The sequence below is a fragment of the Netta rufina genome (assembly GCF_964035555.1).
Source record: "Netta rufina genome assembly, chromosome: 1".
NCBI classification, from domain to species: Eukaryota; Metazoa; Chordata; class Aves; order Anseriformes; family Anatidae; genus Netta; species Netta rufina.
This window is the reverse complement of record NC_140123.1, coordinates 82,631,351-82,919,708: the sequence shown is the minus strand read 5'-3', so window position 1 is coordinate 82,919,708 and position 288,358 is coordinate 82,631,351. Positions and strand designations below refer to the sequence as shown.

The 288,358-nt window shown below is 39.2% G+C and overlaps 2 protein-coding genes across 3 annotated transcripts; both read right to left on the bottom strand.

Moving 5' to 3' along the window:
- Positions 1-125,351: 125,351 nt before the first annotated feature.
- PHEX (phosphate regulating endopeptidase X-linked) lies at positions 125,352-224,348 on the bottom strand (the record flags this gene model as incomplete). The annotated part of the gene is made up of 22 exons (XM_084306237.1): positions 125,352-125,454; positions 129,010-129,086; positions 130,565-130,669; positions 130,790-130,855; positions 133,898-134,028; positions 134,862-134,929; positions 138,175-138,229; positions 149,786-149,844; positions 158,056-158,159; positions 159,927-160,004; positions 178,430-178,531; positions 181,484-181,612; positions 186,046-186,139; positions 192,538-192,683; positions 192,972-193,055; positions 195,942-196,058; positions 198,757-198,825; positions 201,760-201,986; positions 202,980-203,066; positions 217,577-217,738; positions 219,839-219,907; positions 224,237-224,348. 22 exons carry the CDS (start codon positions 224,346-224,348, stop codon positions 125,352-125,354), a joined length of 2,244 nt encoding a protein of 747 aa, XP_084162363.1.
- Positions 224,349-242,338: 17,990 nt separating this feature from the next.
- On the bottom strand, positions 242,339-287,424 carry SMS (spermine synthase). 2 transcript variants are annotated; one of them, XM_084305899.1, is made up of 12 exons: positions 287,308-287,424; positions 287,226-287,277; positions 272,626-272,746; positions 263,782-263,875; positions 262,972-263,036; positions 260,272-260,447; positions 258,290-258,444; positions 257,282-257,371; positions 256,145-256,259; positions 255,525-255,604; positions 246,128-246,243; positions 242,339-242,737 (listed from the first exon to the last, which is right to left on the bottom strand). In XM_084305899.1, exons 1-12 carry the CDS (start codon positions 287,308-287,310, stop codon positions 242,707-242,709), a joined length of 1,098 nt encoding a protein of 365 aa, XP_084162025.1. In that variant the 5' UTR covers positions 287,311-287,424; the 3' UTR covers positions 242,339-242,706. The 2 variants fall into 2 exon arrangements, with proteins under 2 accessions (XP_084162025.1, XP_084162024.1); XM_084305898.1 differs by having other exon boundaries at positions 287,226-287,416.
- Positions 287,425-288,358: the final 934 nt, after the last annotated feature.

Genomic DNA, 288,358 nt, shown 5'->3' with positions numbered 1-288,358 from the left:
ATATTTGATTGTGCATTTTGAAAAGTGATAGCTGATAGGTTTGTGCAATGGGATTATTGTGAAGCAACCAATGAACTACTTATGAACAATGTGCTTATCTGCATTGAGGAAGGTGGGAGAGCACCAAGAGTTAGTAGCTGTGTCTGGAAAGCTTGTTTTCTTTTTATTCCCCATCTGGGCAGATGATAGGTTTCACCTTGCTGTCTTGCTGGTCTTTTCCAGACTGACAAAATGACATTCAGCTGGTTAAAAAATGCTGTTCATTGTATACTTAATGCAGATAATATCCCAGGGATTTCCATTTGACACAGAACAGATTTAACAAAAAATCAGATTATCCTCAACATAAATGAGTTATAGTATGTTCATGGTGTTACAATTCACAAAAGAAATTACAAGCCAACTAAAAAAGCCAAAACCCATGGGAGATCCATAGGTCCCTATGCTTGAAAAGATTGGATGAAATAACTTATCCTTCAGGTGAGCCTTTCCATTTCTGACAGGGGCTGTCTCATTTGTTGTTCTTCTGCCCAGTATTATGGATCACAAATGTAATCCTCACTGCCTTGTCTGAGAGCTTTTGAACATTATAATAGGATATTTTCCCCTTCTACATCTTGTCCTCTTGAATTACTCAGTCAGGAAAATTTACTAATCAACCATATTTTCAATTTTTTGCTCCATAGATTTGGACATTAATTTTTACAGGAGATGCTGTTTCTTTGAAAAGAAACACAAATAATGCAAGTATGCTCCATTTTAGGTAGGTAGCCCAGCTGATCTTTTTAGATAGCTGTACAGTGTTCCTATCTTGCTTTTCTTTTCAGACCTGAAGCAGAATCATTAACATCGTCTTCTAAAATATGGGCAAAAATAGGAATACAGAGTCTAAACCGACATAAGCTACAGATTGTCCCTTGCTGAGAATTTCCTCACCTTGTACAGAAAGTTTTGCAGCTCCTTTGGTGCAGGAGAAATAAGCTTAAAACTCAGGCCTCCCTCAATTGTCATTTCACCATGCAGAATATCTACTTATTTCAGTCATGAGGATGTTTTCTGTAGAGGTGAGAAAATCCATTGTTCATCTTCATACTTCCATGCTTTGAATAAGTCCCTGGCACTGAGATGGAGATACAGAAGAGTAATGTGTATACTTACTTTTCTCAGCTGAGAGGAACGGTCTAGTATAGCTATCAAGTTTCTTTCTTTATGTTTCTTTGAGACCTCTGTGTTCTCTGTGGGTCTTTACCAACTTGCATAAAATATTTTTTTATCAGCTGAATAACTGATGCACGCTTCTTAGGTTATCCTGACTTAATTTAGCAAAAAATGGTTGTATCCATTGTTAAGGAGAAACTCATCAGTCTCTGAAATACATTTTTACATAGCCCTCTAATTTATTGCAAATCTTATTTTAAAATTACCAGACTAATTCAATCTTACTAGCTCTTATAGTGTCTAGACATTTATTTTAATGTTAAAATTTTTAGAGTTACTTTTCTTTTTTGGGAACTTTTAGTGCTAAAACTCAAAAGTAGAAGGCCATTTAGCCAGGGTATCTGATACAACATTCCTAATAAAATTCCTATTGTTCTACTCAGATGACTGACTGAAATGGTAACGTTGCTTATTAGAACAAGCTATGCAGACTTACTGTCTTTTTTTTTTTTTTTTTTTTTTTTTTTCATTTCCTTCTGATTAAGTAACTGTATGCTGTGGCAAGTACATGTCAAAGGATTTGGTCTTAGCCTGGTTTCCTGAAGGAAAAGGTTTATGCTATAATGTGCACATGTACCTCCATTCCTTGGTAAATTTGCTGCTTCCAGTCACTCAGCAGCATCTGACAGTAGAGTACTCAGAGAGATTAGTTCTGACAAAATGCCTGAAGAGCCACATGGGAGAATCCTGTTTTGCAGGAGAGAGCTTCTGATGTTCACTGAAGCTGGGACCCTCTGCCTCACACAGGATTCTGTCTTCAGGAATTTAATGTTGCCTGATAAGATGCCGGCAGAATTTGTGTAGAGGGTGGTCAGCCACTGTAATGCACATCGCTTTCTTCTTATGTTCTGCTCTGCCTATCCTCTCATCCACTTCTATATTTTCTTGTGTCTAATAAGTGGTAGTTAGTCTAATAAGCTTATACTGCAGCCTCGACAAAATACGACTGAAATCTTTGTCCACCGCAAGACACAAAGTAATTGAAACCCATGCTTCCCTACTCAGAGTACTTATAGGGATCTTGGCATCTGACTGAGGCATGGGGTCTTCCAAAAATTTCAGCACATTCAGCAGTCCACTAGCTAAACCATTTATTTGATATATATAAAAAAATAATAAAAATATATAATAATACATATATTAAAAATATATCATATATATATGTATAATAATAATAATAATAATAATATCAATACTTTTAGGGATATTCAACTGAAAATACAGTAGTTTTTAGATAGTAGTGATGGTTTGCAGATGACAATTTCTCACATTACCTGTAAGGAAATGCTCAATGACATCAGGCAAGCCACGTCTTGTCTTTTTTTCAAGACCATATGATAAGAGATTTACCTTGCATTGACTTAGGTTCTTGTTTGTTTGTTTTTGTCTTTGCCTTTCTGCATTAATGGCATAGTCCTCCTTATTCCTCCTTAAATTTAGAATTAAAACTCAATGCCCACACTAGATGAAGTTTGCTGAATTAATACAGTGTTGCTCAAATCCATGAATGTGGGTTTTATTCTATTACTGAATGCTTAGAAATTACTGAGACTTCAGTGGAGACTCTAAATGAGAAGCTGGGATTCTACTGATTAATTAATATATAGTAGTCTCTTTCACTTGGTATTTAAAGTTTAGTTCTATACTGCTGCCTGGGGGGACATACCTCTTAGGCTGTCTGACAGCAGCCTCATTATTCACAGAAATGGGCAATAACTTTTTCAGATAAAATCTTTTCATTGATCTTAAAAGAGAAATTTTACTTTGAGCTCTGTATTTAGTTTTGTATCTGTCTTTTTGTGTCGCTATTGTAACACTGTGACCCTGAGGTCTACTCTAAATGGTTACACGACTCTGTGTTGTGTGTCATAGACTTGCAGGTCAAATACACCTAGGCCAGGAAGTACATTGCTGGGAAATTCTAAAACAACAGCACGTATTGAAGCTTAAGTGAGTAACATTCCTCTTTAGCAGTCAATTCAGAATAAAAGTGCACAGCACCTTTTTGATTCGTGAGTGGGAAGTATTCACATATATTTCATAAAAGATGAAATTATAACATAACCTATAGTCACTACAGGTGAGATCCATAGACACTTCTAAATGCCTGGTGTACACCCAGAACCTCCCTTTGAACTCAATAAGGTAAAATACGCCAAAACAAGACTCAGTGGTAAGTTTCACAGAGGCAGGCAGCTTCAAATTTGGTGTAGGTGTCTGATCTACAAATATTCATCAGAAATTAATAGCTGAAATTTTCTGGCCCTAGGAATGTCTGTGGTTATGCTATCTCTGAAGACCAGCCCCTAGTCGGAGAGCTGTGTTCCATCTAAGTCCTCTTGTAGCTTCAGGAATGTAAGGACCAACTCTATACTCTGTGAAACTATCCTGATGATTATTTTTTTGAATATAAAATAACAGCTATGATGGAATAAGGATAGAATAGTGGTAGGAAAGGTCAGGACAAGGCAGGACAGGACAGGACAGAACAGAACAGAACAGGTGTTCAAACCTATTTGTGAGTGCCCTAAAAGAACACAGTCTCCATAGGGCTGAAATATATGTTCATATCAGCTGGTAGAATAGTAATAGGTATATTACATGATCACATTTATTAAAAAAAAAACTGCTTGCATTTCTGAAAAGTGTGAAACCTACTGTAGAATATTCAGCAGTCTAAGATTATTTCATCTGCCTTATCTGTTCTTTATTTCCACCTTCCTTCTATCCCCAGTAATTTTCACTCTCTGGTACTTCACTTCAGGAGGTCTCTATCTTCACTGTCACTGACTTCTGGAATCATTTGTTCCCTATAGTGTAAATTTTAGTTAGGGAATATGCCATCGTTTTGCATATGACTCCTTGGATCTGGAGAATTATATCAAAGATACACGTATTTTGTATATTGGATATTCTTGCTAAGACATTTAAGAAATAAAGTGAAAACCAAGTTGAAAGGCCTTCAGTTGCTTGACCCAGAAGCTTCCAGTGTGCCAGTAAGAGTGACACAATTTAGTGTGTGTGCCTCTGCTGCATAAACATGTATTAGCAGTCAGTGGTATCAAAAGCTGGCATCAACATATTCCTCTATAAACGGCTATTTCTCACAAGAGTATTTGAAGATCCCTCATGTTTCAATTTGAATTTTATATTTCTATGACCTAAAAATAGCTCAGGTATCTGCAGAATCAGTGGATATTATAGAGACTGTTCAGGAAAGTAAAATTTTGTCAATGCTTGGAAAAAATCTCCAGTTTTCTGCATAGTTCTACAATTAATTGTTCCCACTGCTCTCTGTGTGAAGAGAATACACATACACATATATCTCCTCCAATAACTTTCAAACTGGTTTGCTGAATTTGACACGGAGCTAGAGGATTTAGATACAACGTTTTCTCACAGGTTTGAAGTTGATATATAACTAGGTAAAATGGGGACACCAGTAAGGGACGGGCTGATGAGCTCATTTCTAATTGCACTAGCCTGGCCACATGTGAAATACGTGTTTTGACTTTTTCAACTAAGGGAAAAGTATTGGTCAGAGCTTAGTTGATTAGTGAATTCAACCATAATTCAACCATAATAAATCAGGCTTTGCTGCTTCTATTGCTTCCAGAACTGTTTGTTATATGTTTATTTTAGGGCTCTGTGTCTGCCATAAATCTGGGGCTGTGTTTCAAACAGTGACAGTGATATATTAGGTATGGCTGTGCTGGCTCCCAGCAGTGGGACTGTAGGCACACTGAACAAACATAAGCTCTTTTTTTTTTTTTTTTTTTTTTTTTTAAATACAAATAAAAATCACCTATCATGAAATTCATCTGTGGTCAGAGACTTTGAAAAAGCTCACTCAAGAACATTTGTTGCAAGGTGGATTTCAATCAGTGGTGTGCTCCAGTTGTTTTATTTATTTATTCATACTTTTTTGAGGATCTAACTTCAGGTACCAGCAATTCTGAGCAACATGGGATGAGTTGGGATCTACAATGTAGGCCATTACTGCAAGCAATGACTCTAAGAGTAACCCTTTCATTTCAATACTTTTTCTCTATTTCATCTGAAGTGAGACAGCTGTTTCCAAGAAAAAAATTAAGAAACAAATAATCTGTTTGCCCTGAAAGTGTAATGTCAAAATGCCAGTTCAGAGGAGTCTATGGGAACAACACAAGATAGGAATACCAGAGTGGAGAGTAGGCAGAGGACCCAGGAGGTGAGCAAGCAGCAGCCTGGTGGGATAGGGTGACAGCAGAAACATGAAGTAGATCAAGCGGGGTATTGGAGCAGAGCAGGCAGGGGTCAGGTGCCAGGGCAGGTGTACAAGGAAGAATAAAATAAGAACAACCTGGAAAGAAGTGAGAGGATGAATGGCGGAGGCAGGACAGAGCTGTGCATCTGCTGCAGAACACCCCTCCACCAGAGGAACTGAGGACACTGGAGTGAGCGTTTCTCTGTTGACAACAAATGCTTACAAAGCCCACTAGCTAATCATGTTTCTTGTCCTTGGCAGTAGCTGATTCATACAGAAACTAATAGCTCATTACAGACAGCAGTTACTTTCTAGCCAGGGAGTTTATATGCCAGGGTGGCTCTGAAAAATGTCTCTTCAGTTCTGTGCCCACCAATACTAATTTCTGAGGACAACCTGAATTTTGTTTTTCTACTTCATTTGAGTAGCCGAGTTTGTAAACCTGAACTTTCATTCTTCTAGTGTGTATGTGTTTATAGAGATATATGATTAAAGAGAAAATGCCAGGAAATCAAGTTTAGGTATAAGCAATACTGCTGTCATAAATCCCAAACTAAAAGAGGTAACAAGTTTGTTGCTATCTTTTGCTCCCCTCCTTCTCTACCAACAGCCAGATAAAATGGGATGTTTTCCTACGCTGGTACAGATTATGTTTGGTAGCAAGGCTGACAGAGAACAGAAACTCAAGCGTAGCTTCTTTTGTTGCACCTGCTGTTTAACCAGACTATCTTCTCAACATTGCAAATACAGCTGTAGCCTTTTAGTCCACTGCAAATGACTTATTAAGTTGTGAAATTTGGATGAAAAAGGAGGAGCAGAAATAATTATGAATATTGTTTATATTTTTACAATGATGTTCTGAACTAAGGAAAGAACACTGAAGCTCTAAATGCTACAGTAGGAAAACTTGGTTTGAAATGGTTTTAGATCTCCTTTACTAGACCCCTTTACATCTTTCCTTGTCCATGATAACACCCTCTCTGATCTCCCTTCAAGCTATATGCACAAAGATTGCTAAAGCCATTTTTTTCGTCTTTTGACCTGATTATGACACTTCCAGCTTTGAAACATTATTTATGCTATCTTTTCCTGTCCATTCCTTTCTTCTCTCTGTTATATCTGTCAAAGACCCACACAATTCTCTTCTTCCTTATTTAATCCTTCTGACATTCTTCCAAATACCATCACTCCTCTGCAGGTGCTTCCCAATCTTTTCTGTCAGCTTAGACAAGAATTGGCTCCTTTAGGTGCAATTATTTGCAAGATCTTGCAGAGTTTGGGGATCAGATCTTGACTAGCAGAGAAAATGTATCACATTGCATAATTGTTTTAAGGAAGATTTTTTTGAAGCTTCCTGTGAACCTTTTCTGTAAAATGGAAACATATGAGTTTTTACACTGACCGTGGAAAGACTAAGTAGTAACCTGTTGGGGAAAGATGCAAATCCTGACATCCACACAAACATTACCTTTGTCTGGAATGTTTTTTTTTTGAGGTTCACTTATTTTTGGCATGAACTACAGTTTAAACAAAACAAATACCAAAATTGTCATCCTGCATTTACCTGGATATCATGATAACCATCCAGAAAGTTGTTCTTACCATATGTAAAAAGAAAGCATGGTTGATAAAGATGATAATTGGAAAGAACTGTTCCCTTCCCTTCCCTTCCCTTCCCTTCCCTTCCCTTCCCTTCCCTTCCCTTCCCTTCCCTTCCCTTCCCTTCCCTTCCCTTCCCTTCCCTTCCCTTCCCTTCCCTTCCCTTCCCTTCCCTTCCCTTCCCTTCCCTTCCCTTCCCTTCCCTTCCCTTCCCTTCCCTTCCCTTCCCTTCCCTTCCCTTCCCTTCCCTTCCCTTCGCACTACATTAGAAGACACAGTATAATGACACTATTACATCCATAGTGTACTTAATGGTTTGAAAGGAACTTTTGAAAGAAATTAAGTTTTGTCTGTGTATCACATCTAAATTGTAGGTATCCCGTGAAGCAGATTCCCATAGAAGCTGCCTATAGGCAATGGAAAGAGTGAGAGGTTACAAGCCTTCACAAGGAGGTCCTGCCTGCTGAACTTCAGCTGTGTAGATACTGCAGACAGTTTTGCATCCTGGAACACTGTCCTCTGCAGGGACACACATGCACACATGGCATGGCTGCCTCAGGCTGTAATGAGTTCTTGGGCTTGGAAACTGGGATCCTAGATAAACTACAGCTATCTAAATCCAGGTGCATCCCGTCTTCAACTGTGAACTTTCCTCTGTCCTTAGGCCAACCATGAGATGAAGGGCTTTGCTTTAGGGGGACAGCTTCATGAGCAGCCTACTGGCAAGGTGGAAGATGAGCACCTGAGTCAGTGAATTGAGTGGGTCACATCATCTGTGTTTTAACTGCAGGTCATATCATACCTGATTGATTCTCTGTGGCTCTATGCTGGGAAGAAAAATGTTTCTGGAATTGCAGCAAGCTGAATTCCCCAGACATACATGCTCTCAAAATGTTCCTGTTTCTACAAAGTGGAAAACCTTTGATTAATAGGAATAGCACTAGACTTTAAGGTGCACTTTATTTCATTGATGAACTTTGAGGTGTCTCCTGCTGTACTGGTTTTGTAAACTGCAATCGTTAACATCGCTTATTCAGGATTTACAAGCTAGACTAACATTGCCTATTTTTTTCAGGCTGCTACAGGGATAAATAACTGATGTTGAAGAAGCAGATCAGGATCTCTGGGGGAAAAAAAAAGAATGGTGTGTGGATTTTACAACTAGCAAAGCATTTTTCTGAGGTGCCTCTAAAAGTAGAGGGAAGGGCGATATGTGGGCTCCATTATATAACATTATTACTATGCCTAATCAGTGAAAGGGCACAAGGGAAAAAGGATATAATGGAAATCAATTCATATCATATAGCACTTAGAAAATTCAAAAATTGAAGTGTTTGCTCAAAACCTCCTGCATAACAGGATTAACTGTCAAGGAAATTAAAAATGATGTAAGACGAAAAGCTGAAGAGATAATCCAGGATGATCCAGAGGATTTTGCAGATATCTCTGTATTGTTAACAATCTTGTCATTAAATCTAGCAATTTAATGGGCTACATTTTCCATTGGTACAATTAGACGTAGTTCCATGTATGAACCACAGAATCACAGAATCACAGAATCACAGAATTTCTAGGTTGGAAGAGACCTCAAGATCATCGAGTCCAACCTCTGACCTAACGCTAGCAGTCCCCACTAAACCATATCCCTAAGGATATGAACTTAAATATTTTTTTATTTTTTTTTTTATTTTGTTGTGGATCCAAGTGTGATATACTTGTTTTAGTACATCATGTTCTACATTAGTACGCGTGTAGTTAGCTGTGTACCCCTGATGAAGGCAGCATATCTGTGTTGAATAAAAACCCATGGATGTGGTTTATAAACCATTACTTTCAGTATGTCTGAAACAAATACTCAAAACCTTTATTGGTACTCACAGCATTGTATACCACTGGCTCGTACCTGCAGTTTCATCTCTCTGCTTGGTATCTGGTGTTGTCATTTTGACACCTTCTGCTTCTTTTGTGGGCTGAAAGACAACGTAATAGTAAATACAAATGAAATGAGCCAGTTGTCTTCACTACAAAAGAATGTTAAAAAAGGGGCTGCAATTGCTCTTGATGGTTATGTTGTCCCTGTTGAATTTGCATGAATAACCTTGTAGAGTGATATGACTGTATGAATGTAGTGAAGACACTTTGGATTTACCTTCATATCATGGGTCACAGTAGGAGCAGCACGTGACAAGAGCTGATTCTTGACTAATTTCTTGTAACATGCTATGCTACAGTTAGTCCAGAGCAGTAGGAATGTGCTACAAAAAGTGAGAGTAACTGTTCCCCTTTCATCTCCTATCTTTTCCTTGTTTTTTTATTCCCTTCCACTACCAGTGCTTTCTTGAAGCAAATTCAGTGTGCTACCCTTACCATCTCTCTTTGAAGTTTCTTGCTCCAATCAATCTCATCTTCCTATGAATAATACCCACTTTCTTTTCTAAAATATTAATTTTTTGCTTCACTTTGGGCTTGTCTTGCTTCAGACAGTTCTCTTTACAAGTCAGAACACGTCTCTTCCTCTGAATATGAAACGTAGAGATCAACTCAATGTTTTATAATGTCCTAATTACTATACTCACAGGTTACTGGGATATGACAGTGTGCCAGAGGGTCAATGAACCTTTTAAGTAAAATGAGGAGATGCATCTTCATGGGACCTAATTAGAAGGTGAAGTTAATAAAGACAGGGAAAAAAAAGCCACTAAAAAAATCAGATATCTTTGAAAGCTGACACAGAAAGTCATCTGCTGGGATCTTTCTGAGTACTTTTAAAGTACTGATCTGAGCTTTTTTAAGAGCAGCTAGCATAGGTCTTTGTGAGAGCCTTTTGATGAGAGCTGGGAGTTCCCTACTGGCACTTTCCTGGGGAAACTTAGGATCTGTGGTCATACATCCTTGTGATAAACCCCAGCAGAAGAGACAGGAGGAGCCAAGGGAACAGTAAGAAGCTTGACTGGCTGATTGCATGGTGTTGGTAGGCTAGGCAAAGGCTGGGTAACAAGCGGAAAATTTGTTGACTCCTCCTCTATAAATGCTATCTGGAAACTGTGTGCTAGAGGACAGCATCCTACATATTGACATGCCTGTGCTGGAGATCTGGAATTCAGGGTACAGTGAAACTGTTTTAGGACTTGTTATCAACACAGCATGGAAGTAAATACAACTTCTAGGGCAAATAAACCCAGAAGATTTCTGTTGGAGAGAGCATGAAAGTTCTTAGACCACAGGTTTTTACTGATGCCATATACAGTGGGACTCCTACATTTTGATGTTGGCTTTCTGTTGGGATTTTGAAACCTTATTTTGAAGTAACAGGAAAACCGATTGCTCCAAGATCAAGTATTTCTGAATTTATGTTATTACAGTAGTGTTTTTAAAAGTTGTACATGGAATAAAAATACAGGTTGTCCTCCCCCATGCAGCCTTCAGCAGAAAAATGCACGATGAATTCAGAGTTTGTTGACACCACTGAATTGTATTTGAAAAAGAAATTGCTCTGTACAAATTTCCTTCAGTATTAGTGATTCAGCACTAAGAATAGAAATCTATTATTCCAGTTATTCTGTGTTCATGTTCCTCGTTGGATTTTATGTAAGCTGGTCCCCATGTGTGTGTGTAGAAACCTACTGAATTCTGTAGGAGTGAACTCAGTAATGGAGCACTTTTTTTTTTTTTTTGTCTGTAAATGTAATTTGTTTAAAATGGCAAGACTGCAGCTTTGACTTTCACCCATAAATCTCATTTCTTACTTTAGATATGTTCATTTTATTCTCAGATTCTTTCATCCTTTCGTCAACAGTGCACAGTTCCTGGATTCTCTCTGGACCCTGAACACAGATAGGATTCTTGTTTAGTATGTAAACATACTACTCCATAGTATTTGGGTGTTTGCTAAGCACAGATACAATCTTGGATATTTATGAAATTATTTGCAAAAGAATTTTCCTGATCTTTTTACTTTGTACTTTTTTTTTTCTTTTTTTTTTTTTTTTGGGGGGGGGGGGGGCGGGGGGAAGTAGAGGAAGGGGTGAGGAGAGAAAGAAAAGAATAGGAATTAATAAATCTTCTGTAATTTAATTTTCACCTCTAGTTGGCCTAGAAAATACACAGATCAAATCGTGTACTTAGAACTCAATTTCTGAGACAAAAATCTCACCTGCTATATCTTTGTAGACTGTGCACCATAAAAGGATTTACTGGGCAAGTTATGGCACTGTCATTCAGGTTAGGCCAACAAAGTTGTTATCGCTTTGCCTGCTTGGTGCTTTGAAAGCATGGGCACCTTGCTGGGGGGCCACTCTTTGAGGGAAGAGAAGCAAACAAAGACGGGAGAATGCCAGATGGACCTACAGCCTTGAGGCTGTAAACATTGCAAAACTGTGTGCTTGTGGCCAAATCCATTTAGAAAAACACTGCAGCTCACAGGCACAGACACTACCTTAAATCTGGGCATTGCTACAGGTGGTTCACCTGTGCTGCCTCCTGGAAGCAGTGTTTTGTTAACTCCTGTTGGCAAGCAAAGGCAGCAGAGTGGAGTGCCAGGATGAATTTGCATGTTTCTTTGGTATGCCTTGGGGTTTTGATGTGAAACAGCAACTCCTACCAGAACCATGGAGCAGTTTTGAACTTAAGGTGTATATAAATTAAAACACAAATGTCAATGCTAAATTAAAGAGTTTTACTTGTAAGGTGAATATGATATTAAGAATCTTCTAGAGAAATGCTTGGGCAGTCAACCTTGTGTAGTGGGTTTATGTGGCAAGGTTTTGGTAACAGGGGGCCATAGGGGTGGCTTCTGTGAGAAGGATCTAGAAGCTGCCCCATGTTTGGTAAAGGCCTCACTGTTGACCAGAGCCAAGCCAATAAGTGATGTTGTTTTGCGCCTCTGTGAGAGCATATTTAAGACAGGGAAAAAAATGCTGTGCCACACAGCAGCTGGGAGAATGAGAGGAGTGAGGAACAGCCTTGCAGGCGCCAAGGTCAGTGAAGGAGGAGGGGGAGAGGTGCTCCAGGCACCGGAGCAGAAGTCTCCTGCGGCCTGTGGTGAGGACCATGGTGAAGCAGGATGTCCCCCTGCAGCCCATGGAGTACCACGGTGGAGCAGGGTTCCACGCTGCAGCCCGTGGAGGAGACCACACTGGAGCAGGTGGACCTGCACCGACGGAGGCTGCCGCCTGTGGAAGACCCCTGCCGGAGCAGATTCCAGGCCGGACCTGTAGCCCGTGGAGAGGAGACCACGCAGGAGCAGGTGACCTGGCAGGAGCTGCTGCCAGTGGGGGACCCAGGTTGGAGCAGTTTGCTCCTGAGGGATGGACCCCGTTGTATGGACCCATATCTGGAGCAGTTCTGGAAGAGCTGCTGCCTGTGGGAAGCCCACGCCGGATCAGTTCATCAAGGACTGTATCCCATGGGTGGGACCCCACAGCATAGGGGACGAGAGTGACCGAGAAGGAGCGGCAGAGAAGAAGCGCTGTAGACTGACCATAACCCCCATTCCCCCATACCCCTGCGCTGCTCGGGGGGAGGAGGTGGATGAAGGTGGATGGGGGGGGGGAAGGTGCTTTTGGTTTCTTTCCTTTGTTTCTCACTTCTCTAGCTTGTTAGTAATAAGCAATAAATCTTACTATCTCCCTATGCCGAGTCTGTTTTGCCCGTTACAATAATTACTGTGTGATCTTCTTGTCCTTATCTCAACCTTTGAGCCCTTTTCATCATATTTTCTTCCCATTCCTCTTTGAGGAGGGGGAGTGAGAGAGCGGCTGTGGTGGAGCTCAGCTGCCCACTCGAGCAGAACCATGACACCTTGCCAAGTGGATCTAGGGCTGAGAGGTTGCTTTAGGTGAATGACACTGACCTATAATAGCTGCTGATGAGGATGTGCAAGCAGATGATAGGCACTTTAGGCACTTTAGGTTTCTTCTTCACAGAATCACAGAATCTTGGTCCTTTTTTTTTTTTTTTTTTTTTTTTTTTTTTTTTTTTTTTTGTGAAGGAGTGGGAGAGACTTGGGCAAGTAATATATCTACAAGTCCTGTGCGTGACTGAGTCTTTCTACTGGAGCTGAAGCATTTTGGGCCTACTGTGAGATGACACAGACCAGCAGAGCAGCAAACAGCCAGTAGGAATGACAGTTTCCAGAAAATTAAGATAAATCTAAATCTATAAAATTAGGTCTTTAGCAAGATACTTGAGATACCCATATTTTTGAGAAAGCATTGGGATGAGAACTGAGGAAATGATGTCAGACTTTCAGGAAACAGACATTTTCTGTGGTTGTCACGTGTGTGTTAATGCCTTGAAAGGAGCCTGTCATCATGGACTGAGAAAAAAAAAAAAAAAAAAAACACAACAACAACAACAAAAAACATTCCTATTGAAAAAATCACTTCAGTAAATCTTAAAGGAGGAAGACAATTTTTTTTTCTTATTGCAATGGGTGGGAAAAAAATTGGATTGTTTGAAAAAAAAAAAAAAAAAAAAAAAGAAAGTTTGAACACTATCCTGATGAAGTGAATGGAAGTGACCTGCAGAAGCAAATATGCAACTGAATAACAGAATTAGAACATGGCATAGGATTCCTTCATAAGTATTCTTGTTGTTTTGTTTTGTGGATTTGGTTAAATATATATTTTATATTGCTGAAAGATAAGTTATACTGCACAGCAGAGATGTCTGTACTGTTTTATGCTTATCTTTCCCATATTTTTGCTAGGGTTTTACCAGTCTTCTGCACAGCAGTGCTTTTATTGGGCTGGCTTACACAGTTCAAAAGGCTTTGTTTATTGGTCTTTTTATGATGAAGCAAAGGGCCCAGTCTCATTTCTTTGTTTTCCAGTTGCTGGTGTGGTTCCACTGAAATTGCTATTTGAATTAGGTTTGTAAAAAGATTCAGAGCTAAACTTCCAGTTATAGGGTTATAACATGGAATAGTTTGTGTATCTTCAAAAAATTTACTGAATTCACTGAAGCACTGAACTTGACCCCTGAGATAAAAAAGACATTCTAGAAGTTATTTGGGCCATGCGTCTGTGCACCTGCAGCCTCAGCACCAATACTGACTTGATTCCAAAAAAGCCTGTCACTTTGAGCCATCAATGCCCAAGTTATCTGCACCAATACTCTCAGGTATAAGCTTTCCCATACATGAATAATTCCATTTTGCTCATAAAGCAGGGCCAGCTCAATCTTGAAGGTTCTGTGGACAGCGGAGATGGAAGACTGTTTAGCAAACAGCAAATGCCAACCCATGTCTGTGCTGAACTCATTGGAAACTCCAGTTACCTGAATATTTAATGCTTAACTTTAATGAAATGGTGGTGTCTGTCACTGCAATGTCTGAGCAGCTCCCAAGGCATAATGGGTGTGGGGAAGGGAAGCTACCATGTCTTTTCTGGTAGGAAAGGATGATAAGAAATGAGCTAGTCCTTTAACAAGCATGATTTCTTTTCTATCAAGGAAATTCATAGGCAGATTACCCTGAGGGCCAAACCAGTGTTTCAACAGAAAGGCCAGGGTTATTGCTATTACACAGTCATAGGAATGAAATGAAATCTAAAAGCTTTCTAAATCATGAAGGTCATACCAAACATAGATAACCTAAACCTTGAAGATTCATTCTAGGCAAAGTGTTTTATTTTGCTCTGAACTTCTGCTTTTCCATATTGCAGACAAGTTATCTGTCCTTAAGTCAAATGGTCCTAACAATGTCTAGGCTGATGGTTTGAAATCAAAATCAATTCCACTGGTTAATTTTCATTCCATCAGTTACAGTTCTTTCATAAGTGCACTAATGAAGTTACTCTGATTAGAAATATATGGATATTGCATCCCCGGGAGTTCCAAAGGACCAGATCTTTCCATCCCCTTAGTCATATGAGTAGCTCCTTTAAATTTCTTTGCTAAGGTTACTCAAGACGGTTTTACTGAAATGAGCCATCTATTTCAAGCTAGAGGCAAATTAGTGCCAAATTATGTGCTTTCTCTGTACTTAGGCTGATGGATAATATTTTAAAATATCATTTTGAAAAGACTTTAATTGTCACAACAAATCTTTTTTTGGTAAACAGAATCTTCACATTTCTTTTAGTGCTTTATTTTCAGGCAATGCATGCTATTGAAATGCATGAGAGGAAATTAAATGCCTGTGATTTAGTAAAATGTTCACTTAAGAAACCAGTGGTTTTGCTATTAGCATTTTGTAACAATTCAAATGTCTCTGCTTTGCAATCAAGGCAGTATATGCTTGTTCCATACACCTGGATTTTTATTAAGTTTAATGCATCCTTTTCTCCCTTTTGATATTGGCTCAATGCTTGGATAATTTCAATGTATTTATTTATTGATTTATTTTGTATAGGTTCTCCAATCTCCAGCCAAGGGGAGAACATTATTATGTTGTAACATGCAGGCTTAGGACATTCTTTTGATGGCCAATAGCTAGCGCAAAGTTTTGCAGGGAGTAGGACAAGGAGAGTGAAAATGTGTGACATGAGAGAAAATCAGGAGAAAAGCTGTTCATTCAGGGAAATAGGATGTTTCCCTGTAGTTTTTTGTTTTGGCTAGAAAATCAAATCAGCATAAAAAAAAAAACCTCCAAAGACACTCAAATTCTGTTGGTTCAGAAAGCTTCATCTTTACACCTGCAATTGGAAATAATTATGTGAATCCTTTCACTGGCCTCAGTTACACATCTGCAGTCCCTGGGAGCCTCTCCCTGTGCTTGGGCCACAGTTGTGAACCACACTGCTCCTCAGATAGACCACAGTGACCCCCACACCGTGTGTCCAGAATTGTCCTCTCTTGGGGAAACAGGACGCACGGGAGTCTTGAGGGATGACAGTTCCCATAAGCTGAACTGAAGATTTACTAGCAGACTGGATAATGTCAGCTTGGTCCGAGTCTGTACCTTGGATTTTTTCCCAGTGGAAAATTCTCCTTTATCTCTATGTTTTTCCAAAGGCAAAACAACAAGCAAAATAATAATTATTGAGCAATCTTCATATTATGCTATGAATAAGCATAGTTACAAAAACCAATTGGCCTTGGTTATCACCACTAGAGTTTATGGAAGCTGAACCACAGAATTATGTGACTTGGCCAAGATCATATAAAAAGCCAACAGGTCAACCACTGAGCTCACACATCTTGAGTCTTACCTGCACAAACTGTGGTATAAAAGCTGGAATCCACTTGATAACTACATCCAGCAAGCTGTACAAACAAAGTCTGGTCTTTTCTTCCTTTCTATCCCATGAATTTAATATTATTTTCAATTGTACAGTCTCTATTTTGAGGTTGAGAAAAGAAAAAGTCCTGAAGAAGACAAGAAAAAAATGTATTTTTTAATTTTTTCTTTGTCTTTGTCTTTTTCTTTTCCTTTTTTTTTTTTTTTTTTTTTTTCTTTCCTTTTACTTTGTTCTTCAGATGCAGACATACTATGGAATATTTACAGTCCATTTATTAGCAAAGGTTAACCCTCATCTCTGCTAATATATTCAGTGAAGACATGTTTATATCTTTTCTGCCAGGAGATTTTATAATGGACAGAGGATAATGTTAAACTTTCTAGATGCCAATGATTATTTCCAATGGTAATTTAATACACTGGCTCGATTTTGTGTTTCACTAAGTCTCACTACAGCTGTGCCAGGCTGTATATGGCAGTTCTGGAAAATCAAAAGGCTCAGCAGGGATTTCAGTGCTCCCAGCCTAATGTTCTTTGTTAACAAAAAGTAAAAGCAAAGAGAGCAATCAGGGATGAGGTTGGAAAGCAGCATGAAGTGCAACAGGGGATACCTTCAGTGGGGATGATTTGGGTTGTTTGCTGCTCACGGCAGAGTAAGACCTCTGGAAGTCCTGCTGCTGCCCGTATTTCCCTTGTGTGCCAGCACAGAGGGCTGTCAGGCAAAGCTGGTGGCACACAGGGGAGGAGGAGGAGAGGAAAGTTCCTTTGGCTAAGTCTACACAGGGGCAGCTGGGATCATCTGTTAAGGCCAGATCTTAAAAGTGATGGATGTGCCTGGAAGTAAAGCTTGCTCCTAAATTATAGATGTCTAGTGAAGAAGATGTCCTAAAATAAATGCCCAAGTTTAAGCAAGGGGATGGCTGGATGGTTTCTGAAGGCCAGCGGAGAACAAACCCGGCTGCCTGTATTTTAAGCACCTGCATCAAGTCCCTGGATCCCCCCTACAAGGACTGATAATACTGTTCTCTTTGAGCTTTAAACCACCTTGAATGGAAAACAGGCAAAGCTGAAGGAGGCAGAAATGATAAATCCTCCCCTTCTTCTGTAATGGCCTTATACAAGTACTAACCCAGGAGGAGAGAGTCCTGGACCAGCTGCCTGTTCCCAGGATAGTTTGCAGCCCACAGTGACTATTTAGCACATGGCCAGTTTAAGGGCCAGGTGCAAGCTTCTGTCTCTCAGGAATGTATCCAGCCATTACATTGTTAACTGTCCTCCCTCCTTAATGTGTAATGTGCATTTGTGTAGCTCTGTGCTAACTGGGGTCCTGAACAGCAGACCCTCCCCTGCTGCTACAGGCAGAAACACATTTCTTGGAATACAGCAAGAAAATACATCATGGAAACCCAGGAGAAACCCTAGAGGTTGAGAAGCCAATACAATACTTGCACTGGCACATCCTGCCAGTCCTGCACATAGTGGTGCATCCTCTGCGCACTGCATCTTGTCCTTGTGTGCCAAGTGCACATTTCACCCTGCAGAGTCCCTGTGAAAAAAAACAACATGAAAGGTGGCTGAGCAGAGAGCATTCATTAACTAGGGCTGACTCCCACAGGTGTTGAGAGTTTTAAGCATTTCAGGCTGAACCACAAAAAATTCAATTTTGTGCATTCTTTACATTTAAAATGTTCTTGTGATAACCATGGCAACAATTACAGCTAAAAACAAAAGAAAACAACAACAACAACAAAAAACCCTACTGTAGTGTAGTGGAGAAAATGCACACTTATTTTAAATTAATGGATGGAAACTGGAATGGAAAAATGTGGTTAAAAGAGCCTAAAGCAAATAAGTATTACTGCTCATGATCATTCTGGTGCTTAATAGAATCTTCTTTCTTCATTGCCTTTATTTATAACTACATGCTTTTGTACTTTCCAGCTAATTTTCTGCTAATATGTCACAAATGCTGGAATCATTTTTTGAATCTGCTTCCTTTAACTCAAAAAATCCAGATACAGTCTAATAAAAAGTCCAATTTCTAGACTGATTTATGCACAAGAGCCCAGGCTCTGAAAGCTCCAGAAAAAGACCTATATAATTGCACATGGATTTCAGGGGGTAAAGGGAGCAGTATGATATCCACATATCCTTCAGGAGGTAGTCCAAGAAAAAAAAAAAAAGAAAAAAAAAAAGTTGAAAAAGAAAAAAAAAAAAGCTAAAGAGGTTGTAAGTAGATTTATGCTTTAATGGAGGAGGTTTTAAAGGTATCTAGACATCTGCCAGTGTAGGCGCACACTGAGGAGTGTGTATCAAAACAGCTAAGTGGGCTTAAGTGCCTAACTTGTATAATTTCTGTGAAAGTTAAGCATGTACCGTATTGAGCCACATTAACAAATCTCCCTAGCCAACTATCTGTGCCACGAGATGTCTAATGTGCCAGTGTACTTAGAGTCTCAACCTTAAATATTGCTTTCATGCATGAAAAACAAAAAAAAACATTTGAATGTGATTGCAAACACCAGCCATACTGCATTTAGAATGGAAATGATAGATAAAATTAGGTGCAAAACTACAGCATTGTCACTGCAATGAAAATATAGCTGTAGGTGTAAACTATCATTTAGGATTATCTGGGCAGCGATGATTCGCAAGAAATCCATGCCAGTGACTATGGAGTGGTGAGGGATAAGTCTAGTTGTTCTGGCAAGGCCCCACAAATACTGTTCTGCAGGAAGGAGTTTTTAACCCGGGCAACTCTTTTGAACACTGTTGGCTGAGGGGAAATCAGAGCCAATGCTTGGCGGGGAGATCGCAATTTGTACATCTCTGAGTCCCCTAAGACACTGGCAAAGGCTGAAGGGAAGGCAAAAATGAGAAGCAGAAGAGATGAACTGCAATGCTTCACCGGCAGGCTATTGTCTTTAAAATATACATGGTTTTGTTTCATTAAAATTTTCCTACTTCTAATTAGAATTGGATGGGCAACTTCTGTGAGAATGATTTTGGTATAAATAGCTGTTTCTCCATCAGCATGCTACCACATGGGAGTTGCATAAGTCTCCATCCTCCCCTGTGGTCTGGGCTCGCCAGAATAGACAATCAGATCATTTGGTTTCTGAATAGAGAAGAGAAATACAGTCCTGGGCTGAAGTGACCTTAAACTAGTGTTTGAAGAATATTCAATAAACCAGAATGATTTATTCTTTATTCTTTATTCTTTATTCTTTATTCTTTATTCTTTATTCTTTATTCTTTATTCTTTATTCTTTATTCTTTATTCTTTATTCTTTATTCTTTTTCTTTTTCTTTTTCTTTTTTTTTTTTTAACTTGGAAAATACTTTTTTTTTTTCTCAGTATTTCTGTTCAACAGTTACCAAAGAAACTCTTTTCGCTACAGTTTTAAAGAAAAACACATATTTAAATATCCCAGATGATGGTGATTTTGATATTAGAAACTCACAGAAAAAAGGATCTCTTCCCTGATGAGGCTGTGTATTGGAAGTGTCTCCTGTTCTACCAGCCCTTCTGGCCTCCTGCAGAGAGGAAGAGTTCTTAGAGAGCTGCTCAGTGTCCCCAGCTGGGAACACGTCACTGTGGGCTCATACACAAGAATATTTCGTTTACTTTTTCTGTAAATACAACCTACAAATTTTGTTCCTGGAGGGCTGCAGGAGGAAACTGTTTTGAACTCTTGTGATTTTCAGTTGACAAATCTCATAAAATTTAAGGGCACATGAAGTGTACCATTAATCCAGACATTGGAGTTAGAATATGGGTTGCTGAAGAATCACGCTTTGATTTTTAGTTAAACTTCAGATTTCCCAAAAATCTTTGAAAGGAACTATTCTAGATAAACTCATCTGACCAAAACTTACCTACAATGTCTATATTCAAATTCAGGATACTTGCATCTAGAAACATGGGATATAGGTAGAATTTTTTAAAAGATTTTTTTGTTTTTTCAGATAATGAATAGACTCAAGAAAATTACAAACTACCTTTGTAAATTATTAGTAGAAAAGAGGATAAAATAATATATTTCCTAGAAGTTGTTTGATTCCATTGACCATTGTATCTTCCTTTCCATTTGTCAGTGATTATGAAAATTGAGTTGAAACTGCAAAACTGTTTCATGAGGAGTGAGATGGAAGCAAAGGCAACAAAGGGAATTTGAAATAGCCCCTCCTTTATATCCATCTCTCTGCAGCACAATTACATTTCAGTAATTTTGTTTAGCATGTTTTTATATATGGCTCATTTGGGGCCTGCTGAATAATTGCATGGGAAATACTGTGCTGTTACTGGAAGAAGTTTCTTGCAATTACAAACAGCAGGAAAACATAGTTATTAAAAACTGAGAAAATATTGGTATTTTTACGGCAAAATAACTACTAGCTATTATTAGCACTGCTTAGAAATCATTTAATTTATTTTACTTTCAATTAGGGTTGTGCATACAAAAAGTTTGCTTTGGGTTTTGCTGCTAGCTGAAAGAAAGAAATACAGCACTTCAACACAGTATTTATGGAAAAAACATCACGTATTACTGTTGGAGCTAGTAAAACTGCCTGTGGCTAATGTTGCTTAATATTTGCCATTAGCGCTGTTTTCAGTGGTTTATCGCTGCACAGAATTGCTCAAGCTGAAATTTGCCACACTCACTTCTGCCTTAGGTAGGATTTTTTGAAATATTTCAGCAATAATTCCTTAGCTGTTTCCAAAAAAACAAATTTAGAAAGAATAAGTAATGTTTAAGCAGTTCCAACTTGTTTTGGGCAGTGTGCTGAAGACAAACAAAGGGCTAACATTTGAGCTGTGATGCCTCTAGGGAAATGTTGCTTATTATCCTCTGCCAGAAGGGTGTAATGTAACACATCTGTCTCACTACAAGACACATCTGGATCTATATGGTCTGGTAAGGATAGAGGTGGATCTTGGCAGGCCCAAGTGAACCTTGGCAGGATCAAATGAACAGAGCATGTGGACCCAGCTGCCACTGGGAATGTAAATTTGGTTGTGTAGAGGGGGTCTGGTAGAAGAAGCAAAGGAAAGTTGGGGCAACCTTCCTTTCCTCCCCCATACACAGCGGCAGAGCAGCAGGGACCTGTTTCTCTTTTGCGCATAACCAAGGGAGCCAACAGAATGGATTCCTGGCCAAGGTGCCAAATGGTGGCTTTGGGTTCTCCTGACTGCTCAGGATCTTGGTTAGTAACAGAAAATTACTTTAACAGGTCAACCAGAGAAAATAAAAATGCTGTGGTTATCCTCAGCACAGTGATTTCAGCTTCTCCATAAATACAAGCACTCAGTCCCAGAGACAGTCACTGGCTTCTCAGGGTTCATGCCACAGCTCTTCATGCCAGGATGCCCATCACTTGGAGTGAGTCACCAGCCCTGGCAATCATTGCTATTCAGACCCATTCGCTGGCATCCTCTTTGAAAACTGCTGCTACACATTCACTTGTCATTCCTGGCAAGCCTCCCCTCTCAGCGAGAAGCTGTTTTTGACCTCTTTCAGCTCCTGGCGCACAGCCTGTGCAGATGACACAGAGGTTTGAGGTCAGAGCCTCCCGGCTTCTGCTCCTACCTGTGGACCATTCCTTGAACTAAATCCCAGGATTCTTATGGTGGAGGCATTGCTCGTTCCTCTTCTCTGACCATTTGATATAGCCAGAGGTAGGCTGTGGTGGGCCAAAATCTGGATAAATTGTCACTCTGAAAAATGAGCATGTTCTTCTGTGTCTTGGCTCTACCCACAGCTTTTGCAGGCTGCACAAAGCCAAAATGTCACAGGGGATTGTGTGCAGCAGTCAGGCAATTAAGGCAATGAGGTGCTGAGGGAGGATCCAGAGAAAGTCCTTCCACTGCTTGGTGAAATTTTCAGCTTTGTATCTGATTCAGAAGTAGCAGAGGGTTCCTACTTTTTTTCACTATGGAAGAAGCTGCAGACAGCTGACAACATGGTTAGAGATACGACCTGATGCCATTGTTACCCAATTAGGCCTGCTAACTTTCAGAATAAATTTGTCAAGGCTGTATTTATGCCAGAATTGTTTATAACCTCTCCATCATGCAGGAAAAAACAAACAAACAAACAAACAAACAAACAAAAAAAACAAACAAAAAAAAAAACAGAGAGAAAATTCAGAGTCTTCTAGTGAATAGCTGTGTAAATCACTGGTAAGGCATGAGCTGTTTCTCTTGTCCAGTAGTTTATCCACCTGTATGTAACAATCATGATCAGTTAGTCTTGTTGGACCAAGAGCCATACTAATTGCTAATTAAAGTTCCTCTTCATGTGACGCCTTGGGACTTTGTGTTATTTCACCTAGTTATTTCCATAAAAAATGTTTTGTTCCTTTGCAGCACAGACAAGTAATGTTCTTACAGAGTCTAATAACTAATTCACGTATCTTTAATCATCTCTCTTTTTGAATTTATCTAATTACTTTGAGCAAAAGACTGATCATATTACCTCTCTTCAGAGTTCACGCTATTTCTACAATTAAAGATGATATTTCTGCAATTAAAACTGACTTTAAAGTGTGGCCCAGTGTGATTGCTGTTTTATTATTCTTATTTCCCTCTCTAAATAATTTTCTTGATGTGAAAAGAAGACCTGTGCACAAAACTAACAGTGATTTTATTATTACCTTACTTGTGCTTCCTTGTAGTAAAAAGCTCAGTTTGTATTGTTACCTGCTTTCTACCCCATCCATTACTCTCAGATAATTTCAAAGCTATTTGTAAAAACATCCATTTGTAAAAAAAAAAAAGGTCGGTTTTGCTTAAAGCAAGAGGTCCACATTCAAAAAGTATCTTAAGCTGATATAAGCTGAAGCCTGGTAGACAAGCTCTGATGAAACTTTCTCCAGCTGTTTAGGGTGTTACTGATCTCCTGGTCTGCTCTGAGGCAGACAGGACCTGTCAGAAGTTATTATTCCTCTTTTGAAGTTCAACAAGGCCAAGTGCCGGGTCCTGCACCTGGGGCGCAATAACCCCAAGCAGAGCTACAGGCTGGGAGAGGAATGGTTGGAGAGCTGCCAGGCAGAGAAGGACCTGGGAGTGATGGTGGATAGTCGGCTGAATATGAGCCAGCAGTGTGCTCAGGTGGCCAAGAAGGCCAACGGCATCCTGGCTTGTATCAGGAACAGTGTGACCAGCAGGGTTAGGGAGGTGATCGTCCCCCTGTACTCAGCTCTGGTGAGGCCGCACCTCGAGTACTGTGTTCAGTTTTGGGCCCCTCGCTACAAGAAGGACATCGAGGTGCTTGAGCGGGTGCAGAGAAGGGCGACGAAGCTGGTGAGGGGCCTGGAGAACAAGTCCTACAAGGAGCGGCTGAGGGAGCTGGGCTTGTTCAGCCTGGAGAAAAGGAGGCTCAGGGGCGACCTTATTGCTCTTTTTAGGTACCTCAAGGGAGGCTGTAGCGAGGTGGGGGTTGGTCTGTTCTCCCACGTGCCTGGTGACAGGACAAGGGGGAATGGGCTTAAGTTGCGCCAGGGGAGTTTTAGGTTAGATGTTAGGAAGAACTTCTTCACTGAAAGGGTTGTGAGGCATTGGAACAGGCTGCCCAGGGAAGTGGTGGAGTCACCATCCCTGGAAGTCTTCAAAAGACGTTTAGATGTAGAGCTTAGGGATATGGTTTAGTGGGGACTGTTAGCATTAGGTCAGAGGTTGGACTCAATGATCTTGAGGTCTCTTCCAACCTAGAAATTCTGTGATTCTGTGATTTTAGGAGCTTCAGAGGGAACATGCTTTCTGCACTTCACCTGCTTTCACCCACAGCCCACCACAAAGGCATGCTGTAGATGCAGATCTCTTGGCTGAGGACCTTTCATCATACTGAGGAAGTATGATGAAAGGTGAGGTGCCAAGCTTCATGTGACACAGGCAGGTCCGTGACCTCCCATAGCATCTTCAGTTTTCTCAGGTAGTCTCTCCAGAGATGTGTATCTCATGAAGTCTGACTGAAGACTAGGCTTCTCTACCTTGCCAAGGCTTTGACCAACAACCACTGTTAGCAACTTCAAGTACAACAGCTAATGTCAAGTGACATCCCCTGGGTCTGCTGTGACCTGACTGAGAGCCTGACTGAAAGTGAGTGCCCCTTTCTCTTGGTCTGGCACTGAGCTGCAGGAAGTGACACTCTGATGGCACCTCTCTGTGTAACCTTGGAGAACATTTGGACTGACATGGCTGAAATCCACTTGAGTTTCTAGCTGATGGGAACACTTAAATGTCCCCACAGGGTGGATGTAGTGGAAAAGAGTTTTCTTAATACCTTTAGTACTGAAGGTCAATCCCCTCTGGCCCCACAGCTGGTTGGAAAACAACAGGAGGATTTAGAAAACCAGCTTATGTGTGGGGATTGCCTTCTAGTGTCCCACATGGAAGATGTATAACTCTTTCTGGAAACAAAGTTTTAGAATGGTTAGTTCATTTCACAGTTACCTTTATCATTCCTCCAGCATTTCACAAATCCCTCAAACAATTTTTTTTTTTTTGCAACTGCTTCTTCCGTTACGTAGATAAAATAGTTTGCTTGCTAATCATATGCCAGTTCAAATTACTTCTATTTGGTACAATTTAATATTAGCATGCTTTGATAATTACTAGAATTTAATTTATTTATTTTAATCTGTATCTGCATGTTCCACAGGTGATAATCAGTGGTCTTTTTCTTTCTCTGTCCCACGGGAGACAGTGACCTTATCATTTCGTTCCTTGCTAAAATCCTGCTCTGTTCCCCAGGTGCCAATTGCATTTCCTTTCAGATTTGTTTAATTGATTGATGGAATTAAACTCAACACAGAGCAATTGTTCTCTACTGTTATATAGCAACTGGGTTGCTGCTTCTATTTCAGACCTGAAGAGGAGCCAGTGTTCCCAAAAGAAGGGCTGTTGTGCCAGAAGCCTGTCTGCTTTTCCCAAGGAACAGTTTTGCTTCTTCTGCAGAAGCCTTGCTTCACATACACCTTCAGGCTTCTGGAACTACAACACTACAACTCTAGAGTCCCTATCATTCTAGGTAGTATCTACCTCATATTCATTCATATTAAAAACAAAACAAAAAACCACACTTTTTTAGGTTTGCAGCTTCTGGATGTTAGCCAAAGCTGCCTGTGTCCCATCAGTATGCTATAGCATTATGTACAAGCTTCAAAATGGATTAATATATAAAGTCAACACACATTATTATATTATGTTAAGTTCATAGCATTGGTCTAATCATTAAAAATATGGTAACAGTTTAATATTTAAACAGCTGTGTCTATCTAATGTTTTAAAACCACTCTGCCTCCAGAAAGTGAGATAGGATTTTACTGAGTGTTTTTGCAGGAGCTTTTTTTCAGATTCACCCGCTAGTGTAGCATGCCCTTTAGAGCTAGGGAATTTTTTCTTGTACCACTGTAGCTGAACTGAAGATAATATTGGGATAACACTCAATAATAAACACGAGTTTTATAAAGTCATGTTATTTCACTTTGTTGCATGAAAATGCAGTTCCCATTATAAGCTCACAGATATTTGCAGTATCTGAATCATAGAGGGAGGTATTGCCTTGGGAATCTCAATAATCCAGATGCAGAAAGAAATTAGAATATTTAAGGAAATAAGGAGAAAAATGTCTGGCATTCCAGTATTGCTTGTTATGCACAGGATTCAAACCTTTATGTCTATTACAAACCCATTAGTGTCTAGAAGGGAGACAACCTCTACTGCACCCCCCTCTAGATAAATGAGTGGTTTCTAACACAATATACATCCTCCAAGGACAGAATCAGACTGTTGTAGTGTCTTAATTTTATGACTGTGGTAGTTTAACACACATGGACAGCCATCACTCCACTCTCTGACTCCCCCTACTCAACAGAACAGGGGGAAAAAATATGATGAAAAAAGCTCATGGGTTGAGATAAGGACAGGGAGGTTACTCACCAGTTGCTGTCACAGGCAAAACAGATTCAGCATAAGGGAGATTCATGTAATTTATTGCCTATTACTAACAGACTAGAGCAGTAAGAACTAAAAGCAAACTAAAACCACCTTTTCCTCATCTGCCCTCTTCTACTTCTTCCCTTGAAGTGGCGCAGGGAAATGGGGATTGTGGTCAGTCCATAACACTTTGTCATCTGCTGTTCCTTCATGGTCACTCTCTTCCCCAGCTCCAGCGTGAGGTCCCTCCTATGGGATGCAGTTACAGTATCATAGAATATCCTCAGTTGGCAGGGACCCACAAGGATCATCAAGTCCAACTCCTGGCACCACAAAGGACTGCCTAGAAATCAGACCCTATGTCTGAGAGTGCTGTCCAAACACTTCTTGAACTCCAGCAGGCTCGATTCCCTGGGAAGCCTGTCCCAGTGCCCGACCACCCTCTGGGTGCAGACCCTTTCCCTAACCCCCAGGCTGACCCTCCCTGTCCCAGCTCCATGCCATTCCCTCGGGTCCTGTCGCTGTCCCCGGCAAGCAGAGCTCAGCGCCTGCCCCTCCGCTCCCCTCCTGAGGGAGCTGCAGGCTGCAATGAGGCCTCCCCTCAGCCTGCTCTGGGCTGAACAACGTGGAGATCTGCTCCATGTGGGACCTATGGGCTGCAGAGGAACAGCCTGCTCCACCAGGAGCCTCTCCACAGGCTGCGGGGGAACTGCTGCTGTGTGCCTGGAGCACCTCCTGCCCTTCTGCACTGACCTTGGGGTCTGCAGGGCTGCTTCTCACTCTTCTGTCCCTGCTGCTGTCACACAGCAGTTTTTACCTCTTTCTTAACTCTGGTCTCTCTGAGGCCCACCCAGTGTCACTCCCTGGCTTGGCTCTGGCCAGCAGTGGGTCCCTTTTGGAGCCATCTGGAGTTGGCCCTTATCTGACATGGGGCAGCTGATGGGCATTGTTCACAGAGGCCACCACTGCAGCCCACCCAACCCACCCAACAAACCTTACCACATAAGCCCAATGCAATAATTTGAGGGGGTTATATTTCGGTTTGAAAAAAAAAAAAAAAAAGGCAAATATTTATGGGCACACTCAAGAATGGAGAGGAAATAATTCCAGAAAGATAGTAAAAGCTCAGACACCTCAGTAAATTAAGGTTGGAAACCTCTTTCAGTTGGCACAGACTTCAGAATTATAGATTAAAGCCAAATATAGCTATTGGTTACACTATTTGACTTTTCACTAATGTATGTCTGTCTTTAAATGCTAAAGTCAAAAGTATAGCTGGCCATACTTGTCTTTCACTTACTTTCCTTGAAGGGTTAAAAAGAATTCAGATTTCCACATTGGTGCTGTTTTAAAAGAAATGGCATCTGTCTTAATTGAAAAAATGTGCCTATGTCCTTTAAGAACCCTTCTAATTATAGATGTTGAGGTGTCCTTGAGCTCTGAAGCAAACACTGTTATCTAGGTAATATATTGTACATTATGGATGATTGTTTTACCTTTCCATCCAAAAGTACATTTTCAGCTTTTGGTCACAGGTTAACTTTAATTACATTATCTCTTCTAGAGATGAAGTCTGTATAAATACATAAAAAGACAGACGTAATTCACTTACAAGTACACATGCGATGGCTTTCCACCTTTTAAAAGTGACTTTTTACAAGCAATGGGTTTTTATTTCCCAATATTGAACACTGACTTCACGAGAACCCTTTGATCACAGTGATGGAGTTGCTGTTTTGTAGTTGTTGAACTGGCTATGTGAAGGTCTTGCCTGAAGAGGTCTTAGCTACATACTTTCTTGACATGATAGTCTAAACAAACTCTTCAGTGTGTGGGTGAAAAAAATACTTTCTCTGCATTTTTGAGTACATAACGCTGTGAGTGCAGTAATCATCAGAAAGAAACATTGGTATAAGAGAAACAAGCCAAATTCACACACATACCAGAAGGGATTATTTTTAAACAGAGAGCTATGAAACAGTTAAAAAAAAAAAAAAAAAAAAAAAGAGTTTGCAGACAGAAGTTATATTGATCAGGCTTTCTAATATGAACAATCTTTTTCCAGGCTGAAGTAGAAATCTTTCAACTAAACAGGAGTGGAGAACATTTGTTCTAAGTTGAACTTAATTATGTTGTTCAATTAATTAGAAACTTCTGGGTTCCTCAAGCATATAGGTGACCTCCCAGTCATTAGGACTAAAAGTCTGTTTTCACTCATTGGCTGCAATATGAAGCCATTAATCACCACTCTTTCTTTCTTCCCATACCAGCACCAGCCTTCTAGATGCTGCAATGGAAACAAGCAAAAACAACCTAACAGTTATTGAGTTCCCTGTGGGCTGACACAATTACCTCCACAAATCAGCCATCATCCACAAGTAAGCAAAAGGTTAACCACCAGGTTATGCCTGGTGGTGCATAACCAGGCCCTCAGGTGCTGCAGTGATTGCTCTTTGCAAAGCACTGACCCCCATCTCACCAGTGAAAATGGGCCTCCACTCATGGAGGACTTTCCTCTAAGGAGACCAGTGACATTGCTTTTTCCAACAGCTATAGTAATACATGTGCCAGTTCTACAAATTTTCTTCACTTACATTCTTGGACCATCACAGCTATAATGACACTGTTACTACCTATTTAACCTGTCAAACTTATTAAACTATCAGCCCAGAATACTATGCTAAATTGTGCTCAGGGAGTTTGTGGTTCATCAAATACATCTTTTCAACCCTAACGTGCTTGTATTTTCTGTGCTTATAAGTGCTATCTCTAAGAAAATACATCAGGATTTGAAATGAAGAAATATAGAATTCCTCAGGATGTTTTACATCTTATCTGTTAGTACTAGTGGGATATCATTAATTCAGAGTGCTCCCTTTAACAATTTTGGGAATTTTATTATTATTATTATTATTATTTACTTGATTTTAGCACTTCTGAAAAATACCACCAAAAAGGTCGCCAAACACACAGGCCTCTGCCTCTTACATAACCATAATAACATACAAATTTCAGATTCATACCAAATGACACATACTGACTACATGCACTGCTTAATAAATAACAGCATCATTGCATCTATATGTGCAGCAGTTATGATTTTGTTATTGATTTATAGGACAGAATGCTACCATATCACTGATGTAATAAGACCAAATTCCACTTTGGTATTTCAGTCACTTTCCCTGACTGCTTTTTTGTATAAGCACTGTATAAGAAACTTATTTTTGAGGGTTTGAGTAGTGATGGCATGCCTCTTGAGCAGATATTGCTTTGTTAGCAATGAAATAAAGTTGAGTTAGAAAGGAACAACTTTAAAAAATGATGCTGCATATACTGCTGCAATGCACAGCTAACATATGGACTATGATAGCGAACTTATTAATTATTCTCAGACTAAGCAGGAAAATGGCATACTAACATATTATCTGACTAATTCTCCACTGAAATCAATGAGAGTGTTGCAAAAGAATTATTGACTACTTTGGTTGGGGTGAGTGGGTTTTGCATTACCTGAAACGTGCTTTCCCATTAAAAGAAAAAAGTTTATTGCAGAGCTAACTAAAGAGAATCCTCAATATATAACATATAAGATATAAGCTTATAACAATATATGCCTACAAACCTTGGGGAAGGGGTAATGAAGGGAGAAGTATGCATACGTCCTCTTCCAGGCTATCAGCATTTCTCTGGCACCAGCATAGCTGTTTCTTCATGAAACTTTTGGGGTGAAAACAAAGGGGAAGTAGGAAGAAGTGAAATATTCCATATTTCAACCCAGGCCTTGCACTTGAGTGCCAATACTGTGCTTGGAGTTGGTAACATGGTGAATCACAAATCTTTCAGGCTTTCTCCCATCTGTTTTGTGGTTTTCCAAAGAGAAGTAGGTACGATGAACCATTTATCTGGAAGTAGTTTGCTTCTTACATAGTTGGTTTTGTTTGTTTGTTTGTTTTTTAAAGAGAAATGTTTTAAATTTCTAGCAAATATCTCAAAGACTGAAACATAGGAAAGGAACAAACTAAAACATAATATATGTGCCCCTTCTATATAGACAGCATATAGTGCCATGTATTTATTCACATTTTTCTTTGTGATGGTGAATATCACACAAGACAAACAAAGAACAGCTAGTCAGGATTAGCTTATTGATATCACTAATAATCACATCTCTGATTTACATCTGAATTACACAAAATATTGATTCTTCACAAAAAGGCATGGAGATCAATTTAATTAGCAAATGCTAAGATATCATTGCATACCTCTTCCCATTAATTTCAGTAAGTAAATGACAGTTTCCATTAATTTCAGTGAGTAAATAGAGTGTTTCTCTCAGAGTTCTTTTGACTGGCAGCTGTAAAAAGGTAGGCTGTGTTCATGTGTACTTTCTTCATCTGATAGTTTTGATTGTGCAGCTCTATTCAAAAGTATTAACATTAAGGTCAGACACCTGAGTCTCAAAGTTTATTTGAAGAGAAAGAAGAAAATCATAATTACATTATCATATTCTCTAGACTATTGTCTTGACACAAACATGAAACATATACATTTATTTGTAAGATGAATCTTAAGCTACCTTCTAAGTTCTGAATCTTATTGCACAATGTTGATAAATTAAACTAAACTCATGTAAGTGTAATGGTCCTTTGTGTCCGAGAGTCAAAAGAACCAGCATTGTGAACATGGAGCCTCTTTAACTTATTTCAGGTCGCTCACGTGAAATAGGTTTTGGTCTTCAGTTAAAATAAAATAAATAAATAAATAAATAAAATAAAATAAAATAAAATAAAATAAAATAATAATAATAATAATAAAGCTATTCAAAATTCAAACTCACTTATTAAACCTTGATTAAATTATATGAATTATGTGATTTGAAATGTGTATTTTAGTTGAGCAGAAAAATAAGTACTCTGTCCTGGTAATTTCCAATTTCATGGAAGTAAGGAGTGTTAACTGCAATAGAATAGAATAGAATAGAATAGCTCAGTTGGAAGGGACATTCAGAGATCACCTAGTCCAACTGCCTGAGCACTGCAGGGCTAACCAAATGTGAAAGCATATCAGTGAGGGCATTGTCCAAATGCCTCTTGAATTCTGGCAGACATCAGGCAGGAAACACCTCTTTAAGAAGCCTGTTCCAGTGTTTGTCAACCCTCATGGTAAAGGAATTTTTCCTAATGGCCATAATGAACCTTCTCCAGTGCAGCTTTGTGCCGTTCCCATGCATCCTGCTTTTGGTTACCATGGAGAAGAGAATGGCACCTCTGCAATACCTAGGCACAGACTTCTTGGCAATTAACCAAATGTGTCAATCACTGAAAATAATCCTGAAACAGTAGACATAACAGGTATGCCATATAGCTTGTTTTTAATACTCAAGTACACAAAATTTGCATCCACTCAATATTGCTTTAAGCTCATCCTCACAGCAGTCAGTTTTCTAGCTTTCTAACAATTTGACAGCTAGTTGAGATTCATAGTGGTGATAACATTAAAACAATTAAAGTTAATTCAATTGAAGAAAAAGAAAGAAGTTCTTGTGTCTATTATACTGCGTCAAATTGAGTCCCTTCAGGTTCTAAAGAACTAACAAAGACTCAATGAAGCTATAAAGAAAGATGTTGATCTGTTAGAGTGGGTCCAGAGTAGGGTCACAAAGATGATCAAGGGGCTGGAGCACCTCTCCTGTGAAGAGAGGCTGGGAGAATGGGGGTTATTCAGCCTACAGAAGAGAAGGCTCCAAGGGGACCTCATTGCAACCTTTCAGTACTAGAAGGGAACTTATAAAAAAGATGAAGAGCAACTCTTTGCTCAATCAGATAATGACAGGATAAGGGGGAATGGCTTTAAACTAAAAGTGTGGAGATTTAGATTACAGGTAAGAAGGCTAAGTTTTTCACTCAGAGGGTGGTGAAGCACTGAAACAGGTTGCCCAGAGAGTTTGTGGATGCCCCATCCCTGTAGGTGTTCAAGACCAGGTTAGATGAGGCCCTGAGCAACCTGGTCTGGTGGGTGGTGTCCTTGCCTATGGCAGGTGGTTGGAACCGGATGATCTTTGAGGTCCCTTCCAACCCATGCCATTCTATGATTCTGTAATAAATAGCCCTTATTCTCTCAGCATTGGTTATTACTTATCACTGTAATTATTATATTGTTATTACTTTTATATTATATTCCTGGCAATGTAGACCTATCAAAGGGTGGACCGTACTTCTCTCTATCAATCATACTGGGCAGCTTATGAGAAGAGCCAAGCTCCTGATCTCTCTGGACTCCCTTGATGGGTTTCTAAGTCAATGCAATGACAGTGAGTGAAGGTTTGTTTTCTGTTGTTAAAGATCCTGTGAGTCCATCCTAGAGACAAAATCTTGGAAGCAAACACTTTCTGCATTTTTAGACTTAGGTCTTATGTAAACCTTGTAAAAATGGTTGTCTGGTGACAGAAAACCAAACACCAGAATGAATCATGAGTCACAGACTCACAGAATGGTTGTGGCTGGAAGGGACTTTTGGAGGTCAGTCATCTGGTCTAGCCCCCTGCTCAAGCAGGGACACCCAGAGCAGGTTGCCCAGGACCATGTCTAGTCAGCCAAGTCTAGAAGATATCCAAGGAGGGAGACTCCCCAGCCTTTCTGGGGGTCCTGTGCCAGTGCTTGATCGCCCTCACAGTGAAAAGATGTTTCCTGATGTTCAGAAGAAACCTCCTGTATTTCAGTTTCTTCCCGTTGCCTCTTGTCCTGGCACTGGGCACCACGAGGAGCCTGGCTTTGTTTTTATATCTTCCTTTCAGGTATTTATATACATCACTAAGATCCCCCTGAGCCTTTTCTTTTCTAGTCTGATGAGTCCCAGCTCTCTCAGCCTTTCCTTATAGAAGAGATGCTTTGATCCTTTAATGATCACAGCGGTGCTTTATTTGCTTTATTGGATTCCTTCCAGTATGTCCATGTCTGTCTTGTACTGAAGAGCTCAGAACTGGACGTAGTACCTCATCTGCTGCCTCACCAATGCTGAGAAGAGGGGAAAGATCATCTCTCTTGACTTTCTGTCAATACTTTGCTTAATGCAAACAAGAATACTGCTAGCCTTCTTAGCAGCAAGGGCACATTACTGACTCATGTTCAACTTGGTGTCTTGATTCCTAGGTTCTTTTCTGGCAGGCTGCTTTCGAGCTGGGTGCTCGCCAGCATGTACTGGTACCTGGGGTTGTCCCCCTCCAGGTGCAGGATTTTACAATTCTCCTTGTTGGACATCATGAGATTAAACTTCATGGTAGTCTGGAAAAGCCCTAGAAGCACAGCTACAAAATGTGTTTCATAAGCGGTTTCAGTCTGACTTGCATATTAACACAGCACTTTTTGGACATGCTTAGCACAGTGTGGTTAGGATTTTGGCTTGCCTTTCACAATGAAGCATGATGTGCAAAGCCCATTCCCAGGGTTTTGAAGCACTCCAGGACAAAAGTCAATGTTGGAAGGTACACAAGATTTTTCCACAAGACCTCAACACAAGACATTTAAGGCACTTCGGAAGTCCAAGAACAGATTAAATTGTCTGTAAAAGCAAGCAAGAAAAGTTGTCATCTAAATTGAAGATATGCTAATGTGTTCTCAAATCTTTGACAAGAATAAATGCACCATCACAGAAATATAAGACATGTCTTGTTGTCTCTAGATTATTGGGATTTCTTTCCATCTAAACAGCCCTGACTTTTAGCTCTCATGTGGAAAAGAAACCCAGTGGGTAGCATAAACCTGGGTTTTTCTGCATTCAGTGACAGACTCTCTGATAATTAAATGGCAGAAATTTGAAATGAAAAGAAAAATTGAAGCTGACAAATACATTGAAAGAAAGATATGTAGTAATCTCAAGGTAATATCACTCTATTTTACATCCTGCTAGTCCTTAATAGATACTGTTATTCTAGAAATCATGACCATTATTTTTCAAAACCTGTTAAAAATTCTTAGGCGATGTTATTAAGCAGCTGTAGAAGCCACAGGAAAGTAGAAGTGTGGCAAACTTGTAAAAACTAAAAGTACTTTCTCCAGGCTTCCCTAGTTCTTTCCAAAACCCTTTACAGTCCCACCAGTTAAGTTTGCTATACATTGTGTTATAAATGATGTCTCAACTCAATCTGAATTTTGTAATATTTATAAAACAAATATTTCTAAAAGGTATAAAAGGCAAGTAAACAGCGCTGGGTGTGCGGGGAGTCTATGCTCCACGCACACACAAACATCAAACATTCTAAATATACAGAACATTGCTTTACATACTAAACGCAAGCATGCCTATATATACATACAATCAGGAAAGGTAACAAACAATCCTTTAAGTTCCATGACTTACTAAAATTGAGTACGCCTACACATATTCACGATCAGAAAAGGTAACAAACAATCCTTTAAGTTCCATGACTTAACAGTCTCCATTTTCCATTCCTTTTGAGCGATGTGTCTCGCTTTAAGTTGTCAAACAACTCGGTCTTCAGGCCTTATGTATCCCGTTCTTCCCAGATCGAAGAAAAGCATATCCATCTCCTTTTCAAGGCCAATAGGCCTGGGTCAAAAGGCACGTTCAGGTCAGCAGGGGGCATAACAGCAAAAGCCTTCGATGGCTGTAACAGCAGAGGGGCCCATGGCGTAGCAGTCGGATCAGTAAAGGAGCCCGCAGCTCCCTCACTATCTGGCAAGCCACACGTTTGTGATTGTGGCTCCACATGGCTCTTTAAGGCCTCAGAGACTGCTCGCCAGGTGCCGATAAATCCCACTGCAACCTTGTCATTTTTAGTTGCAGAGTCCCGCAACTTGACCTCAGTTTGGTCCCATATTTGAGGTTCATAAACTGTCCGATTGTTAATAAGGAGAATAAGCTGTAAGGTTACCAGGACAGTCTTTGTTCCTAAGGACATATGATTCCCCATAATGCACAACTGCTTACCAGCGAGAGGCAGTTGTGTGCACAGGTCCGCTTCTCTCAGCTCGAGCTTCTCTCCAGCTCCAGTGCACCTATTTCCAGCGACTTTCTGTACGAGCTTCTCTGAGCAGTTTGCTGAGTCTGGCCGAACCTATCTTTATGAGGCAATCAAAGTGCCTGTTCCTGTCCTGGTCTCCATTCTGCCAGCCTGTTCCTCTTCGCTTCTTTGTCCTGCTTCTTTATTGATGTAACTTCATCGTGCTGCCTTCTTTTTTATCTTGAGGGCAGGCTCCCCTCTTATACCCTTCTCTCCACAGCAGTTCTTTTCAAAACAAGTTTTCATTGGTCAAACAACTTTGAATGTAACAACAACAGCAAACACCCAGAAACATCCATGCCTTAACGGCTGGAGAACAAGAGAACCATCTGGAGAACAAGAAACCGGAGACTGCATGGAGTCTCCTGAATCACCCTTCTTTGTTCCATCTAAACTCTTTTATATTCCTGATGGCCTCATTGTTAAGAGTCTAATGTTATTTCAACCATGGGGCTTTCCAACCCCCATGGCCACATTCCCAAATCTCCCCCTTCTTTATTAATATCAACCTTTTTCTCAACACAAATTACCGCTCCATATATAACAATTGTCTTATGAGGTTTGAGGGTGTTTTTCAGCAGTGCTTTGATTTTGTGAAATTGAAAAATGTGTCTGGATGAGGAGGAATGAGGGTCTAGTGACATCCTTTGAATGACATTATTAGTAATGTTGAAGACTGAGGCAGTTTGTGAATGATAACTAGGGATTATGCAGAAAGACTTTAAGCAATGAAGCTAGGAAAGACATTGTGAGGAACACTGAAACAAAGGTATTGTGTTCACAACTAGCCTAATAGCTTGGATTTCCTCTGCCATTGTCTAGTCCCTCAAAGACTTCAATACCATAAAGAAACATTCCACTGAATCCTTTTACATAAAAGCTGTACTCATTTCTCTACAGATTCAGACTGGATTTTCATTTTCATTAACTACTTTCACATTGTATTTTGAGATCCCAGGTTAAATACTTTCTTGGAAGTTCTTAATTAAGAATAAAAGTTATGTGCTTTCCAAGTATATTCTGCCAGATTTCTAGAGAGACTGAGGCAGTCTTGGAGGCAAATCAGTACCTTAGACACATATTAACTTTGCAAACAACTAGAACAGTTAAAGACTTTATTGAGTCCAATAACTCTAGATTCCAGATTGATATCTATGCCCCATTGCCAAAATTTGTCATCCCCACTACAAGGGAGGGCCTAGAGTGCTCCCCAATCCTTCCAGCACAAACCCAGTTCCAGTTCCATGTGCCAGTTTGCACAGGGTGGAGGTGGAGGTAAGGTGGCCACTTTTGCAGGGCTGGACTGCAGGTACAGGCATGCTCAAGTCTTCTCCTCCAGCACTGAGCACAGGAGCAGATGAATTATCTAACTTACACAGCCTGGCATTTTGTTTTCAAATGAGTGAAATTATATTCTACCAAACTCTAGGACTCTTCCATCTGGCTGCTTGAATTCCCAGTCTAATTCCCACATGGTCAAAGAAAAGACCACTCAGTTATTTCAGGCTACTGAAGACCATTGCCTGGACACATTTGGGGACCACTATAGAAAAATGTGACTGAAAAACAATTATCACAGATTTATAAGTCTGTAATTGTTTTTTTGTTTGTTTGTTTGTTTGTTTTTTGGTTTGTTTGTTTGTTTGTTTGTTTGTTTTTTGGATGTAGTATATTTAGGAATATAACTTTTCACTTTTCATTTTGGTCCATAATGACAATGATTTGGTGGGATTTTCCAGCCCTCCCTTCCTATCCACACACTGGAGTCCAAGGAGACACTCTCATTGATATCCAGACATCCAGAGAGTGATATGAGGCCAAAGCAGGAAACTTAAAATTCTCACTCTGTGTTTCTGCAAGAGAGGGGTAGAGCTGCAACTGGTATAATACAGTGTTCTCCACTGCTATTAATTAGGATATCCTACTAAGTATCAGCTCCAAAATACAGAAAAGGACTGAGAATGGAAGAGTTAGATAAAGGCACATTTTGGTTTTATTAAAGACCTCATACAGACAGAAAGACTGTGGATCTGTCAAAATGTAGATTGAATGTATTCTGGGACATACTGAAATACCACAGTTTTAAATATTCTGTATGTTTTTCTCTGTCATGCTACAGAGATTCAAGTTCTTAAAAACTCTTTTCCAAGTCTGGCCTCTTACCCTTATCTTCCTCCCATGTGTTTGCTTTGCCAAAACTCTTTTTTTTAACCATTTCTTTGCTACAAAGAGGTTGAACTTGCTGTAAACATGGGATTTGGTGTGGTTCTCCTTTCCTTTATGGCAATGAAAATAAGCTGTAATCAGTGTCAATTGATAAAGTGGGCAGACAGTACACTTCAATATTGAAAAGGAAATTTTCAGGTTGTTAGATGTTCAAGTAAAACTTTGAACTAATCCTGGATTCAGATTAACCTTGAATAGGTACTTAAATTCCATTGAAATCTGGATGATTTAAACATCCACATAAAGTCAAAGACATGCTTATGAGCTTTGCAGAATCAAAGATTTTATTGGTATTTACGCAGATAGGGTAATTCCTAGTGTTGTCTCAGTAATTTACAACACTTAGACATCCCCTGATACTTGCTTTCAGCATGTCTCCTGACAGTTACCTTTTTGTCTTGCCAGACTTCAGTATTTAAGATTAGAGGGGATTCTTTGAGCAAGCAGTCTGACTATCTGCACACAAAGGCTTGACTTTGACCCCATTATCCCTGCCTGGAGACCAGTTACTCGTGGTTAACTGAAGCTCAGCTTCCAGAAAGCCACTCAATTTTTACTTGGGGATATCAAATTTATTCCTCTAATATTTTGCTCCCATGCTCAAGGTCTGTCGTTGTTAGAAATCTGTGCTTTATTTCTCAGCTGACTGTGGCAGACCTCAGTATTCAACCACTGACATAGACTCTCGATGTGCTGTTCTTTCCTTTTGCATCTTTCCCACAGAAAGCACACAGCCCACAGCACTTCTCAGTCATCTCTTTGACAAGCTAAAAAGACTTTCCTAGTTTCTCACTGTGAGAAAATTTAACATTTTTTTATTAGTTGGATTTAATGAAATCATTTTAAATCATTTTATTTATTTTTGTGTTCCCCAATACTGAGACTTTAAATGCAAACACCAGAACTGTTACTTTCTGCTTTTCCTACTCTACAGTAGTATTCAGTTTCTCATTTAGATCTTTAAGTCTTTTTCAAACTCCCTTCTGCTGGGACAAAGGGACTTCATCTTTTTCTGTGGTCTGCATGCTATGTTCCTCCACACATAGCTTTTATTTTGGCTCTCTTAAAATAATTTGGACTCAGCTGACCATGCAGTTACAGCATTCTCTGTTGGTGCCCTGCCCTCATTGCTGAAAGCATTAGATGCATTCCTGTATGTAAGTTTAAACCAGCCAGATTATATTATATTATATTGTATATTTCCTTCTAGAACACAAATGAAGATGATGAAGAATATCACAGTGCTATTTTTTTGAAAGCCACTTGAGACATGACCTCATGGGTTGCCCTTTGAGATCTGCTGTTTCACCAGCTCTTAAATGGTTTACTGTAAGGTTGTTGACACTTTCTAGTGCTAATTTCTCAGTGGGGTGGGGAGGTGTATCATGACAACAAATTAAAAATACATCCGTTACATCTATTATGTATAGTACAGCAATTAACAGGCAAGTAACCTCACTAAAGAATGAAATCGGGTTTGTTTTGACAAATCTTTTTGCAATCAAATTATGTTGAGTGACTTGCATTAGTTTGATTGTTATTAATTCATTTTCCTATTTGTCTGGGGTTGAAATCAGAATAACTGTGGCAGCCCAACACAGGTTGCTGGTCAGTTCTGAACACTGTGAAAATTTTGTTAACAGTAATTACAGTCTGTACATCAATCAAGGGTCACCTTGCCTAGCTCTTTTATGCTGATGGTTACTCAGGCCAGCTAGTTCAAAAATAGATGGCAGATAAATACACCATCTTTATATCAGTCCCTGTTTGACTAACCATCTTCTTTCCTGATTAATTAGTAACACCGCTTCCTTCCAAACCAAAAATAATAACTATTTATTAAAAACCCTACTTTTTTTCCATCACTACTAGCTGTTTCATTCCTCCATCACATGACAGGTATATTTAGTATTACCAAGATTTCTTTTTTCCTTCTTTCCTAATATAGTTGTTTTAATTCCTAATCATCATTAACACTGGCACCCAATGATATTTTTTCCAGTATACTTTTTGACTTCCAATTGCTTTTTGGGGGGCTCCCAAAGCTTACATTCAGTTTAAACTGATGGCTTTCTGTCTGTGCCTTCCTTTGCTTTTCATAACTTTTTTTTTTCTTTTCTTTCCATCTTCATCTTCGTCTTGCCGCTGACTTAAGAAGGGCTTTTAGCAAAACATGGCACCTGTATATTAACAGTACATCCATGGCTTTTTAATAATCTAATATAAGTTTCTGAAAAGTCCTTTGAGACCAGAAAAAAAAAAAAAAGAGACCACTAGGCAGAAAATAATCACTTCTCATAATTTCCCTTTATTCTCTGTTTTTCCACATTGAATTTAATCAGATTGTGATCACTGATCTCCAAGGTTGGCTAGCTTTCCCTCCAGCAACTAAACATATTTTTTTTTAAGCCACAAGAGCAAAGCCTGCAGCACAATTGCTTTGTTTTGGACACAAAAAACATGTCTGTGAGAATGTACCATCTACTGTTTCAGGATTGTGGTATTTTACCACAGACAACCTGGCTGTCTCTCAGGGTAAAACCTCCTACAACACTCCAACATTTTTTTCTTCTCCTTCTGCGTTGAGAAGTGTTTGGAAAGCTGATCAAGCTGCTGTCCCGGTCGAGTCATGCCATGGCTCATAGCAGACACCCCTGCCCATCCCCCACATCTTGTTTTCTCCTCCTGATTATTATTATTTTTTTCTCCCTGACATGCATTCAGACACTGTAATTCTGCATTTTTCTCAGTTATAAGGAAGAAATAGGACATCAAGAGACAGGTTTCCCGGCTTGGCAGACCGGGGTCCCTAGGGCTTTAGGAGAATCCAGCTCAAATCTGAGTTCCCCTCAACACACACCCATGCGAAAGTATTTCAACTGTTGCAAAGCCCACCTTATACCAGCACTTATGGCATCTTCTCGAAGGGATAAAACCAAGACGAAGTCCTCAGCTGAGTCTGGGTTGAACTATCAGCCCCAGACAGCAAGGCATGGGGAAGTGCACAGCTTTCCTCCTTTGGCATGTATGCCTACATGAAACATGCACAAGCACTTAATGAGTTGCTTTGAATATCAAAAAAATATATAAAATAAATAAAAATAAAAAAATCTAGTCATAGGAAATAAAGCCAGAGTGCAAAGGCAGTAGAGAAATGCTGCAAAGATTTGAATAGAAGCCCCATAAGGGCATTTCTTAATACCACTGAGAGAATCTGCTATCAACCTACTTGAAGTAAAAGTCCTGTCTCCACTGTTTTTATATAAAATAATGCACTTTGTTGTTGTTGTTGATTTTTTTTCCCCCTCCAGTGCTCTGTCATTTTTAATTACCTTTTGCTTCCTAATATGTTTAGAGAACTTCCAATGAAAACAGCTATGACTCCACAGCCCCCACTCAATGTCAGATATCTGTATGCAATACCAGCCAGTATTTCAGTTTGCATAACTTATTTGTGACTTGTTATTAAAACTGCTTGCATAATGAAATTAAATGCAGTTTACATTTAGTAATGTGTCTGTTCACTTGCCTGTAATCAAACTGACAGCTTTTCCTTTAAACAGTCAATCAAATCTCCAGTTCTTTCTAACTCTGTTTGTTTGATAGGAGTTGAGATGTCATAAAACAGAATGAAATATTATACAAGTTCTGATTAGAAGCGTTGACTTTTTTAGGACTGCAATTTCTTTCATTCATAAAAAACATTGAATTATTTAAAAAAAATAAAAATCAATTCCACAGTTGATGCTAAAGTTACCAAAAACACAATCTGAATTCTAAATGTTTGTTGTTGTTGTTGTTGTTGTTTTTATTTCTCTGTCAAAGCCAGCTAAAAAGCCTACACATTAAGATCTTTATTGATTAGATTATAACAACGGTTTCACAAATAAGGTGTGATTTTTCCAGGCTACATCCTCTGCATAGATCTGTATTTAAAGATAAGGCAAAATGATTCTGCTATAGAATAGAACTTAGGAACTGAAGAATAAGTCTGCAGCTGAACTAGTAGACGGTTATTTGAAGTTAAAAATATTACTTGAAAAAATTTTATTATTTAGAAATGAAAAACATGTCCTAAGTGTCTTGAAAGGAAAGGAAAATTAGCTATGAATATGAAACACTGTAAAATGTTATATCTAATTCATTAAAAGCTAGACTCTTGCTAATATGTAGGAAAAATTCCCAAACATTATATTTCAGATCAATCCTCAGTTTCAATTTGTAATATTTGGCACACTGCACAAGCATCAAGCACGGCCATATTTTTATTCTTTTCATCTTACTCTTTGATCTTTTCACATATTATACACAGATTCTTAATGGTCTTACTGCTACAGGCCTCATGGGATCCTACACTCAAAATGTCTGTGAAACATATATTTGAAATAACCATTTGAAATACTTATGAAAGCACAATGATTAAAGTAACTTTTTGTCTATAACCTAATACAACCACAAAAGAACTGGAACAAGTTTTTCAGTACTGACATCTTCTTTGGGGTCCCAAGGGACACAACTTGAAGAAGTGACTGGTACTTTTAAGATATGACTATGTCAGAACCAGAAATTGGATTGCAGTGTTATGAACATGACTTCTAATACAGATAAATAAACAAATAATCCAGCCCAACGACATATCATATATTACTAATGCTCATCTTTACAAATACAGTTTCAAATACATCTCTTCAAGTACACTTCTTTAACTGTATGATGCTTTGAAAAAAGTCATAGTACAAGTTAAGAATATTATTTATCTATAAGCAATTTAAATGGGATGTCTTACCAATAGGAACGATACGAGTATATATATTCCTGTCTTCATAGAGATACAAGAGCGGTATCGTGAAGCAGCCTCCCACAGGGAAGACAGACACAGCAGAAGAAAATGTAAGAAGCGTATATCAGAATCATATCCTTTATCCTCCATCATATTTGAAAAATTGTGGCAGTCAGCTGAAGTCCTCAGTGACTGGAAAAAGGGAAACATCACTCCCATTTTTAAAAAGGGTAGAAAGGAAGACCTGGGGAACTAGAGACCTGTGAGCCTCACCTCTGTGCCTGGCAAGATCATGGAATGGATCCTCCTGGAGGCAATGTCAAGGCACATGCAGGACAAGGAGGTGATGCAAGACAGAGAGCAGGGCTTCACCAAGGGCAAATCATGCCTGACCAATCTGGTGGCCTTCTATGATGGCGTAACTGCATCGGTTGACAAAGAAAGACCAACTGATGTCATCTACTTGGACTTCTGTAAGGCCTTTGACACTGTCCCACATGACATTCCTAAATTGGAAAGATATGGATTTGAAGGGTAGACCATCTGGTGGATAAGGGATTGACTCAATGGTCACACCCAGAGAGTGGTGGTCAAGGGTTCTATGTTCAGGTGGAGGCTGGTAATGGGCAGTGTCCCTCAGCAGTCTGTCTTGTGACTGGTGCTTTTCAATACCTTCATCATTGACATAGACAATGCAATCGAGTGCACCAACAGCAAGTTTGCAGATGACCCCAAGCTGAGTGGTGCAGTTAATACAGCATAAGGAAGGGATGCCATCCAAAGGGACCTTGACAGGCTGAAGAAATGGGCCCATGCAAGCCTAATGAGGTTCAACAATGCCAAGTGCAAGGTGCTGCATCTGGGTCAGGGCAATCCAAGACAGGAGTGCAGACTGGGAGAAGAAATTGAGAGCAGCCCTGTGGAAAGAGACTTGAGGATTGTGTTGGATGAAAGGCTTGACATGAGACAGCAGTGTGCACTTGCAGCCTAGAAGGCCCATTGTGTCCTGAGCTGCATCAACAGAGGAGTGGCCAGCAGGTCGAGGGAAGTGATTGTGTCTTTCTGCTCTGCCCTCATGAGGCCCCACCTGGAGTACTGCATCCAGCTTTGGGGACCCCAGCACAAGAAAGATGTGGACCTCTTAGAGCGAGTCCAGAGAAGGGCTACAAGGATGATCAGAGGGCTGGAGCACCTCTCCTATGAAGAAAGGCGGAGAAAGCTGGGGATGTTCAGCCTGGAGAAGAGAAGGCTCCGGGGAGACCTCATTGCGACCTAATGATAGGACAAGGGGGAATGGTCTTAAATTAAAAGAGGATAGATTAGACGGTAGTTAGGCACTAGCACAGGTTACCCAGAGAAGCTGTGGATGCCCCATCCATGGAGGTGTTCAAGGCCAGACTGGATGGGGCTTTGGGCAACCTGATCTAGTGAGTGGCATACCTGCCTATAGAGAGGGGAGAGGGGGTAGGGGAAGGGTGGAGTTAGATGATCTTTAAGAACCCTTCCAACCCAAGCCATTCTATGATTCTATGATTCTTTACTTTGAAGCCCTTATGAATTAAAAGTTGTGGCATGTGAAGTATGCTCTTTTCCAAATGTTTATCTGTGTATAATTCTTAAAAAGCTTAACATGACTAGAAATGACCAAACTAAAGAGAATAAAGCTTCACTTGTAGCCTGTGAAAACGGCTGCATTCATCCCAAGAGATGGGGGTGTAAGTCCTTCTTATCTATCTTCAGCTGCCTAAAAGTGATGCCCCTGGGCTAAACAAGGGAGCTCTGCTTCCTGCCTAGCTAGAACAATGGACTTCCAGAAGACAGCACCTCGCTTCAGGGTCTGTCTGAGGACAGATTAATCACTGTCTTTCCTCTTATTAGCTACAAGGACAGTCCAGGTCACTACACAGAGTTCATACATAGACATTGCAGGAATACCTTTACATAAGAAAAATATGACTCAGATGTACAGACTTTGTGATTATTGGATTACTGATTAACTGCAGTTTTAACTACAGTTTAACTTAAATTTTAGCAGCTCCATAAAAGTGAGAATCTTTTGAACATCTCATTGAGTGTAATAATTAAATTCTAAATTACTGATACATTAGGAGAAAGCCAATCTGAAATATAAAGCCTGAAGGGGATTCTTATCTTCTGTCCAAGCCTGGTGGATTCTTGTAATTCTTCCACATCTTAAGGCACTGATGAAATTAAAAGAAAATTGCTGTATACTTTCTCCCTGAGTTCTCTCTATATGCAACTCATAAATAAGACTGCAGACACTAAAAGAGTTCTATTTAAACTATTAGAATTCAAATCTACATGACCCATAAACATAAAAATTAACCATTTAGAATGTTAAAGTAATCTTTATCCAAAATGAAAACAGCAACAAAAAACATATAGAAGAATAGTAGAATAGACAATTCTAAATATGCCAGCAGTCTTCCAAATCTTTTTCAGAAGAAATCACGATAATTCTACAGTCTTTTAATGGACAGAGAAACAGTCATATGCCAGTTCAGTGACTGAAGCACGTTTCAATAGTTCTCCATCCATTATAAGACTGTTTAGCTTCTAGAAGCAAAATCTACAAGTCTAATGTAGCCAGTTCCAGTTAGTGGATATTAAAAAAAGCAAGATATTGTTTGGCTAGTCTTCTAAATCTACCTTCTGTTTTCTGCTGTAGAACTTGCAACTACTGCAACTAAATATAAGAGGTTAGAATAAACCAGTCATTGAAAGAGGGATAAATTTTTGTACCTTGATGGTGAAAAAGATTATTTGACTCCTTTTAGAGGCTCCCAAGACTCCCTAGTAAATAGTACAATTGTGCAACATATAGGAACCCCAGCAGTATTGATCCTAGAGGCAATATTACAGGTTTTTATGCCTTTCTCAATTTTACATATGTAAATACTTCCCCAAGAGTGTCTGCAAAGTATTACATTCTGTATGACAGCCAAACCCCAAATTTAAGCTTATCCACAGGTTTTCTTCCCTACAGCCTCCACCTGGATCATCAGTATCAAAATGTTTTTGCCTAGGATGGAGACAGGAAAGGACCAGGCTGAAATGGCCAAGATGTGGAGGCACCATACCGAGTATGAGAGAGCATCTTGATGCTGCTCACAGCATCAGGCGTGAGTACCTTTTTGCTCTGAACTTTGACTCTCCAGAGGCAGACAGGTTGACCTGTGAAGACAGGTTGTGGCTTGTGGCAGCAGCTGTGTTTTACTTTGCAAAATTCATACTGTGATTTTCCACTGAACGTAAGTAATGCTTTTGAATCACGGTCATTAGGGCACTGTAAATGTGTTTGGTATTTCCCCCTGTTGTACTTTTGTTTTAGCTGCAAATAACTGACAGCAGCAATTTTGTTTCTTGGTACAGTCCTAACTTGATATAGAGTCCTTTGGATTAGTATCTCATCACTGCTCCCTGGACATTACAAAACGAGAAGTCTTTATTGTATGTTTTATGGTGGCTGGGCTTTTGCTGAGCTTTCTATGTTTGTCCGACGGAGACTGCTGGAAGCAGCAGTCAAAAATCCTTAGCAACTTCCCAGTTACTTCTCAGTGGAGCATCAGCTTCAATGTTTCATATGCAGGGACCTAATATGAGCACAGAACAAAAATGGGAGACTCCCCTCCTCACTAAAAAGAGGAATAACCCTGGATTATTATTATTATTAAGGCTGGGATTCTCTCCCAGCCTTAGGAGAGAATGTACTTCAATACTTCAAAGCTGCAAGTCAGGTTTCCCCAGCCATACAGTTACCATACGACTCTCAGATTTTCAAAGTGATCACTGTAGATCTAATGCAGCCATTTTGTATGTTTTGACATACTTGCCGTAACCCCAGTAGAAGGAATGAAATTATATCCTCTGCCCAGCACCACAGCTCTTCCCTCCTAGGAGCTCCCATTCAGTTGCACTTCCAGCATGCTAAATGATTGGCCTACTGCATTTTAGAAGGAGGATCCCTAATTGCAAAACTCTTCCCAGAAAGTGCTGACATTGTTTCTTTTGTTTTGTTTTGTTTTGTTTGTTTTTTGTTTTTGTGCAGGGATAGTTTTGTTACAGCAGTCTTTTGGATACAATTCCTGCTTATCTCTGCTGACCATCTGCTAGGAAAGGGCTTACCAAACTAAAAGGAATAATTGGTTTCTGTCTGTCTAAGAATTCTTTCTGCTCTACTCTGCTAAATACCTACATTGCAATGGTATTTCTTGAATTCAATTTTGAATTGTTGATCAACCATTCCTGCATCTGTTTCATGCTATTTTAGAACCACAGGGACAAGTGTTTCCGTTGCTTGTGTTGGTGCTGAGCACTGGTATGTTACTGGAGTCAGCAGTAACTTTATAGATACTACAAGAAATATGAAAAAGGTGAGGTTAGAAGAATCTTCAGGCTACATTTCCAACAGCACTGTTCAGAGTGCCTTTTGTTTATGTAACTTGTGAAGAAAAAAAAAATTATCTGCATTCTGTCTGTATGAAGCATAACTCTTTTAGAAACTATGTGGTGAAGATGTCAGGCCAGATGTATTACAAAATATGTCAATCAATTGCAAACCTTTCTTACTGTTATCAAAGCATCCAAGAAATACTTCATTTTAAATACTTTGTAATATGTTCCGGCATGAAGAGCTGCAGGAGGAAAAAATGGGAGGTATTACTAGTCATGGGTCCATTTATCATAGTAAGATTAATCTTTATGTTCTCAGGGTACACAGTCTGAACAGTGTGCAAGGCACCATTTAAATAGACCTCTACTAGCTTTCAAAAAATTGAAACTGCTGTCCCTGAGATGAAAGGTCTTATTCATAACTGCAGCTCCCACATTAAAAATGAAAATGCCAGGCTGACATGTCATCTTAAATTAAGCAGCAGTAATGTTCAGACGTGGCCAATCCATCTAATTCGAAGTCAAAGAAGAATTATTTTAATTTCCAAACTCATTTAGATTGTATCTAAAACAGAATTGTTTATTTTTCAAAGGATATGAAGCATATTACACTAATTCTGCCAGACTCATTACTTGGAAGAAGGACTAAAAGTTTCAGTCATTAGGCAAATCCCCATTTCTTTTTGACATTTTAACAATTTTCCAGGTTTGCATTCAAGGCAGTGATCACATTTGCATTTTTCTGGTCAGCAGACAGTAAGTGAAGTTATCCCACATCTTTTGTTATTGAGTAGTTTTAGTACCTCGTACATGCGGGAGACTGTTTAGTTTAAAAATGGCTCTGTTAAAATCATCTGGTGATCATAGTTGGACCAGGATGGACTTGGTTTGTTGTTATTTCAGTAGCAGCAGTAGTATAGTTGTGTTGTAAGAATTACCTGTTTTTCCCCATATTTAGCTTAGATGATAAACCTGATAAGCCCCTGGACACTCTGTCTACTTCTGCTACTCAGAAGCCATGCTGCTATCACAGCCTCTGTCAGAGTTAGAACCGAAGGAGATTCAGCACAGGAATGGTTTTGTGTAATTTTCCTCCTCCTAAACACAGCTTTTCTGTTTTTTTTCTGGTGTTGAGATATGACGAGTGCTATCACTGACATTTCACCTTCTGTCCCCAGAAAAACTTGTTTCCGGCCCATTGCCCCCAGTCCCCCACCAGCGCTGTGGTGGCCAGCCATGTTAGCTTCCATCACCCTGGGCCTCACTTGCTCCAGGCTGTCCATTCCGGCTCAGTGGCTCCTTCCACACCTTGCCAGGCACAACTCCTCACACCTGTGTATAAGCTGTATTTGCATTCACAACGTTTGCTAGTCTCTTTATTTCTGAGACAGCTGTTCTATGTGGAAGGAAGTGCTTATGGAGAAAGACAGTTATGTATACTTTTACAAAACACTTTCTTCAGCTTTTCAGTTTATTTGTGTGATGATTCCTGCTGTTTGTGTCTCCCATGATTTGTTATTGTTAAACACTCTGATTCATGCCTAAAAATATATTTAAATATGTGGCACTTTCTCACAGGTCTTCCTACTTCCCTAAACACTGGGTCCATCCATACTAAATCAAGACAAAAAAGAAAAGCCTTCTCAGGCATGCTGTGGGGAGAATGAGCAAGTGTAAGCCCAGGCAGAGGAAAGGATTAATTCAAGCCTGAAAGGTCTTTGTGAGCTGGAAAGGTGTGTCAAGAAAGTGTTCAGGGCAGAAATGGAGACCCACAAAGACAAAGCCTGAGGTTAGTTTTTTGGAGAAGTTGGTAAAAAAAAAAAAAAAGTATTCAAGATGAAATAGTAAGAAAGGATTCAGCTGGAACCTGCAATAAAAGACTTTGAAATGGGGCCATGGGGCCCAGTAAAGAGACATTAAAGGGGAGCCCTGGCCCTGGGGAGAGCAGGGAGGCTGTAAAGGAGGTGAGGAAGAATGGGGCAGTGGCAATGCTGGCTGCTATTTGTGAGGAGATACTGAGACCATGGGAAAAGTGGGGCTGTGGTTCCAGTGCCCTGCTCTACCAGCATGCAGTGAAACAAGCAGTAACGGCATCAGAACTTCAAAAGTTTTTCCCCCAAAACTGAAACCATTATTTACACTGGAATCCACTGATGGACAGATTTTGTTCAAAACTGTATGAAAAATGGTTTTGAAAACTTGGGTTCTGTCTCTAAAATACTTCATAGAAAAAGACTTTGAAAAAGTAGAAGAATGAATTGAAATCTTGCTCTTTCTACCCAGAGTGGAGAAAGACTGTCTGGAAGCTTCCTTCTCATGCTATTTCTGCATTTTTCTTGGAAGCCCTTAGGGTCTAAAACTGTAGCTCTATATAAGAGAAAATGAAAAACCTATCTGAATATATCTGCCATAAAAACAACAGGAATGCAGAAAAAAAATTGTGCCTCTGGCTATGAGAATCTGGAAAAAAATGAGGGAGGCTACAGGGAGCTCTTTGAAAGGGTTGGTACTGGTGTTCTGTGGATCCCTGGAGGAGAGAGTGCTATATATCTGTGGAAGGAAACAAAGGAAAACATGCATGTTGTAAATAGACTTACACGTACTGGCCAGAAAACTGTACCTCCATTTTAAGAGTTTTAACAGTCCACAAAAATAGAGAGAGAGAGAGAGAGTCTAAAAACCATGACTACTCAAGGATATTTGAACATAACCTTTCAGTCTTTTCTACTACTGCTCATAAGCTCCACACAAAGGCACATGTCCCTACATATTCTGCATGTAGTTCCATATATTCTGCATGTAGTTTAACTCACGTATGTTCAGTTAACACCTAACTGGTGCAGACAGCCCTCCATTCACTGAGAGGAAAGAGGAGAGAGGAAATAGGAGCAGCAGATGTTTTTATATTAGGCTTGCTGCAAAAGTACTTTTGCATAAAGTAGATGATACAAGTTCTTGTTTAAGTGTGCCCACATTTAGAAATCATTCTCACAGTTTCTGGCACTGCCCTCCTCTTAGTTTTCTTTTTATACTGGTTGGATATTGTGAAGTTGGGTATTGTGAATCCCAGAAGAAATGTATTAACTCTGACCATTAAGTGTGCAGGAAGCACACTTAAGCTGACAAATTTCTGACAAGGAGTATTGTAAGCTTAAGGCTCTGCAGCACTGACTGTCGCAATGCTAAGTGCTTTTTACAAATGGTTTAAATCAGTATTGAGCAGCCATTAAGTCTTCATGGATACATACTGAGCACAAATTTACATGCTTTTATCACCTCAGGTCCTTCAAAAGTGTTATCATGAAGCACAGTGTGACTGAGAGTTGTATTTGCCTCATGGTTTAACAACAATAAGCAAAACATAATCAGGATATCTCAAACTACTATAATTTACTTAGTGGTACATCCCTTTATTGTTTTTTTTTTTTTTCAGCTTCTATATGAGTTTAATTTCAAATTGACATTTGGCCTTTTGTCTCTTTGTGGCAAAGCAACTGGAATTATATTTAATTACAGTTTTTGTGTTTAATCTATCATTTTATAAATAGACCAGAATCGAGATCTGCAGTACTTTTTAAGTAAGAGAATGCTCTCACAAAAATCATGTTAGCTTGAAGAAAACATTCGTATCATCATCTCAGTGTTTCCTCAGTGACATAATTAGGTTCCATAAAACTTTCATGATTCATTCTTTGCAGCAAGAGAGAAGAAATATCTCCTCCCATTGGGGAGTGAAGAAAGATGCCCTCCCCTGACAAATCAATATTGTTTGCACTCCTGCCTCTCTCTGAAGGGGTTGCTCTGTTTTGTTTTATGTTGTTTTGTTTTTCTGGAAGATAATGTTCAAAAACTGGTTGAGGAAATTATTTTATTTTGGCTTTGTGTCCTTAGATTTATCACTTCCTCAAACCAATTTCTTTCAAAGAGACCAAAAGCACTCCTGGATACAGACAGAATTTTTCACATTAACTGTTTCTAGAGTCCCATTTTAATGCTTTTGGAAGCCTATTGCTACATTGGTAATGGATTTTCTCACTCTGCCAAGTTATCTGACAGCTAGTTGATAGGCAGTGATAAGCTAACATACATATGCTAGACAGGTGCCTGTGTGTGATTGAATTAGCATTGTCTGCATTTAACCTCTGTTTTTCGCATACTTCAAGTACACAATGAGGGAGCAATCAGCAATTACAGAACCTGAGATGTGAAATGCTACAATAGGTTCTCAGTTCCAAGATCTTCCTGAGTTGGCAGCATATTTTGGTTATCAAGGCTGATAAATATGGAAATTCTGCTGCCTGATTTCAGGTGATTCAATAGGTGCTGTGTCTTTGAGACTTTGCAGTCTGAACTGAGTTTCTCACTTGATGCTGGCTATTCAGATAATTTGGGGGCATGAGAAAACATATTGTCAATGTCATAATGTGCTGCTGAAAGTCTTAGGGATTTTCAGAAACATTAATTTGGCAATTCCCAATAGTAACCCAACCCCATTAAAGTCACACTTTCCATATTTGTCCTACAGACCTGCTGATCCTCATCCAGAACCTTTCCTTCCCCCTTCCTGCCCTCCACTGTCACAGCTCACCTTTGGAAAATATTGCATTTGACCATAAACAAAGTAAATTTCTAGAAACTTACTAGGTTTTGTTATCACAGAGAGCACTCTGCTGGGTTGCCAAAAGGGCACAAACCCTCAGGCCAACAAACAAAATGCTTTACTGACAAAAAAGAAATTGTGTGGAAGAGGATCATTACAGAAGATTGGAACCTGTGCTGACCCAGACACCCTTCAAGCTTTACCCAAAGTCCTTGTCTCCCTTCAGTTTTATGACTGTACATGTCCAAGATTCACTACTTTAAAGACACTATTTTGAAGTACTTCTGAGGAAGTTTTAAGGATCTGGTCATTTTCTCTCTTAAGACTGTTGGTCAACTACACCAGTTTTTCATGGTGTAAATTCATAGCAGAGTCCTTAAGAACATGTGTTATGCTTCTTTGTTTATATTGTCTTGCATTTTGCGCCTTTTCCCCACCACCTTCTTTTCTGTCACATGCCAGCGTGTAAAGCTGTTTCCATCACTCAGTAGCATATTTATCTGATGCAGCAATAAAAGGATATGCTACCGTCCTTTCAAACTGTCATCAGCTTAAAAGAAATGTCAACAGTGCCAAAGCCTGCAATGCTCATCACAGTGACACTTCAGGGGTACAATTAAATGACTAGATTAAGACCCACGTGGGTCAATTTTTTCATGCATTACAGCTAAACGAAGTTGAGTGTTGCAAATGGAAAATGCCTCTTACTAAGCACTTAACATAATCTCTTTCTGTTACCTCAGACACCTACAGAGATCACATATCTTGCATTAACTCACTGAAGTACACTCCAAAGGTCCAGGAAAATGTCACATGAAAGGGCCAGTATATGGGTTTTTGTATCAGTGTGTAGAGGTAATTCTTAGCACAGCTGTGGTGGGGAGACTTGGGGAGAAGGATGGAGATGGGTTTTGGATGTCAGAAGAGAAACACCATGATGCTATTCAGAACCTAAACTGTACCTCCTCAGCCCAGGTACTCTTCCAGCAAGCAAGTCATAGAAAGCCCCAAAGACAGCTACTGAGAGAAGCAAGATTTTACTCTCCTGTGAAGGCCTATTAGCAGTTTCTGTAAACTTGGGTGAGATAGTGCAGGCACTGTGCTTACTTAAAATAAAAAAAAATAAAAAATAATAAAAAATAATAAATAAAAAAAACCCTCCTCCCTTACATCTCCCAGGTGAAGAAAAGTCTGAAATATAAGCACAGATAGTAATGAAATCCAGGATGGGGAGAGGATTCAGATGACTCTTATAAAGGTTTCGACTGCTGAGAAGATATCCTTGTCTCACACATTGGCTGAAGTAACGATAATGACATAGTCAGGAGGTTTGTTAGCTCTGAAGTTGAGTGCCTTAGATTTGTAAGTCTAGGACATAGATATTGAATTAGATATTCTAATATCTAATATCTCTTTTGTTCCCTTTGACTGAAGAAGATGCTTATTCAAATATCTCACCTAAGGTTTAGTTGCACTCTGACATTTCTAGCATTCTGGTTCATTTACCTTTGAGGTTTGCAATCTACATGCAAATTTCTTTGTATGATAATGCAAGTGGCAGAAGGGAAAGGGGAGCGGGATCTTACTGTATGACAAGCAGTAAACTGTTATGGTAGTTGCAAACAATGGTGACTCAAAGCCAGCTGGAAGAAAGACATGAGAGCTGCCAAACATTAGCTGAAACTATTGTGGAAATTAGTCTGTGTTTTCTGAGGAAGCTTTAAAGCATTGTGTCTAAAATAATAAAAAAAAAAAAAAATCTGCTTTTTGAGGAAAAAAAGGAGAAAAAGGAAAAGAAGGCAAGCATATGGTGTTCCTCTTGGAGAATGTGACTTGGATTTAAATCTTACATGTACAGAGAAAACTGAGATTTTTGAGGAAAAAAAGTAGTTGTTTATTTTATTTATTATTATTATTATTAATCTGTAATTGATTTCTTGGACTAGTTGAAGAAGCTGCATTGACAGCATGAAGAAAAAAAGGTAGCATCACTCCACTTTCAATAACTGAACACATCCAGCACGGACAACGATATTCTTTGTACCAGTCTGTCACTGTGTCTCAGGTCTATTGAGAAATGGTCACTCCTAGGGCAAGAAATTATGAAGATACCTTATGCAATACAGTGCAACTATCATTGCTGATTTTATATTGGCCAGCTGGGTACAGGCTATGACAGTACTACGCCACTTTTTTGGCACCCATAGCAGACGAGGGCTCTGTGAGAGAGAATGGCTGTTGGTTGCACCCAAACTAGATGAACATGCACTAACTTAGGTGCAGCTGCACTGTACCAGCCTTCCTCACGGGCTACACCTTCATGTGAATAGCCAGAAATCAGCCTGGTGGACGGCCCATCAGCACTGGGCTTCCACTGATAAATTAATGTGGCTTCCTAAAAGCAAGAGGGAAAGGAGTGGCAGGCCAGGCCCATAACCCTTGTCTATGAGGACCTCATGTGTCTCAGTCTAACAGATTACTTTTTGCAGCTCACTAAAACCACATCATTCTTACCAGACTATGGAAAAGAAGCACAGGAAAGTGGCTCCTTTATTTTCTAAAGGAATCTAGCATCCAGAGTGAGTCCATGTCCATGAATTTGTGCCTATGGATTTATTTGAATCGATGCCCAAATGAGCCTTCACTATTACATGGTCTTTATGTGACTCTGCAAGAACAAAAGACATGTGGAGGGAGACAGGAGCAACAGAGATGGAAAGTAGTGATTCTAGTAAGAAGAGTATGCCAACAGAAAACATCCTTCAAAATCACTGGTATGACTCCTTTCCAAAATTAGCTAAAAATGCAAATTATTCATCATCACAGAGCTAATGATATAATAACCATTCTGAAAGATGTTTGCTGACTTGGTAATCTTGGTGGGGAAGTGGATCATCTGCACCTTCCTGTAACCCAGCACGCTGCATGATTTTGAAATTTTCACCCCAAGTAAAAGTTCTAGTTATATAAATTTCTAGTTATAGTATCCAGATAAATAGGAGTAAATTAAAATTAAGGTACTTTAAGGTACTTAACCTGCATACAATAAAACTCAAATACTCGGATGTTAATTCCTATTTCAGGAACTAATGCTATTTTTTGGATGTATTCTTAGAGAATACTTTCTCTCACTATTCATTTTCTAAAAGTAAACATAAATTAGGAAATGTAAAAATATTAAATATAATTGAAGTGTAAGAAAAAGTGTTAAGAAAGAGAAAATGACATACTGGAAAATAAAACACTTTCCAGGTTATATCTGAATTGTAGGGCAGAGGTAAACAGTGGCCTTTAGCAATTTCTGCTTGTCCAGCTAAGGCCTGCTCATGCTGCGACATCCCATTGGCTCAGACAACAACGTATGTACCATAGAAACCAGGATACAGGGAATGATACAGGGAATCCTTTCTACAGTTTTGGAATAACCTACTGAGAGTGCAATCAACATTTTTTCAATCCTATACTCTCTGAAGTTCCAATGCAACATTTTATCAATTTTAAGCACATATAGAAAGATTTATTTATATATATATATTATTTTTGAGATAAAAAAAAAAAAAAAAGAAAGAAACATCTGTAAAAACAAGTCTGGTCAATGGGAAACAGGGATCTGTCTGTGTCTGCAAAGTGGATGTACTTGCTGGGATGCAAGTGCACCGCTGACATCAGTGGTTCATTTAGCTAATTCTGCAGAAACACCCTGTGGCCCCATAGCTAGACACTCTCCTGGGAGACATGGGTGAAAGAACCACTCTGCAGCTGGGAAGATAACTTACCTTTACCTTGATCCCAAAGGACAGGACAGTCTGTGCAAAGCTTGGACACATTTTTCCCATCCAGTTTTCTCCCGTTGGGCTGAGCTCACTCAGAGTATGGCCACCAGGCAGGGTCCTGAGCCCACAAGCTGCAGAGGAATCCTTGGGAAATCCTTTTGGGGTTTAAGCTCAAGCTCAGATCCACCCTGCAGTCAAGACTCCTATGGTCTACTCGTCCTACTAGCAGAAATATAGGCGTGTAGAGGTTTTTACTGAGAGAAGATAGCACCAAGGTTTTTAGCTCTTTGAAGAGCAGGCAACAGAGGAGCCTATGGGGACATAGGCACAGAGTGTCAGTGGTACCTACAGCAAGGAAGTCTGATGCCTAAATGCTGTCACGAAAGTAGTGTTCACTTACAAGCAGTTGTAGCACTGGTATACAGGGCATGGTTAGTGCTCATCAGACCCCAGCTCTTGCATGCATCTGGAGTCAAATGGGAGGCTTAGAATAACACTCAGCTGCCTTCTCCTTGTACCTTCACTCTCTGCTTGCCGTGGGTGAAAAGGAATACCTCTCATTGCTCTGCACTGGCTACAGGCAAGCAGAAAACATGACTTCGCCAGGGTTTTATTACATAAGAAGCACATCAGCAGAAATTAAGTTGCTCCTTGACAGAATCCATGGTGCTGTGTGTCACTTCTGATGGAACAACGATCGCCTCTATAAGCTTCATTTAAAAGTGACAGGAACTGATTGTGTGGGGACAGCAGGACATTCAAGCTGCTGCAGATTAGACAGGTCACCTTCAGCACAGTCTGTATGCCAACCTGAACAGACAGAAAAAAAGAAAGTGGATGATGAAGCACGGCAAATTTGCAAAACACTTAACCTGTATGCAATTATCATATATAGTGCCTCTAGCAGATCAGCTCTGCCACTTGCTGCTCTTACAAAACAGCAGAGCCATGCTGGGGATCACCACAGGACTATAGCTTCATGCAACTGGATTAAAATGTAGGATGCTGTGTAATTTTCTACAAACCTGACTATTTAATTGGTGACACCAGAGAATCCAATACTCCTCATTTCCTGAAGAAGTAAGAGAAACACAAACAAAATAAAAGAATATTTCCTTCATAGGCAAAGATGATTTTTGAAAATATTAGGGGTGGATGGGTGGCACTGAATTTTTGCTGTAGTTTGTATCTCAGCAGGCCTCTAAGACCATTAAATACTGATGGAATATACTTCCTATTGCACAGACAAGATTACTAATAAATCAAAGCTGTAAGGGTTCAGAAAGTTGTAATGATTAGACTTTTTTATAAAACTGTTCTCTAAAGTAGCTGCTTTAAGGAAGAACAAGTGGCTTACCTGAACCATAAATCAATTTATTTTTTTTATTTATTTAGTGTATGAATTAGAACAAATTGGATGGAAATTGGATTGTAGTTCTTCTTCTGTTTTTCAAGGGGGGGTTAAAGAGCATACCCTCTGATATTTCAGTTGCATTTCTGTTTTCTCAAATGCCTTGTTTTTCAGCTGGAATGATTTATCTGTAGAGCATTCTTCATCTTGTATACAAAAAATACGTATGTGCATGACATTTGTATTGGCTCTAAGTCTTCTGGAGACTTGTGAATTGCACCAGTCCTGCAAATAAACTTCAGGTCTGAGATATGTGTTTACAAACAACAGACATTTATTAGAATTATTCTTTCCTTGTTCTCCATCTGAGTTGCCTGCAGGCCTTTTTATTTTCCTGACTATCAGTAGCCATTCTGGGACAGCTATGTAAATTACAGGTGCCCTTTTGGTTTATCTGCAATAGAAAACCCTGCCCTCCTAAGCTTTGATAAATGCCAGGAACTGAAGTAATGCCTGTGTGTGGAATCCTTTTCCAGCTAGCACCTCCCACATTGGTAGCCCCAAGGAGCACCATGCAGGTGGTATCCATTCCCATATTTCCCTCCAGGAGGGGGGCACATTTCCAGAAGCCATTATGTTGCATTGATCTTCTGGGGGGAACTGCAGTCCTTTGGACTGTTTTCTAAGGTTTGCTTGATCTGCAGCAAGTCTCATCATTTCTGTCGGAAGAATGCAGAGGAAATCTTCAGGGGGGATGTCACAAAAGAGAGTTCTGGCTCATAACTTGTGCCCACAAAGATCTTGGCCAGGGCCTATACAACAGAGCTGCATGCCTGCCCCACAGCTGAGATCTGCTCATCCCATGTGTGAGCGCAACAGGTTGTGCAGAGCATACTGAGCAATAAGTCCAAGGAGCTGATCACACCTTGGTCTGTAGCCGTCACACATCTAACCAACATCCCATGGCTCTGCTGTTCATCATGCAGGCCCCTATCTGCTCCTCACACCTGGGGGTTGTCCTCTATTTTCCAATTTTAATATCTTGAATTCTGTTGCTCCAAGCATTTCTTAAATGCAGCGCAAATGGCCTCAGACTTGACACAATAAAAATTGTTTTCTGTGTGGTGATAAAGTGATGCCCCTAAGGAAAACAGAGATATTGCACCTCCCTCTGTCACAACAGATTCTGTGTGGATTGTGTATCCTTTGCATGAAAAATAAAAAATCCCACAAGTGGAATTACCACAAATGTCAGTTATACCAAGGAGGATACCCTCCAGCTATTCAGGTTTCCTGCATGAATTTTTCATTTGTTTGTGCTTATTCCTCATTGTGGTGATGAGACACATATTTGGGCTTGCAGGCTAAAGGGCCTGGGCATCATCGTTAAATGGGCTTGCGAAGAAATGGTACATTTGCCAGATAATCACACTCAGGCTTAGCCTGGAAATCCCGCTGCAACTATTTAACATACACAAGGAGCTGGCAGAAGACTAGCTGGGTTTCATCTGAGGACTTTTGCCTCTTGAACCGTATGAAGCAGTGGCTGCCTCTGTGATAATTAATCTTCTATTCTCTTTTGTATGCCTGAATGTTTCATGTATTTATTCTCTTTCATAAGCTTCTTTGGCTGGCACATGAAACTGAGGAAAAGAGGGAGAATTATTCATTCCCACGGCCCAGATATGAAACTGAGTTGATGGGGGGTTCTACCAGAGGGTTCACCAAGGTCAAGGACTCCTATGTGAATGCCTTATCACAGATGGGATTTCACTCTGCTTCAAGGTAGGTAAGTTTAGGGATTTTTTTTTTTTTCAATCTTTTAAGCACTGTTATGTAGTATTTGTTTGGTTTCATTCCTGTCAGATAATTTATGAATTTTGGAGTCTTCAAACAGCAGAAAGTTAGCTCTTCTGCCAGTTTTACTGTTCTGCTTCCTCCACCCAAAATAGATAACATGTATGTCTCACACCCAGAAGCGTGGGTGTCAGTCTAGTGACAGCTCCTGGCCCACATATGAATTATCACTGGCGGCAGCTTTCAGGAATATCCAAACAAGCTAAGCACCACCATATGACTCCTCCATTGCAAAACAAGTCCCTCCCTGTTATGCTGCTCAGCACAACACTGTGGTATTGATAAGAGTGCCGTGTGCCTGGCTGGACCGTGCTTGAGACCAGTGCTCAGCTCCTATGGGCTTGCCTGCAGCTTTCTGTGCTTGAGGATAAGTGCCTATAAGGCACTTTCCTGTAAGGAGCAATGCCTATAAATTTTATCTGGTGCTTTCCAAATCATCTTCTGGAGCACCATGTGCACCAAGTAGCAAGAAACCTTTCACAGAAAGAGAAACTTCTGCTCAAGCTAATGTAGATATCAGTCCTTTACCTAGCAGTGAAGCCTTGCCGATTTTACAGGAAGAGCTACAAGTTCTGGTGATTCCTTTTCTAGTCTAACAAATGAATTTTTTGGGAGAATTAAAAAATAATAATAATAATATTCTATCAGGTCTCTAGCAGAATATCAGCTACTGCTATTGCAACCTCCAAGAAATGTACCAAACTTGCCATGGCTGCTTAGCACCATCTCCAAGCCAGGTTCAGAGCTGCAATTATGTGGTCAGCTTTGGCCCCTGAGTAAGACCCAGAATGGTATTTCTTCTGATGCTGACTTCTGTAGCTGCAAAGTCTCTGTCCAACACCACCACTCTGAGTCATCTATGTGTCAAAGGCAAGAAGGGTATTATATATATATCTCATGGCAAAAGAGGTCCACCTCTTTTGTCATGAGCTTTCCTCTTGACACAGTTCTATCACATTACAGGAAGATGGTGAGCACAAGCATAAGTGAAAAAGAAGTATTTGGCATGAGGAGACACACTGGGCAGACCACAAGGTTAAGGAGCAATAGTCACTAGCAGGAATGAATCAGAAAAAAAAAAAAAAAAAAAAAAGCAAAGTAGAAATCAATAGTCAATAGTGAGTCAACAAGCTGACACCAGTAAAGACCATATGGGACTGAGGGATGATAGCCAGTAAGTATGTCTCCCCAGTAGTTTTTTGCAAAGACTCTTATTCTCCAGTCATGGTGGAGTGGATAATATCCTCCCCATTTTTTCAATCAAAAATGAAAAAGACAGCAGGTCATTTTTTATATTTATATTCATTTCTCTCTTGCTCATGAATCCAATCAACCTCCCATCAGCTTTAAGTTTTGATGGCCCTGGAGCAGAAGAAATACTTCCCTCAGTATTCTGATATGCTCTGAACTCTAGCTCAACTGTGCAATTACCTGCCTAGTGCAGTATCTCCCTGCCTATGTTAACAGTCAGATATTATCACAGTACCACCATATAACAATGCTATAAACATTTACTCTAATTTTGCAGCCAAGAAAGAGCAATGGTAATTTGCCATTGCAATAATGTTTGCAAAGCTTTCCTGAAAAATGATGGGCAGGGAAACAAGAATAATTGGAGCTAATGGAGACAAAAATCCACAGTTATAAAGATACATGGCACTTTAGAAAATTGATTTAGTACCTCTAGCCAAAAGCAGAAGGGAGAGCATAGCACATCCATTCATTCATAATCTACTTATCATGAGTCTTCCTGATCAAATTGGTACCAGTATAACTCAAGGAAGTAATATAATTGATACCAGTGGTGCTCCACTGATACAGAGTCAGAATCAATTTCAAGATCTTTCTTTAAAAATTTGAGTTACCTTGCTGCATGTTCCTTGGTAACACATAAAAATTTGTGAGAATTTTTAAATTTGCAAATGAATTAAATCACAGTAGGACATAAAGCTCTTGTGTCAGGACTGGCTAAACCTGGAAAGCTTCCTTAGAGTTTGTTGTGAAAAAAAGAATCATATATAGGATAACAAATCTCCCTGCTAATTCTGCCACTCTCAAATCAATATGTTTTCTTTTGAAAAGAGTGTTGTATTTTGCATTTACAAAGTATCACTAGTTCATATACATTTTTAAAAAGAAAAAAAAAACACTCAAACACAACACTTTACTTGATCTCACAAGGAAAATATAAGTTTGTTGACACACAATCAAAACTTCGAAAATATTTAATACAGACCTCAGTATTCAGGACTCTAATGAGGGCAAAATAAGGAATATAATTTAAAAGATTACATAATAAATTGCTAGTGGATATACTGTGTTGAATCCACTCTGCAGTCTTCCCTTGAACTAGAATTTCTCACCGGGTCCAGAACACCTTATGCTTTATCTGCAAACATGTATCATTAAATGCTTAAGGTTTCATCCCCAAATACTTGAACATATGCCTTCTTAACATTCTTTCTTAGTCTGGGTGTTGCTATATATTTTCTACATATATGCACAATTTGGCATTTGACCCCATGATTGTTGTCTTAATTTATGCAACATGTGGCTAAATTAGACGGCTATTTTCTAAACAAGGCCCCCCAAATGCTACAAAGGCCAGGAGGTTGGTAGTTCAAGCATTTTTTCATTGCATCAAGGGATTCCCTTCATCAGAACAGTTTTCCATCTTTTTTACTGAAGTTCTCTGAGGAGTAATAAATGGATTTATTGGCTGATAATAATGGATATCATGACTGGTACCCCTTGAGCATTTAAATGCTGACATATACAACAATTTTTCTCCAATCAGGAAAAGAAATCTGTTTTGCCTAAAAACATTCACTTAATAAGTATTTATGAATTTAGGGCATGCCTATGTCATCTCTTTGAGCAGGAGCAGAAAATGCTGCTAAGCTTGGAGTTCAACAAGAAATTTTTGCATGTATATATTGCTTCTTCCATGGAGTTTTCAAAAATGTACTTGCCTTTGGTGATTTACAACAGAATTGTTTGTTTCTTCCTTTTAATGTCTCTCAGAAGATGTTTTTCTCTGTCATCCTTCTTGCAAGAGAAATTCGTCTTAAACTAAACATGCCTCATAGGGGGATTTGTCATCTCTAAAGTCTCGTCTTCTGCTGTCTATGATAGCAAAAGCCAAGGAAAAGAAACTGGGAAGGAAGAGAGCTTTTTGGTCTTTTAGCACCGAAAAAACACTAAGTTTGCTGTACGGGCTTAGGAGAACAAAGATAATTCAAGAAAAATTTGTATGAATCCATTAATTGTGTAATCCACATATTTCAAGGCAAGACTGAGAAACAACTCCTGTAAGAAGTCAGACTTCCAAATAAAACAAACTACGGTGAGTATACAGTTCTTAAAATGCAACTTTTTAAGGCTTCCATCATCTCCAACACAGTATTATGCCGCTGTCTTGAAATTACAGTGTTAATGTGCATAAATGAGCACCATTAGGAAACTATACAGGAAAATGAAATAAAATTGCCTGGAGAAAATGACTTTAGTGACATCAAAATCCCTCTATTTGTTTGTTCTATTTTATTTTTATTTTGCTTCTGAGAGATGTTATTTTTTTCCTCAAAGTACAAGCTGACTAGTTGTGGTGCTTTAATAACTGATGGGCAGCTCAGCTCCACCACGCTCTCTCAATCCTTCTTCTCAGAAGGACAGGTAGAGAAGATACAATGAAAAAAAGGAAAGGTTCGTGGGTGAGACAAAGAGCAATTAAATTAAAGGAAAATTATTAAAAAACAACAACAACAACAACAACAAACAGTGAAGAAGAAGAAAAAAATATATACGTTCTCTGCTTCCCATCAGCAAGCAATGTTCAGCCATGTCTTGGGAAGCAGGGCCTCAATATGCTTGGTGATTGCTTGGGAAGACAATTGCTTTCCTAACAAGAGCCCCCAAGCAGTGTGGGGTGCTCTGGAGAAAGTTAACTCTGTCCCAACCAGACCCAGAATACTAGAAATAGCATGGGAATATTCCATGACCCTGATTCATCTAATTTTAATATGCTTAAATGGTGTACCTGTCTTTGAATCGAATCCCTTTTTCTCTCTATCCATCCACATATGTATTGGACTTCTTATGATCAATGGATAGAAGCCTAAAGTTTAGTAAACAAAAACTGTTTTTCAGTGTCTAAAACAAAGCTTTTTCACAGGAAAAAATATTCATCACAGTGCTGCAACTGTGGTGTCATTAGACATCTATTGTAGTAGTTGTCTATTGGGCTTGGTGGTCTTCTGGTTGTGTATCAGACGCTTGTCTGATGAACTGCCTCAGTCTTAGATCTGCAAACCGTTATTTTCTTTCTTGGACTATGACACAGTTCTGAGAATGGAGTGGTATGTAGCTAGCAGTGCAATGTAGTGATCCTTAACATTTAGTTTCATCTTCACTATCAGTCTCCTGACACGAACTCAGGGCTCATTAAATAGTTGAGGGAATGGACCTGCCAATCCTAAACTCATTCATGGCAGGCCTACTAACATATGTTAAGTTGTACCCTTAGCTGATCTGCAAGCACACCATAAGCTTGTCTGTATGGTTAAAATAGACAATCATGTCTTAGATGAAAGACAGTAACCCAAGAAGTGAGAAATGGGGTTTTTAATGTCAGCTGTAACTCACCACGTGAGCATCACCAGTAGTCTGAGTTTATCAGCGTGTCTTTGCACTTGATTTTGCTCACAGAGCTAGCTGATGTCTAGCACTGGGCATGGTATCACACATCTGTGCAGCACATGGATGTACCTGTAGACTCCGTTAGCTATTATATCTACTCCGCATATTTTCATTGTACTTAATTTTTGCATATATATTTTGTGTAGATACAGAAGTCCTGTGTAACTTGAAGATGGCTGTCTTAAATCTCAACTTCTGTGTCCATAGACTCATTCAAATGGGAAAAGCAACAGTGTTTAAGGAAAACAGGAATTGTATGTAGAGTAGATAGACAGATAATCAGGGAATGGACCTGAGTGTTAATATCTCTATGTTCATCCCTTTTTATTCCTCTCAGTTTTGATAAGAAATTGTAGAGAAAAAAAATAAAAATAAAAATAATCCCAGTAGTTTGTGCATACCCTCTCAGATTTGTTTTTCCTTTGTCACCTCCATAATAAGTAAACCATTTCTCCAGTGTAATCATTAGCTGATTTTCCTCTATAGGCCATCAGTGCTAACAGAGCACATTGGTCTTTGCCTTAGCACTTGTAAACAATACCCAAATGGTATTTTTCTGTTAAGAGTCAACTGCCCCAAATCCAATTCTTTCCCAAAATTTTAGAGACTTTAGAGGATAAACTCTATTGACTTAGGTCAGTAGGTGATTTAAAACCCATTTGTGCAACATTAAACTGTATGGAAACTTTAAAATCAATAAATTAATAGCATTCAAAGGTCAATTTTTAAACAGAAATCAGTATTAAGCTATTCATATGCCTACAGGTTGTGCATGCAAGGAAGAGTAACAGGTACAATAGCATTTGAAGAATGGAAATGTATTTATCTCTTTATGTAAAACAAATACAATAACTTGCACGATATGATTGATTAGAACGATGGAGCTCAGAGTGGGTGTCTAATAGATGATGGATATGCAAAATATGAAACTGAGAACAATTTTCATGTTCATTTAACTTCTTTAAAGTGTTTTAAATGAGCATTAGAAACTAAATCAGGGAGAATTGTCAGGACTTGGTTGAATGATGCTTGCTCAACACTGATTATCTATCACTGGGCTACAGGTTATTTGTTGAACTAATGATCTAAAACATGAGCTAATCGAAAATAATATAAAACCAAAAGTGATCATAAAAGAAACTGATAGCAGTATGACAGACAAATCACTCAGTGGGAACAAAATAAGCATGACCTATGTGTATGAGGCATTAGCGGGGTTTTGCTGGCACAATTTGTCATTGTATTCCTGCTTCTCACAGATATTCATAATTAATGGTAAGCCATTTTCGGCTCCTGAAGTCTCTGGATAGAAAGTAAAACCACAGATAAAATCTTCAAATTAAATAGAATTGGATTTAGCCACCACAAATCAGATTGAAGAGGATATCATTGTTGTTGCTCTCTTCCCATTACAGCTGGTGATGTCACTGAAGCAGCAGAAGTGCCAGTAGGATAGAGCATCAGCCAGCGCAGAGCAGGCAGTTGCTCCTCGAAGCCTCCCGTTGGATGTCCAATAAACCAGCAGGATGCTGCTGCTTCCCTTGCTTTCCAACGATGCTGGCACAGGCACTTTTTGAAACATAGGGAGGGCAGGGTTTTCCTTGCAATAGGCGAGAGAAAGATAAGGGTAAGAGATGAGGCCTCAGGAAGGGCAGACAGACACATCTGTAATAAGGTAAAGACTTTCCACTCCTTCTCCAGGGCAAGGTGAAGCACCACAGCCTTGCAGATCTCAAGCAACCCAGAGCTGAAGTTCAAGCAAGCTTGACCTTGATACAAAATTCCAGACAGAAGTCACTCAAGGCATATTGCATATACTCGACTCAGAGAAACCAAGCAAATGGCATCTCAGAATAGGTTTGGAGACTGAAAATCCCTTCTTCCTTTCTCTGAGCCAGTTCTTGATAAACTAGATTGGCTGTTGCGCCCCAGCAACCAGCAATACCCATAGGACACTTGCAAAGGATTTTATTGAACAGGTTGAACAGGTCTGTTGACATGTAATTGACTAGATTAATGATCTTTTCTTGTTTGAGCTTCTGTGACAAAATTTCCTGTTTTGTCTTGGTTACGTCTGTGTTTTTGTTTGTTTGTTTGTTTGTTTTGTTTGTTTTGTTTGTTTTGTTTTGTTTTGTTTTCCTACAAGATTTTTCAAACTTGGTCATAAAACCTTCTTTTCTAACCGGTTTCAGGATGAACAGAAAATATCTGCTTTTCAGGGGAAACAGTTCTAGAAAATAACTTGGGGAGAGGGATGGTGGAAAGACATAAAATTAAATACTTCTTTAGCTTTTGAACTTCATTGTCATGCCTTTTAAAGTTTAAAGTTTTCTTCTGAGTGTTTTTCAGACATGCTTATCATTTTTACAAGAATCTCAATAAAAATTATAGCTTGTAATTTGGTTTTCAAAGGCAATGCTTTTCCAAAAGCCCTCTTTCAGATGTATTCTTAAATTGGTAGGAAGGATAGATATCAGCAGGTTTCTAAAAGCATTTGACCTAATATTATTTGCTTAAAATAATAGCATTATCCGAAATAAAATGCAACTCTTGATAAATGGATTGCAAATGGACTGAATGATGCATCTCAAATTACGGGATTAACTGAAAAAAATCATCACCCAAAAGGATTACTATCCATCAGATCATCCATAGGTCTGTTTTTAGCTGAGTGTTGTTTCATATTCTCTTCTATGACATGAAAGAAATCATGAATCATTGCTGGTAATGTTTTCAGATGGCACAAATATTAACAAATTGGGAAATAACTGTAGGCAGAAGTGAATTCTGCAAGCTAATTTGTATCAAGGTAATCTGGGTCCATATAGATGGAAGTCTTCCATGAAGAAGAGCTGAGGGCCAGTGGAAAAATCTATGGGGCTGCAAAACAAGGTGCCAAAAAGAAAAGTCGTGAGAACACAAATAAACCTGTCTTGAAGGTAAGATTGTATTGCCTGCAGTAAATAATGTGTGGAATATATACTAAACAATAAAGGGAAAATAAAGTGACAAAAACTATCCATAAGTGAGCACAGTCTATTTTAATACACTGAATGAGACACAGGTCTTGCGAAAAACTGTTCTGTTCCTTTAACATGACTTTACAGTTTAAACCCATCAGTTATGGTAAATTATGAAAGAATCAATGTGTAGATATTTTCATGAATAAGACCCCATCTCTCTCTGACTGAAAAGGCTTAAAATATTGATTAATCACAAGTATTTGTATTGCTGTCATGCGCTACTAAGTTTGTTTCAATTGACTAATTTCCCAAATTGTAGGTATTGATCCAAAACCAATACCTGAAGCTCATTATTCTTTACTGTTCTGTTTAAAATATTTTGATCTTTTACTCACAAAAAAGGAAAACACCACATTTAACACATATAACCAGCTTCACTGTGCAAAGCAAATCACTCATGAGCAATGCATCCACCGAAAATTACTGGCTGAATTAGTAGGTGGCTATTTACAACCATTGTATTGATTCAAGAGAAGTGTGTCTGGTTTTCAAATGATTCATTAACCAACAACTGGGATGAAAATGTAAGCTCTATAAATGAAAAAATTATCTAATAGAAGTGCATGCCTGCATGTGAGCAGATTTCTTTCTGCACCCAGGTTCCTGCTTCTTCAATAAGAAGAACTGATTTTAAATGAAGCAGCAAAACAGTTCATAACCTATTTCTGAATTATATGAATCATAAGGAAGTAATATTGAAAGCTGTTCTGAGTTTTCAAGGAGAGACAAAGAATTTAAATTACCTAAGCCCTTTTAAAAGGAGAAAAATAAAGGTGTTAGCACTGAAAGGTTTGATTCATCTTTCTTTTCAGATGAGTCTTGCATTTAGAGATCTCTTCACAGAAGACTACTGGCAGAAGGGAGAAGAGGAACAACATGATCTGGGAGAAATGTCCCTTAATGAATTATAATGAGTGTCAGGGACAGAGGATTGTAATCAAATAAATAGAAATATGCCAACAAGTTAAGGGGAGAGACCTAGATGATTTCTCTGTGTTCTCTTGTGTCTCCAAACTATACAAGACAGATGATCAATCTGATCAAGACATTTGAAATGTAAGGGTCATTCATATCACAGCTCACTGGGCTACTATATATATATATATTCCTTTGCAAAACAACCAAGAGGAAAATATACTTGGATTTTGCAACACCAAATATGCTCTCATGCTGAGCTGCATAGAGAAAAGTAAATAGATGAAAATTCAGAGAAGTTGTGGCACGGATTTGCAGAAAACTACACAAAGTTCATCAATTTGATTTTAAACCTTACAGTGTTAAAAAAAAAAAAAAAAAAAAAAAAAAAAAAGTCTTTGGTAATAATCCATTCTTAAGAACTACTATGGTATTCCAAAATAATTCCGTGTGACACTCAGTTTGCTACCTCTGATGGGTGTCAAGCAAAAAGGAATAAGCTTGACTTCCTTCAATTCCCCAAAGGAAAGGGATAAAGGCATTGAAGCCGTTATTTCCTCTTATGGGTGTCGAATGAAAACAAACAAAAACAAAGAAGAAGAAAAAAAAAAAAGGCAGAAAACTAATGTAGATGAGCCTGGTTTGTGCAGCAGCAGGTGCAAATGGCTCTGATTGCCCAACAGGAACAAGGAGAGACACGTGGAGGAGATGTGCAAGAGTGTCCCTGAAGAGCTCTTAGCTTACTGTTGATAAACTCTTTCAGAAAGATTGTGCTCATAACTGATTTGAAAACTGACATTACATAAATGTTTATTGCTCATTGTCAGCTTTGTATGACAAGCATGGGTGAAAAATGAGGGCCAAGAAAAGTGACCCTGGCAGGTGAAGGTTATATAGATCAAAGGTGTGTACCGCAGCCAGAAGTGATGGGAGCTGAAATGGTGAATGCAGATCACTGTCAAATATTTTAACTAAAAGCCATCACAGAGCTCCATAAATGCCATTAAAAATCTAGCTCCAAGTGTATAAGCCATTTTTAAATGTTCCACAGACACTCAAGATCTCTAGAAAATATTACTCTGTATTTGAAGGATTTTTGTGTTTGTGGAGCATTGTTGCAATTATACCCTAGCAGCAAGTTTAAGCCAGCCATCCTAGTAAGCAAGGGTTTAGAAAATCTCCGCATGGAATGAAATCACTCCCTAAGGAAAAGCACAACACACATTATGGCAAGGAAGTACTTCAGTGTCATTAACATGCAGGTCTGTTCAACTCCTTAGACAAGCATTGCTGTATGTGTGTTTTCTTCCTCTCCACTGACTGCATCAAAATTCAGTTAAAGCATTGTGTTTTGCCAGCCAAGCTCAGCAGAAAAGAAAACGATTGCCTTTTGTACAGCACAAAATTATAGAGATCAGATGTTGTAAATATTGTAATGCAACAATAAAGCTACAAGCACCAAGTACAGAGGATACTTTTAATGCTTATAAAATTATATAGAGAGAGCACAGTGCTTTAATGGTAAGGAGAGGTGTGTTATAAAATCAATATATATATATCAACAGTATAATGAAAATTCCACTTTTTTTTTTTTTTTTTCTTTCCCCTTCCTCTCCCCCCTTTTTGGTGTGTTAATCCATGGCATTAGTCAGTAAATTAAAATTACATTCATTATGCCTGTCAAAGTTATAAAAGTATAACTTGACCTGTGAAACTCTATTTATCCATTTATATTGACTAGTATTTTTTCTCTGATTAATGAACAAAATGTTATTAATCTGTTCATTTTCATCATCAAAATAAATGAAAAGCAAAAATAATTTGCATTTGTATATTTGCAATGTTGTTTTGAAATGGGCTATCAGAAGATATCTGATATTAAAAATATATGTATATAGCTTTTCTTACAATGAACCATTACTTAACAAACACTAAATTCTTCACAGTGATGAAAAATCTTAAAATATGCATTAATGTTACATTTTTCTCATCGGATTTAGCTGTGATGTGAAACATGGTATGTGAAATACCTTTTTGCTTCCTCCTACCACTAGCCATGAATTAGTAGGGGTAAAATGCTATTGCTGACACTCTTTGTGTTTGAAACACAAAGACCTTGGAGAATGCAGGGAGCTGTTGCCCTGAGGTCTGGAAATGCTTATATATCTGATGATGATACATTAATATCATTATAGACTGCAAATTTATGGGTAAATTGTGATTTAGTATTTCACTTCAATGGCAAAAAGGAAACACCAGTCCAGGATCAGGCAAACCTACAGGGGCACATTCAACCAGAAGCATTTTTCTTAAAATGGAACAGACAATTTGACTGCAAATTCACAGAAAGGCACTAAAGTATTCATGATCAGATATAGAACAGCATTTCCCATAGAGAGTCATTTAGACTTGAAGAATATGCACAGTGCAAATACATTTTCCATTTTATCTGGGCCTTCCCAGTTACTATGGTTAGAGGATAAGGCTTATACCCTTTTATACAATAGAAAATTTTCTGTTTATTTCGAGTCATCTGAGTCCCTTGGATTTCTCTGCTTGATGCTGAGTTTTATCAAGTGGATTGTAGAATGGCATAGTGGGGACAGATCTAGGCTGCAGAATATCTGTAAACTGGGTTCAAATGTGAAAGCTAGGAATAGTTAAGCCTAAAATTTCTAGTAGTGTGTCAAAAGTATTTCTGCACAGAAACTGAGAAGGAAACACAGAACAAACTTCATGTTCTAAGGAGCATCCAAACTAAGAATTTAAAATGACCATCCACCAATATCTATTAAAACAAGCTATTTATAAGTTATTTATAAGACAAGAAACAAAATATCCAATGTAGGCATTTTAAACTTCTATTCACGTGAACTCAGGTACTTAATTGCGATTCTTTGAATGTAATGTCACAGAGACTAAGCTCAGAATTAGCATTGCCATGCCTGTATAAGAAAAAAAAAAGTCTGTATTTTCTTTTCAAGGCTTGAAACTGGTTGTTGAAAAAAGGACAGCAGTTTAATGACAGCAATTAAGACTAAATCTTGCTCAGAGCTTTTGCAGCTCTATATAGAAGAATATAGAGCCCTCTGATTTCAAATAACTTACTGGGCCTGGCTAAAATTGAAAAGCTGAGGATCAGCTGGTATAACTGGGTTCCAGCAGCTTTTTGGCGGTGTGTGAAAAATGCATAATGGTACCAGTCCATTTTCTAATAGATAGTGGCTCTTAAACCATGACTGTGGTTTTATGCATAGAACACACTTATCATAAAAACAACAGATTAAACTGTGTTCTCACCTTCTGTCAGCATGGAGATCCAGGGCCCAGACAGCCTCAGGACCGTGTAATGCAAGCATCAGCGCATTGCCTGCTTGCAGCATGCTAGATTCATTCTCTAGCATCTAGGAATGATCTGATGGCTGTCAGGATAAAGTACAATGGAAAAGAAGCATTTTGTCAAATGCATGAAATGGAAAATAAGTGTGGAAAAACTTGAACAGTACGTGTTCTTCACTTGTCAATGCTTTTTCTGAGTAAAGAGTTATAGTAATGGGGGCGCTTCCTTGAGCCGACACTGATGTTCATCCAGGTGGGTGGTGAGAGATGTCCAAGGAGCTGATCCAGCCCCAGACTGAGCACTGCTTCATTTTGAGAATTAGGGTTCAGCTGGATGCTCTCCCAGTGTCTGCCTGGTGCGGGGCTGTGCTCCAGCCAGAAGCACTGAGCACGGAGTGCAAACAGAAGAGGGAAGTGAAAACACAGCAGCCCCAGTTGGCAATTAGGCTGATTTACCCTGCTGTAGCTGTCACTTGTGGCCTCACCTGGAAGAGAGGAGACCTTTTCCCAGTTCATCTTTCCAGGCAGTTCTAGTGAGTTTATGCTAAATAAAATAATCCAGGAAACTGGAGCTGAAAACCAATGTTCCCCACCATTTTATTAGCCTCTTTGTTCTCTCAAAAATGATGTAGCTTTACACTAGCAGCTCAGAAAAGATGCCCGAAAATGATCCAAATCAACACACATAGCTCTCCAGGACTTTAAATTACTAACTTGGTTGCTGTCAAAGAACAGGTTTTTCTCATCAGTAGGAAGAAGTCAACATAGTCTCATCTCATTTTGGGAGTAAGTAAAGTGAAATTCATGCCCTGCTGTAGTCCTTGGTTCCTTTTTCATGCTCTACACAGGACTTCAGGATTTTTGCCAGCAACAACAGGAACAAAATAACTGGGATTAAGCACCATTAACTTTATACTTAATGGCTGTTGTGTTTATTACTCAGTCTTCTCACACCAAAAATAATAAACATTATAGTGGTAATTTTTCCAAGAATTAAACTAATAAAAAGAAAATAAGCATTTGAACTTTTGAAGGATCGTAAATACTGTTGGCTTTTAAAGCATTTTAAAGAAATATGTGTAGTTACTGTGTTTAAATCAACATAAATAAATCAGTAATGCAGAAAAATAGGTTACTTATGACATTCGTTTTTCCAATGTATATTTAAGCCCTCAGGAAGATCCATTTTTTGTGTTCAGACCTCGCTGGTTCTTTGCAACTCTTTCTCTAATTTCCTTAAGACTGTGTTTCCACAGACATGGAGCTATTCTGTAAAAATGATAAATCGGCCTGTTAGAGATATTCTGAAACTCTATTCTTCATGTCTATCTATAGCGCTGCAGTGCATGCTTCTTGGAAGCATTAATAGCTGCATTTCATTTTACTATATAAATATTTAAGGTTTGTAATTTCTCTGTTGCTGACAGTGCCAGTGCCAATGCAATGCAATGTTTCATTATCAGTTCCTAGTATACACATAATCTTGTCAGACTTTGTTTCCAATAAATATAGTATGATATATTTTGAATATTTGAATAGCTGAGTGCGTTCATATTGCTTTTAGTCATGACCTGCTTACAAATTCCCAGCTAAGTACAGCTACATGGAACAATAACCTGCAAGTATTGTGCCAATATATTTTCATTAGTCAATGACACTTAGCTAGGGAAGAAAAATAAATAAATAAATAAATAAAACCAACATTCTTCAGAAACAAATCATCTCAGCTCATAGATCCCTACATGAGGATAAACTACATCCAGGACACCTATTGTTAGTTTCAAATTTGTAAATGGGTAGTTCAAATTTAATCTGTCCACTTGTTCAGTGTTCAGTGATTTGCCAATCTCTCTCTTTTTTTTTTTTTCTTTTAGCATGGATAAAAGCATGCTAAAAGCATGGTTTAGCATGGTTTCCTTTTGCATGGATATCCAGAAGAAATGGGGAAATCAGTCTGAGAACAGGTTTCAATTCATACATTCATGGTCTCAATTTGAACTGGCTATGAATTTTGCATTATTCTGCACCTTTATGAAACCTGCAAGGTGTTTTATCAAATATGAAGATAATTTGGGGGAAGGTCTCTCCTTTCATGCTAGATTACAGAAAGTGTAATTTTAGGTAATATGGGAGCACTTTGGGAGACTTCACCGGCTGCATAAGTGCATTCAGATCTACTGAATTATATGCAATATATAGTATTGTGTGAATAAAACAATATTATGTGGCATATAATGCAGGGGAAAGGAAGCAAAAATGCAAGTAAAAAATTAGATTGTTATTCTCTAGGTAAAGCATCCTAAACTGTGATAAACAAGAGCTCTATCTAACCTCACAATACAGGGGTCCAAATCCAACTGCATCCTGCCTCCCACCCAGACAGCTCAGAAACTGTCCCCTTCCTTTTACCCTTGCCCAATGGACACCTTGTATAGCTCCTGTGCACCAGGAGCTAGGGGGACACACCCAGGTCAGTTGGCCCCAAAGACCAAAGAGATATCCTATACCATATGAGGTCATGCTCAGCAAAAACAGCTGGGGTAAAAGAAGAAGGAAGGGGGGGATGTTCAGAGTGACTGTGTTTGTCTTCTGAAGAAGCTATTACTATGATGAGCCCTGCTTTCCTGGAGGCGGCTGAACACTTGCCTGACAATGGGAAGTAGTGAATTAGTTACTTGTTTTGCCTTGCTTGTACATGTGTTTTTACCTGGTAAACTTTACCTAATAAACTGTCTTTATCTCACTCCATGAGTTCTCACTTTTTTACTTTGCAGATTCTCTCCCCCATCCCACCTGGAGAGAGTGAGCAAGCGGCAGTGTGGCGCTTAGCTGCCTGACAAGGCTAAAGCACAACAGGGGTTATGAGGAAACACTGTCAATGAGCAACATTTCTGTCTTGCACCATGTTGAGGTTGTGAGGGACAACAGTTAAGAAATATGTCCTACATGCTTCCTATAAGATGAAACTCCCAGAAGAAAAATAAATAAATCTGAATGCTATTTTAAAATTTCAGGATTTTGAACCCAAACACAAAATTGTTAAAGAGTGATTTGCAACTTTTTAAACGCTGGGGATTTTGACCATACTTTTCTTATGACAATGTCCTTTTTGAGAGTTTGTAGGAGTTTTTGAGAGTTTGTCTTCATTATTGCCTCATCGTTTTTTCAGTCATTCACATTTTTTTCATTTCATTTCGTTTTGTTTCATTTCATTTCATTTCATTTCATTTCATTTCACTTCATTTCATTTCATTTCATTTCATTTCATTTCATATTTATTTTTTCATCTGCTATTTTTCTTCACATGTATACTTTTCTCATTTTATAGAGTTTGTGACCAGTCTGACGGTTTCAAGAAACTGGATTTACTGCTTGAGCAAGAGCCAGTGGTGACTACCTATTGCCCTGTAGCAGCTCTGGCAAGCACGTGCATTTCAGTTAAGTCATTCATAGGGGGCCCAACAATTCAAGGAGGAATCTATCCCATTCTGTGTTGAGATACATTGTCCAGTCAAGCACAGTCAGAAAATCTGACTCACTGGCAATATTAGCAGCCTATGAAAATAAATGCTTGTAGATCTGGGCTTTAAGCACAGAGTAAGACTCTGTGTACCTGAACTGTCCCTCCTGTACAGTCCTCCCACATTTCTGTTTACCCACTAACTGGGTACTTTGGCCTCCAGCATTACTGATTGGCTTTTGTTCATTCTGTTTGGACCTCTTAAATATGTCTGGGCTATGGAGAATTTGACAGTTAGTTTCACAAGAAAAAAGTACAGAGATACTTGTTTGCAAAAGTGAAAAATTTAGAGAACTCCAAATTTAGACTACTAGTAGATCCCACTTAGATATCCTATGGGCTCAGGTAGGGGCATTTCCCAGCAATATATGTCTTCCACTTTCAGTGCATTTTACAAGTCATGTCCCAGGGGATGGGTTATAAAGGCGGCTTTCTTTAATGATAGGTGTATTTGAGCAATTGGAGAAGCAGGCCCTACTGGAAGTACAAGCTAGTATAGGTTTTGGTCTCTGTCTAGTGTGTCATTTATGACTCATGGAAAGAGACCCATTAGCACTGAGATGTGGGATACTCAGGCCCAAATCCCTCTCCATTCTCTGGAGTTAATATTGAATTCTATACATTTAACAGATGTTTAACAGATGTGTTTCCTTTTTCCTAGGTGAAGTCTCTGACCATCTCTTTGCTGCTGGGTTTTATGCAAGAAAGGAACTATCTAGAGTTAGCACTGGATTGCTGGAGACAATCATTGCCATGCATACCTGGAAGGAAATAAAAAGCCTTTCCCAAGACTGTAAAAGTCCTTTTAATGGCAGAGATTTCTAACCCTAATATTTATATACTTTAGTACTTCACTCTCTTTTAGTACTGAAGTAGAGATCAGCCTAAAATACTAGGTTTGCAGTCAAATTTATAATGTTTAGCAATATTATATGAAACTACCCCCAAAGCTCTGAATTATGCGAGCAATCTTTTATTATTATTGTTATATTTTTACTAAATTTTGTATTGCACGAGCACCTGAAGTTCTGCAAGAACAACTTGCTTATCTTACTGAGAACAACTTACAAAGGGGAAATATCTGTTTTGCACTACATAACTCCCCAGGCAACATATAAAAGAAGGGTGGGCAGAGCAAATGGGTAAAAAGTCCTCTGTGATGCCTATTCATTTACCACCTAGCCACCTGTAAACACACAACCACACAAAGAACATCATTTGCCCTTCAGAGCTCTCCTTCATCATCTGGAGGACCAATCTATGTTTCTTTCAGCCTGCTATGCAGCTTAGCTCCTCTCTGCTCTGAAATCAACTGGTCTCTTACAATGGTATTTAAATGGGTGTTGTGGGCTTTAGTGGTCAGGCTGCTGAATACAGATGCTGTCACATAGTAAGTGACAACCTGTCCTTTAAAGGGTCATACATGAGTTCCATTTAGATCTACTACAGTGAAAAGAGAAGCCCGTCATAATCATATTAATGTATTTTGCAATTATACTTCAGGTTTATCATATGTTATAATGACACCCAAAATTAGTCAGAAGTTATCCTCCAAATGCAATACACTTTTAAAGGTGCTGTTGTCGCTTTTTGGAGAAAAAATAAATAAATAAATAAATAAATAAATAAATAATAATAATAATAATAATAATAAATGTGCATGTCCAAAGAAAGATAAGCTTTCTGTCCCAAGGAGCTTGACCTCTTGCCAGATGAATGTGGAAGCAGCCAATGTTGAATTAGGAAAGATGCACAGATGAAGGGAAATAGAGTAGAGATGGTGGTGAAGAATAAAAGATATGGAACTCTCAGAAAGAAAATTCAACAAGGACTAGTGTGTAATACGATGGGGAAAGGATCACAGGGCTTATTTTCAGCCTAGGACAGATGCTTTATTTTCACTTGCAGGATATTTCAGTTGGTTTAAATATTTATTGGCCGTAGTATTTAATCCAAGCCTTTTTTGCTAGCCAATGAAATTACACAAATAAGAGCTGAGTAACCTAACCTCTATGCATTTAAAAAAAACAACCGTGAACTACTTTCTAGCTAAGGGAGGAGGTAACTTTCCCTTCAGAAATCCTGATTGTGTTTTTATAAATCGTGAGTGAGTGTGTGGTGAAGCAGTGCCTCACATGGAAGATGCCCACAGGTCAGAGGTGTCATCTCAATTCACCCCAAATCAAATAAAAAACTTATTGAAAAAAATACCATAATAAGAAAATATGATGTGGGGGTGGCCTCAGCCATTTGATTGGCTTCAAATGCTGAATTAGGAAAATCATCTTAGTGCTTCATAGCCTTCAGGTTTAGTCACAGAGACATCATCACAGTGTTGAAGGTCTTTGTTAAATTCACACAACACTGCATAAATAGTGTCATGACATGCTGTTGTGGTTGACAACCAAGCTCAGGGAATGGTCTCATCACTTGCTTTACTGTGCCCTTGCTTTACTGTGCCCCATCTGGAAATGTTCTCTGCAACCTCAGGGGATGGGATCTCCAGTCTTCCTATGTCTTCATCTAGGATTATAATGTTGCATTTCAAATCATCAAATGCTCCCTTGCCTGAAGGTGTATATTCCGAATCTGCAGTTTCTTGGGATGTCCCGGTTCAGCAGAAAGCAAACATAATTTTGAGTGTAAGCCTGATTCAAGTTTAAACCCATCCCTCGTTCCTTCATACATGTAGCTTATTTCTAGGAGTGGTCTCGGGTGCAGATGCAGCACACATACTTTTCTGTAGAGTAGGTAAAGTTCTTGGTACAAGGACAACAGAGCTCTGTTTTGACAAGTGGCATTTCAATGGTGTGAAACACCTTTTTGTGAACAGCACTGTCTATAAAGCGCTGGTATAAGAAGTGCAGCACCAAGCAGCAACATTCACTCAAGTGTAGCAGTGCAGAAGCTGCCTAGGATAGATCTGATCATTAGTCGGAAATGTTGTATCAAGCACTAATCAATGTAATTAACATAGTTATTTGAACTTTTTGCTTACAAAGTAATTGTCAGGGTGACAAAGGAAAGCTTGTGAGAAAATTATGTAGAGAGCTATATCCTATAATTTATTTAATAATTATAATTTAATTTAATAATTTAATTTAATATTATTTTTTTCCCCAAATGCAGTATTTGTTCCTTTCAAGAGCCATTCTACATCACTGAAGTGGAAAACTTAGTGGAAAACTGCCCATCACTGCCTCACTGGTCCCTGTGCAAGGTTGTATGCACAACAGGCTGATCTGGTCCTATCTCGGCATTGTGAAAATGGGAATTAGGGAATTTGCGGAATTTGAAAAGATTATCAGAGATGAGATATGAAAAGAAGAAAAGATGTTTTCAAGCCAAAACCTACTCATTAACTGTTAGGAAGCTGGAGATAAAAAAGGCAGGCTGTGAGTTTTCTTGGCATTAAACTCTATAGATTATACCTGCTGTGTAAATGCTTTTCAGATTAATGGCAGGCCAGAAAGAACACACTTTTTAAAGGCTTTTTAAAGGACCCATGGATTCCAAACATGATTTCTACTTGTACACGCCATTCACTTGACAGTGCAGCTCTTTCACAGTTTTGTGTTAATAATTTTTGTAGACACAAACTCTTACATGTCTTTAAAAAATGGAGCACAGCTGGATTTGTGTATTTACATCTATCCTCTATGCACAGCTCAGGGTGAAGAAGCTTTGTGTGCTGAAGCAGAAATCATGGGGATTCCTCTTTGTAAATTTAGCTCTTATTGTGAAGAATCTGAATGAACAATGTAGTGAGACCTGGGTAGCATTCATATTCCTTTTCTGGTTGTTTGCTTTAAATTCCTTTGGAGATCTTAAACAGCTCTACATCATCGTGTATCTTTTAAACATCCACAGTAGTACTATTTATTGGTCTCCGTGAATGTATGTGAATGTATGTGGTTCATTTAATGGAAACAAAATAATCTCTATAGCTGTGCCAGCTTTCCATGTGCAGCCTGGAAGGAATAGAGGACTGACTCCTTCTGCCACTTAGCAGACCATTGGATGTTGTTATCATACCCCAGAGTCAACACTGGGAATCACGGCTGGGAATCACATATCTAATGAAGTGCAGATGAGAAAATTTACATGATAGTCTTAACCAAAGCAAAGAAAGCAAATTAAAAATTTCCAGTATTGATTTGTTGGTCATGCTGATGCAAAATTCCTGTTGAGTTTGGGCATAAGCTTTATACCTACTGGGGCTGATCCAAAGCTCTTTGCAGTGAACAATTCCTTCGCTGACTTAGAAGGGGTTTGGATCAGGTCCATAATGAGTTATTGCTTAGTATATTCTATAGGTAGGATCAAAATGGTAGGAAAAAAAAAAAAAAAAAAAAAAAGAGGAAGGAAGAAAAAAAGTATATTGCAAAATTCTGTCACTTGGTTTCCCGATATAAAATTCCCTATTTAATAAATAGCATTGATTCAGATTGCAAACAATTGCAGTCTAATCAAATCACTCATTCATAAAGAGTCCTTTTCATGACATTCTGCAATGCCTGGGTTTCATTTTTATGGGGTAGTGATAGTGGTGTGGTGCACTTTAGACTGTCTTCTGGAACTGACTGGGTTATGGGGACACGCCAAGGTCTTTATCATCACAGTGATCACCTGCATTTAATATACTGAACTGAATAGCTATAGCTCTGAATAAAACAGAAGATATGTCCAAACTCCAAAGGATCTCATTAGGCAATGTGCTGTATCTGGCCTAATTAATAGCATCTTACTTGTGAGGATAAAAGTTTCCCCTTTTTATATTTCTTTCAAGTTAATAGGATTAATGTAGCCATCCATACAACATCTAAACCCTTCTGAAAACATATGAATATGGGACTCATTGCCTACTAACTATTGCTCTAGACAAATTAGAATCACATAGAAGACAGACCATAGTCAATGCACTTAACAATAATAGAGTGTGTCAGGCCACTGAAATATGCTTTTCAGGAGTGTTTAAGTTCCTGTATTTAACATTTCAACACTACAGAAATCCTCACCTAATCCTAGATTGATTCAGCATGAATGCAAACACATAGCCAGATAAGTCCTGAAAATACTGCACTTCTCTCTTACATACCCTGACATCCCAACCATTGTCACAAAATAGATATGCCTGCCAAAGTCTTACTATGAGAGAAAAAGCCCTCACTGTTCAGAATAGTTATTGCAAGTAGGTATTAAATTAACAGATAAAATAGAGTCCTTTTGTCTCCCTTTCCTGCCTCTGCTTTTCTCACTCAGGAGGGGATGTGCACTTAGGGTGCAGATATTTGGCCTCACAGGTGGCACCAAACACTTTTTGCCTGACTTGAGGTAGCTTTAAACATAGCCCTGAAGGATGAAACAAAAAACTTTGCTCCTCATTTGTTTCTGTTAACCAGGAAAGGTAGCTTTCCCTACAGTGTGCCAGCTGCTCTGAAAGGTGCACTTTGGTAACTAGCCCTCTCACTTGGGGCATTCAAGACTAGCTACCTAGCACAGCACCTGGGAATTCAGTGAGACTTAAACATTAAGTGTTGCTGCTCTGAATATCATGTTACTTTATTTCTCCTCTGGGAACACCTATCTAAAAGTGTTGAATTTTTACTCTGTGATCTAGAAGGAAAGACATGGGTCGTCTTCACCTCTCTTAGCAGTGACCAAATGGGAGGAGAAATCTCAAATATTGCCTCTTTATGCTGAGCCAGTGATGTCCTCTTAGTTTGTGATAAGGTTCTGCAGTGAGCTATGCATCGCTTAAAAAGAAATTTTGCTTAAATTCTGCTAGTATTTCAAAAGCAGCTTTAAAACATCGTTCTTTCTCTGTAAGAGCTCTGCATATTGTTTGGGTTAGTTTGAAAATGGAAGTATCTAACTCTGTCCCTACTGCCATTGTGGTTACTTTAGCCGCAGATCTGAATATCAAGCAGTTATTCTGTTCCTTGTGCAGCATCGGCAGTAATACTGGTTCTCCATCTGTAACCTTGTTAACAAAGCTATTGATGGACATGACTCAACATGGTAGTTGGTTCTTTTCCAACTAGCTGAATTATTCCACTGGTTTTACAGGAAAAAAAAAAGGGGGGGGGGGGGGGGGGGAGTGAGGAGGGAGGGGAGTGGAGCAAAAGGTTAATTGTCAACTGAAAAAATAGGATACAGGCACAGAGCAGCAGAGAAAAGGAATTTCTCTCCCAAGAGAGAAGGAATTTTACAACCCTGAATCCCTAAGAAAATTCCAAAAAGTACCCCAATCTCAGAAAGATGTCATCAAGGGTTATACATTAGGGAAGCACTCCACTGTTCCCAAGGGAGCAACAGTGATCAGTTTAACAGCTAGTGGCTTCAGAAGTGACACAGCTGTAACCCTCAGCTGCAACAAATGCACTCACATGTACTGAAGTTACCTGAAGAGAAGCTCTGTAATTTACCCTGCTTTCTGAGACAACAGAGTTTCATGTGTGCATTTAATTTCATTAAATATCTATTAAATACCTATTAAATATCTATTTACTTGGTTCTAAAAAAAAAAAAAAAAGAAGTGTGGAACAGTATCAAAAATTTAACATAAGGAGAACCATATAAAAAAGTTGTTTCTACCAATTTCATGAAAATCAGTGGCAGGCACATTTAGAGACACTGCAAACATCCCCATGGATGGAGAGGTGGCAATATACACAGCCTGCAGATCAGGTAGCAGAAGAGCTGCACTGAACAGATATGCCTGGGGTGCTCCAGCTACCTCCAATCACTCAAAGCTTAATTCTGCTCTCTCACTGTACTAAATGTTAGAGCATTTTACTGCAGGTGCCATTGGAGGAACCCAGACGACATTTTTGCTGCTTCTTGTGGTAATAGGTACTACCTTTTGTGGTTATGAAAGAAATCTTGAAAAGCCTGGCAAAAATATCTGAGAGGTGTGATTTTTCCCATTCATCTCCATAGACTATTAATCCTGAAATCTAAAAGTGACAATTTAATTACCAGTGTTAATGATTTCAGTGCAAACAATTTTCATCAAAACATCCAGTCATTTGCTTGTCTGACAGTCTCCAACTGCTTTATCCTTCTGTACATTTTATTTTTGCCAAAAAGTCTTCAAATTTCCAAAACTTCTAGTTCTCCCATCTTCCATAACCCACAGCCTACTTGAGTCAGAAGGTACAGATTAAAATATTTTCAATTTGCAACCAGTATTAATAGCCTACGGTGACTGTGATGACTGTTGCATTCATTGATTTTTAGTCTGCCACACCAGAGCATAGCAGAAGCATGGTCTCCAATGATGGGATGCAGAGAGCTCTGGATATGCAGCTCTTCTCAGAGCAGTGTGCTAAGTGCTTATTGCTATCTTATAGGCAAAGCATTTAGAAATTCATTTTAACTAGTATAGGATTTATAGTCTGCTAGGAATTTGCCTTTTTTTCCATCCAAATTTGCTATCTTTCTTGCACACATATAAACACACATGCACTCCCACACATGCCTGATTAATTTTGATATATTGTTCTCATAATGAAGAATTGTTCACTGGGAACGATTTTCAGAAAAAAAAAACGAATGCAATAGTATTCCCAGAATCCTCTATTGTCAGCTATGGCTAGAACAGGAATCCATCAAATAGACAGAAGCATCATCATTTTCCCCAAACACTGTCAAGTATGATCATCACATCAGCCTTTCATTTATCATCACCCAGAAACAAAGATTTACTCCAAATCCGGCCTTTTCCCATAAAAAATGAGTTATTTGCCCCTGTCAAACAACTGTGGGAACATTAAAGCTGTTAGCATTTTCCTCCCTTAAATTCAGTGCATGTGACTTTACTTGAGGATATGACCTGGTGTTTCATACAGAGATGTGTTTCATCTTCATTGAAAAGAAATTAGTTAAGTTCAAAGTTAAAATAGTGGTTTCTTCAGCATAATTCTGTGATGAAAGTTTTGGCCTGAATAAAATGTCATTTATCACCATTAAAACAGAAAATGGAAAATACACAAGCTAATTAGATATTTTCTATAAAAATACTGCTATTAAGCAAGTAAAGTTAAAATGTTTTACTGTCATAGTGTGCCCATTTAAAATTAAGGTGAAATCAATGCTTATGATAACTCGAAGAACATTATGATTGTATTTTGAGCTTTCGGGAAATCATCCAAAAAATCTTTTTTTTTTTTTTGGAATATTTCTTCAATATTTCTTGTTAATGTAGAAATGGTTGAGTGTCCTGGAGTTATGAGATGTCAAGGCATAACTGAGTGATATGCTCAAAAAAGTGACTTCAATACACATTCCTTTGAAAGAATGAATTTCACCCTGAATTGAGACTCTTCTTTAGGTTTAGAAAGAGTCAGATAATACATACCCATTCACTTTCAGTTGTTATATGGCTCAACATCCTTGGGTTACAAAATACTGTGAATTTCAGAAGTGAGCCACTCTGTCAGGATTCCTGCATGGGAAAAAAAAAAAAAAAAAAAAAAAAAAAAAGCAGCTTGAATCATTCGTGCTAATCTGAACAAAATCTCCAGCCTCAATTTATAACTGCTTCTGTTTGTTTACAATTTAAGTCTTACAGAGATAGCATGTTGATGATATATTGTTTCAGGCCAGCCACAAACCTTGCTTTTACTCCCTTTCTCTTTCTCCCTCTTTCCCTCACAAGTGTGTCCACAGGATGACAGAAATGTGTGCTGCTCATAACATCTGCTCTTATGCACTAAATCCTGCAAAGCTCAACCCCTCCTCAAGAAACGCTGGTACAAGTCATGCACGGTTCCAGCCCCTCTGTCATGTCTGTAGTAGTCAGCGAGAGGAGGCAGTAACAGTCAAGGGGGTTTTCCTTTTATCTGTTAACATTTTCCTCATATTTCCTCCTTTTTTATTCAAATCTTATTTTATTGCCTATTACAAGTATGAAAACCTGTCTTCCCACAGGCTGGATGCAGCCCATGTCTCCATTACAAATGATCTACACAGTTCTGTTTTGTTGTTGTTCCCATTCCCCATTCCCAACCCTCTACCCCCATTACTGTCTTCTGAACATTTCCTATTTATTACTCTTTTCCCTAAATCAAGGGTTGCTGAAAGCTTGGAAAAAACATTGTGTAAAATCCTTAAGGTATGTTTCTCATTTTCTGCAACATCTTCTTGGGCATATTCAGAGACAGATGAATGGTCTTTTGGTCTTACCCACCACGTCTATTCCCAAGTCATGGAATTATGTGTTAGTTCATTGCTCACAAAAGGTCTTTTTGGTCTGCAACAAAGGAAAAGTTCTTCACTCCCTGCCCTAGAGGTGTTACTAGACATGTATCTATATGCGATGCAATATATAACTCGTCCTTGGACTAAAATGCCAAGCTGGTGTCAGAAGAGCCTATTTATATATTCTGTGTGTATTGGGAAAATGAATACATGAATGGCTTTTTTAATTAATTTGTTTCATGGGAAAAGTGGGCAGAAGAAGTAACTATGAAAATGGCACTTGGGCAGCAATAACAGGTTAAAATGTAGGTGCCAGTGTGTATGACAAGAAATGCAAGGCAAGACATTTAGTAACAGAAGAAACTTTTGGAATTGGGAAACCCAGGTGACAAACATCCTTCCAAAGACAGTATGGCAAAATGCTGCAGAGAGCCTTAGGCTGTCAGAGAATTTATGGGAAAGGAGAAATGATAAGAGCTTATAAGCAATCATATTTCCTGTGTTTTGCTGGCAAGCACTGCTCCCATACTGTTCAGCTGTGCTGTGACACCTTGTATGAAGTTACAGAATGAAAGAGAAGAGAAACGTCATTGCCACTTTAAGCAGCACAGTCTCTGCAAGGGGCTCTTTGAGGCATCCTTTTGAAGCTCTTTTTTTTTTTTTTTTTTTTTTTTTCTCAAAGGGGATTCCCACTGACACTGCATTTTGATAGTAACTGGTGGAGGTTAAATGACTTTCACAAGCCAAAAGGACTCTCCACTGATGCCAATGCTACTCAGAGCCTAAACTCTTTGTCCCTATATACAGAAAGTCCACGTGTTCCTGCGATAGACTCAAGATCTTCCAGGTGATCTAGAAATGTGCACATTTAACCATGTTTTTATTGTAAAGACTGAATCTGAAGGTGAAAGTGGGTTCCCTTGAACGGCCCACATCTGCCAACATGGGTAACATGGACCATTCATGTTGCAGTTTCCATCTTTACTTTAGCTCTAATGTATGCTGGCGGACCTCTGCTGCATGGTGGTTTCAGAGGTGAGTCGTGCAAGTAGGAAGACAGAATCACTTGAAGAAATCTCCTCTAAAGATTCCATCTCCTCAAAGCATCTACGCCTCTCCAGGGAGTCATTCCATGGCCTAAAGATCACCTCTGACTGCCTGTCACACACAAGACCAAAATGTCAAATTATAATGATGACAAAAATATTTTTTAAAAAAGTCCAAGCATCCATCTTAAGTCCAGGAGGTCAGAACTCTTGGACTAATAGAAGCAATTATAGGACAAGTTTGTAACATCATACCGTCACTGGCATTTGTATTCAAGGTAGAAAATATGGTCCCTAGTTCTAGTGTGGAGAAAACTCCGGCTGGATTTTGGCTCTGATACCAGCACAGCAGCCCCAGGGGACATAACCTCATCACAGAGCACCTTGGACTGGAACACTCCCAGTGATTACCCACTGCGGTCAAAGAGCTTCTCCCTCCTGCAGGGGAGAGACAGCATTAGACTCAGGGGATGATAGGTAAATAAACCCACATAGTTGGAAGAATAATCTCCCTATTCTGCTCAGCACTGGGAAAATCTTGGCTGGAGTTTGTGTGACCAATACTCAGCATACGTCAGTAAGACTGTGGGCTCTCTTGGGAGTCTTTACTGAGCACTAGAAATGGTTGCCCTACATAAGAAGCTCACATTTATTTGTTTCAAAACAGAGAAGGCTGAAAGGAGAGTTGTTTACTATTTTTGGCTATGCGATCAAGATACACGATCAAAGTAAAAAGGATTTATTTTTTTCCCCATCCCTAAGAGTGATAGGAAAAGCAGCAGTAAGCTAAAACAGCAGCAAGGGAAATTTAGGCTAGACTTTAGGTAATCCTTCCTGATGAAAAGGGCAGCTAACCACTCCACCACTGAAAGACTGTAAAGAGTAAGTTAGACAAACTGATTATGAAAGGCTAAAGATTCTACCTGGGAAAAAGACAGAGAATAGGGAATGTCTTATGGCCCCTTTTTTTAAACTTCTATCAGTTTTTGTGAATATCTCTGTTGGACTGCCCTTAGCTGCTTTAAAATGTTTTCTTTGGCAAGCCACAAAGCAAAATCCCAATGACAGTGTCAATCAGCAGAGACCATAGCTGCAGAAATTAGACATAGTGCTAGAAAATGCCCAAGTCTGGGGCTTTACAGCAAAGGAATGACAACAACAACAACAAAAAAATGGTCCTGGGATTTAAAAATTTAATTTCTGAGCCTCGATTATTCTAAAAGAGTAGTTCATTTTTTTTGTTTTCCATTACACATATGTACAACTATTACAACTAAAAAAAAAAAAGGAACAACCAAACAAGAGTACTTTTGTGCTTTATACTATTATTGTACTTACACTCATGGGGAATACAGAGATGCTACAGTGATTGCAGTGCTGGACAGAAAAGGGCATTTATTCTGAAATTATCTGAGTCACCTGTCCTTGAACCTCTCTTTCCAGGAAATCAATATCTTGTCTGGCATTACGCATACCAGATCTTTAGCTGGCTATCTTTGATGTCTAGTTATTTTCAACTCATATTGAAGTCTTATATTCACTAATTCCAGGTTTCCCCAGGTTTTCCTTTGTACAAAGCCCCTCAACCTCCCTCCCTACCCCCAAATTTTTTTTTTTTTTTAATATTGCTCATCTTATAAATTGTTTTCTGATTCACCAGATAGCTTTCAGACAGGTCTAGTGAAAGAACAAGAGATGGCTTATCACCATATTGACATTATCAACTCAAGTTCAACTCAACATGTTTCCAAACTACCATGATTTGTTTTCTGAATGCTTTTATTTGCAGCTTTTGCTCCTTTGGAAGAGTGGGCTTTGCCTCTCTCCCTCCCTCCAAGGGGCAGCCCTGTTTCCCCTAACACTTTGAATCTCTTCTCCTCTTCCCTGGCTATCTCAGTACCAACAGGATCTTTGTAAACATCCAAAACAGTCACCTCTCATTTCTTGATGATGTTATCTCTCTGTCTCTATCTCTCTATCCTCAGTGATTCGAGGACTAGGTCTATATCTATGAAGGTGTTCTGGAGCAGACAGCACCATCCTCAGAGCCCCAGTCCCTGAGTGCACACCGTGGACCAGGTAGTTCCATTGTAGCTTTACTCCATGGATGTTGGATGCATCTAGAGCTGGACCAAAGACAAAAAGAAGTTTAGATCACCTTAATTTAGGATCTGGGGCAGCAGTGAGGATCAGGAACATCCCTAGATCCTTTAACAACTCTAGCCATTAGCAAGTGATATGCCCTAACAGCCAGGAGAGCAAGGATGGGCTGGAGGGAGGGGCTTTGTCTCCTCCAATCCCCTTCCCCTTAGGAGCATTTTGTTGCCATGTTCCCTCAGAGACAAAGTTGATTCAGCCTTACCAAACGTACAGCTATGTTTCCTAGGCAACATACCAATGGAAAAGAAACCTGCAGTCCAGTCTCACCTTGCTCCTGCAAAGTCAAGCATTAGTTTTTCCTATTATTCTTCAAAAAAGTGGTGGCCCCTTTGCAGGCAAAACAGAAGACAAAGTAGCCACGGGCATTTAAGATGAAGCCACAAGCTATTCTTTACACAGCACTCTTCAAGCAGTATGGCTGGCAAAGTGCTCTGTAGGCTCTTAGTCTTTCCTATGAAAATTAGCATCAGCTGTTAGACCTAAGCATTCAGCAACTGAATAAACCATAAGTAGTCTTCTCACTAGATATTATTCAAACTAGATGTACAATTCACATCAGCTCCTACATGGAGGTGACAATAGTCACAGGAGGTTCATGCTGACCACTGAGGTCAAAGCAATGCACTTCAAATGTACACAGCACTGCACAGATGTTAAGCACTGTTACTAATGTGCTCCCCTTCTCCCCTTGTCTATCTCTGGAGCGCCATGAAATGTATATTTTTGTAAGCTAATTAAACATGCTTCCCTGATAAGCATGATTTTTAACGTATTTTTTCTTTTCCTCTTTGACGGGTAGGAAGGAACAAAGGAGCTAAGAAAGCATCACACACAGTGATGTAATCAAGCATGGGAGAGAAAAATAAAACTCCTCCAGCAACGGGTGTCACCTAAGCAAAAGGTGAACAAGGCAGGTAGTCGATTAGCTGCTCCGGTGCTTCCTGGGCCATCTTCTTCTCCTTAGATTCATAACTTGACAGACTGTTGATTGCCCGCTTCCTCAAGAGGCAGTGCTAAAACCTGTCAAAGGAACTTGCTGCTTCTATTCTTAGTTTCCAGATCTATTGCAGGAGGAGAGGGGTGGGCTTCTGCTGTTAGCCAAGACAAAAAAGATCCAGCTGCCTGCAGGCTGATAAAAGCAAAGCTGCAATTTCCATTTATTTTTGAGTTTCATATATGCTGTGTTGGGCTGCTTCAGCTCCCAGTCACTGCAAGATTTGGCTTATATTAGCAAAGCTCACTCTGGGGGGAGTAGCTGTAGGCAACAGGAGAGCTACCACCACTTTCTTTTTAGATCACTTCCAGGCAAGAAATAACCCTCTCCGGGCAATCACAGCAGCTGTACGCCAGAAGCATACAACAGAACAAGAGAAGGTATATTTTAGAGGGTTCAGACATGGGCATGCCACTAAACTGAGGTGGTTGTTTTAGAGAGAGAAGGTGGGGATTTCTTCTTTCCTGCTTATCCAAATCAAGCTGTAGGAGAATATGAGCTACAGGGGAAGTCCATCAGTGCTCCCAGGGGTTTTCTGTTCTGGTACCCCCAGTCTAGCAGCATAGCTCTATGGAGGCAGCTGTTTACCTCCACTGCAAAATTGTGCAACTGGCTCTAGAGCAGAGCAGATCCATGCAGCCCAGGGAAACTGACAGTGCAATGCTGAGTTCTTGCAGGAAGTCAGGGCCTCACACTATCAGAATACATGATGATAAAGTTGTCTAACGATCTTCATGGGGCTTGCCCATGACCCTATGCATTTGACAACCAGGAGGAAAAACTCCTGCTGCTCCAGCCTCCCGACGGGTGGATGCAGGTCACACATGAATGAAGGCAGCTATTTCACACTTGGCTTGCAGAGGGCACAGTGTGCGTGTCTGCAGAGAGGGGATCAGGGAGAGGAGGAAGTGAAGGAAGGAAAACTGTGTGATGGGACCTGAATCTGTCCTTTAATCATTTACAACAGTGGCTAGAACTAAATACAATTTGCTGTTTTTCTAACCTTTATAATGTCACAGAAAGATTGGAGCTTTTATCAGTGGGTGATTTGTTACTGTTGTTGTTGTTTTGTTTTGTTTTGTTTGTAGTTCTTAAGTCTTTTGTCCTCTCTCTTTGACTCCATGCAGTTTGACACTGCCTAGTTTATCTCTGAGTCCCAGGAAATCCCGCAGACTGTTTTGAGGTCACTTCGTAGATACACTGGGAATGAACAAACTAGATTCATGTGGCAATGACAACCCAAGGCATATTTGGCAGACAAAACCAGAGATATACCTACTTCAGCTAACACATGCTGTCCCTGATTCTGCTGTACGGACCTTTAGGCTATAGTAAAAGACTAAAATTTTTCCCAAGATCATTTCGGATAGAGAAGTGATGAGAATTATTCTTCATGTCTCTTGCTAAGCATGATTACAAGATATGACGCTTGCATGAAACCAGTCATGCAAAGCAACCTGGGTGTGAAAACTGCCTGTTGGAGGTATTATATTTAGATGTATTCACAGTTCAGGTTTCCAAACTTTCAAAAAAAAAAAAAAAAACCACAAAAAACAACAGAATTGATGTTCTAGTTTTGCTGAGGAAACAAGTTTTGAATCAAATAATCTAAAAAGATTTCCCACTTATTGGAGAAAAAAAATATATATTCAGAAGGGTGGAAGAACATTCTTAAAAAGTGATCGAAGGCAATGAATGGATGCAGATGCATGGTTTTATTCCTTTTCTGCTTTGGGCTCAAACACACAACCTAATATGAGTATACTCAATCATACAGAAAGGTTCCCTGAGGATACGGAGCTTGTGAATGCATCTTTTTAAGTAGGTTATGGTCACTGCCCTGAGACCTGGTCACAGAATGGTTTCTTGCACACTTTGGCACAGCAAAAATAGCTCCAGGGTGCTAAAGTTACTGGCACATATTCTATCTAGATGATGTTAGGAAGGCTGATGGACTTCTTCTCCCCAGGACCTCTTATACACCTTGCAGAGGCTGGTATCCCTGCTTCTATCAGAAACCCCCTGACAGGGGCACGTATCCATCCCTGCAATGCTGTACCTACAGCTCAGTGTATCAAAACCAACCCACATTAATTTTAATTCCTGTTACTATGCCAAACTGTAAATTGAGGTAGTTCATGAATGATTCAGCCGGGAAGGCAGCTTCCAGGAGAGAGGCAAGGCAGACAGCTGTGACAACCAAACGTCTCTGACTGTCCCAGGTTTAACTTACCCCTCCAGGGCAATATTCTTATTTACTCTGCCTACTGCAGTCCTGCAAAGAGAAAACATTACTGCTTCCCCACAGCTTGCTCAGCTTTTCTCCTCCCAGGAGCTACACAGAGCTGTCAGCTCACCCATTTTTTTCCTTAACCAGCTCCAGATGAAAGGAGAAAGGAAAGCTGAACAGCTTCAGCTATAGCTTGCTGGTAAGAGAGCCCAAGGGATGAGAGCTCATCTCAGCACCCCTGGCAATAATTAGTAGGGACAGGGACAAGTGAGGGCAGAGAAAAGCAGCTGAATTATCCCTGGGAAACGTGGCCAGGGTGGTATCACCAAGAGATCATCCTGAAAGCTGAGGAGTAAGACATTGTCTTTCACTTTCTTAGTCAAGGAGCAGTGAACAGAAGAAGTCATGCTCTTTTCTCTCTATAGGGAGCATGAATAGAGGCAGGAGAAAATGTGGGACAAAGACAGGATGTTGCCTCATTGTTATATTATGTGGTTTGCAAGCTAGCTGCTCACTTCTGCAAAGAATCGATCCTGAACTGCTTTGTAAAGATTTTATCCTTAAGAAATCTCCCTCAAGAAATCACAATGCCTCATTTCCCCGTTTCCCAAATGCAAAAATCTCTGTTTCTCTCTGTATCTGAAAAAGGGAGGGCAGCTTCATCCCAGGCGGTGATGCACAATGCTTGACAATTCATGCAGGGCTCTTGGGGAGCCCTGCTACTCCCCTGATAACTCAGTGCTTGCCTGGCTCCTAATCCCTGAGACATAAAGCAGACATCCTCAAAACTACAGTGCTGGGAAAAGCTTTTGCTGTAGGGGATCCAAGAGTTCATCAGTACCAGGGGTCAGTTCTTCAGTAGTTGTATGGAGTCCAGCAGCCTGGGGTTGTTCATGGACTCTCCTTGGTTTCCTAAGCCTTAAGCAAAATGTGAGGCAAAGGTAGGTACCCAAGGAGTGCCCCAAACTAAGTACCTGACAAGGTCATGCTACTTCTGAGTCAGTTCTGCAGTATAGCAGGAATCTTTAAAACCAGTGAAAAACTGAGGGAAGCCTCAGAGTTTACTTAATTTGCATTGTATCAGTTTATAACTACCTCAGAGGGGAGGATATAGCCAGAATTGTTGTTTCTACCATTAAGATAATACTGGCTTTGCATAGCAATAAGCAAAGAGTGAAAGAAAAAGAAAACAAAGTTATACAGTTGTGCTATGTCTCTTGCAGTTTAACAAAACAATCCTCTGTTTGAGCTCATGAACATTTACTCTGCATATATTTTACGGGCTTTCGGTAACTCTTCTCAGTCAAAGTCTTTTTCAGCACATATGGGTTTCCAAAAATAGTGAAACCAGTTTGCTTTGAAAAGCAATAAATCCGCTAAAGGGCAGTTTTATTTTCCTTTAGGTAATGCACATCTTTTATGCACAGCAGGATCCCAAAACACAAAGCCCACCAATTGGAGATAGGGAGACACAGCACACTAAAACTAGTTAAAAACTCTGTGACATATTTTGAAATCTCAGAGGAGCCCAGCCTCGAACATCTTACAGCAGCTATTCCCAACTATTCAAGCTCCTGCCAGCACTTAAGCAAGAATGAGCAATCACCATTTTTCTGTCTGTATCTCTATTAAACAACAACGAAAAATGTTTATACATCTGACAAGTTGTTTGTAGATGTTTCATGGACAGCATATTTGACGATGAATAAAGAAAATCAGGTCTGCCAAGAGTTCTGATGAGCAAGACAATCAGAAACCTTCCACTGCACCTTATGTGCTGCCCCCTTCACCCCTGCCTGCCCTCACATCAAGTTCAGCTTTCATGAAGAACTCATGAAAGTTTGTGTTTGTGTTTTCTCTTGCTGCCATCTCCAGGAGCTAAAGCCCAAATCTGTAATTTGGGGACATCTGTGGTCTAGGTGTCACATCCAGTTGGCTGAGGATGTCAAGAGCCAAAAAAAAAAACCTGCAGTCTGAGAGGGAAGTCACCAAGAGCTTGCCAGTGGGAAACACAAGTGATGAGATCCTACTGGCAGGGTAAGGTACCTAAATGTAAGCATGGTCTGTTAGTGTCAAGATCTGAGCTACATGACTAAATTCTAATTGTAACAGGTGAAGAGACAGATTCATGTCAGGCTCCACAACATCAGCTCCTGGGTCCATCGGAAACACCAAAGGGTAGCCACAATGTCTGCACAGGGCTGGCCAATGGGATGTGGGACTTAGGGGAGACCTCAGCACCGTGGAGGGAGGCAGGACATTACACCACAATAACGCTGCATCTGAGCAGCTGAACCTTGCCCCTACTCAATCCAGTCAAAAAAGTCAAGGTAGTTCACCTACAGGAGACACCAACATGTGGCTTGAAGAATAGTTCTCCTGATCCCATTAGCTGTATTGACAGTATGGTCCATTGACTGTAACGGGACCTTGGCTGCAAGGTTCTTATGTAGAGAACTACATTTTGATGTGCTAAATTGGAGCTGGATCCTACCCTGAAAATAGCCATGCATGTGAATTCCTACTCAGTTCTGGAGCATAGGTGCCTCCATCCTCTTGGGAGCAGAGTGTATGTCCTCTGCAGAAGGTACATATATATAACTAAATAAGGTCCAGTTTCCTTAAACCGATGATGAGGATGGTGTAGGTGTTCTTCTTTTCCAAAGTAGTTCCCATGCAGAGCCAGGCATGGAAAGGCCAAGAAAGGCCAAGAAGGTCTTTCCTGTTGACAACTGCGCTGAGAACTCCTGTGGCAAAAAGGATCTGATTCCTGATCTGGAATTGTGGGGTTGGGGCTTTCTTGATTTTGTTTGTTTTTCAAAGGAGGGGTTGAGTTGGTTGTGGATTGAGGGGGGGGGGGGAAATAAAAAAGGAAAAAGAAAAAAAGGCATCATCAGTCCCTGAAACTGGAACCAATGTCTGACACGAATTTTCTCCCCAAGTGACTGGAGGGGCTAGAAAGCTTGGCTCTTACCCTCTGTCAGCAGTAACCCTACCTTCAATGTGCTGCAGTGGAAAAAGAAGTTTTGCAGGCTACTCCTTTCCTGGCCTTACTGCATCCTGGTCCCATGCATCCCACATTCACAGTTACACAGTGAGGAGGAAAACCTGAGGGAGCTCGTTGCTGCTTAAGGATCCCTATCTGAAGAGACTACCAGGATATGGAAAATGTGTGTTTGCTTCCAAGGGGATTTCTGAAGCAAGCAATGTCCTAGTGCATATAAGGACACAATATCCCCCATTATAAACAGAGCATAGCATGTAAATAGGGTCCATGGAGTGGGGGATATTGTGTCCTAGTCCATATAAGGACACGATATCCCCCATTATAAACAGAGCATAGCATGTAAATACATGGAGTAACATTGCACTAAAGTAGTATCCCGTAAGGATATTCAAATATTTGAATTACTATATTCTGAGAACCACTTTATAGGATCTGGAAAAGCTTCTCCAACCACTGCATCATTTCAGGCTACAAAGATGGCTTTTATATCAGTATCAAAGGCTGACAGAAATGGCACCTGCCATGGGAGGTCTCCATGGATGAGGTCTGCACCACTTTCAGCCAGGACAGGTCTGCCTGGCTTCCTTCCAGGACATTAAAAATCTTCTAAATTTCAGCAACAGCTCTTGTCATCCACAGCATTTTGACCTGCCCTCATTGTGGGTAGATATTTTATTACTATTTGATAGCTGTCACAAGAAATCAAACTCTGTATATTAACAAGAGACTTACAGTAAGTTAAATATCAATAGATTAATAAAATATGATGGATAATGATTTCTAGTTAATATAAGCACTTGTAATTTTATTCCCTGTTTTAATAAAGTCCTCAAATAAATTTGTGATGTGGGTGTGTATACTAAATGCATGTTTTCTGCTTTCCCTCCCCTGCCCCACTTCTAAAAACACTGTCTGGTGACTGCTGCATGGTGGCAAGCTCCTCTGCATATGGAAGCGAGTGCTTACTGGTTATCACAGCCTGACATTCAGCAGCTTCGCTGATGTGTAGATAATGTCAGCCTGGAAAGGTGGCAGGCAGCATCTTGTCCAGCCTTCCCTGTAGTGAAGCAAAGATAAGCATCTCCAGCTGTCAAAAACCTTCTCCTTCCTCCTGTATGCAAAACTTACATCCCATTTGTGGCAGCTGTGAATGAGAGATATGCCCTTGGTTTAACATGCTTTGCAGTTAATCCTCTCCAAAGTGTATTCTAAAGCCAACTGCAGTAACTCAGTATATTAAGGGATTTGGTCAGTGACCATATTTTAATGGCCATCAGATTGATGATGCACCTCTTTATATTGTAATTCTCCTGTGATACTTATGCATGCACTGCATGTACAAGCAAAAAAGGAGGGGGGGATTTAATAAATCCAGGGATCTGAGAGAAATACAGAGCTGGCCAGGAACAAAACATCCAGCATTTCATTAATTTTTATATCATTAACTATCTCAATTTGCAGAATTAAGCAGCTTATACTTGTATTGAAGGAACTGATGTATGATGGTTAATATTTTAAGTGCTCTATTTTAAATAGCACATGATGATAGAAGCTGCAACTGTAGTACCCAGTCTGGACACTGGCCTGACACAATGTGAGGTAGTGGGGTGTTGCAAACCCAGAAACAAAAAGAAAACAAAACAACAAAATATCACCACCATCAAAAAAAAAAAAAAAAAAAAAAAAAAAAAAAAAAAAAAAAGGAGAAAAGTCCTTGCCTTATTAGACATCAGAGAAACTAAAGCATCATGTCTGCTGCTGCTGAACAGACCTTGGCATATTTGCTGCTTGCATTGCCCCAGCACCTGGACCAGACACATTTGCAGTATATAAGCCCAGACCACCTGTATGCAGCAGCTGGAAAGCAGCAGCTGGATTTTAAACTCTGCCAAGCACAGTTATGGTCAACAGCACAAAGGCACATGGAGTTGCCATGCTGGTACTTGGGCCTACGTGGGCTGGGGGAGAAACAAATCCATGGAAAATCAGTGAGATGAAAGAAACTACATCTGACTTCCGGATCTAAGAGCTGCTTGCTTTTTTTGGTCACTACAGTAGCTGGACACAGATCACTCATGAGTATTTCAGTGCAATCTGGCTACAAACACAATGACTCTGAGCTGCTCCCCATGCTCACCCCACATCCTGGCATGAAGTGAGAAGACCGTAAATCCCTTGGAGCAGGGGGATACATCTTTCATTTGAAGACTACCAAGTCTGACTCCTAGCATTTCAGATGTGTCTCACCAGGTTTGAATCACCTCCACTGACCTGCTAGTGATTATCTGTCAAATGCAGCCCAGGGTGCTCTGATCCTTTTTGCCATAAGGGCACATTGATGGTTCATGTCCAATTCGGTGTTCACTAGGACCTTTCTCCTGCAAAGCTGCTTCTTGGCCACTTGGCCCCAAGCATGTGCTGGTGCCTGGGGTTGTTCCTACCCAGGCACAGGACTGCATTTCCTCTTGCTGGACTTCATGAGGTTCCTGTCAGCCCATTTCTCCAGCCTGTCCAGGTTCCTCTTGGTGGCAGCATGACCTTCTGGTGTATCAGCCACCTTGAAAGTAAATTTACAGTTCTGGGAAATTTACAGATGAACACCCATGGTCTGAATTGCCTCAGGTGTGCAAGCATGGAGACCATGCCCTGAGTTTCTTCTGTGTAGCTTGCCTTAAACTGTTAATATCTGCTTTGCAACTACATGTCTGAAACTGTATTTCAGCTGAACTACCTGCTGTGTGGAATCTAATCACTGTTTTGTTGTAAGACCTGATGGATAAAGCAGAAGTCACACTCCTACCTCCAACACAAATGCTTGCCTCCCCCATCCTTATGTCTGCTCAGGCCCAACAAACATCAACTGTCTTACACTGCTATTTCTACTGGTAGCCACCAAAAATCAGTATGAAAAAGAAATTAGTGGAAAAAATTCAGAATCTGATAATTTTAGGAATGTGCTACTAATATGGGTGTATTTTTAAAGCAGCTACATTTGACTGAGTTCATGCAGACAGAAAGGAAGGTAAATAAAAACAGTTATTTTGTTGGCATTCTGACTGTCTGTTTTACCTTTCTGCAGGCAATAATGGGTTGGTTCTACAGCAGGTTTTCCCTAAACACAGAGGATTTCAAATGAACTTTTACTGCAGAGGGAATAAGTAGGAATAATGGCAGGAAAACAAAACTGCAAATGTGTCTGGGGAAAAGCTCAGGAGAATGAGGAATCTCTAATCGCATCCCTGTCAGCTTGGTTGCTCACAGCTCAGGCTGCAGGACGGTGCTCTCTAGGTATAATGGAGGTCTAAAAATAGCTGCATCATTATATAACTCAGCAGCAGTCTCATTCCCTTTCTAAATATAGGCTGCAGCAAAGGACAGTCTGGTGATATGTTGCTACTGATACCAATTAATAGCATGACTCACATTGCCCAGCTAATAAAAATGAAATGTGTGCCTTGGAGGGACCGTACTGGATAGAGCATATTTATAGGAGAAAAAGACCCCATATTAAATTTGATTCTGTAACCAGTGGAGGAGAAACTAAAATCTAAGTGATTTCATAATGCAGGGGAATGTTACATTATGATTCTCTATCATAATAACTTCAAAGAAATGGGGAACTGTCATTAGTGAAATGTTTAATGTCTTGTGTTCTGTTCATAAAAATGTGTTTATTGCCTTTGAGTAATTAAAGCAGACTCATTTTGCGGTTCATAATAATCTTTCATTTCACAGGTTAACTTGGCTGGCATTCAAGGAACAGGAGCTCAGAGGTGGTCACATTCACTTGAGACACAGCTGCAGAGTTCCTGTTGTCAACCAGGGTTGCACATGAGGGACAGTATTCTGTAACATATAAACATTCTTTATGTAAGAGCTTTGAGATCAATGCAGCAAATTGCATCCAACACACCCTTTGCCCTTCAAACTTTAATTGTCACAAATAGCAAGGCATACAGACACTTTTTCAGTCACGCTGACTGTGTGCCCCTCTCATCCAGTCTGTGCAATCAATACTGCCATTTCTCACCCAAGGATTATACATCCACCTTTTGCATTTCCCATTTGGCTGCTGTTTCTGGTGGCGCTCTTGCTGTTGTCTTCAGTTTGTTACCTGGGGAAGGCAAATGTCTCGCTCCAAGCTGTGAATTTAACTTTGATGGCAAGCTCTGCAGAGAAGTCCTCTTATAGTTCAGGACATTGGTCTTTGCTCTGGAATGAAAGACAGCCTTCTGCAGCGAAGTTCAGCATCATTTTGTTCCATTGCCATGATTGATCTATCCATGCTTTCACGTTTTCCTTTACAAACAGCTCAGTTGTCTTCCAGGGGTCTCCTTGTGAGGAGTAAAGGTCCTGAATTGATGTAACACCTGTTACTGGAAATAAATTGCTTGGGGAATTGAAATAACCCTTCTCCACCCTTTGCGTTGGCTGGGGACAAAGGGAGGGCAGCTGGTCTCAATGCTCAGTGGCAGTGGGGCTGCTCGTTTGCTGCAGCATGGGCCTAGCGCTGCACAGCTGCAGTCCCAGCAGCCACAGGAGCCCTGCTGCTGCACCTGCATCTGCATCTGCACATCTCTGAGGTGTTCCCTTGTCTCCCCTCTGTTGGCAGTGGGGCCAGAAAGGCATTTCTGAAAGCATCCAGCTGGTGTTACTTCCCAGCAGCACTGGTATAACCCAGAGACAAAACCACACCGACCCCTGTAACTCCCAAGTGCTTTGGCCACTGCATCATCTTGAACTTCCCCTGAGGTATTTTATGCACTGCTGTAAGGACAAAATGCTGCTCATACCCGTTCTAGGAAGAGCCTCTTCAGACTCCAAGCTCTATGGTTCAATAGTAAATTGACCATTTCCTCACAGCATCACATAGCATTTTGATGACAAGAATCTCATTAGGTTAGCAAGCACCAGAGAAGGAGTGTTGTTAAGATCCCTTTTGCGCAACTTTTCTGACTTTTCCCAGTCTCTTTTTTTTTTTTTTTTTTTTTCAATCAGGTAGGTGTTCAATTTTCACCTCCAGCACCAGAATTGTCAGTAAATCCTAATTTAAACAATTTAGCTGAGTTTCCCAGCAAAACAATATTTTTTTCCCCTTTTCCCTGAGGGTGTAGAGCTCTGCTCCAGCTGCTTCCCTCTGACAGATCTACAGTAATAAAAATACATAAATAAATAAATAAAACCACAAACCTTTGGCTTTCAAACACAAATCTTTTGTGACAGATTAGACATGGAGGAATAACCTTCCCGGCCAGAGGAGTCAGGTATTTATCTGCAGGAGTGCACAGCACTATTCAGCAGAGACACGGTACCAGCAGCTTGATCTGGGTCATGTGAGTAACCTTAAAACCCTTAAAACCCAGGGAAATGTTAAAGCAAAGCTTGAAGAGAATACACTTAGACAAGCTTTATCTGTCAGGAAGGTTTCTGCACCAAGAGCCTGGTCTCTGCCACACTGTCTCAGTGTCCCCACTGCCCCAAGCACCCACTCACAACAAAGGCAGCACCATGGGCACTGGCAGCCTGAGGCTGCCAAACGCCACACAGAATGTCTGAAAACACCAAAATATGGCTTGGGGGTTTTCTAGGTTCAAGAGCTATCATGAACCTGAAAGCCACCGCATAGTAAGGCAGGGCAAAAAAAAGCACCTGCCTGGCAAAAAGTTGCACACATCAAGATTTTCTGTGAAGTGACATCTTAAACTGGTGACAATTCTGCATGGGACAGTAGGAGGGGACTGTCCCTAGATGCCTCTATCAGGTTTGGATGGGCCAGAAGAGTTTCTAACCCTCATGGATACCCAGGCAGAAGATGCCTGTGGGCTCTCTCACTCCCCTCTCCCTGTCTGTAAAACTCCCAGCCATTGGCACCCACACCACCTTGGTGAAGCTGCTGGGGCTAATTTATAGACCCTTCTCCAGTTAATTACTTTGGAATGAGTAAGCAATCATTAAAACCCAGGCCTTTTATTGATAATTTGCAAATGGAGGCAAAGGTTCAATCCTTGGAATTGATCATTTTTTACAGCCACTTTCCCCGCTGCCATACAAAACACGGCATTTGGTGCTTGGATCATCTAGGTTAGAACTGCATCTAGGAAGAAAATATGCCTCCCTGTGGTATGCTGTGAAGAAATCTTGTCTTTCCACAAAGCAACTGCAAGAGGAAAGGAAAAGAAGAAATATACTGCCTAAAAATAATTGAGCTCCCGTGGAGAAAATAATATTCTTGCATTACTAGCTGCAAGGAAAAAGGCTAAGGTACAGGAAAGCATGGTGATCCAAGCTTTATAAGCATGGTCTGGAATATGCTGAATCTTCCAAGTTAATATACAAAGAGCTAGGCCAGAATAAACAGATCCATGAAGCTTAAATAAAAAAATAAATAGAAAATCTGGCTTAGTAAAAGCTAATCTACTGAAGCTGGGAACTGTATATCCTTGCCCATCCCTCTGTCTCACCTGCATCCACCTCTGTCTCCAGGTCCCCTCCAGGTGTGAAAGCCTCTCTCAGCTCCTGCCCTGCTTTTAGCATCATGAGCCAGGACCTTGTCTGACCCTGAGGAACCCAGAGCTTAGGGGGGTTAACACAGCTGACAGACAACATGACCGTGCTACCTTTTCATGTGACACAAATCCCTTGCATCCCCTTTTATCTGATTGAGCACTGGCATAGGAGAGTGTGGAAGAAAAGCAGACAGGAAATAAACAGTGGAGCTCATTGTGAGGATGCCTGAAAGGCTCTTGAAGGCTGCAGGCAGTGTACCACTGTGTTAGCTGTGTTACATGGGCAGGTCAAAGTGTTTTCATGTGCTCTCACCTATCCTGCATGACTCTTCACATTGCAGTCATGGCAGCATCCCACCTGGAGTCATCGCACCTCCTGGCATTCTTCTGCTGATGCTTCTCACCACTTACCCACCCTCTGCCTTGCTCACTCTCTGGATGGTTTCACACTGCCCTCCACCCAGAACATCCCCCTGCAGCTCTCCAGCCAAGGAACCCCCACTCCCAAACCCAGTCCCAGCAGGGTAGCAAATGGTGCCATATATGAGTGAAGATAAGGGATGCCATGCAATCTAAAGTGAAAGTTCTGAACATCACATTTTCCTTCTGTGCTTAGAAATGGAATTTCTCTTTTTTTTTTTTTTTTTTTTTTTTTTTGGCAAAGAACAGTCTCGATGCTTCATGTACAAAAATTAATACAGTAGAGACCATGTGCTAAAAGGCTCTAACCAGACAAGCAACCTTAGGAAGGTAAAGCTGACCATTTTTTCTTCATGAGCAAACCACTATCACAGGTTTTGGAATGTGCATTTGAATGACGGATTTAAAACATTTGATGTAATGGAATGAACTGTAAATGGGTGGCTCATTAAATGGATATATGCTATGCCAAATCCACTGCTAGATCTAAATCAAGGTTTAGTTTATTGTAATAATAACAACAAAACCAGAAGCTCTAGCATACATTTGGGGTTTGGATATACTAATGCTATAAAGATGCCGCTAATGCTTGCACTGTAAGATGGTCCTACACTGTACAGATTATGCATTGAAGAGATAAGAAAAAAGGAATAGTTAGGCAAAGAATTTTCACTTTTATGATATGGCTGAGGAAAAGAGGCACATATTATATTTATTTTATGGCTGAGGAAAAGAGTGATTAGCAGGCTTGCCCATAGTACCACAGGGAGATTGCTGCAAAGCCTAGACATAACAGGGTCTGTTTGTCCCTGACCACACGCTCTAACTGCACTGCCATCTTTCTTCAGTGATGTAAATAGCTTATTTTAAAAGTATATTTTCATTGGCATCCACTTAGTTAACAGACACCCCAGTTCTCATGGCTCAATCACATATAAAAGTTGAATGACCTTTGTTCTTCTGGCAGAGATGAATATTATGGACACTACTGTATAAGTACATTGATATTAGTAACAAAAAAATCACTTACATGTAGTCTTCAGGACCTGAAAAGAACATTAGGAAAATATCACCATTAACTCTATGTGTTCTTATACTGGCAGGTAATGGGCCTGTGCATCTGTACAATACTTCTGTAAAAAGCATGAGATTAAAAACATCAGTAATCTCCCTGACATACAACAGAAATGTAATAATGCAGGGCACACTGTTCATCTGACTCCAAGTGACTACAGTCAGAGGTGCACCCTGTGTAAAGACACTGCTGCATTTTGCATTTGTTCCCTGGTGTTTTCCCTTTGCTGAGGAATTCTCCTTCATTGATGTGGACAGAGCACTCACTGCCTGCTCAATTTAATTGAGAAAAATCCCTTTAATAACAGACTGTAGCAGGATAAATCTTCCTTTGTGCCAGTTGCTTTGTTTACATAACCCTGTGCTAACATTTCTGGTGCTTATGTATTTTATCAGAATATTCAACGTAGAATGAATGTAACATCAGGTGCAAGAATTGCAAATAAAGTAATAATGCATTAATTATTAACTTTTGCCTAAACTGCATCCATGCTCCTTAATGATCATCTGGTTAAATTAGGAGGATAACAAAAAAACGTGATTCACTGGGGTTTTATGAGCATCTGTTAAGGGAAGGAGTGATGGCTGGGCATAGTGAATGAAGCAGCAGGAGAGGGACATGATGCTCTGTGTGATCTGTGCTCCTATTATAAACCAACAGAGGGTAAAACAACTGCTTCTCTGCAGCAACCCAGGAACTGCCCCAGGAATAAACACACCCAGACCCCATTTTATGTTGCACAGATCCTGTATTATGTTGCAGACAGAATCTTTTCATGAGCCTGGAAAACAGCTCTCCCAGGGATTTCCTACTTTCTAAAGCCTAGCCATGCGGGCACTACTAACAATTGTTGCTCTCCATAGATGAGGCCAAATCGTGGCTGACACCAAATTTAGTGTCGAGACTGTGTTGCTTTTTTGTGGTGCCAGGTTTTCCTCCTGAGCTTCTGTTTTTGCCCCCCGCATGCTCCTAAGTTGCAGGAGCAGTATCTGATATTGATGCCCCATAGTAGACTGACAGAAGATGGGCCCGGAAATGGTCTCTTCTCCCACGGGGATTTTACCCCACCTCTACTTTCTCATGTTAGCTGGCTACAGTATTTGTAAAATAAAATTAATGGCCCATGTACAAGTGATCCCAAGTCTCATCCAGACAGGTGGTTTTGGCAGCACTCAATTTGAACATCAGGGGTCCTGCTAACCAGTTTTCAGCTTCTAGTCCTCTCCAGGAGGAGCTAAGCCACTGTCATCTTGTTATATGTCCCATATACAGAGACTCTAGTCAGGTAAAAATACAGTCTTTCATCTCAGAAGAGATGCCATCTCTCTGTGGCTTCAGCAAAAAGGCACAAGTGACAGATGAAACAAATCTGGACAGAATAGAGACAAGACAAGGTGACAACAGAACTCACAGTTTCTTCCATTTCGCAAACTGCTCTGAGAGCTGGTTGTGACCTCTTTGCAGCACCTACCACACCGCAATCAGAGACTTCAGGGGCACCACTTGTGTTCAAAATATTAGTCAGATGAGAATAATGCTTATCATATTCTTGTCCTAAGTTTCCTAGCCAATCTTCCTTTTGCAGCAGATGTCTCTTCTTTCATGAAATTGTTATTATATTTTCTCTCTTACTAGTCATAATTGTACATAAATCTTTATCACAGAAATTTCCTACTCTAGTGAGACCACTTTCTGCAATGTAAAGAGCTGAGAAACACATTACATTGTTAGTCAAAAGGGCAGGAGGAAAAAAAGATTTGAGATTTCTAACTTAATTCGAGCTATTCTGTGCTTGTGTTCTGTGACAACGTTAAAAGTAAAGTGTGGGTGGATACTGGTTTTATAGTGCATGAACATCTCCAGGCCCTCTTCCCAACAACACTGCAATAATTCACTTGCTGCACAAGCTGCCATGCAGAGAATGACATTATGTTCCAAACCTGTGGGGGAATAAAAAATAAAAAAAATAATAAAAAAAAAAAGTTAATAAGGAAATATGTTTTCTTCTGTTTGTGTCAAGGCTTGAACACCAATTGATTTTTCAGAGAAGTCAAAAGTAATACATATCTCTTCAGTGTTTTGAAATCCAGGTCCACCAATGCTTTTTCTTTGTAACTGTGGCAAACACCGCTTCCAGGGTTTCCAGGACATTTTTCTTCTGTTGCAAGTCAGGTTGCTTCATTATTTCTAATGGGAAAAAATAATTGCTGGGGGTGTTGGGCAGCTGGAGAAAAATCAGATGGTAGCATTTCTCTACCATCTTCAGAAAGCAATCTAATCATTCATATTTGCAGAAGACTGGAGTTTTAGATTAGCATGCACATCCAGAGAGGAACAGAGAGATCTTGCAGTCGGAGGGCAGTGCAGCTTTGTATGAGGTAATGCCAGTGAACTGGAGACAAAAACTTTGTAACAGAACTTCTCCCTCTTTAGATGTCATTTGGATTCCCCATGGTACCTGAGTCTTTTCTTTGGGTAATATGTGCTGCAATGTGGGCCAGAACCAGAGTGGCTGGGTGTCCACTACAATAAAGCTCATGCTGATTTTAAAGCTAGGATTCCCTGTGTGGACGGTTTGCCACTTGCCCATGCAAACTGCTGCCATTTTAGATCAGACTGTCAGGAAGGAACATGTATGGTTGTAGCTAAACCATAAAATCAACTACTTGCTCTTTCAGTTGTTCTATGCATAGTGCACCCTCCAGATTTTAGTGCCTTTAAAATGGTGCTAATTCAAGGTTATACTTTGAAATATGCATTTCTTCTTTAAAGGTTTTTCTCTTTTCCAGCTAGGTGGCATGACACGGCCAACAAATCTCTTAATATTCTAGCCTTTACCACACAGCTTTTCCAAGCAAGGTCATACAGAACAGATGAAATACATATAATTAATAATTATCAAGACCTGCTGCTTTGTGGGCTTCAAGTCCCTGCTCAGAAATTAGAACCAAATGATTTCAGGCTTTAAAAAATGTAGTTAAAATATTCAGTGTACTTAAGTTAATTCCTCTGAGGCAGTGCACCAGCTCCATTAGCTCCTGGCATGTCCTTTGTTTGATGCTAACACCTATTGCACACCTCAAATCACAGCAGTCAGACATTGCACTTACCTCACCCTCCACACAGGATGAAGTGTCTTTCCAGATCCCCATGCCTTGTTTCCTTCACCCTCTATACATTAATGCCAGTTGATCTAGAACACGTAGATTAGGCAAAGCAATACAAAAGGGAAAGAGATTTGGGGCAACTGTAAAAATAATTAGAGCAATCCTAGTCACATTAGGAATTCTAAAAATTGGTTTCAATTCAGATTGGAAAAAGGGGAAGCTAATAGGTAAAGTAAAGCTTTATCACAGGCATTTCTAAATAACATGATTGAAATGGTATAGGATGATGTTTAGTATCAGAGTCCAAAAGTTAACCAGTGAATTGTTAAGTATGCACAGATTTTGAGACAAGGATGTATCTCAGCTAACTTTGTGCTTAATTCTGGCTATTTATTTGTCCCACATTCCCCTGCAAAACCCAGTAGTTTATAATTCTATAAGGAACTATTTTATAGGTAAAAGTGTTTGTATAACAATTTAAGACTTCATAATTTATCACTGACTTCCAGAAAGAAATTTACTTTGCATTTGGAAACTTAAAAACTTGGAGTATATCCCATAAGAACGAGATGGACCAACACAGTTATGGAGACGCACTCTCTGGGAAAATCTGTCCTCTGCATGGAAAGGAGGACTCATGCCTCTGATTTTATATGTTTCCTAATCAAATATCATGTTTGTTCTCTGCCCAGAGACAAGGTCTGTGTTTTGTTCAACAGTACTTCAAAGCCATCTACTTTCTCTTAGTAAAACAATAAATTAATGACTCTTAAATTGTGACATAAACACTTTCAACCACAAAAATAATTATTTATGTTCTTCTGAGGAATTATAAAAGGGAATCAGATTAAGAGCATTTATTACATAAATAAAAAGTAAGAGTGTACCCAAACATCTGTCACCAAACTGAATGTTTCTGCAACCCAGATCCATTTGTTAATTGTTCCTCTTTGAATGCTGCCTAGAATGCAGCTGTTTAAGTAATTTCTGAAGTAGCATCTCTGTCATTGACAGACATCTGTGCAGGATCAGTGATGTGCAGAAACTATTCTATTTATAGAGAGGCAATCATCCCTTTCTCTTCTTCCCTCCTCCCACCCACAGTTCTTTGCAGTGATATCAAGAGAGTCTCAAACCTGGTATTATTTTCTTTTGAGCTGAAATACACCCATAAACTTTAGTCAAGAACTAGCAAGTCAAATAAAGTAAGGATTTTTTTTATTTTTTTTTTTACGCTGAGAAATATTTTTAGATGCCAACTGTGGAGATTTCCTAATGCTAGAAAAGAGGCAGGATTTGTTGGAGAAAAAAAAAAAAAAAAAAAAAAGAACAACAAAATAGCATCTAACAAAGAGTACAACATCTATTATTTATCATAATAATCTGTCAGTAAAGGTCCAAAGTAAAATATGACTTTGGAGATGAAACAAAAAGAAGTAGCTTTTCTAAAAAATATATATATATATTTATTTAATTATTTTATTTGTGAATTAATTTTATTGAAATATAGCCTTTACATAAAATAATTTTTTGGGGTGGTGGGAGAAAGCTTTAGTTCTTTCCAACTGCTCAGGCTTCTAAAAGAAAAAAATAATAATCAGTATGTTTCACAGATGAAAAGCAAATATAATGTTTTGTGAAGAGTCCAGTTCTCCTTAATTATCCATGGCTTTCCATGGAGCTAGTATGCTCCAGTTCTACTGCAAGCATATTGTTTCATAATCTTATCACATAGCAGTTCTTGTGTTCCAGCCCCAGAATAGCTGGATTTGATTGAATGCTGCATAGGAAAAGGAATAGGAAAGCTCTTGAAAAACTTTGTAATGAAACATATCCTAATTATAGTATTATTTAAGAGCAAAATGTTTCAAAGTGTACTTTATTTTACACTTTGAGGGACTATTCAAATATTAAAGATCATATATTATTCATTTATGAAGAAAATGAGGTATTAGTCTGAAATGGAACATACACAGCAGGGTAGACAACTATGTCATGACATACTTCTTTATTCCCCTCTTTTGCCACTGAAGAAGGAGCTATGAATTTTAAGGCCTTCTAGCTAGTAACTGTCCTGTTTCCAACAAACCAGTGCTCAACAGGAGGTTTCACATAGGAAATGTCTTTAACACTTGACTTTACAGGTCCAATGTGAAGGGAAATTAGTTGTGGTTCTGCTTACCATTGTCTTCAGAGTAGTATTTTTACCCAACTTTCTACATTGCCTGAAATTGTCTCTTTGGTCCAGAATAGTAAAGAATCTTCTTATGACTTTGTGGAAACGTACTGTGTAGCGTGGATCTCATGGCTTTCCTGAGCCTCAGCAAAGGACATTGCACAAAACTAGTTATTTTTTCCCGAATATATGCAAAAGTTTAATTTACACCTGTGTTATACATGTGCTGACTTTTAATGTGGCTATCCTAACAGCCACAACTTTCAGTAGGAACATTTCAAAATAATATAAGAAAATTGCAGTAATTGAGGGATTTAATTTTTTTTATAAACTGCTATTCTACAAAATATCTTGGTTCAGTTATGTCAATGTTACTATTGGAAGTATGTAAACTATAGCCTGCTTATTAAAATGACCATCCACTACACAGCTGAAAACCTTTCTGCTGCACACATGGAGCAACCTGTTGTGTTTTCCTTTCCTAACAATGATATCACAACATTTAAAAAGTCCCCTATGGGACCAGTTCAAAACTAAACCTACAGTAAAAGACAGTACACCACCTGACTTTTCTGTAGACTCCCTCCTTGTTATTTGTGTCAAACATTTTTGAGTCTCATGCAAAAAGGCTCCATTCTACAGCCACCTCTGATCACTAAAACATTGGAACTGGACTTGCTAATCCCACCAAGATATTACATCAACCCACAGTAAAGAATGATTCTTCTTTGCAACACTGACAATGTATCCAGCAAACTGACCATTACTCCCCCCAAAAAAAAGTTTGCAAAGCCCAATGTGACAACCTTTCTTGGGGGTAAGGTTGACTAAAAGTACTAAAAAGGTTTGGGCACTGCTTTGCAAAGTCTAAAGAGATACCCTGACAAATGCACTGCTCACAATTACTACTGCTCACAAGAGAGACAAATGTAGAGCCCCACCAGACACCTACTATCTTAAAAGCATTTATTACAACAAAATATTAAGGGCAGCTAGACTAAAATGCTGATATACCCCTAAGAAACTATACAATTTCTTTTCTTCTTTGAGACAAGACTTGTCATTTTGCCTGGTCTGTTGGAGGGCTCTAAATTCATACAGCCAAAAGACCACTTCTACAGGCTTAGCGATAGGTCAGTGTATTGAAGAGACATGGAAAGGAAACAAGGCCTTTAGCCACAATCAGTATTTTAAAACTCTGCCTTTGATACAGGATTACTGAGATACATTGGAAAAAAAAAAAGTTACGTGAAAGCTATGTCTATTTCACTACCTGTGCCCATGCTGTTGTTGCTGAATTTAATTTAATGGATCAGGGCACAGTATTAGGGTTTATGTAGTCCCCAGCTGGTATGCCCACATGGCATAGCACATCACAGACAGAGTGCTGAGACCCAAAGTAGCATTGCCCCAGCAGAAAGAGCATCAAAAACCATCTTGCAGGGAGGAGCTTGAGGCTGAACTCTGTGATAATGTGCTCACCTACATCAAACTTTTCCTTTTACTGAAGCATTTCACAGCTATAGTGCTTGTCAGTGCCAGACACAAATGAAATGCAAGATAATCAGGATGGAGATTAGTAGACAACTGGCCAAGGGTTGCTTCTTAAATTCAGTCAAGCCTTTGCATCTTTGAGCAGACAGCTTCAGGTTTTAAAAGCAAATATGTAAAACTAAGACCACATTAATGTCCCCTGCAGCAGCTGGAAACTCTGCCCTTTGCCCCACCCAGGGAGGCTTGTCCTTCTGGCAGGGAGCAGAGAGAACCTCATTTAAACAAACTGCTTGGCTTCCCATGAACATCTGCTCCACAGCAGGCCAGGAAAGTGCCACACCACTTCCAAAGGCAACTGCACTTGCTCATGATGAAGGACAAAAATCTGGTTCAATGCACTGTTCTTTGTACAGCTCACTGTTTCTGTGTACAGCTCTCTCTGGGCTTCATGTCTTTTCCTCCTAAATGATGAGGCCACAGGTGTATTTGGAAGCCAGAGGGTAGATAAATGAATTTGCTGTCTCCTTTTTTTTTTTTTTTTTTTTAAGTTTGTATCAAATTTACTTTATTTTTCCAACAATCCCAAGGAGGAGTTTACTAGCTGACCTTTCTTAGATGTGTTGTTACATGTCTGGAAATAAATATTAGAGCTATTAGATCTTTCTTTATTTTTTTTCTTTTTTTTTCTTTTTTTTTTCTTTTTTTTTTGGTAGCACTTTGATGTGTGGGAGCTGAGAGAGATAAGTGATGTAGGTTTGCTGGACTGGCACAAACATAACTGGGTCACAATTTATGACTCAGACCATTCGTGGCAGATTGAACACTTGAAATGCCTGATGATTTATTGCTGATGTAAATTGTGATACTCAGTGTGCCATTAGCAAAGCCATTATCTGTGTCGTGAGAACTTAGGATCAATATATGTCAAGAGAGACAGAAACAATGTTGTGAGCTTGCTGATACAAATGGTTTTGGGAAGAAGTACTCTAGGGTGCCGTTTGACATAGCCCTTTGAGAATTTTGAGGACAGCATTTTTATGAGTGAAATTCCTCAAATCATGTGACTATGTCCTGTGAAATTATTAGCTTCTAATAATGTCCTGGCTACATCGGCTCCCTCCCTCAAAAAAAAAAAAAAAAAAAAATTTTGTACGTAGCAATTAATCTGATTACTTAAAAAATTAGCCTCTGTAACATGACATGGACAGCCATATTCTACCTAGGACTATGCTGAGACATTATTTGTGAGCATGAACATATGTTCTCAGAATTAATTACTTTCATTCTGCAATTAAAGTAAATGTGTTTTGTGGAGAAATGCAGTACTAATTAGAGCTTCCTGCCAGAGAAGAGTATCAGCACCGTACATTCAGGTCACTAAGTACAGAGTGAGTGCTGTGCTGGATAGTCAAACCTTCAGACTGCCACAATGAGCAACCCACGGACTACAGTCAGTTTGCCATAAATAGCTACACATGATAATTATTCAGTTTAGAGTCAGTTTAAAAATTACTATACTTTTGTAATAAAAATCATTGTACTTCAGCTGAAACCAGTAAAGATTAACTTCACCAAATAAACTGTCCTTTATGATTGTTCACCTTGCTGTGTTTTTTGTTCTTGTTGTTTTGTTTTGTTTTGTTTTTCAGGAAGACCTATTTTGTAAGAAAGCACAGATGAAAGAACCACTTGCCCTTTCTTGAAGGTATTTGTTAGATCTGGAGCTGAACTTTACTCAGTGCTCTGGAGCATTTGATATGGCATTTAGCACCGATCTCTTCTCTCTGGTGACCAGAGATAGATAGGACATGAGAAAACAGCATGAAGCTGCAACAGGGGACATTCAGGCTGGGTGTTAGGAAAGGAGGGTGGTCAGGCACTGGGACAGGATCCCCAGGGCAGTGGTCACAACGCTGAGCCTGCTGGAGTTCAAGAAGCCTTTGAAAAATGCTCTCAGACACATGGTCTGATTTTTGGGTGGTCTTGTATGAGCCAGGAGTTGGATTCGATGATCCTTTTGGATCATGCCAACTCAACTTTCTATGGCTCTATAATTCTATGGTTCTATTATTTGGTCAAGCTCACTCTGGAAACTGTTATAAGCCATGAAGTGAGTGTCATCACACGGCACTTGCAGGGCAACCAGGTGATCAGGCCCAGTCAGCATGGGTTTATGAAAGGCAGGTCCTGCTTGACGAACCTGATCTCCTTCTGTGACAAAGTGACGCGCTGGGTGGATGAGGGAAAGGCTGTGGATGTGGTCTACCTTGACTTCAGCAAGGCTTTTGACACCATCTCCCACAGCATTCTCCTCAAGAAACTGGCTGCTCTTGGCTTGGACTGGCGCACGCTTCATTGGGTTAGAAACTGGCTGGATAGCCGGGCCCAAAGAGTCATGGTGAATGGAGCCAAGTCCAGTTGGAGGCCAGTCACTAGTGGCGTCCCCCAGGGCTCGGTGCTGGGGCCGGTCCTCTTTAATATCTTCATCGATGATCTGGACGAGGGCATCGAGTGCACCCTCAGTAAGTTCGCAGATGACACCAAGTTAGGTGCGTGTGTCGATCTGCTCGAGGGTAGGAAGGCTCTGCAGGAGGATCTGGATAGGCTGCACCGATGGGCTGAGGTCAACTGCATGAAGTTCAACAAGGCCAAGTGCCGGGTCCTGCACCTGGGGCGCAATAACCCCAAGCAGAGCTACAGGCTGGGAGAGGAATGGTTGGAGAGCTGCCAGGCAGAGAAGGACCTGGGAGTGATGGTGGATAGTCGGCTGAATATGAGCCAGCAGTGTGCTCAGGTGGCCAAGAAGGCCAACAGCATCCTGGCTTGTATCAGGAACAGCGTGACCAGCAGGGCTAGGGAGGTGATCGTCCCCCTGTACTCAGCTCTGGTGAGGCCGCACCTCGAGTACTGTGTTCAGTTTTGGGCCCCTCGCTACAAGAAGGACATCGAGGTGCTTGAGCGGGTGCAGAGAAGGGCGACGAAGCTGGTGAGGGGCCTGGAGAACAAGTCCTACGAGGAGCGGCTGAGGGAGCTGGGCTTGTTCAGCCTGGAGAAGAGGAGGCTCAGGGGTGACCTTATCGCTCTTTTTAGGTACCTCAAGGGAGGCTGTAGCGAGGTGGGGGTTGGCCTGTTCTCCCACGTGCCTGGTGACAGGACGAGGGGGAATGGGCTTAAGTTGAGCCAGGGGAGTTTTAGGTTAGATGTTAGGAAGAACTTCTTCACTGAAAGGGTTGTGAGGCACTGGAACAGGCTGCCCAGGGAAGTGGTGGAGTCACCATCCCTGGAAGTCTTCAAAAGACGTTTAGATGTAGAGCTTAGGGATATGGTTTAGTGGAGGGCTGTTAGCGTTAGGTTGGAGGTTGGACTCGATGACCTTGAGGTCTCTTCCAACCTAGAAAATTCTGTGATTCTGTGATTCTGTGATTCTGTGAACATTCTCCTGAAGAAACTGGCTGCTCATGGCTTGGACTGGCGCATGCTTCATTGGGTTAAAAACTGGCTGGATAGCTGGGCCCAAAGAGTCATGGTGAATGGAGTCAAATCCAGTTGGAGGCCGGTCACTAGTGGCATTCCCCAGGGCTCAGTACAGGGGCCAGTCCTCTTTAATATCTTTATCAATGATCTGGACGAGGGCATCGAGTGCACCCTCAGTAAGTTTGTAGATGACACCAAGTTAGGTGTGTGTGTCGATCTGCTCGAGGGTAGGAAGGCTCTGCAGGAGGATCTGGATAGGCTGCACCGATGGGCTGAGGTCAACTGCATGAAGTTCAACAAGGCCAAGTGCCGGGTCCTGCACCTGGGGCGCAATAACCCCAAGCAGAGCTACAGTCTGGGAGATGAGTGGTTGGAGAGCTGCCTGGCAGAGAAGGACCTGGGAGTATTGGTTGATAGTCGGCTGAATATGAGCCAGCAGTGTGCTCAGGTGGCCAAGAAGGCCAACAGCATCCTGGCTTGTATAAGAAGCAGCATGGCCAGCAGGGCTAGGGAAGTGATTGTCCCCCTGTACTCGGCTCTGGTGAGGCTGCACCTCGAGTACTGTGTTCAGTTTTGGGCCCCTCACTACAAGAAGGACATCAAAGTGCTCGAGCGAGTCCAGAGAGGGGCGACGAAGCTGGTGAGGGGTCTGGAGAACAAGTCTTATGAAGAGCAGCTGAGGGAGCTGGGTTTGTTCAGCCTGGAGAAGAGGAGGCTCAGGGGCAACCTTATTGCTCTCTATAAGTACATTAAAGGAGGCTGTAGTGAGGTGGGAGTTGGTCTGTTCTCCCATGTGCCTGGTGACAGGACGAGGGGGAATGGGCTAAAGTTGCACCAGGGATGTTTTAGGTTGGATATTAGGAAGAACTTCTTTACCGAGAGGTTTGTTAGGCATTGGAATGGGCTGCCCAGGGAAGTGGTGGAGTCACCATCCCTGGAGGTCTTTAAAAGATGTTTAGATGTTGAACTTAGTGATATGGTTTAGTGGAGGACTTGTTAGTGTTAGGTCAGAGGTTGGACTTGATGATCTTGAGGTCTCTTCCAATCTAGACAATTCTGTGATTCTGTGAAATGCTGTTTCCTTTCGTGAAGGGTGCTCAGATTGCTCACTGGTGATTATATCCACACGGCATTCACAAGAATGTAATTATTCAGGATTCTCTGCAAGGATATTAACAGCAGTACAGTCACTATGCTTGGCCCCTGTATCAGTTCTTTCTGCTACCAGTTGCAAGGCTGCCTTACCTCATCAAATGAATCCCAAAGTGCTCTTGCATCTACACCTGCAACTAAAAAGTAGTCAGTATTCCCATACTAAAGTGACTTAAAAAAAAGTGGCTCTGGTGGGGTCTCTAATTTACCCACTTCTAGTTTCACACAGTGCACCTACTGCAGAACTAACACTGTCAGAGAGTCACACGGTAATCCAAGTTGGAAGGGACCTCTGGAAGTCTCCAGTCCACCTCCCACACAAAGCAGGACCAGTTACAGCAGGTTGCATAGGGTCTCCAGTTGAGGCACAAATATCTCCCAAGATTGAGACTCCAAAACCTCTCTGGGCATTTAGGCCAATGTTTGACCTCCCTCACAGCAGTCCCAAGTATCAACCCCTTAAGACCATCATTATTGACTGGTGACTAGATGAACATAGCACCATTGATTACAATCCTTTAAGTCCAGCTGTCAAAAAAAATGTCCGTCTACCTTGTTGCTTATTGTCCACCTAGTCAAAACATATTTCACCAATTTGGTTGTCAGGATACTACGTGAGATCACATCAAAGGCTTTGCTAAAATCAACATTGACAACATCCACATCTCTCTCTTCACTGAGAGTCAGCTAACTCATCATAGAAGGCAATCAGTTTTATCAGGCACAATATGGTGTTGATAACTCCATGTTAGTGGTTTCCAATCACCTTTCTCACATTCATGCACCTGTACAGGGATTCCAAGAGGATGTGCTCCATAAACTTTTCTATAACTTTCCAAAGCTGGTATAAAACATCTGCCCAGTAACATTGGCCAGCAATTTTGGTGTTTCTGGAGACATCTCAGCTAGTCCCATAGGCTTGTAGATATTGAGTTTTGCTGAGTGCTCTTTAAGTCTGTCCTCCTCTACTCTTGGTATTGCTGCACTCTCCCAGGCTTTGCAACTGGGTTCAGTAGGGTAGGAGGTCTGAAGGCACCCTTCAGTAGCAAAAAGGCAAAAAAAACATTGACTACATTGGCCTCTGCCATGTCCTTTGTCCCTCAATCTCTAGCGTTACACAGTTTCACAGTTTCACAGCAGGCTCACAGTTTCTTTAGTTTTCCATTTGCAATTCTGTAAGAGAAGTCCTTCCTCTTGTCCTTCAAATCCCTTGCTAATTTAAGCTCCAGCTGCTCTTCTAGTATCTCTATGTTTTCTTATATTACAGACAATTAGTTATATTCATCCCATTGGTAGGAAGAAAAACTCTAAGGAAAAACTCTCTGGAGTCATTTACATCAGGGAACTAGTCAAATGCAGCTAAATCTTTCAGGATTTGGAAGCAGCACCCAGATGGAAGGGGATAATTTCCAGATGTCAACCCTACATTGAAAATTTCAAATCCTCAAAGAAAACAATTCGTGGAGAATTCATCTTGTGAGACATCAAAGAGGAAGAAAAATCACTGTTCTGTTTTGTTACTGTACATCTGAAAGCCTTTCCCAAGCTCTGGCTACTAATATATATATTTTATCTCGCAAAGCACATTAACTACCAATTATATTATAAAAATCTGGCAGCACATTATAACTATTTTCACCTGGAAAACTTTCTTTTTTTTTTCCCCTGTGGGACACTTTGTCAAGTGTGAGACATCACTGTTTGGAAAGATGAAAGACAGCTCTGAAAAAAAAATAAAAAAATCCATGATTGAGCACACACTCAAGGAATAAGGCACAAAGCTCTGTGTCCTTCAAATCCTTGCTCCCTAAGACCTTCTTAGGAGAATCTTGGTGCAAACACAGTTTTGGAGTTACATTCCCATTTTTCTTTGCAATGAAAACTGATGATGTTTCCAACACACAAATATAAAAACCCTAGGGGAAGATAAAATGTATTCTTTCCTGGTCTTTTCTTTAAAGATTCCTGTTTGCTGCCAGGCATGAACCTTCATATTGCATGTGAACTATGCTGTAGCTCACAGAGGTTTCAACAAGTTCATGTATTTGCTACCAGAAATTTGTTACCTTTTTCATAAAATACATCTGGTGTGAAAATGGCATGGTGGGAGAAAAGTGATTATCAAAAAAGGTGCTGCCTGAACATCTGCCTGTTTTTTTCAAGCGACTTTCTGGCCTGAGGCTGTCACTATAAAGCTAAGAGAAGAATTGGTATGAGTTGTCTTGCCAAAATGATCTTCTGTTGCCTTTGAACTTTTTGCAGTGATGCATAAGGGAAAACTTAAGTTTTCACTTCATCTTCCACTGAAACAAAGCACACACATAGTCACACATTTACATCTGCTACTTGCTGTATTAATGCCCAGAGTTACCCTGGCTTGTCCTTTAGCCCCTGCCTTCAGACAAACTGCGTTTTCCATGGTAGGGACCTGGGGCAACAGGTTTCCTCCAGCTTTGTTCCAACTTAAAATGGCAAAATGTGCATTGCTTTGAAATTGTCCATTTATCCATTATTGATTGCCATATGAAAGCTTTTTTCTGAGGTGCTATGGATGTTATCTTTATTTCCTACACTGTGGACATTTTTTTTTTTTTAGCTGTTGCAGTTTCTTCTCACATCAGCCGGAGAATCACCTTTCTGTTTCTCATTTTATGTGGTATTTTGCCTGATGTCCTCCTGGTTAATGATTATCTAAACATGTTAGTCAAGGTCTGAGAGCACTGCCTAGCAAATGAAAAAGTTTTCATTGGGGCTAATTTTAAAACTTCCTGTATTCTTGCTTCATATTTTGTCTAAAATCCCACCTGAGACCTGCTTTCATGACCCCTCCTCTCTTCCAGCTTTCAAGAGCAGTCTTTAAACCTTTACTTTTAAACACTCATGAGCTCTATCATGGATTAGCCTCTGTTGTATCTCACTTAAAGTCATTCTGCTTGTGTGTCACCTTGAAATGGAGAGCAGGGTCTTCCAGTTCCTGTACTACGTAGTCATAGTTGATTCCTGCTAAGATTAATTGAAAATTGTTAAAAATATCACATATTTCAAAACCAACTATTTTCATGACTAAATGTTCCTTCCAAATAGTTGTATTTGTTGGTTGTATCCACCCTCTGCAGAAGAACTAAGTAAGTCTTAGATACTCCTTAGGTGCCCTCTGAACTTGACATCCCTCACACACTCCTTCTGTCTTGCCAGCTAGTTAGGACTGAGGTGCTCTGGAGATACTGTATCCACCAGTGACCTGGTTGTCGTACTGAGGTTGAGAAGCTCATTCCTTCAGTGGATAATCTTTGGAGTGAAGTCCACTATACCTGTGTAAAATGCCTTCTGTAAATGTTTATATTATGAAAGAAACATTGCTATTTCTTTGCTTCCTACCATTCAGGTCTTTTAAATGTAGTTATCCTCACCATCTTGTTGGGTCTGGCAATAGTTTTGAATTTTGTTCACTGGTTAGTTCTTGAAAATAGGCTCTACCACCATTGGCAGCACTGAGATTCCTACCAGGGAAATAAGAAATTACACGATATGTCTTCTGTATATACCCTTGCAGCTGGGAGTTCTGCTTGATTTCTACTGTTCTGACTTCTTAATTTCAGCTCTTTCATTGGGTTTGATAGCTGACTTCTTTTTTTGTTTGCCTCTCAGAAACACAGGCTGCATGTTTGTGGAGCTGAATTCATTAATTCAATGCATCTGATATCTTTGCTCACTTCATTATTGAATGACTTATCTTCACTGTGTCCCCTCCCAAGGTTAGTTCAGTTAAATATCTCTTGTCAGGAAATGACTTGATCAAAAAGATGAAGTGAAACAGGTTGGCTCAGGGAGTATTTTTTGGGGAGAGGAACTTCCAGCTTAATGGGTGCGAAGCAGTGTATTTCTGCTGGAATGAGCTGGGGTTCCCTACAGCAAGGAGCTACACAGAACTGAGTTGTCCTCTCCTAGAGCTTTCTCGGTGCTTTTTTGATTAAAAGATGGCCATTTGAAAAAATGAGATGAACAGTATGTGTGCAGGCATAATCTCATCCCTACCTAAACTAAGTAACTAAATATTCCTCTTTGGTGCTTCCAGTGCTTTTGTGAAATGAGAACACTTAAATAACATTGTGAACACTAATCCATGAAAAGCTGGGTCTGAAAAGCTTAGACACTGGAAGAGGGCTTAAAGAAAAAAAAATAAAATAAAATAAAATAAAAAAGCACCTAATTTTCTAAAAACTCCCATCTACACCTGTCTCCAAGTCTTTTGTGTGGAAATGTTATTCTCTGTAGAAAAAAAAAAGGAAATGTGATTTTTCAAACACAAAGAATTTCAAAAATAAAATGATTCCCCAAAGAATAAAGGAAGGCACAACAGGACTTACTCTTTGGTTCATTGATTTTAGGGCCTTGAGGGACCGTTATGATTATCAAGTCTGAGAATCTGAATAAGACAGACCAAAAAAATTTCAACATTAATTCCTCCATTAAGTTCCTCTTGTAGCTGAGTGATAGAAAAGGCTTTAGACTGGCATCCAATTTCATCCATTAGCAAATGCTACTTGTCTGTCCAATTTCCACAAATAATTCTCTCTCTCTCTCTCTCTCTTTTGTTTGTTTGTTTGTTTTGTGTTTTTTTTTCTTTTCCCAAAGTATACATAAAGTAATTTGAAATCTTTTAAAATGAGTGTTCAGTTTCCCATCTTGGCTGGGCCATTTTTATACCTCCTAGAAGAGATCGTTTGCTGTGAAGAGTACAAGTACTCAAACTTGGGAAATCCATAAGGGACGGAACCCTGTTATGGAGACCAAACCTACTCACTGCCAGTTGAACACAGTTTACCTATGAGAGCAGGAAAAAAAATTAAGGAAACATTGTTATTGATAGGAAAGATGGTGTTAAACTTTGAACTGGAGTTCACTATCACAGTGCAGAGCAAAAATGGCATGTTATAGGGATAACTCCAGATTCCAGACATAAGGCACCACTTTCTCTCTGTTTATGGTCAATACTCACCCCTAGACCTACAAAAGAACGCAGAGAGCAAGGCTGGACCTGAGCAACCCAAGGCAGCACATGAAGTCCCACATCTCTGAAGGTTTCTGTGGGACCTTGCTCACAGGGAAGTGTCTAAAGCCTGGATACTCCTCAGGTACTGCATCAGGAAGTAGCCCTGCATTTGCACCATGGAGAAAGGTCCTGTGTGAGCTTGGCTGTGGTAGGGACCGCATGAGCTGGTGGTGCTTGTGGGGTAATGCACTATGCAGGGCAGGAGGGCTTGAGAGGATCCAGGCCTCAGCCCCGAGGTGGAATGAGCAGAAGGTGTTGCTGGTGCTTTGCCTGCAGGCCCTGAGGTATGCGCCACTGGGAAGAAGTAGAAACCTTCCCCTCAGACTCCTCTCTTGCTTTAAGGAACAGTGTCAGGTCTTCCCCAAGTTCAGCTCTGCTTTGGAGCTCATGACCACCAACTGCAGGCTTACAATGGTGCAGACAGGTGTCCACCAGCAGCAGTGGGGCTCCATTATCCTTCCTTTGCTGCGTGTGCACAGCGTGGCTCAAAATGGTGGCACTGGAGGGTGGCTTTGCAGCAGGGACAGTGAGCAAGGAGGGAGAAAGACAAAAACATCAGACCCTGAAATTTAGGGTAAGATTGCAGCAGAGCTGCTAATCCCACTTGAAAGAATGGGCTTGAATCCAATTACATTTTTTTTCCAATCCAATGGGAAAACCATTACACTGATGACGATCGGATTGGTGCAGCCATGGCAATCTTGAAAGCATTTAGGATATTGTGATTAAATGATATAGTGGGCAAAGACCAAAATTGCTTCTCTAGAGAAAGCACAGCACAGATAAATTTTTAATTAAAATGAATTAATATGACATTTTTATTTGGAAAAACACATGAAAGAGAAAAAATAAAATTGAGGGGTATGAAAAAGGGAAAACACCCCTTTGTTTTCTCTTCTGGCTGATTGTCACCACACTGTTTTAAAAATCCCATTGCTTCCCTGTGTAATCAAGTTGATTAAAATCCTCTAAAGAAATAAAACAGCTGCACAGACCTTCAGAATCACACTCTCCTCTACTGCGTGTGTATTGTCTTCTTTTCAACAGCTTTGTTTTCAAATTATTCTTTTCCCTTCATTGCCTCTGAAAGCCTATTACTGGATTTATTAAAACAAAGCTGAATAAGCATGCTGAATACAGACACAGTGATTGCCTCAACACATGTTGTTCTTGCAAAGAGTACTGTGCTAGCAGGTCTAAACTGCCGGCTGTCGCTGAACTGAAAGCAGAACAAAGAAAAATCCAGCTGAACTAATGAAAGCATTCACTAAACGAAGACTCCATATTTTGCCCTTCCATCACATGCTGCAGAGATAAAATAATAATTATCAGGCTGAAGTCAGGCCATGACATTTTCCTTCAACCCAGGCTAGGCTGAAAAATGTTCCTGGACTGGCTCTAGGATGACCTGACACCTTCCCACCACCTCAGGATGGGACCAGGCAGCTGCTACCTGCTGCTGCTGCAGCTGTATCCTCCAGAGCATCAGCCTGCCTTGGGGTGTCTCAGAAAGGGGACACACTGCTGCCCTCCCACTCCCTCTTGGGTTTCTTGTGCTTTGCTGCAGGAGGTGGAGGTGATGAGGGGAAGGTAGTGGTCAGGATGGAGGATGTGCAGGGAGCACTGCAGACTCACACTGCACATATGCACACTGCATGCTGCACACACACTGCACATATGCACACCCCAAATGTGCACTGGACATGTGCACACTGCACATTGTGGCAGTCCACCTGGGCAAGGCAGTGTGGGAGGAGGTGGGTGGCTCACCAAGGAACACTGCTGAGCACGGTGTTAGGGCGAGCTTGGTCCCTGCACCATGCACGACATCTGTGGCATTTCAAAGGTAGCACCTAGCAAAGCAGAGACATCTCTCATCCCAGCCAAGACATTAAGCTTCCTGTGTTTATTTTGAAGATGCAGTCTGGAAGGAAGTGTTGGCCTAATATTGGTGGGACAAGTTTTATTCTTGTCCTGCCTACTGACTTTGAGGTATTTACTTCAGCTCTCTGCAGCTGTGTTTCCTCATCTGGCAAATGAGATTAGTGCAAGCTAATGCCTTTGGAAACTACTCAGTGGACTATGAAGGAAAATTCCTGTGTAAGACACTAGATATTATATTCTCAGTCTGACTTTCTGTCTCATCATGGAGACCAGAAAATCTAAATGCCCTATATAAACTTACACTTAGATCAACAGGACATATCATGTTTACTTTCATAGATAAAGGTCTATTAACCATTAAATTCAACTTGTTATCTTTCATCAAAAAAAAAAAAAAAAAAACTGAAAAAATCTGAAACAGCAACAAAGTAACTTTTAAAGTGTTTACAAAGATGAAAATGTAATACCTGCAAGATAAGAGTAAACAGAGTCAGTCCTATGCAAACGATGGTGGACTGGACTTCATTGTCTTAGAAGAATCACAAAGACTAGGTTGGGGTTTTTTATTTTTATTTTTTCCTGTCAATAATGTGTCCTCCAAACAGTTTTAAATCAGTAAATTCTATGTGCTGTTATACAGATGGAGTGAAATGCTGGCCCCACTGATGCTAATGACAAATCACCCAATGAAGTCAGTGGGGTCAGAGTTTTACCCTGAGACTCTCTTTATTTAAAAATAACTCATATTTCTGACATTTTTATATACACTTACATAACATAGACTTGCAGACTTCCTGTGCTGTGCCTATATATATTATCTTTTATAGCAGTGCCCTTGTACTAATGCTTTGTAAAATCTTTTCATGATTTACAGCACTAAAGAAAAGATTTTCTAATTTCTCTTCATCATACTATTCCGAGGTCACACTGTATGGTGCTCTTCCCTCTCCAGTGCAAACAACTGAAACCCCACTCTAGCAGAATGACATGCAAGCATACGCTTTGATTTTAAATGTCTAATCAAGAGCAGCCACAAAGTATACCAGTGTCTTTAAAATACAGTGGCACTGCATTGTTTTGCAGCATTGACCTACAAAGGCAGCATATTTTCCTTTAGAATATCACGATATGATATAAATTGGTTAATTTATAGGCCTGTTACATGTGCTTGGGAGACAAAAAGGGTGCAGAAAAGTAGGAGGTAGTGACAGAATTACAGATCCCTTAGAACCATCAGACAGCCCATCCAGTCTCCTGGATAATGCAGCAAGCTCCAGTCAATGCGGTGCTTAGCCCCCATCCAGGTACTGAGCTGCAATACCCATGTACACATGCCTCAGTGCCCAGTCACGAAGGCCAATGGGCCTCCTGCACTCCCATTTTTCTCCCTGCAGGAATGATCTGGCAAGTTTGTGTACCATTTCCCAGCTCTGGTGGGTCAGCTACTTCTTCTGCAAGAGTGATAGTTTGATATTTTTAATCGCATGCTATGACATATATTTATTTTTCATATTTGTTGTATATGAGATTTTTGTTGCTGGTGGTTTTACACAAATACTTTCCTAGTGTTGAAGCAAGAGAATGTGACATCATATTTTTTTTCAGGTTCCTGTACCAAAATCTCTGCTACTCAAATTTCAGAAGGGCACTATACATTGACCATGCAAAACAACCAACACTATCATTATTCAAAGAAGTGTTGATATCCTGAGTAAATTTTGTGATGGAATTTAAAAACAAACAAACAATCAAACAAACAAATAAACAAAACTTTAAATTCCCTTTTGAAATCCCCAGGCTTTTTAAAACAGGTCACTTTTCACCAGTTCAAAGCCTATATAGGGATGTGATAATTTTTTTAGGTACATTTTTGAAAATATGCATTTAGGTTCACACCCACAGTTAATATATGCATCTGTGTATTTGTCTAACCTTGTACATAAGGCTCTTTCAGCTGTGATGTTTATGGATGATTAAAATTATATCATTATATCTGTTTCTTTGATGACAAATTAGTGTAACACATTATCTTGATTCTCAGTAACTTCCAGCTTTGATGTTATATTTAATAAAACATGGTGCTGTGTTGGAGAGTCCCTAGGGAATCTTTAATTTCTTTTCTTTTTTTAAAATATATATTACATTTTAAATGGGATTAAATTGTCTGATCAGTGAGGCAAGCTCTTGCTGTAGTAGATAAACCCTGAATTCCTCAGGGCGATTTTTAAAGCCTCTTTCCAAGACACAGGCAAGCTCAGCAAACCCCACGAGAGTTGAGCAAAATATTTCCCTCATTCCGAGGCTGGTTTCACGCTCCCACCCCAACATTTGCTCGTCTCATTCATCTCTTTCCATGCAAACCTGAATTTTATGTTTGCAGGTAGCTCTTCTCTCACTCCTTGTTATGATTCAGAGGCTTCACATTGGGGCAGTTCTGCTGCCTTCCCCTCTGCACCATCCAGCCCTCATCCACAGTAGCTTGTTCTATGTCTATTTTAATTGCCTCCAGCGGATTAGCAGGGGCAAGTGGAACTTAATAAACTCTGGCTGGAGATGGCCCTGCTTTCGCTGTCAAAAAATAACAGTAGCTTTGAGAACCTGGGGCCATGTCATTATACTCTTTATTAGATTTTATAAAGACTATATATTACAGAAGTAACATTTTAGATTTGGGCACTTACAGGACAAGCAGATTCTGTCATAGTGCATGCATACGAAAATTCTTCATCGCTTTGGCTTTTATTGGCTAAACAATTGTCTTTGAAATAGTCTGTTAATTTATTATGCAAGAAGGAAAATTAGGAAGTACAATAGACTCACCAGAGAAATAAAAATCCAGATTAAAAAGACACAAACACAAAAGACCTTTTAACTCACTATGGTTTTGTCTCGAGTCGTCAGGATTTTAATATTTATATGGAGACAGACATATATATTACATTGCTGTAAGACAGACTTCTATGCTGTAGTTTGTGAATAATACTCAGGAAAAAGTTACACATAAAACCATCTGATTATTTCATAAATGTTTCAAACATTTAGTGTCATGATAGAATTCTTATCTGAAGAATGCTGAAGTCCCTGTGCACAAGGCTTAAGGCAGAACTTTATAATGCAGCTGGTTTTTTTTTTTTTTTTCATCCTTCAGCATCAGGCCAAAGCCTGGACATCATTGACATACCAAAGTGGTTTACGCAGGTGAGTAGCACAGCTGCCTTTTCAGAGAGCTACTCGTGTAAAGCTACCCTTTCACAACAGGATCAGCAGAAATACTCACAGTGTACAAGGTGGTATTACAGCTTTCTCAATCTCAGAGAAATAAAATAAAATTTAAAATAATAATAATAAAAAAAAAGGCTTGCATAGTTTCAGAATCAGAAGAAGGGGGCATGGGACAAGAGTAGAGGTTGTTTCTCTATGACTACACAGTAGAGAAAATCTCTTCAAATTCACACAGGCAATTTTTATTTTATTTTTTTTTCATAGCAGATCTTTCCCCTCCAGACCACTGGAAGATAAGATTACTGACCCAACAGAAAGAAACATTTTACAATGTGCTTAAGGCAAAAATAGTGTTGCAATAATTACTGGCAATTAAAAAAAATCAATATAAAAGTTCTAGGAGAAAAACATATATGATGAAGGATCTGTTTGCATAGAGGCAGTAAGTGAACCTGGTAGTAATACAGCAAGACATTGGTAGCAGAGACCTGGGAGGCACAATGTGAAAACAAAGCAGGGCCAGGGAACCTGTTAAAATAGAGGCAATGTGAGGAGACCTCACACGTCATCACCTTTTTTCTAGCTATCTTAGGTGACCTGATTTTATGAATGTGCTTATTAGTTACCTTCTGCTTTGTTTTCCAGCTGGCACCTAAATAGCTGATTCCAAAGTGAACTGTAAATTGCGCAGTCTGCTCTTTGGTTGGTTGGATGTAAGAAGCATCCAACTTCAGGTGAGGTGGCTCCTTGAGGAGGCTCCTTGTGCTAACACAAAGCTCTGCATGCTGCTGTATGCAAGACCTAAACCCAAGGCAGAAAATGCCTGAGTCAACAGCAAGATAGCCCAGACCTGGACACTACTGATGAACATGCATGTCAGCAGCAAGGAATTCTGGCTTTCTTGGCAGTACACAGGCCTCCTCTCAACTTATAAAAGCAGAGTCCAAAATCTGGCCATGCCCTCTCTTTCTTCCTTTTAGTGCATTGTTGTCAAGCACCTCCCTGCAATGCCCCTGGCCCAGGACCCATCCCTCTGTAGGAGATGGGTGCCTGCCCTAGCAAGGATGAGATTGTTTTGTACTGGTAGCTGTGCTATTGGGAATATCCAGTTCAAAAGTCTTTGGTATTAAACATGAAAGCCCTGAGCCTAGCAAGAGTGACATAAGGCATTTTAGAAGAAACCACTATGCAGTACAGAGTTAGAACCCCCCAAAAATACAAAATGACAGGATCTGTCCCACTGGAAAATAGCCATGAGAGAGAAATTCTTTCAAATGCATCTCTGACCCAAGAGATAAAAATAGAAAACTCCAAGCAGACTGTTGTGAAAACATTCTTGCCTAAGCCAGTAATTTAGAAAGTTTAGATAAGTGTTTGAGTCGCTGTTCTGACTTCTTTGAGGACAATGACCGTATTGGTACTACCTTTAATGAGGCCAGGATTTCACCCCTGAACTTTGTGCTGTTGATCGAATGCAGCCAACATCAAGTTGTCTCAGTACTTTTATGAGAACAGGAATCAGGACAGCACTCAATTTGCTAAGGAACTTTCCCATTAGTAGGCAAACCCTGTGGCTTTGCTCAAGAGCCATTCCTACTTGTCTAAGGAAAGTTCTTATGAAAATACTGTTATCTAAATAGTTTGTGTGAAAAATATCAACTGGCAAATAAATGGTAGTATCAACTCAAAAAATAAACTATGTTCCATAGAACTAAGAGCTGGCTCAAAGGAAGAAAAGTGCATTTGCTCTTAAGAAAAAAAATAATAATGATTTTCTTCAGGGGAAAATTAAAAGTAGAAAATCCTAGCCCCTAATATATATATATATGTATATATTTCTTTTTTTATTGTGGCACTGATGACTTAAGTTTGGGAACTCAGCTTCCTTCACTCTGAAAGGTAGTTTGAGGATTTATTTTCTTTTATGAAGTATGTTTCCATAATGTATCCCTTCTTTATAAAGACATAGGAAACTAACCCCATTTGCAAAAACTTAGTTTCAGTTGAACCTTCATCCACCTTGACTATTAGAAAATATTTGATCAATCCTTGTAAAAAATTTATCATACTAATATTTATATACTGATAAAATAAAAATTAAACAAATTAATAGAAGAATCTATATTTTTTTTTGTATATATATATATAAGTATATACACAGACATATAGATTTGCAGTAATTAAATCAATGTAAAGAAACTCTCTCTCAATTTAAAATGATTCCACAATCCAAAAATGAATTAATGCACAGGGTATAAATAAATACCAGTTAAATATGTATCTTTCTGCTAGGGAAGAAAGGGCTATCTTAGTTTTCTTCCCCCTTATTAATAATTTTCTGTTAAATATTTTCTGCTACTAAATTTTATTTTATTTTTATTTAATATTGTTAGAAATCAGATAAAAAACTCAACTGGCCTGTGCATATGCTGTATTTAATAGTCCTCTACTTCTAAATTTGTCTTTTGACCCAGACAAGTCAAATGCTGCTGGCACTCTGTTTTTCAATCGCAGATTCTTCTTTCCTTAAAACTACAGGTAATCTTGCCCTGTTTGGAGCATGAGGACAAACGTACACTACTTATATTCTTCTGTAAATCACAGACACTAACACATAGTAAAATTAAAACTGGTGTAGTATTTCAGGCTTAAAAATAAATGGAGGTGAAACCATCTTCAGCACAACGTAAAATTCAGCCCATGAAAAAAAATGCCCCCCAAAAAACTGCCCACACTTTAAACAGGAATAAGTGATGTAATAAATCTGGGTATCATGGTGCTGGGAAATCCCTCTGCAAGCCTCTGTTTTTTCACCATACATTGATTTTTGTCATAAGCTGTTCTAAAATTAGAAAAGGACAGGATATGACAAGTATCCTTTCTATTTAGTCCTAGCAGATGGAAACCATGAGGTGCTTTCTCAGCTTGAAGCTGTTCCAAAACCTAAGGCAGTAATCTGACATATTAAACCTAATTTATATAAAGTCTTGTGCCTTTACATCATGCAACATCATTTATGGCGTGCTGGGCAGTGACAGTTTAAGTTATGAAAATGCTGTATCACACAGCAGATCAGAGCTGGTTTTATAGCAGGTCTCATGAATTTCTTCATCCAAAAAGAACAAATTTTGTATGGGAACATTCTGCATAGCACCCCTGCAGAGCAATAGATTAAAACTGGATTTTAGCATTTACCTCTTGCTCATATATAAATCAGGAATTAGAATTGATAATGGCAATTATCCATCAATGGCAATGCAACTGCAGATGAACAGGAGGAGTTTTATAGATAAAAGGAGTGTCCATATAGTTCATCCATATGGATGCGTTTGAAGTAACACCTCTCCAGATTGCAGAACATTATTCTGAAACTCTAGTGGTGGGCATGAGCTCAGATGCAGCAGTTCACATTGCAGACCCCTGTTGACAAGACCTGGATAGGATGTCTACCACAGCCGGCAGGATTCTGCCCCTCGGTTCATATTCGTATTTACTGGGCAGCTGAAAGCTTTACGGAACTCTTCAAAGTTGCTCATGGCACCAATAACTCTGCAAAGAGAAAAGAAAAATTCTCAGCAGGCAGGTTATCTTCTATTAAACATCGTGGACCTGTGAGTGTTTCAACATATTCACTTCAGGTTGAATTTTCAGGCTTCCCTTTTCATTTCTCCAGAAATAAAAAGAAAAGGTTCAGGAGAAGCACTCCCATTTAAAGCTAATGTAAAGACAATCTTGTTTCATTCAGTGCTTTGAGAAATATCTTACTTTGCTAGAAACTCTACCAAAAACAATTGCTTTTTTGGCAGGTCCCATGTCATTTAGAATGATTTTCCAATCTGAGCCTTGGCAGGAAAGGTGGGGGGAGATCAGCAGTAGACTTGTGTGGTGGAACCCTTCTTCCAGCAGCTGCCAAACTGCTGCAGCCCAGCACACAGCAGTGTGTAAGCACACATGGGGGTTGTGCTGGAAGTGGTTCAATTTGGCTCATGCCAGCCAGCTTGTAACAACACTCCCTAACCCCCCTCCCCCCCCCCCCCCCCACACACACACACACACAAGCCATCTCCCCAAGACTTTGCAGCCTGAAGCTAGGGTGGTAGACAGAGCCTCTCTTATCAGCTAGCTCAACCCTGGGCCTCCTAGGCCTTCTGATATTTTGGAAATCCATTTTCTGGAGCTTCTGATCTGACCAGCAACCAGGCTCTCTTGTTTCCACCCCATATGGCATGACAGTGAAAGAGCACTTCTCCTCACACAAGCTAGACAATGTGCCTGAATCCTAGACCAGCACCTTCAGGCATACAGGAAGAGCTCTTTGTGTTTCTTCTTCCATATCTGTATTATTTCATGCTGTCAGAAATGATTATTTTACCATTGCTAGATTGGAATTGTGTTGTTTGCAGATTTTTCCTGTGCTTTTAAGCTCATTGGAGTTTACTAACCTGAAATTTGAAATGGTATTAAGGTAAACAGCAGCCTGAGTTAGAAGCAGAAAAGTATCTACTGAGATATTAATTGTGTGCCTTTCTGCTCTCCTTCTTATGCAGTGGGAAGACATTTTTCTCCATTGTAGGCAATCAGCTTCTCAGCATAGCTCAGCGTGGTAGAAAACATTCTTATTACATTGATTAGACTTTCTGTGGGTAAGAGAATTTGCAGTCAGCTGGTGCAAAAATATCTAAAGGTCAGTTTTGTAAGGAGAATTACGAAATGTTGTTGGGTTTCAAATAAGATATACAGCTTTACTGTAAAAACATTAAAAATACCCACTCAGGTGCTGGAACAGAAATAGCTGGTCATGCTGGATTGCTACTGACGTTGGCAGTCATTCTGCCTGCCTCATTGGGGAGTTCACTTTGAAACTGTCATTCAAAATATGTGAACTCCCATGCTAATATGGAAGATCTGCCATTTAAAAAATAAATATAACCAGAATCTAGTCAGCAAAAGATCTTTATGCATCCATTAACGTGACTTTTCTATGCACGGTTTGACATTGCCATGTTAACTGTGGAATCAGAATCAGCTTTCTGGGTTTCAAACCACTGACCTACAGCAGAGACACCTTCCCCTGAATGGGTCACCCTGGGCTCTGACTGTCAATAGAAAGGCGTACTTGCAGAGTTGAAGTAATCTAGCTTCTAGCTTATTTATTTACAGAATGATAAGATATGCATTCAAAATGCCTATTCTTTTTCAACTGAGAAGAGAACTGGGGGTGACTAGCTCAGATGCACACACCTATGCGCAAGATGTGTGGTTTTCATTTTTATTGTTTTTATTTTATTCTATTATTACTATTACTTTTTGTAATTACTTAGGAAAGGCTGTTTGGGATATCTGGATAGCAAGTACTGTCATTTTGGAAAGTAGCTATATTGCTGCTATAATCATAATGGGTTTTGGACATAAATGAAGCAAAGCTGGGGGAAACAGATCATATTGTTCCAGTTGATACAACATGGAAGAAGAGACAAACCAAAATTTCTCTTAAGTTCTGAAACAGAAGATTGTTCTGGCTATCTCACATAAAAACTAAGAAAAAGATTTGTCTATATTTTCTATACTCAAAATTAATCTAATATTCTCTGTAATTATCTTCCATGACCTGACTCCTTCAGCTAAATAAGAGTTTTTCCTTGTGAATGCATTATTCTTATGTTTCTCTGCACATTTTGTGTTTTGCACCATCTAATAGAAATGTAGCAATGTGATGTTTTCATATATAGAGAAAGGTAAATAAATCTGAGGATTTTAAAGCCAAGAAATGGTTGTTTTTATCAAAATCTTACATGTAGGAGTTATAAAAAATATCACTCTGTAGGCTGAGGCTCAGCTGGATACTACAGTCTTCATTGTCATGAAGTATTTTTCAATTGTTAAAAGGCATGTAAATTTGTATATCATAGTTGTTTTATTCAAGCTGGTGTGGCAAGTATTGCTAAGGTATGCTACTGCAAGTTTAAGTGCAGAGTGCAGAAATCTGCCAAGACCAGGCATACTCATCTGCATTGTTAGCTTACATTAAATTTGTGCTATAATCTTTCCAGCTCCATTATTTCTTAACTCATTCTGGTTATAAGTACCTGAAGGTGTGCTATGCATACTGTGTTTATATGTCCAGTTTTGGTATGGCTATGTCCAGGGAATATGTCAGAGTACCCGTACCCTTTGGTCCATGAAACAACCTCACAGCTCCCCTGTGAAGGCAGTGTTGCTATTTTTCCTTTATCAAGAGAGATAGATATGAGGCAAAGGGAGCTCATAAATCCTAAATTTACCCAAGGAAAATCCCAGATTCCTCTTTAGTCAATAGAAAGTGGTAGGAAACTCCATAAGATAACCTGACTGAGGGCGAATACACAATTCTTGGTGAAGTAAATGCAAATGACATGAATCCCAGAAGAAACAAATTGCCCTTGGTCATGCAGACTCTGTGGAGATACAGAGAAATAAACACTGGCTTCCTAATTCTTACATAGTCTTTAAACATTCTTCATTTTCCAGTCTCTCTTTCTTGATGTTCAGTGGTTATGAGAGCCTGGCACAGGCCTCTTTGGCAAAGAGGTTGACATGCTGTTATGGTTGGACTACCACAGCTCCTTTAAGAATTGTGTCTTGGAGGTCAACTGAAGAGTTCAGTCTTGAACGGAACCTGTGTGGCATGTTTTGCTTTGCTTTTCTACCTGTTCACTATTAGTATAATTCAAGGCACTCTCTTTAAAGCTTAAATGAATTCAGGGATTTTGAATCAAGGACCCTCCTAATACTCATTGTTTTCTAAACTAGATTGTCATAGGAAAAAAATAAATAAAGATAGATGAAACATTTCATATACTCAGGTCTTGATTATAGAACATCACAAGAATCACAGCATGTTCTTGTTCAACTACTTTTGAGGGTAGATGCAAGTCCCTCATTTTTACAGAAGAGCATTTGTAACAGCAGAATATAAGCTAGTAAAAACACTTGACTTTGAATATAGGCCAAAACCATAGGCCAATTTTGTGTTTCTTAATTTCTCTTAACATGCTAAATTTCTGCTCTTGTCTGCTGCAGTGATGATTCTGCATGTATACTAAGTAAATATATTATTTATACTACCTGAACATAGGAGGGCTGTGAGCTCCAGCATATATTTGTTCTCTTGCGGATTCTGATCTAAAGGAGTTGCATCTTACCTAATAAAAGATAAAAAAAAATAGGCACATCATTTGGAATGACTTTGCAAGTTAAAGCAGAATGTAACATCACAGTTCTTAAAATGCTTGTTACTTATAGAATGTATAAAATGGAAAGACACCACTAATTCCTATTTGATTTCACCTTTGCTAGCTTGCAGCGTTCTCCTGATATATTATTCTGTTTTTTGAAATCCTGTAATGGATCCAGTCCCCACCTGCTGTTTTTCTCCACCCACTCATTCCCTTCATCTAATCATAGTCACTTTACCAGTTTTTTTTTTTTTTTTTTTTTTTTTTTTTTTTTTTAATATACTCTATAATTGTAGTTTGCTTTTCAGCTTATCAGCTTATTCTGGAGCATCTCACACCTTAATAATTACCAAGGATATTTCTTGGTCTCAAAGCTATGTAATGTTTAAAAGGTACATATAATGATGTTTCCCATCTCTAGAATTGCAGCTGCATTACCTTACATTTGTTCCACATTGGAAAGGCAGTTTCTTTTGAAATGAAACATTTTTCAAGTTTCCGTTAGTGTTCCCCAATTCACTATTCCTAATACAATGCTTGGCCCAATTGTAACTGACCACAAAACAGAGTAGAGAGAATATTTGCATAACTGAGTAATCCATCTTATGCTGTATCCATTGCATGAAAAAACTCAATCTGTCAGTCCTTACCTTACCTAAGCCCCTGCATCGAATATTTTCTATCAAAATCCTTTAAGCCAGACCACATATAGGATATATGTGCTTCAGTATAAACTACCAAAATTCAATCTTTTCATCAGTTAATATTGTCAAACTTAAGTGGTCATAGGTCTGTACACTACTACCTGTGGCAGAGAAGTGCCAGGGTAGGTTTAAAACCAACATTGGTTGCACTGGGTCCTGTTTCTTCAATTTTCAATAATTCATGCCTTCAGGTGGCTGATGCAATTTACAGCTCAACTTTTACTCCTCGTATAGGGAGTTTGCCCAGTTCTTTTATACAAATAAATCATTTCTGATATTCTCCCTTGTTTTTACAAAAACTCGCATCTTCTATCAAAGTTTTACTACAATGTGTCCAATGTACAGCAAACAAAGGTAAGAAAAAAATAAGCAAAGATTTTGTTCACCACTGCTTAGTTTCACTGAACAATGTGCTCAGTAACAAATGGTGGTGGTATATCTGCAACAAGAGTTTGTGGTGGATAAACTGCTGGTGGAAAATAGTCATAAAATTCTGCACACTTTAAGCACCAGAAAACTGGGATGCTAACATAGAAAGAGGTTATAGAATTAAAAAAAAAAAAAAAAAAAAGAGAAAGAAAGAGAAAAGAAATAATAGTCTTGTGAAAATAAGTCTCTGTTTATATCATTAAAAGTATGGATTTGGTTGCTATAGATTATTGAAACAAAGCAGCCTCATCTCTGCACTGTACCTTGTGCAGGTCAATAGATGGAGACTCAAAACATATTTGTATTACTCACGTGGGCATAACTCAGAAAGAAAAGCTGGTTGTGTGTGAAGTCAAGGCCTGGCAATAAAGGTTCTTCGTCTCCTCCTCTCTTTTCTCTAATCCATCTCCGGTATGCCTAATAAGAAACAGATACAAAGTGTCTTTCAGTGACATGGAACCTAAACACGACTATCTTTCTCTTTCTCACTCTCTTTTTTTAGTAATACCACATTCCAGATATTTTTCATATACTTACTCTGAAAGCCTCTCGCAAACCTCCATTATCTGCAATGTTTTCTGCCAAAGTCCGCTTGCCATTCACCTGGCAGAATGAAAGAACTTCAGTCATTTGACCTGTTTCTGAGCTTCCTTCTTGATCAATTTCAAGGGACAGGGAAAAAAATAAAGGAAGGCAAGGACAACTTCATCCAATTTCAGCCATCGTATCTCTGGTTAAGAAAACTGGTTTTCAATGTGAAAACTGTCAGTAAACAATCCTCTGTTATGAGTTATCCTGGCTCTTTGCCTAGATCTCTGTAGCACAAAATGTAGTAGATAAAATGCACTCAAAAATCCTGTCCCTGATCTTTGATCTGAGAATCAATAATTTTCCCCTGAAGATTGTTTTTCTCTGGTTACATGTGAGATCCAGTAGCCCCCTTCATAAACTTTTATCCGATAGGTTATATTTGTTTCTCTACATAACTCTTTATGTACTCCTGGGATGCTAAAGTGACTTTCAAGTCAAAACATAAAAGAGCATAATTAAAACTAGCCGTCAGAGACAGAATTGAAATTTATAGTATATCCAGTGCTCTAAAAATATCTGTGAAGGAGATTCATGTTGCTTTTCCCCAATATTGATTACAAGAGTAAGAGTGATGGAAACAAGAATATGCTGTGAGAAGCAGTGCTATCAGAACTTTCTGAAAAAGCCAGTCTTCTGGTATTACAAAGTGCAATATCATCATGGAAAAATCCTCATTTCTGCAAGTGCAGCATTATCTCCGATCACCCAGCTAATACGGTCTTAGTGCTACCAGACAGTATTTGTAATTAAGCAGTTTTACTCTCTATTGTGCCTAAAATGAACAATGTAAATAGCACAGTTTTGAGCTGAGCTCTGAAGATCAATGCTGACTCACAATTCTTCCAATGCCATGCTCTCCCGTGCCATGGGGGATGAGCATAGAAGGGGCTGGGTTCAGGACCCACTTTATTTTCAGGTTGGTATAAAAGGAAAAAATGGGGTAGAAAAGGTAAAAGGGCTCAGAAGATACACAGGCACATGCACTCAGTCCCACCACTCAGTGTAGATTAGCACCCAGGTCAGACCCAAGGCATCTTGCTTGACACTTGGCAAGGGCGTAACAAGGAGAAACGGGAGCAGTAGAGGAAAGAGCAGACCCTTTCCTACCTGTCCTTCCTCCCCTCAGAAGGCCAGAGATGGAGATAGGAGGGAGGTTGTCAGGAGAAAAGTTGCTGGGACACCAGGGAACATCCATATGTATTAACTTTTTTTTTTTTCCAGCCTACATCCTCACACATTTTACTTGTGGTTACCTTGTGAAGTAGACTGATTTAGAGAATGAAATGAGAGTAAGCTTGCAGTGGTGTGTGAGCCACAGGTCATTTTAATAAGTGGAAGAAGTCCTTCTGCTGATCTCAGGAAGCTCTGGGTCAGGTATCTGAGACTAGTGGGTGCAGACAGGTCATGACAGGGCTCAGAGACCACGATAAGCCCTTTATTTGATCAGTTGAATTTATGCAATTACTGCACTCTGAAGCTATTTCTATATCCACTTTTTCTTTCATTACCTTGCTTTTCTGTAGATATTTTTATTGTAAACTAAATGAGAAAGAGGAAGAGTAAATAGGTTTCTTGATCCGTGTAAAATATTCGTACAGGAGTAAAAAAAAAAAAAAAAAAAAAAAAAAACCTGCAGAATGTATGAATATTGATGTAAATGACAGCAGAAGGAAAAGCTCTTTGCATGCATAGCTCTTCATACAGAAGCGATAAAATACATCAGAAAATACTACGATTATTCTTCTATCCTCTAAATAGTGCTTTAGGTTATGCCACAGAAATAGAAGGAAAAAGCCTCACATTACAAGGCTGCGGATAACAGGATCTCTTCATAAGCCCACCCACCAGCTTCAAAGGTGATAACTACACTGGAGGGGATAACTCAGATCTACCCCATTTCAAGAGACACCATAGAAAGTAAAGTGGATAGTGGAACCATTGGCAGGAACATTAGAATGACTCTGTGTTTCTTAGGGAAGGTTTTAATGACCTTCTGTACGTGACGTTTTTGTATTGACAGTTCTTGTCCTATAGATGTTCAGGAACAAGCCTGAGAATTGGTATATGCAAATTACTTTGTATGAATTATTTTATATCTGAGTTGTTGAACTTCAGATTGGACTACAATATGGTCTTGTTATCTCTGAGACAAATATAAACAGCCTGAAGAAAGTATTACAATTATTGCTAAGCATTCAATGCAACTTCTAGAAAGGCAAAGAATTTATTGTAATTCTGCTTCTAAAAGGTAAGTAGAGGTGGTGAAATTGACTAGGGGGTTGGGTACGTGTTTTATCCTGAACATTAAGATTAAAATCATGTCCTGGCCAGCATTAGTGGAATTTTAGCTATTGACTTCTGAAGACCTGGGATTTATCCTATTTATTCTCTGTTTGGGACACTTACATAAAGTGCACATTTTCAGAGAAGTCTATAGCTCTGATAGACAATAAAACAGAAAAAATTTCCTTGCACTTTCTTTCTCAGTTGTTTTCTATGAGCTACTGCTATCATAGTCCCTTCATTTGGGATACAAATTGGGTCTGTGTGCACATATGGAAAAAATAGCAAGAGTTGAATGTGAAATAAAGTAGGGTTTATGCATCTGTTTTTATAGCTGTAATAAATAACAAGTATAATTGCTAAAGGAATGTATAAAACATGCTATTATGTTCTTCTTTTTAAAAACATTGGCTGCTCAGATTTCATTACTGACCTCATCTTCAGAAGACGTTTAACATGCTCAGTAATTAGACCAGCCCTGCTGAGTGGCTTCATCCTCTTCCTCTGTTTCCAATATGATGTGATGGGGAGAAGCAGTTTAACCCTGTCACCAGGGTATGAGTTCTGGTATTTGACTGGACTAATCAAATCTGGCAGACAATTTTAATCACAATTATTCACTTCAGAAAATGATTTGTTGTGAGAAATGAAGGTGGTAGCCTAATATCCCAATATATTGGGATTTATGAAAAGATAAATAAAAACAAACAAACAAACAAAAAAAACCACTCCTAATATACCAGTGCTTTCAATCACTTCTGTTTTACATACATGTAAGCCAGCTCTCTTCCAGTAGTAATTGCTGTATTGATTAACCATACATTTTGTCTTCTCTTTAAATTTTTCTTCAGAGCCAGTTGTCCACCATGGGTCTAAATTTCCATTTTTGTCGTATTTCCGACCTTAAGAAAGAAAGAAAAAGAATGAAAAAATGAAAGAATGAAAGAATGAAAGAAAGGAAGGAAGGAAGAAAGGAAGAAAGGAAGAAAGGAAGAAAGGAAGAAAGGAAGAAAGGAAGAAAGGAAGAAAGGAAGAATGAGAGACCAGAAGAAAAGCAAAACAAAACAATAACAGAACAATAGCAAAATGAAACAAACAACCCATAATTTTCCAGTTTGGGAATCTAGCACTTCCACAGAAGTTAGAGGTAAATGTACTCATGGAAGTGTGTGAACAAAATGCTTAATATCAACAGACAAAATCTTTACCTCAGTCAACTCAGTAGTAAAAAGCTCACATTCAACTATGTAATGTAAGAGGGATATAAGCTTTCTTGTGAATATAATTGTATTTTTCATCCTCAGCCTATATCTCTTTGATTCTTTAAACCTGGTGACAACTAATTTATTACTTGACAAGAAAAAAAAATCTGTGTCATAGAAACTTCTGAAGTTTACTTTTTTTTCTTTTTTCTGTCTTGGAGCAAAACTTGAACATTAGAACTACATTCATATAAACAAGGAAAATATATATGTCCCATTTCCCAGGCTGGTAGTTTAAGCAATGGAGACCAGACCACAACTCCTTGGCCAGGTTCTTACCTTCCCATTATAGAACTGAAAACAGCTTCAGGGAATTTGACACCTTGAACAAGACAGCACACTTCAATTTTCTTCATGCAATTCAGCATTATTAAGAAAAAAACAATAAAAGAGCTAAAGTACACACACGTCATCTTTCTAATCTGTCAACTGTAAGGAAAATAAAAGTTATCAACATACAGACAAACACTCACCATTATTATCAAATCCATGAGTAAACTCATGGCCAACAATTACTCCTATAGCACCGTAGCTTAGTGACCTGTAACACAAAGAAGCAGTTTTCTCAGAAAGTGTCTACACAAAAAAATCAAAAGAACAGAAGACAGAAGATCAAACAGATTTGTACCTCAAGAGAGATCGTTATTAAAATTGGGAGGGGCTGGGGGGGGATGGGACAAAAAATCGTAAGGTACAATTTTGACTTAAGGTTGTTGAAAGTCTGAAGGTTAAATCCTTACTTGTTTAAAAACAGTCTTCAATATAAAATTTCAAAAAGCATTGCTGTGGCTCACTCATTTAACCAAATCATTTATTAGCATCATCTGAGCTCCAGAATGTCTCCTGCAGCTGATTGTATTATGTATATTTTAACCAAGAACAGAAAAAAGTTATAGATTGTATTATTCTCTTATAGTCATGAAAAAAGCATAGATCAAAGGCTGCAGTGGGCTTCTGTAATGCAAGGTCCAATCATTCTTCACTGGCATGCAACAAACAGACTTTCAAATGACTCTATAATGCAAAGCATTTAATAGATCTCCTTTCAGTTTTCAAAGTAAAGGTCAGACAATTTTCTTGCACCTGCACAGGGATAGGGCATGAACTGCAGTCACATAAATGCACCGGAGAACCAGAATAGACAGAAATATTTTGTATTCTTGGTTGACAATAAATGACATTTTCCTTGTTATACCCGAATAAACACGCATCTGGGAGAAATAGGGATGAAAGGTTCAGTATGAAATGTAATGGATATAGTGGTATAGTGCGTGTGTGTGGGGGAAGTTATCTGCTAAATTCATCTTTCATTTTTTAAGTAGTTCCTTGTGATTTTAATTATTTCCGTTATTGAGATGCCATATTTCAAAGTAGCTGAGAGTATTTTCAACTGATTGTATTGAAACAGGAGAAAGGCTGAGTGTTTTGAAGTAACATGTTATTACTGGACCTAATGATCCATAGCACACTAATTGCTCATCTCAGTCATGCCCAAAAATTATGATATGATTTAATTCCCCCTTCTCCCATGGCAATTCTTCACTTTGGATTTCTTTTTTTTTTTTTTTTTTTTTCCTGAAAAGTAATTTACATGTGATAAAATCTTCCCTATTGCTTTTTATTTTCCTTCTTTTTTTCCCCACTACTATTGCAAACCTTCATTAGAAGATGTTGGTTAAAATTATACATTTCTGCAATGAAAATATCACCCTTTTGTGTGACAAATTTCAAATCTTGTGTAACACATATTGATAATTATCCATACTTAATGTACTATATTAGACTTGTTTTCCACATCTGACGAAAAGTGGTTACACAAGATCTTTTAAAGAATAGCATGCAACCTATAAAGAGTTCAAGAAGAACCAATGAGACCTATTACTAAATGCATCTTATTAATGATAGGTAGCAGAGAAAACAGGCTGGTTCCCAGGCATACCCAGGTCTTTCCCCAGCTCCAAAATATGGGGGAAAGTTTGGGATTAAATTTGTCCTTTCCTTCTATGAACCCCATTCAGTATTTTGTCCTGCTCAACAACAGCTTTGCCAGAAATGCTCCCAGGTCTGCTCATGCTCTTCACTTTTGGGACACAGCTAGACACAGGTGGAGAGGATTAGATCAAGCCCAACAAGTACCATATTGGAGAGAAATGTTCTGGGACTGGGGAGGCTCTGAGGACAGCAAGGAAGCTACTGACTCAGCCTGATGTCTCTATTTCAATAAATCTGGCACTGAAGACTCATAACTATGAATAATGGCATTTGGATGGTATTTTATTTCATGTACTGAGATGTAAAGTGACAACTTAACTTCCCTTTATGCAAATAGATGCAGCTGTTTTATAGTGGTTATGCTGGAACTGGACACTAGATATGCACTAAATGTTAAATATTTGCTAAATCAGTTTTTCATCAAGTGCTGATGAGTTTTTGATGATTTTTCTGTTCCAGTGCCATGTACTGTTTCTTTTAAGCAAACAGAAAACAGATCCAGAATATTTCAAGGACAAAAGCAATCTGTTGTCTGATATAAAACAGCTACATTTGTTTACTAAATTTCATTTTGATACGTACTCAAGCAAAACCAATTTAAGCTAAGGTAACCTTTAAAGAAGAGAAATGAGCAAAGTACAAATCTTTGAAAGAACCATAATTTTATCACTATGGCAGAAGGTCAGGGCACGGAGAAACCTCTTCAGCAAGTAAAGCTGGAAAATGATCTGTAATAACCACAGCAGAAAATAAGTTCTCCTTAACCAGAAAGGACTTTTCTCTATCCCCAGTTACCACTCAGAAAGTCACGTGGCTAGGGAGAATTCTTTTTGAATGCAAATTCATTCGTTCCTAAATTGAATGCATCTCTCTACACATACTGCCAAATTTTTTGTTTACAGGGACACATCCAGACTGGAAGATGGCAAACCAAAAACGTTTTAAAAGTTTGATTTTATTTTTTCACAAATATTTATTAAGGACACGTTTCACTTGTAATTGACTTTCTCTAAGTACAAAATAACTTTCAGAAACTGGTGTCAGAGACTTTTTCTGGTCTGAATCTGTCTTAAAATAGAAAGATATTGGACTGCATAGAAGCAGTCATCTTTCAAAATTAAATATCTGTGACCCGCAATTACTCTTCCTTGTCTATAGTAGCACGTAAGCCTTCTCAGACAATCACTCTTGCACATAGAGGTATTCTCATGCACCTCAACAAACAGACCCACTGTTAATCTTAGATTTTAGCAGAAAACGAGAAGAAAAAAAAAAAAAAAAAGATAATAGATGGCTTCTCAGTCTTTCCTGTTGAAGGAGTGTTGGTCAGCTGATTTACAATTGCTTTTAATACCTGCCATATGCACACTGCTGCATCTGCATACTATAGCATTGAACCACTTCTACTAAAGTGCACTTAATTAGCAATTCATGTGAAAAATCAGTCATCAGTTTAAGACAACAGCAACACACATACTGCTCCCCAGGGTAAGAAAAGTTATCACACAAAGCAGCAGTTTTCAGATTTTTTTTATTATTATTATTATTTTTATTTTTTTTTACTATTGCAAAATCAGGACACAGCAAGGAAAAACAAGGCAACCCAAAGGTTGAGCTTTCCCTACACAGTGACAAGACAGTATTACTATGAAATACTTATTGGCTATCTTTAGCAGTATAGCCTGTTTTCTCTATGCCCTCTTCTTTGCCTGTATGTATTTTTCATGTAACTAACACCGTTACTTTCTATTCCTTGCTTTCACGTGTAAGAGGTTCCCCTGATGCAGTACCTACCTAGGATACTCTGTTCCCCAAAAGAAAGGCTTTTGCAGCTCTCCTGCTGGGAATCCTGTAATAGCAAAAGAATGACAATTGGCATCAATACATCAATATAGCTGAATTGCAAAGTAAGTCAAAAGGCCCAACAGTCACCTTTTTTGTTTAGTTTTAGAAGATTTTGCTAGGCAAGCTTTACCTCAGGTGGTACTTTCAGAATACGATGGAGAGGATCTTTGAGAAGTGGAGATCTCTCTCTTTCAGGAGCCCAATGAAAACAAGATGCTGCATTGCAAGAACATCTCCATGGCTATATGTGCATATATGTGTGTTTGTGCATTTGTTCCCATGAATAAACAGCTAGCATTTCTCATGATAAAGAAGAAAACTATTTGATTGCTTTCAGATGCGTTGACAGATCAACAGAGAATTTACAGTCAAAGACCAACAAGAATTATGAAATTGTTGGTTTAGTGAAGCTTCAGTACAGCAAAAGACATATGAAAGTGATATAACGTAAACCCAATTATAGTCTGTGAAATCAAAGGTAAAGGAACATACTTAGGCACTTCAGTAGAGGAGAGCTGTAGACAGTCCAGGCTGTAGAGCCAGTCTAGCTACAGGAATTACCTGGCTGCTTCTGGTAAACTAACAAGTAGCCAAAACACACTATCATTGTAGACACTGCAGTGAGTGGTGATCTACTACGTTACACAAAGGAGCCAAAATAGTTCCTTCATCAAAGTCACAGGTCTATTTCTAAATCATGGATGAAATTTCACTGCTATGATTCTGAAGACGATGGAGCAAACCATGTTAACAGTTTAACAACCCAAATAGTTGTCAAATAAAACAGACACTTATACCCAAAGTTTTCAAATGCTGGTGAAAACTGTAGTTCATCTGGGTCCAAATGCAGAATTTGATGCCTCACATGAAGAATTCTTATTTACAAAGCATGGGCTTACATCCACTTTGAATGTTACCCCAGAGGAAATGGTCCACTGATGATTCACTTGCTTTCCCAGGAATCTCTGCTTCACCTTACAAGGATCACTGCAAGAAATCACCCGGCTACTCAGATCAAAACAAACAAACAAAAAATGTATTCACTCGATTTTGATCACCTTCAGTTTTTCACTGACATAGATTTTCCAGTAATGTTTCAGGCAAAATTTCTGCTTTCCTTCCAAAGTCATTAAATACAATATCCTGAGGGTAATTCACACCAAATGATATAGCAAGTGTTATGTTCTCCTGACTGCTTTTTTTTCACCATTCTACCCTGGCTGCCTTGACTACCTATTTGCAATTAGCTTAACAAAAAGTATGGTTTTCAAACTTATTTTCTGAGTACTTTTTTCTCTTACTTGTGCAGATGCTGTTTTGTCCTTTCAAGCATGTTATCAACTGCTTTCCTGTTGCTACAAAACACAATTGTACCAATGTCAAGGACAAAGCTTTCCTGATCTAATTCTCTTTACCTCCCAGCACACACAGAAAAGTGTTGAGTGTTTATGGTGCGTGTTTTTAAACATCTCACAGTAATGGTTCACTGGCACATCCTGTTGAAAATTGTTTGCTAGTACACTAAGTTCTTCCTAAAAAAAGTCTTATAAGTTTAGAGAGGAACAACTCCATCCATTAGCGCCTGGTCCAAAATATACAGAGGCTAACAGAATTATCCCAGGACTGGGCTGTGGCACATTTATGTAAGTAAACGGCACTCCCCCATTCCACATTACAGCATGCAATGTTCCAGCAGGTTGGTTCATGTGACACCTGAACCTTCAGTGTCCTGCTCACATGCATTTTGTGACTGCTATATGTTGTCATCAACTTTGTGTGCTAAGCACCATAAGGTACTAAGAGTTGGAAATCTACCCTGAACTACATTGCATGCTTCCTTCCAAGTTCAAAAGTTCAGGCACACAGCCGTGTACCTGCTAGCACATCGAGAGGCTATCAAGATCTTGTAAGGAGCAGAAATTGCTTTGCTTAAGTGTACACTTCAATAGTGAATTTGCACTTGTCTGTGCTCCGATAGAGGTATACATGCATTTTTTTGAGTAAACTAGGTGCAAAGTTTCACTCAGGTTCACCCACCTAAATAATATAATCTAAAGGTACCTTCATGTGACAGTGCTGAAACAGTCACATGTGAGTTAAGCCATGAGATAAAGTTACCACTCATGTTATGTGAAAGAATGGGAAGAAGCTCCAACCATGAGTCCATTCAACAGGTTGAAAATTATCTTACTCTAAGTCAGGATCCATTTTAGATAAGACATGCCAAATAATGGAGTTTGTTTAAGGAGTGGTTTCTGATTGTGCTGTGTGAAACACCTTTGTAGTTCAAATGCACCAAAGCAAGCTTAGGAAGTATCTTCAGGCCAAAGTGAGTCACTGAATATAAGACCTGTTTAAGGAAAACTCAGGGAACCCAATAGGGTGTTTTTGTTCAATAAAATTACTATCTAGTTTTAAAAGTGATTCCTGAGCAGCTAATAAAGTGGGGGTGTCCTTTCCTTCAGAGATTCATGGTGCTAAGTGATAGAGGGTGCTTGTCCAGTATTGCAACAGTACAGGGATACAAGGAACAGTTTTGAAGCTGGCAACACAGGGCATCCCTCTAGAAACAATGTCTCCCTAAGGCAAGTGTCAAAAAGATTGTCCTTGGAGGAGACAAGGAAAACAATATCCTAGACCTAGAATCTCCTTGAAGTTATGACATGAGATAGATCACCTGACAGTTTCTTATTCTGTGCTGTTTTGAATCCCCTGAGTTAGGCAATTCCCTTCTGAAGCCTGTTTCTTGCTTGCTTGCTTGGCATATTGCACCTAAAAGAATTAATGACAAAACTCAGCGAGCTCATAGTAGGACGCAGAAGCAATAAATACTAATAAGATTATTTATATGCCACTGGAGTTCAAGTGAGAAAAGCACTGATCTGGAGAAGTAAGTCAGGCAGACTTCAGTTTCACATCTTAAAGAATGGATATAGGCAATGAGTAAGTACTTATAGCTAGCACTTCAACACAAATTTAGCCTTTAGTGCATCTTTACATGCTTGCTCTCTCTACATGGTCCAAGAAGAGGAATATAGGCTTAAAACCCCTCTGTCAGTTATGTGTACAGTTTACTACTAGTGCTGACTTGGAACACAGAAAGATAACTGTGCTCTCTTATTACAGACCCCCAGAAAAATCCCTCTGCCATAGGTATGATCTGGACTTGCTGAATCTGCCTTGCCTACTTTCTTACATCCGACCCACTTTTGTAGCAACATTGCAAGACTGCAACATCATTCTGAGATGGGCACATGCCATAAGAGCACTGGAGATTTGTGGACATCTGAGCTCAAACTATCAGAAAACAGCACTAATACTGTACATCCAAGCATTTTAGAGAAGGCAAGATGGATGAGCTGGATTGTCCTCCAGATGGACTTTGTGCCATTGATCACAACCATTTAAAGCCCAGCAGCCATGATCATAGATAGCCCTTTGAGTCCAGCAGTTCCACCAGTTTTCAGACCACGTGAATGTCTACTTATCTAGTCCTTACTTCATCAATTTGTGTTTGAGAATATTGTAGGAGAGTGTGGAAAGTCTTGCTCAAATCAAGATAAATGACATGCACAGTTCTCCCCTCATCCCCAAGTAGATGATAGAAGGTTATTGGGTTGGTCAAGAAATGGTTTCCTGGATCTCTACTTTGAACCCTGTCATATACACAGGGACAGAGGTGAGGCTGACCAGCCTGTAGCTCCCTGGATCCTTCTTGTCCTTCTTGAAGATAGGAGTGACGTTTGTTTTCTTCCAGTCCTCAGCAACCTCCCCACAACCTTTCAAAAATAAATAGGAGTGGCCCTGAAATGGCATCAGCCATCTTCTTCAACTAATAGGTTTGTCTTACCAGATCATGGACTTGTGTCTGTCCAGTTCTGTTTATATATTCCCTGATCTGCTCTTTCTCCAATGAGGTAGGACTCTTTGCTCCTTTGTCTGTTTTACCAGTAAAGACTGAGGCAAGAAAGGCATTGAGTACCTCAGTCTTTATAGGATCATTTGTCACCAGGTTCCCTGAGCCATTCAGCAGTGTGTCCACATTTTCCCTAAACTTTCTGTTGATGCTGATATACCTGCAGAAACCTTTCTGAAAGCCCTTCACATCCTGCACCAGATTCATCTCCAGGTAATTTTCCTAACCCCTATGCCCACACCCTTGGACAGTGACTTTTTGCTGAACTTTCCTCTTGTTTATTTTACTGCTCTGGAACACAGGAGTATTTCAAACAGTGAAGCACATCTGGCTTACTTTAAATATTTCACTCTGAATATATGCTGATCTTGAAGCTCTGACAGCACTCTTCACCTGCACAGAACTACTTTTAACTTAACTGAAGGCATCTAGCTTCATTGTATCTATTGCATCAATTTTTAGCCTCTCTCCCCAGCAAGATGCTATGAAGTTTGTTGGAGTATATTTCAAGCTTGAAACACTTTTTTTCTTCTTTTCATTTATTTTCCCTCTCTCTCTTTTTTTTTTTTTTTTTTTTCCATTTTATTTTTAAAGTGGCTTTTACTGCAATTAATGAATCAATTTACCAGCCAATACCATATGTTATTATACACATTTTGCAGATGAACACCTTGAAACTCAGGGGAATAATACTACTTCTCCAGAGAGACACAAACAATGACATTTCATCTTATAGTTCACTGTAACTATGGAAAGTAATAATGGATGAAGTAAACCAAAACAGGTGAGATGCCTTAACATATCATAAGGAAACTTGGAGTTCAAATCTCAGTATGAATTCCAATTCTATAGTTCATTTACATTGCATAGTATTTTTAACTAAGACAAGATCTAGTAAAGCCTCATTCAAAGTCAGTGCATTTACCGTTTCCAATAATTAGCTGGTTTGTTTAAAGCAACTTCTGACAGGCTAGTGAATCCAGCACATAAATAGCAGATGTGGGAGACATCTGTGCTAAGCTATGTGACTTACAGGGTACTCTGCTGATTGTTGTACTGGCTGTCCTCAGATGTTTTTTTAAAAAACTGCAACCTGTTTTCAAGTGTCATTGAACCAATTCGTATTTAGAATTTTAAATGGATAAGATATAAACAGAAGACTAATTTCTGGTCAGTAAGCAAAGGATTTTGAGTTCATGTAAGTAATTAAACGTGAAAAATATGAGGATGCTGTTTAGTTATCTAAAAACAGCATGAAGGGTGGGATACAATTCTTTAAAATGGCTCTATAGATTTCAGATTTTTTGGATAACTGAATCTCTTCCCAGTGCCATTTGAGATGCCTTTGCATATCCTGCTTGGGACATGCAGTGTCAATCTCAATGGAATAAGGTCTCCTGTCTCCAGGGTCTCAGATCTGCAAGATATGATGACATACTGGATGCTGTAAAGCATCCCAAACAGCTTTGATCTACGTATATGAAGGCAATTAGGATCACTCTGTCATAACATTGACTTGAATCCTACATCTTATTACAAGTTCTATCCTGCAGACAATAAGGATGGAAAACATCCATTTTTTAATTATAATTGTGTGAGGCACAGTAACTGTTTCAGACTGTGCACAAGTACAAAGCATAACTTTCTAAGTCGTAGTGAATACATTCATTAACAGATAAAGAGAAGTGATGTCTTTAAAGCAGAGGACTCAGAAACTTTTGGTTCAGTTCTTGGCTCAGTTTCCATTTCATCTTACAAAAGAGGGTCTTTGCTGCTCATGAAACAGAGAGAACCTCAGTGGGGCACTGTGAGGAGAAATGCACGAAGGTTTGTGACAAGCAAACGAGTAAGTGTGCTGAGGGACTAAGAAACATGTTTTTACAATAAATGTTAATCTTTATTTTCTAAAGGCAATAACTCTCTAGATTCCCCAGATGAAAAGAAAAGCACAGGGAAAAAAATAAATCCTATTTTAAACATTTCTACATAAGAATGTTAGGAAGAAGAACTAGAAAAATGTGTGTAAGGATCATGTATCATGTCACCTATAACTGTAAGTAAATAAAAGAGAATACTGGCCATTCATAAATAGGAAAAAATGAAAATGAGTGCTCACTTAAGAACACTTAAAGCTTACTTAATAACAGAGCTCAGAAAGTATTCAGTCCAAATTTGTTATGTTCATTAACCTCCTGGAAACTAATGGAGCACTTGAAACTACTTCATCAATAACCTTCCAATTAGTCCAGTTCTTAAGGGAAGAGAAAGTGCCGCTATGTGGAGTCCCCTGGTCCTTCCCCAGCCATGGCACCATGTGCTGTTTGCCAGTGCTTGCCTGGCTCCTGGCGAGATAAGAGTTCTCCTTTGCAACTCACAGCATCAGCCAGCTGCCAGCATCAATATCTGCATGCCACTTTCTATAAAGATGATACTTACTGCCTAATATGAGCTCTCATCTGTAGTTTTCTCTATGGGTGCTAATTCAAACATAATTTTAAAATTCTATTTTAGATTATATCTTCTTCCTGTAGCATGTAATGAAGCTGTTCTCAAAAGAGGCCTCTTGACTTTCTAGAGAACTGCAGTACAAGCAAAAATGACGTAGAAGAAGCATAGGTATAAACTTACAGAGATAACATCAACAGTAGTTAATTATCCAATACATCTATTCAAGCTCATACCTCATTGAATGTATTGCTTATATTTGCCTCAGTTCACTGTAAATCCACTTTTCATTACTGTTCACAACCCACAGATGTTACTCTTTTGACATATTCTAGAGGCAAATATATCGACACTTGGAGAGAAAATTAAACACACCAAATGTCTAATGAGCAGTTCCCTTCTACCCTGCACACATTCAAGGGCCAATATTTTAGTGTTGTAATGAAATAAAACCCTTTCTTGAACAGAACTATGCTAGCATACTTTGTTCATCACTTGTACCTATTTTCATCATGTACTTGTTGGCTGCTCTAGAGCTCATTAAAATAAAGTCTCTTTTGGAAAGTGTTTCTATATTCCAGTGATCATAATTTTAAAATATGGTGTTCAAGCTGCTTAGGTTATATGAAGTGTGCTTAGATACATCTGTAGCATCTAAAGACAATGATACGTACCTGTTGTCCTTGTTAAGTAGATGCAATTGAACAGAAATTGACTAGCAAATACTAAGAAAAATACAATTAGAAATTAAAAGTGATTAACAACCATTATAAAGATAAATGGTTGTTAATCTAAAATGCTTTGAAACATGGAAAAAATAAAAAAATAGGAAATAAATAATACTCAAATATAGAGATCATCAGGAGCAAACTTTAATCATAAGATAAATTTTATATACCATAATTAATAAATTTGCTTTTTGCAGCATATCTTGCCTTGATACTTACTTCTCTTCTGGAAAAATTAACAGAATTGTTGTTCATTTGAGCTATTGATAATTTACTAATGAAAATTAAATGAAGTAATAGCAGCCATAAAGGATGTTTGCACTGAAGCACAGCAGAATTCATTACAATCTCTGCACATTGAGTTTTGCTTTATTCTCCCAAATCCAGCCATTTTTTAAATAATCTAGTTTCTACTGTTTATTAATTTTCACTTTTAGTGACGAAAGATCTTTTCTTTCAAGCAATTCCATAGTCAAGATGCCACTAAAAATATTAGCAAATTTCCCTTCTATGAAGATTTTATGGACTTGCATGGAGATTGCAGCAATTTCTTGTTTAACACTTAAGTGAGCAATACAGACTACACTGACAGGAGAATTTATAGACCTTTCACCGGGAGCATGCCAGAGACCTCCCTGTGCTATGGGTGCAGAAAGCAAAGGCATCTTCCTAAAGTTAAGAAGTGATCAAGGACCCCCATGTTCCCCTCCACTTCTGCAGGTACCTGGTGACAACTCCTTTTCAAAGTCCACAGATCAAGACACAGACAATGCCTTTTCTCTAAATTGTTTCATGAAACCTTCAGTGACTAATCAAGTTTGGAGTTGCTGTGGTTAAGTTGATAATATCACACAGTACATTTCTGTTTCTAAATTGAGCGCTCTTAATTTTTAGAATCAACTTTAGAACCAAGTCTTTTCCCGTTAATGTAGCAGCTGCTTTCCAGAAACAATTTACATTATGCATTTTAGAATTCAGTTTTCTCAAATAGTCCTTAGTAAATGCACTTACCAAGAGAAGAAATAGATGGGCCTTGAACACACTAAATTCCAGTTTGTGTACTGAAGAGCAACACTCAAGAAGATAAAGAGCTGAGCTAGTTCGTTCTCTTTTCTCTAGCAGTGACCAGTAGATATCACTGGAAAGAGCATTGGGCATCTATCTGTGAGGTAGTTCTTCCATTAGCACAACTTTCAACCTTCCAGCAATCAGTAGCTGAGGGACCTGTCCTCCTGAAACAGAGTTTATCCTCCTGGATCAAAAACTATCCCTTTGTTCAAGACAGAACACCCTCTTTTTCCGATCTTCTGCTAATAGAGTGCAGAAGATCCTTTGGTAACACACCCCTCCAACTATTTTGAAAACAATGAATTTGTTCTTACCTCCTTTTCTCATCTCTTTTCTCATCTCTGATTAGTCTTTGAATACTGAATGGACATTCTTTCCTGTCTCATGATAAATTCCAATTAATAGTATTGGGAAAGAACTTCATGAAAAGTGTTCCATGGAAATGAACATAATATATCAAGTTCATTTACATGCTGAATTTGAAAAAAAACTCTAATAGACTAGGGAAGCATGACTTTTTTTTTTTTTTCTTCCCCCAAAAAGAAAGAAAACAAGTCACTTTGACTCTTCCCCATTATTTCATACATTTACTCATTCTTATTTGTTATGATCAGTTTCCTTCATATAGGTGCTAGAATACTGCATATAATTATATCCCTCTGGATGATCTTTGAGAAAATAGGACCTGACATTTGCCACACGCATTCTTCCCATGCCATGGCTGGTGTAAGTGACAACATACCAAGGCTGGTTCTTTGGCAATTTCTAAGTTCCTTTGGAATACCTGAGTGAATATCATCTAGTGCTTATTTGTCCCAGTACACTTTATGAATTTCTTCTAAAGCATCTTCTATTAACAATATAGTTAAGACACTTGTTGGGAATTAATTTCCATAAGAAAAAGCTTGAGGATATGAACCTCCCAAACTCTTCCAACACAAGGAATTGTATTATTTTTATGTATTAAGGAATGTCTTTTCTCAGTGTATTTGAAAAAAAAAAAAGTTTTATTATTAGTTCTTATATTCTTAGAAAGTTGTTCCTCCAATCTTTGTGGGGTTCTTATATCACAACTTTACATTTAACTTGCAAGAGCTCAAGCTCATTTTTATTCTCAAATTACATTGTTATTTGTAGAATTTTGACATTCTGTTTTATAGAACTTTTTTTTTCTGTCGTTTAACTACACCTTTAAAAAGGACACAGGTTTTGTAGCATATCCCCAGCCCCTGCAGAACTTGCTGTGATTACAACTGAAAACATAGCTATACAGCAGTAAGGCAATAATTCCTGTGTGTGAGATTTGCCCAGAGATATAGCCCACAGCAGGAATATGCTTGGGATTGCAAAATTTGGTCTAACGCGGTACAGTTCTTTCCCAGCATCATTACTAAGAACTCAGTAACAATGTGAAAAATATTTATCAGCAGCTTCAGACCTGAGCACATTCCATGCACATCTCACAGAGGCCACATTCCCTGCAAAGCACGTTGATGGAAGTCAGCAGTGGAAGATCATTTTGTACTGTGCCTTTCTTCAAGCCTCTCCTCATTTTGCACATCATTTTGAGGGCAAGGTTACATTTGTAACTCTCTCCCTCTCAGGTAGAACAGAGGTTTTTTTTCAGAAAGAACCACCTAAACCCTTTTATAGGAACAGCCTTAACAGGACAGCAAGCAGCACTATCCAAATTTCAAGGTCAAATGCCAGCAATACAAGACGGTCAGCAGTTGTGATACAAAACACAATCACCCCTACACCCATGACGGATAGGTTACATTTGACAGCCCTCTGCTTCGTGACACTTAGACACAGTGAGTGCACAATTCAGCTGCAGTAGCTCCAGCCTCTTCATTGAAGATTTCTCTAATGTGCCCTGGCAGAGAGGCTAGGAAAGCTGAATGCTGCTGAAACTTGAAAAGACCCAATATTAAAGAAGATGTAACAGCAACAGCTCTCATTTTGCACTGACTGAACTTCCTCTCTGTCCACACAATACATCTGAAAGAGCAGTGGAGGCATGTGCTCAGTTTAGTGGGAAAACCAAATGTCCTTTTTCAGATGTACTTTAGAGCTCTGATCAACTTGATGAAACCTGCCTCAAGCATACACTCCAACGATCAATAAAAATGCGGCTGCTTAATGATGGCAGACTTCTAATTAAAGTGGAGCAGTCTAGGTCTAGAACTAATTTTAATCAAAAGACCAGCCTAATTATCATACTTGCTTTACAAATGAGCTCACGTAGATACAAAAGAATTTAAATTTGGAGGCTAGAAATTATTTACAGAAATAGGCAAGGACAGATACCAGTAGACCCGGATCGCCTGTCCTCTGCAGTACCCTCTTCAGTAAGAAACATTCATTCATGGCCTTTCAAAAATTGTTTTTCTATTTGATCAAGAAGGATTCAGGAGAAAGCAGGGGAGTCACTCAGTGATTTTTGACAAGCCTGTCCCTGAGGACCCAGATCACAGAGGTTACAGCACTCAGCCTTCCAGACCCTGGCAGCATAAAACTGGAATGGCTGATTTAACTTGCAAAGCTAATAGCAATAAAGAGAAGTGTCAGGGCAAAGATAACACTATTATCCACAGAAATACTAGTATAGGCTTTTAAAACCAGTTAGAAATTTTGCATGCAAATTCCTATTAAAGCAATTGGAGCAAACATCCAAACCCATACACATCTTTGGAAAATCTCAACAATTTTACCAACCCAGGATTTATATTCAGTAGAAACAACAAGGAACTAAAATTAGTGCAAGACAGGTGGCACTGAACATACAAGAAAATTTCATCATACTATACAGGCAAGAATTTTAAGTTATCTACAAATACCGCTTCTTGTCCTTGTAAGGTATTGAACAAATCTGCTGGACACCACTTTTTTTTTTCTTTTTTTTTTCTTTTTTATGTCACAATCTTCTATAACCATGTTTTTTGCTACGTATCTAGTAATACTAGCAAACTGAATTGCTGTCACTTAGTGTTACTGCATATTTGCATATTTATAGAGATATGTGTGCACATGTTTTTGCTACAGCAAACAGAAAATAGAAACAGTAGTATAAACTTTAATAAAAGTGATTTAAGCTAACATTTTTGTTCATATTTGCAATGAACAGACTACACACACAAGCAGTTACCACAACTCAGTTTACTCAGGGTAATTCACTAAGCAACAGCAATTCAGATTTGTTGGAGCCCTTGCTTTTCCAGAACTATCCTCTAACCCTCTAAATAAAGATGCCTCACAGATAAATTATGATGTTTGCAGTTCTGATTTTCATCCCCCCGATACACAGTCACACACACGCAAAGTGTACATATATTTTCTGAAGCTTAATGTAACATTTGCCAAAAAGACATTTTAAAAACAGTCTCAAAAGTCAGTTACTCACTGATCTGATTGGTAGAGGCACTATAAAAAGCATTGACAGTAGTTGGGCTGGTAAACCACCTGTAGTAAGAGCAAAAGAAATCTGTCAGTACGCTTAAACAATTTTTATGAATAGAATAAGCAGAGATAAAAAGTTTACTCAGTGGAAAGAGAAAATGTAAAAGATTGAGGATACATTAAAGTTAAATTATTTCTCCAGTTCAGCTACAGTTTCTGGAACATTGAAATCTATTGTTTAATGGCTTTACTTTAAGTGCACTTACTCGATGAATGTTCAACAAGACTGATTGTTAAGCTTCCTATTACCTAATCCACTGTATTTCTAAGTGATGTTTGTACTTGTGAGGTCTTCCATGATGACAAACTGAAGTCCTGACTTCACCCAACAGAGGTGCAACATTGATAGCAGCTGTAAAAACTCTCTAAGTTTTATTATACCTGTCTTTCAACCATGTGCAGAGAAACTCCCTCTTGAAACTAGAGAGCATTTTGAAATGACTGAAGTGGCTTCAGACTCTTTGCTGAATAGGCACTTGTATGATTAGGATGATGTTAGCAACATGGGTAGGTCCTTTCTGGAAGCCTAAATTTGAAATAAACAGCTTCACGCTCTGTATCCTACCCAGTGAGCATCAGTGTGCCCATAAACAAATGGACATGCTCAAAGCAAAACTAATTTTACATGAAATGTTACCATTTCTTCTCATGTTTAGATTTCTCATATTTACTGGAAGGAAACCTAGATTTGAAATGCAAATAGGATTTATGAATCTCCTTAGCCTAAGCTCATCTATATTGGCAGTGGTTTCACCCATATGAGTGGAAAAATCTCAATAGGTTTCAGCAAGATCCAAATCCCCTCTGAGGAAATTCTGACTTGACTGAGTCCAAGATTTCACCTTATGCTCTTATAATGAAGAACTGAGAAAAAATTAAAGTAATAAAGATGATGAGAATTTGTAGTTAACTCATAATAAATTAGAAACAACTGTAATAAGCTTCCAAAAAAAGGAAAATCATGATTTCTTTAGCAACATATTACTCAGAAGTTTTGTAAAGCCTGCAAGCAATGAAAATAATGCAATTGCTTTGGAAAATTCCTTTCAGAACGAAAAGATGGCAGCTGCAAAACAAGGAGTAAGACAAAGGAAGATCTATCAAAACATGGAAAATGTGTGATGGTGGTGAAATTCAAGTGCATGATTTGTGCTTTAAAATAGCACCGTCAAATGAAAGAGCTATCTTCAGGGCCTGACTGTTGTTCTGGCAGTTGATGTCCTCACATAGACCATGTAACAAAGGGGAGTGTTTTAGGATGGCAGCAGCCTGTCTTTTATCAATAAGTTTATCTGCTTCTCTCATGTTCAAAGCTGAGCAGCTTCTTTTATAATGCAGTAACTTGAAAAAGTAACCAAGGAAAGCCAAGGGTGATGTCTTGTAAATGTCTAAACCATCCATCACACTATACTCTCTAATTGCCACAGATAATTCTCCCACTTTTTTTTTATTAGGAGATGCTGAAGGGGAGGAGCAGGGGGAGGTTGTTTATTTTGGTGTGTTTTCTGTTTCCTCTATAATAAGGGAATGAAATGTGAGAGGTAATGTAGTGAGATAATGGAAAACTGAAGAAAGAATGCTTATGGTGAGGGGATAAAGAAAAAAAATAGGGGCTCTAATTGACCACATTTTAGTTTCACATTTGTTGACATCAGTGATGAGCTGAAATGTTTTGAAGGATTCAAGCCAGGCACTTGTGCAGTGGTACTGCTCTCTCAGCTTAGCAGTAGCTCTGAAGGACTCTATCTCTCTTTGACAAGGAGACAACCCTGGAGGGACCCACCTGAAATGCTCAACACTATAATTTGGATTTTACTCAAAGTTTGAACAGACACAGCATTGCAACTTCTACCTCACCCTGTGGGTTTGCTCCACTTAAAACATCCTTTCTATTCTCTTGAACAGCAACTTCTAAGCATGAAAAAGGCTTCCAAACAACAAACAACTCCCTTTTTACAAATCCTTCTTACAGTGTGTGTCTTACAGGGCTCCCTCATTTCCAGGCACAGGATCAAGGGCCTGAGGCAGATAACTTACACTTCAAAAGAGACTAATGTGCTTTGCTCTCTTCCCCATCCTCTTTGCTGTTGCACTCCCGGGGCCACACTGAGCTCACTGCAACCAGCTCATGATGGGAAACACCACAAGGAGTGATTAAAGAGTTCTTCAGGTACAAGCAATGTCTCTCTAACATCACAAGTTTTCACCTCTTTTTCTGGGTGAGGAGCTAACCATAGCAATGCATGTATTTGTCATAACAGAAACACCTCACTTGGCCTGAGTGCAGCCAACACTGCACCACTGCTGGCCACACTTTCATACCTATAAAGCTACCTCATCACTTGCAGACAAGCTGCTGAGTCTCATCACAATCTCTGTATCCTGTGGCTACTCCTTTCTTCATGATCTATTACCGCAACAGCAGAGCCCATCTTGTCTTCTGAGCTTAGTATAAGCCAGACACCAAGAGCAGTTTCAATTTTCTCACTGTAAAACTGAACTATGTTCTTTTTCACAACAAGGCCTCAAGGACAACCCAGTATGAAATTCGTTATGCTCTCAAGCAGATAGAAAGAGAAAACTTAGTAGCTGTACCAAGGCACAAAAAGTCACAAAGAGATTTCTGGTGACAAGCAGTGTATACTGCTGAATTTTATATTTGATGTTTAGAGACTCTGGCAAGGAGCATATTTGCAATCCAGCATTTTGTTGTACCTTGCAAGCCACTCTCAAGAAGATTTAGAAAGCATTTACCACAAGAGAACAGAAATAAGTGAGACTGCTTCTATTTAGACTAGATGAACAACTTTACCTCACATTTGTCAGCCTCTTTCAGTGAGTGCCTTGAAATGACTGAGTCTTCAGTGACAGACCTTAACTAATAATATATCAAATTACTATATGAAGACCTGTAATAAATAACTGTCAATGTTAAATTTTAAGGTGAAGCAAATTTAGAAATAGTTCTCACATTCCTGTTTGAAGTCTGGTTGGTCATTTGCTCTAAATCTGGTTACAATGTCAGTGTATTTGACCCACTACCAGGACAGGAAAAAGAAAAAAAGAAAAAAAAAGAAAAAAAAAAAAAAGAAAAAAGAAAAAAAAGACAAGCATAACAAAATCTAAGCTCCCATTAATTACAGACTAAATAATAAATCTAGAATTGTTTCCTCTGTTTCTATTTCTTATTAGCATGTGAAAGAGGAATAGCTGAGTGTAATGTCCTGTAACATTACCTATCAACTACTGCAGCAGTCAAAACATAAGGCTATGGACTTGATACTCGTAAGTTTGATATCTCTTGCAAAGAAAATCTTGTACTGAGATAACAAGTGAGGCAGATACTCTAATAGGTTTGTGTTACAGCTATCTCCACCATATCTTACTTCCTGAGTTAAGAGCATAGTGTGCTACAATGGCAGTCATGAAAAGCGTTGACTGGGAATGATTACAATACAGGGAAAAGCTTATTTCTTTAATTCTCCACAAAGCATGAACTGAAGTTGCTATTTGTTCTCTCAACTTTTTGAGTTATAGGAAACACTCCAATTGAGCAGAATTTGGTATGCAGTGTCCAAAATATATATTTTTTTAATTTTTGTTGTTGTCTTTTATAGACATATACAAAGACGAACTTATGAATATATAATGCATGTAAGCTGGTCAGAAGCAAAAGACAGTACAAAGTTACTAACGAAGCTGGAATCCGGAAAATTTCTTCCCAAAATAACAACTATAAAGAAAAACTTCTTCAAGGTGACTTTGAAGGATGTGTTTCCTCTTCTCACTGTTAGCCCGCTTTATACATTTTCCTGCATAGAAATAAAAGATTAGCCTCCCAGTTCAGTCTGCCATCTGTCTCCCTTGGGGCTGGGCTAGAAACAGGGATGGTGAGGCTGGGCTCACCCTCCAGTGCCACATCACTGTTTAAAATGAGGTTCAAAGGCCAGGAAAAGGATTCAGGAGGGTCCTTTCCAGTCTCTCCTCTCCAGAGCAAGCCCACCCACAGGATTTCCGAGCTCAGAGCCCTGAGTTTCTACAGAAGTCAACAGCCTTCCTGGAGTCTTTTGTGGCTTCTTTTCCTTTTTTGCAGCTGGATCTTTTGTGGTGTCCTTGACCATGTCCAGCCCAGCACCTCCCCTGCAGTGAGCCAAGGGCCAGGGCTGACAAACAACAGTGTGTGGTCAAGAAATTCAAATAGGTCGTAGAGGAAACACAGGAACACTTCTGGCATGCCCTGCTATAGGGCTGGCTACCAGATGCCTACATCTCCAGCATGTAAGGCTGAGTGAAATAATCTTAGAGGTCATTTCCCAACTTCAAAGGAAAAAGACAATAATAAGGAGTTGTGATGCCCAGAAAAGTTCTCTGACTCCCTGTTACATGCAACTGTGCTATAGGTGTTAAGAAGCATAGATTCAATGACTGTTAAAAAGGTGTGTATATACATATGCATATTTACACAAATGAACATATATGGCTCCATGGATGGATAAACAAATACCACTGAAACACTAATTCTTCTCTATCTTTCCCTTCCACACTGTCATCACCTCCCCATACACTGCTTATTCACCTCCCTCTGTTCTAACTGTGTCTTATCTGAATTAATGTAGTTACATTCACACTTGTTCTCCTCCCTCCCACAGTCCACCTTTCCAGCCTTGCCACCTCTGGTCTGCCCTCTCCATCCAACCCGCACCTCTTCATTCATTGTATTCCTTGGGTGCTGCCACAAATCCCTCTTGTATATACTCTCCTGATACCAGCAATTTTTCACCAGTTTGACAGAGCCATCTGCTGAGATACAGACAGGTACTGAAGGCTGCAAGGTGCATCTCCTGTGGCTGTGGAGACTGCAGGGGAACCAGGCCCCTGGGGACCCCAGTATCATGTCATAGCTCCTCAACACCAGATGGGTGTGACAGGTTTCCAGGTGCATTCCTCCCATCCACAGCCTGATCAGCATTGCACATGATGCCCTTCCTACTCCTTTTCACAGAATCATAGAATCATACAATCACTAAAGAATTTAGGGTCCTTAAAGATCACACAGTTCCAATACCTTGGCAGGGTCACCTCCCACTGGACCAGGTTGCCCAAAGCCCCAGCCAACCTGGCCTTGAACACCTTCAGGGATGGGGCATCCACAGCTTCTCTGGGTAACCTGTTCCAGTGCCTCACTACCCTTACAGTGAAGAATTTCATCCCAATATCCAATCTAAATCTACTCTCTTTTAGTTTAAAGCCATTACCCCTTTTCATATCACAACGCTTCCTTTTTGCTGTAGACCCAACAATGTGTAGGTCAGGAAGGAGCAAAACACAGGACAATGAATTTTGATAAATACTCCTGGCTTGGAGGATTTTTTCTGTTTCTTAGATTACAAAACTGTTGAATTCCCAGAATAACTATTTCCACTTTCTTATCCACATTCCTCTTGCTTTATCAAACTCCTTTGTCTTGTACCTCTCGGCTCCTCTGTCCCCTGATAGTGTTTCCCTAGTGTTTCAAGTGAACTAGCACTTTGTTTTTCCATATAGTTGACTATGCTGATGAAACTGAGTCCAGACTGAAATAATATTGCTGAGAAATCTGTGCTGTCTGCTAAATGAATATAGTGTTTCACATTTGGGAGTAATATCACAGTACTATGCGATAACTTATTTACTTATATACTTGTTTTCTTATTTATCTTTATCAGTCCAGAGTGTGGACCATCTTTTAATATATATCTCCAAATATATAAATATTTTGCTAAAACCTACTGAACTAAGGCAAAGGAGAAACAAAGAAAATGGAAACAAACCCCCAAGGGTAATTCTCTATTAACACAGTGCCAGGCTTCAGTATAGGCCAATGATCTGTGGAGTTCAATGAGAGATAAAAGTTTAAAAAATGAAGACAGAAAAAGAGAAGAAAAAGAAGGAAGGAAGGAAGGAAGGAAGGAAGGAAGGAAGGAAGGAAGGAAGGAAGGAAGGAAGGAAGGAAGGAAGGAAGGAAGGAAGGAAGGAAGGAAGGAAGGAAGGAAGGAAGGAAGGAAAAGAAAGAAAGGAAGAAAAAGAAAGAAAGAAAAAGAAAGAAAGAAAGAAAGAAAGAAAGAAAGAAAGAAAGAAAGAAAGAAAGAAAGAAAGAAAGAAAGAAAGAAAGAAAGAAAGAAAGAAAGAAAGAAAGAAAGAAAGAAAGAAAGAAAGAAAGAAAGAAAGAAAAAGAAAAAAAAAAGAAAAAAAAAAAGAAAAGAAAAAGTAAAAGCCTCAGAATGCAGTGGTCTGATAGCCAAAATGTGGCAAGCACTGATGTGTTTAAGGCCATCCTTGACATGCCTTAAACTAGTGGGAATTATTTGTTTATTATAATAAATTAAAACACAGGATGACATTTTTACTAGAGGTGGCAATGGCTCTCTGTGCCTTGGTAGTCCTCAGCTGACACAGCAACAGTGGCCAGTGTAAGGGACACCACCTGCAGATCTCTTTTCTATCCCTGAGCAAGTGCAGAAGCAGAATAATCCCCCAAGAGGAAAAAACACGGCTGAGGGCTCAGACAGGCTTACCCCCAGCCCTGCAGGGAACAGAGCATATAGCTGTGCTGACAGAGAAAAGGTATCGAAAATCAGGTTGGGATGCCCCAAGCCACACTGTTCCCCAGTGAGATGCCCAGAATGGAGCTGGAAGGGTCTGCCCCCGCCCTATATGTATGCACACGTAGGGACAGCAATCCCACCAGAGGTTCCTATCTATCCTCTTATGCAGCAGCCAGTACAGAAGGGGTTATTTTTTCCCTTTTACTCCGCTTCCTGTGGATGAGCTACTTTGTGACCACATATAGACACTGGACCTGTTTATCTTCCTGTTTTGTATTGCTTTTTTAACCAAATTTAAAAAAAAAAAAAAAAAAAAAAAAAAGCAGACTGGAATAGATCTACCTAAGGGCAAGACAAAGGTGATGAGGAGACTGCTGTTAAGTAATCCTCAAAATAAAAGAGCAAAGACAAGGAAGAGAAAGTAGTCAATCTTGAAGTGGTTGGTAGGGTAAAACCTTCAACTTTTTGAAGCATAACCACATGAAAAGACAGTTCTCAGAGGTGACAGCCCTTGAGGTGTACATTCAGGGACTACCTGGCCATTAATTTCCCTACAGGGGGCATTTGCATTCTTGCCAGCAGTCTACTTGGTCTGTGTTAGTGCTGCCTCAACTCTGCTCACAGGATGAGGGCTGCTGATTACAATTTCTGTGGAGAGGCAAGCATTATGTTTCACTGGGTTTAACCATTGCAGTGTCAGAGAAAGGCATAATGAGCTCACGATAACCCACCATTAAAATCAAGCAATAAAAAAAAAACTGAAAATATGCAGCCAAACTATGAAATTCTAACCAAGCACAGGCTGCGTCTGCCCTACTGGCACTCTCTTCATGCCTCATGGACAATGCAGAGACATCCTTGAAATATAGAAATATTGAAATAGTTCAGTATGAGAAGGAATTTCTGGAACCATAAGGAAATAGCACCACAGGAGCTAAGCAGCAGCACTGATTTCAAAGGCTCTGTGCAGAAAGAGTTATTTTTAAGTAGTGTGATTAGAGTAATTAAATTCTGTTTATGTTATAATTTGCATTTTAAGGATTTGATTACCCACCAGTAAGAAGAGAGACTGATTCTTTTATGTATTTGATGACTATATGTGACACAATATGTACTCTCAGGTTTACAAATAAAATATAACATATGTAAATTAAATCATGTCTTAGGCTGTATGACTGCAATCAACAGCAGGTAACTAACAATGCTTATTGCTATCATTAATAATATTATCTCTTGATAATGGCTCCATTCATAGAAAAATTATTTCATAAATCTCTGCTCTATCATTCCAAATTCTAACTGTGACCAAGAGACATAATCTAATTTTAATTGAGATTCAATTAGTTCTTTTTTTTTTTTTTCCTCATTAAATTAAAAGTTTAAACTGACAGAATATGTCTATTGTGCATCGGAACAGGGGTACCTAGAACTTAATGAAAAGAGTACGTTTATGATAAAAATATCCCCAGGAGTTTCTGAATAATTGTGGTGGGTTTTTTTGCCCATAGGCTTTTTCATTATAAAATGTTGCTGTGTGTATAGTTCTATTACAACATAAATTATATAAATTAAATAATGTAATTTAAAACATTGTTAAAAGATTATGAAAATTTGTCTTTTGTCTACTCACTCTGTTTTTGGAACTTCTTTTCTAAGCCAGTAGAAATCAGACTGGGCTGCATATTTGCGAGTTTGTAATACATTGCCAAAATAGTCACTTTCTGTAAATTTAAGCTGTATGGATAAAGCATAGATATTTTTAGAACATGTCCAAGAAATAAAAATAATAAATAAAATAAAATAAAATAAAATAAAATAAAATAAAATAAAATAAAATAAAATAAAATAAAATAAAATAAAATAAAATAAAATAAAATAAAATAAAATAAAAAAGCAGAACTTTTAATTTAAACAAGATAATCACATAATTTTTTAGTCATTATCAAACTAAGTAAAATTTCCACATTTGGCAGGAGGAATAAATATTTTTTAATAAATACTGATGTAAGTTAAGAAATGAAGGGTGAAAGGATCTTTGCAAGGGACTAGTGGAAAGCTCTTGCCTGTGCAGAGAGAAACTAAGGAAATCAAAAGTACCCAAAGATAAATTGTAGACTGCATGTTTCTGTGTCTATTATTAGGGCAGACTCTTTTCCATATGGAAATGGGTCTATACTTATTTCTAAAAGTCCATTTAAAAGCTGCTTTCAAAACTGTAACAAAGCCTCTTGTTTTTTTTCAGTTTGTTTTGCATTTAATTACAAATACTTTGTACTATGTGGCCTTGGAGGATTCTGCTGCCATACTTACCATTCCTCACATTAAACACTTACAAACATAGGGCTCCATGTTCCCATAAGCCTCCAGATCTATTAGCAAGCACCCCCACAACAAACCACGAAATAAAAAGGGATGTTAATGTTTTATAAATCCAGATGATATCCCTGCCAACAGTTTCAAATAGTCCCAGGACTTGTGAGTTACATTTCAGATTATGTTTCAGATCATAAAATTATAAAAAGAATATAAGAAAAGTTACGTTTCAGATTTAACTGGGTTTTGCCACTGTGATTAAGAGGTTTTTGCTAGACATTACCATTACCTGGGCAAGTAACTCCATACCCTGATTGGTAAAGTTGGCCACATTCTCCATCTCATTACACTGGATTCACAGCACTGTCTTGACCCACTTTTCCATGAACAAGGAAGGATGTAGAACTTCTTCAAAGGTTTCTCAATAAATCATGCCTCCTTTTAGCGTACTTTCCTGTTTTCTGACATAGTAACTCTATCACTGCTTGGATTTTAGTGGCTCATGATTGAATTTGTGGTTCTACTTTGCCTGCAACTTGCAGTAATACAATCTTTCACATACACACCACAGTTACCCCTTTGGAAAATGACAAAATATCTTATTCTTTATCATCTTCCTTCCTGCTGTGGCTAGGATACCAAGTCAGGAAGGAATGTTGGATCCTTGTCCAGCATCTGTAACAACAGGGCTGTAGAGTGGTTAAGACCTCCCAGTATGATGAGAAACAAGCATAAATAAAATTCATAGCCTGGAGAAAGGAGGCAGAGCCTATACAGGCATCATCAATTGTGATAAATCAGAAGAAAAATGCATTAGTTTATTCTGAAGGCCATTACTCTGAGGAAGAATGCTTTTGTTTTTGTTTTTGTTTTCTGTTTTTATATGTAAATTAAAAAAAATATATGTTCGAATACTTTAAACCTTAAAAACGTTTAATACTGGGGAGGTTCTTTGTACCCAGGCACATTTTACTCCCAGCAGGCCTGGAGGCCATCTCAATTAGACATGCCAACATTTACACTTTGGACACTAGAGCTAACATACTCAATTCAACATTTAGAAATAACCAGGCAAGCAGAATTCCAGATGTGGGTAAAACTAAGGAGCTGTGATTTTAGACAAGGGTGAAACAAAGCAAAGAATGGTCACAATACGTAAAAGAAGAAAGCCGCAAGTCTGACACTTACTGTTTTGATGTCTTCATTAATATATGTGTCATTCATTATAAACTGGGGATAACCCACTTTTGCCATAACTGCTTTAGCCTTTGAAAAAGAAAAAAGAAAAAAAAAAAAAAAAAACACCACAAAACATTGGCAGACATAACCATTGCTCAGTGTATGACACTTTATTCCCCATTCTTTTCCCATTGCATATTATTATGCCTTCCTGAAGGCATCCTAATTTAACTTCAAACCAACTTGCCTACAAGGTAAATTTGGTGCCACAAATGAGTTTCACACCACATTGTGGAGGGTCTAGATTGTGTTGCCAGATTATCACAGTGGGTCTGTTGATACCTGCAGAGTTTTTGAAGAATTACAGCAATGTGAGCACAAAAATATTTCCTAGCAATTTTTGAGTTAATCAAATGGTCAAATGGTTCTTTCTATAATGAATGGCCAAATGGTTCTTTCTATAATGTTTTCAAAAAGACACCAGGAAACGACCCGTTTTGCTATGGCACAGGCTGGTACACATCCATCTGTTAAAATAGATTTAATTCAGAGATATGGCTGACCCTGGATCCCCGCAAGGGCAAACTGCCACTTACACTTGAGGCCATGTGCACACTTTTCTGAAGGACACCGTACTTTCCTAGAACCCTATGGCTGACCTTTTTATTGTTCTCCACTTTTATCCCTTTACTTTACAGTCTTTCCCCTTTCCCTAACATCAGGAAAGGTGTTAAATAAGACACTTCACATTCCATTGACTTTGTTTTTTTGCTTTTCACTCATGAACTGGTCCCACTGTTTATGTGAAATCCTTGTAAACATGCTGGTGTGGATTGATAGTACCTGTAGATGAGTATTGCCACTTCATAAATCATAGTATGAGTATATAAACAACTTTAGCAATGTCCTCACAAAAAACACCAGCAAGCCACCCAGACACCCAGCATCTCTGTGGATACAACACGTTTCAAAAGAAAAGCAAGAGGATACAAAAGGAAAGGGTGACATAGAAAGAAGTAAAATATGACAAAGCCTTAGAATAACTTAAAGCCATGATGGACCAGAGTAGCAAAAAGATCTCACTTTGTATGTTTTTGGGAAGCTGAACATAACTTCTCCTTAAGCCTTTGGAATTACCCTCATCCCTCAAAAATAACTCTTCTGGAAATACTGTCCTTCAAACAGAAATACTTAAATCCAATTGTATATTGCAAGATATGAAATGCAACAAACTGATTGGCCTTTTAACCAACTACAGCCATACCAGTCCTGCATTCTGTCTGCAAACAGACCCCAGACCTCTCTGGAGGCCCCCTGACTTCTACTTCTCTCTTGCTCCATGAGGGGTTTGTTCAAGGGAGCAAACTATTTTTACTTCTTCCACAGTAAAATTCTTGCTCCCTTCCCCCTCCACAGCATCTCAACCTACAGGGCTTCCTACGAAGATCACAGACAGCAAGAACTGAAATTGTTATTCCACAACTGTAAGAAGGAAGCTGATAGGGAATTGCCTCAGTTTAACCAAAATTATTTTGTCTCCTCTTTTATTTTTCAAGAAGAAAGACCTCTTTGCTTCTTGAAACATCTTCAATTTTTCAATCTCATTTCCAACCCAAAGTCATAATCCTCCATTTGTGACATCACAACTAATTGCAGTTGAGATAATTATGATGTCTCAAATAGAAAATTACAACTTCAGGTGGGAAATTAGCAGCAGGAGCAGATGAACTCTTAAGCAAGAAAGATCCCATTGTCATGCAAATATCCCTAGTGGGGGGAAAAAAAAATCAAAAAGGAAGACAAATGCTGAAGAGGAAATATGAAGTGAGCCAAATTAACTCTCAACAGAATGTTCTCTCAGTTTTCCAGAAGGTACAGCAGCCTTTCAAGATATCAAGATATTTCAAATGCCTGGGGAGAAAAAAAGGAAAAAGAACGGAGCACAGTTCATCTGCAAGTTTGTATATAATCAAGAGCATCTATTTCTTGTTGCCGATGGTGCTGTCAGGTCCAGCTGACTGAACTTTTGTAAGGGATTGGAAAAATTTCTTTTCTATTTCCACTGCTTCAGTTCTAGTTGTTATACTGCTCTAGATAAAGTGAAGAGTAAAACTCATCAGATTTAGTTTCTACTCAGTCAGCTGCTTAAGCAAGTTCAGTGAATCTCAAATAATCTGCATGTGTTCCAGCCATCATTTGAATTGCTTAAAGTAGCCTCTCTGTGTTGAATTTACTTAATTGAGTCCCTTAACACTTTAGATTTTATATCTATTTAATCAACTTATATGATAGAGTAATTCCTTTAAAAGCAATTTAAACTGCAACTTGCAAAAATACAACAATGATTTTTAAAGAAAAAGTAAGGATTTACTGTGTTAGTACAATGTCATTTCACTCATGATTTAGCTAGTACAGTGTCAATCAAATACTGTTGATCATATTTTAGCACATAACTATTTTTTTAAGCTACATTATACCCTTTAAAAACATTCTTACCTTCTAGATTGCCTTCCAAATGAAAGCAAAAAAGATTCACACCTCACTGGCTGTAAGTGCAGAGGACTACAAAGCCAGCCTATGTCTGGAAGTGAGAAGCGCTACTTTACTGAAAGGTGTGGAACATGAGCCCTGTCCTCAGACCCACAGTGTTAGCTATGTGGTCAGGAACACAACATGCCCATCTCCTCTTCACGACATGGACATTTTGGGTAATTGTGGAATATCTGCCACATATATCTCAGTCTTTTCCAAGCAGCCCAGTGAGAGCAGCAACATGGAAATAAGAGTTTTCAGCCCTTTTAAGTCCCACTCTTTCAGCAAACATCTCCAAGGGTGAGGATGATTCCTTTTCTAGGCTGCTTCCTAGCAGATCTGATATAGGCTGACTGAAATATCATGTATTATTTAATATTAATTTTATATTTGAGTCATATTTAAATTTGTTAGTCTTGTCATGGCTCTGCTGCATTAGAAATAGAAGATTGGAAGAGTTCTCCTAACCGGACTTGCTCAGAATTGCTGGGCTCACTTACCAGGATATACAAACTCTTGCTCTGTGCCTTTGACAACTGATGTTAGGAGCTTATGATTTCCATGCATGCGGAAAAAGGGTCAGATGCTTCTGAGATATCTTGTTATACATGCTATATAGAATGCTAGTAAATAACCAAATTTGTCTGAGGATATTTTGAAAGTAAACTCAAAATGTAATGTTGCTCTTAGTACTTTGATGTTTTAACAATGGCTAAAGCTGTCTGTAGTTTATAAGATATACATAAGGGGAAAGTATTATTTTATTGCAATGGTTACTTAGAAATTTTAAACAAAACATGTGTGTTGTAAATGTCTGAGCAAATAGGAAAGAAAACCATATACTCCTTAATAACTAAACACACCGGTAGACCTTATGAGCATTACTAGCAATTCTGGTGACTTCTTAAATGTTCCACTAATCAAGTAGGATAACAAAGATTCAGAAAAACATGCTTTGTTACTACAACATAAAGTTACTTTGCAGCAAGCCAAAAGGCTGTGGCACACCAGTAAATCTCCTGATTCTGACAGTGAAGGAAACGAGATCCTGGTGGAGGGGACAGCTACCTACAAGAGGACGTAGGAAGCTCTGTGAAGACCCTGGGAATTCCTTCACCAGATTTTCTCCCAACAGCTTTACAACAGGTCCAAGCCCTTTCAGCTGAGCCCAGGGCACAGCCCAACTTACAGAATGATAGAATCATTAAGGTTGGAAAAGACCTCCAAGATCATCTGGTCCAGCCATCCCAAACTTATCTATCACTGTCCAAATCATCCCAACTTATCTACAAAGCAGACAAGTTTGAAAGCATCTTGTTAGGAGTGGGTTTCTAAATTTGCACATTGGAAGTTTCTTGCTTCATTTTATACCTTTTATTTTCACTTGAGTAATGTTTAATGGCAGTTTGAAGACTCCTTATTCATAAAGCACAAGAAAGTAGAAAGCTCTCCTAAGACTGGCATGCTCTCTGATAATCAAGTCAGTATTTTCCCCTTGATAAGGTAAAAAGTATGTTTAAAGGATCAGCCTTCCGGGAGGCATGCTCACACATATGGGCAAAGCAAATGAAATGTGACAAATGTACAGGAACCAACAATGTGATAATTGCACATGAATCCATTGTAAACACACCATGCACAACTTTTTATAGTTTAAAGGCTCATTTAATTTATCTAATTTGCATATTAAGTAACTATTTGTACAGGAGGAAAAGGAATGATGTGGTATTTCCCCTAGCCACTGTCAAGACTTCAGACTAGCTTAGGCTATCAAGCAAATGAAGAAAAATCATCTCCATGAGCTTCCTCTCCTGCCACTGAAAGTGAGAGGCTCTGGCAGGGGGTGACACAGAGCAGCAGCAAAATTTAGAGGAAACTGTGATAACTGTTTTCTATCCAAGCAGCCAGAGAGAGCAGGCTTCAGGGCAGAGGACCTGGTATGCAACTGCTCCCTCTGACACTGATTAGGACAGGAAGCTTCACCACTGACTTCCTCAGGGCTGGGATTTTATCATAAGTTACGTCCTTCTCTTTCTGTCATGAGAGCTTTGTATGTCATTTTACTACAAAGTAATAAAAGGCCTTTCACTCTTGATTTAACTTGCCAAGGTGGAAACAAACACATGTGTTTCAATGTTACAAGGCATCATCGGACAAGTGAAATTCTCATTTGGCACCCAAATGTAGTACATGAGGTTTCCAAGAGCCTTTTTTGCCCATTATAGCCAGATCTGGACACTTTGTAGGTCTGCTAGTGAAACCAAGTACTGGCATATTGTATTCACTGTTAAATAAATAAATAAAAATCTCTATATATCTCACACCCAACAAAGTTTTATGAGTCTGACATAGATCTTCTGCATATCAACTTGACTCACAATAACTTTGTGAAGATCATTTTCAAGCTTCTAAAAATAATAAAAAAATAATAATACAATTACAGTTCACTGAAAAATTAGCATGAAATACATTTTGAAAGCTAAAATCATTCACAGCAAAGTAATGTTCCATTTAATTACAAAGATTAATTCAGCCTTTATGTACGTGTCTGGTCTTTTCATTTTTCATTGAAAACAGATGATTCAAGAGCCATCTGGTAAAACTGCTGCATAAATATCACTGCATCTATTTAGGTTTTATGTATAGAAAAAAATGGGAAAATAGTAATGGATCTTGGAAAAACAGTGAAAAGTTCCATCACAGGGCTAAAGCCAACTCCTACAGATATCAGTAGGAAGTGACACACTGTCTTGAGTAGGACCTGGACTGGGCCCACCTTAATAATGTATTTTATTTCCGCCACAGAGGCTACATCAAATGTCAGGGATTTGCACATCATAAACTGCAATCCAAGGTGAAGTAGCAAATCAAGCATTAACTCTTGGCCTGAAACAATAATTTTAAGAGTACTTGATCTGCACTCAACAGACAGTAATACATACTTCAGAATATAGCTAATCATCAGATTATTTATTTTTAAACTTTGCTTTAACTTTCCTCCTATATTTGTGTATCACAATGCAACCTGTGTAGACTGTGCCTATCAAACATTCTTTCCAAGATTTTTAGAGCTAGTGATACATTTAATAAACAATACTGATACCACTCCACACTCCATCACTCTGTGATATTCCCCACCCATATTTCAATAATCATTTTGAAAGTTTTAAATTAACCTGTTATGACAATGAAAAAAACAAACAAACAAACAAACAAACAAACAAAAACCACCTGTGGTTTCATTCTACACTTATAGCACCGTGTTTTGAAAAGTAGCTAAGTCCATTTAACAACTATGTACTGCCAAATGAAAAAAAAAAGTCCTAGTCCTTGCCTTGCTCCTCCCATCATAGTCCATGGTTCTGCTCATGCTGCTGGCAACCACAACCAAGGCTCTGTGAGCTGTCTCAGGTTCTTGCTACATCTTTCTGCAAGATTATTTAGATCATTATTCCAGAAGAAATGTACTTTTTTTTTTTTTTTCCCCACAAATATTTCTTTGCCAGATCAATGAGCTGAATCACTACAGAGAGAGATCCAGCAAGTGCTGGAACTAGTGCAAGACAAGTGCTGGGAACACATGATGTGGGAAAGAAGAAAAGGAACACCACTGGGATTATGTGTTACATTACTTTACCCCTTCCTCTGAATCATCTTTTGAAACCAAAGCCTCATTCAAAGAAAATTTCCTGAGAAGAAATTATTACCAATACACATGGGTACCATAATGTATTTTACCATCCAAGGGAAAGGAGGGGAAACGGGACACAAAATTTTCTAAGCAAACAGTTGGAATTATATAATTACTCTTAATATCCAATAACTGTTACTAACCATAAAGTTACACTTATAAGTTTATTAGGACAGCCAAACATAGAAAAGAGCCAGAAAAAAAAAAAAATAATAATTTACATCACAGTGTGACTCTTTCCTGTCCTAAATCCCTTTTAGTTCTGGCTCTCTGAAAGGTAAAGAACTTGAATGTTCAAGCATTCTAAAACTAATTTCATTGGAATTAAATTTTCAGTTTAAACTAATCCTGCATTGATTTTTTAGCAACAGAACCAAGCTAAATAACAGAAAATCTGAAAGAGTATGACTTCTATAAACATACAAATTCACTGTGATATTTTCACAAACATAACTCCTTAGTTCAATGCAGCAGTATACCTACTCATTATACCTACTCATAATTTTACCTACCAGCTTTGTTCCAAACTCACTCTGCTGCCATGGATGTTTGAATTTTACCAAGAAAAAAAATCTTTTGTCCATTTTGTCTTAATTCAATTTTTCATTTGTAACCTCTGCATAACAATTATCATGATTTCATTATTTTATGCATAGAACATTATATATGACAGGCATGAATTCTGTCTTCCATGAACAGAACCTTAGCTCTGTAAATAAAATACATTTCTTTTTGGCACACAACAAATATCTTCCTTTGTGCTTATACAATACATAAATGATTAGATATATCTCTTCCATAATTTTGAATGAGAGCTTAGTTTGACTCCAGTGAATCAACGGGATATCCAATTACACAATCAAAACTGTTTTTTTTTACATCCCTAAGTGACAAAAAAACCAAACAAACAAAAAAAAAAAATGGTGAATGTGAAAACACCTGAGTAACAGCTTAACAGCTTGGAAAAACACCAAAATCTCAAGCAGTCACAACTCCAATCGAAGACTTCAAGACTTCTGTTTACAGGCAGAAAGTTGTGGAGGACTGGGGAGGAGGCCGAGGTGGGGGGAATCCCCACCTCAATTAAAGAGATCTCAATTAGCAGTTAATGATGGTCATTATATAGCTTACACCCACATGAAGCAATGAATACATATGGACAACATTTTAACCAGAACATGCTTCAAACAAAAATAAAATAATTATTGACTTCAAGAGAGAAGAGCAATGCCAAAGCTAAGTGTGCTTTAAAATTTTACTCTGATCCTGTATACCAGGCAGAGCACATTGCATACCAGAGTAATTTCTGGCTTTAAATCTGAAATATTTTCTACAGTTTAAGAGTAGGTGTCACCAGAAATAGTTTGTGGTTGCAGCCTGATTGGCTGCTGACCTTCATTTACCTGTCCCTTTGACTTGGCTTCCCAATACAGAAAACTGAAATAATACTTCATGTATCAAGCACAGTACGTGCATTTTGGCTTTCATTTTATCCAGGAAAAAAAATAAATAAAAAATAAAAATAAAAATAAAAATAATAAAGGATAAAGTATACTCCAAAATGAACATAGAAACAACCAAAAAGTAGATTTCTCTCATTATCTCTTCAGATTTTCAGTTCTGGTTTTCTACATCACTTTCTTTTTCTTTCTCTTTTTCTTTTAAATGAGTACAGACAAACTCCATGATTCAACCTGAGCAAGACAGAAAGGGCTCCTCCCAAGAACTTTGGTGACATGGCTACAGTGGGCACCCTCGGGTGCATCTTCCCTAGCACCATGACAATCACACATAGCACTGTGATGTTTTTTCGGGGTGGCTGATGTCTGCGCCTGGCCTCCCTGTCATGGGTTGACTTGCTGCAGTGTTACACATCTGGGAAGTGCTGCTAGGTGGAATAGGGACAAAGAGCTAAAGGCATGGTTTCAGACTGTATGAGCTCCTAGACAGCTTTTAGGCATGATTCAGGGGACAACATGCTTCAGGAACCACTCCTGACAGTATCACTGAGGTTGCACCAGGTTCAATGACCTTCACAGTCATCCAACACTATCCCAGACAGTTATGCCTCCTTGCTTATCACCTTATATCACATTCTGGGAAAGACAACACATACTTTAGATACATAAAAACATTACCCCAGTAATCTTCATCTTGGCCTTCATTTTATTTCAGACTTGCTGAACTTGGAAAAAAACAGGGGGTTTATGTCTTGGGGACACCACACGGGCCCAAACGTGACCTAGACAGGTGCTGTAATATGAGTGCAACCACTTTCTGTCACACAAATTTATAGCCACATGATTTCAGTATAAGGAGATTTAAGTATAAGGACTTCCAATCACTCACAATGAAACCAGGGCAGACTAGTTCCCACAAAAGAATCAGGGAAAATACCTCATGTCAGTACCTCTCCATATTAGCACAACTGAGCAATGTAGCAAAAGAACTATTTAAGGGCAAATCATCACTGTACAAAGCTCCTAAGTCAGTTTTAAGAGTCTCTGGGTTTTCAGTGGAGTAGGGATCATGCTTGTAGACCACAAGAAAGGATGGTGCACAGATATGCACACTGACTCAGCCTGTGCTATGTCCAGGTGCAGCATCATGTCACCATGCCAGCAGTGACAGGTCCACTCTGGCACAGGGATTTTGTCTGTGTGTCCCTCTAACACACCTGAAGATCACCTAGGGCATGAATTCAATAATGCATGTGCAGCCAGCTGGGAGCTCCTCCATCTGCACTTCAAACAAGCCAGAAGCAAAAGCGTTCTGGTCTGGAGGCACAGAGGATTTGCAACGCCACAAAGAAAAAGACACCTTTGACCAGGATTTGGCACATTATCAAGCTGCAGAAATTACGTTGCATTTTTTGTAGAAACTCCCTGGACTTGCTTCATTGTTCACCCCCTGAGCTCCTCATCAGCCAACCGGAACTCTTGCTGTCATGCCACCTTGTGCTAGAAACACACCCACCCTATTGAAAAAGTGTTTCTGCTGCTTTTGTTTTAGCTCTGAGGAAACAGCAGGTTTACCAAAAAAACACTGTGCTGCCTGGCAAAAAAAAACACTGTGCTGCCTGGCAAAATAAAAGTCTCAAAGGCCCCAGTGTGCTGAAGAGATCTCAGGCACTGAGTGTTGTAACACCCTCTGTGAGAGAGGCAGCCAAGGGGCAGGGAAGCTCTTTCTACATCCTGTAGAGGAAATGAGTTACCACATTGCTTCTTCTGGCAGTTTTACTCAGAAAAACGCTTTATAACCTGTTCCAGAGGGGGATGACTTCTGACCTTAGCCTCTGCGTGCATGAGTTTATATGCATTTAATATTTTCAAGGTTATCTTTGCCTAGCAAAGGGTGCAGAGATACTTTTTTATTAATGAATAATATGCAAAAAAGTCTCTTTCCATTTCTAGCCACAAATGAGCATCAGACCAAGTCTCCACACATCTGAGACCAGACACGACAGAGACTCATTCCTGCACTACTCTAGGTCCCCAGCCCCCATTTCAGTTTCAAACACAAACATTGTTTGCTTTATATCTAAATCAATTCCAATTATGTGTTTACTTTCAAATTGATGCAGCTCACCCCTTTTCCAGAAGAATGAGCACAAGACACCGCACAGTATCCTTCATGAAGGAGGGCGGCTAAGGAAGCTTTTATTTTCAGTGAAGCATTCTGGCTTCTGAAAAGCCAGTGAGGGAGCAAATTCCTGGGTCCAATGACCTCCTTGTTATAAAACTCCTCTAGAAATAATCTCCAGCAACACCACTACCTGAAGCGTTTTGAAGATCCATTTAACATTTCACAACTTCGCTTCCATGATCAGTGCAACACTTGAGCCAGCTAAAGTGCTGCTAAGACTAAACAAGAAGGCAGCTTTCCTCTCTGGGGCTCAGACAGGCATATATAGATTGTGTTGACATGGAGGTCAACGCAGCCAGGAAAGATAGGAAAGCCAGGTAGATACCTAAGCTTGCATTTGGACTCATCTTCCAAGCAAGACAAGGATATCCCATGCCTCAAGAATCTATTACTGGTCAGCTGGAGGACTATAATTTCTTTGTAACTGTTCCTCTACAGAAGGCAATAAAGCAACAAAGCCAACTAAAGTTAGAGTTGTCCAAGACTTCCAGGGGTGATGGAAGATTTCCTGACCTTTGGAAGAATTAAGCTGCCTTTGAACATACATATGCTTTCACATTGCATTTCTGCCACAAAATCTTCAGATTCATCCCAGTCCCTGAACATCAGAAGATGGGTCCATCCACCTCTGTCCCCCTCCCTCCGTTTCAAGCATGAGATTTGTCACAGATGTTTTGATGTCATGCACTCATTTGGGTCTTATGCAGTTGTGGCGGAGTCTGAAAAATGACAGCTGAGAGATCAGGGTTAAATACAATTTCCTCTCTCTTCACCTGTTTTCCACTATCTGTTTGCACGGTGCTCAGTTTATTAATGGAACTGACATCCCTGCACAACTGAGTGAGCAGTAGCAACAGCCACATAACAAGGGAGAAGCTGACAGCAGTGATCTAACCCCAGAGGTAAGAGATAAGCAAACATGCCATGGCTATTAGTTTCAACTCTGGCCAAGAGAGAATAACATCTCCTGTGGTTACTGAATAGAAAAGCCCAGTCCTCCTGAAAAGGTTAAATTAAATTTTGGATGTGAGAGAGATTATTCTTTGCATGTGAAAATCAAAGTTTGTAATGAGAAATAAACATTTGACTTCTAAAATAGAAAGTGTTGTTTGATGATCTGATGGAAAGTGAAGGTTTATTTTTTGTTCAGGGAAAAGCGTGGAACACTCTTACACTGAAATGAAAGTGTCATTCATTCTCTTTATCTTCCAGGTGAAAAACACTATGCTGAATATTAGCATTTTCCAAACAGCTATCTCAGGGATGCTGAGATATTCTACTGTCCATATTCCACACTAGGTAAGTACAGCAAGCTTTCCAAAGCCCCCGCATCATTTCTGAGCTACACAGGATTTATTTCACTTCCTGCTCTCTATCAAATTCTCCCTTTCTCTTCACATGCCCATGCTTAAGGTAGGATAAAGATGAGTTACACCATGCAGGTAATATATCACCTGGTGATATATTTAATGCCCAAGAAAGCTGCAGAATGTGGCTCTGCCTATTCTGAACTCCAAACCATGTTTCAGCTGAATCAGGAGTCTTGCTCACTACTCCCTGCAATGAAACTGCTAAAGTACAGGCAGAACCCCAACTTTTCACATTAAAGGACTACCCCGGACAGAGACTATCCTCATTGCAGGAAGCTGATTTCCTCAAAGGAACAGTATGGTTAGGGATGAACTGGCATTAAGTAGAAGTATGCTTTCCCATTTAAAAATGACAAAGTTATTGCAAAACTCTGAAAAAAAAATCTAGTAAAAACAGCAAAGTTGGAAGTAAGAACCTGCCCCCTTGGCTTCTGAACAGAAATAAAGTGTCTAAATGCAATTAGAGCTTTTGGAAAGTTCTCCCTTTTGCTAGTTCTTCAGAAGCAAGTCTGGCAGCTTGTGAGTGTTCTGAAGCAGTCTTACTCTTTGTGAAGTTCTCTGAAATCCTTGAAACAAAAATATAAAGTCATCTTAAAAGAACCAGTGAAAGGTGTCTTGGGATCTTCTGTTTTGGAACTTCCCCCTCCTTACAATTGTCATTATGTCAGTCGTGTGCTGGTCTTCCTTCCAGAAAAAGCTCACTTAAGATGTGGGAGGCACTGAAACACAGGACTGGTTGCTTTGTGATATTCTTACATTATTTTATATAAGTTGGATTCACAGACCCCACAAGGTACAAAAACACATATTTCTTTCTGCACAGCACCTACTGACCATTCTGAAGATTGGATGCTTTGTCATCTTTGTGCAAAATTAACATGGCATTAGGCAAGATTAATTTCAGCTCCTGGAGCTGTGGTGTCTGGCCTCTTTGCCTGGATATGCCTAAGATGTTAATGAAAAAGTACTTTTCAGAACTTTATCTAGTGAATGTCTTGAGCAGTCTGTTTGAATACTCCCATACTCCCTGCATGTAATTCACAGATTCGCAGAATGGCCGAGCCTGGAAGGGACCTCTGATGATCATCTAGTCCAACCACTGCCAAGCAGGATCACCTAGAGCACATTACACAGGATGGCATCCAGGTGGGTTTTAAACATCTCCAGAGAAGAAGATTCCACAACCTCTCTGGGCAACCTGTACCAGTGCTCTGTCACCCTCACAGTAAAGAAATAATTTCTCATATTCAGCCAGAACTTCCTGTGTTTATGTACCTTCATGTTCCAGGGTTATATGCAAAGACACAAGGGCATGAGGGAAAAAAAAATAAATAAAAATCAGGCAATGATGAGATGATTCTCTGGTTTCCCCACTACAAGACTGTAGGAGGAGCAGAAGACATTTTCCAGACCAAAAAAAAAAAAAAAAAAAAAAAAAAAAGGAGGTGCTTCCCCACACAGAGCACAGTGAGGCAGTGGAAATCATTGCCATAGAAAGCTGTGTATGAGAAAAATTGTCATGGGTTCAAAAAGACAAACTCACAAGAGAAAAAAATGAATAAATACAAAGACACCAATTCTGGCTCGGGAAGCAACTGAACTGCAGATTGTCAGAGGCTGGGAGAGGATGGCAGGAAAGTATCCCTTTATGCTTGCCCTGTCCTTACATTCATCTCTAAACATCTGCTACTCTTTGGCCACTGTCTGAACTAGAAATTGGACCTCTGGTCTGAGCGGTATGGCCATCATGTTCTTAGTGAAATCATCCAAATGTGAAGAGAAAATGACCACAGAGAACAGGGAAAGATGGCAGGGACTCAGCTAATTGATCAGAGGCCAGGATACAACCAGCAAGTTCCAGCTGAGAAGCGAATGGCTTCGGTGGGATAACCGATGGATACGTACCTCATCTAAAGTAGCTATACTTTGTTGAATCAGGGCTTGTGCAGATGACTCTTGAATTCCTTGGGGCTATTGGTTTTAATTGCATTGCATTATTTAGGGAGGTTTGCTGTAGCTCTCTGAAGCAGAACAAGCCCTGTAGGCTAAGCTAAGGTGCCTAACACTACCTGAGAGAGACATGTATGGCTAAGTACTGTCCTTATATTTTCCTGTGTTTCTCTTGCCTCGATCTTCAGACAGAGAGAGATGCAAAGAGAACAAATGTTGCGTATATGACTTCCTTAGAGAGAAATAAAGCCAAGCAGCAGGCAAGTTCAGTAGGCAAAAAATGATTGCACAGTGACCTTGGGATTTGTGCTCCATGACCTAAAGAGGTTAATAATGTTACAGAAAAATCTTATTACAGAAAAACAAGCTCTTTTTTTTTTTTTTTTTGGCTTGTCATCTATGCTTTAAAAATAGTATTGCAAAGCAAAAAAGATAACTTCCTACAATACAGCCTACTTTACAAGAGATTTGCAAACTTTCAGAAAACAAGTTTTTGTGTAAAAGTCTCTTTTTTCAAGCCTCCAGTTAAACTCAAGCACAAAGGGCATTTCAGGAAGGAAAAAAGTGATTAATAAAATAATGGCTCCTGCACAAGATAGGAAATAATTTTACATCTCAGTGACGAACTTCCAATGAATTATCCTCTGAAGAGCAGCAGAGATAAATTACCATTTTAAAGATGAGAGCACTGATCACATGAGCCATGTCAATGGAATTTCAGTAGCGGGTTCCCCTTGTCCCTGTGGACCACCATTACTAAACACAGTTGTCAATACCGTTTGGCTGACAAAGTGGACTGCAATCTGCACCTTCTTCGTCAGGGAGACAAAAGACTCCCCTCTCTCCCTCCCATCCTCTTTTGCCATCCTTCTTAGAGGCTGCAAGGTGGCTGGGCAGCTGTTGAGGCATCTTTCTGCAGAGCTGCTGCAACTTGCAGACCATGTACCTAAAGACTGTAGCAAGACATACCTTGCACTCATTTGAATATTTTATCTGCTTTTCAAATGTGGGCAAAATTTAAGGCTTACACAATAGGGAGAGGAAAAAAGGACAAGAATAGGAACATGTTTTCTTCTTTTTCTTTTCCTTTTTCTTTTTCTTTTTCCCTGTTTCCTTTTTTCCTTTTCCTTTTCTTTTTTATTTTTTCTTTCTTTCCCCTTTCTCTCTCTCTCTCTTTCTTTTTTTCTCTCCCTCTCCTTCTCTCTTCCTCTCCTCTCCTTCTCACCTTCTTTCTCTCTTTCTTTCTTTCTTTCTTAAATCAGAGATCTCCACTGAAAATTTGGGAGGTTAACAGGCATAATTTAAGCAAATTTCTGATGATAGTCAACTGCAGATCAATAAAGTAATGCTTGCACAGGGTGAAGGAGGCAGGACAGGGCAGAAAGCAGAGCATCATAGCAGAGTGCCAAATGGTCCTCTGTGATGTGGAGCTCCTTTAGAAGCAGCATGAGCTCCATCCAGAGAATTAGGTGAGAACTGCACATGAAGAGAGACCACAGCACCTAAGCCTGTCAAAATCTGACTTTGTAAGACTGTTTTTCAGATGGTCTGGTTTAAATCCATGTTTCAATCATCTAAAGACAGGAATGGAGGGGGATAGGAGAGAGGGAAATTGCTAGCTACTTTCTCATATTGTTCTAATACAGACAGAAAGCCAAACATTAACTCCAGAGTTTGCAGGGACTGAAAAGATGATTCTCAGAAATCAAGCATTACAAGAAAAATGATCTTTATGTCACATGGATGTGTTGGTTTGATCCTTTTAATACATGTTATATTCATCAAATTAGAGTGAGCAAGTAGTGCTAGGTGTCTTTTCTGAACAACTTAAAACAACAGAACATACACACAGAGTTATAGGTAAGAAACATTACAGTGATTAGATGGAGCTGACAGGCTGCCTAAAGCAAAATCTAAGCATCAATTCCTGAAGAAGGCCTTAAGGCTTTCAGAGGTTGATGGTCCCTGTGATTGCAAAGCATCAGGGTGACAGCAATGTGTACAGGTGACCTCAAGGTGTACTTGAGGCAAGTACACAAGCAAGGTGGGGATCAGTCAGACAACAGGTAGCAGACACCATGTAAGACTGTGACTATTGTGAGAGAATTTGTGGTTAATTCTCTTTAAAGCCTGCCAAGTCATTTGCATTAGAGTGTTGTCATCTGAAGATACAATCACCATAAGGAACAAGATACATCTGAGTGTTCATTCAGGAAGGTTCACTGTGCAGACATCCAGATCTTGCATTTGATCTTGTTTCTCTTTCAGGAAATTGCCAAAAAGTTTGCTAATGACCCTATTATTTCTGAAGTTAAATAAAGGGCTAACTACAAAATAAACTGCTCATGTGAAGTAGGCACAGTAAACAAGCAAACAAACAAAAACAAACAAATAAACAAAACAAACAAACAAAAAACTACGCTTCTACAGTTCTCTTTTCAAAGCATTTAAGAATAAAATGAGATTAAAAATATGGAGGAAATGCTAAGTATATGGACTTTCCATATAACCTACAGTTCTGCTGTAGAACTTCAGGCATCAACTCTGCTCTGCCTCACTACAAGGGACAATGTGCCCAGGTGGCTACAGAAGTCTGAGAGTGAGAAAAATAGGATGGCATTTTTGTCCTCAGCTCTGTCACTGGGCCAAGCTACTCCTGTGCTTTGGTATCTCATCCATAAACTGGGAATGAGGCCCAACCTCCTTTGACAGCTACTGATGAAGACATGATAAAAGGCCACGACATTCTTTATCTCACTAATAACTCCGTTTCTTTACTTAACAGATAATAACAGTAATGATCAGGTGCCATCTTCTGTTCTGGAAACAGAAACAAGGAGAAGATGCTTGCACAGGACTTGAAATTCATTTCAAAGTAGAATATCCTACTCTAATAAAAAAATTCCATGGAGGTTTTATTAACCACAGAAAACTAGAACAGACGTTTTATGTGTTACTGGGCTCAGTCCAGCAATAATTGGCCAAAATGCTAACGTTTTGCCATATTAAAGCAGATCAAAGCAGAGGGTCCTTTCTGAAAGAAAGTGCCTTTTGTCTGAAAGAAAGTACCTCCAGCACCCCACTGTGCTCTGTTATAATACTGGCTTCTGCTTTGCTCCAAAACAAAGAGTAAACCTAAGAAGCTCCCCAGGATCATACAGTTTGCTCTTCTTCAATTCAAGAACAAAGCTTCTTACTAATTTTTGAAATCCATGGCATTTGCATTGTCTTCAAGATGTGGATGAAAACTGTCAAACTGACAAAGAAATGTGTCTTTTATAGTTCTATATAATAAAGTAATACTGATGTTTTTTTTAACAACTCAGCAACCCCTAGTCCAACATTCCTGTTGACTTGTTTTTCCTGTTTTGTTAAGGGATAAGTATTAAAGAAGTGACTACATAACGTGCTGGGCTAATGAGATTTTAAAAAGTAACAGATTTTGAAAGTTTTGTTGCATGATATATCTTAGATTTCCACAGTGAATTATCTGTCTATATATGTAATTAATACATTTCTTAAATTAAAAAAATGTCCATCCAAATGTTCCAGCACAAATCCAATACCAATCATTAGCTATAAAAGAGTATTTAATAAACATGCATAAAGTTCATATTTGGAAATCTACCAAAATGCCTTTCCAGGTTACTGCAATTTCTAAATCATTATGTAGCACTTATAACCCTGACCTCATTCCTACCTCAGTAAACTATAAAATTGTTGCTCAAGTCAGTGATAATGGGTTTAAACCATTTGCTATGCAAATGGTTTAAATGTAGTAGTATGGCATATAGTAGTATTTTTGTTGTACAGCTTGCATTTAGTTTGTCATGCACTGCTCAGCCCAGACTCACCTCATTAGCTTCAGAAATTTAACTGAGATGCCTAAACAGGGAGCGAGTACTGTAAGCTTCCTAAATATGTCAATGGAGGGGACATGGGCATCTCCACCCACAGAAGATCTAACCTAACTTCTGAACACAGCCCTCCCTGAATTGGGAAAGATGGATCTTTTTAGGGACTTTATTAGTTTGTGGCAAAGCATGTACTGTTTCTCTGCTGGAAGAAAGATAGCAAATTTTTTAACAACAATTTTAAGCCAATTATTTGCTGGAAAATCAACATATGACTTGTATATAACTGTAAAAGTATACAGAAACATCTCTATTAAGGAAATAAATAGAAAGTCTTCCTTCTCATAATCTACATCAAATTTGTCAAATATCTAAATTAAAGATCATTATGCTTCTATGGGTATTTCTTGTAAACAAACAAGCATCACTTCCTGTAAGAAATAATAATTGTAGCCTATATATCATCAGATTAACAAGAAATAAACTGTCTCTTATTATCCTTTGCTTTCTATAGTTTATTGGTCCATTCATGCAGCTCTATTTCATTTGTGCATCTGTGAAGGGCACTGCCGTAAAAAAAAAATGTAAATAGGCTGTGTATAGAATTTAAAACTTTCCACCAATAAAATATCTGAATTGCTTTTTCCACAAAATTTGAAAAAAATCTTTCAATTCCGTGTTTGTTTTTAAACCAAAACAATGCTATTTTCATTCCATCACACTGAGAAGGGACAGTGAAGCTGCATTTGCATGTTACTTTATTCAGAGAGGAAATTTACTAATTCACTGATATCCCATTGCCTTCACAAATAAGGATGAAGTCCTACACATTTCCCTTCTCTGCCTCGTTTATGCTTCTTCCAGCTGCTGCTCTGGGGCAGAGCTCTGGGCTTAGACAAGCTCCCTTTCTGTGTTTCACATGCTATAAGTACATGAAGAGTCCAAAAACGAGCTTTCAGTACCTCCTGTCTTCACCTCTACCTCCTGCATTTTATGGTCACACAACCTGAAAGTAATCATGACAGATAATGCTCACCTTGACCATAACACTTCATAACTAGCATTACCCTGTCAGGAGATGGCTAGATGGCTGTTCAGCTGGTATGGTTATCATATTCCTGGAAGGTGGCTTCCAATGTAAGGCTTCCACCGTGACTTTGGAGAAGGTGAGAAATGTGGACACTTCCATACCGAACACCCTCAGCTGTCCCACAAGTTTTGGACACTGTTTTCTGTTTGTAGGTTGGTGAACCCCTGACACCCCAGTCAAAGCCGAAGACCTTATCAAGAAAAACACTGCACAAGTGAATGAGCTCATGGGCTACACCAGCCAAAGACAGAATGAGAAAGATGGAGGCAAGGGGAGGAAGAACAAGGCAGCTGCAGGTAAGGTCCATGACATTCTGTTATCACTCAAGGAAAATCTTCACTCTGACAGGATTTTACCCACCCACCATTTACATTTATTACCTTCTCATAAGCTTTTCTTTTTGTTTCAGAGTCCATCCAATCATTTTCCTTTTCCAACATGTCGATAAAAGCCCAGCGTATTCCTTCAGTCAGCTCCTCCATCTGGAAAACAGTTAGCAAACCCCTCCCCAGTAAGTTGTGGCATAGCAGGATCATTATAAGAGAAGTTTCAATGCATGATGGATTTGGTAAGACCATGAATAATTCCAAATCCAACAGTAACTGCTCGTGCTTATTGGAGAGTGTTTTTTTTTTCTTTTTCTTTTCCTTCTCATTTCCTTCCCCTCAGTTGTAACACACAACTTTTTCGTTGCTGATCCTTTCATGTCACAACTGTGAGAATGCCTGCCTTAAAACTGTAAAAAAAAAAAAAAAACAAAACAAAAAACAAAAAAAAAAAAAACTGAGAGAATTGGAGTGATTTGTGGAGATTTTTGTCTCCTTGATCCTAGATCACTAATCCATACAGAAGAAAGAACCAGATGCAAAGCATTTGCACAGATAAAGCCTTTTCTGCAGAGAGAGCATCTGTAGCCTTGCTTGGTTTATGTCACTGAGATGCTCCTTATTAATACTGCCAAAGAACTGCATTTGGACTGACAGTATCATGATCCAAATACAAAGCAGCATCCATATATTCAGCCAGCAAGCTGTGCTTTTGAAGTGCTCTTACCCTTTGCGTACTGCAGGGATAGAGGCCATGGCTCACAAGACTGAGCAGCCCTTACTGCTTCTCTGGTCCTCAACTTCCAGTGGCAGCCTGCATCTGTGCAAAGCTATGAAAATCCACAACCATTTTAGCTTGGCTGTTTCTGTGCAAATGGTGGTTTGGCACATATATGAAGCCACAAGCATATCACAAGAAAGTGAAATAATAATAATTGGAGTGTTCAATGAGTATAAACATTAAGAAAACCCTGAAATAAAGAAAACAATGAGTCTCACAGCTAAGAGATGCATTACATCAGTCTAAAGAGCAGAAATGTACTCACACCTGTGCATTTGTCTGGCAGTGCAGACCAGAAAGGTAAAGGCAATGAGCTGCTTCTATTTGTATCAATAGATGAACCTTGTGACAGATGACCACCGAGAATACTGTGAGCATGAGGCATTTTGGAAGATCCAGCAGTTGCCAGAGGACTTTAACACAGACCAAACCAGAGATGAGACAGTACAAGACAGGACAGATAATCATTGTATGAAGACTTATTGGATCTTTTTGTTATCAGTTATGCTACATTTAAAAATAATGAAAATGTCAAGTACCAGAGTTTTATATAAATTTATTCCAGTAGTTAATAAATAAATGTTATTTATTATTAATCATTTTATATCTGGTAGTTTTGAAAAGTCATTAAAGATGGGGACTAAATTCCAGAAAGTAATGCTACCTTCAGCTGAATTGTAATTTATGTATCAGATGCATATTTTAATCTGGAACAGATCTTTATTTGTGGTGGAACCAGATAAAATGCAGCAATGCTCCTTTGATTATTCATTCTATCTCAAAAAAAATAAAAAATAAAAAATAATAGTTTTTAGAACCAGTATGGGATAAACAGAACAGCTCTAGTGTTAAATATGACTAAACAGTCAACATTCACAGAAAACTGCATCCCAGCGAATAGAGTAACTTAAAGGTATTGATGACAGAGCACCAACTCAATTAACTTAGTGCACTAATGAGGTGAACTCCCCGTATTTGGAGGTTACAAGTTCAAACTCAAGCTCTACAGCTGGGCCCTGGTGTATAGTTAGGCTTTATGCACCAGCTGTATCTGCAGGGGGCAGGAGGAGAAACCTATTCCTGCTATCAAAGTTATTACTGAAACTGCTCAGGCATAGCTGTGAGAAACACTGCAGGCACTCTGGGTTAGAAACAGAGCTATATTTAGACACAAATAATGTCTTTCTTGATAAAAGGAAGAAAGAAGGATCTAAGGTATGAAATAACAGTCACAAAACATGGAAGAAAAATCCATATTATATATAACTCAGAATTACTTTCTCATAAACATATTCTATGATTCAGGAAAAAGGAAAAAGGAAAAAGGAAAAAGGAAAAAGGAAAAAGGAAGGAAGAAAGGAAGGAAGGAAGCAAGGAAGGAAGGAAGGAAGGAAGGAAGGAAGGAACTTTTATAAATAAGAGTGCTTCTCTCAAAGGCTTTCTAAATACCTAAGAAAGAAAAACAGAACTGAAAACCAGTGAAATTAAAATTTTAACAAAAATGATCAACTAGAAAAGTATGCTTCTAAATGGATTGCAACAAATTTCACCTGCATCGAATTTTATCTCCTATAAGTCTGAATCTTGTGATTTATACTATAAACTATATATGAATGTCTTGCTATGCATTTACTGTGAATTTAGACGATAGTTTTTCAAAGACTTGGTCTGAAAGGAATTTGCATACTAAGAAAGGTTTTAATAAGGTCATATTTCAATAGATAACCATTCTCCAACAGCTCATCCCCCAATAAAGTGTATATTCTTACAGTCCTTCACACAGAAGCCATACTACCTTATATCCCAGAAATATGTTTGCCACTAAATTGCCAAATAGCACATTACAAACTCAATAAAGAATAAGGGAACTGAAAAGCTGGATCTCAGAGAGAAAACTCCAGATGAAAACAAGCAACAGAAGAAATGCAGAACGTGAGAGGGAAACACACATAAAATATTTGTAGAAGCCCAGTCAGAATACTGGTCTGTCTAAAATGGAGTCCTTCCCTGAGAAAAAAGTAGAACTAAACAAGGTCAAGCAGACAAACCAAGCTGATCCAGAGCTGTGGAAGGCCATTGCAGAGCTATTGTTCCCACACAGGATGCTGTTTCATGTGTTTCTTCAATGGTTGTACCCCTCTTGTACTAGGAGCTAAGTCTAATAATTAAATTAGTTAATTTTAAACTAACTACTGTTACAAAATCAATGGCTGGAAAAGCAGATACTGGAAAACTCTATGAAAAAAAAAAAAAAAAGAATTGAAAATAAATCATAAAAACTTGTGCAGGGAAATTAATCATTTGAATATGTTATTAAGAAGACTCACCATCTCTTTCTTGTCTTCTTGAAAATGGGCATTCACAAACATCTTGCCAACAACATAAGGGAGTGCACTTTCAACAAAGTCCACACATTTATCCCACTGAGGCAGCAAAGATGTTGTTCCGTGGATCACCTGTTGGCAAGTGCATGCAGGAAGTCATAAAATTATATTGTTTATAGAACAAGTCTACATCGAGATACAGTATATCTTAAAGTATATTTGTTAAATAGCTAAAAAGGAAGGAAGGAAGGAAGGAAGGAAGGAAGGAAGGAAGGAAGGAAGGAAGGAAGGAAGGAAGGAAGGAAGGAAGGAAGGAAGGAAGGAAGGAAGGAAGGAAGGAAGGAAGGAAGGAAGGAAGGAAGGAAGGAAGGAAGGAAGGAAGGAAGAAGCAGTAATATTTTGCAGTTATTTCCATTTTCGTCTAGTGCTGTGAAAAATCTTTTCAACCCCACAAAGTATCTGTGAATGGTAATGACTTAGACTAAACTGAGAGGATTAGTTATGAAAAGGTTCTCCCAAGTGCTCATTTGAGATTAATCTTGGTAGTTTTCTTGTGTTCGGTAGAGACACCTCCCTCTAGAAAATATCTGCTCTGAGATATCTCCTGAAAAAGTTTTTCTATCTTCACCAGTTAGCTGGGAAGCCTAAGGAGATCATCCTCTTGGAAATTAGGTCAGTCCTTCTGAAACACCTCCTACCTCAGGGTAGTGGAGGGCTCTCCACTTAACTGTGCTAACTAATAATGTCTAACACTATCCACATCTTTTTGACATTTATATGTCTGCTTACTCCTGCCACAGCCCTACTCCTACATATCACAGTGTGAAATGAAACATTGCTTTCCCAGAGTATTTTCAGCAGAAAACCTGTTTGAATCATCAAGAACACTGAGTACATGCTTGCCCCCCCAAAATCCCCTTACATGTTATGGCAGAAAGGTATTGCTAGAGTGTGTATTTTACTAAAGGAATGGTGGTTAAATGGAGACTTCAAGGCTCTGGTGAAGTTTCTACACCACTGTATATGAGCTTCGAAAGAGAAATAGTCAAAAACAGTCAATGAACAAATAATCAAGGCAATGTGAAGCATAAGCACATTATAACTTTGGTTTGCGTTGCTGAATGTTGTTACTGTGGACACTTAGCAGATAACATTACTTTTTCTTGTCAAGGTAGGAGTTTATTAAAAAAAAATACACATTCAACACAAAATAAAAGATGTGTCCATGTAAGCAAACAGCAAATGAAGTGTTGATTATTTTATTATTTTATTTTATTAGATTCAAAGTGTTCTCTTTCTGCTTCAGGAACTCATTAGCTTTGCTCTACAGAGAATAAGCAAAATCCCAATCCAGTAGTTAACACCTGTCATTTGTGTAATAGTGGAATACAGTCAACACCAGGCCAGGTCAGGCAGGATAGGATTTTGTCCTCTCAAAGATTATACAAGCCTCTAAGCGCCGACCTTGCGTATACTCAGCATCTCCTTCTCCCCTATTCTCTCTTCCTTTGAACCCAAGATCAAATTCATAGCAAAACTAAAGATGTTAGATTTGTTGTTTTCTCAACAGGAAAAGATTTCATTGGAAAGTTCCAGATTGGCTTAAACCTCAGCTATTGACAGTCAGCTATTTTGGAAGTTGAAAGATTGATTTTCTCCATCATATCGTCTGTAATTAAGCTTAATCAATGACTCATACTTTAATACACCAGTGAGTTGCATTTTTGAATGCTTTTTATTAATACTGTATGTGCACTAATAGATTTTCAATGACAGAAAGAACACTGCATCTGTATGAAAGCCACATTAGGCAAACCGATACATAATAAGGTAACAGTTTCCTATACGGAGCTAAATTTGAAAATAAACTGCTTTTCCAAACCCTTCAACCCTCAGACATGATAAAACATTTTAATAAATAAATAAATAAATAAGTAAGTAAAAGGGAAACAAACAAACAAACAACAACAACAAAAAAAAAAACAATCTCCATGCAAAACCATAACGGAGCTTTTTCATGATGCAGAGGAAAAAGGGAGTCACAGTATTAGTCATAAGAGCTTGAAATTCCTTCCAAAAGCTCTGACTACACGTCAACCACAGAAAGAGCCAGGAGACAGAGCTGGCTTTTAGTGTGTGACACATTATTACAACATAATAATCATTATTATTTTGAGAGAGGCTTGACTGTAAAGAGGAGAGAAAGGCAGCACAGGCTCCAAGACCAATAAAACCAGAGCTGAGAGGAATAGATTATATCTCACTGCTGTTTTATTGATATTTATGCTACAACAGCCAACTAGAGCCCCTCAAAATTGTTCTCCTAATATTAATGTCTCACTCTAAAATGCAGTACTCCAGGTAGTAACAATGACTTTAAATAGCAGGTTTCAAGCCCTCCCAGGCAGCTCAGCGCTCCACAACAGAAGTAATCAAGCTCTTCCCCAGGAGCCACTGCATATTTGCTAGAACTCAAATAGCCAGAGCAGAGGAACTGCTGATGTTCGCTGATTTTGTAATCAAAGCACTTTCTCTAGAGTCAGCAGGTTTGTCCTATTTTTCAACCTGAAGTTTTTTGAAGTTTCATCACTTTTCTCCTTTCTTTGCAAAGTGCCTTCCAGTTTAAGAGTCTCAGTGTCAAGATTTGTACAAATAAGATGTAAAAAAACACCAGTAGAAAATGAGAACCTGGTGGAATAACATTGCACTTACAGTGGGTGAGGCTGACAAGAAATGAATGAAAAATAAATTAAAATCCTCACTTTAGGGGTCAGTGATTCATCTCATGGTCATGTCTTTGTATGAAGTATTAAACATTTTCTTCACTGATCAGGCAAGAGGTTAGTGGGTACTCTTTATGATCCCAAAGGACCTGTGTGGCTTTAGTCCTGCATCCTCTGACTGGACCAGTCTGCTAAACAATAGTTTTGCCGTGGACTTCATTTCTCCCGTCATCTCTGTTGACCTGTGAAATCTGTTTCCCTGAGCTGTTCAGTGCACTTCACCACAACTGTTAACTATTAGCTCTTGCTGTTTACTGCACTTAACTAACTCTCCATCTCCAGATCCCCAGGGCAGATAATGTGAACGAGCTGCTGGCTTACTGCCCTTACTGTGCTGCTCTTAAGTTTTCACAAGCACTTACTTGAAACCTTTAAGACATTATTTTAACAACCTTTGAATCAACTTGAATTAGACTTCTCCCTAAGTTTTTGGATAAAGCACCCAGACAAGTTACAGCAGCTAGCTAGCATATCCAAAAGCACAGTATCTAAAGCTTAATGTTTCCTTCCAGGAATTTTCCTGACCATAATATAATTCAATGTTATGCTGCAGACTGGTGAATGAACAGCAATCTGTTCTACCTGGCTAGCAAGAAATGCCCCACAAAAGCGGACACACTCACAAACTTGTCACTGTGGTTCTAACAGGCAGTTTCTCACATTTTTGCTTAAAGAAAATGGCATCTCTAACAATACTGATTGTGGAGCATAAGAGAGTGCCTTTTCTGCATAGCTTCATCAAGCTATTGGAGTTTATTTTTATATGTGTGATCAACTCGTAGCTATTCCAGGAATATGCTCAGTAAGGCATTTTGGATGCTTTGGTTAGGCACCTGCATGCCTTGACACGGAGGACAGAGCACCCACACCTCCTGCGCCAGATCACAGGCATCAAAGTGACAGCCTCCTGTTGTCACGATGTCACCAAGCAGCTAATTTTCATAACAACAAATAAAAATTTCACCTTCTAAACTAACATGAGCAAAGATACAAAAAGGAGAAGATACAGCAACTTTTCGTCACAGTTTCATCCTTGGTTTGCATAAAAAACCCTCACACTGCACAGATGATCATCAGGATGGATTTCCATTCAGGATCCACTTAATCAATCATATGTTTTTCTTAAATGTTCATATTAATTAATAGATAATTAGCCCCACTTTCATAGCTTATGACAGCAATTAATGCATGTATTTGAGACTTTGACAGCCCTGAGTTGGAACTCACCTGATCATCTTCTCTGTGAAAATGACTAATGTATATACATGTTAGAGCTCACAGAAAGCAGACATTACAGCAAGAGAATGTTTTGAGCAAGCTCAGAAAAACAAAACAAACAAACAAGCAAACAAAAAACCTAAATCTTCAAGTTTTGTTTAGCAGAACTATTTTCATGTATGTATAAAAAGTATGTTTTTTTCAAAGACCTAGATTTTGGCCAAATAAGTTTGACACTTTGCAGGTCACAACCATGGCACAAAATTTAATAACTTTCCAGCTTTCCACTTCCTGTGTAAGGAAAATAAGCTTTTAAAGAGGAGGTCTAGAAACTCCTTAACATACTCTAAAAGATACTTTTCCTTAGTGTCATACACAAGAATATGCATGGCTTAATTATTTTAGATGGAATCTCCTACAAGAAGTTTAATCAATACATTTACCCAGCATGGAAAATATGTCATGTTATGCAAAGGTATAACCAACAAAAAATAGCATCTATAATGGAAACAGTTAGTGCCAGCATTAGTACCATTGTAAATTCTATTAAAAACTTTAACTTACCCGAGAAAATTCCAGCCAACGATACTGAAAACGTCTACTGAGGTTAAATAATCTTGAATAAACCATCCTCCACACCAGATAGTTGGCAAGAGTCCTGTTAAATCAGACATGTTTTTATCAGATCTCTAAATGCATATGATGTAATGCAAAGCACTCACAGAAATATCTCCACAAATATTCAGACTGAATGGTGGAAATTTCACCTTGAAAATTAATGAGTGATGACCAAATTGATAAATCCTTACTACACTTATAGTAATCTGTTGGATAGCAGCCAGTTAATATGTAATTGTGTAGTGGTAACCATATTCTACAGGATAGTTATATTGAGCCCATCACCTAGTATGCCATGTTTAGGCAATGTTTTTTTTCAAAGGGCAGTTTTCATTTTCCATAAAAGTAGCAAGAACCGTGTCATAATAATAGTTGCATGAAAATTATGTACATAGGTTAAAAAAAATACCAGATTTTTCTGTTGTAAAACAGAGTGTTATCTCTCCCTATTAGTTAGGAAGATAAATTAGTAGGGAAGATAAACCATAGAATAGAAAAGATAATGATCCATCCCTCTCTACTAAAGATTATCTCTATTTCATATTTGTGCCTTTCATTAGAAAAGATGATATTCATATATCAAGATGATATAAGAAAAATTCTTACTACTCACAGTTATTAAAGTATTACCACCCATGTTTTGCAGGTGGATAACTGAAATACCAAAACAGGAAGTCTTAGTAACAAGATTCTCTTAAGAACTAAGGATGAGAGAGCCTGGAAGAAATTGTTCAAACTTTGCAGACCTGACATCTATGACCCTCTCTGTAAAACGTCAGGCACTTGACTAGGGTATTTATCTAGTCTAGGCTGAGCCTTCTCCATGCTCAGCAGTGGTTGTATGAGATGAAAGTGCACTGCAAATGGTCAAATCAAGTTCAAATAATCTCAAAACAAGTCCACTAATGGCCTAAGTGTATTATCTTTGTGTTATAGATGATATTTTTCAAGAATAGTCATTGTCCTAAAGCTACACCCAAAAGTTGTTTGTTGTACACTGGGTTATACATAATATCATGGGCACACCACAGACTTCTCCATAAGGAGGAAATTTGTTCCTTTGTAGCAGAAGATGCTTTGGTGTCTGAACAACTCCCTCTTCTATAAAAAGCCAATTTCTTCAATTTTTACTTTCTGTAGAGATAGAGCCACTAGCTGTTCCTGCAGTGTCACTCTGTTAGCTTTATCAATATATGCTACCCATACAATCCCCTCTTCCAAATCCCACGCTTTATGGAAGCTTTGTCTCCACACAAGCATCACCTGAGCCATAACTTGAGTTTTGCCTCTAACCAAGTTCCTGTCTTGAGCTTCCAGCACAAGATATGTGGTTGCTGCAAGCTCAAGCTCTTGGTCCCTCCGCTGCAGAGCTGATAGTTATGTGAGGATGGAGATGTTTAAGGCAAGTTAAAGTGACATATTGTTAATTTGTGACAGAGCAAGTTACAACCCAGTCACTCTGGTACTCTGGTTATGCACACACATCTAAGTGGGACACCACACCAAGAGCAGATGTGTGGGTGTGTGCTCTCAGCCCGCTGGCAGAGGCCTGCAGTGGGGACAAGTCTGGCCAGGCACAATGGTCGGCAGCTGAGGAAGGCAGGGACTCTGCAGTGCCACCAGTTTCAGTTGTCCCTCAGAGCTGCTCCCTCTGAACTGAAGCCAGCATGAGCCTGGGTGTAGTTGTACATCTGTGACAGTCTGGGAAAAGTCTCTTATTTCAAGTCTGCACATCCTTAGGGGTTAGAAATATAGTCAACATATTTCACACAGAAAAACATAAGGGTTTAATCTCAAGTTAGCTGTCACCACAAAGGCAGATGTCTTATACTCGCTAGATTTTGTGGCCAGTGGCAAATTCTGTAGGGGACTAGAGAATTGCTACAATTTTTATACATCCTGCCTTTTATACTCCAACATCATCTTTCACACTGTGGAGAGAGGCTTTTACAAAACATTAAAGGAAAGTCTTCCTTCCACTTAATTTCTAAGGCACCCAGGTATGAATTATCCCATGCAATTTAGGGTGTAATTTTAGACATGCCACATAACCCCAGGTATAAACCCTCCTTCAGGATACAGATGTATCATACAATATATATAAATCCCCACAATATTCATAACATATATCTGAAAAAAAGCTTTTTAGCATGAATAATATAAATTTATAGCACAGTACACATTACAGCAGATAAAAGATCTAGCTCTGAATGGATGAGTTTTGACAGAATGTTTAGGGTCATTAAAAACTTATTTCAATCTACAAAACAATAACAGAAAGTATAGATTTTCCCATTAACACATTTTGACAATGTAGAATTTCCCCACTTAATGGCAACTAAAGTGCCCTGAAAGAATACAGTTCTCATTTATTTTGTAAATGACCAGAACCCCGCCAGCTTCACAAGCACCTGCCTCCTGTATTTAAGCAGCACTGAACAACATCCTTGCTCCTCCAGTAACTACTGCAAATTCCCTCAATTTATTACAAATGTAATTCTGTGGATCTAAACCAGTATTTCTGCTAGTCCTACATATTAAAAGGTGTAAAGACATAATTTCCATCAAAGTTCATCAGTAAAAAAACTCAGCTAAGTAGACAGCAATCAGAAACCAAGTATATGTTACAATTCAGTATTTAATTGCTGAAAAAAAAATAAAAAAATAATAATAATAATTTTTCCTTCTGTGAACTTCTCATTTGGAGGAGTTTGTCCTTACATTCAAGATGGGGAACCTCTGTCAAATCAATAATGAAGGAAAGAGTGAAATTTGTAAAGGATGAATCTTGAAAAGATGGCATTCAAAGACACCAATATCAATGTGAATTCAAAAACTTTAGTCATAAATGATGAAGGCAGGTGTCAGTTTCAGGAAATAGACCACAATTAATTGAGCTCTGTTTTAATTTGAGAAAGAAAAAAGGCTGACACCTCCTAAAACCAAGCTCTCTGATGAGATTATAACAATTCCTGATTGCAATCACAGTAGCATCCACTGATGCATAAAATACAATAAAATAGGAAGGTTTCACTTCAAAGCCCAGGGGAATGTATATTTATGGGGGATGGAGGCAGACCTTTTTTTTTTTTTCCTGCTTTTGCTGTTGTTGTTGATGATGTTTGTTTGTTTGGGGAGAAGGAAGGAGGGGAAGGGGGTTGATAATTTCATTTTACTTTAATCTGTTTACTTTTTTGGGAGATGATTGTTTTATCTTTTTAGCTAACTGTACGAATTTAAAATCAATTGATCACCTTCATTCAGGTTAATAATGATACTTTTTGATTATGAAATGCCTGCAGTGCATATTTTGGGGTGGTTTTCATCCAAATTTCACAAATAATGTCACTGAGGTTCAGGGAAATTAACCTCCTCACATGGAGTAAAATCCAACAAGAAAATAAACCACAGAAATCCTCTCTGCACTTCCAATGAGACCTAAGCATTTGTTGTTTTAACCTTTGGGAAGACTGCAATACATAATCACGTATTTTAACTTCAAAACAACTGTTACAGAAAGAAGTCTAGACTGTTTCTTAACCAATATTACCATTGCTGTGATACACACTAAAAAAGGAAGTGGTAGAGAGCTTGCTTGCTGGGACAGTTAAAATTATACCAGTATTTATGAATATCTGCTGAAGAAGGCTCCACCCTATCTGGGAATAAAGTAGGTTGCTCATGTAAAATTCTGTAAGTTTGTAGTATTTTAATCAATAGACATGGTGGCAATTAAAGAGAATAGATTTAATATGAGATAATGGCAAATTAATTGACATTTTAAGAAAAATAGATCTTTCACAAATTTTGAGAACTGTTTGGAAATTGTATTCATAATTGGGTTGTGAATCAAATTAAAGAACTGAAAAACATCCATCTATAGCTGGAAGCACAAGTTCTCATTAAATTATTGTAGCTTAGCTCTCTAACTAATTTTTCAGGGACAGCTGAAGACCAGAAAGGAGATCTAGTGTCCCCACCAGTGTCTAAAGAAAAATCCTCTTTATGCTGCAGGAATTATCATGTACTTCTCTATTAATTGTCCCACACTGCAAAAAAATGCAGTAAAATGAGAAAACAGAAAGCTATTTATTCTGACAACAATAAGAATGGTAAAGCTGCTTCCTACAGCAGTTGCAGACATCCCTGTAATGAGGACACGTTTTACTATATTCTATTCATTGCTCTCCTCTAAGGCACCAGCACAGATAACAGGGAGGGAAAATAAGCCTGCTACAGAGACCCGTGCCCTAGGCTGGACTCACAGCAGTGCCCTGGCTTGGGAATTTCAAACATTCCTTATTATGTTCCAGCCACACCACAGCACATATTTCAAGCTACACAGAGTTACTTGATTACATTCAGCAGGGTTGTCACTAAATAAATAAATAAATAAATGCCTTATTCTATTAAATTCACACTACACTCTGCCAATATGCTATTTTCTAGTAACATTGCCATGTGAATGATTTCGCAATTCAAGTCTGTTGAGCAAGTTCTCCAAGGGAGCAGTTTATGATAGGATTTTGAGTCCATACAACTTGTCACCTCCATCACTAAGAATTGTTTTGTAGCCAGGCTTAATTTTCACTCCATTTTTCCCTTCACCTGAAAGAAATTTCACCAAGTAGTTTGCCAGATCACTGGGGCATGAACCTTAATTTTGTGCCATGTTTGAATAACACCCATGCCTGCAGGTTGGTAACTGAAGAGAATATGAACTCAGAGAAAGTGCTTGTCTTTCCCAATGACACTGACTCTCCTGAAATAATCAGAAGTTAATTCACATTTTAATCACTGATGCAAGTCTAAATGTTTTGAATGTTTTAGTAGGAAACTGATCCATGGAAATATTTACTATTTAAAAAAAAAATTTAAAAAATCATGTTTTTTAAATTAATTTAACCTTTTAAACATCATATGGAGAAGGACAAATGAGATTACCCATAAGAAAATATCCTTGTTAAGCTTTTGGATTTTACTGCACAGGAAAATGTTAACATCTTGTTTTTAGCAGTTTGCATTAAGGTGATTTCTGATTTTCTCAGACCAGATAACAAAGTTGCTTCTGGAGCAAACTATGACATTTTAGATAATGAATATTATTATAAACATAAACTTTGTTATCACACGGTGACTCTTTGGATGGATTTTATGAATAAAAATTTGTTGAAATCTTCTTGGGTTGAGTTTAACACTGTATTTGACATTTCTAACTTTTTATGATGCAATTTTTCTTAGGGAAAACTTAGAGAAACTGAGCAGAAAACACTGATAGTGTTGGCTCACATAAACCATTATCAGCTGTAAGATTAACAGCCTGAATATATTAGAAATCAAAGACTGTTTTTGCCTGTCCCCTCAACCTTTGGCAATCAGGAAGCTGGTTTTGAACTTTGCTGAAGATGGATATTGAAGTTCTTTCTGGTCACTAGTCCAGCCTCTCTCCCCCATAATACACACACTGGTTTAACTTCTGTAACACTCATAGATGTTTTTTTCTTGAAATTAAATTAAAATCCTAATGAAAAAAGCATCCAGGTATTTACTGTGTAGTAGTTACATTTGCATGTAAGTGTAATGGACAACCCAAACCGTTTAGAAGACTTTCTTCAGCGTATTAAAATTCATGGTTCATTAATGATATTTGTCTGAATTATATAAAGTAAGAACGTTTGACAATCTGTAGGCAGAAAAAAATGATCATCTTCATGTTTCTTATTGTTTGATCTTCTTATTACTTTTACAGGTATTGGTACTATGAATTAACATAAACATTCTGTCATTGGAGGCACAGAGCAGCAATATAAGAACAATGCTTCCAAATTACTCTTTTTTTTTTTTTTTCTGAAATGCACATTTGGGTGTGGCCATACTGTACAATCAACTAGGAATTATTTTTAGAGATGAGAGCCTGGCAATGGTTTTGTGGTGGTTTTTAAAAGTTCAGCAACACATCTGAGTGGAGAGTGAGAGCAAATTATCACAGAAACAACTTAGATGTTATCAACAAAAATGCTTCAAAACAGAACATCATCTTCACATACCCTTTATTCCTCACATTGCCTGAACCCGTCTTGCCTGTTCTTGAACCTGTTCTCTGTCCCTGCGCAGAGAACATCCATTGTGAGCTGCCTGCATTTTTCTAGAGGTATAAATGATTTCACAAGATACAAGACCCTATACAGGTTAGAGAGGCTGAACGGATCTGCAAAGGATCTGCTGAACTTTACTGCAACATGTGTTTTGAGTAAAAAGGTGCTTGAAACTATTTTTTTTTCTGCTGCACTCAAAGTAATGCTATATCTTCCTTCGGACAAAACCACGGAGATCTTTTGCCCAGAGACATGATTCCAAGAACCTCTGAAGCACCTGAAAATCCCAGGAAAAGCCTGGCATTCAATGCCCCATCATAAATATGAGTGAAACCATCCTTACTTTTTCCTTTCATTTTCAAGTATCCTGAATAAATCTTTGAAGTACTGGGGAACACGGACAATCACATTTTCTGAAGGACCTATGTCTTTGAGCTCAGGGTAGAGTCTGGTGTCAATCACTTTCTTGATGTATCCCAGCCAGTCAAACTGAAATGAAAAAAAGAAGGCTGTTTAAAGCAGTTTATCAAGGAAGATGATTCATTAACTAACTTGCACCTTTGAGATTAATGGTTTCAAAGCTTTACTTATTAAAAATTTAGAAACTATTGCAGTTTGTCTTTACATGTTTTCAAACCTTGCATAATTGTGTTTAAAAGAACATACAAACATTCTTAATAATATTCCTTTAACATGCTGTCTTTCCGCACTAGAAGATTTTGTTAATCATATAGGTCAGAAATTAAAACAATAGTTTTGTATTTTTCCACAACCAACCTGTGGAATCATGGCACTAAGCTCCGATATGTTCATTTTATTGTACATCACCTCGCTTGTTCGATTTTCATATGGAATCATGATCTGGGGGGAAAAAAAAAAAAAAAAAAGAAATGAAAAAAAAAAAGGTGAAAACCAGGTTCATCTTCAAAGGATGTATTCTTGTATCACCACTGTCCAGCATAATCTCAGTGCAGAAGTATCTCACCACCCCTTTTGCAAATGTTCATGACATTAACTTCCCTTTCTGAGGATGGCATTACCTAGGAGAGTTGGAATATGGTTCATTGTCAGCTTAACTCATTATGGGGAAATTTTATGAGCTGCATGTCTTCTTTGAACAAAGCAAACCAATTTGTGTCCTTTTTATAAGAAATGTGTGTGGATTCATAAGAGGCAAAAGCATACCTAGACATTTCATACTTATTTATCTTATCATCTTAGAAAGAAGCCAGTCCAAACTGTTTAAAAGGTCAAATCTGAGATGGGTATGCTGGATGGATATCTCATCTCTTGGATTTGAACATGTGCCCTGCTATGGCTTGATTCCATCTGAGGGAAAAGCCAGACACGCACCAGTTTCTCCCCATTTTACAAAGTGTCCTGATTTCCATAGCAGAAAACCTTAGCATATAGGCCAGACATGAGCTAAATCATTCACCAAAACAATCTCTCATCTAATTGACCACAGGAGCCAGACCTCAGGATCCTCTGCAGTATCAAATCCAAGGATGTAGCAGAAGAAATACTAAATACAAAGCAAGTCCTTTTATAATTGAGAAGAGATGATCAGATTCCAAGATGGTAGCCTGGTATCTTAACAGAGAAACAAGACAAGTACAAGATAAAGTTTAATATTTTGTCACTGTTCAGGAGAAACAAGAATTCCTTATGTCAATTTCAGCCCCACTCTAAGGTAAATCCTGTACAACAGGCTTTTTTTCTGCAGAATTTAAACAGGACAGAGATTGACGCCAGACTAACCAGACAGCTGGAAGTTCTCCAACCAAAATTCTACAGCAAATGTCTGTGGTTTTACTGTTGCTCAAGCCATACAGGAAAAAAAATGACTTTCTTCTCCCTTTCTGCACATTTCTTTTATCTGACAAATCTAAACTCTCCTTGAACCCATTTGCTCCCTTCTTCTCAAAATTTTTCCTCTTCCTCCAGTAATTCAGATCTACTCAAAAACTTCCTTTTACACAATAAGATCTCTTGAAGAATACCATTCCTCCCTAAATCCAATATATTTTCCCTTTATTCTAGTTGTCTCTCTTCCTGAACACACAAATTCTTTGTTATGTATGTTCACTAAAAAAAAAAAAAATATATAGAGGAACATGGGATATCGTAAAAACCAAAGCGACAAACAGGACTAGCTCCTTCAAAATCATGGTAAAATGTAATGTTTATGTGATTAATTGTGCTCATTAGGGATCATGTAACAATCCACGTCCCTGGACTTGTTCCTAATATCTGAATATATTTTAGGGAATTATTCGTACTAAAGGAATATTAGGTGACTGTGAGCAAACAAGGCTTGTTGCATAAAAGCATGCATTACTAATCCTGAAGGCTATTACATGATCCATGTCATCTTATACAGCAACTTCACATATCCTGTTTGTGGATTAAAGCTCTCTAAGACACTTGCCAAATAAAACATTAGAACTACCAGAAGTAACAATGCATCTTATCACATCACCAATAAACAGAACAAACAGTTCCTGTTTCTCAAGTCCACTGGATCGCAATGAAGTATCTGCTCATTATTACAACCAGGCTAGGTAATTGAAACAGAATATTGGCTTTTATTTAGAGATTTAACAAAATTTCATCTCTGCTTTCAGCTGAGACATGGAAACACTGATTTACTGCAGTTTGGATGGCTCTCAGTTCTGCACACAGACACACACACACCAATAAGACATATCATTGCCTTTCCTCCTGGTGTAGACACCAGTAGCAGTACCCAGGGAAAAGTCATTTTCTACTGCCACCTCTTCTGAGAAAGAGGCTTCTCTATTAACAGCAGAAGCTGCATTTCACAGAGGACAGTGGGAGAGTTTCTTTTCTACAGTGATATGAAGAAATCCTCAGTTCTGCTGGATGTTCTGTAAATCAGCTTCAAGTCTATACCTCTAACTTTTGCTGGTTTCCCAACACTGAAGAAAACTCTTCTCTCTAGCTTTAGAAAAAGCAGAAATGTTAGTGGACTTGAAGCTCCCAGGAGAAGGATTCCTGCAGCAGCCACAGTAAAGGAGATATAGGGAAGCAGAAATGCTTCTTCAGCCTGCGAGAGTCCTAAAGTCTAAACCAAACTCCACAGGGGGTGGGGAGGTGAGGGGGGTGGGGGGCAAAAATGTCACCAACTAAATCAATCAGATCCGAGTGCTAGATTTAAATCTGCTTAGTTTTGCTAAGTCCAATTGGTCTCATAAAAGAAAACTCATGGAGTTTCTTGTCCCTTCTCCCAGGACACCCCAAGAAAGTATCTCAGGAACTTACTGTGGCACTGCTATGGCCACCCACCCATTCATTAACCACAAAGTGCCACTATCCTAACTCACTCTTGTGCTGCTCTTAGACTTCCTCAGAGAATGACCCAGTCTGCTCCTTGAATACATGGCAATGTATTCACAACACAGCTGTACAACAGGGACTTAAATTCTGCCCAAGTTCAAACAAGAAATATTATTAATTTAAAGGATCAAGGGCATATGGCTAAAGGTTTTATTTGATTGTTTGATTTTCTTTTTTATTTAACCTGCCCCTGAGAATAAAATATTCTATTTAACAATTTACTAAGGCAGGAAGACTGTTCACTCTTTTTTTCTTCAAGTTCTGCTCCTTTCCTTCTCCTTCCAATAAACATTATTGCTAAGGTTGTTTATATAATGACTTTCCATTTTGAAACAGGACTGTACTTTTTTTTTAAAGCTATATTAAATGCCACATAAAATTACCCACCTCAGCTATTTTAACTTCCAGCTTTAGAACTGACTTCATATCAGACTCAGCTCGTGAAGCATTTGCACCCAGAAGCACTGCTGTGTCAACCATGAACTGCAAAAAGGCATCTCGGTACTGAAAAAAAAAAAGGGGGGGAGGGTTGGAATGAAGTTATCAGTGGATTTGCACTTCAATACAGCTGCAGCAGTAGGTCACAAAATGTCCAGCTATAGCAGGGAAGGGAGCGGAACACTTCGTACTTTCATGCCCTTGCAACCAAAGTTATAATTTCCTTACCTTGAGTGACCACTTTCATTGAAGAGAAGAGGGGAAATAACACACTAAACATACTGTGCATGAAAGACTAAGATACCTGCTGTGGTACACAACTCTGAATCTCTGTGTAAATCTCAGGAAATGCAAAAGACACTTCTGGATTAGATCAAAAATACTTACAAATCTTATGATGGGATTAGACAGTGTGTATGTGTGTACACAAATGTTTTTTTGCAATCTCATACAGTAATAAGAACAGGACTGAAGAAGTGCTTATAGGCAAGTGCAAGCTTAGGGGCTGAGAATACTGGGAGATAAATAGACACTCCACTGACCTCTATCCTCTATTTCTGCCACAACACTGCAACACATATTCCCACTACAGTGCTCTGCTCTCCCTAAAAAAGCACATTTTAGTCTAGTGTGTATACACAAATGTTAGCACAAAACACTGTATATAATGATACTGTAGTGACTTTTGTGCTACCTCTCTCCAAGCATCATCTTTAAGAGTTTTGAGAGGGATCAGATTCCTCTTCATCAACTCCTGCTGGCCCATAGTCCTCCAAAAGAAAAAAACATTTCCCAATACATCACCATCTTTAATCTTTGAATAAATAGAGTTATTTGGTTCCTGGCATCATCTAGACGGATGGATGTGGCTAAAAAAACTCACTACCTTCTCACTGAACTTAAAAGGGAAGCAAAACTCTAAGACCTTAATTATAAGTGATTTGCCTATGACAATCCAAGTTCTTGTTTTCTGTGAGCTTTCAGCTGCACGTGTCAGATGCTGCCCACAGGCTTTCATCAAAGGAGTGTAAAAGAGATGTTGCCATTGTCAAATATCGATACATATGACAAACCTTACCAGTTTATGACTGCTGTCCACAGAAAAGCAGCAAGAAAACTTGTTGATATGCTGCAGCAGAGTACTGAGAAATCATGAAGAGAGGGAGAAGAAGAGTTAATGAACCACTGAGACGCACTGAGGAACTCTTGCTCCCTGTATTTAATAAATTCAGGTTAATTTTATGATAGTCATCTGTAAAGGAGCTTGAAATGAGCTCAGCCTTCAGGCCTAATTCAACCCAAGAGGCTGGCCTGGAGGGCAGCTCACCAATGCAATAGTATTGAAGTTCCACTTTGTTGAGACAGTCTTCAGCTTCTAGTCACTTTGTCCATGGTCTGGGAAATCCTGGAGCCTCCTCTGCCATGGATTGGGGGACTCCTGTTGCCACCAGGTCAGGTGAAGGCTAAGGCAAGGGTAGCGGTATCAGCTGCTAATGAATACTGCCAGCTGTCCTTGAATGCAGTGTGCCTGCAGACTTTCTTCTAGCTGACACCTGATTAGGGAGGGTCAAGCACCTTTTTAGTCCACACCACAGAGAGGCCTATACAAGAGCCAAGCTCCTTAAAGCACAACTCCCAGAAGCAACCAAGAGATGCACCGGTTCACAAGGAAGAGGTGAGTGAACTTTGTCTGACATACCCATCCTTAAATATGGTGGTCATGTGCCTTAGGACATGGTACCCAGACACTGCTGGTGTAACTGATTTTTTGTTGTACTCCTGGACCCAGATGGTGCGTCATAAGGAGGACACAGATCTGCAAGTCTCAAACTGCAGGCAATGCATGCAGCCCCTTGCTGAGACACATGATCTTCTAGCAAGTGCACTTTCAGCATGTTTGCAGACGGTAAGAGACTGGGGGAGGAGGTTGAGAAGGTTTTTCTGATGCATCATATGGTTGTGTTGCCACACAGAGGGACCTTGTTAGGCTGGAGAAATGGGCCAACAGGAATCTAATGAAGTTCTACAAGGGGAAATGCCAAGTCCTGCATAGGGTGACAAATAACTCTAAGCACAAACACAGGCTGGTGGCCAGCTGACGAGGAAGCAATTTTTATGAAAAGCTCAGGAAGTCCTGGTGGACACCAAGATGAACATGAGCCAGCAATGTGTCCTTGCAGCAAAGAAGGCTAACAGTATCCTGTGCTGTATTAGGCAGATTTCTGTCAACGGGTTAAAGGAGGTGAACCTGACCCTCTACTCAGCGCTGGTGAGGCCACATTTAAGTGCTGGGCCCAGTCCTGAGTTAGCCAGTACAAGACAGACATGGCTGTACTGGATTGGGTCCAGCACATGGCAACAAAGCTGATAGAGGGCCCACAGCATCTGCCATACAAGAGGCTGAGAGAGCTGGGACTGCTCAGCCTGGACAAGAGAAAGCTAAGGGAGATCATATATATGTGTATAGGTATCTGATGTGAGGAGTAAAGATGACAGTCAGACACTACTCAGTTGAAATGTCTCCAGAGATCCCTTCCAAGGTGGAAGAAAAGCAAGGGGGACCCCAAATCTCATTAAAGTCTTCACTGGAGAAACTTTGCGAGTATCTGTGGTGGTGGTGTTTTCTGATAAGAAATATCTTGACAAATCTAAATTCAAACAAACCACAATTTTTTCTCAGTTTGGAGCTCAACAGAGCAAAATCCACAATGACAAAAACTGAGGGAAAAAATTGACATTTTGAGTTTCAGTTAATGCTACTTACAGATTTAGCTTCTGTGGTGTTTTCTAGGTAATCCTCTCGAGATGAAAGAGAGAGGCTCGCTTGATCTAGCTGTTAAAAATAACAAGAAAAAGCATTAAATAATTAAATTCATCAGAATTCAAAGATAGCCATATTAGCAACCTTGAAAGAGTTCATGTTTTTCTGGCAATTACAGTAGGTGTATGTAAATACCTAATACATAATACATTGCTGAAGACCAGCCTGAGTTCCACATAATTAAAAAATAACAGAAAAATGCTGACAGATGTTACTAAATTCACATTAGTGTGATCTGGAAAGCCTCAGATGTCCCCTGCAATATTTGAGCTATCTACTACAGCAAAGTATCATCTACCACGACTTAAGTGTTTATGGCTCCTTTAGCAAGTAGGGTAATGCAAAAAGAGTGGGTCTACAGGATCAAACACTCATGCTGACAGTGATTCATGCTGTACATATTTCAGGGGCAACAGAGTCAACTTTGGACATACTAGTCTAGTGTGTGGAACAAATGTCCATTAGCTACTGGAACATGTCCACTGCTGTGAGCCTGGAAAGCATCATTAGCCTACTTTGACAAAAAACATGGTTGTGCATTTGAGCTTCACTCTAGACCATTATTGAGTGCTGTAATGAGTATTTGGCTTTTTGAATAGAGGTACAGCTGGATTCCAGCCACAGAAATCGTTGCGTGCACGCATGCATGCACAAGAAATTTTTAAACCAGTCTTGAAAGTTCAATGAGATCTGCACTTTGTCTTTTGAATGAAATGGCTACATGGGAGTGTTTACATAATGTTTCAAGTCCTTAATTAGGCAAAATTCACAGTCAAATAGTATTCTTAAAATCACTACTGGAAGCTGAGATTTCACAAAACATTTCAATATGATCAAAACAAATTAGGATATAGAAGCCAAATCTGAAAACATAATTCATCCAGTTTCTGAACTCTTCATAAGATACTCATGGGAATGGAAAGAGTGGAAAAACAAAACCAACAAAAAACAGTTTTGTCATTCTAAGATTATTATTTTGATGTCATATTTGTTTTGAGAAGATAAGAAATGAAGAGAGATTGTACCTAGTCATACTACTTTACACAAGCCCTTTTTACTTTAAATTCTACAGCATTTATATTTCACATTTTCTACATGTATAAAACTGACCTACGTAAATGCAAATAGAATCTCAAATGGATGAATAAACGTCATCTTGTCCTCTAATGGGTGATTTTCTCAAGATCTAAAATATATCAAAATCATAATAAAACAAATCCTCCACTGAAAGCAGGGTACCTGTGATGTTCAGTGAAATTCTGATTCTTTGAAAACCAGTATCACCTTTTTTCTGCATATTGAAGAAAAAAAATAAATCACTATATACAATAGATATCAGTCTATTTCAGTTATGTGACTGTTGCTTTAAGTGCTCAGACAAATTTTCCTGGCTTAAGAGTCAGATTTGATAATCTATTGAAACTAAGAAAGCACAAATATGAGGTAGAAACAGAAAAGTTAACTAACATTTTTTTGTCAAAAAAAAAAATAATTATATTGAATGCTAAACAAAGTTTAATTTGGAGCTTCTCCATTTTTTCCCAATCTATTTATGATTTTGCAATGCTGAACAAAGAATTTTGCAATAGAGCTATTTTCACGAGCAGATTGAAATACTCTTTGGTACAGCCACACTCCTGGGAATTTGTTAAAACATTGACAAAGTAGAATACTGGCTGATGCATTCTGCAGATCAAGTTCTTAATCAAATTAACAACAACAGAATCCCCCAAGGAGTAATATGTTATTCATAAGATGTAGTGCTTCAGTTATTTAGATACCTAATTTATATGTGCCACTAAGCATACTGAGTAAAGATACTACCAGGTACAATTCATTTCCAAGGGATCAGCAATATAGATGTATCCAAACCCCCCACTGACAGGTGACTTGGCCTAAGAGATTATGGTAGGAGTATGACAGGAGATAGCTAAATGTTTCCTCTTTTTATTCTACCATTTCAGTTCTTTTAAAAGAAAGTCAAGCCAAAGCAATCTTGACAGGATCCAAACAGAATCTTAGCAGAATGACATCCTTAATACTTGAACTCCTGATCTGCTACTGCCTTGACCATTCAGGAAAACTCCCTAGAGACAGGGAAAGTTACTGCTGAATTTTGTACCAGTCAAACACCTCAGTCAAATGACATTCCAAAGAGCTGATTCAGAATCAATATTCACTTCAGAACCACTGAAGTTTGTTCTGTCCAACTCTCATCCAAGACCCAAATACAATGTATTCTTGAAAGCATCCCTACAGCTAGCCAGGATGCCAGCAATGTAAGGACCATAAATATTATTTTGCTGTGATGAATGGTGTCATAGCTTTCTTTCTTGTTCCTTCTCTCTTGCCTTCATAAATTACATTCTCATAGCAATGGAGAGCTGGCCTACTCTGGTTACTCATCTCTACTTCCTAAACAACAATAATGCATTTGGCCCAGGCACTCGATCTTGCCATGATGACATCTCACAGTAACCATTACAATTCTCTCTTGAGTTTTGTCAGACTACAGCTAGGAAATTTTACTTATTTATTTGTTTGTTTGTTTGTTTTTTCCTTCTCACTAATCTAAACCGTTGTGTAATGTCATGCATTGTTACTGAACTTTATGCTTTGGTTCAAAACAAAAGAATTTCAGTAAATGCTTATTCTTCATTTCAGGTTTAGAAGTGTTTGGGATACATTTTTTGTTGTAAGGTGCTGCTTAAGAAGCTTGTAAGAAGCACAAGATAGTATGTTTCCACCTCAAGAAAAATATCTCAAGTTCAAAATATCTGTGACCAATTCATCATTCCTCATCTTCACAGACAAAAACCATTCTTCATACAACTGATAGTGTTATAAGCAGCACCCAGAGCACCCCCTGGACAAGATATCCACCACTTTTGTTTAAAAAATGAGATCACAAAATGCCATGCAGAGTAGCCTAATAGATATCTGTACCTTCAGGATGTACCGGTTGGAGATTTTATCATCAGCAGCCACGTATAAACGGATGAAGACAGAGTTACTGTATTGACCACGAAGAGTTGCCAGAGTCTGGACTAAGCTAAACCTCCTCTCTGACCACAGCCCCTCAGGTCCAATGTTGGATTCCAGCACAGGCCAGCGGAAAGGGGAGTGCCTCAGTATGCTTAGCAGTGGTTTCACATCGGCTTTTTCGATTTTATCTGAAATGTCAAAGTGTGACAACTGTTACATTCCAGATGATTCAAATCCAGCAGTAGCCATGGGAGATGCAAGGATTTATCAGTGCTGATCAATTCCTAGGCAGGACAAAGGCACTGCTGAACCCCAGCACCTTTGTTCTGCCTGTGAACACAGAGGCCCAGCAGTCCTACACCAGTTTATATGAATCAAGTTAAAAAAGAGGCATATCAGTGTCTTTTCTAAAAGGCAAAGGGCTGAATTAAGTATATTTTCATAGACTGCCTGCAATCAAAGCCAGAGGGGTCAGCAGCTGGGCACTGCGGCTGCAGGGCAGCTGCCCAAACTGCTGAGCCTGCCCCAGGAAACCATGTCTGAAGGAGAGTGGGAAGGACAAAGAACACATTGATGGACAAACTCCACTCCCTCCCAACCCATCTTTCACCCATTCAGTTGCATAAAGTTTGTGCTGTGTCCTAGCTAGTGCACATCAACCCTACAGAAAGCGACAAGCTCAAGGAAAGCACTGCCGAAAAGTGGTTGCAGGCCTTCCTCTCTAAGCCCACTTGGCACCCAGCTAACTCACAGTTGCAGAGCTCAGGGCTGCCTGAATCCTGCCCTGTGGAAGTGTTTTGATCACAGGGATTTAGAGAAAGCTGGAGGGTGCTGAGCAGACTCTCAAAAGTGTCTTAGGAGAATTTCATCAGTGTCCTCTGATACACCAGGCATTACTCCTGTGCCCCTTGGCAAGGTTCTCGCATCCTTTTGCACACATAAGGATCCTTTGTCAGAGCCCTGATGAACAAAGGTCTCTGTAAAAATGTCTCCTTGTGCCTCGATGTACCACTGCCTTGACTTCAGGAACAAACAGAGGACCCTCTGCATTCAGGCTGAATGCAAATCAGCAAAACCTGTGAGTCTGCACAAAGCTTCATGGAGTCCAGTGGAGAGCAGAAAAAAAGCCTGGCTTTATAAACATGGCTAACACATCAGTGTCCAAAAATCAGACCACTTACTCTCATTCATACAGGATGCATAAAGGATCTTGGCCTTCTGTACAGCTTCACTGTCCTGTCTTTTGCTGATTGGTTTCTCAAGTAATGCTGAAAAAAGAAATGACATTTTTTCAGTACCTTGGAAATTGTGGGTATGATCTGTTTGCCTGTCTCAACATTTGCTTCAGTCATAGCACTTAGTTAATTGAGGATGAGGTTTCACATGTATTTTCTTAGGCAACAACACAGGCATGAGAGGTATTTTCATTTTTTCCCACCTCCACACAGGATATGCATACTTTTTAAAGGACTACTATAAAGACAACTTACTGACACGGTTCATTGCTCACAAAGAGCCACCTCAGCAAACAGAGGTGACAGGAAATCAGGGGAAGCGGGTGGGAGCTAGCACACAGGGCAGAGACTGAGGAGTGTTTTTTTCAGGTGGCTGAGCTCCTGGTGTTGGCATGCTGTGAGACTGGGGTCTAAAGGAGAAGGTGGTGGGATCCCAGAAGCAAGACTGTTGGGGTTTATTTCCACCAGCTCTGCCACTACTGAAAGCTAGTGGCAGAGAGCTGCTCTTTTGCAGCTCTCACAGCCTCACACACAGCCTCAGCCTTGTGAATTACACAGAAGGCCAAGTATGGAACAAATATTTGAAAAGTTGTGTTATATAGCTCCCTCACACCACAGTTGCTCACCGACCTTGTTCTGGAAAACCAAACTTGTTTTCCTAAGCTGTCATCTCTCTGCACAAACGTTGCACTCATCACATTATGTAAGGAAGTGAAATATCATGCAGAATGAATCTGAACCTCATCAGTCCACACTCAGCTGCCTCAAGCCATTTAGCCAAACTTTAAACCAGCCACAATGTTGTTGTAAACATATGTACTGTGGCTAGATGCAGAGCCAGCTTAGCTTCAGCAATATCCATCAGATCGGGTGCAGCACGGCAAGAGCACTTCTATGACTAAGAGAAGCAGTGTAGTTCTTGAGCACAGCACAGAAAATGGGCTAGCAAACTCTGTTGGACCTGATGTAGTTTTGTGAGACCCTAACAGGTCATGTCCAACATTACCTTACTGTTTCTGGAACCATTGGAAAGATTGGTTTTGCTGGAGCCATCCCAAATTCCTCCTGATGGGCACTCAACCAGAGCTAAGAAGCCTTAAAAAATTCAAGAGTAACTTTCCTACAGCATACTCCCCAGTGAGTATCCCTCTGGGCTTCAGGAGGATTTATGAACAAAGGCACAGTGCAGATTGGCCATACGAGCTGCTGTGCCTGCCTGAGTTACCACACATAAAGTAGGACGAATTGCAGTGCAGCAGTCCCAGGTCTGCCAAAGTCTGCAGTTGGCCAGTAGGACCTCATAACACCTGCCACAGTAAAACCAAACCTCTTCTATGTGGAGCTTATTCAAGAACCTGCCATGCTTCACCTTTCAGATACTTCACACCCATGTCCAGAGCACCTACACTCAGGAGACCATACTGCTTAATTCAGAAAGGTATTAGTCAAAGAGTATCCTAGTGATGAGTAAATGCCACTTCGTCTATTCCTCCAAAATCCCTTTTCTCCATGGGAAAAAATAAATAAATAAATAAATAAATAAATTAATTAATTAAATAAATAAATAAATAAATAAATCTGTTTGGATCTTTGAGAAATTGAGAAATGTGTTGAGGTCATTCCCTTTTAGCAATGGATAAGGTAAGAATTTCATTTAAAAATAAATAAATAATAAACTGCTGGATGGGATTCCCAATAGTTTTGGTTTCACATCCTCAAGTTCTTAATATTTCTCAATTTCTTAAACACAATATCATACCAATCATTGACACATATCTCCAGTGTGCACAGTTCTTAGCAGAATAATCAGACCTGTTCGTGTTTTAAGAATGACATTTTAAGAGAAACTATAAATGAAACCTACATAAAACTAAGAATGAAAAAACACACTCCTATTAAAGTTATTGTAATAACTTCTGTTCCTTGCCAGTGAGCTGCACAGCCATGAAATTTTGAAGCTAATAAAATTCAATAGCTAAAGCTGAGCTAAAACTCAAGAGAGATACAGAGGATGACATCCAATAAAATAAAATCAACTCCAGGAATGCACCTGCATAAAATCCTGTTAATATGAGACCTGGTGTTTTCCCATCAAATCACCTTGTTATGTGACAGAATGAAGCTGTAACTCTTCCTGCACTTTTGCAAAGGGTGATAGTGAAGATGCTGCCATTTTGTGTAGAATTAATGTATAAAGAAAATTATTGGTTCCAATGATGCCAAACCCAGTTATCAAAGATGAAAACCTTAATAAGAAGGTTGAACCTTCTGTTTGGACACTGAAATAAGGGATGTGGTCCGTGTGTGCTCTTCAGACTACAGAAGTTCTTCAGCGTTAGCCTCAAGCTTCCAGAAAGATTTAGAAGCTCAGATCTGGAGCACTGGTCAGCTCAACTTGCTTTCTGCGTTAGCTGATATACTATCCAAATACAAGGTTCAGAAATTCTCTGTCTGTTTGACACGCAAATATTTATAGCTATTTTACGTGTCCTTGAATATTCAAGTTCTTCCAAGTACCTGCTTTTTCCCTTGCTAGGGGAACATTTGGGCTTGCATAAATCCACTGAGGAATTCAGTCTAATAGTTTTCTCTTAAGCCTACTGGCTGGAAGTAGAAACTCTGGCCCACTTAGGGAAAGTCAGTGTTTCAAATAAAGCAGTTCACTCAGTGCTGAGAAGAATGTTGAGTTTGTTCTTGGGGTGTTTTTGTTGTCACAGTTGTTTTTGTTGATTTTGTTTTGTTTTGTTTTTGTTTGTTTGTTTGTTTTCATGAACTCAGATTATGTTCTGAATAAAAAAACGTGTTTTAAAATGAAAAGCACCAACTTCCTAAAGTAATCTTCCATTTTAGGACTCCAAATATTATCTGCATTTGACTTAAGTCTATAGACAGTTTCAATACACTAAAAAAATATATGTATCCTTCACCAGGTTTTCTGATTATGAAAGAAATTTTATCCACCTTCCATCAGCACCTTTTAGTTTCATCTTTAGATGGGAACTTTTAGGAATGGATCCCTTGCATGAGACACACAGCATTCCAACAATACTAAAAAAAAATGAAACAATAGTTCATTTTCCAGCTCCCAGTTAACTGTTACATTGATAAAGATGGAACAGAAATCTAGCCAAAAAGACTAGAAAAGCAAAATATATAAGGTCATTTACAATACCCTGAAAGAGCACAGGACCATAATTACCAGCAACGACAATTTAACAACTCCTTGTTATTACTGACTTACATCACCAGCCTGCCATAAATGCAAAGCACAATGTCATAGCTGAAAGCCACCATGAAAAAAAATAAATAAAAATATGAACCAATATAGCTTAGACCACCGTGAAGACAAATTCTGTGATCACCTGTCCCTAGCCAAATATGAAGTACAAGTTTGGATGGCTGTTCTAACAAAGCAGCTCTTGTTCTTCCATCATGTCTTTTGTTTCCTTCACTTTCAAATTAATTCCAAGTTATTCTGTTAGGAATAAAAGGGGTCTCAGCCTGTGCTATTGATCTCAGCACCTCATTGTCAGTGTTTCTGTATGCACAGAATGTTCAGAGGCAAGATATAAATCTGTCTTCACATAAAACTTAGTTATGGCAAATGTTAAAACCTATTGGTAATTCTGCTCCGCAGTGCTGAAACAATATAATTCATCTCATTGAGCATCTATCTCTTGCACAGTCAGAAACTGGTTAAAGCTGTTCATGTTATCCCAAGCTTTCTGAGGTCATGAATTGCTCCATCATTCATTTTCTTTTACCGAGGGGCTGAGGGCAGGGAGGTTCCTGTTGCAAACCAAAGTTTTTCTGCTCATGACAGTCTAGGTCAGGTGGGCTTACATCATTGCCCTCCCTGGCCCCAGTACAAAACACAAAGACAGCATCACCAACAGAAAACACGCCATGGCTGGGGATGATCCTCAGCTGTCTGAACTGAAGACGCTTAGGCAGGCAGTCAAGGAAAAAAGCCACAACTGGGGTGGGGTGTTGGGTTTGGGAGGGCAGGAAGGAAGGTCTTTATTGAGTTTCCTTCAGACAGTGCTTTTCCAGGACAAGAGGGCTAAAAAAGGCCAACTTCCTGTGGTTCTCTACCCTACAGTAAATAGCAATCATCTGCTGTTGAAAGTGAGAGCAAGGCACTTTACAAAGTAAGCTTGGCTATTTTGTGTGTGTGCATGTGTATTTAACTATATGCTATTCTAAAGTGGCTAAGAATAATTTTGTGGCTAAATGTTACCTTTAATCTCACTTTCCATTTCTAGCCCTTGTTGATTTTCCTGCCTACTGTTTTACAGAGCTTTGCTCTGGTTTTTGACCACCATATTTTATTTACAGTACTGAGAAATCCTTTTTCACCTTCTGACTTGGAGTACAGGAAAAAGAAGTTGTACAGATTTGTAGGGAAAAGTAGCATGCATACCACTTATTCAGATTAGAAATAAAGGTTCAAGTTATGAGGGTCCTGGTCTGCAGACTGTATATGTAATGTGCTATCAGACAGTTTTCTACATACACAGTGTCTCACAGGAATGCTATTCAAGTTTATTTCTTGTTCTACAGAGACAACATAAGGTTTTACTGCACTCTCCAGCCATAGATATGGAGAATACATAGTGCTAGTGAAGAGAGTAGCATTTTTTTTCCATTCATTTTTGTCCTTATCTTTTTACAAACATCTGCTGTATGTGGAAAATGCAAACCGAAGTGTTTGTACAGTGATATCTGATGATGATATGAAATATATTATGCTTTGTACCTTGAAGAAAAAGAACTGCATGTGTGAGTATTCCAGTGGGAATACTTAAAAAAAAATAAATAATAATATATACAAAAACTCCAAAGGGACATACCATTTCCTGGAAAGTTTTAACCCTGGAGGAGTGAAAAGCTAGAAGGAGACAAGTAATTCAGCATGAACTCCCAGGACAATGCTAGAGCAAACAGCCCAGTCTTGGGCTGTAAAAACTGAGAAGTATCAAAGTGGGGAAATAATCCTATTCTCCTACATGGGCTAGTAAGACAGACTGGAACGCTGTGTGCCCTTCTGCTGTCCAGATTTTAAAAACAATTTTGAACATCTGGACTGGGAGCAGAAAAACATCACAGCCATTTGGGTTTTTCTTTGTGTGAAGAGGCTTGAGAACTGGGGAGAAAAAAAAATAAATAGAAAAAAATAAAAGTCATGCAGTGAGAGACTTGAAGAGCTTGATTTGTTTAGTTTCATGAAAGATTATGGAAGGATGATGGGATTACAGTATGAAACTACCTCACCATTAGAAAATGCTTGGTGCTGGAGAGATCTTCAGTCTATTGAAAAGAGGCAAAAGGAAAAACAGTCATTGGAAGACAAAGTCAGCAGTGACAGTGATAAACCACTGCAGCCAAGCAACTGGCAGAGATAGTGGCTTCTCTGCCCTTTAACATCTTCAAGACTTGATGTTTTGGGGGAAGATAAGCTTTAGCTCAATGTGAATTATGCTTTATCCCAGTGCAAGCTATTGAGCTTCATATATGGGTAATGTAATTGTCTGTGATACTAAAAGGTCACAGGAGATAATCTAATGGTTGCTCCTAGCATTGCATTCGGTACATTTAGGATAAGGATCTCCAAGCACTCTCAGACATGTGACAGCAAGGAGGTACAGCCATTATCCACTGTTGCAGATAAAGTGAGCCACAGAGAATTAATTCCTCCGTATCTAATTCATGTCAGAATCCTACTGATTTGAACTGAGTGCTGCTTTATGAGCATGAAGTTTGCTGAACTTGATTCAACAGCTCAAAGAGTCTGATTTGAATATGCTGAAAGCTCCTCAGCCCCTTTGATGTCAGTGACAGTGGGAGTCACTCAGCATTGGCCAGAAGATGCTCAATAGTACAACTGAAAACAATTTGCAGTGCATTGTTTTCAGTGCAGATCCAGAAAGCAGCCCAAGATTATAACCATTCACTGGGCCAAAGGAAGAAAAAGCTTGTCCTTTAAGTATGCCACAGTAAGTCTCTGTGAAAATTTCATGCAACTTTCATGCTTCCTTTGGTTTTGGTAGCAGTAACTAGAAAACATATGTGCTGCAGAATGCATGTTTATCATTCCCTAAAACACAATGATCTTCAGTTTCTTAGACCAAAATGCAGGAACTCTGCTTGTGGAAAAGGAGTTTGCTTGCCTGTAAGCAAAGAAAGCGGACTTTCAAGTGGACTCTCTTTCAGTTCCTGAGCAACAAAGACTGTTCTTCAACTTCTCCTTAATATCCCTCTACAGCTAAAAGGGTCAGGTTTCTCAACTGATGAAAAGAGTAGTTGAATAAACTGTTCACCCTCTTCAGTTATCAGTCACAAGCTTTGCTTCCTTCCCAGGTTCTGTGCTACTTCTGTGAAGAAGCAAAATCCAAGTTATCTTTTAGACATATGCAGGATATCCTCCGATGCTAGCCACAGAACGTTTTAATGATGTTCTCTGAGGAATTTCAGCTTAAAAGTAGAGAAAAGGGGGTATTTCATCACTGTTACCTTTTGAAAGCAACGTTTACCCCCATAATCCACAAGGGAAGTGCAAATGTTCATTTTGTTTCAGTGGGAGATGAGTGTGCCTATGGGTACACATGGTAAATGATTGGCAGTTTCACACTGGGCACACTCAAACCAATCACATAGCACTTGTGTGCAAAATGTTGTTCCTTAAACTCTGACATACTTATGGTTAATCTAATGTTCATTAAGTATGTCTAACTCTTAATCCCATACTTAATTCGCATTCAAAATCTCTGTCAAAAGAGTCCTTGAAAAGCAACTGCAATCCAAGCAGCACCTGTGCTGCCAGGGGCATTTATTGAGAACTCCACCTGTGTCATCAAGGCACTGCCCTTCTTCAAACTCCTAGTGCACTGGGTTTAAGAAATCAGGCTTGTTGCAGTTCACAGAGTGATCTTGGACAGAAATGATTTGTCCAGGATGTGAGGGGGCACACAGAAACCTTCAAAGCCACACTGTTGTTATGGAAATCACAGCTAGAACAATGTAATGTCTTAATTACAGTAATGTGAGCTTGCGTGTTCCAAGAGTGGTTATCTGAGAATGGTTTGGGGTCAGCTGACGTTCATTCAGAGTATCTAGTTTCCAGTTCCCTTTTTTCACAGCCTGGAGTTAAGTGAAGGAGGGTTAGCCTTACGGATGGAGGCCTACAAGGGGCACAATGTTCTACCTCAAAATAAAATCGGTGGCCACAGCATCCAAAATTATGCACAATACTGTTATGATCATTTGTCCAGTGGCAATTTCCTTGGCTTGCTACATGAAACTATGAGAATAGCCTGCAACACAAACAATCCAGGTTATGAGCTCTTCAAAAAGGAAAATCTGGTACATGTATGTATATATATTATTCTAATCAGTTTGGAAACGTGACCCCTACAGCTGGAGAGGTGAAGAACCTATATATCAAGTTATAAAAAAATAACTTATAACCTGTAAAATACAGTTATACAAAAATGTCATTAACTGGCATATTTCAAAGCTGTACATATTTCCCGGAAAAAAAAAAATACAGTCGAGCCCAGATTATATTATTCTTAGAGTTAAATCTGTTCTCTCAGCACACTCTCCTGCAAAGACAGACATCTCCTGCTCCAGAAAGCAGTGTTTAATGTTTTGGTAAAACTTTGTCTTTGATAAAGGATCCTTGACTCTCTTAGCAGGTTTAATAGCACAGGCCACACTCCTGTGCTAATGCACTTGCCTTGCTTACATTTTAGATCCGCTTTGCATATCAAAGCCTTGGGAGAAGAGCTGAGCAACCTCTTGCCTGCCTGGAAAACACCACAGATGCAAGCCTTAAGGAAGGATAAAGAAGCCCAAGCATTGCGACCTTCTGGCACCATCGCAATCCAACAGAAAATTCATAATCTCAGGGCCTGATTAAATTCCTTTTTGCCTTTAAAATACAAGTTCTTCTGAGAACATCCCCTACTATACATCTTCAGCATATGCTACAACACCTTTCCTCTTCTAACAATTGATAGAGAGCAATATTTTTTTTTTGAAGCTCCCCCAGCTTTTTTTTTTTTTTTAACTACCAGTTCTGCTAGTTTTTCTCCAGTACTTCTTACTATTTCAGGTGTTTGGTGGACTGTCTGTTGTGCAGTTTGCAATCCCCATCCCCAACAAACTCTTTTTAAAAAGCGAGCTGCAAATGATTGTTTTTTAAATGAAAGTTTGCTTTCAGGATTCCAAAAGAAGAAAATAGACTGTTTAAGTATGTAATTTTCACTCCAACACAACTAAAAAAAAATTATCACCACTGTACTTAAATACTTTTTAAAGAATATACCATCACTCTACTAACACTAAGGCTCTTGTTGGTGGCTTTCAGAGGTCTGGAAGGGAAGCTGTCAGAGCCTAATGCAGTACCAAAAAAAATATTTTAATACATTTTATAAACACCCATTTCAATTTCTAATGTATTATGGTTCAGATTCCTTCAATGTTTCTCTACTGTCCTCAAATATATATGGAAAAAGCAAACTAGCATCAAAGGTTTTCAGAAATCTTGAAATGCTTAAATCAATGACTGCCTTAATAAAGACTTTTCCTTTGAGTCTAAAAGAAAGTAAGAAAAAAGAAAGGTGGTGGTTTTGCCCATTTGCTGGGGAGGGATTAACAGAAATAACACAACAGGCTTTCCATGACCTTCCTTCACAAAAAGTCTGATTTTTTTTTTTCTTGTCAATGAGTAAGTGTGGCCATACAAGAATAACTTCATTTTTGAATTTGAATGATTCAGAAGGATAGTTTTATCTTACATGTAGTTAAAATACAGATGTATGAAAGTAAGTCACTTTACTTGGAAATACATAGGTAAAAATATATACACTCCATCAAATCTGGAGAGCATTGTTTGTCAAAACAGAAAGAAAAATGTTAATTATGAAGTAATTAAAACCCATTGTTCAACCTGAACCAACTAAAGATCCAAGCTGAAATGCATGGGGTCTCCCATATCTTGAAATTTTCCTAACTACTCTGTTGTATGAATTTCTGGGGTGACTTTCACCTCTACAGTGAGAATTCTTTTACTTTATATGAAATTGCATGCTCTTTGGGGAGGAACTGGAGTCCTATATGTCACCCAGAAATTGAATACTTTAACTACCTGGCTATTAAAGTTGTTTAAAAGAACACTTAATGGCTTGGAAGATTAAATATTTTATATCAAATGTTAGTTTCAACAGGAGAGACAGAAAAAGAGCCACCACACAGTCTAGCGTTTCACAATTAAGTTGTTATCCTGAGTTGAAAGATCTGGATCCATATCCCTCCAGACCCACTGCTAAGATAAGCTCCCCAGTTTCTTGCTCCACAAGGAGGTAGGAGGGAAATATGGTAAAGTTATTTCTCAGATTAATCTTAGATGTGTAAATTGTTTCAAATCAGTTTATATCATTTTTGAGAGAAGACTAATCAACCTTTCTTCACCCTCTTTTCTCCCCCTAAGAAAACCACACTCTGTACTGATGCTAATAAAATAGCAAATCTTTTTTCTCTTCTGATGTCTATAGTGAATCTTTTACATTTCATGAAAGCACACATTATTTTTAATTTCATGTATTTGGTGTTCTCTCCTCAACAGCCTTCCATCAATTTTCTTACTTTCTTTTCATCACTTTCCCCATTATAAATAATCAGGTTACCAATCATGTTACTGTAAGGACTCCCAATAATCACTCCAAGCATATTTCATCAAAGAAAATTCCTTGTTCATGGAAAACTAGGAAATAATGCAGAGTTCTAGACACAACCCACTTTGTGCTACCATCTGCTGCATTGTATATTCTCTCTTCACTGGAAGGCAGAAGCATCCAAGATGCCAATGAATGTGGCTATTGATCCCTATTGATCCCTTTTGGAAGACCTTTTGCTGGCTTGCACAGTCTCAGATATGTGCCAAATATAATAATTTCCATGTTTTAAAAACCTTAACATTTTTTTTTAATAAAAACTTTTCTTTTTTTTTTTTTTTTTCTTTCCTGTAGCTCCAGGAGTTCATTCCTTGGAATTGTCTTTGTGGAGCTGATGCCTTAATCAGGACTGTCTTGTTTTGAAAAACTGTGTTTTCCCACCCACCCAACTCCTCTTTCTCTCCCCTCCCTCCCCCCCCATTTTTTTTGGAATGGCATTTAATGATGATCTATACATCATTAATCGGTTCAGGCAAACATCTTTCATATTTGATACAATTAGAGTCCATCAGTCTATTTCTTGATGGCAACGTCCATCTCACTATGGTTAGACTAGTGACTCTTGAAAATAACTAGTTCATATTATTAATTCCTCTGACACTGATAGAACATTTAATCATTGTGAATTAGTTTTGCATTGATGAGAATATAATTAATATGGATGTCCACAAGAATTTATGAAGATATAGTAATTAATCAATTCATAAATTTTCTGGTTCCTAAGGAACACAAATCAAACAAATGTTCCCAAACACCAAATTCATGAAAGGATGTTGTATTTTTACAAATAAATTCAATCAATATATTGACAATTTAGATTTTACTCAAGCCCCAGCCCAAGAAGAAATTCCTTCCATTCATTTTTCTGAATATTGATTTGGCAATATGTAAATTCTTATGGAAATGACATCTGAACAGCTGTGCTTACATAAATGCTTCCTAATGCTGCCCAGTGCCCTAATAGACAGCACTTTTCCTAAATGAAAATGCTGTTTGTTTCCATAATTTCAACATTCTGTAAATTCTTTGAGTTTGTATATAAAAACAATAAGCACACCATGTGAGTTCCTCCAAAAGTCAGCTAATCTAGATGTACACAAACTGTAACAAAAACAGAAGTAATCTTACAGAGATGTGAGAGTTCATAAAACTAATTTCAATAATAAACCTCAAAAAATCTTTTAAGCAATACTCCCTCCAACTACCCACCCCAAAATACACACACATCCACTAGCATTTTGGCACAATAATTTAAACTACATTTAAACCAGAAGATTGTAAGAGCCCCAACTGTTACAGTGCAGAAGGAGCTCTGTGCTAAATGCCAGCATTAAGCTTTATTTCATTATATTAATACTTTCAACATGTACTTGCACATTTTTTTTTGTCATGAAATGGAAAATCAGATGTCACAGTTTGATACATTTTTTTGATGGTACAAACACTTCTGTCTGCAAGATTACCAAAGTACAGCCCTACAATTATTTTGGAATTTGGTATCTGCAGATATGAACATATCATCCAACTTCAAGTCCCATCCAAAAGGCAGATTCCCTGCAAGCCCAGGGGAATATTGTACCATGCACGGAGCAGCAGTGAGGTGTAAACCCCACTCCTGCTCCAGTGCAGGACTTGCAAAGAGATGCCGTTCTGGTCTCCCAAGGAGGGAGACACTGTGGGAATTCTGTGGCTCAGCTGCTGTGCTGCCTTAAAACCTCACTTAGGAACCAAAATGATCTCCTTTCTGTACTCATGGTTTCCCAAAATCACCCAGTACAGATACAGCTTTCTTTTTGAGCAGCCACAAAGCCTGTAGAAAGTCTTGGCTACTCCACCTCTTCCACCTCTGAACCAGGTACTTCATTTTACCAAAAAATAGTTGCCCAGAGAGATTTACTTGACTTAGACCTTTTCTGCTTTTTCTTATGCTTGGATGAACAAGCAATATAGGAAAGATCTGGACCATTACAAAAATGTTTGGACCACTGAAAAGAGATTTGCAGATGAAGAGACTAAGAAAAAAGAGTAAGCACTGTTACTGTCTACTGCTCACTTGTTATCCAGGAGCAGGTATCAAACAAGAGGCTATTGGAAGGAATAACATAAATATCCTCTCTATTTTTTTTAACAGTTGGTATTCTTCCTCTTATTCAGAACAGCTCTCAACTAGCTACCTCAAGAAAAAAATCATAAGAGACGGGTCCACTGAGACAGAACACCAGCAGTGAGCATCAGTGGTAACACTACAGATCTCATGGCCTACATACAAGTACTGACCAAGATTCTTTCAATGTGTGTAAGAGAGGCCAACTCTATAGTCCTGTGGCATGGGCACTCAGCACAAACTTCTGGAATTTGTCTGAAAGGAGAAACCTCTGGTCAAATAGTACAAGTTTCCATGCTGAGACATATTTGCCTTCCTGGATTTATATGAAAGAGAAGTTATTTTCTAAAGAAAATCATTGCAGATTACCTAAGAAGAAGTTTCCTACACTGCCAGATATTTTGTTTGCTGTCTCATACTCTTTAAAAAGCTATACACCATATTCTCTTAAAAGGCCTCCATTTCTTGTTTGCCACATTAAGAACTCCTCACTGTGTTTAAATTGATGGGGATTCAGAAAATAGCCACAATGAAAAACCTCAGCGCAGTAATTTAGTCTGAAGTAGGTGTCTCACTTGGCCAAGATCAGTATGATGACTTTATCTGTACCTGGTTTCCACAGACTTAAATTAAATTTGAAAGATCTGAAAGCCATGTTCACAAATGATTCACATAATTTAAATCACCCCCTTTGCAGTGCTGAGAGTTTGGAATGTTCGCAGAGTTTTTTGTTTTTTAATATATTGCTTCCTGCGTGGTCACTTGAAAAAAAATCAGTTGTATATCATCATTCTGCAGATTTCAGAAAGGAAAAGGAAAATAAACTTTTTGGTTCACAATCAACATTCACCACAGGTAGTAGGTACCGATTTACTTGCCACTGACTTCCAGTTTTGAATTATTCACAAAAAGCTCCCTACATTTCAGTAGTAAGATAATAGCACTCCCAAACTCTTAATTAAGGTCATTATTGGTTAATTTGGCTACCAATAATGACTTCCACAATTTCTTTATTATTATTTTTTTTAATTACCAATAATATATTTTGGAGAAATTATTAAATAAAATGATAATGAGGAGATAACAAATATATTAAATCAACTACTCTACACCACCCAATGTTTCACATCTTTTCCCTTTTCTATGCTAAAGAGTAGTTCTTGCTGCCTGTTAAAGTAATTATCAGGCACTTCATTACACCCTTTTTTTTGATACGGAGTTTCCATTAAGCAAATACTTCTCACTTAGATGTTTCTTTCTTTGTCTTGTGTTTTCCTAGCTAAGGATTAGCCACATCTAAAGGGAATGCATTAAGAAAACTATATAAATGTGTGGCTTAGCGTGATGTCCTTGATTAGGCACAGTAAAAGGAGGAAATAATTAAGAATGAAAGTCACAGCTTGCTAGTCTATATTCAATTAGATCTGGCTTATATGTGGCTAACGTTCATGAAGGATATGCAGTTTTCTAACACAGCCTTATTCTGGCAACAGAACAATTAGAATGAAAAGTGTAACTTAAAACAGGCTGTAGCAATATTTCTTCTTTTGGCTGTGACATCTTCAGCAGACTTAAAACAGCAGTCATCAGATTATAGCCTATGCTGAAATTCCAAAATCATACTCTGAAACTGAATGCAGCTTTCAAAATACTTAATGATGTGGAAATTGAATACAGTGTAACTGAAGAAAAAAAGTGGAAAAGGGTTTTGATGCCTACAAACACGCATATACAAAAACTAATAGATAAATAAATGCTACATTTAAGCACAACATCCTAAAGGTGATCTCTGTTCTCTGGTGAACAGGAGGCTAATAGCTGAACTAATAGGTCAATAGCATGCCTAAGGTGTGTTATGCTCAGGCACACCGACAGTATGTGACATGGTTTTAGTGAAGATGAAAAAATTCTGTCAATGTTTTCCTCCCTAGCAATAATTGTCACCTTTTTTCCCAGTTAGTCTGCAGAGCTTCCTGGTGAGGAGGCCTTGTTGCTGAGTATAGTGCTAAGTCAAATAACATACAGATTAAAATACCTGTCTTCCTACACACTTCCACCCCAGGCTATTTTTTCTCCAGACACAAATCCTTAAATGGCCTCTTTCACTGATGACAGTTCAGGTACTGCAACAGAAACCTGAATGGCAACTTGAAGGAAACAGAGAACCCAAACAGCCATCTCCATAAGGCTACAAATTGCCTCCTGCCAAGAGCTAGCTAACTATACTAGAAAATATCACTACTTTTGCCTTCTTATATACCTTTCCTGCAATTGTCCACTGTCAGAGACAGAGTGCTGTCCTAGGCTGATGGTTGTCTGTGTCTGGGACAGATATTTTTCAACATGCATGCTGTACTCCTGCGCCCTGGTCTATCAGTCTACTGCAAGAAGAAGGTAGTTCAACCCCACCACCTTTTCCTTTGGTATGAGAAGTATCCTTTTGTTTCATCCTTCTTAAATTGTAGAGTTAAAAGCAATTGTTTGCTTCCTCCCAAATTCTGTTTCTGTTATACTTCATTTTCTCTCAATCTTATTGTCAATGAAAACAACAGAAAAATATATTAAACAGAACAGGAATTTGTTCTGTTGGATATCCTGCAATAATCAGAAAAGAGTGTGGAGTGTTTACTCATTTCAGCATTAGCCACTCAACAAGCAACACTGAAAAGTCAACTAAATACTTTCAAAAATGTCATATTTACCCTTTAGTTTGAGGTCCACATTGTGCCGCAGCCAAGGATAAACGCCGTAGTTTGACATGTCTTCAGGAATAGGGTTATTATATATCCAACCATCACATGCAAATCGATAAAAGTTCTCGCAAGGATCTACAGACTGATTTATCTTGCTTAAGATGGCAGCAGCTATAAGTAAGAAAATAAATAAATAAACAAAAAGATACCACATAAATTTCTGGAACACTTTTACCTAAATAGAGAATGCCTACATGAGAAGCAGAAAAAAAAAAAAAAAGAAATATCTGTGCAATGAATGCTCTTGAGTGCCATAAGAGCAATGACCACTGAACCTACTGGAACATGACCTTCTGGAGCCAAATGCCTGAACACCGACTGTCCTTTGTTGCCATGACAGAATTAATTGCCTGAGGAATATAATATCAATACATACCAAACACACTGTTAGCTTACCAAAAATTATGCACTGTTTACTTTCAGCTGAATAGCTGAAAAACACATCAAGTTCTGATCTGCCGTTCAGTCGAAAAGATAACTAGTATATTCAGCTCAGTCTTGCGACTGCCTCCCCCAGCAGTACAGCAGGTGAGACCAGGTAGAGACAGATCAGTCTGACAAGTCTGATAAAATAACTTTTGCATGCATAATCAAATGATCAAGTCCTGGCATAGGACTATATGAGTAAAGTAACAGAGAATATGGAGATAATGGACATCTTTTGGCTAAATGACCATGCGTTTTGAGGCTTATCCAAATAGTTGACTATATTTCTTAGCAGGAAAACTGATAACTTTTTCAGAATTTATGGTGCTATTTCTAGTATCCAGTATTTTTACTTAGAATAGTTCTTGCTAAGATATTTCTATGCTGAAGTTCTGTCTCTCATGTTAGAAATTCTCAAATTGACTACATTGAAGACCTTTTGGTCCTTTTCTATGACTCCTGAAAAGCTGTTCTGCAAGGCAGAGCTCAATCCTTACATAGTGCACCCTTAGCTAAAACACTCAGGTTCTGTAGGTGTCCAAGTCTGCCTTGGTGCAAAATACCAGATTCTGCAGAGTCCACAAAAACAAACAAACAAACAAACAAAAAAAAAAAAGTCTTACCTCATGTGCACAAGAAAGCCAATTCCAACTCAAACTTGTAAAATGACTTTTTTTTTTTTGCCATCCTGAAGCTCAAGATGAAGTCCACACACTTCACACATATATATATATATATTTTTTTTCTTTTTCTTTCTTTTTTGGAGGAGGTGGGAGGAGCACGGGGGGCGGAGTGTTATTTGTTTGTTTGTTTTGATTAGTAATCCTACTTGGATATCTGCAACCTTCCAAGAATCAGCTAAGGACAGCATTGCCCAGGGTGGCTGAGAGCACTGTCAGTGCAGCACAGATGGAAGCCAAGTGACATGAAGTGTCAGGGCAATCTTGACATCTACAAATTGTTCAGACTAAATATGTAGTCCACAGAATTTTGTCAAGATTTCAAACACAAGAAAAACATCTCACTATATTATCTTAACATAATTCAGAATGAAAACAAATATTCACAGAAGTTCAAATGATGTCCACTTTGTTACTATTGAAATGGCTCTAGAGCCAGATTTCGAGACGTGCTAACAATAGTTTGATCTTTGCTCTTGTTACATTGAATGCAAGACTCCCATTGATTTAGCAGGAGAAAAACTGTCAAAATGACAAGGCCAAAATGGGTCACTTAGGTGCTACCAAACTGGATCGCTTTAGCTCTCATTTCATACTAATAGATGTACAAGCTTTGTAAGGATTATCACACAAGTGGGGAAAAGAGCCTGCCAATATGAAAATATGGTTGCAGATTTTGAGTAATAGTCTCCACATTACAACTGTGCACACCTGTGTATGATCTGGCCCTAAAGTACATCTGTGCAGAATTCATTTGCCAATTTTCTGATTACTGGGAGGAACAAACCAAATACAAATTCCCCTATATATATATAAAAAAAAAAAAAAAAAAAAGTAAACCCTACAGGAAACTTTGGGTTCACCTGGATAGAACAGAGAAAAAGTGATTAAAAATATGAAGTTGAATTGCAGAAAATAAACAGATCCACAGTAATTTAGACATTGACTCTTTTTTTAATTTTGTTTTGTTTTGTTTGCATAACTGTCATTATTAATGAAACTTTATAAGTGAAAAGAACTGTGGAAAAAAAATAAAATAGTATAAACACCTCATTAACATACTGTGATAATGATATATAATACATGGGAAAAAATTGTTGCTTACCAGCTTCAATGCATTCTGAAGTCAAACAGTATTGTTGCTTCGGGTGAAACTTTATAAGACCTTGGCTAACTGCAAAATGGAAAACCATAATGAGGCCATTTGTCATGAATTTTAACAATTTGAGCCAAATATTTTGTACTTGATCATTCAAATGTCAGTGCAAACTCTGGCCCTAATGCATCTCTGGCTGCAGTGATTTAGAACACTTATAATGTGCATTAAGTAATTACTGCAAATCCTAAAAAAAATATTTTCCCCTCCTGTACGTGCTTCCACCTCTCCTTCCTCTGTCTTTGCTTGCAGGCAGCATGGAACAAGAGCTGTCTGTCTCTCGTGGTACATTTGCACATCACCTGGAGCAACAGCACTCCACTTAGGAATGGTGAGCACCACCACAACACAAAAAAATCCACCCCTCTTTCTGTCCTCCTCCAGAGATGTACCTTTCACAGCTGGCAGCTTACCATGGAGCTACCTAACCATCTTCTGCAGAGCTTTCCCTGCTGCACCTCCTCCTGCAGCAGCACTGCACTGCCTGGCCCCACCAGCACCCATGGGATACCTTCATCATCCCCTTACTAGTCTGGAATGAATTAGATGGCAACAAATGCAGTAGTAACCCTGGTTTATAATCCAAAGAGCAGCTTCTTTGTGAACTGGCCCCCAAAGGTACTGGAATTTTATTTGCTTCCAAAAATCACACTGACAAGATCTATGAAATTCTCAGCTAATTTTGGTTATATTTCAAAAATGTGTATTACCACTGCCACTGAAACTTAAGTATAGGAATCACTGATTTCAGACTTTGCTGTCAGGCAGCAAATATGCAGACATTTAATGCTTAGGATGAGGATGGGAAGGAGTCCCAAGGGGCAGGTAAAATAACATTCAGTAGATGTGCTTAGTAGACATAAAGAAACATCTCACAACTTCTGTTATCTTATTAACTCAGTCCATGGCAAAAATAAATAAATAAAATAAAATAAAATAAAATAAAATAAAATAAAATAAAATAAAATAAAATAAAATAAAATAAAATAAAATAAAATAAAATAAAATAAAATAAAATAAAATAAAAAACAAACCAAAGAGTACCCCCTTTTGGTATCATAGGTATTTCAAGGTATCATAGCTGTGCTGCTGATGATAAAACGATTTCTCCTGTGGTGTTAAACTGTACAAAAGGACATGAAGATGTGAAATAGGATTTCAGCACTGGAAAATTTTACAATTAAAAACAAATAATAATTAAAATATATATATATAAATGAATATTAAGCTTTTTCATATTATCCAAATTCACAGCTTTAGTGACAGCTAAGGACAGAACTGTCTGGATTTCACTCAGACTTTCTTAGAAACTAAGACTGTAAAACTATTTCTAGTCTACTTTACCAAAACTTGCATTGACTCAGTGAAACACATCTTAAAAACTACTACTGGTTAATTTGACAATTAGCCGAGAAAGGCGCTAGAGTTTGACACATAAAAAAGCTGTAAATGGAACTCTGAAGTATGGTAGGAAATAGGGAAGCACAGGTCTACAGAATACAGTTTTGAGCCATACAAATAATGGATAATGTGCTTATTACTGAATTGTTTTTCAAAAGCATTGTACTTCTCCCATTCATGGAGATTTGCTTTCTTCCTCTTTAAAGTTAGCTTTTAAGAACTCATCCAGGTCTAGAAGGCTTGCTAGATTTTTCTTTTAACAAAGCAGAAAAAGGAGGGAAATTCCCAGACAACCTTTAATTATTTTGCACTTGATGAAAACTGAGGGAGAATGAAAACAAGACAATAAAGCTAAAAAATCCAAAGCAGACATAGTGGTTCATATACTTCTAAACAAAAGTAAAATATAATTTCAAATGCTTTTGTTCCATTTGCAAATTTCTCATCAGAGCAAATTTTTAAAATTTTTTAAATTAAATTTACCTGCTTTTGTTCTCTTGCCTTTTTTTTTTTCTTTTTCCTGTATTATAAGAATCATTACATTACTACCTACAGTTGTGATGTTAACCTACACATTTTACCTAGACTTGTGCTGGCCCTGGTGGGCCCAAAACCCCACTACAGATGTAGATGTTGGTCTGTCTTCCTTACTGTTGCCAGGCCATGAGGCAGGCTGTGCTACCTGTCTCCATCAGTAGCCTACCTTCTTCCACCACGGCCTACCTTCACTGTTATTCAGGGCAGGGTGCATTTGTCCTTTTAATTTTGCCTGAGAAATGGGGAATTTGGAGGAAAGGTCCTTTTTTTGTGTGAAGCACAAAGCACAAAGCAATGTGAAGCACATTTCAGAAGCACAGTTCTTCACGAGGTGCTACCATGACCAAGTGGGACGGTGATGGCAGAGCTTGCCCAGAGGACCCAGTCCTCCCCAGCCCTCACCTCCACAGTAGTTCTGCAGCATTCAAGGAGAGCCATGCTCAGTGGAAAAACATGAAACACCCTCCTGCCTGCACAAATGCACTACAGACATCCAGAAAACAGCAGGGAAGTGTCAGAGAGCCCTGACCTGTGCTTTGGTGCCAACAGTACAAGCAAATAATGTTCAATAAAAATGCATCATTCTCCTAGATCCTTCTGAGAGTCAAGAGAACTCTAAGAAGAACATAAAAGAGAAGTAGGAGAAGGTTATGTTACACTTCTCAAACTGAAAAAAAATGAAAGGGAATTGTTTCATGTCCACCAGAAACAAGTTTTTGCAGACTAAGTAAAAATTCGAGAAAAAAAAATCATCTTCAGATGTCTGAAATGTTTCACATGACCATTAATAGTGGCTTCCTTTTCTACAGTTTTACGAACCTGAAAAAGAGTTAAACTTAAACTTACAAAAACAAAAGAGTATCAAAATGAAACACTAGAAGATTTCATTGACAAAATGTTAAAACATTACAGTCTAATTCTTTTCCATCATTCCCTTGGTTAAAGTCTTCAGACAATTTCAAAACAAAACCTTAAAAATATTTTCGTTGACCCAAGGCCAGTATTTTTATTTTCTTAGCCTTTATGCCAATGAAAATTCTTATGCTGAATCCCCGGTTACAGAAAAGGTCTCGGCACACTTACAAAACTGTCTATAAAAATTATTATCTTTGCTTGAATTTTTATGTCTGGTCTATGGGCAAAGGACAAGCCATGTTGTTAAAATTTCTATTGCTTTCTACAATAAATAAATATACAAACAACCTACTGCTAAAAAAGAAATAAGGTCTCTCCATTACTGTCTGGTGTTTGGTATCATATTAATTAAGAGAAAAACATTACTTTTTATGTAGAATCAATATTTTAAGCTACAAAGATGAGGATCCAATCTCCCTTACATTTATAAAGGGTTTTATTGAACTAAGTAAGATTCTTCCTATACACAATAGTCACTTGAGTGTGTATGTAGATTTATTCTACACCAGAAAAATACTGAGTGAGAGCCTGCTGCTTCAAATATTCTATAGAAAACCTAACATCTTTTTCTCAGTTGATATTACTAATGAAGCGTATCTTGCACACAACATCATAAAAGATTGGAGGGAAGCAAGAGATACTCTTAGAGGTTAAGTTCCCTCAAGTCCATGTAAAAAAAGAAATGAAAAGTTTGTCTGAATTATTCTAAAAAGGCTATGTCTCTGCAACCTTTTACAAAATATTGCTTTCTATTCACTGTCTGGTGTTTTCTGGGTGCATTTTTAGGTGTAGGTATATGCTTCCATGAGATATTCCAAGAAAAGCCACCTATAAATGATTCCAAATCCCAGAGAGAAATTTCCTTCTCTATTTCCTTCTCTATTTTTTCCAGTTACAGCTAATAAATCTGATCAAAATATTTTAGTTTAATTCTGGATGCACCTCTTATGATTTTTGTAAAGACAATTTTACAGTTCATAATAGAAAAACAGAAACATCTAAAAAATGTGCAAGCATATGCATTATTGAAGCTTTCTATGGGAATTTTAGTCGAGCCCTAATGAAAACCAAATGAAGGATAACCTAAAAGACTCCATAAAATATGTGCACTACAGATTGACTTTCAGGAAAAAGAGAATTTTAGTCTACGTTGGTCACAAACTTCCAGTTTGCAATCAGTCTTACCAATATGCATAATTTTACCCTTTTCTCCGCATTCTGTAAAAGAATACAACTCTGGCTAGAACACATTCAACCAAGTATTCAAATTTAAATTCAGCTTTCAGAAGTTACTTGGGCTCACATTGCAGCTTCTAGCTCTAGTGTTCCCCATAACAAATCTCTTTGCTGACACATTGCCATTTTAAGGAAAAAATAAAACAAAGAAAAAGGAGACTGGGATTGTCACCAAAACAGCGCATGGCACAAACACCCACACCAGGCGGGCAGGCTCAGGAGGTCTACATTCACCCTCGCCAGGACATTCTCACTTACCCAAGAAAAGTGCAGTGCCAAGTGCAACGGTGCCAGCCACGAACACACCAAGGGCAATCCGAGTGGCTTTGTTGGCTGCTTTCCTGGTCTCTGGTACCGTCTCCCCTTCCATCACGATGGGATGGGATGTGCTCACTCTCAAAGTCTGGTTTTGTTCCGCTGCTGTTTTATCAGGAGCTCAGCTACTCAGAAGCTGCATCCACCAGCTCTCCTCCTCCTCCCTTCTATTTAGAACTTCAGGTTTCTGTTGTGAACCATTTCGTAGGCACTTCTTGCTCTCTCCCTCTCCAAGGAATATCACGCACTCATATAAAAACTGTCTTCTGCACTTCCCTCTGACCAGACCTAGGGAAGGCAAGCAGTGACCACTCTACAACTCCTGCTGCCTGTAAAGTCTCTACGAGCCAATCACTCAGCAGTCCACTTTATCAAGAGTTCAGAGCATGAGGATTTCACAATGTTGCTGAACAAATGTTTTAGTTATTCTAACATATAGCTGTAAAGCTGTTACAATCAAAGCAGGATTTCTGACAACTTTTACAAACACAAGACTGATGGAAGGTTTTCGTTTTGCCTTGCAGTTGTTTTAAAAAACTAATTATTTGCTGACTGAAGTTTCCTCTTCTTAAACCATTCCTACTGCATCATTTGACTTTACCAGAAGCAATATTCACCCAGTGGACAAATCCCTTTTTAAAGCTTCCTAAGAGCTCTTAGAATATCATGTAGCATTTTATTTTGGGAATTTGGTATGTGACACTTAGTGCCAAAAATCACAGTCATGCAGCACAAAGCAATAATCAGCACAACCTACAGAATAGTGCTGTTTTAAGAGATGGATTTTTATTTTTTTTCCAGGCAAGATGTTTCAGTATTGCTGATATGCAGCAAATTATAGGAGAGTATCCTACATTTCCAACTCAAGTACCACTATGATCTTAGTGTAAAGTATCTATTTGGCACTTCCAAGTTGGAGATGGGGAAAAGGAAACAAACAAACAACAACAACAAAAATCTATTTGTATGGATTTTTCAATTTCAGACTGAGACTCGACAATCCTCTCTCTAGGTGGCAAGGTTTCCCTGTTCAATCCATAAGAAAGTTCGTCATTTCAGAGTGAATTCTCCAACATGAATGTGACATTCAGCCCCTTGAAGTGCTCTTAGTTCCTCCAGAGCTAGATTCTCATGTAAAACATTAGGATGCATGGAGAGACAGCTGCCATGTCCAAGCTCCCAACAGTTTATGTGCCTAAGTCACTTCTATGCTGAGTTCTTATGTCATCCTTCTCCTACCCTGATTTAAAATAAAATAAGAAGAAGAAGAAGAAGAAGAAGAAGAAGAAGAAGAAGAAGAAGAAGAAGAAGAAGAAGAAGAAGAAGAAGAAGAAGAAGAAGAAGAAGAAGAAGAAGAAGAAGAAGAAGAAGAAGAAGAAGAAGAAGAAGAAGAAGAAGAAGAAGAAGAAGAAGAAGAAGAAGAAGAAGAAGAAGAAGTAAAAGGAGAAAAGACAGACAAGGTATATGTGATGATGATTACCAGTCTGGAGACCAAATTGTTTCTCCTTATGAATGATTTACCCAAGTTGTCCTGGATCCCAGATGGGCATAAAGGAAAAACCCACTCCATCCATATGAAGAAGTGCATTTTAAATGTCCTGCAACCCTCTCAATAGCTGGGATAGGGTCATACAAGGAAAACACTCCCATTGCTGACCCTGTCCCCCTTTGTCAATAAGACCTAGAAGGGTATTTTCATCTCTTCTCGGTGAAGACGTGGAAAAAGCATTTGTTTCTTTTCGCCTGCTTATTTGTCTCTTATTTATCCCACAATTCATGATGTTCAACAGCTGAGGAAAAAGAGGGAAATGGTGATGACATGGAACCAGGAGAACCACATGCCACTACCCCAGGGGTGTTTAAGGAAAGGCTGAACGTGGTACTTAGGGACACAGTTTAGTGGGTGGTAGTGGGGGCAGGGGAATGATTGGACCAGATGAACTTGGAGGTCTTTTCCCACCTTAATGATTCTACGATACCTTCCTTACAAGAATTCCCTTTCATGCATGAATGACTCCAAGGGCATGAGCAGAGCCCTGGTTTCAAATGGTCACTGGAACAACTCTGTCACCAGCACAGACTTGAGAATGTATGCATAGCAACATCGATACTATTGAATCCTCATGTAGAAATCACCAGGAGTCTCAAAGGGCAGGGAGCTGACACAGAAAATGCATGGACATGCTGTGATATCACCATTTGATCTGTGATCTTATCCACCTTGCCCGTGACACAAACACTAAGTAAACCTCAAAAGGAAGCCCTTGGCAAGGATTTGTGTTTGTATGAGTTTTCCTTCCACATCAGTACTGAATAAATGATAGTGCAAATACTGAACATTTATTAGACCTATGAATACCTTCTGTCAGCTTTATATCCTCTCAATTGACCAACACTAAATGAGCACATCCCAAACTCACTCATATTCCTCCACACTTTATAACTTAAAAGTTTGGCTCCCTATAGAATTAATTATTTACAGCCTAACATGTGTGAATACCATGTTCTATTAGTGTTTCACTGACGGCATTTCACTTTCAGGGTAAGATCTCGGCACTGAGCCTGTCAGAGTTTAAGAAGTGTTTGGATTGTGCTCTTAGTTTGAACTTTCGGGAAGACCTGTGTGGAGCCGGTAGTTGGATTCAATGATCCTCCTGGGTCCTTTCTACTCAGGGTATTCTATGATTCTCTTTCCAGGACAACACGGGGCAAGAAACAAGAAATAGCTTTCAGCAGTGCAAAGCAGCAGTGATTTATTTCACAGCTCTCCTTGGGAAGATTGCAAAGGGAAGACGGGAAAGGGAGACTGGAAAGCAGATTAGAGGTAGAGTCTGAACAATTCAGTCCCCTTTTCCAAATAAGAACCTTAGCCAAAGCAATGCTGAGGGCTTTGGGAGCATGGAGGTGTCCCAACAAGAAACAGCCAGCTACAAGTACTGGATGCCTCTGGAGAGTCAGTCCCAGGCAGCATGCGATCCTTCTGGCAAGGGACTCACAAATCAGCTGCCAGCACATGAATGACTTCTCTAAGCTGGGGTTTGTAGGCTTATTTACATTGTGCCATCATGTAAGTGTCCTTCCCTGCGTTTAGGAGAGCCTGGTCATAGTCAGTAACTTATTTTGGTTTCTCCAGCATGTAAGGAAATACAAAATTAGAGCTAAAACTCAAACAGCTGCAGGCAACAGCTACAAAGGTCCATTTCTGGCAGTAGTTGAAAAGGCGTATGGAGCACATGTGAATCAGCTTCTGATACTGCTGATCAGTAACAGAAGTTCAATGTTGCACTCGAGACACTTTCCTGATGTGTGCTAGGATTTCGTTGCCCTACTCATCATAACTCCAGCAACAATTTGGCAGGTACCCAGTACCAGCCATGCTTGCAACTGCTAGAGATGCTAACAGCACTCCTGGCTACCACAGTCCAATAAGGTGTTTAATGAGGCTGTGCACAGACTCTGTTAAGTGTTCATAAAACATTGAATGGACATAGGAAAAAGATCTGGTACTTAAATGCAACACGCTCTGAATTAGAATCATAGGATCATTACTATTCTTTCACCCAGAATTGCCTCTGGCTGAGACCCCACTCAAACAATGGGATCACTCTGGCACTTGCAACAGCGCTAGGACAATGTACAAACATTTCCACCCAAACCCATACGTAAAAGAGCTGGCAAGCCATCCGGAATGTGCTCCAGGCTAAACCACAGCAAAAATGTCCCAGCTTCTAGAAAAATTCTGGCTACATGTGTAAGCATGCATGCAAACATGCATACAGATACACGCTCACAAATACAAGTACTCATGCATTACCTTTCTGTTTTACAAGCAGACACAATCATCACTTCCATGGACTACACCAGTCAGGCAAGAGTTCTGATCAGAGACAAAACTGATAGTACTACGTGAACTTCTCTCCATGTAGTTTGGTTTAAGGTAAGTTCCCATTCTTGATGTTTGATTATCAGATACCTTCAATAAACACGGCAAACCCCACATTTTGCCTAGTTTCCACTGGAAACAGTCAAAAACAGAATTGTGTGTGCTGTTACTGAACACCCAGAACAACAAAACAGCCTGAGGTTGACATATATTCAGCTCAAGCTCACTGCAAGTCTTGCTCAGGCTCATTGGAAAACATTTTGTCTTTCTAGCACTTATGTAAAATTTAAAGTGTATTAAATCAACTGCTGATACTTTTCATGGAGACAGAAAAATCTGTTCTGTTTTCAAGGCAACAAAGGACAAAGTAACACACGTAGAACACGTAGGATCACACCAATATGTTAGCTACAGAAGGCATTTCCTCACACGCTGTCCTTGTGGTGCACAACTGAGGCTTGCCAGGGAGAGGCAACAGACAGGTTACCACAGAGGAATAAGTTACGCTTGAGAGAGGCAGTTCACAATCAGAGCATTGCAGCTTTGATAATGCCCTGTAAGGCATTTTTAGCTCACAGTGACATGAGGCATACCACTGCTACCACGCTGTTGAAGGCAGAACCACCAGGCAGATACAGCTCAAGTGGCTTCAGCAGAAAAGCACTTAAGAAGAGTCTGTGAAGTTACAGGTGTACTTGGGGGTATATGCTGACTTTGTTGAATTAGATTAATCTGCACGGGTCAGAGCAAAGGCTGTATTTAATTTAATTTCATTTCATTTCATTTAAAGTGTTCCACCACGGAGGCTTGAACTGTGTTTCTTTTTAAGCTATGCAGCTGTTGTAGCCAGGATTAGCTGATTGGGCTCTAAGTACACACAATGTGCTTGAGAAAAACGCAACATATTGCATTTGAAGACAGCTTGACCATTTGTCTTTAGATCTCTGAGTCTTATAAATGGTACTCTCTTGGCTATGAAACTCCTAAAATTTCTGTGCTGCAGCCAACAGCAGCCATGCTCTGGTGCAAACTGGTCCTTTATTCAAGTCAGACAGACAGCTGGAAATAAATAACTCCATTGTTTTCCACTGGTACAGCCACATCATAGAAAGCCTCAATTAATGACCCCTATCCTCACAGCTGCACTCGGAGCCAATGCAGTGCCACCAGGCTTTGCAGGGATCTGAACATTGCTGGTGGCAAACTTTTCCATAAACATCCTCCATACAATTGCAAATGTGGAGAGAACATGCTGCAAAGCAGAAAACATTTTTCTCCTACACTTCTAATTTCCCAAATATTTTTTATCATTATTATTTTTATTCCAAGTAGGCTAAGCTTTTCTCCTTACTCCAAGAACTTGTCCCTGCTGCAGAAAATACTTCTGTCTTTGACCACAAGTTGTTTGTATCCAGCCCAAACAGCAATTCACCGTGAAAGCCAACATCTGGGATGACTAGAGTTAAACTACTCAAGTTTGCAAGCCTTCTGAGAGCTGCTTTTGAAAAAGCACTTTAATGAAAAAGTGCATATGCTCTCAAACAGAAAGGAGAACTGCTTTAGGTCTTCTGGCAATTTTTCTTCAGGAAGTGGATTGAAGTATAGCTGTTTAGCTATACTTCACCACTTCTCCTAGAGGCCATGTTCACACCATTATAAGTGTGTTTACAGATGGCCATTATTTCTGTATACTCTCCTCCTCATCTGTCATTCTTTGGTACAGATTATACATGGGGCCATATCCACTGCTCATGCTGACGTGGATTTTAGAAAGGCATGGTAGTTGGGAATTAAAGACATCTAAAATAATTCTGGAGCACCTTATAGCAAATTTTTGACTTTGTTCATCTGAACTATCTGTGAATATAGGCTGTATAGCACCTAAAAAAACGTTGCTGGGAAATGTGATACTTTTAATGGCCATGGCAGTAGATAGGACATGACTTTCTATTGTTTCTTTAAAATATTGCATCAGAACTGCCAGAGCTTTAACCATTTCCTTTGCTCAATCCAGATGTTTGGTCACAGCCTTCAATAGAGAGACTATTTATATGAGCAGTGAAAGTAAGGAAGCTTGGCTTCCAACAAGTTTGTGCCTCATGGGTGAATCCTCAGATGTGTAATAGGACATACATGTACATTGACCAACATTTGCAACAAAGAGAGGAGAGCCAGCAGACCCACATGTGGCTGCTTTCAGCATGTACCCAGAAGATTCCCCAGCTGTGCCTTCCTGTCTCTCAGAGAAGACTGCTTCTGTAAAAGCACTCCTTCCTGCTCTCACACTTAGGTCTTCAAAGGTATTACCACAGCAGCACAAATTAGAAGAAACAGATCAACAACAGCTGAAACCAGCAGCTGGGCAAATGCTCCTCAAAAGTACCACTGAACCTGGGGGCAGTCTGTTGCAGTGGGAGAATATTTGCTCAATTGCTTGTGCCAACCTTTGTAGAAAACATGAAAAAACAGACCAAAAACTCCTCTCAGTGTTTTACTATCCGAGGCAGTAGGGCTCGGCAATCTTGTAAGGCACCAGCTCTGGTGGAAACACTTCTCGCATGAAGATGTCTGTCACATCCCTCCACAGGACAGACTCCCCTGTGCTGACCAAGGGCCATACTCACTCTGAGGTCGTAGTAGCAGAAACAATAGGCCTTTCTATCTGGGCAAAAAGTTGTCAGAACTGAACTTCTTTGAGACTAAATCCCCTCTGTCAAATTTGTTTGGAACTGGTTGGCAAGGTCAAAGGTTACTGAGCAAGGCTGGGGAATGAAGGGTAAAGAGAGTCACGGAAAGCACAACTGCATAGGCTCTGCTCTCAGAGGAAAAGCAGCTGGCTAAAAAAAAAAAAAAATGTTCTTCCAGGCATTGCTATGACCAGGCTCAGAAGCTTCCTGAAATTAATTTTACTGTATTTTACTTAAGTGGATACTTTTTCCTCTCTCTCATCTCAAAATGAGATTACAATTAACTTTGTCCAGAGTTAAGTGCCAGGAAAATCCCACATTAAATATGAGGTTCTAAATCCAACATCCCATGATGATGAGACTTCAAGCCTCTTGCCCAGCGGAAGTATTCTAGCAATTTGTCTGATCTTGTAGCAGTCTTGATGTTACTTCATTGATTCCATCCATGTCCAGTACTGACATTCAGCAGCACCTCAGCAGGGCATTTGATCAAGCTCTCGTGAAAGGGGAGGCCAAAATTGTCCCAGGTTGAAACCACTGCACAAGACCCCATGGGACAAAACCATTAAGGCCAAATGTTTGTTTTCCTCAAGTCACAGAAATCCTCAAGAACCAAACAGTTAAGAGCCAAATATGATTATTTTTGCAAACCAAATTGCTATGTTCCTGACAAGCCTTTCCTGAAGTTTCCAACATCTCTATTTAAAATAAAGCTTTGTGCTATTTCTTTGGTGTTGTTTTGTTTTGTGTTTTTCCTATTGACACAAGGCCATAAAACACAGATTTCTCACTGTCTTATACTATTATGGATTTATATATGAAACTGATTTAAAAAAAAAAAAAAAAAAAAAAAAACAGCAAAATTTGTGGACACTCACATGGACCTTTTGTTGTACTCGTGTATACTTCTCAAAGTTAGTGCTTGATATTTCCACTGTATTTGAAATGAAGAGTACTAACTTCAAGCTTATTGCAAGGCTTGGGTAGAGGATTTATCTAGGGCCAAAGAAAAGCACATGGTGGATTTCTTCTTTTGTGACTTGTCTGCATACACTGGAGTGTTCTGGATTACTGCTTTTCAAATTCTAGTATCATAACAAATTTCCATGAGGAGAGCAAAGTTCTGGAAAGGGCATAAGCAAAAATGTCATGTGTTATTTCTGCTCTGAGCAGAATAACTTAAGAAAAACACTCATACCTCCATATGTAAAAGGCAAAAATGGAATAGAAATTTAGCAGTAAATTTAAAATAACATTAGAATAGGAGTTTTAAGCTCATAAGGGAATCCAAAGACTTGGGAATGTTGCAGTGCTGAAGACACCCACAATTTTGCCCTCTTAGCTTTTAGCAGTCAAAAGAAGTACAAATGCAATATAATGAAAATTTGAAGGGAAGCTGTGACAAAGAAATGTGTGGATCTGCAGCTGCTGAGAGCCTGCTCTGTTACAGGTTGAAAAAGTCATTGGCAATACAATGTTGCTGCCCTTATCTACACTGGAGATAAGAATGAAAGGCAAAATTGTAATTAGAATGAGGATTTTGGTACAGAGCTTTGTATCAAACGTAACCAAACTACTTAGATATCACAACTGGATCACTATGTGATAATGCTCCAACAAACCTTCACTACAACCTGAGATCATGGAGTGGGATTAAGGACACCCTCATGAGCGTGCCTCCGCATGGCTCTAAGCTACTCTTAGATACTGAAGTAACTGTGCAATAAAATTAGCAATACTGCTAGTGAAGCTAGTAACAATGACAAAAATAGTCTTGATAAAACGTGCTTACAGGGAAGGAGAACCACATTGACCAAAACGAAATCCTTTTCTAAGCTTACAAGAAGGATCACACTCTTCTTCTAAGGGGTAGCTTCTAAAGGGGTAACTTCTAAACTAAATAACAGGTGGTTTCTTTCCACTAAAAAGGAAGAGCAAGACACTGATAAATTCTCTGATATTTAACATATTTAACATACTTATGCTATATTATACACATTTGATGCTCACAGGTCTTTGAAATTACTGCAAACGTGATCAGCATCTTCCTGGGTTCAACTAGTAGACTGAAATATGAGATTCAGTACCTAATTTTACAGCAATGAATGAGTCAACCTTTCACCACGATTATGCTTTTTATATAAATTGACAGTCAGATTAAGTATCTTCCAATACACACTACATACGGCAGTAAGATTGGCCAGAATGTATTAATAGCATCTGCTTTCCCTAGGCAAAACTCTACAGCCAGGCAATGCATTCCCAAAAACTAACTAGTGGTATAACAGCCTTCATAAACAATGGGGTTTGAAGCAGTTCATGAGAGGAAGCATGAGCCTCCAGAATGTCATGAGGCTGTGACAGGATGGTCAGGCTGGGTGTTAAGGTTCTGCACCCAGAGGGTGCTCAGGCATTGGGACAGGCTGCCCAGGGAAGTGGTCATGGCACTGAGCCTGCTGGAGTTCAAGAAGCAGTTTGGAAAACCCCTTCAGACATAGGGCCTGATTTTTGGGTGGTCCTGTGTAGAGCCAGGAGTTGTACTCAATGATCCTTGTGGGTCCCTGCCTACTCAGGATATCCTGTGATTCCATCTTTCCTACCCAGTGAAGTCCTCATGTCCATACTATGTCTGGGCAAGAACACATGATGTGAATTTTGTACCAACCTCTATCTCTCAGGCATGACTTGACTCTGTACCTAGGCTCAACCTGCACCACACTCAGGTGTTCTGGGCCAGAAGAACACTGATGCAAGACCTCAGTGAGAACTGCAATGTGTCTGAGACAAGAGACCAGGATCCCAGGCTGTGCTGTAGCCAGCATGCAGGGACGTGGTCACATAGCTCAGGCTATCAATTAAATAATTTAAGCGGAAGACCTATATTTCCTTGCAGCACATTTTAAGCCTCTTAGAGTCTATTTAAGAATTGCTCCCCTTTCACATGCATCTCCTTACTTTCACTGGTACCAAATCTTACCATAGAAAAGCAGTCTGCAAAAAAGCAGTGCAGTATTCCAGCTTCCCACTGAGCTGCTGGCCTTCACTGGAGTTAATTCATTTCCTTTGCAGTCACTAATCACTCCTTTCAGAGAACCAGAACAGGTTATCAAGAACGATCTAAACAGAGCTCTTTTCATCCTTGGTCAGTCAGAAAAACTCACGATCCCTTCCCAAGCTTTCATACTATGATACTGTGATTGCTTTTTCTTATGACACTGGAGCCTTTGCCTTCAGAAAATACGCTCTTAAGAGGAATCACATGTTTTAAGATCAATTTCATGGAACCTTCAATGGCTTGCTGTTTTTGTTTTAGCCATCTATTTTCTTCACTATTATCTGGAGATAAAAGTAACTATATAACCATATTTTTAATTACATAAAATATTGAATGGAAAACATCCTCTGTTGCATGAATCTACAGGTACAGTAAACAATTTTAAGCTATTAAAATGTATTTTGTTTAGTATGACATAAAATATACTTATTATACTTAAATTATACTTAGTGTGTCTGAAGTTCAGATGTACTTGATTACCATTTGTTCACAACTGGATGCTTGAGGAAGGCCAGATTTCTGTCACTCGCTGGAAAAATGATTCACCTGTTATCACTAGACAGCCAAGCAGGCGCCGAGAAGCCAGATCACAAGCATCATCCAGAACTAGCCTACATTCCTCCACTCTCACAAATAACACATTAGGTACAGAGAAGCACATCTGATAGACAAAGGAAATCACCTTGGCGTGCTTCACTGCAGCTCACCACCTTCCTTGCAGCCAGAGTTCACTGTGCAGTACAAAGGTGCTTGTCTTTGTAATAATCATTTCACATTGTACTCCTGGGTATGGATCTAAAACCACATTGCTATTTAATTTTTGCTACCAGAAAAAAATAATAGTAATAATAGAGTTTGTATTTATTTAACAACATAGCAATGTAGATCAATAGCTGACACTGCAAGAAGTGGGTGTTGGCTACACTCTAAAAGCAGCTGCTGGCAAGGAAGTGCTCCTAGACTTCGAGCGGGGCTATCATTACCATTTTCAACCCAACCTCAGAAAACAGGGCAAAAATCAGTCCAATTACCTGAAATGAAGTGGGAGAGTTAAACGACTAACAGACAGAAATTTATTTGAAAGTTTTGAAGGTATGAATGTTAAAAAGCAATTAAAAACAATCCACACAACCGCAAAAAAAAAAAAAAAAAAAACACAAAAGCTACATACAGAGTATTGACACAAGTTACAGATAAAGCTCTATAATTTCAATTACGCCAGAACAGCACGTGGTTTGTGCTGGATTACCTTTCAACTGCCCCCTAAAATCTAAATTATTTGAATATTCTGGAATGACAAATGATTTGGTAGATGTGATTACAGAGGAAAACAATAATAAGAAAAATGAGGATCAGCTCCCTTAGCGATTCCTCCCCCATGTTTCTAAAGCAGGTACACAGTACGGTGCTACAGCCTTCATTTTGAACATTTTTCCCTTGTCCCCCGCCTTCCTCTGACCTGTTTCCATCCACCCCCATCACCAGTTCCCACGCCTGCACAGCACACAGGTCTGTCAGCACAAGTGTTTGTCTGGCAACATGATGAACCAGAGAGGTTTACTTCTAACACAGATTGATTTTTCATCCTTTCATTTCAGCAGAGCAGCTGAAGTGAGATCCCAATCTCCCTATAATGTCTCTTCTGGCTCATTTTCTAATCTAAAGAAGTGCTGCAAGTCTCACAGAAGAGGAGCTAATGCAGGGTGAGAATGAAGAGTGGAGAGAAAACGGCTGGGACCATTCACAGAGCACAGCTAGCAAAGAAATGCCTTCACAGCAACCCCTTCACATGAGCTGTAGCCTCGAGGAAAGCGGGTCGAGTACATTTTAGAAAAAAAAAATAATAATAATAGAAAATTCAGTCAAGAAAGTCTGAAATACTTTTGAGAAGTTCTGGCCAAGTAAATTTTCAAACATCTCTGCACATTCCCATGCATTTGCAGCACAACTAGGAAGAGCTCAGAGACTCATGGGAACAAGCAGGACTGTACTTCTCAGCCTCAGCAAACCCAGTTGAGTCCATCTCATGGCCAAGCTCTTAAAATAGTTACAGCACGACCCATGGAATAAAGATACACAATCTATAAAAGGAATTGGCAGCAGTTCAACTCTTCGATTGTCCTCTTGAGCTGCATCTAATTCCATGATGACAAATTAAGTTTCCAGAAGTCACTATTTTCACGTGTCCAGCACCTTAAAAATGGTTGGCTCTTCAATTTTAATGACGTTCTCTCTTCCTCGACCTACCTTGAAGACCATCCCCTGTACCCATGCAATCCACCCAGCACCTAGAAGGGAGGCTTCTGGGTGAGCACAGCACCTGAAAGTTGTGGTAGTCCAATTTACCAAGTGCTCCTGGCCTACTCTGGTCTTGCTGCCCAAACAGAATGCAAACAGCACCCACAGCAAGCAAAGCACGTGGTCTGCATGCACACAGGCTGGGGACGGACAAGCACAGTGACAACCCCTTCTACATGCTGGTGGCTTTGGGTCACACTCAGAGGCAAGCTCCCCACACCTCACGTACAATCAGGGCTCTACACCAGCAGCACGGCACCTCTAGTAAGACTACTTTCTGTCAGAAGTGGTATGGATCCTGAAAGCGGGGTGCTGGGATGTGGTGCTGCCACCCGGTGGTTGGCACTATCAGAAGTGCAAGTGACAGCCTGGAGTGTTGATAGTCAGCGTAGGTGTGAGGATGAGCAAGTTGCCTGGTATCCGAGTGCACTGCAGTCCTCCACCTGCTAGCCCCCACCTCCTGTGCACGCTACGATTAGGGCCTAGCGTGGGTCAGCCTTCTGCTTCTGAGGCACCTTCAGCAGTTCCTGGCCTACACTCCATACGGTGTCTGAACAACAAAAAAGCACATGCAACAGCAGCACAGGATCGTGCTGCATGTGCATTACCATCATCAGCTCTCCAGGAAACGTGGATATCTTCCCTGAGCTCATGTAGCTGCTGAGGCAAAGCCCCAGATGAGACAGATGGTTAGCATGGCAAGTGTCCCCGAAGCTCACGGCCAGCAGATCAGCAGCCATTGCTGGTGCTGGATGCAGCAGCACCTGCTAGCTGTAGTCACACATTAGCTGCATGGCCACAAGCTACCCATTCTGTGTTTGTCATTTCATTTATTCTGCTTATGAGGCAGCATGTTGGAGCCAAATTGGCTCTGCTTTCTTTAGCACTGCCTAATCTTGACTGCAGTCTTAAGCGCGCTCAGCCCTTTCTTCTTTTCGCATAGCCAGAGATGTTACCATGTAAAGGCACAAAGGACTTCACTACGTAGGACAAGATCAGAAAAAAAGTAGACTTGAGGTGTATTTTAAGGATAACTTTTTAAGGCACAGGACTGTCTCAAATCCAACTACAGAATGAGCAGATATCTTCCCTTTCCCTAGTATTTAACTGTTATGTATATAATAAGAACATTTTAAAGGTAGCAGATTATTATTTTTTTAAAACACAGGTAAAAACTTCAAAAAGGATATTATCCTTTTAAAAATAGAAGTTAACACATTTCTTTAATTACTCTGTCTTCACTTTTTTTTTTCTTAAATGAACCATCAAAAACTTGTTGCCTGAAAAATTCATCTGCAGTCCTCCTTTCAACCCAAATAACTAACCAGTGGCTGTCAAAAATACATCATCAAAAATACATAGGCATTACAAGAGAAGACAATCATTTGGAAGTAATTTCCCAGGATGTAAAGCTGAGAACAAAATTTGGACGAGGCACGGAATATATATACATATATACATATAAAACAACTATTAACAGCAGTTTTGATAATTAACTGAAGAATAAAGTTAAACAGGGAAATGTTAGATAACATTAGCAGCTACCAGAAGCGAAACTGAGCTGTATATACTCAGCTTTGTCAGTCTCATCTCCTATGGCTATTGTTTTAAAATCCCACTGATGCTTCTCTTTGTACACACAAAGATTACTCAGACACTAAAATGCTTCTACTATATATCAATAAAATACTTTTGTCTTTGGGTCTTTCAAAGTAAACCATACTAATAGTGCTCCACAGGCAATATGGCACAATCTGTCGTTGATTTGTTACTGAGGTCATTAAACCTATTATCATTTCAAATAACATACAATGAAGTTGTCATGGCACTTTGAAGTTGGAAGAAAAACCCTCTAATTGTGGTAGCAGTGTTTTTTTATTGTTTGTTTTCTTTTCATAACCTTACTGGTTCAGATTGGTTTTCCCAACTCCAAAGCTAAGTCAGCGGAGATGCCACTGCTAAGCTTCTACCTCCCACACTCATGACGACAACCCATGACACAGTTAAATCCCACAGTTCCCTTTCCTCCAAGCTTCATTAATTTTGTATTTGTTTTGCTCAGTCTACGTTGAATGCTCCCTTTTCTGAGTTGTTTCCTTTTGACCACCATTCCATCTCCAGCAGTATTATTCTCTTTCTCCCACAGTACTTAGGAGCTATCTTGGAATCGTTCCTTAGTAGAAATATACATTAAAAATAATAATTAAAAAAAAATAACCCACATTCCACATTTCAGATCTCTCTTCCTTTTTTCTCTGATATCTACAGAGGATACTCTAGGCAGTGCAACTTGCACATGTGCTCCGCAGCCCCCGGACATATCTCATCCTGTCCCGTTTCTGGTTCTTCCTTCTCACTCATTGCCCCAACCTTACCTGCTCTTGCTCCTGCATCCTTTCTTCCCTTGACATAACCGCTTCTGCAACACTGCACAAGCATACTTCTTATGCTTCCAATTACGAAGCACGTTTCACTCTCTTTTTCCTCCCTTTCTACTTTCTCCATTTCTTTCTTTGAAGCTCAAGTTCACTGAAATCCTAAAGCAAAGATTAACTGTTCCACATTTCAAAAAGACACCCCCATATCGCTGTGCTATTAATCACTCCTGCACTCGGTTACTTTGCTGCTACTTCTCTCCCTTGCTCCTTCAGCATTTCTTTAACAATTCAACCACCCTTTTTTTCCTCTGTAGGTAAGGTTTGTCAACCTCTTCCTATTACCCTCAGGCAACATCATATGGCATCTCCTATTCTTAAATTAAAATTAGAAACTGAGTGCTCTTCTCCCTCTCACTTGTCCCAACGCCTTATTCCTTCTAGCGAGCTGTCAACACCTCAAACCCTAAACGGTAAAAATAAAAAAGCAAGAGACACCTAACCATCTTCCCTGTTGTACATGTAGGCACCCTAAAATGACTCTTTATCCTATTCTCAAAGTCTGTACGTGAGGCTTTTTCTTAAAAAGTTACTTCTTCCCCTTTTTCGTAACTACCAAGCTATTTGGTACTGCTGTACTTAAGACAGATGTAAACATTTCTCCTTCCTAGTTAGCTGGAAATTATGCGTATTTCTCTACAATCTTTATTTGAAGTCACTTTGTCTGGCATTATTAATCTTTTTGAATCACATCCCAGAGTAACTTCACTTTGCCCATCGTGTTCATGCTGTTCTCTCCCTTCCTAATCTTCCATTCCAGAGCTTGCACCATTCCTCACATCTCCTTTCTTACCAACCTGTCTTTGCTTTGTGCCACACAATACACCAAGCTGCTACCCAAAGCCAACTTGCCACTTCAGTAGAAAAACTAGGGAGCATATTACAGACCCCCAAAGAATTCACATCTACAGTATTCCACAATAAAATTAAGTTCTTCTAGGCAAAGATTACTGAAGTCTCAAGTGATCTTCCCCACTGCAAACAACACTGTGCATACTACAGAGAATCTTATCTGAACATGTATTATGTGGGAAATTAATTAATTTATTAATCTGTGAGAGACAGAAAAGATACTCAATAAAAGGACCAGTAAGAACCTTTATGTTTGTTAGGTGACAAATGGAGAAGAAAAGGAGGTACAGTGGGAAGCATCATACCCATTAACTCTGCCATTTTAACATGGAATCCACGATGTATTTAAGAATTCACACACAAGGAATAACAGTGTACCTTTATTTTAACACGTGCGCTGCACTGATGCAGTAGATACAACGCCAGAAGGTCTTCTCTTTGCACAAACTACTATCAATCAATTTTAAAATATTTAAATCACATTTCTAGGTGGAAGCAGCATTTAGTGCAAAGAATAATCAAGAAAACCCTAATGTTAACTATATCTTGGGAAATGTTTGCATACATAGGTGCAGCGATCGTAGCTGTTTTCTAACTGGCCTTAAACATGGAAAACTGATCAGCTATTGCAGTTTGCATTTGAAAACTTGAACACAAAGCAATTTGTTTTCCTTAAAAAAACAAACAAAAAAAAAACACTACAGCAACAAATAAATAGACCGACAGTGTGTACATACTTGTCCAGAATTAATTCAGCATCTTAAAAAAATAAAAAATATATATAATGTTCAGGGTTTGCTGAATTGCTTTATACTACTTCTATTACTTTTAAAATCCTACATTAAAAAGTTTACACAAACAAACAAAAGAATACTCCAAGCCTCTTTTTATACTGTATCGGTTGAAAAGGAAAGGTTTGCAAGCACTGCTGCCTCTGCCAACACTTAATTCAGGTCCCCTGGTCATTCCAGATTACAGAATGTCCTTGTACACTCAGCACCTCTGTATTCAGGTAGCATTTATGCTGAAGTGCCAGCCTTGGTACAGCAAGCCAGCACAGTATTAAGTCATCTTCCAGTTCACAAGTTTCTTTGCTAAAAACAACCACCCCCACGTGTTGTGACTGACTTCTAGATCTATCAAGCTCACTCAGGAAAACATATGCTGTAAGCCCCATCTTATGAATGCCTGTGTGCTTAATACCACCTACACCATTATCACACTAAGGATCAACAGCAATATTCATGCTTGCAAAGTTAAGGGTATAAGTAACTGCTCATAAGACATCTGCGTTTGTTTGCACCTGTAAAATATACCAATTGTGGTCCTGTATCATACATGATGGGTTACTATTTGATCATAGGCAGTAATATCAAGGTATTTTCTGGGATGGATACAATAGAGTTAAAACATTTAGGGAAATGCAAGACACTTTTCTCTGCCCTGTTCAGAAGGAGGCTCTGCTCTTTGGGACTACACAGGCATACACGGGCCTTAGGCCATGGAAGAACTGTGTCCCATGTGTATCAAGGAATCAGCACTAACAGGAATCACTTCAAGCCATTAAGAGGGAAGAACGCTTCTCTTTGACTCTCCAAACTAAAAGCAGTTTAACAGCACAACTGTACATACAAAAATAATTATACAATTATGCTCTAAATAAAGGGCAAATTTTTACAAGTTTTCCAGTATCACTCAAATTCTGTATGGGTTACTGAAAATTCATCAACAGTTTATGTATGTGGGACACGTAAAACTCTTCTTTATGTATGATTTAGGAATACAGATCTTAGGAGTGAATTTTGTTTTTTCATTAACACTAGTATTTTAGTTTTGTGGGAGGAAAAATAAATCAACTCTCTACAACAAAACAAAGAAAATGTGAAGACTAAGTGTTGAAGGGAAAAAAAAAAAAACAAACATCATTGTAGTTCAGGATTAGAGTGCTTTGGGATAGTGCACTTTTTATTCTACCTTGGTAATGTACAGAAGTGTACAGAATGGTTATATCCTTCCTACCTCCTCTGATGTGAAATCTTTTAAATGTTAAAACAATGTTTTAGTCAGTACTCAAGCACATTCTTACAAAAATATAGCTTTTCAAACAACATGATAAACAGTTTAAGAAAAATGTTTTCTCTTTCAAAACAAAACTACAGTGTAACCTAGCTTCCACTGATAATTAAATTGCAAGTGGTAATTCAGCAAGAGCCTCTCATAACATGGTCGGTCTAGACCAATACAATCAGGCCATACACTACTGAAGTGTATCTATTTGCCCCAAAATATTCAAGAAATACTGGTGCACGTGAATCTGTAACACATCCACATTTCTCTTCCCTGTTAAGCAACCCTTCCTTCTTCAAGAACCTAGTGCTTATGAGAACCCAGCTTTAATTACCGTGCTGTAAGAGTTCAAAGTACCTCTATAAACTACTGTTAAATCCACATCAAAATCTCAAAATCTAAGTAATTGATAGGGTAGCAGCTAAAGATGTCCATGAGGTGAATGGTCAAAGACTCTTTTCTCCTATGGAAGAGATTACAGAAATATCATGAATGAATGAAACTACAGTAAATAAAATTTAAAATTAGTTTTCTTCCCTTTGCAGTGAAGGATTTGGGGTATCCTTTCAGAAGTTGTTTTTGTTTTTCCTCCACCCTTTTTTTTTTTTTTTTTTAATGTTATGCCCATCTTCTGTATATGGAAGCACTGCAGTGTTCAATTTTAAGTATGAAAGAAAAAACTCCATCCTTGAAAAACACCATCAGTTAAAGAAGTATCTGGTGAAAAACAATCAAACAAACAAAAACTCCATGGACCACCCTCAGGGATGAAATGCTCAAGATGTCTTTTTTAATCAGTTTGTGAAGAACTACAAAAACTAAAAAGGATCACATTCTAAAGGTTCAGTGCATTCAGCAGCCATATAGTTTTGCTGCTTACTCATCTGTAAGTTGACTTTCAAAAATAACACCCTAGCTCATCAAAATATACATTTTCCATTTGCTTTTAAATTAAAATAATAATAAAAAACATTTAAAGAATTCACAATCAATAGCATGACTAAGTTTCAGGATCATCTACAGCATATAATTTAAAGGTTCAAGATGCCAATATGCAGCACGTGGCAGGCCTATATGCTCCATGCAGCATGTACATTTAGGATAATCTTGAATAATCTTGATGTTCAGACTTCAGTTTATTTCTTCCAAATAGTGTAGAATACCCACCTGGAGAAAATGAGCAGTCAAGGAAAAAAAAAGTAGGTAGTACATAGTTAAATTGGAAGTAATTCTTTTCACTTATATTTTAATTTTGAAAACTTCTTATAGGTCATAAAGATGGGTTAGGCAAAAATCTCGAAAGTGAAATCTCTCTGGATCCTCTTTTTTGCTCACCAGTTTAAAAGAGGACCCCATTTCCACTGAAATAGAAACCCTTTGCACACCCGTGTTTCCTCATCCCTGCTGCAGATTTTCAGGCTGTACATTTTGCATTGCAACCGCTGAACAAACTACAGAATTACTTCAGGAAGAACAATTAAAACTGCAGCTCTTCAATCAGGAGTTCACCAAACTGGGATAACTCTTGCTTATTTACTTGATAGCAATCTTGAATAGGAAAGTGACATCCAGCTGACAAATTTGTGAGGCCCTACACCAACAAAATCAGACACATGAGTAATACTGAGATGTTCAGTAGCTGAAACAAGTATCTTACTAGGCAATCATTTAACTGTCTACTGGATCCCAACTGCCTCAACAGGGGTTCTGCTGAATGCTCACTTGAACAGATGAATCTAAATTTTGGCTTGGTTTTTCCTCTGTAAGCTTCTATGGTGTTGGCTTCAGGTGCCCAAATACTTTTCAAAAAGCAGAACTTTGTCACCCAGACTGAGCTAGAAGCAAACACCACGGAGCACCTAGCAGCTGTGTGACTACTCTCTTTGCTACTCCTCCAGTGGCATATGGACCTTCAGCAGGTGCATAATTCCAGCAGCTTCAAAGGAGCAGACAGGAAGATGAGACATGGACATCACCTTTTTTAGAGCTATGGCAACTGCTGCAGTTAGTCACAGATTTCTGGAATTTAAAATTTAGCATAACCAATATAGACTCGCATAAAGATATATGCTCCTCTGTTTACACAATGAGGTCACACATGCTTCAGATGGGAACCTGCATGTTCATCATAGTGTCCTGATGGAGACCTCAGGGACAAATACACTTTCCTTAAAACAGAGTTGACTTTTATGTCAATAGCTACTTGAATTTCAGATGAACCCCAAGGCAACACTAGTAAATACCAGAATTTCAAGCAGCTGTTACACACAGCTACTATTCTGGAAGTAGGGAAAACAAGCAACTATAAAATATGATAAGATTGCTTTAGCATTTTTGGCTGCATTCAGGTAACCATAAAGCTAATTTTTGGTCAGATTATGAAAATGAGCATTTGCATAAGTCAAAAGACTCATACAATTGCTCAAGAGATTTCAGGCACTAAATGAACATCACGTAAGTGACTTTCTGAAGAAAGAAATAAAACCCTTATTTTTTAATTAGTTCTAGTAATTCTACCGTAAGCAACCACATCTCTGTCATCCGTGAAATATCACGTAGGTACAATCTTCTATTGGGATTCATACTTTCTGTTTCAAAATCTACGTTTCAAAAAAGATGATAACATGTACTCAAAATGCAGATAAATGGATATCAGAAGTCCAAAACCAAATTTATAGTCAGAGTTAAGAAGGTGTATTATATACATATATATGTATTTTTTTTTAAATATGTATCTTCCTTTGGGTTAATCTGAAGTCATTAAATTACTTTAAATATTCTTGTATCTACACTACTATATCATAACGTTCTTAATTTAGTCAGAAAAAGCAAACTAAAAGAGCTTGCCTCACTTCTCTAAGAACTGCTCACTTTCAAGCTCTGTTATACCTATTTAATGGTTTTCTTTTTTTCTGATAAAAATATTTCTTGTCTGCCAGCCTACATACTAGAAATAAGTGCATTTTTCAAAGGAAAGAAGTACAATTTTCTACTTAATTCATTTACAGGCACTTTGCATATTTAAGGCCTGCAGTTGTGAAGGCAAAAGGATCTTAAACAATTTATCTGGTTGTAAATTACAAGGGTAAGTATCTTCATATATATTTTATTTCACTGTTTCCTTTTTGTCTTGAAAATGTTAAGATCAAATCTGAGTTTCGATGCAGACATGAAAATAATGAGAAACAGGAGCTTGTTATAGTCAGTATGGTGTCCAGAACAGCAAGCTATGGTATTAAACAGTATTGAGATTTTAGACAGAGAAGGAAGGCAAAATGAACACATGAAATAGACGAAAGGCTGTGTCAGAGTTTCACTGACTTAATATATTATGGATAACCAGATCCTGGAAAGACTTCTTGTATTACAAAATGGACAGCCACAGCAGGCATTACTACACAGAAGTATTTCCTGGGAGATCACAAACAAGTGGCATGTAATGTTGAGGGATGTTTTGAAACAGCGAAAATCCCATGGCTTGCTATAGCTGAGCAAACCAAGCTACCAGGGCAACTATGAGAAGTTCCCATGACAGTGTTCCCACATCGCCCAATTGAGGAATTCAGAAAAATATTGTTGCCAGCAGCTGGCTTCAAGGACAAGGTCTATGTGACTGCTAATCACAAGGGGGTTGTTTTCTTGCAGGTGGGGTTGTTTTCTTCTAGTTGTTTGTCTGAGTGTTTTTGACCAATAATCTTGAGTGAGACACTATCCGCTCCTGTTAAGTTCACTATAAAAGTTAGGCTATTTGGGCAATAAAATGGAGCATGATCTGACTCTACTGGTGTCTGTCGTGCTTTCGGCCATGCTTCCTGCAACAATGTAAGACCCAAAGCAAATTGAAACACAAGAGGGAAGATCAAAATGCCCCTTTGGAGCTCATGGCTTGAAGCTGTAACTTCCAGCTCCTTGTATAGGTTGCCCATCACCCACAAAATGAAGAAGTTCTGAAGAGTTATTTTTAGGAATGAGAATGTTGCAGAGAAATGTGTGTACCTCCCTCCCACCACGTGGAATATTTTTTCAATATCATTAATTAATAATGTTTGTTATGAATCCATTTTTTTTTCTATTAAGATCTACTTTGAGACTTATGTATGATGTCAGTTTATTAAGGGTTTTGCAGGGAACTGGGGAAGAGAGAGGAAGAGATAGGTGGTTTTTTGTTGTTGTCATTTTGTTTTGGTTTTGCGGGGGAAACGAAAACAAAACAACACAGTCTCATCAGAACTCCTGTGCAGCATTACCCTCATCATACAGTTTACTCTACACTGCATAAGCAACTACTCAGCAACACTCCAAAACATGAAGAAAAACACAGCTTGCTCTTGAAAGGTGCTGATCATTTCACTACCTATGAATTTATGACATCTTTAAAATATAATTTCTGCAACAATCTTCAAAAATAAAACTGCAGCTTTTTCATAGCAAATAAACTATATTAATAGTGTTTAAGTTAGAAGTGTTTTCTTGCATTCAAATTCATTACCTCCAAGCAGTCTAGGCTTGCTCAATTTATTAAAACACTCTCTACCCTTTTTCAGTCTTTAAGGATACAATTCCATGTAGGAGGGAACACACACAATCTCTTTTGAAAACTCCACAGGACAATAAAGCCTGCTAAGCTGTTCTTCATACAGAGTCAAGGCATCGGTCAGATTGATACAGTTTCCCTAAAGAAAAAAGAAAAGTCCTGGTTATAATAAAAGCAGCAAAATTGCAGATGAATATGTATGCTGACATCAATACAAGGCTCCCATATACTTCAAAACCAGACACACGCAGTTCTTAACATTTAATATTTAAAGTGAATATTGAACATTTCGTCTTCATCCTGCATGCAGCAAACAACAATTTGTAACTTTGCAAGAAAGAATAAATATAGAGGGAATTATCTATATTCTCATTAGCAGAAGCAACCATTACATTAGCACTTCTAGTTAAAGTAGACCACCACGTGTTGTTTACCTTTAACATCTACCCAATAACTACTTTCTTTGTGATCGCTTACATGTATCCGTAAACAGTATTACAACATCCAGATTTTCTCAATTATTTAACATTGTGCAGGTTTTAAAACATTAAAAGGCAGTATAGAATCCCATAATCTATTCATTTTAAACCAATTATTCCAAAGAGCAGTATGACAAAACAAATCAAATTGGGCAGAAGTTCTGTGGCTGTAGGTCACGCTGTCTTGAGCTGCTGGATATGACTTCTGAAATACAAGCACTTGCTATCTTTTTTTTTTTTTTTTCTTGGAACTATGTAATATCTCATGTAAGAAAATATTAGTAATATCTTTTTCTGACCAAAACAAAAATTAGTGCTTACATGATTTTCTCTAATGGTGCAACTATGAAATATCAGACACACCGAACTCACAGCATTCCTTCCCAGACAGCCAAATAAACATTACATAAACAAATCAAATAGTTCCTGGAATACATACACATCTCAATGACTACAAATGGCAAGGAACAGAAAAAAAGATCTCCTGGTTATAAGCACAAACTTGACTGAGGCTAAGTGTTAACAAGCAAGTCATGACAACATATACCTGTGATGCTGATACAGAAAAAGCTCTCATTTAATCAGAGGTGTGATTATCCATATCCATAATGTTGCTGAAGATTTAGAGCTAAGAGTGAGCCCACAGAACACCAACAGACTGAACAAACACACATTAGGCAAAGAAATACGACAGTCATGCACGTTTTATTAAAAATCTTCATCAAGTTTCTTGCCTCCCCTCCAAAACCCAAGTACTAGAATCTGTACTTGAGCCTACTAATTCAAGACCACGTAGCAGAGAAAATTATTATTTAAGCATTATGATTCACTGAAAGTTGGCTGAACATATGAACAGAATATTTAAACACACACATATATATGACAACTTTGTTTCTCTTACAGACACAGCTTATTCAATATTTCTAGACCTGTAACTCGAAACAAAGGTCTAGTTCTATGAGGATCCCAGGAACAAAGGATTAATTCAACACTTCCAAAATGCTTGCACCTCACATGCCTAAGTCACTCTGCTAACACACAGCAAAACTTAGCTCCAAGAGACCAGTCTTTATTTAAGAAATCTGCATTTTTCTGTTTAACTTCTGTTTCTCAGTGCTCGCAGATGTTTAGAAATGGTCTTAAAATAATTAAGTGCACACAAACACAACTGAAATTAATTTTCGTGAAGTGAGGAATTAATGTAAGTTTGTCGAACAAACACACGTGCTCTTACAAATGAGGCAGAGGCTGAAACAAGCCAAGATCTTATTAAAACCAATATGCCTAAACAGCTCCTATCAACACTGTTTTTTACATATAACAACATTAGATAATAACCAGAAATAAAGCATGTAATGCACATTCTGACTTTGGGATTTGAACTGTTTTTTCTACTTCTTTGCTTGCAGTATTATTTTTCACTATGATGTATTTAAACTTTCATACTTTCAGAATAAATGAAAAGACACTTTATCTCACTGTTCTTCCTCTGGATTTTTTTTCAGCATGCTCCAATTTTCACAAGTGAAAAAAGAAAATGTAAAATTAAAAATATATACTATGCATAGCGACTTTTAAAAAATTATGTTCTTGCAAGTTCTCTTTGAAAAAAAAAAAAACTTGCATAAAACATGCATTTAATTCCAATTTTGCCGTAAGTATGGGCTTGATGTGCCACGTGGTTATTTGTTAAAGGAAGACAGCATGCTTTAAAACACTTGGTTTTGGACAGGTTTAATGATTTCCATAACGTTTCAGAGAACAGAGGAGATTTGTAAAAAGGTTAGATTTGAGCACTAACTCAGCACAACTGCTCAAAGCACAACAGACTACTGAAACGCTTATTTAGTAACCTATTATTATCCAGGGGACTGCAGCAGTTATTTTGTTCAGCCTCCCTTTACAAACATATAATTTTGTTTCAACACCAGACTGAATGGAAAAGAAAGGAAAAAAAAAACAACCTGTGTGTGCAATTTGAGTCATAAATAGAAACCACTGCTAGGTAATTTATGGAGCATACCACCATTATGGAGGAAGTTTAATAGGATACACAATGAGATATAAGTATCTATACTCAGTTTCTCAGCCTGCTGTTCCAGTATTTCATCCTTTCTCCCTTCTTCAGCATCAGACAAATCACTACAAACAGCATGACAAACAAATTACAGGAACAATGAAACTTGCCAATAAGCAGTTTTTACTTTTTCAAACCCAGTTCCCAGATTCGCAATCTCCTCATCAAGATCTTACATAAAGTTAAAGATACCTTAACCTGTCCTTCAGAACACACACCACAGGACAATGTAACTCTGAAGAGTCACTTTTTTTTTTTGTAATTATTCAAATTTAACTCAACAAAAAGCTATAGAAATTAAAAAAAAAAATAAAGCCTATAATACTTCGATTAATTTATTTCAGTAATGAGAAAAAGTATCAAAAGAATCACCATTATTAACACTTTCTATTAACATCTTTCAACTAAGACTACAGTTTTAAGATCAGTAGATCACATTTAGATGGTCTTGCATCACTAAAATATGACACAGGGAACCATGCCCAGAATGCACCGTAGTGATCAGTCAGGTAAATCAGATAATCCACAAAGTTCCCCGCCTAACAAAAATAGTTAAATGGTAGACCAATGCATTTTATGTTCTAAACAGCCCCTATACACTCAAGTAATAGCTAATACTGACCAGCGTTTAATAAAATTCAAAACTGATGAGTCCCCAATTATTCTTTTTTTTAAAGGGAGATCAGCAAAATTCAGCCTTTTTCCTCCCACACTGTTCAGTCCATTTTCAACAGACAGAAAAAGAAAAAAACCTACCAAATTCCACTCCCTGCCCCCCTGGTTAATCTTTTTTTTTTTTTTTTTCCCCCGTATCACACAATTTGACAGAGGAAAAATGTGAGAATGCAAGTGGTGTTGCCTTTTTATTTTTTTAATCCTTAACAAGTATTCCTTTGACACTGATGTATTTGAGGTAGTTTTCAACATAGAGATTAACGGATCTCATTAACTTGCTCATGACTGATGATTCCTAAACTGTTTCAGTCTTTGCATTCAGAGTCTGCTCGATGCTTGTACACATTTTGACAGCTCGTGTCTGTCTCCCAACACCAATTATTCTTCGCTTTCACAAGGTATAAATTCTGGAGCACAATGGTTTTAGTTTGAGTTTCTACAACACAACACAAAACAATTTAAATAACAAATACAGTGCTGGGCAGACAATTAAAAACTATTCCTTAAAATAAAGTAATTAGCCCTATTAATTCCAGTTAACTTTAAAACGTTACCTGTAAAGGGGATGTGTTCATCAACTAGTTCAGCTCAATCTAGGCCACTATGCTTCCTCTGACCTTGGACAGTAAACCAGTGATTTGAAAACAGATGGAAGGGTCCCTCTCTCCATACCTGTCCATTTCTTTGACATCATTTTTATGTACCTTACCCTACATGCCATTGTGACTGGAAATTTTCTCTGCCACAGTGCACTAGAGAAGGTTAATTTTTACTTTTAATTTAACATGGTTTTCTATTTTTATTTTGTAATGTCAAAGGATGGATTTGGACATGGCCAAGGTTTCTTTCCTTCCTCACTTCAGAGTGACTAAGAAGCAAGAAGATACATGGAGCACTGAAGTCCTAGCATCAAACCTAGGCTCAAGTTTTGGATGACAGGGACAGCTTTTAAAGAGATAACAGAGGCAAACCTGACTGCAGGTATCTCCACTGACCAAGTGATCAATTAGTTTAAAACTAAACTCTCAGTAACCCAAGGAAAAGCCTCCCCTTAAAAACTTCCAAACTGCCAAGAAATCACACAGGCGCACACAGAGACATGCACACATTCCTCCAGTCTCCTTTCATGTTTCAGACCAGAGAACCCTGCTCCCTCTTTGGAAGTGATAATTAGAAAACCCACACAGGAGCCAAAAAAGGATTTTAACTATGGAGCAACATAACCATGGTCTGGACACTCAGAGGGCAGGGCCACACTGTATTAGAGAGTGTCCCAAGGTGCGACAGCTTGGCGAGGGACTGGGCGTGTGGGGGAAATCTGATCTCTCGCACCGGTGGTAAGTGCTGTTTGCTCGAATGAAACCTGTGAGTGGTCTGAGAACATTTCCACCTCATCTGGCAGAGACAACCCAGAAGAGGAAGGAGTAAATTCCCATACAGAGGTATTTTTAAAGGTTCCACTTCTTAAACAGGCAGAAAATGATAGCTTGCTCAACCTCAAAGGATTAGATCAGCAGAGCAAAAATTGAGCACAGAAAAAGGCATTTCCATAGCCACGTGTACTCCACTGGCACATATTGACAACTCACAGTCAGTCTCAGCACCTTGCAGAGCATAGCGTCACAGTGGCTGGACAATCCTGGAGTGCTATGTGGAGGGCATAGGATTAGTGATGGTTCAGCAAAAAAACATACACACTAGTATTTACAAGCAGGTATTTCATGGAAGTTAGAAAATCACTTGGGCAACCTAGAAGTTATACTAGCTTTTAGAAGGTGTAACAGCATCAAAATGTATGCGTTCAAAAACAAGACACTGGAAAGGTCCAGCAGGGATGAAACTGGACCTTGGGATACACCGAGTTCTGATACGCTCACTGACTCAGACTTCTCTCCCTTCTGCAGTTTGAGAACTTGCTTCCCTTGGAGAAGACAATGCTGAGGGCTTCACAGACCCGTACTAGATCACTGAATACTTCGAAGCATGAGCTTCAGAAGGAGAAGGAAAAACAGAAATATAGCAAGCCATGAGATTTTTAGGCATCAGTGTAGTGGGATTAAGTCTATATGCAGACACAGGGCTACAAGATCTGTAGGTTAAGGTCTCTGACTCTTTGTACACTGGAAAACCCGGGTCCTACAAAGACTGCAAGACTCCCAAGGTGGATGACATGGTTAAAAAGCAAGGCCACTATCTGCACAAGTGCTCTCATTGTTATTACTATTGGTGGATGCGTACAACAATTACATAGGCATTTTTCACCAACATATTTAAGCACAGACTTATAGCAACAGAGAATGCAATCCATAAATTGTACTTTCTACCTCCCCAGAGCTGAAACAAGCTAAAAAGACCCTCCTACATCCTAAAATTGGACACATCTGTTCTTGCATCCCCTAGGAATACAAATAAATAATCTGAAAAGCCTTTCCACAGCTACGGTCTCTCTGTAAGTCTTAATAAAGTGTTAGACAATGTTAGTTACCAGTCTCCACCTAGTGGTGAAAGGATCTTCTGCATTACCACTGGGAGACTGCTTTGAGGATCAGCATGGCATCCCAGGTTATGTGTTAGAATAGTATGTGGATTAAAAAAAAAAAAAGAAGAAGAAAAAAAAGCTGCAATTAACTTTATTTCAATAATCTCAAAAAAACAGTGTGCATGAACACTGCTGTATTGCACTGCTGATTGCCAAGCACATGGAAACACCAACTGTGTCCTGCTCAGAAATAAGTAGCTGAAAATAAAAACAGCTCCACACCTTAACTTTTAAATCCCACTTTCCCTTTATACAGTTGTTGAGATCAACCTCTGCCAAAGTTTAAAAAAAAGTACTTAAAATTAAGTCTTCTCAATTTTCTCCACACTGTGTAACATCATGTTTCGGTAACTGTTGTTTTCAGAACTCCAATCTGACACACTCCTGGAATTACCAGAGCATCCCTCAAAATTTTTGCAGGCTTTTGTAAAAATGCAAAAAAATTGTAAAAAATGTAAAAAAAAAAAAAAAAATGTAAAAATTAAAAAAATTTTTGCCTCTGCATACAAACACTGAACAGGTAACTGCAAATTCTGGGTCCGGGAACACTTCTCAGCTCTGAGGTCAGGGTCCATGCCCCATTCTTAATGCACTTTGGTCTCAATTAGAGGAAAGGATATGGATTAGAGGAAGCTGTCAACATCAGCAGATTTACTCAAAATTTTTTGTTTGTTGGTAATGTACATACCATCCAAAAAATACAGTGTCTGCATTAAAACCTGCAACATCTAACCAAAATCAAATTAGCCTGCAAATATTCTTTATTGAATAAACTCTGCAGAAGAAGACTCACAGCCAGTGAGCACAGCAATGGCACCATCCATTTTGTCATCCGCAGATGAAAAGAGAAGCCATCACACCATCTGCACAATGCAATTAAGTAAAAACCAGGTATTTTTGTGCACTTATACGTTGATGAATTTGGGATTTTAAGTCAATCAAAAATACCATTAAGTAATTATTTGTGTATGAGTATTTCTTCTAGTTAATGCATATGAAATCATCAAATTTTAACAATTAAAAAACAGGAAAAAAATCTGGAAGTTCAGAGCTACATCACAGGGCCTAAACAAAAGACTCAATTCTCACTTACACTGCAAACAGTTCACAGAACTCTAGAGGAAAGTATTACTGAATGGGAACAGAAAGCTACAGCTGAAGTGCACAACTATTTTCTTCTAGCAGTTATAGCCTGCAATATTACTTGTATTGCTTCCATGTTACCAACCTACTACCAATTGTTTTCATTTCCCAAACATCCCCAGCTATTCTGAAGACTGTTTTTCAGCCTGCGCTTGTGGACTGGAGAGCACTGCAGTTAGACATGTCTAGACTCTGCCTGTTGATAGCTTTCTTGAGTGATACCTGCAGTGGTTTGCTCCTTCTGATAGCATAAATACACCTTCTTGTCGTCTGCTGTAAAACACCCCAAAATCAGTTTATGTGCTTGAAAGGTAACATTTTCCAAAACTTGTTCACAGCTCAATGAACAGGTGATGAGCATTTCCATTTATTTTTGCTAGCAGTGGTATTTAAGAGAGTCAGGCAGCAACACAATACTCGAGTCTGCCAATTTGTGAACAGCGTTTTCCTTTTGGATATAGGATTTCTTGAGCACTGAAATAAATAACATTCTAATGAGATACACAAGGTAACCTCTGTAAGCACAACTGTCAGAAGACAGGCTACAGAGGACAAGATCCAAACGGTAGTACAACATAATGCCAAGACAGAAAAAGGAACCATAGCTACTTGCCAGTAACCAGTAAGACAATGACTTTTCCAGCATCTTTCCTATCAGGCATCTCCTCACAGTGAAGGCCAGGCCGTAACAATTAGGTGGACATTCCCTCAGTCACTTTTCTTGATGATATTAAACATATTTTTTGTTTTACAGAACCAACAAGCACTTCAAGAAAGCAGGTGGAGGAATGACACACAAGGTCTTGGGTTTTAAAAACACAGCTTCCTCAACAGGCTTCTGATTTCTTCAGCAGTAAAATGCAGCCTGCTACCCAGGACAGGCATCCTGGAAGTTAACAGTTGGAACAAAAGTAACTTAAATAGACAACATACAAAGAGCTAAAAATGCCTGTAATTTAACAACTAACACATCAGTGTGTCACTGTGGTTGGCTACTAAAGTCAGTATCAGTCATGTCTGAACTTCTGCCCACAGTCTAACCCAGTCTAGCCCAGCCACGGCTGCACCAGTCCCAACCTCTACTGGTTTCAGCTTGATGCAGAAAAAACACCTCCATGGTCCCTGGCTGCAGCATGGCCATCACTCCAGCATAAGCTTCCTCCAGGAGTCCTTCTGCAAAATCTGACAGATAGCAGTCCACAGACACCCATTTTCATATCCACTACTAAAGACATATGTATAAAGAAATACACAGTTTCACTGTATATGTCACAGGTAGCAACACTGCACCAGAAGTGCTTGGTCTGTCTAAAAGATGTAGTCTCTTTTCAATGCCAACACCTGTCCAGAGTATTTCCACTATTAACAGAATAAAAAAGCCATTAAGATTTACGGCATGATAGGACTGTTTTAGCTGTATCTCAATACAACCACAAGATAATTTACCTTGCCCACAAAACCACTGCATTTCAAAATTAAGCACCACGGTAAAGTTGCCAAAAGAACACCCCTCTTTCTGTAACTCAAATTTCTCAAGAACCCATCCAATTTAAGAGCAAACCAATTCCTTTGCACACCTCCGAAAGCTAGCTCTGACTGGAATATTAAATGAGTGTTCGAATGCATAATTTTAGCAGAGTTATTTCAGAGCTTAACGAGATATTTCAAAATGCTGCACTTAGATGCTACACGCATCAGAAGACTAGTTAAAGTATGGGCATGACACAAAAGAAATACGGCTTCAGAGGCATTTCAGTCATCCGTCTGCTGGGTCTTGTCATGTTTCTGTACAATTGCTCACAGCTTTGTGGCACTCTATATTCAGAATTACATATAGAAAATATCTTCAGAGGAAAGCTTTACCACAATTACATTATACCTGAGGTGGCTATACTATAGCAAGTATAAGTTTTAAATTATATTTAAATGGAATTGGACTAGAAACTTGATACACAAAAAAAACTTTGAACTGTATAAAACATTTCATAAAACACCAACCATTGTAACAAGTGGATTAAAACAAAATCTGCTTCCCAGAAGTCAAATCAGTGATTTGCATTAGAAGTGGATAGAAAGCAAGAAGAGAGTATTTACTCCCAACTGACTCATCTTCTCATCCCATTGTACCTATGGGAAATCCTTACACCTTTATGAATGACACAGATTTTCATGTCTTACACTATACTACTGAAGATACTAGCTTAAAAACCATATCTATCTTTATGAAGTACACGTGTTCTGCTTTTCTGAGAACTGCTTACAACTAAAGTATCAGCCTTGCTGATTCTTGAAATTATGTTTTTAAGTTCAAAGACTTTACAATTTCAGTTGAAAATGAAAAAAGAAAGGTTAGTTTGGAAAGCCCCCATGCAAAAATCCCAAACGAATTATTAAAAAGAAAAAAAACAGCTTCCTATTAGATTTTAAGTTAGCTTTTTTCTTTTTCTTTTTTTAAAGTACCTGATTGCAATACATATACAGCAATACTTTACATTCAGATATCATACCTGTGTGAAATATTTTCCATCTTGCTTCAGGACCTTCATTGAGAGGTCAAGAATCAACCGCAAGAATTCCCACGTGGAATCTGCGTATAGAGTATGATTAAAAAACATCACTGGCTTGTTTACTGTTATGCAGTCAAGATTTGCAACATGTCCACCATTTCAATAGAGTAGCTACCCTACAGTTTTAAAAAACATAGAAAAAAACACCACAAAAAGGAAAACAATCAAACCCCACCCCATACACAATGGTAGTGATGGTGGAATCAAGTATTCTCTAGTTTTCTTGAGAATAATTTCCCTAAATTTTGTTTTGTTTTAATTAAAATTTTAATTAACTTGGAGGGTTGGGGAGGATGGGCTACTGGAATGTAAACTCCCCAAGAGTTACACAAGTTCATGTAAGTGCACAGTTTAAAAGCATTCTATGCTATTGTTAATTTTTTCTAATACTTAAGAAAAAATTCAAAAGGAACAAATGTGTTATTGTCGTTCACTGCTCCTCAGATTACTATTAAGAAAGACAAGAATCAAGGTACTTTTTATGCAAATTGCCAATTATTATGCAGTAGGAAAATGGAGAAAATATTCAGAAGTTTAGGAAGATAAATTAGAAAATTAACCTTCTTCTGGAGATGTGGAGATTGGAACAGCTGTCAGATCATTGATTACATAATCAAACATCCTTCCTTCTTTGGCATACCTCTTCAGTACAGGAATACAGTCTTCAATTAGAACCTAAAAGAATGAAGTATTGTATTTAGTCCTCAAAATACCCTAGAACTGACCAGGTAAAAGGAACAAACACGGATTCACATGGACCAAGCAGGGAAAAAAAAAGAAGTACAATATGAAACATGGATTTAACTTCAGGCTCCATTTTCAACTTTTCACATCATATAAAGAAAACAAACAGCTGCAGGAATTGTGAGAAGTGCAATGCACCACAGGACTGAATTTCCTAGCTCTGACTATTGGGTGACCACTGTTCTGACAGTGACATTTCAGTCTCCCAACACACCAGTAAAATGAGGTATTTGTATGAAGGGCCACTGACTCATGCAAAGTAGCATGTGAGTTCTCTGTTAACTTTCTACAAGCATTTTTAAACTCACACCTGTAAACTAGTATTTACAAAAACTTCAAGGCACAGTGATGAAAATGGAAAAGGGCTACCAATAAACATGTCAGATCACACCTGGGCCAGTTTGAAAGCTCTGTGAGATCTTACACGTAAAATCCTTAACCACAGGGCTGCATGCATTTATCTATTTATTAGTACACTAGGAATGTAATGGTAATAAATTTTGTCTGCAAATTAAAAACAGTGTTTAAAAAATGTATTACCAATTCAGATATTCTCAGTAGCGGCAGGAAACCTAACAATACACATTTCTTCTCCTTTTTATCAATTTAAAGAATTTATGTTTAACACTGCATCCTTACCGTTATTTCCTCTTCATTTGTTAAGTTATGGCAACAAATATTCTCATATTTCATATTCCTTAAGGGATATAAATAATTATTTTACAAGTGGAAACTTAAAAGTATTTTGAAGCTAATGTATACTTCCAAAACAAACCCCACTGACAGCAACTAAAGTTTAGAAATATCATTACAAATGGAAACAAATCCTTCCCAAAATTAAGAAAAAAAATCAAAAGGCTTCTCCTCAAAAAAAACTTTCCCACACCAAACTTCCAACCTAGAGGCAATTACATTTGAAGTATTATTTTTGATGAAAGCAAAGTAAAAATTACCTGATAGCATTCTCCTTTCAGATTGTCTAAGACATCTCCGCATGTTTTACGCATGTATTTTTTACACCCGTCAATCACCATTTGGTCAATGTTTGAAGACAGTTAAGGCATTCTACATTCCAGAAATAACACAGGTAACTGTTCCCTTTTCTTCAGAAAGAAATTCTCAAAAAGGTGAAATTTACAAAGGGATAATAATATGTAAATTTTAGCTACACATCACAGTAGCCAAACTTAGTTATTTGTCCCCAGTTCAGTTAGAGGTTCAAGATGTGTGTGTTTGTTTTTTTTTTTAAACAATTTCTGGCATTGTGGGTTACTATTACTGTTCATGTTTGAAATTTGAACAATAGGATAGCATATTAAAAAACAAAAACAAAACAACAAAAAAACATAAAGCTAAAGTAGATAAGGACTACATTTTCAAAACCACCATTTTTGTTTCTAGCAAGGGGCGCCCAAAAACTAGGATGATCAACATTTCAAATGGCTAACAGTGGTTTATGTTACAAACTATTTCAACTACAGAATGTTAAATACCTGATTTATATCAGTATTTGTAAGATAGGGAAAGAGTTGGTCATACTGCCAACAGTACAATTCACCAAGCAATGACATTCCTATTGTTAATTTACTTTGCTTCTAAGAATTTTTTTAATAAAAAAAAAAATAAGAGAAAAAAAATACACAAAGGAAAAGCCAGTGACTTGATGGACTCATCTTCTGTGGTAACAAAACATCACAGACAGATGAGAAAAGTGTTCCCTCGCAGTCCTGTGTAAAGTGCTACACAATAATTATTGTATTGGTTGGGAAGTTGAAAGCACACGACAGATGCAAAAAGATGTAGTCATTGGCTTATCCAAGCACACAAAATATAAATTTCAATGTAAACCCTATCTCCTCATGCAAATTAGAGCCTGATAGTTGTGCTTAACACTACGACGTCAGAGGAAATGCAGAATGCACAATGTTGAAATGAACAATCAGTCATTTGTCAAAGGATATCTCTACCATAGTAACCATCTTTGGCTTCAGTTTGACTATCTCATATAGTATACCCCCATCACCACCTCCTAGGATTAGCACTTCTTTGCCAGCATAGTTTTCCTTTCCACTGCCCATTATGGCTTGGGTATATGCCAGGTCACTCTCTGCCAGATCTGAATGGAAGAAAGAGAAAGAGAAAAAGAGTTGGACAAAAACATCTTTAATTATTCTCATTAATCCACAGGTGATATCATACAGACCAAGAGCATCTACACAAACAACCCAGCTCTCTGAGACACAGGTCAGGTACTAAGGAGGCCTGTGATTTACCAGAGCTAATGAAAGCATCCCATACAGGATTTCTGCAGTTCTCAGTGAAAACCCAACAACGGCTACATCCGCATTAGCACATACTATGTGCCAAGAGAAGCACATTTGCAGAGTAGAACAGTTGGTACTTAAGACTTGATGTCCACGCTTGGCACACTTCCATGAATTTTTACGTCAGAGTAGTGTAGCAAAGGACAATCAGGAGACTTTTGGAAGCACACTCTGGACCCCAACTAGCACCAACCTAGATGCACCCCTGTGGCTCCCTGCACAGAAGCATAAGCATGACCATTAATACCTAACTGCTGAAGGGCCCCGAAGCATGACTTCTGATGACTTGTTTGCCATTAGCTTCAAACCAGGCAATAACTTTCTTCAGCTGTAATAACAGATCTGAGCTACAAAGCAATGATGTGCTGCTGCGCAAAACATACCCTAATATTATGCCTGCCAATCAGCACTTAATTGCACGGTAAAAGAATAACATAGAGCAATATTTTCAAATCCTGTGGAAGGTAAATAAGTAATGGCGTACATCCCTTTTTATGAGGCATGCTGTGACAGTGTTCAAACAAAACCTCATTTCCATATGAAGCTCAGATGAAAATTTCTGGCCAGAAGTATTGGATACCTAATTTGGCAATTCAGATACAATACTAACTGAATTAGAGAATACTTTGCTGATGACTTAAGTATTAACACTCACAGCTGCCATCTGCACAGAATTCCGTAAGTCCCCTTGACAGCTGCAGAAAGCTAAATTGAATGCTTAGAGGTATTTCTGGTGATTTCAAAAAGCTACAGGCAAAATTCTTAATTACTCTGCTATTAGCCTCAAATTAGCTATCCTAACCTCAGACAGGAACAACCCCATCTACTTCAGTCAGTACTTTTCAACATAAATATTAAGGGGCTTTACAAAACATACTCCTTTATATCTAGGTTTTCTAGTAAATAGCATCCTTACACAGTTTACAAGAACAGTAACATATGTTCTCCAAGGTTCACCTTCAATCATACATAGGTCAGCAGAGTACTACACATAAAGAACCACCCATAAAGGTTGGGTCACCTTTTATTATTAACTGAGAGTTCAACTGAGTATTTTGGAGAAGAAAGAGGCAGAAGAAGTTCAACAACATAGCAGCTAAATGAGTTAAGATACAGCTGTTATGGCTGATTTCACTGAGGAGGTAATTCCATCATCACAGATAGAGAAGAGAGCAGCAGGATTATCCCCACCACCACCACCAGTTTCCACTTCTGGATGCTGCTTGAGAATTCCACTGTGTTTTGAAGACTGATAATGTAGTTTGGTTTATTGTCAAAGAGAGGTTGCTCAAGAGGCTGCTCTTGCAACAGACAGGTAAAAGATCAAATGAATGAAGGGGTTAGCAAGCTGTGGTAGAGAACACACTAACTTTAATTCTCCTGTACTACTTTCCAGAGCAAGAAAGAAACTTTGGAAAAAGAAAAAAAAATCTTGTTTGTACTCTGGATTTTACGTCTGGTCAGCATTTCTGATTTAAATGCAGAGATGTACATGCATATATGGAGCTTCATATATCATTACCATGACCCTTAGTAATCTGTTAAAACTGTGACAAAGCAACAGAGAAAACATTTCTGATTAGTTCACGCCAAAGATCCTCCAGTGAGACAGTACTTACTAACATCCCCACTGAGGATAAGAATATTCCCAAACTGTTTTGAATGTAGAATCTTAATATTCTGAAAAGGTGAATCTTCATCATAAACAACTTCATCTATGTCATACTCCACCAAGCGTCCATCAGCTGTGGGCCAATACCTATCAATGGCGCCTCCTCTCAAAATGGCTGGCAATCTGGAAAAAAATAAGAAGAGGAATTACCAAACATTTGATAAAGTTTATTTTTTCTATTTCTTGTTAACAACCTGTCGACTATGCTTAATAAATAGAAAGTATTTACAAGAGTAAATGAGGATTTATAAGATCAAATGCTCAAGGAATTTAAGAAACCTATGAGACGTTGAATATACATAACTTGCTAATGCACCGATGAAATATCAGTGGTCATTCTTTATGTACAACAAAGTTCACAATGTGCATATGAGCGTACCTCTACCCTAAGAGAAGGGATTTACTTAACACAGTAGTTTCTGCAGAATAATTAGTTCACGACTAGTAATTGACACAATACAAAAATTGTTTTTATGACAAAAAACAATGACAAAACATCTTCCCACCTTCTGTTCAGCTAAGAATGCTATTTCTTTGAAATTAGTGTCTCACCCTTCTAAAGTTGTACTGAGAGATATTTTAAACACATATGCATACACAGAAGTGAACTACTACAGTGCTTCAAACTGAGCCAAGTTTGCAGTGTTTAAGCACAATCCTTGATATCCACATATTGTAAAATCTCAACTGATAGCTTGCAATACTTTTTTAATGTGGTTTAAGCACCTGGGCAAGCAGGCTGTTTTGTTTTTTCTTTTTAATTCCAATACAAGTATGATTCAAATCAGTATTACACCTGAAAAGACAAAATATACTTGAAATGCAAGCGACTGACCAAACTGATTGAATTCCATTTTATGCAAAACATGCAGGCATGCAGTTCATCAAATTTCCCGTACATACACTCCAGAAATTTAGTTTTTTTTTCAGGTGAGGGTGCAGGAGAAAACCAGACAGACAAGCTTCCTGCAAATTCACTAGTGACTATCTATGAACTTATCAGAAATATTTTGTACCCTCACTGAACCACACGATGGCAGCACATGCTGACAACAAGAGCTTCTATTCACAAGGTCAAGGAAAAAGGCAGAAATGATTTGCAGCAGCAGTAATTCCGATAGAGCTGATGTGTGAAGCAAACACCAGAAGGATGCAAAGCAAATTTAAAAAAAGTTGAGGCATGTGTTACAAGATCCATACCATATCCATTGTTCTAAGAGGTTCATCTTCCTATACTAAGGTAACCACATGAATCTAGATCACCTCAGACTTTTTCCTGACCCATGCTTAACAAGTTCCTATCACAGGGATTCCACAAACTCTCAACATAATATTGCAGCATTAAAATGCCCTCCAAGAAAGCGTTTCCTTCATACACACATACACAAAATGATCTGTATTTGCACACTGTACTCCAGGTAAGGCTTTACCAGGACAAAGTAAAGCAAAACAACTAACTACCTCTCTGTTTTACACACAATGCAAAATACAATATGCAATGTATAGCAACACTTTCAAATCACTATCACTTTAAATGTAGTCTCCTATAACCTTCAGAGTCTTCTGCTGCAGCACTGCTTAGTTGTTTTCCCATTTTGTAGTTTGCTTCTTGTCTTTAAGGTATATCTTGTTGATTTTACACTGCTGCATCACCTAGTGAAGTTCATGTCCACAGCAAATGCTCCCTCTGCTCCAAGGTGCTAGTCACTGTGAAGACACTTAAGTGAGCTGTGCCCTTTCCAGACCCCCGGGGAACAACTGGTGTGAATGTTTTCTCCGCACTAGTCAAAAACCCACTGTTAACAATCCCCCCAGTTTGACATATAATCTTGTATTTAAGTAAACCAAACTGAGGGAAGATTTGCAAAGCACAACATGTTATTATCTTCTTTCAGTGACACATAAAAAAAATTGCTACAAAGCATTTCGATCTTCTTGGAGGGCCACAAGCACACACACACATTCCCACTGGGGCTTTGGCTGCCCATACTCAAGGCCAGCTCTGTGGGGTTATGCTGGCTAACCCTGCTCTGGCTGCTGGAACAGACCCGTGTGTGACAGAGCTGCAGGAGGGCCTCCTCCACATGCCAGGGGCTTGCACCTCAGCTCTGGCCCTGGCCCTTGCCTGAGCTGGGTTGCAGCTAGGCCTGGGCCTGGCCGTGTCTTTTGCCATTCCTGACACACAGCTTGGCCACGGGGCTGCCTCAGCACCCTGGCCCTGCCTGGCAGCCACAGTGCTGTGGCTGGCCCTGGCCATCACCTGCCCTGCTTGGCCCGTTCAGTAGCTGTGGGACAGGGCCTGGTAAGGTCCATGCCCTGGCCTGTCCTGCTACCACCCTCGGCTCCCCAGCTCTTGCCTTCTGTCTGCCTTTTCTCACACCGCTTCATGAAACTGTTGCAGAAAATAGTAAAAAGAAATAATCCTTGCCCAAAGTAACAACACTGAAGATCAAGCTGAACATAATGAGAAACTTCACAGCATCTTCAATAAACCAATTTTAAAATATTAGGAGAAAAAATACGCAAAAATTCTTATTTCAGGCTCCTTATTCACAGCTGTATAGCAAATTATACAGTATAATTTGTTTATTATCTTTAGCAACTAAGCAACCAAGAGACACATATGGAAATATATGCGTGAACTTACCGTTTTACCCTTTTTATGTTGCCATGAAATAATTCTTTCATTCTTTCTTCTACTTTGTCTAGAAGCTGAAAAAATAGCAAATGAGAGGTGGAATTTATAGAAGTGATCACCTGATGTAAAACATCTGTTAAATTAGACTAGTTGGAAGGCAATAAAAAGTAGCACCTGCAGTGAAAGATTTTGCAATATAACATGAAGTCCATGAATAATTAGCCTTAGCTAATTGCCTTAGCTTCATTACTAGCAAGAATGTGCATACCGTAGCAGCTGTCATCATTATATTCTCCAGGTTATTGTCCTCCAGGTTAACAGCCAGACCTTTAAGCTGCAACCCAAAGGGGGAGCACAAGAATCCTGGAAGGTTTCATTATCCCCAAATATCTCAGCTCTGAAGCTTTCATGTTGGATGAGAAGAAATTATTTCTCCATGAGGAAGAAGTTTTAAAATAAAGGCTCACCATTTCCCACATTAGAGAAGAAAATCCTACGCTAGTACACCAGGTTGTGGGTTAAGCATCCCTTCTCTCTCACTGCCCTGAGTATAGGAAGGGAACTGAGCCCTAACTGAGGCTGTTAGGGCTTTACAACTTTTACAGCAAAGAATTTGAGACTCGGGACATGCACATCTGCGCATATTCATATAGCACTACTATTCCTTGTCTGTAAGCACTAGGTTTGAACAAGCTTAGATATTTTAAAACATTTTATGAAAATATAGATTAGATCTATTCATCTAGATATAGATTTTGATAGACCTGGAAAAAAGAAGTGACTGCCTATGCAGTTTGGTAAACACAGTAAGGTTCATACCCGATCGGTTTCCTCTTTTCCTTTTGTTTGATCATTGTAGCTCTGCAGATCCACCAACACTAATCCATGAGGGTAAATTCTCAAATTGGCAAAACTACAAGACAAGGAGAGACAATGATGATGATTTTGTTTACTAACAAAAATGAGAGAGAGCAAAGAAAGTTTGAAATGACTTGTATTAAATTAAGAATGACCATTTCTTTTTCCAGCAGTCTGTCAGCTGTTGATAGTTCCAGCTCCGTTCTTCCTCTAGAAGTCACTAAGCAATAAATTGAAAGTTTCAAGGGCATGCCAGTTACTACATAACTAAGCAGCAGGCAGCAAGTTAATGAACATGGTGTTTAAACCAGAACAGCCACTGCATGAGGGGGAAGTACACTGACTACTGCTCTCAGCTCTTTGAGTAAGGCCTGCTTGGGCAAGTGGGGCTTTCTTTAAAACTGAAAACAAAGCTCAAGAAAACAACTAGGAATGTTCCCTCCCCTCTATCTCCCTTCTCGTTTTTTGGTGTCTTTTTTCAAAACGTATAGCAATTGTTCACAGAGACAGTGTTGACGTTCAAAGCTGAATAAAAATATACACACCAGAAACAATAAACCTCCTGAAGCAAGCATGGCTTCGACTGACAAATTGCAGCAGCAAATCCTCATTGATGAGTGCAGATGCAAGCATAGACAACACTAGTGCTGTACGCTCTGTTTCTTACAGCAACCAAGAACTTGGAAGACCTTCTGGAACTTGCAACGAACAAAAGATAAGTACTTACAGGAAGGACACACGAAAACAGAAACAGAAACTATATCCTCCATCCTGGGGAGGGGAGAAGACAAAAAGAAACAGAAAGGCTACAAGTACACAAAGGAAGTAAAGGGAAGGGAGGCACACACTGATGTAAAAGAGGATAGAGGAGCGGATGGGAACAGTAAGAGTGGAGCAAAGAAAGAAGGGTATTGAGGGATGGAGGCTCATTAGCACAACACTGAGAAACTCCAGGTAAAGCTACAGACACTTTCTGAATGCCCCTTTATTTGCTTGTCTGCTCCTATCACCCTACTACTCAGTCTCAAAGGCAAATAACAAACCAACTCCTTCAGTTAAGGCAAAAAGTTCAGGTGACCTCCTCCCCTCTCTCCACCATTCCTGTCTTTTGACTTTTCCACAGCTTCTTTATTAAACTGTGAGCCCCAAAGCCTACGCCACTTCTCATGTGTTAGTGGGAGCTTTGGGCAGCAAACACAACCACAGCTGCAGCCCGATGAGAAATTCATAATATTCTGTAGGTGTTACCTGAAGACTACAATTTTTTTGGTAACTGCAAAGGGATCAAATGATGAAACTGCTTGAAGTGATGCAAGAATGAAAACACACTCACTGCACTGCTGAAGGACACAACCAGCTTTGGATATCAGCTAACTGTAGCTGTGGTTTGTTCAAAGGTAACAGATGAACCAGGGTGCCACACACTTCTCTTCAAAAGACAAGCCTGAGAAGTCTCTGACTTTCCTCCAGATTTTATGTATAGGTCTTGCCTACAGAAAGGTATTTCTATACAGAACACGCACTTCCACCATGGTTTCCCCACCTAACTACCTGCATAGGGGCACCAACTTTTAGTGGCTCTACTTACATTTCAGCACTTGTCCACTAGGTGTCTTCCCTACAAGTATTTTTTAATCAGGCACTAGAAAAACGCCTGTTCTGCAATGGCCATTAAACTCAACCACTAACCATGAAGTAGGTACTCCCTCCAAAACCATTACCAGGAAATTCCTCCTGCATAAGAAATTACTCATGCATAGAATAAAATATCCTGTTTAAAATGAAAGAATGAAAACAGTCAAGGAGTAAACAGGTCTTTCTGTTGTGTTTTTTGTTGTTGTTTTTAACTACCAGCTAGAGTTCTGCCACAAAAGAGAGCAGGTTTACGAGCTAATCAGAACAGCAGTGTAAGTATTTTCAGTATTCAAGCACTCCTGGGGCAGCTTTTCATTCCTATCATACAGGCTACATATGAAAGTGTTCAGGAAAAACTGGATAAACGCATTCTACTGTACCGACTGTATTACTGTACTCCTGTACTGTGTCCCACCCACTGGTGGCTTATACAGTTCAATACTTTTCACACTGGGCCACCTCAGGCCACACAGAGAAATTGCAACATCCTGTAATTTAAGCTGGTGTTCTCATCAGTACCAACAGGACACAGCTACTAAGATTAAAAAAGAAAGGGCAGGAACACCCCTTCTTGCCCCTAAGTTTCTACTGGTCTTTTGAGTTTTTAAGCACTTCTCTCCATGACTTTACACCCCGCAGAACCAAAGGGATTCAAATTACTTGCTTGCTTCTCCTAATTTCTCTTTGTACTTGGTACAGAGCAGCTACTGCAGAGGACAGCTCTGGTGAAAATCCTACCAACAATACTCAATGCACACAGCGAGCAAGTATCCAGCTGGTATGTCTCAGTGAAGCAGGACAATTTTTTAAATGAATGCTTCCCTCGAGAAGTCCATCTACCTAGTCCATCCACTGCACTTCCCATTTTATCCATTCCTATCTGGTAAATTCAGTCTCCTTCCCGAGGTGCTCCTCAAAATTACCACCTAATAGCCCACAAAAAACTGGGACAACTTCTGAGCTATGAATTCTCCTTGCTCAGCCTTTGAGAGCATGTGAAGGAGCTCTCCTTGCAAGAATAAGGTTACAGTTCACGAGTATTTCCTGCAACACACAGAGGGTGCTAAGCAAAACTGGAGAAGCGAGCAGAGAGCACCGGCGACTCCAGAGGGTTCTGGACACAACCACTCACTCCGTTTCTGGTGAAGCCAAGAGAGCTGCTCCATGCCCTCAGAGCTGTGGCACCTGGGACAGATGAGTCCTTATAGCTCATTACATGGCACTGCCATTAAGCCCTCTCAATCTGGCACAATACCAGAAAGCTTCACGCTGCTGGAAAAATCTTTCTACCAGTCTATTCCCATACTTCAGGGGTTGCTATTTACACAAACAAAAGCAACAAGCCAATAACAAATTTCTTGTCCCGTGACTTGAGTTCCCCTTCCTAAAAAAATATAAAAATAAAAATCACGTGTCATAGTATTTGACAGTTAGCATTGTCTTAATTTCCCCTGTGCCTGCGGAAAAGTTTCCTCAGTATGTAGGCTCTGTTTCGGGGTCTTTTTTCAGGGGTAGGAGGCTGAGAGGAGGGTTGCCCTAAAAAGCACATCTGCATGCCTTCTGACTTACCCCGTATGATAGCATTAGGGTGCAGAGACAAAAATGCTGCAGAACCATCACTCATTGGGTCCAACTGTTACTTCTACTGAAATAATGGGGTCCTGACACCTTGAAGGGAGAGAGCAGACTGGAGCAGTGCTCTGGTCAGTAATTCAAGTTCTGAAAGTCCAGTTGATAATCTCTGCCCTCAGACAGTAAATTTATGTTGAACAGCCTGGATTTAAATTTGAAAACCCTCAAAGGAATTGATACATATCCAGGTTGGTTACAGATTTGTTGAAAATCACCTGTCTGGAAATCCAATGCCCAAAGTTCAAAATCCGGTAAGGACTAAAACACACCATCATTAAATAGTACAGGCGTGCATTCAGCAATGTGACCAGATCAGTGGTATTAAGGCAATACCAGCAGGCCAAGGCTGAACCCACAGACTTCCTAGCTTAAGTCAGCAGACAGCAAAGGCTACTTTAGCTTTTGTTACAAGCATCTACTGAGTGAAATGTGTGAATGAAGGCCTTCAGCAGCAACTCTTACGATAATACTGGGGGACATAATGTCAAAGAACTGTGATAATACAGTTTCAGTTTCCTACCCATAAAAATATAGCAAAGATTACTTTACAATCCAAATAATAAATGAGCTGCAAAAATACACGTTTACATCACAAGAATTCCCTCCTGCTTTTTGTCTCACTGAAAAAAATAATTCCTAGCTTTGAAATAAAACACCTACCACCTTTGGTGTGTGCTTGCACGTACTGTCATAAAAGCAGTGAGGAAAAAGCTCAAAAATAAGGAGATCCTCTCCTTTCCATTGGGAAAGGAAATCTGCACATGAGAAGCAGTCCTCACTGTAACAAGGTCCTGCTGTTGCATCTGTATACCTGCATACATCATCTACAGCAGCAGCCAGGCTTTTTGTGCTTGCCTGCAAATGCATTGTGATTACAGAAACACTTTTACAGGTTCTTCACAGCACTGGATCTTGCCACCCAGAACAACTGGGAACATCATGAGTTAAGAAATATTATGTTTGCACAAATTAAGAAGTAATTGAAACCAAGCAAGGTTTTGGATAAACATCTGAACTTAGAAAGGACTAGAAGCAGGGAGATCAAACTATCGTAAGCCAAAATGTATGCCCTGCCTTAGCTCCTTGTATTGAGCAGTACGTGTTACAATCCTACATATTTAAGGATTTTTTTTCCCTAGGGATCAAAACTGGATAAACAGACTGGTACCTACAACAGCCCTCTTCATTCCATCAAAGCTTTTATCTGCTGAAAGACTAACTTGGAGTCCTGACGTAACAGTGCAAGTATTTGGAGAATAACTTGCCAAGAAAGTTGCCACCTGTCAAATTACTCATGAAGGAGGAAATGAAAACCTGTTTATACCAGGAAATTCCAAAAACAACAAAAAAAAATAATGATGACGGTATCTTAATAAAGCCTACTTTTTCATTGTTGTTAAACGCTCTTCATTTTAATTACTAAGTACTTAAGGGACCTTAAGGAATTAAGCAACCAGTTGTTCACTGCACTGCACGACTATTCTTGTCCTCTTCTTACAAAAGAAGGAAATTAATGCAATGAAAGCTCTCGTAGTTCTAAACTGTTGCTGATTCCCAGCAACTGCTTCTGACTCTTCAGCCCATTTTTGCACTCAGACTAATTCAATGAATCAACCCCAACATTTTCATCTGACACAGCACTGAGGAATGCCCATCCTGCTCCTTTGAAATACACTGACATACAGTGGTTAGCAAAACACCAAGGTGGGAAACAAAAAAGCGAAAATGCTCATCCCTCCCCTCACAGTGTTAACATATTCAACATCGTCATCTCAGTGACAAAAAAAAACAACACCTTCAACTGACTAAATCTTGCACTGCTGCAAACAGTGAAGTCGAATGCCAGTAGGATTACATTTCTCTACACAAGAATTCAGACAGAACAGAGAAGCTTAAGATAGATGCACAAATATGGGAGGTCAAAAGCCTTTGAAAACACAATCTTGTACTGTAGAAACACTGGCTCTAGATTTCCCATTTTGTGAGTTTTTAAGGAGCTTTTAGGCAGAACTTGACACAAGAGGGATCAGGGAAGCATTACAGTAGATGTGAAGGAGGAAGACTGAAGAACAATAAAGAGAAAAATCCTAATAGCTGTACACGTACACAGAAGAGTACTCATTTATGAGCAGTGAGGCTACCACAATACAGTATCAGCTTCAATGATCTTCTTACTTCGGCTTTTATTTTTTAAACCTTAAGATGTAACAGGCCATATGACTGTATATAAAGTACCACAAACTGCCCAGTCCGAAGCAGAGCAACACCTCAATGAAAGCAGGCTATTTAAGGGGCCCCTAAAAAGGCGTATGCAGTTTTTACAAGCATTCTGAAAGCATACAGCTCAGGAAAACAAAACTGCTGAGGTCCCATAGCTCGCAGAACAGTAGCTAGCACATGCTACCATTCCCCAGTGCAGCACTTGCTCGCTGGAGTTGGCAAAGCACAGAAAAGCTCATTCATTCACTGCAGACAATGACTTGATTGGCTGAAGTGAGAGATTTCCTGCCCAGCTCTGGAGCATGAATGGATATTTCATTCATACTTGTGTTTGACAACCTGATTAGTAAAATATTTTCAGTTGAACTTCTTTTGATTAGCTTGCTCTCTCTGTTTTCATCCTCCCTCTTCCTCCCCAAGAGTGTATCACTAAGCTAATGGACCAGGTAAAGTTGCCAAACATGACTTTTGCTTACTTTAGACAAAGAACAACATGGAGCTGTTGCTCTGGTAATGACAACAGGAAAGCATGGCTTAATCCCTAAATCAGCTCCAACTCATTCAACAACTGCAGCCCTCCAGAGCTATTCACACACAGTATCTTTGTCAAAGTGTTGAATTGTAGGCCTGGCTGTTGACAAAAATCTGTGACAGAGGGCACCCCACAGGCTATTGGGGTTATCTGCACAGGCTTCAGATAGTAATATATGGCTAAGCAACATCTACAATCTCAACTCAGACATTTGTTTTTCTTCGGATTAGTACCTAGCTTGTTTTAACAGCTGTGCATCTTGCAGGAGCTCAGACATCTTCGGCTGGTTTGAAAGCGTGCTTGTGTATGCATACTCACAAAACCCCAACTCCCATACAGCACTGACTAATACATCCGTGAGCTAGCTAGTCCCCCTCCACTTGTTGTGGAAATTTTCTAACCAGCCATATCCACCACGCCTACCAGAAAAGCGTATGTCAAAAGTGCAACTTCAGACATGGTTACTCCTTGTAATTTTTGTTCTTCTTTTCCACTACAAACTCAATTTCCAGGAGTACTCTGTTCTGAAAGGAAGGAAGGTCTCTATTCCCATGCTAATTTCTTACTAGTTGTATCAGACACTGTTTTCTCTTTTGTTTTTGATTAGCATAAGAAACTTATAGTTTTAGTTTTCCAAATTAAAAAGCAGACATAAGATCACTAGTATTGAAACAAAGCCCATTTGGTTAGCATCAAAGCTTTGGTATGTGTACCTGTACCAATTCATTTTGTCCTTTGTGCAACTGTCGATTGGCTTCTGTTTTTGACCTGTCAAGGCTCCTGGCTTGTATTTATTTACATGCTCCCTTGTTTCAGTTAACTCTAACTGCATCACATGACATTAACAGAAATCGTCTGTTTGAGGCTGCCATAGAAAAAGTACACACCATTTCCATGAGGGAAGTGAAACCACAGGACTCAAGGAAACAAAACTGCTGAGGTCCTAAAACTGAGTGCTCCTGCATGTGTTACTGTATGAAAGTCAGTGTTTGTTCAATAGGGCTGGCAAAGCATAGGGAAAAAGTGCTTTCATACCCCTACAAATAATGAGTTAACTAGCTAAAATGTGTAACTTCTAGAGAAAGTCAGTCTAGAATACAGCATAGTCCAGATTGCATTTAATATACCAAAAGAAAGCAATAACCACTCTTTATTAGTTTACATTTAGCATTGCACTAGAGAAAAACTTCACATTTCAAGTAGCTATCTCCTCTTAGGAGCTCTTCTGCACAGTGCTGTTCTTCCTTCTTCAGTTTTGAAGAGGCTGCCTCACAAACCGCAATACCTTACGTTCAAGATGATCTCTTGGATTACTCATCTGGAAATAGCCAAGCCTCTAAGACCTGTGCTATATGAAAAAAGCTCTCAAAGTTCTAAAAATCAGTGTTAAGCATCTTCATTAGGAAATACACTTTTGAACTGACGTTTGTACCCAATTTAACATTAAGCTCGTAACAGTCATTCGTTACGCAAACCAAACCCAACCCAAACTTTCTGACAATTATTTCCATTGGGGAACCCATATACATTTTATATTAGTGATACATACAGTGAAGCACGTTATACACAAGGCAGAACAATTAAAGGCATCTAGTTAGATGCCAGTAACAAGTGGAGTACCGCAGAGGGTGTCAGTAACAAGAGTACCACCACACAGGTCGGGGGGGTGTCAATACTGGGTCCCATTGAGTTCAACGTCTTCATTAACAATCTCGACAATGCGGGTAGAGCACACCCTCAGTAAATTTGTAGATAGCATGAAACTGAGGGGAGTGGCTGACTCAGAGGGCCACAGTGCCATCCAGAAGGACCTGGACAGGCTGGACACATGGGCTGACAATCTCACGAAGTTCAACGAGAAGTGCAGAATCCTGCATCCAGGGAGGAAAAACCACAGGGACCAGCACACGCTGGGGGCCACCCAGCTGTAAAGCAGCCCTGCAGAAGAGAACCTGGTGGCCCTGCTGGCCACCAAGCTGAATATGAGTCAGCAGTGCACCCTTGCTGCTAAGGCTAACAGTATCCTGAGCTGCATTAGGTAAAGTATCACCAACAGGTCAGAAGTGCTCTTTCCACTCTACTCAGCATTGGTGATGATGCACCTGTAGTACTACTTCCGCTTCTCAACTACTCAGTACAAGAGGGACATGGACATACTAAAAAATCCAACAACAGATGACAAAGGGCAACAAAGATGAAGAAGAGACTGAAGTACCTGTGAGGAGAAGCTGAGAGGACTGGGACTGTTCAGCCTGGAGACAAGGAGGCTCAGGGGACAGAAGGAAACTCAATGTCTATAAATACATGGAGGGAGGGTACAAAGAGGATGGAGCCAGGCTCTTTTCAGTGGTACCTTGTGCCAGAGTCACTAGAGGCAATGGGCACAAGCTGAAGCACAAGAAGTTACCTCTGCAAATCAGGAAGCACTTGACCGTACAGGTCACCAAACAAGGACAGGCTGCCCAGAGAGGCTGGTGATGTTCTAGGTTGTGGAGGTTCCCTCTTTGGAAAGACTAAGAAGCCACCTGGGCATAGCACTGGGCAGCCTGCTCAGTGTGCCCCTGCTTGGGTAGGGGGTTGGACCAATTCAACTGCTCTGACAGCAGTATCTTTTGCCTATGTCATCTTGGTTCTCAGCAGTACTCTGCTTTATTGTAGTCACTTCATACACAAAGATGGTAAAAACAGTTTGCCCTGCCAGAACCCTACAACATGATATAATATAGGGAGAAAAATATTTGTAAGGAGGATAGATTGGAAGTTTATAGGGAGTAAAATCCACTCACCTGCCATTTTTTTGGATGTAGGTTGCTAAATAACCATGATCTTCCCAGTTATGAACTGTTTCTGTCATTCCCTGCTCCTGAAAAACGGGCTGTAGAGCTTTAAGAACGGCATTGCAATCAGCTGCAAGATAGAAAAAAAAGTCAATGAAGATTTTCCACATCATTTTTTTTTTTTTTTTAAAGGAACCATCTTTTCGCTGGCAGCCTGGAGTATTTCTTTGAGTTGTATGAAGAACAGCTTTCAAGTTTACAGTTGATCTCATGCAAGGTGGGGGGAAAAAAAAAAAAAAAAAAACTGATGTACCTTTCAACCCCTGTGCCTCCCCACCTCCATAACCCATGAAGTTATTTTCCAGTTCATGAAAATTCCAACAAGATTTTTAAATCAGTCTTTGTCTCTGAGCAGAGAGATCTACAATTGGTCTACAACTGATGTAATGAGTATTTTTACTATGTCTGTTATTGGTCACCAACTTTACCACAATCCAAGCCAGGCCTTATTCATGTAATTACTTTTGTTATGAAGAAAAAACACATACACACCCCAAAACCAAAAATAAACAACATTCCCACAAATAAACCCCAACACTGAGAAGATGCTTGGTAATTTCCTTGGCTTAAAGCACTGAAAACTAGACAGGGCAAGTTGCCCTGCCCAGACAGTGGTCATTTTCCCTTCCATCTTTGTCTATTGAAGACTCATTTCCAAGTAAAGAGCAAAGTCAAGAGTTCTCAATACAATACACAGCTGAATCTCATCACAAAGTATTATTAAAAGTAACTGCTAGTACACAGTAACATGGAAGCAAAGATGCTTTTGTCTCCACCTTGACACACAAAGCATAAAATTTCTTTCCTGTGAAAATGGCCCAGAAGACTCTTAATGCATTTTAGTGTGGGAACAGTAGGATCAGTAAGACATGAAATTCCAGAATTTACTGGATATTAAATGCCTGCTAAATTTAAGTGTTTCTGGGATCATTTCTTTGAAAGTTAATTTAGCTTCCACCAGTGACTTAGAAAAGCTACAGAACGAAGGAGAACAAAGTTCATCCTGCCATTTCAACAACACCTACTTCAGCATACACCAGCCTTTAACTTAATAACCAATTGCAGGGATTAGGTTTGTGAGTCAGCAGGAGCCCAGGAAGGAAAGTCCTTTTTCTAACACCTAGGACAAAACAGACTCCCAGATGAAGTCTTCACAATGCTATGGAAAAGTACTCTTGCCTGGAAGCGCACAAAAATCCAACTGGAAATAACCAAAGTAATCTCCAAAAGCAAGCTGATACTCTGTCCATGCAGATACTTCAGTCAGAACACACTGACTTCACAAGTGTCAAGTTTAGCATGCACAATTTTAGTCGTAATAAAGATTACGTGGAAGAAAATTTTAAGCTCCATTCAAACAAGCATCCCAAGAACAAGTCATAAGACTTGTCAGTTGATATGGGAATTGACCACGAGTTAATCAACTATTGTGGTAAAGCTGCACCTTCCAGATTCAGAACAAAACTAGCAAGACACTCACACCAGCACGCTATTAAGCTGTAAGATGCGGCAAGTATAATCATTTCTGTTTCACATACATACAAGACTAGGCTATTAGTCATGCAATTTGGTAAGCATCTAGAATCACTCGCAAAAGTCACCTGGCACAGCCACTTGGATGCAGTTTATAACTAAATGCTTCCAGTCATGACACATTATTTCCCCCCACCCATCTATTCAAGAGCTATTCTATGGTAATCATTGTTTTATTCCCTGCTCCCAAATGCATATACCCTGAAAACCAGTAAGCATAGCCTGCAGACACAATCAGCAATAGCTTCCAAGCTGTTTCTGATTTGTACAACCTTCAAGCAAAAGAATGAAAACATATCAAGTCATGTAAAGTTTCTCATCTAGCATAAGCAGACAACTCCAGTCAACTAAACTCAGTTTGATAACTTGAAGCATATGTTTACCCATTTGTAAAGCCTGCAATTATCCCTCTCTTTTAAACCAGAAAGACTGAAGCAGGGCGAAAAAAAGCATTTCTTTTAGTGTTCTCTCTACACAAAGAGAAGAGCAAGCCGGTTCCCCAGAATCTTGGGAAGAACATTTACTAATTGGGGAAAGGCCCTGCTTCTTACTGCTGACATTATCTAACTTCACATTCCAAGATATTTACCTTCCATCTTCTACATCTCACTCATTAACTCTCTACATTGTAATGTTGTGATTTATTGTTCATTAGAATAAAAATGATTTCTGTTCAACAGCTGTGAATAATTCAACTGCTGCCACTCTGCAGCACCTTTTCCTCAGTAGGAAGCACTGAGGATGATTTTGACCCTCATGGACAGAACACCCACAAGGCCCACTATCAATACGAACGTTTTTCTTCCCTACACTGCTGTAAAATCCACATTATTTGTGCCAGCAAGTTTTTGTACTTGTGCAACCCAACTTCAAACTTTCAGCTTCCAGCACTCATCAGCCCCCTTATTTTGAGAAAGACAGGAGCAGCTGCCCCAAGGCTAATATATTCACAAAAACTTTTTGGCACTTTAGACATGTGGTCCCCTCTCCTTGCTTGCTATTTGCTTCCTTTCACTACTCCTTTATTTTCTGCCTCATCTTTTGAGAAACCCATGCTCTTCCCTCAGTTCTTATGTCACTACCAAAGTAATGCTGTTGGACAATAATGCTGACAATATGTCATACCCTTCCAGACCAGTAAATCAGTGTGAAACCCACTCTGAATTGGTATGCAACTAACTCCCAAACCACTTTATTTTTGCAGCTCCTGGAAGGCATTGAAGAAAAGATGGAAAAGCAATTCCCTGGAAGAACCGAAGTGTTCGTATCACGTTTAACCTACCAGCTTTCAACAACATCAGCGATTGCTGTTGGGTGCGCCTTGGCAGAGACCGTAGGATAAGTCACAGATACTTTTCTGCTCCATGAAGATACCAATCCCTGAACTAGCTGATCGCTCATCACTCTACAACAGATTTCTTTGCTAAGCAGCCAGGCAAAAGATTGACTGCACTCTTTCTATTATGCGATTAGTTTCAGGAAATTAAAATAACAATGCGTACTTTCATCAGGTCTCCTTTTGGTTATACCACACAAGGTTTGCCTTGGAGGGCTAATTAGTTCTCTCAAGTTGGGAGGCTCCTTTTAAGGCTTCAGTGGTTGCTTGAAGGCACCACGAAGTTTCGGGAATCTCAAGATCTCTCACCCAAATCCACTAGCCACCACCTCACTCCAAGCTCAGATATGCTATGTGAAGTGTTGATAAATGAAAAGGACAGTGGCGATAAAAACAGCAGAATATCTTTGAATCTACACCAAAACATTAATTCAAGTAGGTTGTCAGATGGTTTTAGTTGTTTTGTTTGCTTTCTGAAAGGCTGGGAAAACAAACAAGTTACCAAGTGTGAAATATTAAGTATTTGGTATTTGCCAGAAGCAATGAAAAGGCCCAGAGTTTTAACTCCAGGGAGCAGAAACAAGAACATTGTGCAGAAGACTTGATATACATATTTCTCAAAACAGCTAGTGACCAGTCAGTTCAAGCCATGCAGTCTTGGCAACCCAGTGAACTCCAAGAAGAGAGATGCTTCAGAACAGTTGCAGACATTCCTCTGGAGTTTTAGCAGCCAAAAAGCCATTAACTGATAGCCATCTGTCAACACGAGGGCAGCTCAAAGTCCACAGTTCCTGACCGGCCTCATGCATTAACACCAACCAGTTTCATCCAGATACTCCAATGGTGATCTCAGTAATGTTTTTGGACCAGACTATCTCTAAAAATATTCTGGTTTAAGACATCCTCATACCAAAGTATTTACAAAATCTTTAAGTTATGGGAACAGATTAGATCTTATTTGAGAACATTCACCCCATTTCCAGCTTCAAATTTTTCTAACCCTGATTTTAAGCCCTTTCCTCTAGCAAGAATGTAACACAACCAGAAGAGTAGGATGCATTAAAGCACTTACATATGCCTTGGCACTTCATTTTTCCCTTGGTAGCTACACTTTTAATAGAGAAAGGTGAAGCGAAATCAAATGAAATGAAGTACTTCATTAAGAATTCATTAAGAGTTAGCACACATACAAAATGTGTGAATACGCTGAGAGCAGAAGAGCAGCCTCAATGACTGGCACCTTGTTTCTGTCCAGAGCCATGTAAATTCACTATTTCAAGTCATTGTGCTGGGCAAGTCTGAAGCTTTTTTGAAATCCAAAACTCATGAGAAACTTTAGGCTCCAGTGCCGATATTTCAGAGGTTTTAGTGTGTTTTTTTTTTTGTTTTGTTTTTTTTTTTAAGATACTAAAAAAAAAAAGTAAAGAAAAATTACAGTTGGAGTGCCAACCCTTCCCTTATTTCTCATCCTCACCCTACTGGAACTCCTCCACCCTCAGCATGAGAATATACAGCAGTGCGTAATAGTTTGCAGAAAACTAGTTAGCACTTAGTCACCAACCCCTACAAGGCAATTTTTTTTTTTTTTAAACGTTTTCAAGTTTAATTAAAAGCCATACTCCTTTCATCCTGGTTAAAAGCATCTTCGTGCATGGAAACACAAGTGCAGAGCACACTAATGCTTGAAATATGCTACCCAGAGAGATTCACACACGAACATCACAGGCTTAGCTAAGAGTTCAGAACAACTGTTGCCTAAATTGGCCCTTTTGACTCCCAAAAGGCAGAAATAAACCCACCCCTCACATTTAAGTAAAAGGACCCCCTCCAAAGAACCCACTAAAGACAGTTTTCATGAACCTCCAGGTCAAAGAAGCTAGCTTTTGCTTGACATGTTAACAGATACTTACAAAAAGCAACCTGCTTTAGCAACAAGCATGTCTCACAGTGCTAAGTTTTAAGACTGTTCTATGCAACTTAAAAAGCAACCCTGCTCCTTCCCTCCTCCCCACATACATCCCAGAGCTACTAACCACCTTTTCCCCGAAGCATCCAGTTGGTTAGGGACTCAACCCAAAATGTTTTCCCTCTGTTGACTGGCAACAATCTAAAACTACACTGCCACCAAACAGGGAACTCCCATCCTCTCTCATTTCTACCTTCCTTCACACTAATATTGGCGTCATCTCATGCGCCAGACTCAACATATTTAAGAGATGATGATGCTGTAAGAAGAAGGGACAGGGAAAAGTGAGTAAGTACATTTTACAGAAGATCTGAGTTTTGCACAAAAAGAACAACAAAACAGCACCCCACTGGGGCACAGAGAATGGCAGGGGTTGGAAGGAAGGTACTGCTGATGATCATCTCACCCAGGCCCCTGCTCAAAGTAGGGTCCATGGCAGCAGGTTGCTCAGGGCCACACCAGCCATGTTTGGGCTCTCTCTACAGACTGAGACTCCGCTGCCTCCATGGGAAACCTGTTCCAGTGTTCAACTAACCTCACAGTGATTTAAGAAAAAAGAAAGTCACGTTCAGCAAGAATTCAGTCAGAAGCAACAGTACAGTGATCATGAACATCTGTTTGTTGACTTCTGCAAGCAGTGCAAAGTGCATGTGTATATAGAGACAGAAGCATCATTGCCAGAGATGCAGCCTGTTGACCTTCTGTTATTCAAAGATCAATAACATCTTTTCCCACTCTCCCTTTTGAAATCTTGTAAGTAGTGGTTTGATTTTCTTTTTTTTTTTTTTTTTTTAAAAAAAAACTCTCCTTTTTCTAACCTCCTTTAAGGTGATACTCCAAGAAGTCTTTAAGATTTCAGCAAAAACAGGTCTACGAGCTCCAGCCACTTCAATAACAGCGAAGTTCCAAAAATCACTCCTTCACTCTTCTATTCAAAGAATCTTGTATCAGGATAACACAAAATTTAATCAACTATACATATAAAACTAAAAGTGATCTTCTGTATTAAATATCCCAGTGTGGTTTTTTTTGTGAATATTAAGTTTCTGAAGGCTTCTGTAGCCTCAGTCTCAGAAATACATTTGGACATCACTAAGGCTTAAGCCTGAAGTCTGTGCTTCACAGGTGCATAAAATCTCAGTTATTGGATGACAATGTTAGTAGGCTGGATTAAAATTAATCCAGTATTAATTGGATGACCTATTACCAAATTGCAGAATAACAGTAACATCATATCTTAAAGTAACACTAGTAAGCACATACCTTGCAAAATGGACCTTACAGTCACTATCTTGGCACTTATGTTTAACACTTTCACAATTGTTTATCTTAATCATTTGAAATTCAACACTAAGAATGGTATGTTGACTCCTCAATCAAGAAGTGAAAAGGCAGAATGCTTTCAGTGGTAGCACTTGAGAGTCAATATTTAATTTCCACCGAGCTCTTAAAAAGGCAAAATTTTTGAAAAGTAGTAAAACTCTGCTAGAAGGACAGATTTTGAAGGACAATAATTTTTTCAGTACATTCAAACACAAAACACCATGACAGTTTAATTAGTGAGAGCAGAACACAAGATTTATTGGACTATGTATCACAGCACTCCCACCCTTTACCTCAAACTCCCATGAAATTTCAAACGCATCGTTTAAATGAGGAAGTAAGGAATGCTAACAAGATTGCACTGTTTATTCCTCATCATGCAAGATCTGTTACAAATGCTTTCCCAGGAACAGTAATCCTTCCATCAAGGAGATTTTTACTATAACAGGACCTCTGCTGCATAGTAAACCTGCACCAGCAGCAGAGCACCATTAAAGTAAAAAAGGATCCTAATATACAATTACTTTTTTTCACTCCAAGTGAATATCATATTTCAGGTAGAAACAGCCATTCTATATCTATTTTATGGTTTGGTGTTAGTAATTATGTTGTTTAGTGCTTTTAGAATACACTAGACGCGTACAATCTAGATAGGGGATACACCACTACCCTACAGAGGTCTTTTTACATCTTCTCAATAGAGAAAACACCAAAGTAAAGGGGCAGAATGAAAAGACCAAGGAACACTGAAGAGCACACTCATTGCATGAAATATACTTTTCTGCTTTACTCCCTCCCCCTTCTTACCAGGACAGCAAGCCTTCAGGTGAGCCAAACTGCAAAGTCAAGCATCAAAATAAAGTTAACTTCTCATAGGTACAGGCATCTTTATTACAAAGCAGCCAGAATTGCCTATACAGGGCACACCATTTTTCTATTAAGACAAACTTAGTAACGATTTGTTGCAGTTTTAGAACTGAATATAAGCATATTTTAATCTCAATTAAATTAACCTAAAGTTTTAGAAGTCCAAATACACTACAGAGTTGCAGTGATCTCAGAGGGGGAGGAGGGAGTTCCACAGACGAACTGCTTGTGTGGTGTGCAAGAATCCAATCACAGCAATGAAAGAACACTTTAATTCAAAGATAGTTAATGCTTGTATTGGCTTAGTGTCTAAGTTTGTTCTCTTACTTAAATAAAGCAAGCACCTAGCACACATGAAGTTATTTGCTGCACTACCAAGCCTTTTCAAGCACAGATTTAGTCACTGCAGAAAAGTACAGGAAGAAAGCACTTGATATCAATTTAGAGCTTACTCACACTTGAAAACTAATTTTAGGTGTGGACATAAAAGTGCTTATTAATGAATTTTTATAAGCATGTGCCACATATTAATTTCCCCACCACCACTACCCAGTCAGCCCAGAGGCACTTCTCAATTAATATATTTTTGGCTTTTCAGAGAAAATCAGAGCCTTGCTGCAGGCGATTTTGCTTTTTAAGATCACACAGTGGTAGGGTGAGATGAATCCTACTGACCAGCTGAGGATGTAAGTATCTTGGGGATTGTTACAAATGCAGCCACACACTTGAACAGAGATTAGATCTTGCAGACTGACTCAGAGAAGGCTTAAAACAGGTCACTTGAGCAAAGCAGCTCAGCCTTGTTAAAAACATTTACTAGCTGTATTTTGCTGGTCTCCACAATTTTGTCCCCCAAAATCTCTATGCACTTGCTCACCTGATGAATACCAGCTAGAGCTTAAAAGACCACCATGTACACGCAGCCTCTGCATGATGGCATGTTCCTGTGGAGTTCTCTAGGAGAAAGTATCCACTCTCCACAAGTCTCCTTAAAAAGGTGTACCAGTGGAAAATAAGCAATCGAACACCACAAACACTGGTCTGCAAGAAAGACCAGTCTTCGCAGTCACCATTGGTAAAGTACCAAAGAACGGAAAAGAAACCTTTCACTCTAACAATGGCTGCCTACAACAGAGCCAGGAAATTCAAGGTTAACATACTTGCATCATGTCCGAAACCAGAACTACTTGAGGGGAAGAATGAAGACAAAGAATCACCACCTTCCAGACCCTACCTTGATTATATTTGCATAAGCATTTGATTATCATCTGACACAACTGAGGAAAGAGTTAGTCAGCAAATCAAGCATTACAAACAAACTTTTTGTAAAAAAAAAAAAAAAAACTTTTAAAAAAGTTTTAAAAAGCCAGTAAAAACTTTTTACTGGCTTTCTCACTGCTTGTAGATTCATCAACATCCAAGAGCTCACTTCTGATGGCTCCCACAGAACAATGTAGTGATGAATTTTAAAAAGAGACCACTACAGTGAACATACTGATGTCTTTTTTCCCCTCACTTGATTTTGGCAAGCTCCTAGTCTTCACTGCTGCTAGGAGCATTTGAGGGAACATTTTGAGACAGCTATTAGAGGAATGTCTTTCATTTCAGCAGGGTGAGTCCTACAGGAACATTCCACTAGGGGAAAAAGTTTAAGACACCAAATTCTGGCAGACTGGACAACTCCAAAGCAAAAGCTATTTGAGCACAGCCTCCCCAGAGAGATAAAAAACGGGAGGATAAAAGCAGCAAAGAACTGCTGGGTCACTCTACCTTCGGCAGGTACACAGTGATCACATGCAGATTTAAAGAATACTAAAAACAGTCTCTTCAATTCACTCATACATTGACAAGTAACTTTCCTCATTTTTCAGATAAATGTACACTTTAAGAGTGGTTTTGCTGTACCTGGAATCTAATTACATCTAACTGGTAACTTTTTAATTACTAATCTTCTGGAACAACACTGAACAGTTCATCTAAAAGCCTATAGTAGCTCTAGAAAAGAAATCACAAGCAGCATCTGACATTCTGAAAAGTCACACTGCTCTGTTTAGTTTCCCCTACACTATTATTTCACCCTGTAATTGTATTACAGGTTTTTCCACTTTGTATAAATTCACTATTTTTCAATACAGATGAAGCCTTTGCATACCAACAGCCTTGAAATATACAAAATCCATTACATGAAATATTTGTCACACTGCTCTGGTCAACACATAGGAAGCATCTTTCATCTTTTAAATGTTTAGGACTCACAACCTAGCCTCTCCCAAGGCTGGCTGCTTGCTCAAGCTTAGTTTTGCATAGGAAAGCTGCATTTCATTAAACTTCCTGTAATGCTGTATCCCAACAGATCTTCAGTGACAAGCAGTACCTGAAGACAGAAACCAAAAGGCATTTGCAAACATTCTCACACATTACATCTGGCTCACCACCTTTGCACACAGCATATTTACATGCTCAGAAAGCTTCCTGCATCTGACACATGGCTTGAACCTTAACATCAACAAATGTGGTTTCAACACCTCAGCTCTGCTAGCTTCATTTGTCTCTCCCAGTCATGTGTAAACTCAAGTCCATCAACTGGTGTTGAAAGACTGTTCACATTTTAAACAATATTGTCACCTGCTGAAATGACAGAAAGAATGTTTTGTAGTTACTTGAAACATCTTATAAACTGGACTTTTTCAGGACAATATTACCAATTACTTTTATACAATTAAGGATGTTAAATACTGGAGTACATAAAGCAGTATATTCAAACAGCTGTAAAAAATGAATGTGAGGACTGTTGAATCTTTACACCCCCTAGACCATATATATTCAGGCTTCACCTGATGGCATTTCTTTATGCTTAAAAAAAATGGGCCAGAAGTCTAAGATGTAGCATTACCAGCAGAGTTAACAGCACCTTCTTACACTGTAATAGATGTTTCAGCCAGGACAGCTTCATATATTTTAATTAATTTGTAAAGCAGTTAGTGCCTTTGCTTTAAAAAAGTGCCTCAAAAATAAAACACACACAACCCACCCTTTTTGTAAATGAAGCTCATCTTCAGTAAGTACAATTACAGAGCAAAACACTAATCAAAGAAAAAAATTTGCAAGTCAAATCCAATATCCATGGTGCCAGTTCAGGTGCCACAAGAAAGCTGTTAGTTAATATAATTCACCTCTTAATGTATCACCCACATCTAAAATATTAATGGATGTGAACTGCTGCAGCTATTAGCCTTTATTAGTATTATTTAAATGCATTCCTGCTGATGACAGGCTTACACCTCAGGGATTTCTTCTCAACATACACTTTCAGAATTAAGCAATGGACCCCATGGACAGGCAGAAGACCTAAAAAGGAGGCTCAGCCTGCAGGTCATATCCTCTACTTTCCATCTCCATAAAAACACTAATTTGAAGAAAAACAGAACACATACATGCATATGTCCACTTTCTCCTTTTCTCAGAAGCCCAAGCGTAGCCTTGCCTGCGCTACAGCCCTGGAACTCCCAGCGTGAGCAAACCCACACAACAGTTTCGCTGGTTTCTTTCATTAACTGCATCGACTCAAGTAACCTCTGCTCTCCCCTCAACAGCTCACTCACCTACACCCTGCCCTCAGTCTTGCTAGCACATCTGTTCATGCAGCTGTACAAGGAACTGTACAATCCCCTGTGCCCCAAGCAATAATCCCAAACAGTAAAACGTAAAACACTTAAAGCTAGTTTTCCAGCAAGTTCTTACCTTTTCAAAGCACCTTCCCAATGCAAGTAACAAAGAACAAGTCTGAATGGAGTCTCCATATATCTTTCCCTCTCATTAGAGGATCTTGAAAAACATTAAAGACCTCTCTATTCAACAGCACAGAAAACTAAGCTTCTATGACACCTTCATGCATGGATGAAAACACTCCCATGTATGAGCAGATTTACATTATGCAGTAATCTAAACTCGATTCAGTAAAGGTGTAAGACCTCAAGCATTACATACTTTCATAATGAAGCCATTAAACTGAGTAACTCAAGTCCCAAATTCCTTATTTCTGATGAACCAACCAATTAATAAGAATGTCATTAGCCCAGAAGTAAAAGGCATGACTAAAGCCTTCTCTGCCCCGATTAAGGAAGGTGAATGAACAGTGTCCTTTTTCATAAAGGAGGGTTTTGTTAGAACAGTCTTCGTGCATTTCAGGATAAGGAATACTACGCTGTCTGCCTGCTGAAGTTGTCTGTTTATCTGCTCAGGGAGCCACAAATAAACAAGATACTTCTGCCCAACAGATCAAGCCCCACAGTTTAATGAGCTTGAGTAGACTACCATAAAGTCAGGTTGTGTTAGCCTGCTGACAAAGATTCAGTCCTATTTATACCCAACACTTTTTTTTTTTTGACATGAAGATGCATTGTTAGACAAGGTATAATTATGAAGACAGTCAATACAGTCTTTCTTCTAATTAGTAGATTTTGTAGTACATTACTAATAACTAGCTGTTTTAACCTTTCAGGGGATTGCGGTACATGCTTTCATTCAAGCAACCCTATCCCCAAGGCAGTGTTTTTCCTCATTCTCCCTACCACCCCTCAACCTGAAGCCAACACAAACAGAAATCCCACTTTCTCCTTTTTAACTTCTACAGCCAAGTTTCCATTACTGGCATCACTCAATACATCTAACAACTACCAACCTCATAGAAGTGATGACACCAAACATTAAAAAAAAGCCTAGTATTCCAATTATTCATTCTCAAGGGACTTGTTGGGTACACACTTTTATTCTGAAGAATGAACTGCACATGGACCACAGTCCCATATGCTGAGCAAACTGAACTGCCTAAAGACAACAGGGCTGCCATTGAAGGTTTTTGGCACATGACAAACAAATAAGCCTGTAGGGATCACCCATCAGAACACACACCAATCTGCAGCATAAGCAGTCACTAGCTAATAGCTGCGCAAGTATTAACACGCAATCAAATCCTACCTGAGATCCTACAGAGCTGCATCCCCTCCAGATCCTTTCACTGATATCCAACTACAGTCTCCCTCATGACCCTCAAAAGATTGAGGATTAAAACAAGTTACATGCAAAAGGATTAATAAGGAGAGATTCCTAGAAAGTGTTAACATCTCAGAAAGACTATGCCATACTTCACAGTCATGTTCAATTCTGATACTAGCCTGATACCAGCAGGCCTTCTTGCTTTCAGGAATAGGAAAATACTGGATAGATATTATATTGGGTGTTAAACAAATACTCAAAACATTATATTCAAATGACTTCAACTATCATACATAACTCTTGTCTATAACCTGGCACAGGCTTATATGGCTTTTGTGTCTGTAACCAGGCACAGAGAAGCTGTGGATGCCCAACCCCTGGAGATGTTCAAGGCCAGGCTGGGTGAGCTCCAGGTAATCTGATCTAGCGGGTGGCATCCCTGCCCATGCCAGACAGGCTGGAACTGGGTCATCTTTGAGGTCCCTTCCAACCCAAACCGTTCAATGACATGCAGGTTATTACTTGAAGAAAAGACACCATGACCACATATACTTACTGCAAGATGCATTACAATGGAACATGAATGAACTATTGAAAAATACTTGCTCTCAGAGGCTAGTCTTGCTTTTCCACGAGCTAGGAGTCAACAGCTGTATTAGAACCTACCAAAAATAACTTGTCAAGAACTGAGGGCAGGTAGTGTCTCAAGGAATAAAGACTGTGCATCAACCAAGAAGTTAACAGATTATGCATTTTTCTAGAATACAAAGATGCTACAGCTGCAGCTGAGAGGTAGTGGTAATATTATCCTCACAAGATAATAGAGGGTTTAAAACCACACATTTAATTATAGTAAGTCATGTCAGAACATTCAGAAGTTTTACTGAGTTAGAAAAAAAAAGTTGATGTTCCACGATTTTGCATTAGAATTTAAGTCCTTTAACACAAGTTTACATTCACCATTCTTTCTCTACAGACAACTCTTTATGGCTTGGCCACAAGCATTAGACAAAAGGAAAATGCCACACAAAAAATACACTACAGCTAACTTCAGAGCTGTCATGGGCTCTGAAAAGTTCTTTGCCTCTCACTGCAAATGTCTATTGTGCTGAAACACAAGGAGAAAAAGCTTCTTCCTCCTCTGGTCTGCACAGCAACACTTCTGCAGTAGGTTCCCACCACCATTTAGATGCATCCATCCTAACTGGTGAAAGATGCAAGCATTGTCTTCAAAAGAAAATGGAGTAAGAAGAGTTTAAGATCATTATCACAGTCTCTGATTAATGGTATAGTTTTAAATACCACATAGCAGTTAAAACAACGCTGGTTTGTTTTCAGTACACCTAGTCCTACCCCTTCCCCTGACATCTCTGACTCCTCTGCAGATGCCAGCACTGCAAGGCATGAGAGCTCTGTGCACCAAGCAGGCAAAGAGATCACTGCATTGGGGCTGGGGAGGAACAGGAGGGTCCACAAAACTGTATTTTAGACTGGATTAGCTTCTTGGTTCTGTTCATACTGTTGGACGTGGTGCTTAGGGACATGGTTTAGTGGGTGACATTGGTGATAGGGGGATGGTTGGACCAAGTGATCTTGAAGGTCTTCTCCAACATTAATGATTCTACAGAAAATGGCAGGACTATGTACAGCATGCTTGGTGCCTGCTTACCATGAGTGACTAAGCTGCACTGCAAGACCTCACCATAAAACCACTTAGAAGACTTTCACCTTGAAGCACATTTGCATATTCTAAAGCGAACTGCTTTGAGAACCGCTCCGTTCACATCTTCCCCCCTCTCTGCTCTCAGCCTCACACCACGGAGGGCACAGTGCGCCACAAAGCCCTGGGGGCAGAGAAACCCCTCTCCCCACTCAACCTATCGACAGATTTCCTTTGTAGATGCGGAGAGCTGCCTTCGCTCCTACCTCCCTGCAAAAAAAAAAGAAAACAAAAACAACAAACAAAAAACACACAATAAATGGAAGCGTTGCGGGGGTGGGGTGGGGGACACCAGGCAGCAAGTGGCCGGAGGGGGAGGGTCTCACCACGGCGCTGGGCCCCCAGCAGGGCTCCCCCCGGCCGAGGAGGCCTTTTTTTCACCCATTTTGCCTGCCGAGAAACGTGGTGGCTTCCTCCTGGCTCCACCGTGCCCCCTACAGCCGGCCAGCCGAGCGCGACGCTGCCTTTCGTTTCCAACGACTCCCCTCACGCCTCTGCTGCGGGATTAAGCTCCAACCTCCCCCCCCCCGCCCCGTGCCTTTCTCCCACCCCCTTCCCACAGATGCAGGGCTCCACCGCCACCCTCAGCCCCCCATCTCCGCCCCGAGCGACACCCCCGCAGCCGGGGGGGCCCTGCCCGAGGCGGGAGCGGGCCCGGGGGAGGCCGCGGCGCGCAGGCAGCCCGGGGGCGGTGATGGGGGCGGTGATGGCGGCGGGCGGGCGGGTGGGGGAGAAGCGGGGGCACCGGGGCTGGGAGGGGGGGGAGCGAGGTGTGCGGGAAGGTGTCCCCTCGGAGCCCGCACGGGTACCTGTGGCGCCGAGCATGAAGTCCAGGGTGCTGTGCCGCGCTGCTGCTGCTGCTGCTGCTGCTGCTGCTGCTGCTGCTGCTGCCATAGTGAGGTAGAGCCCTGTGCCATGCCTGGAGGAGGAGGCGGCGGCGCGGCGAGCGCGGCGGGGCAGCCTATATGGGCGCGGGGGCTGCGGCGGCGCCGCGGGGGTGGGCGCGCACCGGGCGGGGCTCGGGAGGCCGGGGAGGGGCGGGACGGGACGGGATGAGATGAGATGGCGGCGCCGCGGCCGTTAGCGGCAGGCAGGGAGGGAGGGGACGGGACGAGCAGAGAGGAGGGGAGAGGCGAGGAGGCGGTGGCTCTTGGCCGAGATGGCGGCCCCGCGATGGGAGATGGCGGCGGCTCGTCGGGAGCCCCGGTGGCTCCCCGAGCCGGAGGCTGCGGCCCCTCAGCGGTGGCCGTGCCCCCCCCTCTCTGAGGCTCTCGATCTGGGCTTCCTGCTGGGGCTAGCCGTTACGGCTGGGGAAAACCAAACCAAAATAAAATAAAATAAAGAATAAAGACCAGTCTCGATTTGCTTTCAGATTAAATTCGCTCCCCAAATCCCTTAGTGGTCTCCCAGCGCTGAGGCCATGGATCAACTTCCAACAGCGCAGGGGCCACGCAGCTGCTGCAGAGCTGCTCCTTGCCCAAGGCCCGTGCTGAGCAGGCAGGGCGCTGCTGGCTTCACCAGAGAATCCTTAAAACCCTCCATTTCAAGTCTTACTTATTTATTTTTTAATGAAGGATAACTGTAAAATTGCACATTGAAGCCACAAACTATACCAGTCGTGTAGTTACAAACCCAGAAACGCACTATCTAGGTGTAGTTGGTGATAGGATTAGTGTTCAGTGTTATCAGTTATTGCACATTTTACAGCTCGTGGTTCCTTTCTTGTAGAGGTTTTGGCAGGACTGAGATGTAATTTGAACAATGCCGTGGCATCGGTGATTTCATGTGATTCCACACCCTTAACAAAAGAAGTTTACAAGTAATCATTATCACCCAAGCTATTGTACTACCATCATTATTTCCATAAGTTTCAGTAACATTTTTTCAACATAAGCATATATTGTCCTCATTTAGAACTGTACAACTCCACATGCACCCTGAC

Bases quoted from the DNA above. Each gene is read 5' to 3' on its own strand.
- SMS (XM_084305898.1), bottom strand. From the start codon at position 287,310: ATGGCAGCAGCAGCAGCAGCAGCAGCAGCAGCAGCAGCAGCAGCAGCG. The intron at 260,448-262,971 runs GTAAGTTCACGC...ATTTTTTTCCAG, and splicing joins AACATAAAAAGGGTAAAACG to ATTGCCAGCCATTTTGAGAG. The intron at 246,244-255,524 runs GTATGATATCTG...TTTTTTCTTTAG, and splicing joins ATGGAAAATATTTCACACAG to GGAAACTGTATCAATCTGAC.